Source organism: Dermacentor variabilis, chromosome 3 (assembly GCF_050947875.1).
Source record: "Dermacentor variabilis isolate Ectoservices chromosome 3, ASM5094787v1, whole genome shotgun sequence".
Taxonomy (NCBI): domain Eukaryota; kingdom Metazoa; phylum Arthropoda; class Arachnida; order Ixodida; family Ixodidae; genus Dermacentor; species Dermacentor variabilis.
The window spans coordinates 68,360,237-68,590,236 of NC_134570.1; the positions used below are offsets into that span (position 1 = coordinate 68,360,237).

At 45.7% G+C, this 230,000-nt stretch overlaps 7 protein-coding genes across 7 annotated transcripts; 3 read left to right on the forward strand and 4 right to left on the reverse strand.

The window, feature by feature from the left end:
* Nucleotides 1-17,345: 17,345 nt before the first annotated feature.
* On the reverse strand, nucleotides 17,346-31,579 carry LOC142574552 (uncharacterized). The gene is made up of 7 exons (XM_075683606.1): nucleotides 31,538-31,579; nucleotides 31,356-31,413; nucleotides 29,562-29,656; nucleotides 26,888-26,908; nucleotides 23,174-23,218; nucleotides 21,409-21,513; nucleotides 17,346-17,468 (listed from the first exon to the last, which is right to left on the reverse strand). Exons 1-7 carry the CDS (start codon nucleotides 31,544-31,546, stop codon nucleotides 17,346-17,348), a joined length of 456 nt encoding a protein of 151 aa, XP_075539721.1. The 5' UTR covers nucleotides 31,547-31,579.
* Nucleotides 31,580-33,950: 2,371 nt separating this feature from the next.
* On the reverse strand, nucleotides 33,951-42,191 carry LOC142574553 (uncharacterized). Its single transcript, XM_075683607.1, has 3 exons — nucleotides 42,165-42,191; nucleotides 40,027-40,080; nucleotides 33,951-35,679 (listed from the first exon to the last, which is right to left on the reverse strand). The coding sequence occupies exons 1-3, from the start codon at nucleotides 42,189-42,191 to the stop codon at nucleotides 34,396-34,398; spliced, it is 1,365 nt and encodes a 454-aa protein (XP_075539722.1). The 3' UTR covers nucleotides 33,951-34,395.
* LOC142575827 (uncharacterized) lies at nucleotides 35,569-79,515 on the forward strand. Its single transcript, XM_075685524.1, has 7 exons — nucleotides 35,569-35,637; nucleotides 70,778-70,869; nucleotides 71,699-71,728; nucleotides 72,497-72,601; nucleotides 73,396-73,443; nucleotides 75,231-75,284; nucleotides 79,284-79,515. The coding sequence occupies exons 2-7, from the start codon at nucleotides 70,843-70,845 to the stop codon at nucleotides 79,452-79,454; spliced, it is 435 nt and encodes a 144-aa protein (XP_075541639.1). The 5' UTR covers nucleotides 35,569-35,637; nucleotides 70,778-70,842; the 3' UTR covers nucleotides 79,455-79,515.
* A 5,143-nt stretch (nucleotides 79,516-84,658) lies between these two features.
* LOC142575828 (testis-specific serine/threonine-protein kinase 1-like) lies at nucleotides 84,659-90,514 on the forward strand. Its single transcript, XM_075685525.1, has 4 exons — nucleotides 84,659-84,974; nucleotides 87,837-88,056; nucleotides 88,816-88,990; nucleotides 89,871-90,514. Exons 1-4 carry the CDS (start codon nucleotides 84,859-84,861, stop codon nucleotides 90,224-90,226), a joined length of 867 nt encoding a protein of 288 aa, XP_075541640.1. The 5' UTR covers nucleotides 84,659-84,858; the 3' UTR covers nucleotides 90,227-90,514.
* A 2,734-nt stretch (nucleotides 90,515-93,248) lies between these two features.
* Uba3 (Ubiquitin-like activating enzyme 3) lies at nucleotides 93,249-129,051 on the reverse strand. Its single transcript, XM_075685526.1, has 15 exons — nucleotides 128,945-129,051; nucleotides 127,648-127,738; nucleotides 126,465-126,545; nucleotides 123,551-123,633; nucleotides 123,365-123,445; nucleotides 121,775-121,818; nucleotides 121,174-121,238; nucleotides 117,896-118,030; nucleotides 114,112-114,214; nucleotides 110,403-110,516; nucleotides 101,893-101,983; nucleotides 101,489-101,570; nucleotides 100,822-100,922; nucleotides 98,887-99,005; nucleotides 93,249-93,426 (listed from the first exon to the last, which is right to left on the reverse strand). Exons 1-15 carry the CDS (start codon nucleotides 128,968-128,970, stop codon nucleotides 93,326-93,328), a joined length of 1,317 nt encoding a protein of 438 aa, XP_075541641.1. The 5' UTR covers nucleotides 128,971-129,051; the 3' UTR covers nucleotides 93,249-93,325.
* Nucleotides 129,052-129,746: 695 nt separating this feature from the next.
* Nucleotides 129,747-159,122, forward strand: Syx1A (Syntaxin 1A). The gene is made up of 10 exons (XM_075685527.1): nucleotides 129,747-130,011; nucleotides 138,760-138,831; nucleotides 144,659-144,758; nucleotides 145,792-145,866; nucleotides 147,336-147,409; nucleotides 148,274-148,382; nucleotides 149,758-149,831; nucleotides 150,429-150,566; nucleotides 153,771-153,881; nucleotides 155,121-159,122. Exons 1-10 carry the CDS (start codon nucleotides 129,979-129,981, stop codon nucleotides 155,196-155,198), a joined length of 864 nt encoding a protein of 287 aa, XP_075541642.1. The 5' UTR covers nucleotides 129,747-129,978; the 3' UTR covers nucleotides 155,199-159,122.
* Nucleotides 159,123-190,620: 31,498 nt separating this feature from the next.
* LOC142575832 (ATP-binding cassette sub-family A member 7-like) lies at nucleotides 190,621-229,081 on the reverse strand. Its single transcript, XM_075685528.1, has 10 exons — nucleotides 228,921-229,081; nucleotides 224,686-225,013; nucleotides 221,219-221,344; nucleotides 219,271-219,513; nucleotides 205,576-205,748; nucleotides 200,420-200,734; nucleotides 199,085-199,272; nucleotides 196,907-197,083; nucleotides 192,507-192,720; nucleotides 190,621-191,509 (listed from the first exon to the last, which is right to left on the reverse strand). The coding sequence occupies exons 1-10, from the start codon at nucleotides 228,996-228,998 to the stop codon at nucleotides 191,363-191,365; spliced, it is 1,989 nt and encodes a 662-aa protein (XP_075541643.1). The 5' UTR covers nucleotides 228,999-229,081; the 3' UTR covers nucleotides 190,621-191,362.
* Nucleotides 229,082-230,000: the final 919 nt, after the last annotated feature.

Genomic DNA, 230,000 nt, shown 5'->3' on the forward strand with positions numbered 1-230,000 from the left:
CGCTAACCGAAAGGTAGGATGTATCAGACGAAGCCTCTCCTTCTGTTAAAAATACTTCTGTTAAAAATAGTCACTGTGCACTATACATACACTAGCGCGCATCTTGAATATGCTTTAACTATCGGGATCCGGCTAGTGTCAGTTTAACTAAGCAGCAAAAAAGCAGCACAATATCGGTGCGCAAGCTTCATATTATCAGTCTACAACGCACGTCCAGTTTAACCCAGATCAAGTCGGAGCTTAACCTGTCCGTACTTGCAACACCCCTGCAGTTGTTTCACCTCTGTTTGTTCCACAAAGCATTTTATCGCAATCACTACCTTTAAACGCTTTTGATAAAGTCACCACCACACATCTTCTCACGTATTGCCCATGCGTAGAACGTAAGTGTGCCAAGATGGCAAGCCGTGACATGTTCTGAATCTTTTCGCCGAAATCTTGTATTGATTGGTACCGCCTCTCCCAAAACATTGTACTACTAGGTGACCCCTCCTGCTTTCGCGCTACACCACTTGACAATTTTAACTGCAAGTGACATTCATTCTTGTACTACTAGTGTTCAACTGCTTGATTATTGTTGTAGTTGTTTGTGTATCTGTCCATGTTACTTGCGACAAATTGTTTTTTTCGCTCGTGCCTGCTTCCTTCTCACATGTTGTAAATCCCTGAAGGTAAAAATAAATGAAACAAAATTAAATGGAATGAAAGAATATTCGTTTCTTTTTTGTTTCATTTTCAATTCTTGTTCCGCTTCGTCATCGGTTGGCGTGACGCCAGGTCTCCGCTATAGCCACTATCAGCCACTTGCTGCGACAAATGACAAAGAAAGCATATAATCAAAATAAAAATAATCCTTCCCATAATACAGCTGCAGCGTGCTATTATTTTCTCGCATGGAATTCTATAAGTAATGTCAGTCATTCAGCTGCATCACTAGTCTGCCACATAATGGAAATGTACGTTCTCTTGAGTCACGCATGTTTAGTATAACAGAATATCGACTTCTCAGTCTCGGAAAAAATATTAGAGCACAATAACGCGCCACTAGATAGCTTCTATAATAATAATAATAATAATAATAATAATAATAATAATAACAATATACTCACGGTTTGCTCGCCCGCCTTCTCCTGCATTTATGGAAATGTAATAACAATAAGTACGGAATATGATCGGCGAGTTCTGATTGGTGATTGGTATTTGGCAAACAAATACCGGGCCCTTATTTGAAAAGCGCTCTCCATACGCCAGGGCGGTTCACACAGACAGACGCCAGCCAGCCGTGAGAGCGAACGCAGAATTTTCGAAGAGCGCCGGCTCACTCTTACGCAAATCTTACGAACGTAAGGTTCTCAGATTTTTTTTCGTTAATATATTCTTACGTAGGGGGAATTTCTCATTGGCCGGCGTTCGTATACCTACAGTTCACGACACTGATTGACTTCGATGACCAGCAGATCGTCGCGGCAATGGCCCATCGCGGAAGGCACTTACGTAAAAGAGATTTTGCACCTAACGGCCTTTAGCTTGTGCTTATATTCTCTAATCTTTCCGCACTTTTTCAAATGGTTCTTCACACCTCTAACGCCACGTGGTTCAAATACGTTATACACTAAATCATAGTGTCATCGAATCTACGTGGCTCATGGGATTTTCTCCCATGCGTGGTAAGGGTAACGCGCTTACGAATTCAGAACGCCTATAGTTGACTACTTGCACAGATGTAGACAGCGTTGCTTACCCGTAGATTGTTCCTTTATAGCTACCCGCCGCAATTTAATTTACATCAATGATATCGCTTCAAACATTTCCTCACAAATTAGACTTTTCGCAGATGACTGCGTTGTCTACAGATCCATTCGCAATCAACATGATATAGACGTACTCCAGCACGACCTCAACAGCATAGCCTCCCGGTGTCAAAACTGGGAACTTAGCCTGAATACTGATAAATGTTACCAGGTAAGATTCACTAACTCTAAAATCACTAATGAAACTACTTACAAACTGGGGGATTCCATACTCAGGAAGGTTAACGAAATTAAATACTTAGGTGTTCATCTAACTGCTGATCTGTCCTTTTCCAGCCACATTGATATGACCGTCAGGAGAGCTGGGAAAATGCTTAGCCTACTTATACGAACCCTTAGAACTGCCCCTCAGATTCTTAAAACCATAGCATATAAGTCGCTGGTAAGGCCGCAATTAGAATATGCCACCGCCTTGTGGGATCCCCACCATCGGTACCTGATTGATAAGTTAGAAGCCACCGGCCACGGCGGCCGCATTTCGATGGGGGCGAAATGCGAAAACACCCGTGTACTTAGATTTAGGTGCACGTTAAAGAACCCCAGGTGGTCAAAATTTCCGGAGTCCCCCACTACGGCGTGCCTCATAATCAGAAAGTAGTTTTGGCACGTAAAACCCCATAATTTCATTTTTTAAAATTTAGAAGCCATACAAAACCGCGCTGCCAGGTTTGTATCAAGGCAGTACTCCAGACACGCAAGCACAACAGCAATAAAGAAACACATCGGACTAGAGCCGCTATAGATAAGACGCCAGCAGTACCGACTGAAACTTCTGCACGCAATATACACTGACGCGACAGGCATTGACAAGCTAAAATACCTTAAAGCACCCCACTATATCTCAAACAGAAGAGACTAGTTTCAAAATACGTGAAATTTCCTGAAAAACGAACTATATGAAGTTTTCTTTTTTTTTCGCAGTATTTCTGAATGGAATAAGTTGCCAGTTGAAGTTGTGAGTGCCCCTGGGGATGCATTTTTAAGACCAATCAATGATTTGTAATTGCAATCTTCTTCCAAACCAATGACTGCAGGCTGAATGTACTTTTCTCATGTACTTTTTTCGTGTACTTTTTTTTTATCTTGATGCATTGCTCCCTTGTGATCCCTCCCTTTCGTGTAATTGTATTCTCGTGCTGGTCACTTCATATTGTACCCACTCCCCTGCTATAATGCTTCGGCGCAGCAAGGTGTACTGTAAATAAATAAATAAATAAATAAATAAATAAATACATGGCCTAGAAGCTATGCTGTTGCGCTGCTAAGAAGGAGGTCGCGAGCTCGAATCTCGGCCGCAGCGGCCGCGTTTGGATGTGGGCGAAATACGAAAACACCCGTGTCCCGGGCGTGGGGGGAACGTTAAATACGTCCTGGTGGTCAACATTAATCCGGAGTTCTCCACTACGGCATGCCTCCATGATCAAATCATCGTTTTGCTTGGTGAAACACCAGAATTCAATTCACCTATGGCTCTTATTGCTACACATGTTGCCAATACCAAAATGGTTGAGTTAGAGCAGTTCATGTTTTACGGATGGCTGGTTTGCATTCACTTAGTCCATGGGTATTATTTGAAATAAAATAAGCATTAAGTCATTAGTCGACAAGTTGTTCCTGTAGACAACCTTCAGATTTCGCAGAAGAAAAAAGAAAGGCGTCTGTAAAATTTCCATACAATGCCAACATTTTGTTGTTGATGTTTTTTTTTTTTTTGCAGGGGCAGTTCTAGCACATTTGCAATAATACCATGGCAGACATACCGCTCTCCAAAGAAGCAGGATCACTATGACGTCACTGACGATATTGACGACGGACTCGACGCCAAGCAATGCGTCGAGCAGGAGCCCCAAAAGCGCTGCGAAAAAAAGAAAGCGGAATAAACAGTAAAGGGACAATGAAGATCCACGCTGGATATACTTAGAGGCCGATTGTTATCCTACGACGGATGAATATACACGGAGAAAGGAAAAAGAAAGTATAGGTGGAAGCGTCACAGGATAAAATTTGATGCAAAAAAAAAGTCGCTCCATCACGTGGTCATGTCGCGGTATGATTTATTGTCTGCCACGTCGCGGTGCTAGCCACCGCTCAGCCCACAGCCTCGCGAAGTTAGCACGGTTGCGACAGCAACGTGCGGCTGCCGTTTTTCGACGTTTCAACGAAGACGACAAATGTATGCGTCGCAGTAAATGACCAATGTCGCATAATCACGCATACCTGTAGAACACCTGCGCAGGGCGGTCGGAAAAAGCACCCGAACATGTTCGCATCACTTAGAACCTACAGGAAACCAGCACACCAGCACTAATCCGCCACGAAGCGGTGTCACGTGTTTGGATGACTGAGAGACAAAGCGAGGAGGAGGGCTTCGCGGTGAGTTGCCTTGCCAAGGCTGGCGGCGCATGTAGTAATGTCCTAGCGTCGTGCTTTCTCACTCCTCGTGAACATTCTTAAACACACATTCCTTCGTCGGTCTATTCACATTTGTTTGGAGAAAAAGGGGTGAATAATGTATTGTACCAAAATGAAACCTCAACTTTCCTTCTTTTTTATTACATTAAATCTTGCGCCGATACTCCGGCGCGAGCAGGTAAATGTGGCGTCGATGATTTCAAGCCATCTTGAACCCCGCCTTCTTACCCGCAGAAAAAGTTATCAGTAGAGGTTGAATTGATTGTTCGGTTTCTACGCAATGCAAATGAAATTTTGTTAGGGACAAACAGTTCTCAGCTGTTTAACTGCCAAAGTACGCGTCGACACGTAGAGCTGTTCGTGAGCTGGCTGACGGGGCCACATACCTTCGTCCTCCCGCCTTCTATATGTAACTTACCAAGCCTCCATTCACGCATAACAAAATCAGTGGTTCGGAACCATACATCAGCAAACTCACTCACGAGTGGACCCACTCAGACTCACCGAGATTGAGACCGACCAGTGAGCCTGAGTTTGAGCGAGCCCGGCTGAGTACGATTTTGGTGAGCCTCAGTCTGAGTGAGGGGGGGGGGGGAGGACCCAGCTGTTAAGTTTGGGTGAGTACGAGTTCGACTGATCCCTAAGCAAAGATATATTTTGTTAGTGAGTCTGAGTGACTTCCGCTTATTCTTCCGACCTGTGTTCCAAAGTGCAACCTACGAATGCCGAGTGACTTAATATTCCTCTTTAAGTGAGAAAAGATTATATTTTTCTTCGCGGAGGAGGGCAACTTTCTCGATGGGCGATTCAACGTGTGCTTGCGTTTATGCTAAATCCAGTCGCATCAACTGGGCCCGCGACAGGTAGCTGGCGTATGAGCATTCGTGCACAGCATCCACCTGCAGCCGCACTTCAACACATAACCGTTCTTTAATAGCATTCCCACAGTAAAATTGTGTGATTCGATCAAATGCACACATGGCCGGTATTTCGATGAAGGAAAGTGTGCATTTGCATAAGTGCTAAGCGTAAACAACGTGTTGTTATTCAGTACACTTGCGGGCCGATCACTGAGAGCTGCGCTTCTTGAAACACCGAACTCGTAAGTCTACTGACGTCATCGCGTGCCGTACAGCGCACTTACCTGATGAGGTCCGGTGAAAACCGTAGGAGAAACGTATGACTCCAACGATGTTGGGCACCTGCGATTACAGGCGAACGTCCGACATTTCACGATTATCTGAATAGACACCCCTACAAATGTAAGCATACGTAGGGAAGAACATATGTCAGTCTTGTGTTGTCGAAAATTGGTTTTTACTTACGATGTGCATTCCGATCAAGTAGATAGCCCCCCTACGTGACGTGATCATTTCTTCTTCTTCTCCCTCTTCTTCTTCTTCTCTCCTCTCGTTCTCGCTGTGTAAAAGCCGATGATGACAACGACGACGTTGATGATTATGAAGATGATAGAGATTGAAGATATGCGTCGGCGCCTTTGCTGTGGCGCCGACACCATACCGAAACGGTTCAATGAACAGACCCAAATTCGACGACGAAAGGGCGCTAAGTTTTTGGTGGTGAGGCTGTGATAGGGGGGGGGGGGGGGGGGGGTGCCAGTTGGTTATACATTCTTTTGCGTAAACGCACAAATTTGCTCAAAACAAAAAAAGACTTCAAAACAGGATGGAAAGCGGTGTGTGTTCCGTCCAATTTTGAATTATATTTCTTGGTTTTGTGCAAAACTACTATTTTTTTTTTGCCAATACATTCGCTCTTCGGGTGATGTCGTACTATATATTGCCGGATTTTTAGCTTTACATTTTCCAAGAATTATTGCCCCTTTTACTGTGAAGATGCATATAGCTAGCCGATTCGTCCGGCTGTCCCTCTGTCGCCTGTACGCCAAAAACTACACCGATGCAACTCCATGCGAATGCGCGAAAAAGAAAGATAAAGAGGCGCGCGATTAGCTGCGCCATGGCAAAACGAAATCAGGGAAGAAACAATTAATGCTAACTTAAAGAGAAGCTGTTTACTTTTCGATGCGAAATCAGGATGCCTTCGAACACGCAGTTACAAAGCGAGATACAGCAAGGAAGAAGAAGCTTGTGCTTGCTGCGGTAAAGCTAGGTAAACGATGGAGCGTGTTTTATTAGAATGTGAAGATATCTGCCCAGCGGTCGATTTAGGCACCACTGGCCTCCTTGAAGCCCTTGGATTCAGAGAGAGCTGGGGCAAAGCAAACATGTAGGCAATATAGATTAGTAAGAGGCGATTGGAAGATTGGTGGAAGAGAAGTAGGGAAACGACAAAAAACGGAGACCTACAAAAACAAAGTTCCCAATAGGTGTTCACAAAGTTTGGTGATGCGCGTGTTTTTCTTAGTACAGGCAGGACAATACGTAATATAATCAGAATCAGAATTTATTACTAGAAATTGGGTCATATGAGACGTATTCAGCATATAGGAGGAGGTACATAGTCAAAGGCTGTAACGGGACCTCCTGTACAAGAACTGTTATGATAGTTAACATCTCAAAGCAACAATAGCATACAATAAAGTAATATACAAGCGACAAGAAAAGAACGATTACAGAACGAAATACATAATTGATTACAAATACTAACAAGGTTTAGCATATCTCATAGTAGCAGGAAACATTGTGTGCGACGAAAATACCACCAGCTCATTTACAACAACAACAAAAGAAAAAAAAGAAAAGAAAGCGAAAAAAGCGAACGAGAACCGAATACAGTAAACCTTCTTGTTAATCTGTCAATAATAAATGCATTATTAGTTCTCCTTTAAATTGGTGTAAAGATGTTGCGTTTTTCATTATGAAAGGAAGAGTGTTCCATATTGATATGGAAGTGAATTCTACGGTTTGTTTACCATAGTTAGCGCGGATTATTGGTGAAAGAAAATTATTATTAAACGCAAATCTGGTGGTGCTATGAATGATCAGGTTAGATGGTGAAAATGTCATTGATGGTAGCTCATCATTCCCAAATTTGTAGAAAAAGAATACCCAGCTTGTATTTAGTGAGTCCAGAAATTGTAAGGATGTTATTCTCGTGTAGCAAGGAATCGCCATTAGAAAAGCGTGGACTGCAAGTAATTATTCTTAAAGTTCGGTTCTGAACTGTCTGGAGAGACGCAATATTAGTATTATAGGTGTTTTCCCAACATATCATGTCGTGAGTAATGTGAGAGTGGACAAAAGAGTGGTAAAGTGAAAGCAATGTGGTACGTGTGAAGTAAGGGCGTGTTTTAAGATGCGTATACCGGAAGCTGATTGTGATGTTTCAAATTACAGTCAAATAGAACACCATGGAAAGATGAACCTGAACTTGGAGGAAGGCAGTGAGGACCAAAAGTGACAGGTTGAATAGATGGTATGTCTCGATGATGTGACGAAAATACAACTTTAGCCTTAGTTGCAGTAGTAGATAACATAACATTACAACACCTTAGGATATATTCCGTCAGTATTTAGCCTATTAAAGAGAGATGAGATATATTTATGACGGGTGAATATAGTGGTGTCACCTGCGTACAGAATGCACTTTGTGGAAGAACGACAATTAGGTAAATCATTAATATAAGCCAAAAACACAACTGGCCCCAGGATAGAGCTCTGGGGCACACCAATATGAGTAATTCACTGTCGGGAATAAGCATTAGAAATAGAAACAACTTCAACTATGTTATGTGGGTAGCTTTTTAGTAGTGAAAGTAGAGGCCCGCAAACGCCAATTGCTTCGAGCCTAGAGAATGGGATATAGTGATTTATGCTATCAAATGTTTGCATTAAATCGATAAAAACTGAGGCGGCGAGAAATTCCTCGTCGATTAATATTTTTTAGTTGCTCAATAAGATGAATGAGTGCCAGCTATGTGGAATATCCATGGCGAAAACCAAACTGACATGAAGAGAGCGTATTAAATTTAGAAAGGTATTTGGTTAGCCGTACTTCCAATTATTTCTCAATAACTTTTCCAAATAACGGTAGAATGCAAATGTAATTATGTAATAATCAGCTGTCGCCTCTTTTTTCAGAAGTGGGACGATTTTAGTATAGTAGTTTGCTGGGGCAGTCGGTGCGTGGTCAACGTATAACGGTTTCCAGCAGGCACGGACGCGAGCACAAGTAAGTAGAAACGGACCGGACAACGCTCGTTGTCCTTGTTGTCCAGTCCGTTTCTACTTACTTGTCTTCGCGTCCGCACTTGCAGGAAACCGTTATACGTTGGGAGGATTTTGCCACGCTTAAATTCAAAAGGAAATAAACCAGTCTGAAATAATATTTCGACAATAAATGAATGTATGTCTGAAATTAGGCGCACAATTAATTTAATGTTAGCAGGGTGCACCTCATCGATTCCAGCACTTGCCACTTTTAGATTATTTATAACGGCAGTTATTTCTTTTGGTGTTGTGGGAAATAAAAAAGAACGAATGAGGTAGGCGGTTCATGCTGATGGTCTGGGCAGGAGAACGTAAATTGTTATGTACGAAAAAATAAACTACTAAAAGTCCTCAGCTATATCGGCAGGGCAATTGAGCTCTACTCCATCCTCTAAAATTATGCATACCTGCTTTAGTCGTGTGTTCCTTTTTGAAAAGGAGTTGGCAATCTCCTATTCTATTTAGCGTCATTAGCAAGAGCATCGTGGCGCAACCCACCGCACCGTTCCGAGGGGGACGCTCACAGCATCACTCCATCCACCCATCCTGACCGGAGCCGCCGCGGCAGCGTTTCACAGTTTTTGCTTATGGCGCGTACTCTGCTTCCTGCAATTTTATTCTGTGATAGTGTAACCTCCTTTGATATATAGTGTAAACATTGCAGTTGTGCTTAGCCCGAAGACAGCGCTTGGAGCTGGCGTCTCAACAGCGTGCTGGCCACGTATGCAGAAGGAACACGTAAACCAGCGCCAACAAAATGACCCTAAAGCGTGCATTAAAGCGTCGAGGACACGCAGGCCCGAAAGAAGCGTCGCATGGAACAGGAGCATCTTCGCTACACAGCGAAACATGGTGCAGACCGTGAATGTATATATACAATTATACGTATACGTATACAATATTCATACGCACAACTCCATCATTCAATTAAAGTTTAACACATCTGCCACGGATGCGATGTGTTATGTCAGCCAATGATAATGCTAAGCCCTCGCAGAGATTATGAACGATAACGCACAACAACGCGTCGAGCAAACACATATCCCTGTGTGTTCTGTGCACCACACGCAGACAAACAGCAGTGGTCCACACAAGGTAACGTTTAAAGACACACCATGCACTCTCTTATTAGACTAAACGCTGAAGAAATCGCACATTCGCCGCCGATTTCACAGCTAATTATCGTCAGTCAACGCAAGCAGCATACAAAGCTTCGCTTACATCGACTCCTACACTTCGTGGGATCCGCCGATATTAAGAAAGCCTTAGACGGCTCATGGAGCAAAAGAACTGATGTCGGGCGTTATGACACGAAAATTCATAGGCAGTCGGACCCTCGATATTTGGTGGGAGTTGAACCCACGATCTTGAGTGTTAATTAGGGCGAATTAGGCAATCAATTTCATTATAAGAATCGTGAAACCAAGGCGAAGAAGCGTCAACATGACCTGTGGTGTTAATGTCCTTTCCGAATGAAGCCAGATGGAAGAGTTATATTGATCATTTTGGTTCTTCTTTCAATAAAGTTCTTTATTTGAATATGTGATTGTGGAGTAAATGCGGAAATAGTGAAAAGTGTTTAGTAGCTTTGCGGTCAATATGAGCACTGTTTTAGCCGTGCAAACTTAATGGCGTGACAGAGAAGGCCCACATAGCACACGGCCTGAAAGCGGCTCCCTGCAGCTCTAATAATACAATCGGTTCTATAAGAAAGTACGTTGCCAAATTTTTTGTGAATCTTACGAAACGGTGTTCACTGCAAAGCACGTACGCTTCACCTACCTACTCCTCTATCAAAGAAAAAGAAAAAGAAACGACGTTCGCTACACTCACAGCGTGTTTATAAACAAAATTGTATAGTCCTAAAAAACATTAAGTTCACTACTGCGACATGACGCGGCGCATGTTTCCATTCAAGTAAAGTGCTGAATGAATTACCCTTAGGCCTTTGACACACCGCTGTCTTTGGTGAAATTGTAGCCTAAAGAAATATCTCGCGGCTGCGACTGTTCAACTTGAGTCAGCAGGAAGCTGAATGGATTAGTCGGTGGTACTGACAAATAAGTACGCTGTTTTACGGAGCAGCAAAGTGATGTGTCGTCAACTCTTACTGCTGTTCACCGTTACGTCACTCGACTACATATACTTCAATAATTTTTACATAACGCCAGCTAAATTCTCTCCTATTCCTTGCCACCACGTAATTCTCATTTATAATATTCACGCGTTGGGCACATGCACATACTACGTACACGACGCAGAACGACGCTGAGCGGCTCGGATAAGGATTTATTTCAGCGCCGTACGACATCGCGTCGCGTTTCAGCTCGACAGCAACTGCATTATGATGATTGCGTTTTGAATACTAAAACTTCACGCATTTACATCTCGAGTGTTTCGGCTTCGTAGTGTCTCGTTGCCATCTGGTAACCTAGCTCTTCACTCTCTGCTTCTCTATAATGCCGGCTTATTTTTTTTTTTTTTTTTGCAAGCGCTAGTGGTTTATTTTTCTTGACACAACCATGATTAAACAGATATCTGGACCGATAGCGAGGGAAGGCTGGTTTCGGGTCCAGTGTCAAAATGTAACAGACAATCTGGTGCACTTGGCGCATATTTCGTGGAATGCATAAGGGTCGCTTCCGTACCACGAAATACGCGCGCGGATTTCCGTGCCTGCGTCGCCGCGCTCGTGCAAGAGCGCTACGACAGCGAAATGGCCATGGGCTGGGTACCATATGTGTAGACGCGGCTAAGCACCTCCGTCGATAAGTAATTACGGTCAGCGTGGCCGACCACACCTTCCCACCATCACTGCAGCTGACGAGGCAGCCGCTGACATTCCCACCGTTTGTATAGGCCAAGAACATGTCGCAGTTATTTCTGATGAAGCTGCTTGTCGCAACGTATACATTACCATGCTACCGTCATACCATCCAGCATCAGCATCGTATGGACCCCTACTAACAAGTCTCCTCACGGAGACCAGCCAGCCCTGGCCACCACCCTGACGTCCAGAAGACCCGAACAGGGGACCGAAATGGAATAAATCTCTGTCCGTCTCACTGTTGCCCGAGCCTATATCACCCGGGTGGAGCACCCCGAAGTAGACCGTGACCGCAATGTCCAGTCCGAACCCTCGTTTACTACACCATCTACTAACACGATCGCATTTGCCCCTGCCTCTGCCGCCTACCTAACAAAACTCTCTGGCGAGAAAAAGCGGTTGCCTGGCGGCAGCTACAGACCAATCTTTTTTCGCACTTAAGCTAATATCATGCCATTAACCCCATCCTCTATATTCCTGCAAATTCCCACATGAGAAGCATCCCTTTACCGCTCCACCTTGCCATTGCATGCCCAATTAGGCCTACCATGACTCTCGTGCCAAATCCTACCTCCGAACAGTGGCAGGACGCCTTGACCTGTCCTGACCTGCGTTACGAACAGCACTTTGGGTACCGCGCCCAGCGACAGCCAAGTCCGAAAGGATCCTGGACTAAACAGCCCTGCTACCGCCCCCCCTCCCCCCCACCACGCACACGCACGCGCACACTAGCGCAAATCGGAAGCAAGACGAAGCTGCCGACTCACGTTATTTTCTTTGTAGTTTACATCTGTACATACTCGTGCATTCCGTTTAACTTTTTACTTGTTTCTTTCTACTTTTAGGGGGTATTTCCCCCCAATTTTCGGCCTCCGTTCGGCCTCCGGGTGCACGGCCGCCTGGAGTCCGTCCGCCGGGAGTTCGTGCACCAGGGGTTCGGCCGCTCGGTGTACGACTGCCAGAAGTCTGCCCGCCAGTGGAGGTCGCTTGCTCAACCGGCGGTAGGGTTTGTCCACCGGGAGTAGGCCCTCCAGCAGTTCGACCGCCTGGAGTTCGACCACCTGGAGTTCGACCACCTGGAGTTCGAGTACCGGGAGTTCGTCCGCCGGGTATTCCCCTTACAGGAGTTTTTTCACCGGGAGTACGACCACCTGTTAGCCACCCGCTGAACGGCCACAAGCGACCTCGCTGACGTCCCTTGGCCCACACGTCAACTGGAGCATTTCTGTCGAACGCCTTGCCCCGAGTTAGCTGGTACGTCTTGTAGAAGTCGTACAGCAAGTTGGTGTAGTATAGCTGTAACGTGAAGAAGCGCAGCTGTATAATTACAAGTATTACAGTACAATCACGGTACGCATTTTGGCGTACTACGTTACGTGGGTCAAAATGCACTGTTTGTCGGAATGATCATTTGTAGTGACGGCAACGTTTTAATTTAGGCAGCACACAAGGAACTTTTCGCTTGCTGCTTGCTCCATGTTAGGAGTGGCGCCTGCTGTTTAACGGACATTCCAAATCCGCCACCATGGCCACGAGCGGTTCTGACTAACACTCTGAAGGCATAATAAGATGCAGGTGCAGTACCGCAGCTGTCGTGCGAAAGTTGTGGATTCGGGTCCCACCGAAGGCAAATTGTCCTCTTTTATTCCTCTCTTACCTTCTCTTTAAGATGTAACGGTAACTAAAATTAAACTTAATCTCTGATTAGACTTTACAAATAAATACTATTCCTTCATTATTTATTTCTCACTTATGCTTCTGCTGAATTAAGATGCGTTGTCTTTTGAAGCCTGTAAGTTCCTTCGCTTATTCACGCAACTCTACTGCTTGCAGGAGGATATATTCAGGGTATTCTGATGGATGTAAGAAAGCTGCTTAAAAGGTTTTCACTACGCATCTCATATAAGTACGCCTCTCGATCATATCGATAATGTTTTTTTTAAACCAATAACTCTGGAAAGAGGATTGGCGGCTGCTGCTGATGTTGACGATTTATTGGCATCCCCTCTGAAACGTGGCGGCGACTGTCACCTAGCCTGCGTCATTTAATCAGGTCTACTATACATGCTATTCATTCTAGCATTTTTGTATACATTTCCTTTATCTTTTTCTCTTCCTAAAAACTTCCCTGTCTATATTGTGCCGCTACCTATACCTGTAACAGATCCGGTCGTATCGATCTCTTCCCTGCTTTTTTTCCCCGCTAATACTCTGAATGTCTCTTGCTTATCTCGACTGCTGACCGGTCGATGCCTCCATTCAGTTTAATTATGCGGGCTTCTGGAAGGTGTACGTTGCCCACGGGTCTCACAAGTTGGATACATTTGCGTTCCATTAGGACGTCCCAGATTTTTGCTGCAGCAGATACATGCTTCATCTTTCTCTGCCTCATCTTGTTACGAATATTTGCACAAATATGTTTTTCTCCTGATGCAACTAGCTTGAGCCTGAAATAGCAAGGAACGGCCCTGTGCTGTCGTACAATTTTTGCCTTCTAATTTCTTTGTTCCCATCCTTGTAAGTCTCCAAAGGCTTCCTTTATACTATGTCCTTGCTTTTAAGGTACAGATACTTGTGCATTTTAGACGCCTGTTTATTTTCATCAATGTTACTGGGCCTTTCTTCAAAACTAATCGTGCCCTGCGCTTCTCTGACTTCGAAAGAGGTTCAACCCATGTCACACGGGGTTGTCTCATCTGTTTTACCGTAGGCGTCCTAATCCCACCGGCCTAACGATCTTTGGGTAATTTGCAACACCGACAAGATATCTGATTTCAAGCACAGAATGGCGTTTGCGAACGTTTGTGCGGGCACCATTACTTCTTTGCAGATTTCACGCACAACGTCATATTTATTGTTGCCCCAAAGCTCTATATCTTTCATTGGTGCTGCATTCCGCTTCCCCTCTACATACAGCTCATCTTGGCGGGTGCTTGAATATGTCTTTCCTTCGTTTATGTATATGCCGAAGTAATTATATTTCTTGACTATGCGTATAACTTGCTGTTGAATTGACGCCACGTGATTTCTCCTATCTTCAATGAAGATTATAATTACCGATTTCTTTCTGCTAAGTACAACGCCTAGATTTGTCGTTGCGTTGCCACACGTATTCGCAAGTGCATATATAGGTGCATTGTCCTCTAGTAGTACTATGTCGTCAGCATATACAAATTCGGGCACCTTTTGTTGCACCATTTGAGCATTACGCATGTAATACGAATCAAACTGTAATTTGCTTTTTTTTTTCAATCGTCTCCTCATGCCCTTAACATAAAGCGTGAAATACAATGGAGACAGAGGACATCCTTGCTTCAGTCGATGGTGAATTTTCACCCCGTCATGACATTTTCGGGCCTTGTCATACAAATTGTATTTGGTTGTCTCTATATCTCTCCCTCAGCAGCTCCAGGATGTCACCATCTATGCCGTCGTGCTTGTGAATATCCCATAGCAATACCTTGTCTGCGTGGTCGTAGGTCCCCTTAATATCTCGAAATGCTATCCATGAAACGTTATTCTGAGCTATTGAAATCTTGATGCACTGAGCTAGTAGAAATATATTATCGACTATGCGTCAGCATGGTCTGAACCCACGCTGTAGTTCCTCCAGTATATCTTTTTCTGCTGGCGCCACATGCGGTACCGCCATCTACTGGACCCGTTCCGTTGACGTAGTATGAGGGGCAAGACTGCGCGCTCCGCATATCTTGGATGCCGGCGCTCAATTGAAACGACGCTCAGGCACCCTCCTGGAGGTTTTTGTTAGCGTTTTCGAAGTGAAGAAAGTTGTTCGCTACCACATAAATGGTCATGGGCAAACTTAAAATCTCACGGACTCGCAATAATTGACTGCTCGCGCGTGTTTATGTACGGCGGTCACGTGATCGTTCCATTTCGCGTTTGTCGGTACTAGCTATACGTTCCCGCTTGACTCTTTCTTTCCTTTTTTGTTTCGAGCGAATACATTTGAAGATCATGTGTGAAACACAGCGCAATTCGGCCTGCACAGAAGCAATACATGAAAAGGCATACGTTACTTTCACGACAAATTGGAATACCTATGCAGCTAATGAATATGATTCACTTATAAACTTTCAAAATTATTCCGTTGTTGCAACTGCGAAATTTTAACCGAGGTCTGTTGCAGTCATTTCTGCTTAGCAGAAATCCTGAAACTCGCAACACTGGCGAGATTTTTTGCTTCCAAATTGTGTTCAGGTAAGCATTAGCGATGCAGCAGTGTTCTTCACATATAGAAGAAGGCCCATTAAGAAAATATAAAAAAATAACAACAATGTATTTCGTACCACATTTTGGAGATTGAAGTAATACAGGTGGCGCTATAGCCTTGATATTTCTGTTAAGCAAGGCATGACTTACTGTTGCTAAATTTCCCGATTTCAACGCGTAACCTAAATCTAATCATTATAAAGCAAATAAACCATTAACTGTAATTAGCTACATCTACTTTGTCGTTCATCATGCGACTATCGCCCGCAGCTTCAGAAAATTAACAAGGAATTTCTAAAAGAGAAAAAAAGTATTTTGTGCGAAAAAGATTCATAAAACCTGGTACATAAAAAAGCGTTTGTATTTAACTTCACTGGTACAAATTCATCCCGGAAGGTGTTGCGACAGATACTGCAAAATAAAGAGTAGCCAGCACAAATCGCACTTTGGTCCGCTCTTAATTGTCCCCTAGTCGGCGCAGTTTTCTTTTCTTTTTTCTTTTCTTTCGTTGATTATCATGAACGCGCCATATTTTACATATTTACACTAAGCTGCGGGCTTTATGTGACAGCACGTGAGCACTCGATAGGCCAAATTATTTTTGAGCGAGAGCTTTCGGCAGCTGTTCCAAATAAGTTATGCAGTCATAGTAACTTCGTCATGCACGGTGACATGTGATGAACGTTCACAACGACCGAATATTTCAATAAATCCTTCGACGTGGCATTGTTCATCATGGCTACGCTGCAAGCCACCGTGCGGCTAGGCCTCACACGTTGTTGTTTAAAAGCCTCCCTTTTCCGCTCCGTTTCTATACTCCCGACGCCGCCGACACAGCCAGCACGGATGCTGTGTCCACGTGATCCCTCATACTACGTCACGCTGACAACAGTGCCAGACGTTCCAGTGGTGGATCTGGTATACACATTATCTGGTTGTATTAAAGAGCTTTCCGGCAATAAGGCACGTAAGACAGAAGTGATAGTTTCTGCAAAGCTGTATAGCCTCTCTAAGATTTAATTCGACCTTATGCAGGCTTCAAAGGGACAATTAGGTCTTAGAGCTGCTGCAGCCCGTTGTTCTAACAATACTGCTTTCAACCTTTAATAACGGCTTTCGTAGCAAAAGCCATACCGACTCGAAACATGTGGACAAATGTACCACTAGACAAATACGAATAACCTACCTTCACGAATCCGGCGAAGATTATCACGGGAGCCCAGTACGCGACAATTGTCAGCTGCGCATAGAGAAGTATGCTTCGATTACACGATCAGCGTGCCGTCGATTATACACTCCACCTGACGCGGTATAGCCCGGTGGCTATCGTGTTGCGCTTCTGAGCACGAGGTCGCGGGTTCGATTGAGACTGCGGCGGCAGCATATGGATGGGGGCTACATGCAAAAGCGCGCGTGCACATCGATTTCGGTGCGCGTTAAGGAACCCCAGGTGGTCAAAATATTATGGAGATCCCCCGCAACAACGCGCTTTAACAACGTCTTGGTTTTGTCTCGTAAAACACTATAGGATTCAATTTAAATTTTACAACGTGAAGAACAGACTGGTTAACTCTAGAAGTAGTACTTAATAAATTTGTGATCAGTACCTATCTCGCTTACAGCTGTTTTGGTTGCCTGTCTTCTATAGTTAACATGTAGTTAACAGTTAGTAACACGCATGCACGCACACAACGCCTGTGGGTCCTAGGTCTTCTATGTTTTCGGCACTGCCCTTTCATTCTTAACGTTCACAGAGGCTTGACTGAAGTAACTAAAAACAGATGGTCACAATTATTCCGCAGTCCATCTCTAAGGCGTTTCTGATAGCATTTATGCGTTGATATGGGCGTTAATTAGTTCGACCAACAGCTACCGCTCTAATTTTTGTGCAGCGACCGTTGTACCCATACTGCGTAGCGCGAGGTGGTCGCCGTCATTCCGCCGACTTACGTTTTCTCTGAGAGTCAGGCTGCTTGCATCTTGGTTCGTGTACTGGAAGGAACCAGAGCACAAGTGACAACGTCGAGTCAATAATGTGCGTCTTCCTGCAGGCCGTGTGTGAGCCACGAGCTCACTGCACAATGTTCTTTCCAGAAGATTTTGAAGCCTCGCTTACATGGTGGGCTACTACAGTTGGAGTAGTACAGAACTGAATCTTCGCCACAAAAAATAACATTTTTATGAAATTGAACCGGTTTTACCCATATACCGTCTTGCGTTACGCTCAATTCGACAAGATGTGGAATTCAGAACAAATCAGGCGATCATCTCCTCACGACTTCGTGTTCTGCCGCATTGCCAAGAAGGATTTGACCACGACTTAATCTTCCTACAACGTCTATAACATCCGATAATGCCGCAGTTGCTGTTAAATAAGACTTGTTCAGGTAATCTAAAAATAAATAGCTCTTTACAGCATGATATTAGATCCACGTGGCACTCTCTAACAATGCACGAAACTCACAATGGTTTCGAGTTGAGCCACGCCACTGTATTCCCGGTATACGTGTATAGGTGTACGCTTGCTAATTTATACCTGTGTTACGCGGGCATTTTTGATCGCAATTAAGCGCGATCGGGGTCGAATTTTGCTATCGTAGTTGGTTCCTTTGCGCAAACTTCGTAAGAGAACCAAGAAGAGGGTTCCTGTGGCCCTGACGAAATCCCGAACGTTTTTATAAGACGATATACCGAACTTAATGCCATGCTTTCTTGAAAAAAAATTTTTTCTGTTTCACTGCTGTCGGGACTGCTGCCGGATGACTGGAGGGTGGCCCGAATTGTTCCAGTATTCAAAAAGGGGGATCGATATAGATTACAATATCATAGTCCCATTTTTCTGACATCGCAATGCTGCGAACTCTCGGAGCACATTGTGAGAAACCATATGAAGGAATTCTTCGCTGAAAAGAACGCGCTCACGGACTTTCAGCCTTGCTTTAGGAGGAGTTGCTCGACTATAACACACTTGGTATCAGTGATTCACTGTTTGCTTTATCTCCCGACAATAATGACCAAATGAATGAGATAATCTTAGATTGCACCAAAGCGTTTGATAAGGTTCCGCACGACAAATTAATGTTGAAACTTAGAATGATTAGCATACCTGACATTTTGATAAACTGGATTATTCGTTGTCTGTCTAAACGCACTCAATACCTTATAATTAGTGAACATAGCTCAGCCACTCTTCCAGCCACGTAAAGGGTGCCGGAAGGCAGTGTCTTGGGCCTTTTGCTCTTTATAGTGTATACAAATTACATCGTTAAATACATAACTCACGGTGTGCAAATCATACTGTTTGCGGATGATTGCATTTTGTAGTGATATAATTTGTTAGAATGGTCAGATTCTCCTCGAAAGGGATCTAAACAACACATTGAAGTGGCGTAATGAATGGGGGATGTTTATAAACGCTGAGAAATCCGTATTTTTTCTCGCATTACTCGTAAAAAAGCACTAAATTTTTCTTATGCACTAGGTTCTTCCGCACTGCATGAGACGAACAACTACAAATACTTAGGTGTTACTTTGACTTCCACATTGTTGTGGAACGTATGATATTTGTTGTTCTGCTTTCCGCAAACTCTGTTTCGTAAGGCACAAATTGAAAAATGACCCTCGTAGTGTAAAACTACTATGTCATTTTTCACCTATTAGACTAAAGCTAGAGTATACATGAACATCATGGGATCTTTACACTAAGTCAAATATCAGGCATCTTGAAAAAATACAAAAAGAAAGCAGTTAGGTTTATACTGCATATTCGCAAGGCTGGACTCTCCTTCGGAAATTATGTCAGAAAATTCTGTACCTACTCTTGAATCACGCGGAAAGCAGTTGAGGCTTGAATTCCTTTCCCTGCTTCTCAACACAAGCTCGGAATGAAACCATCGACTTACATAACGCCTGCTATAACACGGCGCACAAGACAGTATCATCCTGACTCACTAAACAATATCGGATTTGAACGACGGATAACAGACACTGTGGGACTAAAATTGTATAAATTTATACCTGCTTGTTCCTGATTCGTTCACTATTGTTTGTATGTATCCCATCGCCCCTCTGCTCGGACCGAATGGTCTGCAGTATGCAATAAACAAATAAATAAATAAATAAATAAATAAATAAATAAATAAATACATCGCGAACGAGAACCTTAATACCAATAGGCCCGAACCCGACCGAAAGGGCGCCATGTGAATGAGGTATTAGGTATAGTCATAAGGTCTTTCGTTTTCAGGTTTTACATTCTTTTTCTTTTAATTCGGGGTTTAACATGTTCTGTGTTATTGTTAAAGAAGAAAACCGAGGAGAAATTGGGGGTTGTGCTTTCTGGTGGAATAAAGGTCCCCGATTTTCCTGGTACGTTGTACAAACTATTAAGGCAAGCAGTTCTATCTCTTCGTGGACACGCGTTCTTTTTGATCAAGCGAAATCACCCACAGCACGTTTTGGCAGACGGCTGCTCGATAATCATGTGACGTACTCCTCTGTCGAAATTCTCCTGGTCAGGCGGTAGTAATACATTCACAAGAAACCACAAGAACAAAAACAACAAATGGACACCGCTTTTGCGAACACTTGTTCGCCGCGTTCTCTGCATATATTTAATAAAAAGAAAAAGAAAGTACGGAAAGTATTTCCCTCGGGCATGCTTCGCACGAGGTCCGATGCTTTTCCTTATCTGACACGATCTTCTTAACGTGTATCACCCTATGCAATGGAGTCACTTCTGTGCCCACCATAGACATGTCGAGCCATTCCGTCCTTGTCTGCTGCCGTTTCGGTTTCACTGGTTCCAACCTACGCTCATTCCACAAGATTAATGAAATATCAACTAGACGAATCGGCCACTGTTATATGAACGTACTTCACTGGGTAAAAATTCCATCACATCATCCCAACGTCACAGCTGCATTTCCCAATTCACAGCAACGTCAGCGCTGCTCTGTTCACGTCCTGGTGCATTACCACCGCTTACGTGTTTGGGACGTGCGGGAATTGTGATACAATGTTTCTTTGTCGTAACCCTGTAAACGTGGCTATTAAAAAAGCACCAAGCTTTCGTTCCTTCAACGTCGACAGGCGTTGAATATATGTCTATACGTGCAAGCTTTCGCTTGAGCTTCAGGCAAAAACGAGGGAGACACCCCATTCACGTAATATTAATTCGATATATACTGACGACTCGTTAAAAAAAAAGGTGCTCAGCGTTCATTGGTGTTGCAACACCTGCAAGATTCTATGTCCTTCAAGAAAGGGCAGATTTTGGGCAGAATCGTATTTCCAGATTGAAATTTTTGTTTCACTTAGTCAAAGGTTAACGTGTACATATCTCAGATACTTTCTTTCTCTACAGCATATGCCACAAGGTAATGACAGGCACTGAAAATAACTGCTTTCTGCACCCGGAATAACGCATTCAAGTATTAGCTTTTTTTCCTAGGATAATAACAGAATGGAGCAAACTTACTAATGAAGTCGTTTCACAATCATACTTAAACCTTCTTGCTGTAAACCTCCAGCAGTGATTTGTCTGGCATATCGTGCTATGCTTATTATGTTCGCTTCCAGCGAAGCAGTGTGTTACATTGCGAAAATATATACTTCCATTTTCTGCATTTTTTTTTCTTGTTACAGTTGTTGGCCAATTTGCAGAACCGAACAAATGTAACTCCACTCTGGTGAAACCCCAAGTCGAAGTTGGAGTACTTATATATATAAAGAAAAATAATAATGAAATAAAAAATAAGGATTTACCCTGATTTTCATAAATCTTTTGCGAGGTGCAAAAATCAGGTTCCATCAGGCTTTACCCGAAGGACGAGGAACCCTAGACAATGCAAATAGTAGCCGAGTCAGGTTGAATAGGCTTGCTTTGAAATATGCGATTCGAAAACAACCAGGTGGCCGTTCATCCACTCACCCACTTGGGCGGGTATCGAAGTCCGATCAAGTTGGCTCCGCAGCAGAGCAGCATTGCGGCGGTGTTCCACGCCACGAAGGCGCCGAGAATGCGCGGCATGTTTCCCTGCGTTCACCAGGCCCAACCTTGAAGTACCTTTTTTTTTACATGCTTCGTTGGGTCACCAGCCTGAATTAGTTCTGTCAAGCGCATAATTTTCTTCCAAAAGCAAACTTTATTATGATTGAGAAAAAAAAGTGAAACTTACCATAAGAAAATTCAACATTCAGTAGAGAATGAAATTAGATGTTCATAAATTAAGAGGTTTCATGTGGTCAGTACAATTGAACGACCAGGAACAAATAGTTGCCTCTATCTTCAACAGCATCGCTTACGACCACGACAAGAAACGGAAAAGCTTTTAGTGGAACTCTCCTTCTTTATGCTTATTTGAAGAGAGAGACAGGTTTTTAGAAGCTGCATGCTCGTACGGGTCTTGAGGATAATTATCTTGTCCGGCATATTTGGCATCGCCATGTTGGAGAGGCGCTTGACCCGCTGCGAGGAAGCAAAATGCGCTCCGACTAACACTTCACTCTATACGCAGACATCGCGGCACAGCTAGAGAGTTACTGCTGCCTGGAAGTAGACTCCATGAGGATTATAATCAGGACGCATTGTGGGACAGGTGGGAAGAGTAAACGACAAGTCTTCAAAGTGTTACATCTATTGCATCCACCAGGCTTCAAATAGGTACGTATATCTCGCAACCACCAGGCACCGAAACTTTAGGCCCGTTGTAAGCCAAAAGCCGCGTTAAACGCTCTAGATCGCCGAACATTGACATCAAGGGGCACAAGTTCCACTGCACCATACACGGTCCCGATATACATTTACTGAGTTACAGCTCAGAGGGCGACATGCTATCCATGGTCAGCGTAGTCTACACTCTCGACCCGCTAAGTACAATATTCTAAAGGCAGTTTTTCGCCAGAAATTTAATTCCATTGCACTTCAAGAACCTGGTGTGTACGCATTTTTCTGGATGGGAAGCTAGTCGTCTGCTCTAGGTATACGCTATGCGACATAATGTGGATGTTTGTGGGCCTTAAACGTCTGCTACACTTTGCGCTGCCCGATGCGTAGCAGCATAGGAGATGAGCGAGCGACCCAGAGTGAGTGCCATAACGTCACAAAGTTATGCTCTCACGTGACCACCTTCTGCGTCCGCACCACTCTGTGGTCCGCAAACACACACCTATACCTCAAGGAAAACCAAAACGGAAACTTGATCGTAGACATGCTACCTTAATTAATTGTTTCGGGCGTGCTTAGCCTGGCCCGTATTCTTCCGAGGGTTTCGAGCTCTAAGAACTTAATGTAAAAAAAAGAAAAACTCGACTATGTCATATGTGTCTTCTTTCGATAACTGCGTGGGATACTATTCTTAAGCTTTAGAACCCTCCGTCAGATTTCCAGTTCTTGTTTTCTTTTTTTCCTGCTTGATAATTGCAGTGCTCTGAAAGTGCCAAGAATCCCTCGTGTCTCAGATGGACCACCGATGTCTACAGTCAAATATATTGAGTTTATGACTGATTTTTGCTGTATCTCTTGCAGCCATCAAGTTCGAGCGTTTTTAGATAATTTGTTTATTATTATTATTATTATTATTATTATTATTATTATTATTATTATTATTATTATTATTATTATTATTATTTGTTTGTTTGTTTGTTTGTTTGTTTATTTTAGCTGGTGCATACATCAAGCGAGACATTCGTGTTACCTTTAGCCATTTTTCGTATGGGGCGAGTAGTCCTTGAGGCGACGTCTGAAAGGAATAAAAAAAATTTTCAAAGTAAACAAAAGAAAAACAAAACAAAACAAAGTTTTCTGTTCACTGCATTGTCGTCAACTGGCTTCGCTATGGCAGGAGGTTTATGCACTGACGTGATTACTGCCGCCATGTTGTTTCACATTTGCTGACCGTCATCGCATTCTGCCTAATCAGCGGCGTTGTAAAGATGGCGGTTAAGGAGGCGACGTTGCGTCCGTGATGTAACGTCAATACAAGCGAGAATGTGCGGATAACGTTCTCACGTTTCTCTATTTGCATACAGCTGAATCCGTGCCGGACACGAAGACGAGATAATCATTATTTTTTTCGAATTCCCGCGCAAACGCAAGTGTGCCTACGAAAGCTTTCAATTTAGAAATAAAAAGCCATCATGTAAGAACGTTTTCTTAGCATTACCCGACGGACAATATACATCATGATGTACATGAAACATACATGATATGTGGCATTGTAATAACTAAATATAAAATAGCATATGAACATCTGTTCACACTGGAATCATAATGTCTATTCGTAATTATTACCTTGTACAACACCTTGATATCAACAATATTCGTACATAAACGCATATAAACGTTTTAACGTGCTTCCAACAACAACCCATGAACAGCAAGATTTAAAAAACAACACACGAACATACGAGGATGTGTGCATACGAAACACTTTACTGGTACACAAATACATCGATTTGGATAAGCGACGCAATTTGAAATGCAACGTACGTTTTATTTTAATAATTTCACAGAGAAGAAAAGAAAGTGTTCTGCAGAGAACTTACGTTCGTGGTATATGCACCTGTCTATTCACAGTTAGTATAATGTCCTTTTTAATTCTGCAGGGTAATTGTCTTATATCGATATTGCTTTTTTAAAAGTTGCTCTATAGCATCGACATTCTGCATTCTAATCTACTACGGCCTTGCTCGGTCTGTGAAAAAGGAACCATCAGTATTTCGCGATTTCGAATGTCGTAGTGAACTTCACAGGGTTTTTCTAACTTGCAAGGACTAAGAAAGTTGGTATCATTGCATCTTACGCTAGTCACGTATTTTATTGCAAGATTGAAATCATACACTTGATAAAAGGGAAGAACGTTAAGTGTCGAAACTAGAAGTCCCGTGTGAGCGTCATGTGCAACCTGAGCGACGTGTCGCAAAGCTTTTTGTTTTCGTGAGACAGATAGCCTACTTAACTTTTTTTTGGGACATCGTTCCCCACACAATGCAGCAGTAGTTTGCGTGAGAAGCGAATATAGAATTGTAAAGCAGTAGCTTCCTTTTTGGGGGAAGAGTGTCGCGCAGTTTACGAAGTATACCACACGCTCTTGCCATATTTGCCGTTACGCGTTCAACGTGTTCATACCAACTTAAATGTTGTTTGATGGTTACCCCCAGTGTTTTCACACTAGCTGCAGTATCAATTTTTTTTATGTCCAAGGAAGATTTCTAAATCCTGATTTACCTGCTTTTGTGCAGGAGTAAACAGCATTGCCCTTGTTTTTTTTTTGTTTATATCTAATGAATTTGCTTTCGACCACAAGAATACATTACGCAATGAGGCGTTCTTTAATTGTGTCAGCTTTTCCATGCAAAATGACAGGAACGAAAGGGCTGTATCATGAGCATAAATTATAAGTTGGGCTTCATCGCTAATATTTATTAACTCAATTATGTATATAATACAAAGTACATTGTTTTTTTTTAAGTAAGACTTAAGTTGAAGAGTCAAAGGGTGAAAACCGCAATGCTATAATTTCATGACTAACGTGATATGCTTAGTCATATCGAATGTTCTGGAGAAATCCACAAAAACACCGAGTGCTTTCTTCAAACCCTGTCAGTGTGAGGTCTTTTTGGTTTAACAGAGCCATTTCTGTTGACGTGCCTCGAAGAAATCCGGATTAATGCTCAGTTAACAGATAATATTTCTCGCAACATGTCACAACCTTCGCACACATGATTTTCTCGAGTCATTTTGAAACTACTGAAAGTACTGACACAGGCTGATAATTGGAAAGGCTCTTTATGTCACGACATTTAAACAACATAGTAGCTTGTGCACATTGCATGCCAGATGTAAATTGTTCAGTAGACAAACATTGTATACGTGGGTGAGCACTGGCAGGATGGTGTCGACAACAATTGCAATCGGCTTTATCTGTAGCTCATCAATATCGCGTACTCGGGCATTCTTTAGATACACAAAAATAGCGCACACTTCATCTGGAGTTGTAGGTCGAGATAATTGACTTTCCGGGTTTGTCACACCTAGAGAACGGGCAGCCTCAATATTCGTGAACGCTCGACACAGGGTTCCTTAAGTACTCATTAAAGCGGTTTCCTGGGTCTGTGGCTTTTAAGTGTCACATTGTCATATTCGCTCGCATATTCCTCTGCCCTTTCAAGTTTAAAGTTGCCCTTTCCTTTGTCCCATTATTCAAATAGTTGTGTGTTATCATTGCCAGTTACCTAACGTGGAAGGATCACATAGATTCAATCAATGCAAACGCTAACCGAAAGGTAGAATGTATCAGACGAAGCTTTCGCCTTAGAAATACTTCCGTTAAAAATAGTTACTCTGCACTATACATACACTCGTCCGCATCTTCAATGCGTTGCAACTATCTGGGATCCGGCTAGTGTCAGTTTAACTAAACAACAAAAAAAGCACAAAATCGCTGCACACGTTTCATATTATCAGACTACAACACACGTCCACTGTAACCGACATCAAATCGGAGCATAACCTGTCCCCACTTGCAACACGCCTGCAGCTGTTTCACCTCGGTTTGTTCCACAGAGCATTTTTATCGAAATCACTACCTTCAAACGCTTTCCATAAAGTCACCACGTATTGTCTTCTTCGTATTGACCATGCGTAGAAGGTATGTGTGCCAAGATGGCAAACCGTAAGCTATTCTGAATCTTATTGCCGAAATATTGTATTGATTAGAACCGCCTTACCTAAAATATTGTACGACTAGGTGACCCCTCCGGCATTCGTGCTACACTACTTGACATTTTTAACTGACATTCATTCATATACTACCAGAGTTCAACTGCTTGATTGTTGTTGTACTTATTTGAATATCTGTCCATTTTACTTGCGGCTGCTTTTCTCTTTTCGCTCGTGCCTGCTTCCTTCCCTCCTGTTGTAAATCCTTGAAGGTAAATATAAATGAAACAAAATTAAATTAAATGTAAGACTATTCCTTTCTTTTCTGTTTCATTTTCCATTCCTGTCACGCTTTGTCGTCGGCTGGCGTGACGCCAGGTCTCCGCTATCGCCAGTATCAGCCACTCGGTGGGACAAATGATAAGGAAAGCATAGAATCGAAACAAAAAAGAATTCTTCCTATAATACGGCTCCAGCATGCTATTATTTTCTCACATGGAGGGTCTTTACGAAATGTCAGTCATTCAGCTGCTTCACTATCCTGCCACATAATACAAATGTACGTTCTCTTGAGTCACGCATGTTTAGTACGTCAGAATGTCGACTTCTCAGTGTCGAAAAACATGTTAGAGCCCAAGAACGCGCCACTAGATAGCTTCTAAAATAATAATAATAATAATAATAATAATAATAATAATAATAATAATAATAATAATAATAATAATAATAATAGAGATCATTTACTCACGGTTTGCTCGCCAGCCTTCTCCTGCATTTATGGAAACGTAATAACAATAAGTACGATAAATGATCGGTCAGTCGTGATTGGTGAAACAGCACGTTAGCCCGTGCAACCTTCAAGCTATGTTGTTACTGGCAGTCTTTCGCACTAATATTGGAAGTTCCTAAGATACACGTTTTCGCCAGGTGTCTACAATTTTCGTTGCTTCTGCTTCATAAGGCTTCCGACAGCACGATTTTTGTGGACACTGTTCGCCAACCTGTTGTCCGGTGTGACGGCGACAAATAAAGTGTTTGCCGCTGTCACACGACAAAGTGTTGTCCCCCGGTATTTGGCAAACAAATACCGGGCGCTCATTTGCAAAGCGCTCTGTATACGTCAGGGTGGTTCACACAGACAGACGCTAACCATCCGTGATTGTGAACGCAGAAATTGCGAAGAGCGCCAGCACCACTCTTACGCAGTTCTTAGGAACGAAGGTTCTCATTTTTTCCACTAATATGTTCTTGCGTAGGAGGAATTTCTCATGGGCCGGCGTTCGTATACCTACGGTTCACAACATTGATTGCCTTCGATGACCAGGAGATCGTCGCTGCAATGGCCAATCGCGGACGGCACTTACATAAAAGACATTTCGCAACTAACGGCATATAGTTTTTCCTTATATTCTTTAATCTTCCCACACTTTTTCAGGTGTTCACGCCTCTAACGCCACGTGATTCAAATACGTTACACACTAAACCATAGTGTCATCGACTCTATGTGACTCATGGGATTTTCCCCCGTGCGTGGAAAGGGTAACGGCCTATGAATTCAGACAGCCTATAGACCAGAACACGATAGTCTCGAAGCGGATGGGCTGAGCGCATACTCCGGAACCCAGTGACCGGCCGCCATCTTCCCTGAACTGCCAAGGACGTGTTCGCATGCGTGTAGCCTGTGTGTGTTACTGGGTGTTCAATGCGTAAATATGTCTGTGCCCGCAACATCAAAGTACTGAACATCATCGGGCCGTCCTGCATCATATGTGGATGTGCAAATAACCAGCGAAAACGAAGCAGATTGCAGAGCACCGTTTCCGACGAACACGATAAACGTCGAGAGCTGTGCCGCTGTCGCATATTCAGCCATGCATATCCTTTTGTTTCTCTATGTGTATACCTGTGCGTGTCTCTCTATGTGTATGTGTCTGTCTATACGGGCCTCGATTACACAAAAGCCTGAGGTGGGCTTCGTACAGCGGCTCTCATCATAGAACTTGGCACCTGATTCACAAGTAAATTCAGCGAAAGTGTTCGCACCGCTACAAAGTTCTGACGGTCACGACAATCGAACTCATGCGTAACAGATTGAATTCCGTGCACTGGCGTTAATGGCCACGAAGTTTAGCAGTACCTTTCAGCAACTATTCGAAACCTTTACGTGTGAATGCTGGTTTGGGCTGCTTATCGTAACTGCTGGCCAGATGGTAAGAGCGGCGATGTTTGTTAAAAAGCATGCAAACATTGCACAGTAGATCCGACATGGTTGAATTAATGTTAATTCATTTTTCCGCCATCCCGAAACAAAAAACGGACACATCTGGGCATCCACGCACGTGCGCTGCGCTTGCTCGAACCTGCGGCATGCCGCCTGTTTTCAAGATGCGGGCCGCGAGATTTTTCCAGGCACTACAACGCGGAGGTAAAGTATATCGCGTACTGCAAGGCTTTTACTAGTTCATAACGTATTGTCACACGTGCAAATCGAAGTGGAATAGCCGCAGAACCAATGTTTCCGCATGCAAAGGTAACGCGGACTCATCCGAACGATCCGCTCCGTCTGCGGACGTTGCTCTTGCCACAGCCATTCCTTTTTGCAGCACTATCTCGCCGAGAAGCTAAAGTTCACTAACTAAACTCGTTGGCTGAAATTCACCATCCCGTCCTTCGTGAGAACTTCAAAGAACTATCAAAGCACAAGCAGCACAAGCACTGCGTCTACCTGCGGTCGCCTCGCTTGGCAGCTCGGAGCCGTTGGAGCAGCAGGTGGCGCCACCGCGCTTTGAAAACGGCGCCACTCTTTTTTTTTTTTTTTCTGCGTTCTGGTGTATAGATTGTCAGTTGACTACATGTACAGATGTAGACAGCCTTGCTTACCCGTAGATTTTTCCACTATGTCTACCCTCCGCAATGGCCTAGCAGCTATGGTGTTGCGCTGCTAAGCACGAGTTCGCGGGATCAAACCTCGGCCATAGGGGCCGCATTTCGATGGGGGCGAAATACGAAAACACCCGTGTCCCGTGAATGGGAGGAATGTTAAGTACGTCCTGGTGGTCAAAATTAATCTGCAGTTCCGCACTACGGCAGGTCTCATGATCGAATCGTCGTTTTGGCTCGTAAAACGCCGGAATGAAAATCGTATATGGCTATCTATAGCTACACATGTTCTCCATACTAAAATGGTTGTGTTAGAGTAGTTCGTGTTTTACGGACGACTGGTTTGCATTCACGAAGTCCATCGACATTAGTTGAGACGAGATAAGCTTTAAGCCATTAGTCTACAGGTTGTTCCTGTAGACAACCTTCGGAGTTCGCAGAAGAAAAAAGAAAGGCGTCCATAGAATTTCCATATAGCGCCAACATTTTTTTTTCGCAGGGGCAGTGCTAGAACATTTGCAAAAATATCATGACAGTCTTACCGCTCTCCAAAGAAGCAGGATCACTATGACGTCACTGACGATATTGACGACGGACTCGACGCCGAGCAATGCGTCGAGCAGGAGCCCGAAACGCGCTGCGAAAAAAAGAAAGCGGAATAAACAGTAAAGGGACAACGGAGAGCCATCCTGGATATATTTATAGACAGATTGTTGTCCTACGACGGATGAATATACACGGAGAAAGGAAAAAGAAAGCATAGGTGGAAGCGTCACAGGATAAAATTTGAAGCAAAAGAAAGTCGTTCCATCACGTGGTCATGTCGCGGTATGATTTATTGTCTGCCACGTCGCGGTGCTAGCCACGCTCAGCCCACAGCCTCGCGAAGTTAGGGCGGTTGCGACAGCAACGTGCGGCTGCCGCGTTCCCACGTTGCAGCGAAGACGATAAATGTATGCGTTGCAGTAAATGACCAATGTCGCATAACCACATATATCTGTAGAAAACCTGCGCAGGGCGGTCGGAAAAAGCACCCGAACAAGTTAACATCACTTGCAATCTTCCAGGAAACCAGCACACCAGCACTAATCCGCCACCTGCGGTATCACGTGTTTGGATGACTCAGAGATAAAGCGAGGAGGAGGGCTTCGCGGTAAGTTTCCTTGCCAAGGCTGGCGGCGTGTCGTAATGTTAGCTCCTAGCATGCTTTCCCACTCCTCGTGAACATGCTTAAACAGACATTCCTTCGTCGGTCTATTGACATTTGTTTGGAGAAAAAGGGTTGAATAATGTATTGTACCAAAATGAAATCTCAACTTTCCTTTTTTATTACATAAAATCTTGCGCCGATACTGCGGTGCCAGCAGGTAAGTGTGGTGTCGATGATTTCAAGCCATCTCCCCGCGTTCTGATCCGCAGGAAAAGTTACCGGAAGAGGCTGAATTGATTGTTCGGTTTCTACGCAATGAAATTGAAATTTTGTTAGGGACAAACAGTCCTGAGCTGTTTAACTGTTAAAGTACCCTTCGTCACGTAGAGCTGTTCGTGAGCTGGCTGACGGGGCCACATGCCTTCGTCCTCCCGTCTTCTATATGTAACTTACCAAGCCTCCATTCACGCATAAAAAAATTACTGGTTCGGAACCATAGATCAGCAAACTCACTCACGAGTCGACCCACTCAGACTCACCGAGATTGAGACCGATCAGTCAATCTGAGTTTCAGCGAGCGCGGCTGAGTACAATTTTGGTGAGCCTCAGTCCGAGTGAGGGGAGGGGGGGGGGGCAGCTGGTAAGTTTGGGTAAGTACGTGTCCGACTGGTCCCTAAGCAAAGATATATTTTGTTAGTGAGTCTGAGTGACTTCCGCTTATTCTTCCGACCTGTGTTCCAAAGTGCAACCTACGAATGCCGAGTGACTTAATATTCCTCTTTAAGTGAGGAAAGATTATTTTTTTTCTCGCGGAGGAGGGCAACCTTTTCGATGGGCGATTCAAAGTGTGCTTGCGTTTATGCTAAATCTTGTCGCATCAACTGGGTCGGCGACAGATAGCTGGCACATAAGCATTCGTTCGTGGCATCCACCTGCAGCCGCATTTCATGACGTGTGTCTCATACGCGTTCTTTAATGGCTTTCCCGCAGTACAATTGTGTGATTTGATCAAATGCACACACGGTCAGTATTTCGGTGAATGGAAGTGCGCATTTGCACAAGTGCTAAGCGTAAACAACGTGTCGTTATTCAGTACACTTGTGGGCCGATCTTTGAGAGCTGCGCATCTTAAAACACCGAAATCGTAAGTCTACTGACGTCATCGCATGCCGTACAGCGCATTTACCCGATGAGGTCCGGTGAAAACCGTAGGAGAAACGGATGACTCCAACGATGTTGGGCACCTGCGATTACAGGCGAACGTCTGACACTTTTCACGATTACCTGAATACAAACCCCTACAAATGTAAGCATTCGTAGGGAAAGACATATGTCAGTCTTGCGTTGTCGAAAATTCGTTTTACTTACGATGTGCATTCCGATCAAGTAGATAGCCCCCCTACGTGACGTGATGATGATGATGATGATGGCCTCATGTTATGGCTCATACCCACACTGGGGGATTGGCCGTGATCATTTCTTCTTCTTCTTCTTCTTCTTCTTCTCCCCTCTTCTTCTTCTTCTTCGTCTCTCCTCCCGTTCTCACTTTCTAAAAGTCGATGATGACGACAACGACATTGATGATTATGAAGATATGGAGATTGAAGATATGCGTCGGCGCCTTTGCTGTGGCGCCGACGCCATCCCGAAACGGTTCAATGAACAAAACCAAATTCGACGACGAAAGGGCGCTAAGTTTTAGGTGGCGAGGGTGTGGATGGGTGCCAGTTGGTTATACATTCTTTTGTGTAAACGCGAAATTTTGCTCAAAACAAAGAAAGACTGCAAAACAGGACGGAATGTGGTCCACATGGCCCACATAGCACACGGCCTGAAAGCGACTCCCTGCGGCTCTAATAATACAATTGGTTCTATAAGAAAGTACGTTGCCAAATTTTTTGTCAATCTTACGAAACGGTGTTCACTGCAAAGCATGTACGCTTCACCTACCTACACCTCTATCAAAGAAAAAGAAACCACGTTCGCTACACTCACAGCGTGTTTATAAACAAAATTGTGTAGTCCTAAAAAACATTAAATTCACCACTGCGACATGACGCGGCGCATGTTTCCATTCAAGTAACATGCTGAAAGAACGGCACGGTTTTTGGTGCAATTGTAGCCTAAATAAGTATCTCGCGGCTACGACTGTTCAACTTGAGTCAGCAGGAAGCTGAATGGATTAGTCGGTGGTACTGACAAATAAATACGCTGCTACACGGAGCAGCAAAGTGATGTGTCGTCAACTCTTTGTGCTGTTCACGGTTACGTCACTCAACTACATATACTTCTTAAATAATTTTTGCATATCGCCAGCTAAATACTCTTCTATTTCTTGCCACCACAAAATGGTCTTTTGTGATATTCACGCGTTGGGCACACGTATATACTACGTACACGACGCAGAAAGACGCTGAGCGGCCCTGATAAGGCTCTATTTCAACGCGGTCCGACATCGCGTCCAGTTTCAGCTCGACAGCAATTACATTTTATGTTTACGTTTTGTATACGAAAACTTCACGGATTTACATCTCGAGTGCTTCTGCTTCGTAGTGTCTGGTTGCCAGCTGGTAACCTAGGTCTTCACTCTGATTCTCTATAATGCCGGCTTATTTTTTTTATTTTTGCAGGTGCAAGTGGTTTATTTTTCTTGACACAACCATGATTAAACAGATATCTGGACCGATAGCGAGGGAAGGCAGGTTTCGGGTCCAGTGTCAAAATGTAACAGACAATCTGGTGCACTTGGCGCATATTTCGTGGAATGCATAAGGGTCGCGTCCGTACCACGAAATACGCGCGCGGATTTCCGTGCCTGCGTCGCCGCGCTCGTGCAAGAGCGCTACGACAGCGACATGGCGATCGGCTCGTACCACATGTGTAGACGCGGCTACGCACCTCCGTCGATAAGTAAGTACTTACGGTCAGCGTGGTCGACCACACCTTACCATCACTGCAGCTGACGAAGCAGCCGCTGACCTTGCCACCGTTTGTATAGACCAAGAACATGTCGCCGCTATTTCTGATAAAGCTGCTTGTCGCAACATTATCCGAGGCCGGCTCGCCGCTGTTGCCCACCGTATACGTTGCCGTGCTACCGTCATACCATCAAGCATCAGCATCGTATGGACCCCTACTCACGAGTCTCCTCGCGGAGACCAGCCAGCCCTCGCCACCACCCTGACGTCCAGTAGACCCGGACAGGGGACCGGAATGAAATAAATATCTGTCCGTCTCATTGTTTCCCGAGCCTATATCACCCGGGCGAAGCACCCCGAAGTAGACCGTGACCGCAGTGTCGAGTCCAAACCCCCGTTTAACGCACCATCCTCCAATAAGATCGCATTTGCCGCCGCCTCTGCCCCCTACCTAACAAAACCCTCTTGAGGGAAAAAGCCGTTGCGTGGCGGTAGCTACAGACCAATATTTCTTCGCACTTAAGCTAATATCATGCCTTTAACCCCACCCTCTATATTCCTGCAAATGCTCACATGAAAAGCATCCCTTTACCACTCCACCTTGCCATGGCATGCCCAAGCAGGCCTACCATGACTATCGTCCCAAATCCTACCTCCGAACAGTGGGAGGCCGCCTTGACCTGTCCTCACCTGCGTGACCAACAGCAGTTTGGGTACCGCGCCCAGCGACAGCCAAGTCCGAAAGGATCCTGGACTAAACAGCCCTGCTACCGCCCCCCCCCCCCTCCCTACCACGCACACTAGCGCAAATCGGAAGCAAGACAAAGCCGCCGACTCACGTTTTCTTTGTAGTTTACATCTTTACATACTCGTGCATTCCATTAAACTTTTTACTTGTTTTTTTCTACTTTTAGGGGGTATTTCCGACCAACTTCTTCTCTTATATTTCTGCTTTTTGACCTGCATATTAATGGCCTGATATATCGCTTTAATTTGTTGCCGTATAGTAATTACTCTCACCACCTAACCTTCACCGGTGGTCCTAATACAGTCTATGGTAATATGGGACCTCCTTTTACATTTCTTATCTATCTAAACTCGTAACCACTTTGACGCAAGAACTTTGAAACTTTGAAACCTTTTTCCTCCTCCACCTCCTGAGCCGCGCCTGTACCCGGGCAGGAGATGGCACGAGCCCAATAGATGACATCGTCCCTACACATGATCTATCTTAAAACATTGTAACCTCGCATAATTCAAAATGTCACCAGGGTTAGCGTCATCAACGGAGTCGTCGAGCCGCCAATACTACGGTTTCAGACGGCTCCACATACGGCCCGAAGACCGCGGTGTCTTTGGAATGTCGGTAGCAGCCTTCAGGCTTTCTTTACCGCCGCTTTTATGCACTGGTAGAAGTCTGCGCTTAGCGGACGCCGTTTCTTCTGCCGGTGCTGCGGTGGCGTTGACCTCGAGCTGCTGGGGAGTGCGCCCACTAAGCACGTAGCGATCCGTGGTCCGGGGCATCTTCACCGCGCTGGCGGCAGTGCGGACGTCTTCGGCGCAGTCGTCCCGTCGAGGCAATCGAGAAGCTCCTACGGAAGACGCACCACTGACGATATCGTCAGGCTGCCCCGACGCTCCGCCTCCACTTCTACGCGTCGTCGGATTGGCGCTGGATATATGGGACGGGGTCGTTGCGACGCTGACTTCGGCCTTCACGAGGTCGTCCGGTGGCGCTTGCCTCGATCCCTTAGCGCTTACGTCAGTAGCAAGGCCTGCGGCGCCGGCGGTACGTTTGGCGGCCCTGGCGCTTGACGTCCCAGAAGTAGCAGCGCTACTCGCGTTCACCGCCTCCTCTGCGGCGGCACGGTCGCTCTGACGAGGCTTTCGCTCCGCGGTTGACAGACGGGCCGGCACTGTGGGTGTCGCGGTTCCGTATTTCTGTCGTTTGTTCTTCGTCTGGGACAGAGTTGTGGTGGTGGTGCCCGCGGTGGCAGTAGCCCCGCCCTCGTCGCCTTCGGATTGACGCGTTGCGCGGACGCGGGGCCGTTGAGACGCCGGCGTCGTGCTGCCGGTGCCCGCTGAGGCTTCGGCGTAACCTGGAAGCGGTGACAACCAGAATCCTGGCGTTCTCTCTCCTGGAGTTGGTGCTTCCAACGTACGAGTGGCCGTTCGTCCCCCAGGAGTTCGGCCTCCGGGTGCACGGCCGCCTGGAGTCCGTCCGCCGGGAGTTCGTCCACCAGGGGTTCGCTCGCTCGCAGTACGACTGCCAGAAGTCTCCCCGCCGGTGGAGGTCGCTTGCTCAACCGGCGGTAGGGTTTGTCCACCGGGAGAAGGCCCTCCAGCAGTTCCACTGCCTGGAGTTCGACCACCTGGAGTTCGGGTACCAGGAGTTCGTCCGCCGAGTATTGCCCCTGCAGGAGTTTTTTCACCGGGAGTACGACCACCTGTTAGCCACCCGCTGAACGGCCACAAGCGACCTCGCTGTCGTGCCTTGGCCAACACATCGACTGGAGCATTTCTGTCGAACGCCCTGCCCCGAGTTAGCTCGTACGTCTTGTAGAAGTCGTACAGCACATTGGTGTAGTACAGCTGTAACGTGAAGAGGCGCTGCTGTGTAATTACAAGTATTACAGTGCAATCACGGTACGCATTTTGGCGTACTACATTACGTGGGTCAAAACGCGCTGTTTGTCGGAATGATCATTTGTAGTGACGGCAGCGTTTTAATTTAGGCAGCACACAAGGATTGTTGCTTGCTCCATGTTAGGAGTGGCGCCTGCTGTTTAACGGACATTCCAAATCCGCCACCATGGCCACGAGCGGTTCTGGCTAACACTCTGAAGGCATAATAAAATGTAGGTGAAGTACCTCAGCTGTCACCCGCCGTGGTTGCTCAGTGGCTATGGTGTTAGGCTGCTGAGCACGAGATCGCGGGATCGAATCCCGGCCAAGGCGGCCGCATTTCGATGGGGGCGAAATGCGAAACCACCCGTGTGCTTAGATTTAGGTGCACGTTAAAGAACCCCAGGTGGTCAAAATTTCCGGAGTCCTCCACTACGGCGTGCCTCATAATCAGAAAGTGGTTTTGGCACGTAAAACCCCAAATATTATTACCTCAGCTGTCGTGCGAAAGTTGTGGATTCGGGTCCCACCGAAGGCAAATTGTCCTCTTTTATTCCTCTCTTACCTTCTCTTTAAGATGTAACGGTAAAATTAAACTTAATCTCTGATTAGACTTTACAAATAAATACTATTCTTTCATTATTTATTTCTCCGTTATGCTTCTGCTGAGTTCAGATGCGTTGTCTTTTGAAGCCTGTAAGTTCCTTCGCTTATTCACGCATTTCTGCTACTTGCAGGAGGATATATTCAGGGTATTCTGATGGATGTAAGAAAGCTGCTTAAAAGGTTTCACTACGCAGCTCATATAAGTGCGCCTCTCGATCATATCGATAATGTTTTTTTTAAACCAATAACTCTGGAAAGAGCATTGGCGGCTGCTGCTGATGTTGATGATTTATTGGCATCCGCTCTGAAACGCGGCGGCGACTGTCACCTAGCCCGCGTCATTTAATCAGGTCTACTATACATGCTATTCATTCTAGCATTTTTGTATACATTTCCTTTATCTTTCCCTCTTCCTCAAAACTTCCCTGTCTATATTGTGCCGCTACCTATACCTGTAACAGATCCGGTCGTATCGATCTCTTCCCTGCTTTTTTTCCCCGCTAATACTCTGAATGTATCTTGCTTATCTCGACTGCTGACCGGTCGATGCCTCCATTCAGTTTAAATCTGCGGGCTTCTGGAAGGTGTACCTTGCCCACGGGTCTCACAAGTTGGATACCTTTGCGTTCCATTAGGACGTCCCAGATTTTTGCTGCAGCAGATACATGCTTCATCTTTGTCTGCCTCATCTTGTTACGAATATTTGCACCAACATGTTTTTGTCTTGATGCAACTAGCTTGAGCCTGAAATAGCAAGGAACGGCCCTGTGCTGTCATACAATTTTTGCCTTCTAATTTCTTTGTTCCCATCCTTGTGTGTCTCTAAAGGCTTCCTTTATACTATGTCCTTGCTTTTCAGGTACAGATACTTGTGCACTTTAGCCGCCTGTTTACTTTCATCAATGTTACTGGGCCTTTCTTCAAAACTAATCGTGCCCTGCGCTTCTCTGACTTCGAAAGAGGTTCAACCCATGTCACACAGGGTTGTCTCATCTATTTGACCGTAGGCTGCCTAAGCCCACCGGCCTACCGATCTTTGGGTAACTTCCAACCCCGACAAGATATCTTATTTCAAGCACAGAATCGCGTTTGGGAACGTTTGTGCGCGCACATTTACTTCTTTGCAGATTTGACGCACAACGTCATATTTATTGTTGCCCCAAAGCTCTAGATCTTTCATGAGTGCTGCATTCCGCTTCCCCTTTACCTTCAGCTCATCTTGGCGGGTGCTTGAATATGTCTTTCCTTCGTTTATGTATATGCCGATGTAATTATATTTCTTGACTATGCGTATAACTTGCTGTTGAATTGACGCCACGTAATTTCTCGTATCTTCATTGAAGATCATGATTACCGATTTCATTGTGCTAAGCTTAACGCCTAGATTTGTCGTTGCGTTGCCACACGTATTCGCAAGTGCATATATAGGTGCATTGTCCTCTAGTAGTACTATGTCGTCAGCATATATAAATTCGGGCACCTTTTTTGCACCATTTGAGCATTACGCATGTAATAGGAATCAAACTGTAATTTGCTTTTTTTTTCAATCGTCTCCTCATGCCCTTAACATAAAGCGTAAAACACAGTGGAGACAGAGGACATCCTTGCTTCAGTCGTTGGTGAATTTTCACCCCGTCATGACATTTTCGGGCCTTCTCATACAATTTGTATTTGGTTGTCTCTATATCTCTCCCTCTGCAGCTCCACAAAGTCACCATCTATGCCCTCGTGCTTGTGGATATCCCATAGCAATACCCTGTCTGCGTTTTCGTAGGTCCCCTTAATATCTCTAAATGCTATCCACGAAAGTTTATTCTGAGCTATTGAAATCTTAATGCACTGAGCTAGTACAAACATATTATCGACAATGCGTCAGCATGGTCTGAACCCACGCTGTAGTTCCTCCAGTATATTCTTTTCTGATGGCGCCACATGCGGTGCCGCCATCTACTGGACCCGTTCCGTTGACGTAGTATGAGGGGCAAGACTGCGCGCTCCGCATAGCTTGGATGCCGGCGCTCAATTGAAATGACACTCAGGCACCCTCCTGGAGGTTTTTGTTAGCGTTTTCGAAGTGAAGAAAGTTGTTCGCTACCACATAAATGGTCATGGGCAAACTTAAAATCTCACGGACTCGCAATAATTGACTGCTCGCGCGTGTTTATGTACGGCAGTCACGTGATCGTTCTATTTCGCGTTTGTCGGTACTAGCCATACGTTCCGGCTTGACTCTTTCTTTCTTTTTTTGTTTCGAGCGAATACATTTGAAGATCATGTGTGAAACACAGCGCAATTCAGCATGCACAGAAGCAATACATGAAAAGGCATACGTTACTTTCCCGACAAATTGGAATACCTATGCAGCTAATGAATATGATCCACTTATAAACTTTCAAAATTATTCCGTTGTTGCAACTGCGAAATTTTAATCGAGGACTGTTGCAGTGATTTCTGCTTAGCAGAAATCCTGAAACTCGCAACACGGCCGGGATTTCTTGTTTCCAAATTGTGCTCAAGTAAGCATTAGCGTTGCAGCAGTGTTCTTCACGTATAGAAGAAGGCCATTAAGGAAATGTAAAACAATAACAACAATGCATTTCATAACACATTTCGGAGATTGATGTATTACAGGTGGCGCTATAGCCTTGATATTCTTGTTAAGCAATGACTAACTGTAGCTAAATTTCACAATTTCAACGCGTAACCTAAATCTAATCATTAAAAAGCAAATAAACCACTAACTGTAATTAGCTACATCTACTTTGTCGTTCATCATGCAAGTATTGTCCGCGTATTGAGAAAATCAACAAAGAATTTCTAAAAGTGAAAAGAAAATGTTTTGTGTAACAAACATAAGACAAACATAAAACGTGGTTTATATGAAAGCGTTTGTATTTAACATGACTGGCAAATATTATTCCCAGAAAATGTTGTGACAAATACGGCAAAATAAAGAGAACAGCCCAAATCGCACTCTGGTCCGCCCTGAATTGTCACCTATTCGGTGCAGTTTTCTTTTCTCTTTTCTTTTTGTTGATTATCGTGAACGCGCAATATGTTACATATTTACACTGAGCTGTGGGCTTTATGTGACAGCACGTGAGCACTCGATAGGCCAAATCATTTTTGAGCGAGAGCTTTCGGCAGCTGTTCGATATACGTTATGCAGTCATAGTAACTTTGCCATGCACGGCGACATGTGGTAGCCGTTCACAGCGACCCAATATTTCAATAAATCCTTCGACGTGACATTGGTTATCATAGCTAGGCTGCAAACCGCCGTCCGGTTAGGTCTCACACGTGTTATTTAAAATCCTTTATTCCCAGCTCCGCTCCTTTACTCCCGACGCCGACGACAGCCAGCGCGGCAGCTGTGTCCACGTGATCCCTCATACTACGTCACGACGACAACAATGCGGGACGTTCCAGTGGTGGATCTGGTATACAAATTATCTGGTCGTATGAAAAATCTTTCTGGCAAAAGGCATATAAGATAGAAGTGATAGCTTTTACAAAGCTGTATAGTCTATCTTAGATTTAATACGACCTTACGCGGGCTTCAATGGGATAATTAAGTCTTAGAGCTGCTGCACCGCGTTGCTCTAGCAATACTGCTTTAAAGACTTTATTAACGGCTTTCATAGCAAAAGCCATACCGACTCGAAACAAGTGCACAAATGTACCATTAGACAAATACGAATAACCTACCTTCACGAATGCGGCGAAGATTATCACGGGAGCCCAGGTCACGACAATTGTCAGCTGCGCATAGAGAAGTATGCTTCGATTACACCACCATCAGCGTGCCGTCGATTATACACTACACCTGACACGGTATAGCCCGGTGGCTATCGTGTTGCCCTCCTGAGCACGAGGTCGCGGGTTCGATTCAGACCACGGCGGCAGCATATCGATGGGGGCGACATGCGTAAGCGCGCGTGCGCATAGATTTAGGTGCGCGTTAAGCAACACCAGGTGGTAAAAATTTTATGAAGATCCCCCGCAACAACGTGCTTCAGCAGCGTCCTGGTTTTGGCTCGTGAAACACTAGGATTCAATTTAAATTTTACAACGTGACGAATAGACTGGTTAACTCTAGAAGTAGCACTTGTTAAAGGGACATTAAAGGTTAATAACAAGTCAACGTGGACTGTTGAAATACCGTCCCAGAAACCTCAAAACGCTTGTTTCATGCGAAGAAGAGACTTATATTAGGAGAAAATGCGTTCTGTCCGCGTACATCTAGCGCTGTTCAAATCGCCCGCCCTCCGATCGAGGAGTGGTGACGTCATGTTCTCACAGTGACGTTGTGCAATCGGTGAGCAAAATGGCTCCCGCAGACGGCGATACGGCTTTTTCTGCGCAAAACGCGAACACGCAGCCAGAAACAGAGCCAAGACAGAGCCGACAGCAGCGCGAAAGCGGAACTATGGTGGCTAGCGAAAGGGAAAGCGCGCGACGATAAGCTAGTTCTTTATTCTATGACTCCAACTTTGACGCTCGTTGCAATGGACGACCGTGACAACGACACATTGGCTCGCGATGCTGGGCTCGACTTCAGCGATTTAAGCACTGATGAGCGTGACCTGCTGCTGAGGGCTCACGCTGCCGGCGTCGTTGCGTACTACTACGACGGCAACTGTATGTCATGGCTGTACATATTCATATATTTGTAGCTTTTCCTTCGTGAAAACTAAATGCCGCACTCACCGCCCCGTCTTCTACCTGCAGTTGTTCTTACGCTTCGGAGAATGCAGGCGAGACCGATGGAACAGCACTACGGGAAACCATTGCTTTGAAAGCCACTTCACACGACTTCAGTAAGTCGGCGTTGAACTCGTAATCCTCCGGACGAAAGTGCAGCGAGCACACTATGCGATTTTTCGGCTCTTTGCCAACGCGCCGCGGCAGAGGTATGGCACTTAACCACTTCGAACGGAGAGATTCAGTCGTTGGCACACAGTGGTGAGTAACGTTGGATTCACCACTGCAACTGCCCTTGGCCAAGTTCCGCGGACCGTTCGCACATCCCACGACGTCACATGGACGTGGCATTCTCGCTGCTTGTTCCAAATGCAAGTTTCGAGAGCCAGCAGAACAAGCGCAGCACGACGCGATAACGAAACAATCGAAACTCCAAAGCGCGCCCGGCGCAGAGCCGAGCGCCCAGAGTCCAGCGAAAACGCAGCCTTTCGACCACCCATACTACTGAAGGGTAACGTCAAAATGTTATTTTTTTCTTAGGATCGAAAAGAAGTAGACTAGTAGCATTTTCTTCCATCTTACAACCTAATGATATCTTTTTAATACAAGTAGTTGAGTACTGGTGACATAAATTATGATGAGGAGTGCCTCCGTTATCGGGCTAGTACCGGAACGTCGCTGGGGGGTATAAAATTGTGTCATGCATTTACCTCGATTTCTCGGTTACTAAAGCTCTGTTCGCGATTATATTGACGCCTTAGACGTTCTAGAGCATTGCTTTATCACTTTAACTTGACTTCATACTAACCTTCAGTGTTCCTTTAGGTTCGTGGACAGAAGCTATTTCGCTTACAGTTGTTTTGGTTGCCTGTCTTGTATAGTTAACATGTAGTTAACAGTTAATAGCACGCATGCACGCACACTACGCCTGCGGGTCCTAGGTCTTCTATGTTTCCGGCACTGCTCTTCCATTCTTAACGTTCACAGAGGCTTGAGTGAACCAACTAAAACAGATGGCCTCAATTATTCCGCAGTCCATCTCTATGGCGTTTTTGATAGCCTTTATGTGTCGCTATGGGCGTTAATTAGTTCGACCTACAGCTACCGCTCTAATTTTTGTGCAGCGACCGTTTTACCCATACTGCGTAGCGCGAGGTTGTCGCAGTCATTTCGCCGACTTACGTTTTTTCTGAGAGTCAGGCTGCTTGCATCTTGGTTCGTGTACTGGAAGAAATCAGAGCACAAGCGACAACGTCGAGTCAATAATGTGCGTCTTCCCGCAGGCCGTGTTTGAGCCATCAGCTTACTGCAAAGTGTTCATTCCAGAAGATTTTGAAGCCTCGCTTGCATGATGTGCTACTAAGCTTGGAGTAGTACAGAACCGAATCTTCGCTACCACAAATGACATTTTTATGAAACTGAACTGGTTTTACCCACACGGCCTTGCCTCATGCTGAATTCGACAAGATGTGGAATTAAGAACAAATCAGGCGATCATCTCCTCACGACTTCGTGTTCTGCCCCATTGCCAAGAAGGATTTGACCACGACTTAATCTTCCTACGACGTCTATAACACCCGATGATGTCGCAGTTGCTGTTAAATAAGACTGCTTCAGATAAGCTAAATGTAAATAGCTCTTTACAGCATGAGATTAGATCGTCGTGGCACTCTCTAACAATGTCCGAAACTCACAATGGTTTCGAATTAAGCCACGCCACTGTATTCCCGATATACGTCTATGGGTGTACGCTTCCTCATTTATACCGGTATTACACGGCATTTTTGATCGCGATTAAGCCCGATCGGGGTCGAATTTTGCAATCGTGATTGGTTCCTTTGCGCAAACTTCATAAGACAACCAAGAAGAGGGTTTCTGTGGCCCTGAAGAAATCCCGAACGTTTTTATAAGACGATATCCCGAATTTAATGCCATGCTTTCTTGTAAAAAATTTTTGTTCTCCTTCAATGCTGTCGGGACTGCTGCCGGATAACTGGAGGGTGGCCCGAATTGTTCCAATATTCAAAAAGGGGGATCGATTTAGATTACAAAATTATCGTCTCATTTTTCTGACATCACAATGCTGCGAATTCTCGGAGCACATTGTGTGAAACTATATGAAGGAATTCTTCGCTGAAAACAAGGCGCTCACGGAGTTTCGGCCTTGCTCTAGGAAGAGTTGCTCGACTGTAACACACTTGGCATCAGTGATTCACTCGTTTGCTTTATCTCCCGACAATGATGACCAAATGAATGTAATATTCTTAGATTGCACCAAAGCCTTCGATAAGGTTTCGCACAACAAATTATTGTTGAAACTTAGAATGATTGGCATACCTGACATTTTGAAAAACGGGATTATTGTTGGTCTGACCAAACGCTCTCTCTACCTTATAATTGGTGAACATAGCTCAGCCACTCTTCCACCCACGTAAAGGGTGCCGGAAGGCAGTGTCTTGAGGCCTTTGCTCTTTATAGTGTATATGAATGACATCGTTAAATACATAACTCCCGGTGTGTAAATTATATTGTTTGCGGGTGATTGTATTTTGCACAGTGATACAATTTGCCAGAATGATCAGATTGTCCTCTACAGGGATCTAAACAACAGATTGAAGTGGCGTAATGAATGGGGGATGTTTATAAACGCTGAGAAATCCGTATTTTTTCTCGCATTACTCATAAACAAACACTACGTTTTTCTTATGCACTAGGTTCTTCCGCACTGCGTGAGACCAACAGCTACAGATACTTAGGTGTTACTTTGACTTCCACGTTGTCGTGGAACATATGATATTTGATGTTCTGCTTTCCGCAAACTCTGTTTCGTAAGACACAAACTGAAAAATGACCCTCCTAGTGCAAAATTACTGTCATTTTTCACCTATTAGACTAAAGTTAGAGTATGCATGTATATCACGGGATCCTTACACTAAGTTCAATATCAGGCATCTTGAAAGAATACAAAAAAGAACAGCTAGGTTTATGTTTGATGATTTCGCAAGGCTGGACTCTCCTTCGGAAATTATGTCAGAAAATTCTGTACCTTCTCGTGAATCACGCTGAAAGCAGTTGAGGCTTGAACTCCTTTCCCTCCTTCTCAAAACAAGCTCGAAAGGAAACCATCGACTTACACAACGCCTGCTATAACACGGCACACAAGACAGTATCATTCTGACTCACTGACAAACTGTTATGCTCAAACTGATACGTGGAAATTTTCTTTTTTCACCAGACCAATATCGGATCGTAACGACGGTTTACGTACACACTGAGACTAAAATTGTATAAATTTATACATGCTTGTTCCTGATTCGTTCACTATTGTTTGTATGTATCCTATCGCCCCTCTGCTTGGACCGAATGGTCCGCAGTATGTAATAAATAAATAAATAAATAAATAAATAAATAAATAAATAAATAAATAAATAAATAAATCGCAAGCAAGCAGCTCAATATCAATAGGGCTCGAACGCAATCGAAAGGGTGCCGTGTGCGTGAGGTATTAGGTGTAGTCATAAGGTTTTTCGTTTTCGGGTTTACATGTTTTGATTTTAAATTCGGAGTTTAAAAGTTCATTGCTATTGTGAAAGAGGAAAACAGAGGAGAAATTGGGGGTTTTGCTTTCTGGTAGAATAAAGGTCCCCGATTTTTCTGGTAAGTTGTACAAACTATAAAGACAAGCAGTTCTATCTCTTCGGGCACACGCGTACTTTTTGAGACAAGCGAAATCACCCACAGCACGTTTTGATAGAGAACTGCTCGCTAATCATGTGACGTACTCATCTCTAGAAATCCTCGTGGTTGGGCGGTATTAATACTTCTACAAGAACCACAGTAACAAAAGCAACAAATGCACGCCGGTTTTGCGATGCTTCGTTCACCACGTTCTCTGCATATTTTTAATCAAAGAAAAAGAAAGTGCAGCAAGTATGTCACTCGGGCGTGGTTCGCACGAGAGGTGATGCTTTTCCTCATCTTACGCGATCTTCTTAACATATATCACTCTATGCATCGGAGTCACTTCTGTGCCCGCCATAGACATGTCGAGCATTTCGTCCTTGTCCGCTGCCCTTTCGCTTTCACTGCTTCCCAACATACGCTCATGCCACAATATTAATTAAATATCAACTAGACGAACCGGCCACCTTTATTTTAATGTACTTCATTGGGAAAAAGTCCAACACATCATCTCAACGTCACAGCTGCATATCGCAATTCACAGCAACGTCAGCGCTGCTCTCTTCGCGTCCTAGTACCGCCGCTTACATGTTGCGACGTGCGGGAAATGGGATGCAATGTTTCATTGTGGTATTCTTGTAAACGCGGCTATTTAAAAAAATCACCAAGCTTTCGTTCCTTCAACGTCGGCAGGCGCTGAATACATTATATGTTTATACGTGCAAGCTTTCGCTTGAGCTTCAGGCAAAAACGAGGGAGACGCCCCGGCATTCACGTATTATTGATCCGATATATATTGACGACTTGTTTAAAAAAAGGTGCTGTGCGTTCATTGGTGTTGCAACACCTGCAAGTTTTTACGTCCTTCACGAAAAGGCAGATATCGTGCAGAATCGTATTTCCGGGTTTAAATTTTTTTTCACTTGGTTAAAGCTTGAGGTGCACATATCGCAGATACTTTCTTCCTCTACTCTACAGCATATGCCACAAGGTAGAGACAGGCACTGCAAATAAGTCCTTTCTGCGCCCGGAATGACGCGTTCAAGTATTAGCTTTTTTGCTAGGACAATAACAGAATGGAGCAAACTTAAGAATGAAGTCGTTTCACAACCATACTTAGGCCTTCTTGCTGCACACCTCCATCAGTGATTTGTGTCGCATATCGAGCTATGCTTATTATGTTCGGTTCCAGCAAAGCATTGTGTTGCATTGCTAAAATATATGCTTCCATTTCCTGTATTTTTTCCATTTCCTGTATTTCTCCTGTATATATATATATATATATATATATATATATATATATATATATATATATATATATATATATATATATATAAGGAAATAAAAATAAGGTTGTAACCTGATTTTCATAAATCTTTTGCGAGGTGCGAAAATCAGGTTTCATCAGGTTTACCCGAAGGACGAGGAACCCTAGACCGTGCAGAGTGTAGCCGAGTCAGGTTGAATAGGCTTGCTTTGAAATATGCCATTCGAAAACACTTACCCACTTGGGCGGGCATCGCAGTCCGACCAAGTTGGCTCCGCAGCAGAGCAGCATTGCGGCGGTGTTCCACGCCACGGAGGCGCCGAGAACGCGCGGCATCTTTCCCTGCGTTCACCAGGCCCAACCTTGAAGTATTTTTTTTTTTACATGCTTCGTTGGGTCACCAGCCTGAATTAGTTCTGTGAAGCGCATAATTTTCTTCCAAAAGCAAACTTTATTATGATCGAGAAAAAAAAGTGAAACTCACCATAAGAAAATTCACCATTCAGTAGAGAATGAAATTAGATGTTCATAAATTAAGAGGTTTCATGTGGTCAGTACAATTTAACGACCAGGAACAAATAGTTGCCTCTATCTTCAACAGCATCGCTTTCGACCGCGACAAGAAAAAGAGAAGCTTTTCGTGGAACTCTCGTTCTTTATGCTTATTTGAAGAGAGAGACAGGTTTTTAGAAGCTGCATGCTCGTACTGGTCTTGAGGATAATTATCTTGTCCGGCATATTTGGCATCGCCATGTTGGAGAGGCGCTTGATCTGCTGCGAGGAAGCAAAATGCGCTCCGACTAACACTTCACTCTATACGCAGACATCGCGGCACAGCTAGAGAGTTACTGCTGCCTGGAAGTAGACTCCATGAGGCTTATAATCAGGACGCATTGTGAGACAGGTGGGAAGAGTAAACGACAAGTCTTCAAAGTGTTACATCTATTGCATCCACCAGGCTTCAAATAGGTACGTATATCTCGCAACCACCAGGCACCGAAACTTTAGGCCCGTTGTAAGCCAAAAGCCGCGTTAAACGCTCTAGATCGCCGAACATTGACATCAACGGGCACAAGTTCCACTGCACCATACACGGTCCCGATATACATTTACTGAGTTACAGCTCAGAGGGCGACATGCTATCCATGGTCAGCGTAGTCTACACTCTCGACCCGCTAAGTACAATATTCTAAAGGCAATTTTTCGCCACGAATTTATTTTCATTGCACTTCAAGAACCTGGTGTGTACGCATTCTTCTGGATGGGAAGCTAGTCGTCTGCTCTAGGTATACGCTATGCGACATAATGTGGATGTTTGTGGGCCTTAAATGTCTGCTACACTTTGCGCTGCCCGATGCGTAGCAGCATAGCAGATGAGCGAGCGACCCAGAGTGAGTGCCATAACGTCACAAAGTTATGCTCTCACGTGACCACCTTCTGCGTCCGCACATACACACACCTGTACCTAAATGAAAACCAAAACTGAAACTCGTTCGTAGAGATGCTCCTTTAGGGAATTGTTTTGGGCGCGCTTAGCTTTGCCTGTATATCTTCCGAGGGTTTCGAGGTCTAAGACCTTCGAGTAAAGAAAATGAAAAATAAAAACTCGACTACGTCATGTATGTCTTCTTTCGAAAATTGCGTGCGGTACTATTCTTAAGCTTTAAAAGCCTCCGTCAGACTTACATTTATTTTTTATTTTTTTCCTGCTTGATAATTTCCGTGCTCTGAAAGTTCCAAGAATCCCTCGTGTCTCGGATCGACCACTGAGCTTGTCGCCAAAGCATTAAAAGCCTTATACGGTCGAGCTTTTGGCCTATCAGATTTCAGACCAACATCAGTGTTTTCTTGACTAATTGCTCAGCCGAAAAAAAAAGGAAACAAAATTAATACAGTGGCTAGGATACTGTGTAGTAACAATTACTTCTTGCCCAATTTCTCTGCATTTTTAAAAATCCATCGCTTAAGTCCTGCAAATTCTTGTAATGTCGCAGGTGGTGGTTCCGCCGTAAGACAAATGAATGGGAGCGCAAAAAGTAACAGCACCGCAGTAGCATGGTTCCGTTATTACTGCCATGCCTTGTGGCTCGAACAAACACGGGTTATCTATGTGTATAGTCAAATATATTGAGTTTATGACAGATTTTTGCTGTATCTTTTGCAGCCATCAAGCTCCAGTGTATTTAGAATTTTGCTTCTTTGTTGTTGTTGTTGTTGTTGTTGTTTATTTATTTATTTTTTTAGCGTGTGTATACATTAATAGCGAGACAGTCGGGTTACCTTTAGCCATTTTTCGAATGGGGGGAGCAGTCCTTGAGGCGATGTCTGAAAGGCGTAAAAAAAATTAAGAAAAACAAGAAAAAGAAAACAAAGTTTTCTGTTCACTGCATTGTCGTCAACTGGCTTCGCTATTGCAGGAGGTTTATGCACTGAGGTGATTACTGCCGCCATGTTGTTTCACACTTGCTGACCGTCATCGCATTCTGCCTAATCAGCCGCGTTGTAAAGATGGCGGGTAAGAAGGCGACGTTGCGTCCGTGATGTCACGTCAATACAAACGAGAATGTGCGGATAACGTTCTCACGTTTCTCTATTTGCATACAGCTGAATCCTTGCCGGCCACGAAAACGAGATAATCATTTTTTTTTCTAACTCCCGCGCAAACGCAAGTGTGCCTACGAAAGCTTTCAATTTAGATAAAGAACCTGTCATAAAAGAACGTTTTCTTGACATTACCCGACGGACAATATCGGTTAAGAAAACATTCCACTTGACAAACTGCTATTGTAACCACTAGGTTTCACACGCAAGCGCTCTCAAACGTGACGATTCAAGAGCCGTATATACCATGTCTTGACATCATTAACACGAATGGGGACGATGTCGCTAGTCTTCAACACAATTTGCATGCCATTCTTAAGTGGTGCAACAAATGTGAAATGGATTTAAATGTATCTAAATGTGTCTCGCACTTCATCAACGTGCCCAAGGCACGCTCACAGACAGACAGACAGACAGACAGACAGACAGACAGACAGACAAGAAGGCAGACAGACAGGAAGGCAGACAGACAGACAGACAGACAGACAGACAGACAGACAGACAGACAGACAGACAGACAGACAGACAGACAGACAGACAGACAGACAGACAGACAGACAGACAAGTAGGCAGATAGGCAGACAGACAAGTAGGCAGACATACAGACAGACAGACAGACAGACAGACAGAGAGACAAGTAGGCAGACAGGCAGACAGACAAGTAGAGTAGACAGACAGACAGACAGACAGACAGACAGGCAGACAAGTAGGCAGACAGGCAGACAAGTAGGCAGACAGGCAGACAGACAAGTAGACAGACAGACAGACAGACAGACAGACAGACAGACAGACGGACGGACAGACAGACAGACAGACAGACAGACAGACAGACAGACAGACAGACAGACAGACAGACAGACAGACAGACAGACGGACGGACGGACGGACGGACGGAGACGGACAGACAGACAGACAGACAGACAGACAGACAGACAGACAGACAGACAGACAAGTAGGCAGACAGGCAGACAGGCAGACAAGTAGGCAGACAGGCAGACAGACAAGTAGACAGACAGACAGACAGACAGACAGACAGACAGACAGACAGACAGACAGACAGACAGACAGACAGACAGACGGACGGACGGACGGACGGACGGACGGACAGACAGACAGACAGACAGACAGACAGACAGACAGACAGACAGACAGACAGACAGACAGACAGACAGACAGTTTATATCGCATTCAGTTCTTACAAAGAAGCAAAATCCCGGGAATGAAGCAAAAAGCTACTTTCCAGCAGCTTGACAAAGCCTCTGGCCCTGATTGTATTTGGCAATGAAAAACACATACATAATATTTATGAAACATACATGATATCTGGCATTGGTAGTAACTAAATATAAGATAACATGAACATGTGTTTACACTGGAATCATAATTTCTACGCGTAATTATAACCTAGTACAACAGATTGATATCAACAATACTATGTCAAACACAATGCACATATCACAATCGCATATAAACGTTTTTAACATGTATCGAACAACCGATGAAAAGCAAGATGTAAAAACACACACACATACACATGTATCAAGAGGCATACGAACATGTGTGTATACGAAACATTTTATTGGTACACATTTAAATACATTCGAATAAGCGACGCAATTTGAATGCAACGTACATGTTTCATTTTGATAATTTCACAGAGAATAAAAGAAAGTGTTTTGCAGAGAACTCGCATTTGTGACATATGCACCTGTCTGTTATTTGATTTCATATACCTCACAGGCTACAGAAGTAGTATTGCGCGAGGGGGGCGGTACAGATAAGAATTGTGGAGCAAAAACATAGTTTTTGTTACAAAAATGTGAACAGAACGAGAATAAAATAATAAACAAAGAACGCGAAATAAACAAAGATAAAAATAAAGGAAGGTAAACAAACAGTAGTTAGCTTTTCAGTATACAGTAAAGCAAACAACCTTAGAACGAATGCTTACATAAATAAATAACAATGAAGGTAAAAGTAGCAAAACTAAAGAAATGCTTGTTTTTAGCTAAGTACTAGCCAAATATGCGCTGATTTTTTGTCTGAAGGTTAATTGGTCGTTAATGTAAGCGATGTTATCAGGAAGACCATTCCACAGTGCAATCGCACGTGGCAAAGCTGAGCAGTTGAATGCACTGGTGTGACCGAAGATGCATAGGAAACTGAGATGCTTATGCAGACGTCTAGATGTGCGGGAGAGACGAACGAGTGGTAAAGTAGATGGGCGTACATTATGCACGATTTTGTGCAGAAGACAAAGTAATGCTATATCCCTGCGCTATTTCAAAGTTGAAAGCGACAACGACAACTTGATGTTAGTTACACTCGAAAATGGGCTATAATCTCTGGCAATGAACCGTGCAGCACAGTTTCGGATCGACTCGAGAAGATGGATTAGATATGCCTGTTGAGGTTACCATAAAGAAGCTGCGAATTCGAGCTGCGGTTGCAGTAATGTTTGGTAGGCTATCTTTCTAGTTAGGGAAGGAGCGCTGCGAGAATACGTTTTTTATATCCTAGAGTGCGCGATGCTTTAGCCGTTATCTTCTCAATGTGGGATGACCATGAAAGGCTAGGTGCTAGAATAATTCCAAGGTACTTGTATGAAGATGTGCGAGCGACGATACTATTGCCAAGTGAGTAACTGAAAGTAGAGTAGGACTTTTTGCGAGTAAATGTCATTAGATAGTATTTGTTAGTGTTTAGGGTCATTTGCCAATCCAAATACCAGTTAGTGACACATTGAAGGTCCTGTTGAAGAGCAATATGATCAGCGGGGGAGCGGATTTGACGGTAGATAACGCAGTCATCTGCGAATAGTCGAACATTGGATGTAATTTTAAATGGCAAGTCATTGATGAAAATCAGGAAGCGTAAGGGTCCAAGGACACTTCCCTGAGGTAGTCTGATGTTACGTTACTGAAAGGGGAAGAGTACTGGTCAATGACAGTGGACTACTTTCGAAAAGACCAAAAGCTTCTAATCCAAGAAATTGTTAGTTCGTCAACGTTTAAGCAAGAGAGTTTAGAAATGAGGCCACAGTGAGCCACACGATCAAATGCTTTAGAGAAGCCGATGAATATTGAGTCATTCTGAGCATTGTCGTCCTTATTTTGAAAAAGATCCGCAGTGAATTCAATTAGTTGTGTCCGACATGAAAGGCCTTTTCTGAATACATGCTGATGTTTGAAAAAGAAGTTATTACATTGTAAGTGATGGACGACATTACCAAAAAATGATGTGTTCGAGTAACTTGCAGGGAACGCTAGTTAGTGATATGGGACGGTAATTACTCACATCGCTCTTGTCACCTGACTTGAAAATGGGCATGATTTTGCCGACTTTCCAATCATTCGGCAGCTCCCCTGTTGACAGTGACTGCTGAAATATATGACTAAGGATTGTACTGGAAGGGACTACTGTATGCTTTAGGATTTTCGTGTTGGTGCCATCAAATCCGGAACTAGTCGATATTTTGAGAATGTTAATCAAAGTAGCGATTCCAGCGGCTGTTACGGTAATAGGAGTCATATATTGGTAATCAGAGTCTGCCATCTTTGGCATATTTTTGGTTCGCAGTTAGTATAGTGTCCTTTTAATTTCTGCAGGGTAATTGTCTTATATCGATATCCTTTTTCGAAAATCTGTTGAGTGCCATCGGCATTCTTCATTCCAATCTATTACGGCTTTGGTCAGTCCATGAAAAAGGAACCATAAATATTTCGCGATTTCGAATGTCGTACTGAACTTCACCCGGTTTTTCTAACTTGCAAAGCCTAAGAAACTTACTGTCATTGCCTCTTACGCTAGTCACGTATTTTATTGCCAGATTGAAATCATACGCCTGATAAAAGGGAAGAACGGTGAGTATCGAAAATAGATGTCCCATGTGAGCGTCATGCGCAACCTGGGCGACGTGTCGCAAAGCTTTTTGTTTTCGTAAGACAGATAGCCTACTTAACTTTTTTTTGGACATCGTTCCCCACACAATGCAGCAGTAGTTTGCATGAGAAGCGAATATAGAATTGCAAAGCAGTAGCTTCCTTTTTGGGGGGAAGAGTGTCGCGCAGTTTACGAAGTATACCACACGCTCTTGCCATATTTGCCGTTACGCTTTCAATGTGTTCATCCCAACGTAAATGTTCATTGAACCCCAGTGTTTTCATACTAGCTGCAGTATCAATTCTTTCCTGTCCAAGGAAGGTTTCTAAATCACGATTTACCTGTTTTTGTACAGGAGTAAACAGTATTGCCGTTGTTATGTGTGTTTATATCTGATGAGTTTGCTTTCGACCACAAGAATACATTACGCAATGAGGCGTTTGCTAATTGTGTCAGCTTTTGCATGCAACATGACTGGAACGAAAGGGCTGTATCATGAGCATAAATTATAAGTTGGGCTTCATCGCTAATATTTATTAACTCAATGTATATAATAGAAAGTACATTGTTTTTTTAAGTAAGTCTTAAGAAGCTGAAGAGGCAAAGGGCGAAAACCGCAATGCTATAATTTCATGAACAACGTGATATGCTTAGTCATATCGAATGTTTTGGAGAAATCCACAAACTCGCTAAGTGTTTTTTTTCCTCAAACCCTGTCAGTGTGAGGTCTTCTGGCTTCAACAGAACCATTTCTGCTGACATGCCTCGACGAAATCCGGATTAATGCTCAGTTAACAGAGAATGTTTCTCGCAAATTGACACAACCTTCTCACACACATGATTTTCTCGAGTCATTTTAAAGCTATTGAAAGTACTGACACAGGCCGATAATTAGAAAGGCTGTTTATGTCACCACATTTAAACAACATAGAAGCCTTTGCACATTGCATGTCAGAGGTAAATCCTTCAGTAGACAAACGTATACGTGGGTGAGCACTGGGAGGATGATGTCGATAACAAATTCAATCGGCTCCAGCACTCTCGTCTCCAGCACTCAAGCGGCTTTCACTGCTCTTGCTGTACGAGACGTAGAACGATCAACATCATCTACATACTGACGCTGCAACCACGGAGAATGGGTCTGCAGGATCGGTGATCTTTCCTGCAAAACCTTCCACCATAAAGATTCGACTATCTCACTAGACTACGTCGACTGCCGCGGAGCTTGCTGCTATTCGTTGTGCACTTCGTGTAATTTCTGACGAACTACCCAAGAAATGGAGCGTGCTCACTGACTCCAAGGCTGCTCTTCATTGTTTGGTTTCTGCCTTACGCCGAGGACCCCACGAGCAACTAGTTCTAGAAATCAGACTGCTGCTCCACCACCTCGTCGAGCAGGGACACGACATCACGTTGCAGTGGTTTCCAAGCCACTGTGGCATAATGGGCAATGAACATGCCGACGCAGCAGCACGATCTGCACATGAAGAGGGCTTGCAAGACTCCATTCCAATCTCAAGAACAGACGCTGCAACGAAAATTCGTGTGCTTGCGAATGAAGCCATCAAAATTTATGGAACACACCAAGCTTAAAGCATACACGTCTACACCTACTGGACCCATCCCTTCGACTTCGACCCCCATCTGGACTCTCTCGACTCGAAACAGCAGTACTTTGCCGACTGTGGCTTGGTGTCGCCTACACAAGATCCTTTGCCTTCCGAGTCGGTATGGACGACAGCGCGGCTTGCAGACACTGCGGCGGCGAGGAGACTATCGAACACGTGCTTTCCCACTGTCCTCAATACAGCGCGCACCGGCTGTCACTAGCGACTGCGTTGGCACGCCTTGACGACAGGCCACTTTAAGAACAGTCAGCTTTAGAATGCCGACGTGAACTTTCGTCGCAGCGAAAGTCGGTCAAGGCTTTGTTGACTTTTCTACGTGACAGTGGCCTATTAGAAAGACTGTAATGACCTCATTTCGTCCCTTTTCATATTTTTCTCTCGCGCTTTTATTTTTGTCACGCTCTTCTTTCCGTCTTTACTTGCCCTTTCCCTTCCCCAAGTGCAGGGTAGCAAACCGGAGGTTTTAAGTCTGGTTACCCTCCCTGCCTTTCTCTCGTTTGCATCTCTCTTTCTCTGTCAATCGGCTTTAGGTGTAGCTCCTCAAAATCGCGTGCTTGGGCATTTTTCAGATACATAAAAATAGCGTACACTTCATCTGGAGTTCTAGGTCGAAATAATTCACTTTCCAGGTTAGCCACGCCTAGAGAACGGGCAGCCTCAATGTCGCGAACGCTAGACACAGGGTTCGTAAAGTACTCATTAAAGCGGTTTGCTAGATCTGTGCCTTTTAAGTGTCACATTATCATTGAATTCAAGTTGCATATTCCTCTGCCATTTCAAGTTAAAAGTTCCCTTTTCCTCTGTCCGATTATTCAAATAGTTGTGTGTTATCATTGCCAGTAACCTAACGTGGAAGGATCACATAGATTCAATCAATGCAAACGCTAACCGAAAGGTAGAATGTATCAGACGAAGCTTTCGCCTTAGCAATACTTCCGTTAAAAATAGTTACTGTGCACTATAGATACACTCGCCCGCATCTTCAATGCGTTGCAACTATCTGGGATCCGGCTAGTGTCAGGTTAACTAAACAACAAAAAAAGCAGCACGAGATCGCTGAGCACGTTTCATATGATCAGACTACAACACACGCCCACTGTAACCTACATCAAGTCGGAGCTTAACCTGTCCACACTAGCAACACGCCTGCAGTTGTTTCACCTCGGTTTGTTCCACAAAGCATTTTTATCGAAATCACTACCTTCAAACGCTTTCCATAAAGTCACCACGTATTGTCTTCTTCGTATTGACCATGCGTAGAAGGTATGTGTGCCAAGATGGCAAACTGTAACTTATTCTGAATTTTATTGCCGAAATATTGTGTTGATTGGAACCGCCTTACCCGAAATATTGTACTACTAGGTGACCCCTCCGGCATTCATGCTACACCACTTGACATATTTAACTGACATTCATTCATATACTACCAGAGTTCAACTGCTTGATTATTGTTGTACTTCTTTGTATATCTGTCCATTTTACTTGCGGCTGCTTTTCTCTTTTCGCTCGTGCCTGCCTCCTTCCCTCGTGTTGTGAATCCTTGAAGGTAAATATAAATGAAACAAAATTAAATGAAATGTAAGAATATTCGTTTCTTTTTTGTTTAATTTTCCCCCCCTGTTGCGCTTTGTCGTCGGCTGGCGTGACGCCAGGTCTCCGCTATCGCCAGTATCAGCCACTCGCTGCGACAAATGATAAGGAAAGCATGGAATCGAAATAAAAAAGAATTCTTCCTATAATACGGCTCCAGCATGCTATTATTTCCTCACATAGAGGGTCTATACGAAATGTCAGTCATTCAGCTGCTTCACTATCCTGCCACATAATACAAATGTACGTTCTCTTGAGTCGCGCATGTTTAGTACAACAGAATGTCGACTTCTCAGTGTCGAAAAAAATGTTAGAGCACAAGAACGCGTCACTAGATAGCTTCTATAGTAATATGTATAATAATAATAATAATAATAATAATAATAATAATTAAAAAGATCATTTACTCACGGTTTTCTCGCCCGCCTTCTCCTGCATTTATGGAAACGTAATAACAATAAGTACGAAAAATTATCGGTGAGTCGTGATTGGTGAAACAGCACGTTAGCCCGTGCAACCTTCAAGCTATGTTGTCACTGGCATTCTTTCGCACTGATACTGGAAGTTCTTAAGATACACATTTTCGCCAGGTGTCTACAATTTTCGTTGCTTCGCCTTGATAAGACTTCGCACGTTGTTTGTGGACACTGTTCGACACATGCTGTCCATACTAAAATGGTTGTGTTAGAGTAGTTCGTGTTTTACGGACGACTGGTTTGCATTTACGAAGGCCATCGACATTATTTGAGACGAGATAAGCTTTAAGCCATTAGTCTACAGGTTGTTCCTGTAGACAACCTTCGGAGTTCGCTGAAGAAAAAAGAAAGGCGTCTATAGAATTTCCATATAGTGCGAACATTTTGTTGTCGTTCTTTTGCAGGGGCAGTCTAGCACATTTGCAAGAATACCATGACAGACTTACCGCTCTCCAAAGAAACAGGATCACTACGACGTCACTGACGATATTGACGACGGACTCGACGCCGAGCAATGCGTCGAGCAGGAGCCCGAAACGCGCTGCGAAAACAAGAAAGCGGAATAAACAGTAAATGGACAATGGAGATCCACGCTGGATATACTTAGAGGCAGATTGTTATCCTACGACGGATGAATATACACGGAGAAAGGAAAAAGAAAGTATAGGTGGAAGCGTCACAGCATAAAATTTGAAGCAAACAAAAGTCGTTCCATCACTTGGTCATGTCGCGGTATGATTTATTGTCTGCCACGTCGCGGTGCTAGCCACGCTCAGCGCACGCCCTCGTGAACTTAGGACGGTTGCGACAGAAACGTGCGGTTGCCGCGTTACCACGTTGCAACGAAGACGATAAATGTATGCGTTGCAGTAAATGACCAATGTCGCATAACCACGTATACCTGTAGAAAACCTGCGCAGGGCGGTGTTAGGGTTCGCGTCTGACACCACGTGGCGACAGGTCATTCACCCTAACACCTGAGCCGGAGCCCACGTGCACCGGAGGGGTCATTCACCCGACCTTTCTGAACCGGAGCCCACGTGCACCGGAGGGGTCATTCACCCGACCTTCTCCCCGGATTCGTCGATGAGAGGATCGACCTCTCCTCCCCGTGCTTGGTATTGCAGGAGGAGGGGCCCTCTCTCCGTGCCTGTCACGTGTCATCGATGGAAGCAAGATCCCGCCCACACTTGTAGAGAGCTATTTAAGGGGCTCCGAAATGTACTTTGAGAGACTTCTTACTTGAGACTTCATACTTCATGCTTTTCTTATTTTCTTTCAACTACCTTTGAATAAACAGTGCAAGTTTCGCACTAGCAAATCGTCTCGCCCCTGCTTGGTCGCCATGATCTACCGGATGCCTGCAGCCCGCCGACAACGCCACGCTACCCAATAAGTAATGTCGGCGAGCTTCGATAGGCAGGCGTCGCTACTTCTCGGCAGCAGTACGGTACGCTACCCTGGAGTACGCAACAGCGGTCGGAAAAAGCACCCGAACATGTTCGCATCACTTAGAACCTACCAGGAAACCAGCACACCGGCACTAATCCGCCACGAACGGTGTCACGTGTTTGGATGACTGAGAGATAAAGCGAGGAGGAGGGCTTCGCGGTGAGCTGTCTTGCCATGGCTGGCGGCGTGTCGTAATGTTATCTCCTAGCTTGCTTTCTCACTCCTCGTTAACATTCTTAAACACACATTCCTTCGTCGGTCTATTGACATTTGTTTGGAGAAAGAAGGTCGAATAACGTATTGCACAAAAATGAAATCTCAACTTTCCTTTTATTTTATTACATTAAATCTTGCGCCGATACTCCGGCGCCAGCAGGTAAGTGTGGCGTCGACGATTTCAAGCCATCTTCAACCCCGCCTTCTTATCCGCAGAAAAAGTTATCGGTAGAGGTTGAATTAATTATTCGGTTTCTACGCAATGCAACTGAATTTTTATGCGCGACTTACAGTTATGAGCTGTTTAACTGTCAAAGTACACGTCGTTACGTAGAGCTGTTCGCGAGCTGGCCGTCGGGGCCACATACCTTCGTCTTCCTGTCTTCTTTATGTAACTTACCAAGCCTCCATACACGTGTAAAAAAATTAGTGGTTCGCAACCATAGACCATCAAACTCACTCATGAGTCGACCCACTCAGACTCACCGAGATTCAGACCGATCAGTCAGTCTGAGTTTCAGCGAGCCCGGCTGAGTACAATTTTGGTGAGCCTGAGTCCGAGTGAGGGGGTCCCTAGCTGATAACTTTGGGTGAGTACGAGTCCGACTGATCCCTAAGCAAAGATATATTCTGTTACTGACTCTGAGTGAGTTCCGATTATTTTGCCGACATGTGTTCCAAAGTGCAACCTACGTATGCACAGTGACTTAATATCTCTCTTTAGGTGAGAAAATGATTTTTTTTTCACGATGGAGAGCAATTTTTTTTCGGTGGGCGATTCAACGTGTGCTCGTGTTTATGCTAAATCCTGTCGCATCAACTGGGTCGGGGACAGATAGCTGGCATATGAGCATTCGTTCGTGGCATCCACCTGCAGCCGCATTTCATGACATGTGTCTCATACGCGTTCTTTAATGGCCTTCCCGCATTACAATTGTGTGATTTGATCAAATGCACACATGGCCGGTATTTCGATGAAGGAAAGTGTGCATTTGCATAAGTGCTAAGCGTAAACAACGTGTCGTTATTGAGTACACTTGTGGGCCGAGCTTTGAGAGCTGCGCTTCTTGAAACACCGAACTGGTAAGTCTACTGACATCATCGCATGCCGTACAGCGCACTTACCCGATGAGGTCCGGTGAAAACCGTAGGAGAAACGGATGACTCCAACGATGTTGGGCACCTGCGATTACAGGCGAACGTCCGACATTTCGCAATTATCTGAATACACACCCCTACAAATGTAAGCATACGTAGGAAAGAACATATGTCAGTCTTGCGTTGTCGAAAATTGGTTTTTACTTACGATGTGCATTACGATCAAGTAGATAGCCCCCCTACGTGACGTGATCATTTCCTCTTCTTCTCCCTCTTCTTCTTCTTCTCTCCTCTCGTTCTCACTGTGTAAAAGCCGATGATGACGACGACGACGTTGATGATTATGAAGATGACGGAGATTGAAGATATGGTTTGTACTCACAGCAGGACTTGGGCCAATAATCGGGGTGTTTGCACGCACTGATATATATATGGAAAGGAGTGGATACCTGGTAACTTCGAAAATATTCGAAGGAAATGATTAACCGCTTCCTTCTTTTGCTATTCGCTTTATTGTACCTGAGGGAAGTTTATAAAGGGAACTACGTCCGTGATCTCATGCTTCTACACTTAACAATAAAACAGCAAGGCTCACGTGTTGCGATCATGATATCAGCATCAAGTTCGGAGTTGCCTTCCATATGCGCTGGCACTGCTTCAAACTTTAAACAAAGCTGCTCACGTTTATTTATTATTTAAGGCAGTAGCGTTATGAGTGCCAAAGTGGAAAGCAGTGCATGTGTACGAAATGTGGGAAGCCACTCACGTGGTAGAGGCAGAGAGAGGGTGGGAGAACTTCTGAGCGTGTGGGTGTGTGTATGTGTAAAGGTGTATGTGTGCATACGGGTAATATAAATGTAGTGGAATTTACGGTTGTCTGCTGTGGACCGCCGCCAGTCCTCACTTCGCTCCTCGAAGAGGCAGGAGGTGGTTCGTGATGAGCTAGTGAACGCGGTATAAATCATTGATCTGGGATCTCAAAGAGGTGCGACGTAATGGTAACGCATTTTTATCGCATTTACCGCCATATCGCTACTGAATTTTTATTTGTTTGTTTGTTTGTTTGTTTGTTTGTTTGTTTGTTTGTTTGTTTGTTTGTTTGTTTGTTTGTTTGTTTGTTTAGTTCGGTCGGTCGGTCGGTCGGTCGGTCGGTCGGTCGAATCTTACGCACACCAAGCCACTGAATATATTGGAACTTTGGCACGTACTAAAGTCCGGCGATTCCACGCCAGAACCCAAGAAGGTTCATGTACAGCGCCTAGAGCCCACAACTGGCATATATTCAAAAAGCTGGCACAAGAAAATATCCATACGATGGCCCAGTGCCTCCAGGACGCGATGTGGTCAGTGCACTACGAAAGTTCTCCACAACTGACGCCATCGTGTTCTTCTCGGCGACCGCGCACGAACATTACTTTTGTTACCGCGTGGTCAGTTTCCTTTTTCTCCTAATTGATTTTTTTCTGCTACTACTCCGCCCCGTCCCCTCACATCATTTGACCGCATCATATCGTCATCATCACGATCACCACCAACTTCATCATCTTCTTCACTGTCATCGACGTCCGGCCAGGACGCGAAGAAGAAGTTTCGCATTTACTTGTGAACGACCATGAGGTTTTCACGGGAAACCGTCCTCATTCTGCTCGTTTTCTGCATCGTAAGCTCACCCATTTATCACGCTATAGCGACAGTTTTTAACTTACTTTATCGAATCAGTATCGCAATTGCTGGCCGGACGCAGACGTGTAATTTACGGCCTTTGCTGTGGCGCCGACGCCATTCCTAAACGGTTCAATGAACAAACCCAAATTCGACGACGAAAGGGCGCTAAGTTTTTGGTGGTGAGGCTGTGATTGGGGGGGGGGGGGGGGGGGGTGCCAGTTGGTTACACATTCTTTTGTGTAAACGCGCAGTTTTGCTCAAAACAAAGAAAGACTTCAAAACAGCACGGAATGTGGTGTGTGTTCCGTCCAATTTTGAATTATATTTCTTGGTTTTGTGCAAAACTACTTTTTTTTTGGCCGATACACTCACTGTTCGGGTGATGTCGTACTATTTTTTGCCGAATTTCTAGCTTTACATTTTCCAAGAATTGATTGCCCCTTTCACAGTGAAGCTGCATATAGCTAGCCGAGTCGTCCGGCTGTCCCTCTGTCGCCTGTACGCCGAAAACTACTCCGGTGCTACTCCATGCGCATGCGCGAAAAAAAGAAAGAGAAAGAGGCGCACGATTGGCTGCGCCAGTAGTGACGTCGTTGCTCCCTGTCGCAGCTGAGAGTGCGAGCAGCAGTTTCTCTCCGGCTCCGAAATGGGTAGGCGACGCGTCATGCGTACTCCAGGGGAGGAGGTAGCTTTCGATCAGCATCGCCGCGAGCAGAACCAAGAACGAGAGGTCTACGCCGTGCGATGCTGCAGGCCGGGCACAAGAACGGGCTCGTGCAGTCAATCGCAAACAACAACTGCGTACCGAGGATCTGGCAGCCTACCAAGCCATCGTTTAATGAACCGTCGGGATTACCCAGTGATAAACACCGGGGCCGCACGTCTCAGCTTCGCTGGTTAACCATCTGTACGGAGTGCTAGGGCGATGTTTTGTGATAAGCTATTGCAGCGTACTTCCTCCTGCGGTAATGCAACTGTTGGTTGAAAAATGCTGACCGGCATTCCGGCCAAATTTAGAAGTTACGGGCTTTTACGTGCCAGAACCACGATCATATTGTGAGGCACACCGTAGTGGCGGACTCAAGAAATTTGGACCACCTGGGGTTTTTTAACGTGCACCTAAGTCTAAGCACACGGGTGCTTTCGCATTTCGCCCCTGTCGAGATGCGGCCGCCATGGCCGGGACTCGATCCCGCGTCCTCCTGCTTAGTAGCCCAACACCATAGAACACGGCCAAATGAACGAAGCCTGCCCCATATATACATGCAATCTCTAGCTGACCTTGCGAAATTGAAGATCCACAGTTTATAACAAGGCCCGTAAACTTGTCGATTGTTCTTGCTTCTATTAGATTCTTTGGCTATAGAGAGTATGCATAGACTGTACGTATACAAAAATTGCCATGTTTATTTCCTTGGCCTCAGAAAATCTGTAGTTCACGTTAACAACTATGTATAGGTAGTAAGAATGAGTGAATATTATAAATTTTCAACGCGAATCTAACAGTCCTTGCTAATCTTTTCGTACTCGATTCGAAAATTCAGTATTCGAATTTTTCCAATATTAATTTCGTACGAATTGCGGTTGTTATATAGATGATCAAGTTCTGTAACAAACACATTGATGAGGTCAGTTATGCACAATAGTTTGCAGCTGTTGAGTAAGCATGTCTCGTTTTAAGCAGGCTATGAGTTTGCTGTCCCTCTTTAGACAGCCGACGCAGCCGACAGCGGCTGCGTATGACGCGGCTGATCAAGGCCGCGTGAGCCTTATCTTTAAAACAACCTGTGATAAGAAGAGACTCTAGGTGCGCCGAAGGCTGACAGCCTGACACCGCTTAGTTGAATCGATACTTCGCCGTTTCGGGCGAAACTGCGACTTCTTTTTTTAAAGAGAAGCTTTCGCTGCCTCTTCTCCCGACCTTCCCGGCGCTGCTGTGGTCTTGCTCGCGCATGCCGCTGGGTTTCCTGAGACAGCACCAGATGGTGCTCGACTCCGTGCATTCCGGTCCACGTTGATTTCTCAACAGTGATTCGCAGTGGAGAACAAGCACTAGGAAGCTTACAAGCAAGTATGCGACCCGTATGGTGAGAAATACGGCAACAAAGAACGTCAAGCGGGAAGTCAGATAGGCTGAGACAATCTCATGGGTGGCGGCAAGGAAAGGAAACCTGCCATGAGCGACTACTTAAGAGGACAAGACGAATTTAGGGAAGAAACAATTTATGATAACTTAAAGAGAAGCTCTTTACTTTTCGATGCTAAATCAGGATGCCTTAGAACACGCACTCATAAAGCGGGATACAACGAGGAAGAAGAAGCATGTGCTTGCTGCGGTAAGGCTAGGGAAATGATGGAGCATGTTTTATTAGAATGGGAAGATATCTGCCCAGAGGTCGATTTCGGCAACTCTGGCCTACTTGAAGCCCTTGGATGCATAGAGAGCTAGGGGAAAGCAAACATGTAGGCAATAGAGATTAGTAAGAGGCTATTGAGAGGTTTGTGGAAGAAAAGTAGGGAAACGACAAGCAAAGGAGGCGTAAGAAACAAATTTCCCAATACGTGTTCAGAAAGTTTGGCGATATGAATTCTTCGTGTTTCTTTAATATAGGTAGGGCCTTACGTAGTATAATTAGAATTTATTATTAGAAGTTGGGTGATATTAGACGTATTTAGTATACAGGAGGAAGTCCCATAGTCAGACTGTATCGGTACCTCCTGTATAAGAACAGTTATGATAGTTAACATATCGAAGCAACAGTAGGATATAATAAGGTAGTGCGCAAGCAACAACAAAAGAACGATTACAGAGCAAATTACATAATTGATTACAAATAATAACAAGGTTTAGCATATCTCATGGTAGCAGGAAAAATTGTGTGTGAAGAAAGTACGAAGAGTTTATTTACAACAACAACAACAAAAGAAAAACAAAGCGAAAAACGCGAACAAAAACCGAATACAATAAACCTTCTCGTTAATCTTTCAATAATAAATGCAGTATTAGTTCTTTTTTAAATTGGTGTAAAGATGTTGCGTTTTTCATTATGAAAGGAAGAGTGTTCCATATTGATATGGAAGTGAATTCTACGGTCTGTTTATCATCGTTAGTGCGGACTCTTGGTGAAAGAAAATTCTTATTCAACGTAAATCTGCTGATATTATGAATCATCAGTTTAGATGGTGAAAATGTGATTGATGGTAGCTCATTATTCACAAATATGTAGAAAAATATGCCTAGGTTGTGTTTAGTGAGTCCAGAGATAGTAAGGAAGTTATTCTCATGTAGTAGGGAATTGGTATTAGAAAAGCGTGGACTACAAGTAATGATTCTTATGACTTGGTCTGAAGTGTCTGGAGAGACGCAATATGAGTATTACAGCTGTTCCCCCCCCCCCCATATCATGTCGTAAGTAATGTGAGAGTGGACTATTACGTGAAAGTGAAAAGCAATGTGGTACGTGTGAAGTAAGGGCGTGTTTTAAGATGCGTATGCCGTAAGCTGATTGTGATATTTCAAATTACAATCAAATAGAACACCAAGGAAAGATGAATCTAAGCTTGGAGGAAGGCAGTGAGGACCAAAAGTGATAGGTCGAATGGGTGGTATGCTTCGCTGATGTGAAGAGAATACAAATTTAGCTTTAGTTGCATTAGTAGATAACATAACATTACACCACCTTAGGATATTTTCCGTCAGCATTTAACTTATTGACGAGAGATGAGATATATTTATGAATTGTGAATACAGGGGTGTCATCTGCGTAAAGAATCCATTTTCTGGAAGAAAGACAATTAGGTAAATAATTAATATAAACAAAAAACAGAAGTGGCCCCAGGATAGGGGCTTGGGGCACATCAATGTTAGTAATTCACTGTCGTGAATAAGCATTAGAAATAGAAACAACTTGAACTCTGTTATGTAAGTAGTTTTTCAGTAATGAAAGTGCGGGCCCGCAAACGCAAATTGCTTCGAGCTTAGAGAATGGGATATTAGAATTTATGCTATCAAATGTTTGCGTTAGATCGATAAAAACTGAGGCGGCGAGAAATCCCTCTTCGATTAATATTTTTAGCTGCTCAAGTATCGACTCTGGAATATCTATGGCGAGAACCAAACTGGCATGAAGAGCGCGTATGAAATTTACAAAGGTACTTGGTTAGCCGTATTTGAATTATTTCTCAATAATTTTACCAAACTGTAGTATGCAAATGTAGTTATGTAATAATGACCTGTCGCCTTCTTTCAGAACTGGGATGATTTCGCCATGCATAAATTCAGAAGTAAATAAACCAGTCTCGAACAATAAATTAACAATAAAGGAAAGTATGTCTGAAATCAGGTGCACAATTAATTTAATGTTAGCAGGGTGCACCTCATCAATTCCATCACTTGCCACTTTTAAATAACTTATAACAGCAGTGATTTCTTCTGGTGTTGTAGGAACTAAAAAAAATAACGATGAGGTAGATGGTTCATGCTGATGATCTGTGTAGGAAAACGTAAATTGTTATGAAAGAAAAAGACTGCTAAAAGCCTCAGCTATATCGGCAGGGGCATTCAGCTCTACTCTATCATCTAAAATTATGCATACCTGCTTTAGTCGTGTGTTCCTGTTTAAGAAGGCGTTGGCAATCTCCTATTCTATTTAGCGTCATTAGCAAGAGCTTCGTGGCGTAACCCACCGCCCCGTTCCGAGGGGGACGCTCACAGCATCTATCCATCCGTCCATCCTGACCGGAGCGGCCGCGGCAGCGTTTCACAGTTTGTGCGTAATGCGCGTACTCTGCTTGCTTTCCTTTGCAATTTTAGTCTGTGATAGTGTGACCTCCTTGGATATATAGTGTAAATATTGCAGTTGTCCATAGCCCGAAGACAGCGCTTGGAGCTGGCGTCTCAACAGCGTGCTGGCCACGTATGCAGAAGGAACACGTAAACCAGCGCCAACAAAATGACCCTAAAGCGTGCATTAAAGCGTCGAGGACACCCAGGCCCGAAATAAGCGTCGCCTGAAACACGAGCGTCTTCTCTACACAGCGAAACATGGTGCAGACCGTGGATGTACATTTATATACAATCTATACATACAATTATAACTATAATTGAAATACGTACAACTACGTAATATAACCAAAGTTTAACACATCTGCCACGATGGCGATGTGCCATGTGAGCCAATGATGATGCTAAGCCCTCTCAGAAATTCTGAACGATGACGCACAACAACGCGTCAAGCAAACACGTCTCCCTGTGTGTTCTGTAGACTGCGTAGACAAACAGCAGTGGTTCACGCAAGGTAACGTTTAACAACTCACCACTCTCGTATTAGACTAAACGCTGAAGAAATTGCAGATTCGCCGCCGATATCATCGCTAATTATCGTCAGTCAACGCAAGCAGCATACAAAGTTTCGCTTAAATCGACTCCCACAGTGCGTGGGATCCGCTGATTTTAAGAAAGCCTTAGACGGCTCATTCATAGGCTGTCGGATTCTCGACCATTGGTGGGAGTCAGACCCACGATCTTGGGCGTTAATTAAGGCAAATTAGGCAATCAATTTCTTTAAGAATCGTGAAGCCGAGGCGAAGAAGCGTCAACATGACCTATGGTGTTAATTAAGTCAATGTTAATCAAGGTACACTTAATTAGGATAGAGGTAATTATGACACTCGAACAGACGACCTTTTGTCGGAGTTGAACCCACTTGGAGATATGCGTGAACCGGCCATATCTCCAAATTGGATTCTAATTGCCATCGCAAACGTCGAGAGTCGCGCCCATGAGCTTTGTGGGAATCGAGCCCTCGACCTTTGGTGGGAGTCGAACCCACCTGGATATATATGGGCTAGCCGGCCGTATCTCCAAGGTGTATTGCAATTGGCGCTGTGAAGGTCCTGAGTCGAACCCACGACCTTTGGTGTTAATAACGCGAAGTTGATCAAAGCACTCGAATCCACGGCCCAACATGGATATATGGGCGAATCGATCATATTTTCAAGTCGGATTCCAATTGACGTCGTGAAGGACGACATTCGAACCCACTACCTCTGGTGTTAATTTCGGCGGAGTTAATTAAGGCACGGTTAGTTAAGGTAGATTTAATTAAGGCACTCGAACCCACGACTTTTCGTGGGAAAAAACAACTAATAGGAAGCAAGAACGCATTGGAATGAAAATTACAAGTAATGTAATGAATGTCTCGTGAACGGGCAGGCTTTCACCTTCATCCGCTTCAGCGTATTTCCTTTTTTATCCGCCAGCTATTTTCTTCTTTAAAAAATTTGAACATTTGGTAATTGATTTGATATTCGATGGTCGTGTTTACCGAGTATTCGTAATCGACCGGATTCGGATATAATTATTGGAACAACGCTCAAAATTAGACAATCTGTAGCAGTAACAGAAAAAAATCGTCTACGTTCTTTCTGTTCGTTCCGTTATATTAATGTGTGTGTATGACTGACGTGGAATGGTGTCCTGTTCGCTTCGCAGAACCACCAGGTGCACTTATTACTAAAACTTGAAATTTATAGCGTTTCAGCTACCCGTTCCGGTCATTTTAATAACGCAGCGTAATACAAGGTGGTTATGTCTGTCGGCCACGCATTATTCGGAACGCTCGGCATTAGGAACTGTGCGACGTAGTCACCAACAAACAATTTATTTACCTAGTACTTAGAAAACATTTCACGAATTAGTTTGTTAAAGAGAGAGGGGGGATGGTAGACAGAGAAATTTAGGAACTGTGCGAAGTAGTCACCAACAAACAATTTATTTACCTAGTACTTAGAAAACATTTCACGAATTAGTTTGTTAAAGAGAGAGGGGGGATGGTAGACAGAGAAGAGGAAAGCCTGCTTGCCGCATGTATAGCACGCAGCTGACACCTGAACACCGGTCAGCCGTGTGGTTATGGAGGAGAAGGGGCGGAAAGATTGCAGAGATAGGAAGGAAGAGAGCGCTTTGGAGCTGTTACCATTGCCAGCATTTACTGCTCTGCCAACGCTATAAACGGTGGCAACCTAAGAATTACAAAGAAGCTCCACCCACATAAACGCAGTGGACCTGCTCTTCACCTCTGCAAGAGAGCTGAACCATCTGGAATCCGCCCACAGCTTAATGACTTTGGTCGGCTAACGTAAATGCTTGGCTAACTAGGAAATAGAAGATAGTTGCTTCAAAATAAATGTTACCTCTGGCTGAGCAGTGACATCAGGATCACCTATAAAATGTACCTAGATGTTCAGCCTTCATCTTGAAACCAGTGGCACAAACGTCGATCTTATATCGCAGTGGCAGGATCGAAGCGGAGGAATGGTGAAAAGATGTCCTATATACGTGCGGCATATAGGAATCCTGAAAGTTTATGGTACTAGCTTTTCGTTACAAAGTCGCAGTAGATAGGGTCAATATCGACATAAATTTGTACGCGCTTACTGGCGCCCGCCAACGCGTTTCTTTTGCTCTTGTAAAACGCGATCGACATCTCTGGTTTGGATAAAGCACCGCATGCTTATATTTCGACAACGTCGTTGATTAACTTCATCCATTGGCCGAACACAGTGACTTACGTTAGTTTGCGTCAAAGCAATAATTTTGAGTCTAGTGATCTTAGCTTACTGGTAGTGAACACGCTTCTTCCAAGCGGGATGGTTACGCGGAGGTGGACCACCTTGCTCACCTAATTAAGAATCATCAATGGGGGCAAGGAATGTGTACTCCGTGCTTTAAAGAACTAGGTTGAACAGGTCGACGAACTAATTTTGAAGGCAGCTGTCCGGGGGCACTGGTAAGCAAACCAACAAGCTATACTACAGGTTGACAAGCTGGCGATGCTACAATTGCAACGTTGTTTAGCGGTGCCTCATTGGCGGATTTCCCGCTATATATGGATCCATGCTTTAAACCACGTGACTGATCTCGACGAATAGAATCGCGAGGAGTGCTGCATGGAAAGTTCACGGGTATCACTGCTCTTCCTTTGGGAGCATTTGCAGTAAACGTAGTTGTTGTTCTGAAAATCAGGGTGCTCGAAGCTGTGTTAGAGGGGCGAAATTGAACAAAATACCCCGTATTTCCGCCACTATACCCACATAAATATTGGAGGCATTCATTGCCGATACGCTCGGAAGCTGCTAGAAGTTGCACAAGTGGACACGCGTTTGCGCTTACCTTTCTCACCGTCTATTGCAGGCTGCCAACTGCTACAACATCGGTAATTATGTGTTTGGTCACTACAGGGTTTTTGGAAGTGAGTCCGTTTCTAACTCTCTTCTTTAATGTTAAGCCATATGTCACTGTATGTTTTACTATTGCTTTATGCGTTTGAATGTCTATAGCTTTATTTTAAAGATGCGACGCACGAAAATGTACTAAATAAACTCAGTTCTGGGGTTTTACGTGCCAACGGCAGAATATGATTACGAGACGCGCCGTCGACGACCCATCGAAATGCGGTCGCCACGTTCTGAATCGAACCCGCGACCTCGATCTCAGCAGCACAAGGCCATAGCCACTGGACACCTCCGGCGGGTGCGAAAACGCGCACGGCATGTTGTTGGACATGAACAATTTCAAAGGGAGTGGTGTGGAGGGGGGGGGGGGGGGGTGATGGAGTGCTTCAGGATAAATCTAGAATACTGACAAGCTCCCCCTCATCCCCCTTCCCTTTTTTTTTCTGTGGAAAATAATTACCATATTTTCCGGTCTATTGTCCGCACCGTGCGTATAGTACTTGAAATATAGTACTTGAACATATTTTGTTAGGCATACATCACGTTCACCAGTAGCTGAGAGCAAAACCTCAAGAATTGTGAGGATACCAAATGCGACCTGAGGTTTCTTGGATCTTTGTTCATAATTGGTGTGCTTCAGGTTTTTACCAGGCAATGGTGAGAACATACTGGGTCTACAGTGGGTCAACTCGATATCTGAAATGTTTGGCCTCGGCATCTATACTTTCTTGCCTGTGAAGAGTTTTTGTAAGCACATTCACGCAAGGTAACTTCTGCGTTCAGGACCGAAGCGGGACGTCACCACCCCCGCCCCCGCTGTCAGTGTTCCTAGTGTCTTTATAAATTATCGTTTCCAGAAGCTTCTCGGTCACATTTAAGAGATCCACTGGTTTCCACACATGGTCTCCTTGGTTCTCGAACCATTGGAAGAACCTAAGTGTACTCCAGCGGCGGCTGCGTACGACGCGGCTGAGCGCGCCCGCGCGGGCCCTATCTTGAAAGCGGCACGCGATGAGCACAGAGTCTAGGTGCGTCGAGGGCTGATAGCTTCGTGTGCACTGCGTTCTGACCGCTTAGTTCACGTTGTAGTGAGCGGCAGCACAAAGGCCAATTCGCTCGCTGCTGCTGCCGCTCTTCCTCATGCCAGCATTTCGACAGCGACTGTCCGCGCTCATTAAACGAGATGCGTTTCTGTTTGCCTGTGCGCACGTGACACCATGCCTTAGTTAGTAAGTGAATGTATCGAGTTTATATGGCAGATAAAACAACTATCTTTATTTCTTATAGGTGTCGACTTATTTGCTATTGTAATCGATGCTTCGCATTTCGGGCGAAACCGCGACTTTTTTTTTATCGTTTGTGTAGCTAACCAGGTGCGAAAACACCCACCTGTGGCCGGCTCCCTTTCCACCAAACCCCTCTCTCCGAAAAAGTTCCTGGCCATGTCATTACTTTTTGCTAAAACTAAAATAAAGGGCCTAAAGTTTGAGTATAACAAGGAAACTTTATGTAACAAGGATTAAGCGCAACGTTGAAAAATTAGGAGCCCACTTACCTGGAATGTTATATTCTACTTGAGATCAGAAGAAAAAAATGAAGACTGACACGTCGCGTAATGCGTTGAACAAAACATTCTGTATGGGTTTGGTGGTCCATGAAAGTAACAGAATGGGTCTTGGGGGAAAGGAAACGCAGTAGAAGTAAGTATACTATTGTAGGAAGCGTAATGAGATTAGGAAACCTAAAGGCACAGGTTAGAGTTAGCTGACAAGAGATGGTTGTAATGGCACATTGCTAGTAGATACCTTTCTTCAGTTAGCACAAAATAGTGCTAACTGCAGAACTGGTGATGGTAACTGGTAACTGGTTATGGTGACGAAACGGAAACTGTCGCCCCATGGTTCCACCTCTTCGCACGCTGATGCTGATGCACTCCGCTTCTTGTTACCCGTAAACTGGGACAGGTCGTGGTTTGATCTTCGACGTCTTGCTCTGCGTTGAGACAACTGTCAACCTGGTGTCCGACTTCATGCTGCTCAAGGTGCTCAATCAACCGGTAAGCACTAAAGGATATCGCAGCGTTCGTTCTAAATACAGGGAATTCCTAACGGCGTCCTTATCCTAACTGCTCATTCCCCACGGCCTTCCCGGCGTGCAAAAGGAGTATGTTCACTCTTTTTGAAAACAATAGTAAGCCTATAAGAAAATGGGGAATATTAGGGGCATTTTCGTAAAGGGAAGTCAAATGTGCAATAAGCATGCTCCCTTCCGCATTTACGGTAATTAGAACTCCTTTTTCTTTTAGAAAGAAATTCGAGCTCGTATGCGAAACAGAAAGCGTACGCAAAATATAACTGCCGTGTTCGTTGGGCACTGCAGATACAGTATCAAGACTTCGTAACCATGGCAACAATAGGTAGGACCAAATAGCGTGAGACGCGGATCACAGCAATAGCGTGTGCGTTGTGCTAACTTTGGCCAAAGTTTTGAATACACGAAAACGCTATAGCAAAACGCAACTGAATGTATGTCGTTGACCTTATTTTATTGCAAGTCAAACAAATTTGCATTCAGTTTTGTAATACAGTTGGTCAATATAACTTGCGAAATTTAGGAAGTCCTACATGAATGTCCAGAGAAAAGGTTGCAGTGTGTTCTTGAAAACGACCGATCCTGCACTATCATTCCTACCTATTGCGCAATAATTCTTTTTTTTTTGCATAACGAATACCCGCAAAAGAAAGCATGTGATGCTCTGCGTCGAGTAAGCTTTCGTTGCGTCAGCCCGTTTCATAACGCTTACAATTCGTCAGCCAGAGACTCCGCTCAGTACCCGACAAACTGTTCATTCCTTTGACCCTATCGGCTTTTCTGTAATGTTTCAGGCTACCCCTACCCAGCTGGGTGCCCCTCACGTAAGTACATCACACCGCTTGAGTTTTGGGACAAGGAGAACAAGAAAAAAGGGCTTTTTTTTTTTTTTGTCGGCGATGGTACGACGACCTTGCGAAAAAAAAAGTATCAGTTTGCTCAAGAAGTGGAGGAACCCTTGCGATTAAATCATTCCAATATGGTGCCACATGCATGTGACTTTATCATAGGGCAGAATTTGTGCGTTGTCGCTTGTGTTTGAAATTTCGAAATGATAAAAGTAGATGGTGTCAGCGAGCAAGGACATGGCGTGAGAAGGGACGAGGAAGGGCTGTTAGTACCGTGACTGTTCAGCATCCGATCAGTAAAGGCGCAAACATTAGTCAGCAACATGGGAAAGGAAGGATAAAGATATATGTGCAGAAAGGGCAAAAGTTAAGTTGAAGCCTCTGCGCGCAGAAGCTGCCGACAAAGCACTAAACGCACTCGGATAGAAGACAAGGCGCGGGAAATTCTGCTGTGTCATCGCCGCAGAGCAAAGCAGACGAACTGACGACGCCATGCGATGCCAAGCCATAAATACGCCTGAAAGAGGCTTCATGTGGTTCCCCGCTAAGGACTTGTAAATGATAAACAAAACAACGCTTACCACCTTTCGGCCCCGTCATTAGCGCCAGGGTCCAAGTCGGCAAGAGAAGGTTATGAAATTTCCGTTAGTAAAAGATGGCGCTCACTGTAACACATGAGCATTTGTCAAATGAACGCTGCTTTTTCCCGCTAACTATGTAACATGTGTGCGTGCACGTTCGCAGGCCGAAGTGGTGGTGACGTTGCGCAAGTTCCTGATGTTGAACACCGGAACCATAGTGTTTTGCTGCGTAGTCCACATAGCCGCATCCCACTACACAGCTCAGAATGTAAGTGTTCCGAAAGATAACCACCGCACTTCAGTGACACAGCGCATAGTTTACATTGACATTCCATTCATTTGCTCGTGAACACTTAAAGTGCCGCTGCAATTTTCTTTTATGACGATAAAGAAAAAAAAAAGGCTTGCGCGGTCTGTAAACAATGCTGCCATGAGCATGCGTGCCAAATAATATTCAGCTGCATACAGCAGGAAGCCCACAATGTCTTATAAAAGATGACTCGCCCTCTCCTGCGGCTCGTCGTGGCGCTCTCTATAATGCTAAGCCTATGACGTCATAGACCAGCGCGACAGCCCATAGGCATACGTCATGACCATGACTTATCCCGGAACGCAAGCTCGTGCATGCATACGGCAGCCTCCCCACTTTCTTGCCAACGGGAAAGAAGGAGTTGAGCCCGATTTACGCTCGAGCCGCACGCCGCAACACCCGCCTGCCGCACGTGTGCGGTCGCGCGAGAAACTGCACATGTCGCCCGCCCGCACGCGTGCGGCAGGCGGGCGGTGCGGCGTGCGCTCGAGCGTCGTTCCGCCTGCCCTGTCACCGCTTCTACGCACTATCTTTGTCAGACACCAACCTCGAAGGGTTATCGTAAATGCACCGTCTCGCGGTAACGGTACACGCTAAAGTGGCAGTGATACATCTGAGAGTGCTCCTCGAGCGTACAAGAGTGGATGCATGAGCTTGATGTTTCGTTGCCCGATGTCGTTGCTTTTGGTGCTTTTAGGTTTAGTTTCTCAAGTATATCGTGAGGAACTTGAACCTGACCCACCCCATTGCAGGTCCGCGTGGAAGGAGCTAGCTCCGTCCAAGAAGAAAATGCTCTGCGGGTGAGCTAAAACAGATTTGAATTCTTCTCGGCGCTGCTTGAATTAGTGTCTTTAACTGCCCTGCGGTTTAAGTCGCTGCTTAGCCTCCGCAACTACTTCGAACATGTTCCGCTTCTTTGTTGCTGTCAAGCAGCTTCTGGAAGCGCGCTACGTTTCATTTTTTTCCTCTCAAAGTATCGTTATAGGCGTTCCTACTAAGACTTTTAGCAATATTTAAAAATAGATGTTTTGAAATAAAAGGGCCGTTCTTTCACAGACCTTCCTCTAGCGGTGTCGACCGTGGGGGCACAGGGGATATACGAAGTAATTAGTTGCTAACGAACAAAAAATCCGATAATTATATTTCAAACTCTTAATGTGAGCGGGCTCATTGTAATCTGAAAGCATATTTAGCGCCAGCAAACAAAGACGGAAGGGAGACGACAACACAATGCGCTATGTCGCAACACAATGTCGTCTCCCTTCCGTCCTTGTTTGCTGGCGCTAAATATGCTTCCAGTTTACCAGCACGCGCAACAAATGGCAATGCTGGTCATTGTAATCGCCATATTGAAGCGTGCACTCCGTACAAGTCATATCACCCTTTGGATCTGGGAAAATGCGATTACCGGCGGAAATGTGGAAGGACGAAATTCGGCTATCAGAGCGCGCGATACCGAAACCGGAAGGCTTCAGCGCGCGCGTAACGGCATCTCTCGAGGCGACTTTCTGCTGACGTCACCCAGCGAAAGGCAGCTAATACGTTGCAAGTCGCCGCTGGGTGACCTAAGCAGAACGGCGCTTACGTCCTCAGAATGAAACTCAAAGGCAACTCTAACGGCGAATTTCACTACGCCACCGCTGGTATCGCCTTCGCTAAACTTCGGCGCCGTGGGAACTTCGGCTAGGGAAAACATTGGGTGTGACATACGTATCCTTATGAGGTAGATCACTGCCTGGTACCACTTTATTTTCGCACCTGCTAACAACTAAGAGGCCGTAAGGACATTGCATTCCTACAAACAACCTTATTATGAGCATTGACTTGCACACATAGCAGAATACCACAATAGGCAGACTCGGAAAGTATGTATACACAGTACTAAGGCACGTGTGTTGTGTCACTGCGTTACCCCGCTCTGGAGCAGCCAAAAAATGGAGAGATGGATTAATTTCTTTTTTTTTTTATATGCGGTACCATAAAGCTCCCCTTCCCACTTTGTTCATTTCGTCGTGCTCAGTGCTGCACCTTGGCGAGTTGTGCGCGTGGATGCGTGTTTGTTCTTTCTTGCATCTAGTGGTTTGATCTCTTGTTTTGGAATAAATTTGCAGTAGTATGCCCAAACTTTACCTAGGCTAAGCTCCCCACCTGTCATTAAAGTTTCTCTTACCAGCGCACATGTATTTTCGCTACTGGTTGATACTACGGTTTCCTTGTGATACATTCTTGGGATACGCAATATTTGTGCATGGTAGGTGGGCTATGCGGTGTGAATAACGTGAGGTGGCAATGCATTTTCAGCAGACTATTGCCCTAGGTTAGTGGCCTGGCATAAAGTAGCACCAACGTCTTGAGCAGTTTGGCTCACAGGACCCAAATGGAAAATATCATACCCGTTTCTTCAACACTGTATTTCAAGCATATACAACGCACTGAGGTTTGCTGAATACGTTTGAATTTCCTCGCTAACACTTTCTTTTTTTAATTTCAACAATTCCTTTTCGGTGGTCCTGTTCGTACGGTCGAAACCCCCACTCTAAAGTGAACAGCAGTGTCGACACACAGTTCATATTGTTCATATTTGCAGGACGTTGTGTTTTACCAAATGGCCGCGTACTACTTGTTTCTGGCTACAGTAAAGGTAAGCCAGAATTTTATTGACAAGCTAACGTTCAGAAACGGAAGCTCGCTACCATTTAAGCGTGACTAACAGTCGAAAACATAACGTTGTAAGTCCCTGTCTTTTTCTTTTATGTTTGATTTCGGGGTAGAAATTTTATAATGTCTGTTAAGTTTGCGAGCTTGACGTACTAAGTTTTCTAAGCGTAACGATCCGTCTAGTTTATTTTCTGTAATAGTCTCTTGCATAACAGGCTGCTTTATAATCACCTCAGTAGATTCTTAGTCATCTTCCTACGTCACTACTTTTAATTTCATAACAAACAGACAAACAAAGCGTCGATTAAGACGTGCTTGAATAACGGTTAAGTTATTCAGCCGGTAACTGATTCATGCCCAGTGAACTACGTTAATTTCCCGATCGGTCAGTGGCGTTGCCCAACAATGTTCTCCAAAAAGATACTGTAGTGACCTATTTCATTCGCAATGTAAAACTGAGAAAGTCAGAGTAACAGGTTTTCAAATCCAAGTACGCCATGAAATATTATTGCGCAGCAACTATACGGACACTCGAGGCTCATATCTCCCATCGGTGTCGCCGTCGCCATCGCACCGAGGTTCAGTATAATGTCCAAGGGCGATAAAGTCGTCACCGCGCGCCGTATGTTGAATGCGCGAATGAAAGCGTGCGAGGGTCGGCTCAATCTCACGCACGCAAGGGAGGAAAGCAGGGCGGAAGCTCGCCGTCTTCCGTCGCGCGCAAGGCCCAGGCGGCCGTGCGCGCCCGCCTGAGCCACTGTATGTTGAAAGTCATCTGCGACGGGGACAGAGTCCGCCGTGCGCTGTTCTTGCGGCTTAGTTCGCGTTGAAGCGAGAGGCAACGCGAAGGTTGATTCACTCGCTGCTGCTGCCGTGCTTGCTCACGCCAGCGTTTTGACAGCGAGTGTCCGCGGTCATCGAGTGGCGCACATACTTATTTTTGCCTGCGCGCGCATGGCACTATGGCCGTTAACTTAGTTTGTCAGGGTATGTTTAGAAGTCTAACGGCCGATAAAACTACTGTCCTTATTTCGTATAGCTGTCAAATAATTTCCTATCACAACCAATGCTTCGCCTTTCTGGCAAAACTGAGACTGTTTTAATTATGAACTTCAGGACGCCAAGGACAATGGCGCACCTGACGCTAGTGGCAAGCTCACAACAAATAGGCTCCTACAACGGATCGATTGCTCTTACCTAACGCAAGCTGGCCCAAAGAGTTCTGACTCGTTTTCAGTGTTACACCGAGGGCGCCAGGAGAGCACGTAACAACGCCTAAATATTAGGTCGTACGGCAAGAGCCACGACACGAAACGAACATCGCGAGTTCCGCTCGAAGCGCGAAGCTCTGACAGCCATACCAAGGTTTAGCCCGGAGCTTGAACTCCTCGGATCGTGTTTTAACTAAACGTGGGTGCACCAAAATTTCTGGCACTCTTAAAAGCCTTAACATGCCGTCCATAGTAATGGCGTTGCACAGGTGCCACTACGTAGCACGTGAAGAGCGGTAACCAATGAAAATACATCAGTTTCACATAGTGATCACTGTGGCTTTGCTCTTTTCTTTTAATAGTCTGAGACGCCTTCAGATAACAGGAACTGGCTATGAATGAAATGTTTCATTAATTTTGTTTGCGCGCTAAATAATAACAAATACCTGAGGAATAATTTACTGGGCAACATCGAAAGTGGTTTTCCCAAGTTTGGCGGTTAAATAGTATAGCATATACCTCGCATATGCGGCATACCTGTCCCACTAATTACCAACTCATGTCATTAACATCCGTTCTTAGATATATAATATACTCGCACCTCATTGAATTTCCTGAGTCCAATTCCTTCTTCAGTATTTATCAGCATGGATTCCGTAAAGCAGTTCCGTGCGAAACGCCATTGCTATGTTTTACCGACGACTTGCTTATTAACGCGGATCATGACTTTGATACTGATGGGATATATTTAGATTTTGCTAAAGCATTTGACTCCGTCTCACACAGTCAACTTATCTTCAAGCTTAATCAACTTAACATAGACCCCAATGTACTTGCATGGATTAAGGAATTTCTCTCTCACCGTAGTCAGTATGTGACGGCTAATGACTTTTGTTCACCTAATTCTGCCGTAACATCTGGTGTCCCGCAAGAGTCTGTTTTGAGCCCTCTGCTTTTCTTGATTTATATTAATAACCTTCCTACTTGCCTTTCTTCCTCAACTGTCCGACTGGTTGCAGATGACTGTGCAGTTTACCAGAAAATTACTAACCATGCCGATTATCTCAACCTGCAGCACGATATAGATGGGGTATTTAAATGGTGCAGTAAATGACACATGACACCTAATACAACTAAATGTAAAAGCATGCAAGTTTCTCGCCAAAGCACTAATCATTGTCCGCGTACTTACTGCCTCAATAATGTTCCATTACCATCTGTTGACAGTTATAAATACCTTGGTGTTCACATTTCTTCTAATCTTTCTTGGAATGCGCATGTCGAATATGTAACTAACAACGCGAATCTTTTTTTTTTTAACAACGCGTTGAAACTTTTTTGATGCCCCATTGTCTCTGAAGTTATCACTTTACGAAACCTTGGTACGGTCGAAATTAGAATACGCATGCGCCATATGGGATCCTACTCAGACTACACTAATTCAAACTCTTGAAGCCATTCAGAACCGCGCAGCACGCTTCATGTTATCTAATTATTCAAGTCATTCCAGTGTCACATCTATGAAGAAAACCCTAAACTTGCCTGACCTTTCGTTGCGTCGAAAGTCATCTCGCCTTAACCTTTTTCATAAAATCTATTATTCTAGCAACTATTTGAGGGACGTTCTGTTTCATCCATCTCATTATATATTTTCAAGGACTGATCATCGCTTCAAGGTGTGTCTACCATCTTGTCGCACAAAATTGTGTAGTGACTCTTTCGTTCCTAGAACAAGCGTCGCATGGAACCGCCTTCCCTCCACAATCGCCAGCATAACTAACGACCACGAGTTGGAGATCGCTTTACAAGATGCCTCGTAATTCTTCCCCCCACTCCTTTCTGTAGTGCATTTGGGCCCTAAAAGAATTTTAACAAATAAATAAATAAATGATAAAGATGTAACCATGTCACATGCATATACGCGGAACATCACGGCGACGCCGACAGCGGGAATGCTTCTTGGGTGTTCATACAAACGCTATCGTAACAAAAGCAAAAAGACCTCGTGGCGGCAAACCTCGCGGGCTGCCAGCCATGACTGCTTGACGTATGTAAGATTGAGGCTCTAATCGGCGTGCCACGAGATGTGGAAGTGCAACAACAACTCGGCGTTCAGTCCTGCACTAGAGTTCCATTCGCAGCAAACGAAAGGCTTTGTGAGCTCATAACTTGGTAAAAGTACGGCACAACGAAACTGGAAAAAAAAGCTAGTAGTTCAGCATCCGGAACTTTCTCGTTAAACGCACTCTCGGTGTGGCCATTTTAAGCAATCCTACCGAAGTGCTCCAGCGTTGCATACTGCCGCATAATCGCGTTCTTTCGACGTGTACGTAGTTTGGTCAGAAGGTATTTTACGCACTCTATTGAATGCCTGTCACGTGGCTCTCCGCTGAAATTTCCTCCTGCTTGGCCATTATTTCGGGTTCCTGCGAAACATCAGCCTTGCTTTTCGGCTACGAAGCACAGTTGTCATCTTAAACGATTGGATCCTTCCAAGAGGGAGCCCTGCCCACCTGAAAGTAGCCATATATACAACAACCTGCCTGTTATAAAACGCTAAAGTGTAAAAACATTTACTTAGCCTACAGGCGCCCCTCCTAAAGCTCTGCAGAGGTTGCTTTTTATTTGGTTTTGTTTATTAAACGTTCTTCTACCTCCGTGTCTCCCGGCCTCCGTGCTAAATTCTGGCTGATAATGAATCTGTCTGTACATTCTTTGTCCCGTTCCCTGCGTCTGTTTTCCTCTATGCGAATGATAAATTGACATTTCAGGCCATCATCTTGTACCACATCCACGGCTTCTACAAGGAGTTGAAGGAGAACCCGGCCGTCGCGAACGTTGTCTTATTCTTCAATCCGCTGGGCGCGCTGGGACAGCCCGTCATTTTCGTCAACATGAAGGCACCGGCGGCGGCGGCGACGACGACGACGACAACGCAGTAGAAAGCGCAATTCGTATAGCAATTTGTGACAGATTTTTTGATACATAAACAATATATCTTAGTATGTGTGACTAAGAGTTGATTGTTTCCCAAATTTGTCGTTTTTTGTGCCATGTTGCATCGGGCACGGCAAGTAGGCCACTACGCTAAAGTAAATGCCAGGCGCTACTATATATCAGGTTTAGCACATACCGTACAGTCTTACCAGCGCTGACGTGTATCGGTATCCTGTGACAATAAACACGAGAGTATATGCTTAATCTAGTTCCACACAGTTTCTACTGGGTGGAAGACCTTTTCAATTGTGTTCTATTGACTTATTGGAACACTCGTTCTCGAACAATGGTCGCGAACGAACGTTGACGAGCGTCGCTTCTTCTACCAGTCGAGCTTCGGGCAACTGTTAGATCTATATCACTCTTACTATCGTTTTACACAACTTTCACTAGGTGGAGTATCTTTATCTCTTTCTATACATATAGGTTCCGCCAACTAAGCGGAACATTTTTTTCAAATGTGCAGCTTATACAAAGTGAAACTTAAACGAAATTAACGGTGCAACAACGAAGCTGGTGACATCTCGGAACACTGTGGCCAACCATGCCGCGCAGTAGAAACGTTATTGTAGTAATCTCCACAGTATAGCGGATACTTTTGCATATGTTAAAGCGATAGCCTTCTTTGGCTATCCCCTCCACCCAGTTTGCAATCTGCAGGTTTATGGCCGTTTATGGCGAGCATAGGATACTCGAAGCCATTACTTCCCATTAGAAACAAATAAATAAACATGTCATGGTCGGGGCTTTGAACCGTGGCTCCCTATAGCATGGAAGCTTGCTCGCGAGGCTCTATCCATTTAACCACAGATGCTTTATTTTTCAGAGGTGCCTTCACGTAAAGATATTCCTATCTGTTGCTATTATAATGCTGCGCAAGCCATCCACGATTGGTCAAACATTTTTCGGACCACCCCCACTTCACCTGATGGTCATGCGACGTCACGAAAATATCGAAAAGACCATATCTGAAATGACGTCTACACATTGATTATGCATGAATAGGCTCGAGAAAGGGGAAAAAATCATTTCCTATTCTACACCTTGCTCGCGAAGTGCCCGCCGCTTTGGCTCAAATTTTTTTTAGGGCTGCGTACACTTCCCCTTTCTGTCACGCGACGTCACAAAACAACGAAAACTCGACAAGTCAAAGAGACGCGTGTGCCACTAAAGATGCATTAATATGCCGAACAAAAGTTACTTTTTCTTTTTCATGACAGCGGTGGGCGGAGACTGCCTCATTACGAAACGAATAAAATATGACTACCAACCAGTCGCTCTGGCATTGACTACTCACAGTTGTGGGGAAAATGTATTTCTCTGCATATATTGCAATTATTTGGGTGGTGGTATAACGCTGGCGAGCCGTTTTCGCACGCATACGACATCGCTCTGTCAACTCTTCTGCGCATAGGATTCGTTTTAGCGTCATTTTAAACCTTCCAGGCGTCACGCCACCGCGATTTTCGACCAGCCACTGTAAACTATGGAAAGGGTAGCAGACTAATCGCAGCTACCGGCGCCACCCTCCTCATCCGTTTATTTACTTTCACTGCGCTCACTTGGACCCATTGCAACCCTCTCCCCTTGTGCGTGCTCTTCACCTGTCGTCAGCCAATTATATAAGAAAAACCTTTAAAGGTATAGGCAGCAGCATCTGCTTCAAAAGCAAACAAGAGTGGTCTCCCATGAACGAGGATAGCGTTTGATGGGCTGTTGACAACAACTAAAAAACAAAAGTTACTGACTATTAGGACCCTCGCTAATGCAAAATATGAGCGCTTCTGCTTAGGTGTTTTGAATTCGCCATATAACGAGGCAAAGAATTTCAATCTGAACGGCGGGATGGTCTCGGCGGCGGCGCTGAGCCTCTGCTCGGGCAGCTCATTTAGCAGCAGCGGCAGACGAAGTACTTCCACTGGTTGCGTCGCTCATTGTGCAGAATGAATGCGCGAACACGGAACCGCGGTGCTCCCGCATCCTCTAGCGGCGGCGGCGGCGAAGTAGCGCATGCGCAGGCGCTCCGAAGCCCCGGCCAGCGCTTTTGTTTCCGCGCTCGCCGCAAGCCTGGTCGCCACCGGCAGTCCGCCTTTCTCCTCACACTTTGGCCACATTCTCCTCCGCTTTTCTCCTCATGCTTCCGCTGCACCCTCGTCCTCGTGGTCTTTCATCCCTGCTGCGCTCGTTCGCTCCGTTACGAGGGACGCCGACACCGACGCTCAACGCAAGAATGGGCGCCTAAGAGCTGTGCTTTAAAAACATTTCACGAAAGGGTCTATATAACGCATTCGCATTCCCACAGGTAAGCTGTCGTGTCTCTGCCGAAGTTTCGTACACAGTACCGTTGTAAATACCATAGGGTTTCCTACAGATATACTAGAGGGAACTCTGGCGCTACAGTCGTTGTCCTACCAATGAAATGAGGGAAGTACATGCATGGATTTGTCTTACCTTTGTGCTTTTGGATTCAGACGTTCTTGTGGTTTTGTAATTACGCTACATAAATCTCACTGTTGTACATTTCAGAGCAATCTATACTTTTCGAAGTGCAGGAGACGCCGCGAACACGCACAATCTCTACTAATTGCAACGATTGAGCTTGTTGAGGTGGCCAAATCGAAACGCGCCAAGCGTCTCAAGGCGTTTGATGCCCGCGATAAATTCATGATGGCGTTTCAGATCTCTTGTCGACACATGCGTTCGTGGCTTGGACTTCCACTTCAGCCACCGAGGTGAGCGGAAGCGGAATGTCGGGCTCTTCACGAGCGGCTTCAGCGACCCGTTTGGGCTGCGGTATCAGGTAGACGGAAAAATCAGGCCAGGACTACCGATTTCACCAACGCTGCCATATGGCATCGCGGCGATGCACTCTCCCGTCACGCAATGCGTCACCCGCTACTTCGGCAGCTGCTGGTGTCCGCTTTCGACCGCTTTGCTCCGTCGAGGCGCGCTTGTGCCCGGCCTCCCGGCTCAATTGGTGCGATTGTATTGAAGAGGCCGGATGCGGCGAGAAAAATCTGACAATATTCTACTAAAGCCTAAGCATTATTTTCCACCGGAAAGATCATGGGTAGACGCGCATAAGCTAGGAAAAGCAACTAAGCAAAGCTAAGCAAAAGCGTATTTACAACCGAGCCATACAATGCTTACGCATTAGTAGACAATTCTCAGAATTTCTGTAGCGTTTTTGTTCATCATATTGCCACTCGGTTCGTAGCCTACCTCCTGCAGTGGGTTTGTGTTATTCTGCAAAACATGACCACCATCATCATCATCATCATCATCACCACCACCACCAATATCCGCGCACTGAGGACTCTCACCCCAAGGTCTCCACTGGGTTGCTCTCAAGTTTCCGTGTTTTCTATATTTACTTGCGAAGCGATCGTTTGACAATAGCTCGCAGACTCTTTTGATCCACAAGCATGGATCGTGTTCATGATAGATCGTAGTCATGATGATCGTGATCATAATGATGATGATGATTATTATCTGAAGTGCGGCTACGCATACCCTCAAAAGTCGATTGGGCAAGAATAGGGTGGCGTATAAGCAATATGTGCAATACTGGGATAAGTCCTCAGCGAACGAAATAAATGGAGAAAAATAAAAGAGCTGTTTAAGAGATGTGTCACTAAAAATCTTTCTCGTGAGCCATACGGCACACGCATCTAAACTTTAATGCATTTCTAATGCGACTCCACCTACACTTCCCTCACAAGCATGGCCCCACGCTCGACGCAGTATGCTTCGACACTCGAACAGATTATCCGATCCTTTGTCTACACAAACAGCAAGGGCTGTTGTATCAGCACGAGCAATTGCACGGAGTGGATCGAGTCGTCGTCGTCGTCTTTTATTTCTTGTCGTTTGTGAGGTTGACGCTTACTTGCACAATCCCTGCGAAGTGATTTTAGAGCGTAGCCCCGTTCCTGTGTTGAGCGTCGACGTCTTTCGGCGTAACCGCGAGAACGCGCGCGTTCGTCGTCGTCTTCTTCCACAGCTGGCTCCCTGACGGCACTGGCCCACTGCCAGTGAGCACGGTAATTTCGTTCTCAAATTCTTTGACTCAATATATCGCGAAATTAAAACACCACACTTCGCTCCGTTGTAAATGGGGCGAAGTGTGGTGCCACTGCCTCGCTAATCGGAACATCGCGGGAGGAAGCGCATGGGTGACGCGTGGGCGCGATTCACAACAGCCGCCGCAGACAACCTCCGCTCATGCAGCGCTTTGAGTCCATACAGACGATTCGCGCTACTCCGGCGTCATCTCGTAGCCATAGTCGCCGCAAAGCTTCTCGTGCGCGGCGCTACGCGTTTCTTCTCGCGCTTTGGCCATACCTTCCTCCTCGGCTTTCCTCCTCGCGCTTTATTCGCTTTCACCGCTTTTTTTTTTCATCCGCCGCTGCACTCTGCGTTTGCTCTCATCTGTCGCTCTGCTTGTTACCTCGGTTACGATGTAGGACGCCGACGCCTACGCTCGCCGCAGGAACGGACGTCTAAGAGCTGCGCTCTATTATTAGTTAACAGATCAGATAACGCTGATCACACTTTCTGAAATGCTACACTACAGGGTTATGCACAACAATGCACAACAGTGGTCGGATGACGCTGGGGTACCACAGGTGGTTACTAAGGACTTACGGCATCTTTCAGCAGCTGAGAAAGGATTACTGTAAGAAGTCATGCAACAAGTTGAATGTATAATGATTACAGCAAGGTGCTACGCTATGCGGAATAATTATTCGTCAATTTGTGGCACAGTCCAGCCTGCAGAACGCATGTTCCACGAAAGCGTGTGATTGAACACGGGAAGTTCAGAGATGGACCACCTTCAGCAAAAAATTTTTACACGTAACAGGCGGGAAGAAAACACAGAAAAAAAAGTTACGACCACCGTAGTGCTCGACGCAAAGGTCAATGGTGGTCAATCCGAAAGCCACTTCGTTAATTGGGGTGTTTGGAACCGAGCGTCCCAATTGTACGGTCCAACCTACTAAAGGCGCACCCGCGGCGCACTTTTTGGACGAGCGGCCACGGATTGTGGGCTGAAGACTTCCAAAGGCAAGCGCGACCCGAAGAAATGAACCATGGAGCCGTAGCCTGCGCTGCTGGTGGCCGAACCGGACGCGTGGCCAGCGAGCATCGTGACAATAGAAGAAGAAGCCTTGGTGGCGCGATGCGGCGCATGCCCGCATGTTGCCCGTGGCTCGGGCTGAAACAATGGAACCGCCTGCAGCTGCCACCAGGTTTTTCGAACACAACGTGGTGGGCTTTCGGATGGTCGGTGTCTGCGTGGCCTGCTGCCTCCCCCATCTGCGGCCGCCGCAAAAGTCCTGAAGAACCATGAGCAGCGGAGCCAGGGAGCTGCCCGCGCGCAGCGTCTCCTCGGCACAGTGCCTCATTCGTGAGGGCTACACCGTCGGAAGGACCATTGGCGAGGGCTCCTACTGCCGGGTCAAGTAAGCCTCTCTCACGCGCCGGTGCCGCCGGGCTCGGGGAGGTGCCGCGCCCGGTGCGGGCCAGCCGGCACCGCCCGGCCGCTGCCTGGCGGACCTTCCCAAATAGAAAGCGTTCCTTTCGTGACAGTTCCATTAAATATTACGAGCCAATTTTTCAGATAATTTTGCTTTTTTGTCCCGAATTAGCCGTTAAGACCGCGAGGCTTCGTCTTTGACTCTGGTAGTCTTGGGCGCCGCGTCCGCCGATATCGTAGACCGCAGAATCGGCCCTGTTTCTTGCGATCTCTTTTGAGAGAAAGCGCTTAAGCCTGCAGTTTTCCGACTTCGTTTTTGCCCTGGTCACCGTCATATTACCGGTCGCTTTGCCCTGACGATTGTTCCAGCCGCAGGAGCAGTATAGCTCGCGTGCCCTGGGTACTTAGGCAGAGACGTTAGTTCAGCAGGGCTCAAATTGCAAGCTGGAAACCGAGTGAATTACGGCTAGGTGTGTACGACGCTTTGGAGCACCCCGTATATAGAGACACAGATTTAAAAAAAAAGGAAAAAGAAAATCGCCGACGATTACTGTACTCCCTAATCCGAAATTTGAGCGCACCTCTATATGTTTTTATTTCACGATATATTGATTGGCGCGGACAATCTGTCTCTTGCTGCACCTTTCAAACGGAGCGACCTGTGGCGCGCCTGCCTCGCTAATGTGGAGAACGCAAGAGGCAGCGCGTGGATGACGCGTGGGCGAGATTCACAGCAGCCGCTGCAGAAGACCTCCCAGACGACGCGCGCTACTCTGGGGCCATCTCGTAGCCGTCGTCGCCACACTACGCTTTTCTTCACACGCTTCCGCCATACCCTCCTCCTCCGCTTTCCTTCTCGCGTCTCTCACCCGCTGCGCTCCGCGTTCGCTCTTTCATCCTTCACTGCGCTCGTCCGCTCGGTGACACCGACGCCGGCGCTCGCCGATGGAACGGGCACCTAAGAGCTGCGCTAAAGAAAAATGAAGAAACATTGACGATCAGAAAATGTTTCATGTGCTTCTAGATGCCGTTCCATGCACGAAGCAGCGTAAATTGTTATGGCAGAAAATTGTACAAGTAACTGGTGTGGCTGAAATGACGCGCTGCGTTATTACATGCATGGCCAGTGAGGTTCTCCCAACAGCCGTAGTTGCAGTTGTGGTGACCTCGACGCGTTTAGAGATGTAAACTTTGGTGTTGTCGGCTAACAGTTTTGGCACTATGCCAATTCATGCTCGGGCGCACTGTGTAGCTTCGAGCACAACATAGTCATCAGACCTTTTCGTCATTCGCGTAATCTCGAATGCCCACAGCATCGTACTTTTTAGTTGTTTGAAAGGCCTAGCTTAGGTTTTGTTCGGCAAAGTTCAATGCGATCGATAAACATCGTTCTGCGCGAACATTGCGGCGGAACACTGGAACATTTAAATGATATACCACATTCTATTTATTTTTTATTCTTTGTGAAATTGAGTCGGCCGGTCACTAAGGTCCCTCGTTGATAGGTTGTGGTGCTCTGTTTTCGACTTCCTCGTTAAACGCTCATTAGCGAAATTTCCACCGACTACGCTAGCAGCCTGCCGACACGTGCAGGCAATTACCGGCAGCCTGAAAAAATTGTTCCCGACGCCGTATTCGGAACGTCTGCGACTTCGCGCTCGCAGTTCATTCGTGATTTTTAATACACTCTCACTGGTGGTTGGTGTATGCAAACTAATTCTCGTTTGCAGAGCAATTGACATGCCCATGCTTTGCTATGCCTTCCAGTTTCTCTACCCCTTGAAATCAAATTGTAAGTTTTAAAGAAGATTGGCTCTACAAGAAAGAGGGCGCCTTAGCTTTTTTTTTTTTTAAATGGCGCATGTAAATTTCATACAACATGTTTAACCGCAGCGTTAGTTTCGCCAACGGCGTTAGCCTTTAGAGTGACGAGGACTGTATGTACCATCATTCATGGAAAAAAACACAGTCCGAACATCCACGTAATAAAGATATATGTGAATGCATGTTAGTTCTACAAGTGTACAATCTGGTGCATATCAATCGTGAAGGAGTAGGAATCTGACAGCGTAAGCATGCCATGACGCTGGTTTCAGGCATTGGAGCAAAGCCTCTGTCCACCTAAGGCCTTCAGTATAGTATAAGCTCGTGCGCATCCAAACATCGAATTAAATGTCCTCGCCGTGCGGTGATGGCACAGCTGCACTCGTGACTAAGTGTTCAGTAACTTATACAGCTGGGATGAAAGATATCAAGAAACGTAATGGCGCACGTAAATTTCGTACAACAGGTTTAACCGCAGCGTTAGTTTCGCCAACGGCGTTAGCCTTTAGAGTGACGAGGACTGTATGTACCATCATTCATGGAAAAGAGCACAGCCCAAACATCCAACGTAATAAAAATATATGTGAATGCATGTTAGTTCGGCAAGTGTACAATCTTATGAAAGGCAATCGTGAACGAGTAGGAATCTGACAGCGCAAGTATGCCATGACGCTGGTTTCAGGCATTGGAGCAAAGCCTCTGTCCACCTAAGGCCTTCAGTGTAGTATAAACTCGCAGGCATCCAAACATCGAATGAAATGTCCTTGCCGTGCGGAGATGGCACAGCTGCATTCGTGACTAAGTGTTCAGTCACGTATACAGCTGTGATGAAAGATATCAAGAAACCTACTCCCCCCCTCTCCCCAACCCCCTCTCCTATCCATACCTCGCTACAGAAATAGCACCCGAAGAACGTTGCCGTGAAAGCGCATAACGAAGTCAATATGTTTCTAAAAGACGGAACGCAGCACCATTTTACGGCTCTGCCAGATTCAAACGTGGCGGCGGCGTCGATTGTACGCAGAGAGATATCGAAGGGCCAGGAGCGGTACGCGGTCAAAATCATCGCAAAGAACCAGACATCGTCGGACTTCGTGAACCGGTTCCTCCCACGCGAGTTGGACATCTTGCCGCGCATCGAGCACCCAAACATCGTCAAGGTCTACCGCATCCTGCAGGCGCGAGAGAAGGTCTTCATCATCATGGAGCTGGCCGAGCATGGCGACCTGCTGGACCACATCCGGGTGAGCAGCAGCAGTGGTGATTACTCCCTTCGTCGTGGCCAGCGACTAGTTTAGCGTAGATCATACACTGCCGTCTGGCCCTCGCCAAAGAACTATACTTAAGTGCCTGCTATACGGCGTCAGCCCAAGAAGCACGACCATGTCCCGAAATATTTCCTCGACGGAGACGACATTAAAGGTTAGCCTTGGCAAGAGAAGGGAGCGTGAGTGCTATCAGTGGGTGCTATATAGTGTCAGCGGGAGCTCTCACTGCATAAAAAACCACAACGCATGTGTTGATCGAAGAGGCTGTAATCATTCTGCGACGTAACAGAATTAACAGTGTATAGCTAGCTTCCGCTATAGGAATACTGATTCTCGGGTCAGACGGGAGTGCCTTTGTAGAACCATATACTGCATTGCATTGAAAGCTTCTTCCTTTTTTAATATCCCCAAAGGCTAAGAGCCCACTCAAGCCCTATATATATAGGGTGCATTAGGGAAGCGTCAAAGCGCCGGTTTCTTGCTCGCAAATCTCATTGATGCCGAGAAATGTACATCAGCGTATTCCTGCAAGTAAAGATTGCTTCGCCTAAGTACACGTGATTCTAGTGGTCTTCCAAAACTCAGTGACAGCAACGCCAGCAACGCGAGCATGTGCCGCATGTGAGCATGCCGCATGCATGCTCTGTGGAAGACGCAACAGCAGACTCGGCTGGAAGTCTTCACCGCAGTGTGCGTAGTACTGAATAACGCTCACTCCGTTCGCATTCTACGCAGAACCACGGCCGCATCAGCGAGGACAGGGCGCGTCGATACTTCGGCCAGCTGGCCAGCGCGCTCAACTACCTGCACGGCAAGAACATTGCGCATCGGGATCTCAAGTGCGAGAACGTCCTCCTCAAGGACGAGAACACGGTCAAGCTGACCGACTTCGGATTCAGCCGCTTCTGCCGTGAGTGCAAGGCATAGCTTGCCGACTCCCTCGCCATGAACGGGTTCTTTCTATAACCATGGGGCGAAGATGTATATGATTGAATGCGTAACTTATTAATAGTATTTCACTTGTTACCGTCATGCCCACAGCGGGGTTCTAGCATGTCACTTGTAGGCTCACGGTGTCAGTTTGTTCTCAAGGTTTTTTTCAGCTTTCGAGCTTGTGAGACAATACTGCTTTCGCAAGCTGCCCGAGCTTGACAACAAGAAACGTAATCAAAGACGTAGCACCACTGTCCATGAATAACGTCGGGCAACGCGCCACCAAGAATCCGTCACAGGGGTTCTGTCAATCTGCTCATGAAGTTTGTCGTGCTGCAGCATAGAATAAGGTTGCCCTCCGTAGAAGTAAGATCTTGATGAGGGCTAGTTGGTTCATACTTAGAACTGAGGTGAAACAGCGCGAAAAAGACGGACACAAGGAAACAAATACCACAGACAAGCGCTGTAAATACCACAGACAGCGCTTGTCTGTGGTATTTGCTTCCTTATGTCCTCGTCTTTTTCGCGCTGTTTCACCTCAGTTCTAAGTCCTCCGTAGGCTCGTTAAGACAAACGTGGGGACGGCGGGTCGAGCATGGTATAAAGCATCCGCTTTCCAGTCAACGACCTTGTGCGCACGACAAAGCGCCCCCCATGTATATTGCTGAGCGAGTCGGGCTGCTCCCGCCTGCAACCCGTGCATGCGTGTCGACTCGTCACTACGCTCATCCCTAACCCGTTTTTCGCCTGGTTCTTGCGAAACAGCTCATATATATTTTCCTTTACAAGATACTTCGCGTCGACCACAGATTTGCTCACCTCCCACGCCTCCGCACGTTCGCCTCGCGCATGCGCAGATGACCCCAGCGGCAAGCGCGTGCTGAGCTCGACGTACTGCGGCAGCGCGGCGTACGCGTCGCCCGAGGTGCTGCAGGGCATACCGTACAACCCCAAGATGTACGACGTCTGGTCGCTGGGCTGCATCCTGTTCATCATGGTGACCGGCACGATGCCCTTCGACGACACCAACATCAAGACCCAGATCCGACTGCAGATGCACCGCGACGTGCGCTTCCCGCCCAACTACTCCATCAGCTCCTCCTGCAAGAGCCTCATCCGGCACATGCTCGAGCCGGACATTGTGAAGCGCGCCACGCTCAAGCAGGTGCTGCGACACCAGTGGCTCGAGGAAGGCGTCGCCGTGGCCTCGTGAAGCGCCCGGTCCGGGGCGCTGTGACCCCCGGCGAGCAAGCAGAGCACGCACCCCCCCGCCCCCGCTGAACTCGCCTTCCGTTCGCTCGCTCTTGTGCCTCGCGTTGCAGAGAGAGACAATCAGGCGACTCAAAAGTGTGCGTGCCACGCGCCATTAGGACGCTCGACCGCTGGCGCGGAAGGCGCCGGCGATGCTAAATTCCCGCCCGCCATCGCAGACGCCGACAAGTACCACCCAATAAAGCCCATACCACGTTAAAAAAACACACACAAGCGGGTTCTCTGGTTTCTCTGCTTAAATCTAGGAGGCGACATGCTAAGATTCCGAGCTATAGCTGTGCCGCCTTGCAAGCTAGTTTACGACTACGTATAGAAAACGTATCTGTAGAAAAATATCGCTATGGGATAGCAAATGTGAAGTAACGTAACGCGGCGGTAAGAAATGAAAAAAGAAGAAAATAACTCGCTACCCACGCGGCTTCTACATAGCTCACATTAATGAGTGACTGACACGGTTCAACAATTTGGCACGGTCGATCAGCACTGTCATGATTGATCGATTCGACCGTCGGAGGAGTGGCCTAGCTTGAATGGCTTCGCACAAGCAAACCGCTTTTCCACGGGTAAGACTGCGGTCTGCGAAATAGCTCTTGTGCAAGTGACAGCGTTGTCATAACAGAATGATTCAGTAGCATATGCCAATTTATGGCATATGTCAATTTTATCTGAATGTTCATTCAGCGAATTCCCAAAGCAACAAGATGGCTATCGGGACTGTTCTTTCCCAGGCACCAAAAGCTCGGTACATCAGCGTTTTGTATTCTGCCTCCATGAGAATGCGGTCGTAGCGGCCTGGGACTGAACCCGAGACCTTGTGCTAGGCGGTAGAGCGCCGTTCATATCTACGATCTTAAAGGGACAGACATTCGTTCCACACGCGGATCGAGATAGCTCCGCTGATGGAAAAATCGTCGCTCTTATTGACCGAAACGAGCGCCGTTTTCCTCATTGAACGACGGTCTATAACTTTAATTCTTCACAAATTGCGCAAAATGACTTTTGGCGCCCGCACGCCTGTAAAAGCATGACGAAAGATAGGATGCCCTATCACGTGACCTTCTCTTAGTATGTGCGACTCCTCGAACTCTCTTAAAATATCGAAATCGCTAAAAGCATAACAGAAGGTAGGATGCCCTATCACGTGACCTTCTCTTAGTATACGTGGCTCCTCTACCTTTCTTTTTAAATATTGTAATTCAATACGTTCTCTTTCTGTTATAAGGTCTTTCTGCAACTTGCAATGCGCAGCTAAATCTGCGCTTGTTGCGAGTAAAAAAGCGACGGCATGGCCTCCGAGATCCGGCGGCGCCTGCTGCAGCCCGTTCCCAGAGCCCATAGTGGTGCTGTGAGAACATGCACCCACGGTCAAAAAAAAAAAAAAAAGGAACCACATTGTCACTATAGCTAGCACTAGGATTTGCAGCAGCCAGAGAAACTTATTACAGCAACATCGTGTTTTGGGACGGAGGCTAAAAAAGTAAAAAAATGCGGATGGAACGTTAATGAAAGTTTGCATGCACCCCTGCGAAAGTCGCCCATCGTTTTGCTTACCCGATTTGCGAGGCGGGCTGTAGGCGTCGCTCTCACTTCTCAGTGTTGCTGGCGTCGGGCCTATATTTTTTTAATTGCTCGAGTTGAAAAGTGCGGCTTACTTGCAACATATGTTTACGCGCTTCTGGAAGTGCCCGCTGCGGGCGTAAACGCAGCCGAGGATGAGAGCTTGGTTGCCCCATAAAAAACTGGGTCCGTGAAAATCGGTTGTCAGTACCCTTATAAGCACGGCGCTTACGGGGCCTGGTTTTTTTTCCACGTGTGGTGCCGCGATGCCGAACTGGGCGCGTATTTACACTGCCGAAGCGGCACGTCGCCACTCGCTGATATTCAGTTGCAGATCCACGAAACGCTGGCCAATTGCGGTATCAACGAAGACTGCGCACAAAAAAGGCACGCTGCCTCTTCGTACTATATTTCCAGCTTGCTTTAGTCCAGGGAAAAAAAAAAAATCTGTGGCGATTTAGCGGGAAATGCGCGAGAAGTGCGTTATCATTACGTCGCATCTCTTTTTAGGCCTCGGATCTATAACGAACTACATACCGACACATTGCAAAGTGTTGTTCGGTAGCTCACCCGACACACGTCCTGCCACTGCAACGGAGCGTGGTCAGTAGAAGACCACCGTCATTCTCTCTCATATTATATATATATATATATATATATATATATATATATATATATATATATATATATATATATATATATATATAATGAGAAGCCTCCCACACACAAGGACAACACTGGGAGCATATGCGAGTTTATCGACTACAGTTGCCTTCACCCAAAAAGCAAGTACTCGTGACGCCTGCGGCAGAAAGGATGTCACACATCCGCCGCCAAGGTTTGTAAGTGGTGGCACTGGCTAACACTCCCAAGATTAGTTCCAGTAGCAAAACAAACACCCAAGAAAACAGATGGGAGAATGGCGCCGCGGTAGCTCGCTTGGTTAGAGCACTGTAATGCGTAATGCGGAGGCGTGGGATCGTTCCCCACCTGCGGCAAGTTGTTCTTTCATCCACTTTCATTGCCATTAATTTAGCGTGTATTTAATTCAATTAGTAAGTACAAGTAATTGTAAGTAAGTGTCTGTTTGCTGGCTTCTCATGATATGATTAATAAAGATCGGGCACCTCGGTTAACCCCCTTTCTTCTCGTTCACGTACATATATACACACATACCTTTCTTTTTTTAATTTTGACACCCTTAATGCTAACACAATAAAAACACCAGTGGGCATAAACAGAAGCCTGTGTGGAGCAATTGTTTTGACAAGGAGACTTGTGCAACCTCTGTCACGCATGTGAAACGGTTGCACTGTATTTCTGCTAATCTAGTTACATTCCTGCTATGACTTATCTACTTGGAAAGTGGCTACTAGCATGATAACAAGCCCACCAGACAAAAGGAATATCACAAAAATCAAGACCTCCACTTTATTAAAAAACGACAAACACGGCAACACTCATACACGAGTTAAATAAATCGTCACTGCTCTTGTGGTTGTTTGAAGGCGATCTTGAAAACTATATACATAGGGTTGGTGACATCCACTACTAAGAGTTCTTGGCCGTCAACAAATCCAAGTTCTGCAAGCAGACATGAGAAAAAACATTACATTTGCGAGAAAGTTCTACATGATGAAAATAGCTTGCCGTACATGACACACTGTGCTTAACTGCTCGAGGTCTTGGCACTAATTTATTTTGGTGACTGCCCAAGCGCCATAAATTGAGACTTAATTCATGCAGAGCACGTCTTTTCTCTCTCTCTCTTTCTCAATGGACGTGCATGAAAAAATTATATACGTGCTCTTTTCTCCTTCCACCTCTTATAACGCTGCACCGCGCGCACCAGTGCATAACGTGGTGCACGCTTCACAGGGGAATATCGGAGCCAACACGCGACAGCCTGCAGAGTTGTGTTCGGAAACTACCACCCCATGATCTCTAAAATATGCTTACACTCTTCATTCACTTCAGAATGACAGCTCTCCAACTTCCCCACTCCCGCCTTCTTCCCTAGGAACACATAAACCCGAACAGGGACGAACCGCCTGTTACGCATAAGCATACATGAAAGTGCGACATGAAATCGCCCCGTAGCCGGTTTTCAAGCATGGAGCACAGCCCCAAGTGCATGTTCTGGAGGTTAAGTTACGCCGCCGGTACAAATACACCTGAATCTGGGGAATAAAATTTACGCATTGAAGTAGTTTCAGAACTATTCGCGTTTGTGTTGATCACGTGTCCATTTCATATCTGTCCTGTTATAATACGTTATTATACGTTACTGCGCTAATAAATCATTCAACGACGATTTCAGGGCTTGTTTGTCGTTCTATCTTTCCCGTACATTTTTCCCGTACAAAAAGTTGACGCTGCCGATTTCTCCACCGTAATGAATTCCAGACAATTTCACGCAGAAAGCCGATATTGCGGAAGACAGCGCCGCTGTTACGCCTTTAGCAGTCGCCCGCTAGTGACGAGCTGTTTGCACCTCACAATCGCGCGAGCATGAAGCGAGCGTCCTTATCAAGCCGCGATCTCGATGAAACTCTAAGCAGTGGGCTCGCATGCTACAAGTTCACTGTATACCCTCGTATTGATGCAGCCCACGGTCTTAAAAATTAGAGCTTTACGAGCCAAAACCACGATCTCATTATGAGGCACGCCGCAGTGGGGGAGACTCCGGAAATTTGGACCACATGGGGTTCTTTAACATGCACATAAATCTAAGTACACGGGTTCTTCTCGCATTTCGCTCGCATCGAAATGCGGTCGCCGCTGGCGGGGATTCGATCCCGCGGCCTCGTGATTAGTACCTCCACACCATAGCCACTAAGCAGCCACGGCGGATTTGCTCGCGGACTGACCGCGCCCCGTCAAAAGCGCCAAACGTATTTCTCAAAAATCACGATTCATACAATGTAACTACACTGATGCACCACTGACTACGTTTACATGAACCCGTCGAGATCCACTGCAAAGCGCGGCGGATGTAACGTGCCATTTTCCTTCCCTCGTTCATGGGTCAAATTGGCGGTGTCCAAACCATGGCGGCCATGACGTATTTACGGCGCTCCTGCCCGTAGCAAAAGCATAGCCTTTAAAATCGGTGTCTATTTCTTAGAGGGTGCCGTCGCTAGGCGGGGATTTTGACACCACGGTTGGGGCGCTGGTTGTGCTCTCTCTCTCTCTCTCTCTCTCTCTCTCTCTCTCTCTCTCTCTCTCTCTCTCTCTCTCTCTCTCTCTCTCTCTCTCTCTCTCTCGCATGACCCTGGTCAGCGCGGCGCAAACTGCGAAGCCGCTCTCGGCCTCTGCGTGAAAATGGGCGGTACATAGTTGCCCCATAAGCGCCAGTCCGAGGAGGTTTCTCCGAGAGTGACGTCAGGGCCTGTACTCCAAGAGATTGTGCAAGCCGGCGCAACCACATGGTGCGCGCGCGCGAACATTTGTTGACGCCGTTAATCGGAAGTCGCCGTGGCCGCAGAATTCTTTTTTTTTTTTTTCACTTTTTGGCGATGCCACCGACGCACACAAAAATATGTAAACCTTTGGGTAGCGACCTTTCTCTGGTATTTCCACAGTCGAGATTTCGAGATATTCGGAGTCCGGCGTGAAAACCTTGCGAGATAAGGGGGCGAAAAATACACGGAGCTGACACAGCGGCGGGACACAAACATCGACACACCCGATATTTCGGGATATCAGACTTCGAGTTAACGAAAGGTTTGCTATATCGTCGGCTGTGAACTTTTTTTGTCGCACCATTCGTAGTGCTTTCTTTTGCAACTGATGCGAGGCAACGTAAATCGTTGCCACACGTATATTGAATTATACGGTAAAAGAGAAATAGTGGACCTTAATTCATCCCACAAGACTACCAGATTAGGATTTCTAGTTTCATGTATAAACTCACCTGTATTTGCATAGGTTTTCAACCGATCACTCGGACATTCTCAATTAATTAGAAAGCATCACATCACCGCCGCTGGCCCCACAGACAATGTATAACTACGATCGAAATTTCGGACGCGTTGATCCTTACTGCGTTCAATAATTCAGACTCCATATGCATAGTCGCATGCTAATTAAAGCTGCCGATTTGTGCAAAGCTAGCAGTACTTAGGTTTAACTGATAAGCCGCCAGAGCATGTTCGTCGGCCATGTCGACGGTGCCTCCTTGAAACCAAAACTACAGAAGCCTAGTTGATCCAGTAGTCAACTGCGCCAAATCTCAAGTCAATCCAGGAAGTTGTAAAGGCTGCATTTGCGGATTGTTGTGCGAGTTCCACACGCCCAGCATTAGTTCAATTACGTGTTAAGTGGCGACATGGTCTCGGACGACTTCTTCAAGTAGCTTTAAGTGGTGCCAACGCTCTGTCTGCACCGGCAAGGGTGGCGTTTAATGAGCCCTGAAAGACGTTCTGAAGATACATAGTAAAAAAATGTTGATCTGTTAATGAGGCTCCAGTGAACATGTGAGTCAAATATTATTGCACTGCGTGCAGCGGAGAATTGACAATCTCATGCCAAAAGAAGCGAAAAAGTGCTCCTTCACAATGTCGTCACGCAGCATCGTCAAAAGCAGCTGGACCCACCAACAGCTACTGGTCGATTTCATGACTACTGAGAATCTTATCAGTAATGCAATTATTGCTCATTTGAGTTAAATAGAAGAAAAATACATGTCTGCAGTCTCAATAAGACAAAGACAATTTCATCTTTGCACTGCCGGTCTACACAGGACAGTTGCGTGTTGCTGCGACTGCTGCATGTGGCCTCTGACATGAGAAGCACAGCGTAGGTAACGCTGTCGCCACGGAGTGCTGCCACGAGCAGTCTCGCTAGCGAGAAGTTCAACCTTCGAGCAGGGCCAGCAGAGAAGTTTTCCCTTGCCCCCCCTTGCCATCTCCCCTGTGTAGCTTCCCGTGCACTAGTTTAAATGCAAGAGCAGGTTGCTAGTCGGTCCGATAACTATGACCAATCTTGCTTGTGCCTGAACGGTTAGACACTTTTTTGCGGCAGGAGATTCGCAAGGCAACTTAGTGTCACCATAATGTCATTCTACAACTTAGGAAAGTATTTCAGGGCCCCTTTAATTAAGTGAGGAACCCATTGGACAATGACTGTTGCGAAGAAACTGAGGATCATTCAGCTATCGTAGCGCGGCCGACTTGTGTTATCATGCTAGGGGAATGAAGATCCGGTGCATGCAGCATAGACTCTACTTTCATCGATCTGTTGCAACAGAATGACAGTGGTGAAGACACAAACTGATTGCTGGAAGATGAGTAACATTACGTATCACATGCGACAGGCAAGCGTATATGCACGCAACAACCGCACTGGCAAACTTGGCCCATATTCTCAGATCGTCACTTCGAAGATATTTTCCCTTTCGCAATATTTCGCACCACTAGCACCAGACGTGTCGACAGCCACCAGTGTTCCTGGCACTTATATAAGACAGTGTTGGCACCGCACAAAGAACAGAATGCCGTTGCTCGAAGACATCATTGCTTCTGGTGCTAGTCCCGCTGAATCTCCCAAAATGACCTATCGCCAAAAGTGATCATACGAGAATATGGCACGCCTTTTTTTTTTTAATCACTTGTGATATAAAGTTAATTACTGGCAAATTTGATATTCCGGACGACCGATTATTAGGACTTTTAGACGCTCCCCAACGAGTCTGAATTATCAGTCGGCAACTGTATTCGCACATTTATGCAATTGGACAAACTTCCAAAATAATAATAATAATAATAATAATAATAATAATAATAATAATAATAATAATAATGAGGATTGAAAAAGGAAGGGCAGAGAGGTGAGCCAGAGCAGAATATTCAGCTCACTACCTTACACTATACAAAGTATAAGAGCCGATAAAAAAGATAAGGGGATAAAGGGGGAGAAAAGAAGCATGGAACACACATGAGCACAGAAATACAAGAAAACTTCCCGAAATGTGCAACAACAAGTATGCAAACATGTTAATAACAGCCTCCTGATGAACAGACCCAGTAGAAAAGAGAACAAGTGAGTGGTGGCTGGAGCGGCAAAATCGCGACAGGTGGCGCTGCTGTTCCCGAGCATGCCAATAGCGAGAATGCCAGGCTCATTCCATGTTTGAAAGCAGGAGTGACTGGCAGAGACCAATCCATCTTAAAGTTCGCATTTCGCAAGCTATCATATGCCTAACTTTTCGGCCAAGCTATGCGTCAACGAGGCTGTGATAAAGAAACTACCATCGCTAATAACGCCCGCAAATAAAAACATTACTGGGCTCACATGCGCAGCCTCTTTGGTGCAAAGTGTGGCCGAAAAGTGAGGCATATGACAGCTTTCGAAATGCGAGATTTAAGGTGGGTCGGTTTCTGACGACCACCCCTGCCATGGAGAATGGAATGTGCTTCGCACTCTCACTATTGCCACCATTTTTATCAGCACTATTGACACCTTGAAGCAAATATTTAGAAAATGGCAGCACTCTACCACAAAACGCATCTCAGCAACTGCACAGAACATGTTAGTTTTAGCGATGCTAAAACTGTACGTGGTCGTCCTGACCACGTACCTAATGTTAACGTATCCCGTCACAACACCGTCGCGTGCTCACAATCATTCCTTCCTAGGACTTCAGTCACCTGGAATAATCTATCTACATCATTAGTAAGCATCAGTGACTCCACTCATTTTAGGAATGCCCTAATCAACATAAAATAATGTATGGTGGCAAATGGAATAATTATGTACTTATTCGTGAACATTGTCTGCTTGCTAAAGTGTACTCTTTCTGTATTTTCATGTTATGTAAGTCTCTGTTTTATTTGTTATGAATGCATTACTAGTTTCTTTATATTGCTTTTGTTCCTTGGAAATTCCTTGAACTTATCCTGTTTTTTACACTTTGAATGTATTCTCGCCCCTCCCCTCTGCAATGTACAATTATGTGCCTTGAGGGTATCACAAATAAATAAATACATAAATAAATAAATAAATAAATAAATAAATAAATGCGTTTTTGTTTTCTTTCCTTACCCTTCAAGGTTTTCTTGAGATTTTCTTTCGTCCGCTTTTCTATGTCGGGAACCGAAGGCATGTACAAGGTTTTGCTGCGTCCATCGACATTTGTAGTCATGCCTGGAGACTTCATCTGACTGCAAGACCAAACAATTTTTGCATTTAAGAAAGGCACGGAAACAGATACACAGTGCTCGGCGATTCAAATGCGATAATCGACTCTCATGGCGGCCGACACTTCTCCCGCCACCGCTGAGTGCTGGAGACACCGAGCTGATGCATTGTGGCATATCACGGATGTGAGGGCTTTTGTGGCGCATTGTGGCTGCATTTGCACCCCCCCCCCTAGCAATCACGCAGTGCTGAACGTTGGCACTACAATCGCCAGCCATCATGTGGGCTGTTTATTGTGTTTGAATCACTGAGCAATGTACACAGTAAGTTAACCATTGAAAAATGTTGATCCATAGGTAGCCAACAATGCCCCACTAAGATGTCCTTTAAATAGGAAACTTTAAAGCTGCGGTAATATGCTAACAGCGTGCTTTCGCATGATTGACTGATGAGGTTTCACATGCCAATGTGACGCACAGAGTACAAGAGATGCCATAGTGGAGGCCTGGCATCCTTTAACATGCACCTAAAGCATGTACATGAGTGTTCTTGCAAACTAATGCCACACTGAGTAGGATCGAACCCACAACCTTGTCATCAGTAGTAGAAGGCTGTAGCCACTCAGCCTCTGTGATGAGTACCACGCCGTTGGTATTAAATGATACACATATACACCCGACTTTCTTAACTTGCGCAGAGGGTAGGGCATATGGCACTGACAGCTCTGAGAGGAAACGACCTCATTTGTTTTGTTTTTCATGATAAAGTCAAACTACCAGTGTTCTTTACAAAAAACAAGGTCAACTGCTTCTGTTCTGTCTATACTGTATAACCTAACCTTGCTCACTCCACACCAAGCTAAATGTATATTTCCACAGGTCATCAACCCCTAAGGTTGCATCACTAGCAGTAGTGCTGAATTCACTTTCAACATCATTTCCACATAGATAGTTGTCAATTTCACAGAACCCTTCTCTCTATTTAAGGGGATGCTAGAAAGAAAATTTATTTGAGCTGTGCCATAAGTAAATTACTGTTCCACAATAACAAAAAATAAAGCCACACATACTATGAGAAGAGGTCTGGTAAGCGAGAAGAGATACAAAAACCAAAAATCAGTGGCAACAGCACCTTAAAAATCCCACACCAGCTTACCATGACTGAACTTGGCAAGTTTCAAGTACTGTTACTGAGCCGCAATGGTCAAAACACAAAAAGCATCACTTCAATATTCATAACGTCACACCGACGTACAACCGATGGTGTTTCGGGGTGAATTTCAAAAAACAAACTTTGACCTTCATTTTCCCTTCTCATTATCAACCAATTGCCACGGTATTAACGAAAATAAGGTCTTGAAAGAATATTTTACCAGCCCAATTTGATTTAGTGTGCCTTTATACAACGTTTTGCTAGTCATCACTCGGACAATAAAAATTTGCATACTGCACACGTTCCTTTTTATATTGTATTTGAATCAAGGCCTTTCTTTTCCAGTTGTGTGTATTATACATTTCATATGCAAGCAAAAAATTTTGCATTTGTCACACATTTTCTTCCCAGTGAATAAGGCCCCCAGTTGCCAAGCCTGTACAAATCTTATGTCCACATCCAGTGATGATGATCATGATAACAACGTCAATGAAGATAACATAACAAATGAGCCCTCAAGATCGACAAAATTAAAGAAACAAGTAGGAGGAAAGTTGCAAATTCATCCTGCTTGCCTAGTGAACACACCTTATTCAGACATCCACAGTGACCTCACAGTGAAACATGCATGATGCATTTCCCAAAACATTTGTAACGAAGTTTACACATTATTAAGCTGCGACTTACTAATCATGGCTGTTGATCAGGTGGTCATAGATTTCTTGCAGCTTGGTCTCTTCAGTAAAGTGAAGTGTGACAGGAACCTGACTGCAGGCGAGACATTTTTCCTGAGTGGAAATCAGAATGTTGGTATGTAAGAACAAGTGGTAACAATTAAAATACTGCCCATGCAAAGAACTTGCAGAAAGAACTGAAGCAGCAAGCATGACATTGACAGTAGCAAACACAATCCTTATACCATTCAAGCTGGACAGATTTGTTGCTAAACAATAAACGAAAAAAGAAAAGAAGAAAACTTGTAACAAATGAGACCAATACAAGAAATGATAAGAGAAAATCTATAACTGATATGGTGCTTTCCATCGGTTAAATGAGCCCTGCTGTTTAGGTATTATTGCAATAAAAAGGAGGAACATGTCCCATAAACCCACTGGTACACACCCAAAGGTGCAAATAAAGATGGCTCCAGAGAAACAGCCATTATTAAAACATTATATTGGATATTCTAAATGTCACCTTACTCCAACTTGCAATCTCAAGGACCTAAGTCGCAACTGTCGTCATTTGAATAAACGGAGACAAACACAGCAGATTTTTTATTGACTTCAGTAAATTAAGAAGTTCACTCACACAGCTGTTTATGCTAGGACATGAAGAAAAATATCTACTCAACATTTCGTTCAGCTTCAAAAGTGTACGTGTAGATGCCATCGGTGTCATTGAAAACCACATAGTTGTTCAGAGGGTTGCAGCAGCTGTGAAGACAACACAACACGGCATCCCATTAGGTCAGCCATATAACGGTACAAATCTGAAATGCTTTATCCCCATTATCTTCATGCAAACAATGTATGCTAATAAAAAATATCTGATATAACAAAGACATTTTTGTGATAGGTATGAATTAGTTATATACTGCCAAGGTTTGACAGCAGTAATGCAGCAGACACCCATTTGTCGCACTGGTTAACTCCACTTTTAATGTCACAATTAACTCTGTGTTCGCATCACTCTGAGTCGCGAGAAACAAACTATAGCAACATGCATGATGGGGCAGACTTTCTGTGACAACATTACCTGGTAGCGATCTTGAAAACTTCATTAACACAGACTGCAGCTATCACTGCGTTGGTTGATGCCACAGCGGGTATAATCCTCTTAACTACACCTGCAATGTCAACGGAGGTTAAGGGAAACAGCATGTAGAACATGAATGTGTCATTGTCTGCACGACAACAAGCAAGAGAACGCTCTTGATACCATATTTGCATGAATCTAATGCACGTCTTTTTGCCGAAAAAAATGGGTCCGAAATTTGCCTGCGCGGCATAGCCAACAGTCTACTGTCAGACACAGTGTCATCGCTACCACGAGAGGCGGCAGACCGCTTTTTCTTGAAGGTTGCTGTAGATCCATTTCGTGCTCAACTGTGATCACTTTCAGAGGTACTGTCACTTCTGAGAGATTTCGCACGGCATGGTACCAGATGCGCAGGTGCATAAGGTCACCAGCATTTCTGGCGCTGCACGAAGCTCGCTATCTGAGCAGAGTGCCAAGAATGCTTTCTACCGCATATCTTGTCAAACCCGATGCTGAGCCATGTAATATCTGATGAAAGTGATAGCAGTAACTCTAAAGGCGATTGCTCAAGAATACCACCTTGTTTTCTTGGTATCTGAGGCTAATAAAGCACGAATGGTAATGATATGGGCCGCTTTCATTATGAAAACTCGCTAAAAAATGTTTGCCTTCTGTGAAAATTGACCACATTTTTTTTTATTATTGCAAACGTAGAGCCATGCTATATTTTTCTTTTATAAATCAGGCGCATATTACATTCAGGTGCATGTTATAATCAGGTGCATGTTACAATCAGATGCACCTTTATTTTCTTACTTTAAGTACGCAAAAATTGGGTGCGCATAAGATTCAGGGGTGCATTAGAATTGTTCAAATATTGGAATCAATACTTTAAATATGGTAGCCAATACTTTTCACTGCTGTGGCCAAACAGTGGTTGCTTCACACTTTTTATTCAATTTTCATAGAGTCATGTAATAGTGGGACTTAAGGGTCCCTCAGAAGGTTTGGACAAATTTTGTAGACGTAGAGGGTACAGCTACAGTAAAACATTCGCGCCACAATTTGTGCGAAGTGTTTCACATTAGGGAAGCTACAGACAATTACAAGTTACCCTCCTCCATAGCCATGCTTTTTCTCAACTCTTTCGCCGAGTGTTCGGGGCTAAGCTCCGCCTTCATGGGCTTTGTGTCATGATGGGACGTCATGTTGTCTACTTCCGGTTGTCTTGGAGACAGCGTGCGAAGCTTCTCCAACCTCTCCGCCAGCCACATGGTACTCGATCCCAAGCTAGAGCTATCGAAGCAGCGTGCGTTGCGAACATTTTGTCACAGAGCCAAGCGTGTCTGGTATTCCGGTAACCACATACAAGCTGGGCATCTTGAGGAATGGGTGGAGATGCAAGCTGAATCCCCTTCACACTAATAATGCTGTGATGAAGGAGTTTGGCATAGATGAGCGTGAGCAGCCTGATCGGTCTGCACGGTCCAGCCACAGAGCTTAACCAGCCAAACAAAAAGCTAATATTGCTGTAACCAAGTGTGAAAGATTATAAACATTTCGAAAAATGTGTTCACAATTTTGATAAACATTTACACCAGCAGCAAAGTGGAATACACTAGGGAACTGCTATACGAGTTCTGTGCTTGGTTTAGCTGTGCCACCAAGTGGCTGCATCGTGCAGCGGTTCAAGTTCATGCAAGTTCGTGCAAGTTCACGTTTGCATACCTGCCAACCTGGCGAGATCGAAAATCGGGAGACTTATTCACGCCAAAGGTGGGGGGGGGGTTGCATTAACTGTTTCAACTATGGTGGGACTGGAGGGGGGGAGGGGGGGGTTCCGCTCAAACTTTCAGGCAGTGTTCTATGAGTCCTTTTGCAGGACCTTGCAGTACTAGACTTTGATCACTTCAAAAATTTGTCGGAGTAGCTTTGCTCAAAACATGGTCCAGACTGATGGCCCTTCACTAGTAGCAGGTGTTGGAGGGTTGTGTTGCACACTGATGAGCGGAACTCAGTCCTAGTTTTTCGCGCCGTGCTAAAAATCCTCTCACACTCTGCATTGCTATGCGGTATCACGAGTATATACAGCATCGCCTTAGCAACTCGTTGAAACATGTTTTCCGTCAGTGTTTTTCATTTTTCCAATTATACACCACTGCATGTCCCACCTTTCTCCATTCAGAATGTCCTCTGGAAGACTGTACGCCTGTAGTGTGGCAAACTCAGCTTCGAGAGCATCTAATGCATCTTCAGCAGATTCATTGGAATCTTGAGGCAGCAGCTGAGGGAAACTCTGAATAAAGAAACAAAGACTCGAGAGCAATGCCTGTGAAATAAATTTCAGGTTGGCCACCTCCGCATTCTTCATAGTTGCGTTTCATCAGAGTTGGGTTTCAGAGTTGTGCCCACATCCATAGCGCATCGCCTCGTCGCATTGCGGAAATATTTTCCATAGAAGGGGCCCAACGTAGTCGCTGACACTAAGGGGTAGCTTGCGTTCAACAAGGAATCCCGTAAGCAGGCACTCCACACGTATGATACTGTTGTCACACTTGTTCCGGAGAAAGTTCACTATGTTGCCTTGCTGCTCAGCTGTGCGAACATAGCTTTGATACTTCGCCATGGAAACGTACAATTTCAAGTCGCCGCTGACACCGTGAGACACGCTGACGTCGCATCCAAATGTTGTACAAAATGTAAAATGTTCTCCTTTTCTTGATGTCAAAAAGCACGGAAATTCGGAAGTATAAGTTCGTAAAAACTTTTGCAAATGCCTTTTCTTGAGCTTTGATAGTGCCATGGCATCAAGCACACGAGGATTCCAACTTTACACGGTGCACCGCACACACGGCCCAGCCAACACTAATCATACACACAAGCAGCAGCAACAAGATGCACCATGGAGGAAGGCATGCATGAAATGCAAGAACTACATTGGCTCTAGTTTTGGTCGGCTTACTAGGCACTGTACTTAGCTGCTTAGTTGATGATACCGATGGTGCTAGTGCTGCCGTTGTTGGTGATGCTGATTACGATGTGGCTGTAGATTCTGCGTTGCCAGTTTCGCAAAAACCATTATTGCGTGAACAGAGACCACTTTTTGGGAGATATAAGATAGTGATCGTACAATCGGAAAGTTCAGTAAAAAATCGGGAGCCTCCCGGGCAAATTTGGAAGGTTGGCAGGTATGCTTTTGCACCTCAGCTCATCCCTTAATACACCCAGGCTCAGTCCACTTGCAAATCCAAATACCGAACACGCGAAACATTATAGTGGTATATAGTAATCTCTGAGCATAAAGTGACGGCCACAAATGCACCGGTGCTGGTGCCGATCGGATACCGCCAACCAGCACTGCAGCCACTCTGCTGGCATGTTTGCCTTGCAGAGGGACACAATGTCGCAGCTTGACATGTTGCCGAGCGCAACGTTTGCAGCCCACAATGCAGCTCGCGTAAACTGGGAGCATGCTGTAGCAAAAGCAGACAACACTTTCTGTGTGCTGAAAGTGCTCGAGTGTAGCGTTACATTGTCCTTTCTGTTACTTTCTTTATTACAGAAACAAATTAACTAACATTTGGACTATTACAAACAACATTTGTTCCCCATAATGTTGGAAAAATTATCAATGACGTACCCTGGGCAGCCAATCGAATAGCTCGCCCTACTGGCATCATATGGTCACCTGACGTCGCTTGGTCAGGGGTGGCTGAAAGCTCAGGGGAGTGGCATGCCGCAATCGGTAGTGATGCACATTTTTAAAACCCCCTAGCAAATTATGTCAAATATTGATATAACGAATCACGCAAGGCTGCCGAAAATCATTCGTTATGTTGAAATATCGTTGTAATGAAAAACATGCGTTTATAAGCCAGTGGACAAACCTAAGAATGAAAATGATGTACCTTGGCAGCAGGCGTGAGTACAGACAAACATACTCTCAAATAAAATGTTTCACTCACTTCAAAGCTGCTTTATTTGAAGAAATCAGCGATTTTCTTCTGGCACATGCAGCACGCACAACCGATTAGGAATGCGTCTACATCTTCCACTTTGCGCAATACCTCATCGGGTACATCATTGCGCCAAGCGATGAAAGTGTGGACTTTGTTCATGTGCACTAAAATATCAATGTTCGACACGATCTCATATTTTGTGTTTGGTGACCCACAGTCGAGGTTCCTTCGGGTCGTCATCGTCACTGGAGACGTCGCGAACACAGTTAACAATCTCTTCAGTGGTCAGGTCCGCCTCCATTAGTGCTGCGCTGTTGCTCTCCACGTAGTCGTCGAAGAAAGAGACGGCGGGCAGCAGTTCCACAACCTCGGTCCACAGGTCTCCTGGGTTGTTGTCTATTGCCTCCAGGTCATATTGAAGCTACACAGGCGCTTTGACAAGCCCTGCTTTTCGCCAGCTGTTGCCAATGGTGGACGCCTTAAAGTCCCACTAAGCTCCTGGGAGCATTTCCGCTGCTTGACGAATATTGATTGCAGTCAGCTGCTTTAGGTGGAGGTGGATAACCAACCGCTGCACAAGGCACTTATGAAATTCTGCTTTCACATTTCTATAATGCCCTGGTCTAGGTGTTGCAGCAAGGACGTGTTGTTCGGCGGCAGAAACTCCAAGAGAACGTGCGTCAAGCAAACATTCACAATGTGAGCAGAGCAGTTGTCAACAACCAGTAGAATTCTTCGGTTATCCCTCCTCATTTGGTCGCCGAGTTTGATGAGCCACTCGGAAAAGAGTTCTCTGGTCATCCAGGTTTGCTTGTTGGCGCGGTAGTCATACGGTAACGACATGACGTTTTTCATGCGGCGAGGCTTCGCGTACTTGCCAATGACGAGCGGTTTAATTTTCTTCGTACCTGTAACACTGCAGCAGAGCAGGACTTTCACACGGAAATGCGACTTCTTCCCTCCTTTGCACTGCTGCCCTTTGAAATGCGTCGTCCAGACTGGCAGGAGCTGATAAAAACATGCGGTCTCATCCACATTGAAAATATTGTCTTCAGAGCACGATTCAGCCACCTCTAGAAAACGATCATTGCACCAGGAATTCGCGCCCTTCTTTGTCAGCAGCCTTTTCCTTGGCTGGGACTACCTGCTAAGTTATTCCATTCCTTTGGCAGAAACAAAAAAGTCAACCTGCACTTGCGTCAAACCCAGTTATTTCAAGTGCACCGGCAAATTTGCAGGCTTTTTCTTGGAGCAATGGGTCAGACACGGGAACGTTTTGCAGTCTGGCATCTTTGAGCCACGCGAGAACAGCCTGGCCTACATTTTGAAAGTTTCCCAGTCACAGCTGTTTCATCGCAGGAGCAATCTTGACAATCTTGTCACGGTCTTTCGATATGGTCACAACGATCGATGGGGCAATGCCATGCTGTCTGGACACGTCGATTTGTTTTTTCCCTACATCCATTTCCTGTAATAAGTCCAATTTGTCCTGCAGCAAAAACTGCATTTGCTTCTTCTTGGTGCCGTCGCACAATATCATTCATTCGTCGTTGGATCTCGCACAAACCTTGCCAAAGCTTTGTCGTAAAGTTCTTGAAGTTTTTGGTGAAGCAGTTGGCAAGCGACGTGGTGATGATGATAGCTACTGCACTCGCGGTTTCTGTTTCACGTGAGAGTTGCAGCGCTGTTACTTTTAGCCGAATTTGTAATACCGATGTTCCTTGGTTATAAAGGGGCAAATAAACTATGTGTGTAATTCTGAAATATGCGCTGTATTGAAATTCGTAGTTTTGAAATATTTTTACATTGAATATATAACCAATCTGGCGAGGATTTATAATATATTCGTAAATTTGAGACATTCGTCAATGTGGTGTTCATAGCAACAAGATTTGAGTGTACCTGCTTTACGCAGAGCACTCAAATGCGCCACTTAATGATCAGAAAGGCCAACCCTAATGACTAGTGCATTTTTACGAAATCGTCAAAATCGTTTCAGGGTCCCTTTAAGAGCAACAGTAAAGTAGTTTAGATAAGTAAATCATTTTTTTGCAAAATGCTAGTTTCGTACATTTTATGAAGAATGCTTACCACTAGTGGAGACGGAAACGAACTTTATTTTACAAATGGCTCTTTGTCCGAGTCCTCATTGCTGGTAACACGTCATGTGGTACTACAGTAGTGGAAAAAAACCATTACTAAAGCTTCGTATTTCTTAATTTCATGCCAAAATCTCAGCCCCAGTACATCAGTGTGACAGCATGGGTTCCATAATATTTTTTCCAATTTGGATCAATTCAGCGCTGGAAAAGTTATTAAAACATGCAATGTAGAGGCTTCGGCTTCTCTAAAATGCAATGCAACCCTTAATCATTAACACCTTCTGTGACATGCTTACTATACCGAATTATGACAAAAATGTCCGAATTATTTTTAAACACCCAAGTTGCCAACATGTTTTGCTTTCTCCTCTAGAATTAACTCTCTCCTGCTTTAGAGAGTATAAATTAAAAGAGCACAAAAAAGGACATGGACAAGACTGGACAACACAAGTGCTCATTAACAATTGACTCCTCTTGGGAAAAAGTGAAAGGAAGAAATGAAAATTTAACGTTTGTACATGCATGACACAAACACCACAGGGGCACTAAACACGAAAATTTTCTGCCCGTCCTTTATCAGACATATAAACCTTGTCAAAACATCATTTCCAGCAACTTCGCTTCTCCCTTCCTCAAGCTAAAACATGCGTCACGAACACAATGACCACTAGGGTGGTTGCTTGAGCTAGTTGGTAATTCATGATCAAAAATAATGTACAGCGCGAAGGACAAGGAATGAGAAGGTATAAGAACAAGGACAGCGCTGTGTATGTCGTCTTCGCAGTCCTTGTCCTTCGCGCTGTACATTATTTTTGACAGTGACCACCCCTTTTCTTCATAAAGAAAGCTTCCAAAAGCTCACATGCCACAGTGTCCCTGCATCAACCTAATGTCCTCATCTCGCCAAGCAATGGGGCACACTTGCAGCTATCGCAGCCTGCAGGCAGATGCGCATTTCCCTTGTTTTTTAGTGTTGCGGCTTGCCCTCAGACCTGGTCATCCCCGAACCACTCATTTGCCCCAAGTAGCACCCCCTTGTGCAGTCTTGTTTATCTCCTTTTTTGTGCTCCCTTAAGTTTACTATATACCAGGGTCTAACCAGCCCAGCAGCAAGCCTTGTTAAGCTATTTCTCCTGTTTGCATAGCCCCACAGATCGCGTATTGCCATCTACTATAAGCATGACAAAGCACCAAGACTAAATCAGTTCGTCCATGGCACTCCACGAAAATTAAATGGACTGTCAGCGAGCTGAACTTGTCCTTGGCACTTCTTACCCAAAAGAGGTGAACAAACCCATCTTGTCTATGGCTTAGAATGGGTTAATAAATGCCTAAATAAACTTCAACAGCCGCTGTCGAAACCCACAGAGTTGTGATAGCTGTTGCAGGAAACATGAGGGTGACGTCACCTCCAGACTATTATTTTTTTCATCTTTTCTGGGTTACCAAGCCTTCTCACATAATAGGAAAGGCCTCCTCACAGCTGAAGAAGTGTAATTTGTTAATAGAGCATAAGTTAACATTCCTCAAAAGTGCTCTTAATTTTTCACCACTACGTACAAACAAACTATAATTATTAATGTGTATCTCTTGAACCAGTGTGAGCCAATGACAAAAACAAGGAGCAGTAACATGCAGACAGCATTGGACTAGAAACTGCATTCACTGAAAGCTTGGCTACTGCCACATTTAACATTGCAGCATGCTCAGCCTCACACATGTTAAAAAGACACACTTGAGAAGAGCTAGTGCCAGTATGCCTTTGCAAGATTACATCAGCTTGGAGCCAACAACCATCTTGCATAAGTCTAACAGGCAGAAAACAGCCAAGAACAAAAAAAAAATGAAACTATCCTAACCCTGCACACCAAGACATTAGTTATCCAAAAGAATGCACCAGTTTTTTATCTGTCAAGAGCCACGCTTGCAGTAAAGACAGTTGTTGGGTTAACTGCACACGTACAAGTGCCCTCGTTTGTCATTGTTGGTTTTGGCCAACTCAAAACATGTCAGCTCAAGTGGGACAGTTTGCCTCACTGTTGCGACACATGCTTGGCAGCAAACCTACATTAAATGTTTCTGCGCAAGTTTGGTACAGCACAGTTCACAGCACTCTAGTGTAAGTTTTATTGTTGCACTGAGGACACCATCCACACGCACTGAAACATTAACATGTCCTGTAAAACCCCATTTAGAGGTTCCAACTCCTGTTTAATGACCCGCTGGTGCATCACATGCCATGTGCCACAGGCACACTGTGGCTTACTAGCTAGTCGCACACTTTTGTGTCTTTCTCAAGCTCCCAGGAGACGGCATCACTGCGTATGTAATTTAAAGAAACAAGATCTTTGCCCCTGCATTATTTTTCGCAATGGATATTGCTTCCACACTACAGGAAAAACCTGCATTTGTGAGATAAAAGCTTCACAGATAAAATGACACTTGCCTTGTGTAAGCCTGTAGGTAACTCCACTGATGTTGTACTCGCTGGCACGCTCTGTTGCTTTCTCGTGGATCCACTGAATGTGATCAGGATTGTCACCATCGATGGGAGTGTCGTCTGATTACGTGGTGCAGAGGGGAAAAAGAAAATGAATGGCGTGTTTCATCAGCACCAATATTGTTTCTCTCGTGAATATCAGTGAGGAACTGCAGTCACTATTCTCAGTTTCATAGCCTTTTGGCAACATTCCATTGGCAGGCACCATCTAAGCAACAAAAGTTGAGACCTCAGTGTCATTCTCTGGGCCTAAGAAATAAACTAAGCAGCCTGAAAGGTGAGTAAAAGTCAAGACCATAATAGCATTACCCAGTTACCTTTACAATGCACCAACGTGTGTAACAGGAGCGGTAAGGATTGAGATGGCAAATTTATATTCTCTTTTACACATCAATGTGGGGCCATAGTGGAACCTACCATAGACATCAATCAATTGGGAGTGCAATAAACATATTAAGGGTGTGTGAATATCTGAAAATTTCAAACACGAATAGAAAAGTTCTTGCTACTACTTCAAGAATTCATTATTCAAAATCTATAAATATTCAATCATGTTTAATTCCATTACTTAGAACTTGGTGGCATCGACGAAACTGATCTAATTATACAGCGGGTCAAATTAAACAAGGTGCAGAAAAAATGCCAAAACAAACCATTGAATAATTCGGCAATAATTTCCCAATTCTAACATGCACCCCAATAAAAAGAGCGCCCACCTTCTACTTGTCGAAAGTGGAAAACTAACGTACAAATGAAATGAAAGCTCCTAAACAAAGTAGAGACCTAACACACACCCAATTGTTTAGCAAGAAAAAGTCGCAGTTTCGCTTAAAAGGCACAGCACCAATTGCAATAGCAAATCAGTGGACAGCTATATAAAGTAATGATAGTGGCTTTATCGGCCATACAAACTTGTAAACATACTAACTACATTACCAACCATGGTGTGACATGCACGCAAGGTAACATGAACACAATCTCACTCAATGACGGTGGAATCTAGCTGTCAAAACGCTGCAGTGACGAAACCCGGCAGCACCAATGAGCTATTTGACCTTGACGCAGCCGCTCGGATCAGCGCGAACTAAGATGCGAAAGCATAACGCAGCGCAGACTCTGTACCCATCGCAGATGGCTTTCAAGATACAGCAGCCTGCCCGAGCGTGCACGGCCACCCGGAGTAGAACACCTCCCCCCTCCCCTGCCCTCCCCCTGAAGCCTAGCACGGATGGGAGGTGGCGCGCTTCCTCCCCGCTTTCTGCCATTGCAGGCACGAGGTTGAGCTGCGATCGCCAGCTCACCCTCGCACACTTTCACTGGCACATTCAGCATACGGCGAAGATTTTATCGCCCTTGAACTCTATCCAGAACCTCATGGCAACGCCAATGATAGGAATGTGCCTCGAGTGTCCACATAATTGCTATCGCAATAAAGATGGTCTAAATAGGTGTCGCACAACGGCGGCCGGTTTCCTAAAGTCAGCTCCGCCGCAATTTATCTGTGTTATGCGGTAAATCATACAAATGCCGCGAAGGCAGTTTTGGTATTGTGTTCGACTGCACCACACAGACAACTTTCAACCTAATATTTTTGAATAAGGAACAAAAAAGAACAAAGAAGCATGTTAGAATCGAGTAAATACCATAATCGAACATTGTAAACAATAATTATTGCTTGAAACTCTTCCTAGGGGAGGGCGAAAATAGGTGTTTTCAGCAGATTTTCGGCAGTTTCCTCAGTTAACAGAATGTCCTATTGTGAACGGCATTACATACATGTATGAAATAACATAACTAAGCCTTTCTTACCAAGTAAACAACACAAACTTTATGTCTCACTTTGTTTAGAAATTGGAAAATATTTGCTGTTCAATTAGATATTTGATTCTTGTTTTTCTTGAATACTAGTAATTGATTAGAAAATTTCACTCTTCGAACATCCATAAAAGATATGCATGCATCTCTCTACCATGTGGCCCTCCACATCACAGCATCGTCCACACAGTCTCAAGCACTAGAACACATTTTGTAAACTTCAATTCCATTTCCGCATTGTTAATGAACTAAGTATACAGTGAATCACAATGAATAAAATATCTGCGAAAGAACATGAAGCAAGATTGCCACTGTAGTGTCATTCACCTGTCGTCACAGATCGATACAAGCATGAAGTGCTTTAGAACGAAAAGTGCTGGTGAATAGGAGCCCTTTTCATGGAAAGTGATGCTGAACTTGTCATCCACTGCTACAATGGAAGCACCATCCCTCAGACTGTGCACAGGGTTTGCGCTATGTGAGCTAATCATTCCCCTCTGCGAAAGGTACCAAACAACACTGCTTAAGGAGTTCCTTTCAGACCCCTACAGGATATATCCGAAAGAAAATTGCAAGTTTCAGGAAGCGTGCTTGTAAAATAATTGTTCAGAGGCGAACATTACAAGCCAAATTAAAGCAGTCTGGGTGCTTTGTTGTCCACTTTTCCATGATACATGTGCCTATGGCCCACATCAGCAATTCAGACAAAATAGCTACATTGAAAATCTGTACTTTCTCTATCTCACACATGAATTCATTGTTTTGTCAGGCACATTCTGAAGCCATGAAGAATACTGCAGGAGAAGGTTCCAGGTTATTTCCAACAGCCTCGGGGTTTTTTTGATGCACTCTAACACATCAACCCCTGTTGCCGAGTGGTCGCTGGCAAACTCTGCAGACACATAGGGGGCTGTATGCAGACCCAAAACTCTGCAACTACAGCCATCAGTTTAGCGCATTCATGAGATTTCATGCTTGATCGCCGATGAGGTCTAGCAGTACAAACATACTGATGCCGAGCTTGCCACAACAGCTTCCCACCAGCCGCGCCACCAACCGTTGGCAAATTTTCATCACAGCCGTGCTGCCTAGGCCTAACCAGCTCTGCTTCATTGAGAGTCAGCAAACGAAGTTGTGGTTTGGTGCTAAGTCTACTTTAAGGCAACTTCCTTCACAGCTGCCATGTATGCAGCATTGCGCACGCAGATAATGTCCGAAAAATAGAGCCACACCCTATGCAGTGGCTGAAATTTTGTTTGCCATTATACACTGCCATAGTTCGAATAATTGTGCAGGTACGAAAAATTACACTTCCGAAAATTTGGCCAGAGTCTGCATTTGACATTTTTCTAGCAGAATACATCCAAGCCATTGCAAAAATTTTTTAAATGTGCTTTGCAGTAACCAATACTCTAAAGAGTACAACATTTTTTGTTTTGTAGTGACAGGAGAGTGCTCATTGAAATAAAAGCTGACCAACCAAATTTTATATTTACTTATCTAAAACAGGTAGTCATTTATAGCATCTAATCGTTGTTCAAGTGTACCACCACCTTTCCAGAGCAGACGTTCTACCAACTGAGTTAACCAGGACGCTAACAAATGGTAAGCGCATTACTCTTCTAGAATCTTTTGAATGATTGCTCTGTGCAAAAAAATAAGCAGCAGATAAAATCACTGTTTTTAAGTAAATAACCAGAAATGGTTCGTGAAGAACATGGCCTTTGGTTTCTTCATTGTTCTGGAATTAAAGCACAACCATTTTCTATAGTCTGGTCATCTGGCAGTTTACGGTCATACACTATGTGCCAAAGTTCTGTTCATAAGGCCTTTCACTGACCTCCAAAAGGCTTTTCCTTGGGCCACAAGAGGATCTTCACATATTCGATGCAGTGCTCCGGCAACCGTGGAGTGTGGGCTATCGTGCACAGTGGGAAGTTAATCTGAAAAGAAAACATTGCCCGCAATGTTTAACAACAAATTACGGGGTTTGACTTCTCGAAACGGTACACTGGGTAATGAGGGATGCCAAATGAAGTGTTCCAGATTAATTTTTACCCCCTAGGTTTAATTAAAGAGACATAAAATGAGAAATACTGAATCAGTTTAAACTAGTAAGGTTTTCTTTGAAGACTCTATTTTTGTTAATCCTGCAATAATAAATTGATTTCTAGAAGAGGAACTGAAAATCGAAGTTCAATTTTTTTTTCGCGGCAGAACTCTAGTGGAAGTACTTCGGTGCGATGTCACGAATTTTAAATTATTTTTCTGAGTTTGGGCTGTCATGATGCAGTGACATTCTCGAACTTTACTAAGTTCAGTTTTTGGTTCTTTCAGAATACAAAGCAGTTCATCTTTACCAGTAAAAAGTAAACTATTACAGGCCCAAACAGACACTCCGAAAGTCCATGATATCCACAATGTCTTGTGAACCATTTTGCAGGTAACTGGCTATCCACCATGGTAAGGGGTTCTGCAGAGCAATACTAGGTAGACCAACATGTTTGTGCACGGTGTGAGCAATAGCGTACGTGATGCAAACGTGCAAGTAGTGACAGCAGCAAGGCAATGAAAACGGCGATGACAAGAGTATGATGGCATGACGAGTGATTTACTGTACTGCGAGGACAAAACACTACAATTTGTTCCTTACAACCCGAGCCAAGCCCGAGGCCTGAAAGAAATCACACTGCATCTCGAAACGTTAGTTTGCACGAGGGAAAGGCGAGAGGAACTGAAACTCTCGCCTTTATAAGCAACTTGTTGCAAACTCATGCGACACACCCGAAGGACAATGGTAACATTCAAATTCAGATTTACTGCACATATACTAACAAAAATATTACAAAGCAAATAATACAAAGGTTGAGAATTATTTGCATGTTCTATTACTTGCATCTGTGTCCCGACAAAAATTCGTGCACGTGCACATTCCCTCACTATTTCAAGCGAATTGATGCTACGCAACCTGGCACATGCAACATTTGTCTACAAGTTCTAGTTGGTGTTGGCACGAGTGAAGCACTGTAAATGCGCACATACAATACAGACCCAGATATCTATATGTGGCAAAACTTGGGAATAGCAAAAAGTGAAGAAAAAGAAAAGGAATTTTCCTCAGCGTATACAGTTAGACCCCGATATATATAATGATGTCCGTAAAATCAGCAATTTGCTTCCTTATAATGAAATTTCGTTGTACTGAAATTCAACCTTTTATGGAAATAATTAGGTACAGTCGTTGCTCGACTTTCCTCACTCGGAAGAGGCTGCAAATTTTTCTGAAATATCTGGCAAGGGAAAAAAGCAAATTTAAATGAGAAAAAAAAACATTCGTTCTTCTGAATTTGAAAGTCAGCAACGAAAGATACAGTTTCATGCTGTGTCGACAATATCTTCGCATCGGCGGTGCGAATTAAGCGAAACCAGCCACGCACTTGCGTCCACTCCGCTCCCGTGGCTGATATAGTGTTGCCCGCGGTGCGAAGTTCGACGCTATCAAAAATAGCGGTGGCAGCGGGGAACGTATGCTTCATCTGCCTCTCGGTTCAACACATCTTGAAAAGTCTAGATTACACAACCTCCCCAACTAAATGCATAGAAAGACACCACACATGATGCCATGGCACCTCCGGACGCCCACTCCTTGCATATGCATCAGATGACCTCTAAAACATGGCACATGGGCTGTGTATGTGCTCAGCCATGCTGGAAAAGGAGATGCACACCAATATGCACACCCCGCATTCCCATTCGCATGCGGCTACGCTTGATCATGTTACTGCGGGCACACTCTCACCTCCCGCCTCTTGTTCGCGCAGGAAGACGATGCTCATCAAGCCACGATACTTCTCAGCTCACCCTCGCAAACTTTCACTCTCATCCAAAGCATACGGCATGTGGGCACAATAGAACCTTATCGCACTTGAACTTTATACAGAATAAATGAAGCTGCTCTACTTCGGTGGTCACTCTTAGCAGTACGTGTGATTTGAGAGGTGTGTTCACAAGCAGCCACTTGTAATTCAATCATTTGGTCATCTGCGTCCGCAAAAGTTTTCACTTATTGTCTTGCTTTTCCTTCGAAGCGGCAATAAAATTTTGTTATATTGAAATTGTAGATAAACACACTTTGTTATATCGAGACTTGTTATCTAGAAGTTCGTTATATCAATGTTTAACTGTAATACGAGTGAGCACAAACCCAAGCGTTATGCTGAGTATACCACGCTGTGGTGTACATAAAGAAGTCCTAGCAGAACGGACATTACACTTCAAGCTACAAACGTTGATAGTTTTCCTTCAATCTCATTTCGTGTACCACTGAGCTGCTATGCCTGCAACGTCAGTGGCGATGCTCTTCATGACAGCAGCATTGTGAGACGCCTAACAGCTGCCAAGGTGCTGTTTCTACTGTGCAGCAGTTGCCTTGAGTGCTATGCCGCCCCAACATGCCGCTCCTACGCATTCTTAGAGCACTGTCCGAGGCACTTCAGTGCAACGCTAAACCTGGATATCGCTTTCAATGCATCGCCCTTCGGGCAAAAACTGCCCAATTTTTTATTGAAGAGGCCCGAAACGAGGTGCGACCGGAACCAACTTAACTACTGCAACATGCCTAATAAAAAGGCAAAGAATGTTTCGCATCAACAAGTGTGAATACACAACATGACAAGGGGCCATGTTTTTCGTTTCTTCGTAATTGGAAGTGTCAGCGAGGGAGGCTAAAATAGGTAGGCACCCACTTGAAAACAATGAAACAATGTCTCATTGTGCAGCAAAGGATAATAAATCGCAGATACTGTTGAACAAAAGCACTACATAGTATGGAGATAACATAGCTGACATAGGGAAACTGATAAGAAAAACTGTGTGCACAGTTAACACTAAGAAATACCCTGTCTACACCTGAGTAGGTGCCCAGGTTTTCTCGTAAAGGGTTCTATGTTCAGTCTTTTTTAATCATTTGGACATGTCCATGCCACCTATCCCTGCTTCTTTGTCCCATACTTTTTCATGACCGCTGTGACATAATTAGATCAATTTATGTCCAGCACCTTCTGATACAGCAGTGGAGATACTGCTGCTTTTTGCTGCAGAGCATCAGCTGAACACTGTCTGTTTGAAGCTACATCTCTATGTAGGTAGGACGAACCTCTTGCATAATGGGCAACAATGTGTTTATGGTTTGGTGGGGCTTTCATTGTGTACAGCACTCTGAGAGAGTTGCCTAGCGGTGCTAGCTTCTGTGTTCGTTCATGACTCAAGAAGACTGACTTTCAAGATTACATCAGATGTCTGCTTTAGAACAAAGCTTTACTACGTTGAATTTAAGTTCATCCTCCTATGTTAATTTGCATTTGTTGTGTTTGTATTAAATTCTGCCAGCAATAGCTACCTAAATGGGCTGAGTGTCTGTGTTCTAAAAGGATAGCTAGAAGTGCTGACACAGAAAATTGTGACTCCACTCTAGAAGCATGCAAGTTCCCAGAAAATGTTCACGCCCATTAGTTTTACATTCACCTATCTTCGATGGTTAGTCAAAGTGGTCGAATAACTATAGCCAGATGTTATTTAATCACTGCGAGAAACAGGCTCATTTGCAAGGAAACATCACAACTAACCTGCGGCGGGTACAGGTCCAGTGTACAGTCGACGCAAGCATTCATGCTGGGCAGAATGACACGGGCATTGCCCTTGAATCCTTCTGTTCCACCATCCACCATAGGCACTATCGAGCCCTGATCCACAAGGCTAAGCTGCATATGGGAGCCAGAACCAAAAGCATGTAGCAACATCACTGAAAACAAGGAGCGCTAATCAAATGCTTCTGTGTTGTGAAGAGAACATTGAGAATGTACGAGTGAGTTGTAAAGCCCTTGTCAAATGTACAGAGGCTAACACATACAACTATAACTCTAGCTAGGAAATGCTCTTAATTCTTTGCTTTGCTTCTGAAAGTGAGAATGGGAAGATTTCAGATTGCTTCAGTCAGTTTCGTTTGCATGGTGCCTATGTACGCCTTAGACAAAGTGTGTACCATGACAGCATATGCTAAGCCATCCAGGGCTTTCTGGTGAAACAGTAATGTTGCAGTACAACAGAATGTTGTCAATACATTTTCATAGCTGCTACATTCTACTCCTGCAGTCCCGTGACAGTTCCATGGAAAGCACATCAGAGTGATTGCATTGTACATTGTCTTTTAAACAATGCGACTTTAGTAGCGACGCATCAAAACCGGTGTCTTGAAATTGGGGGTGCATCATCCGCAAGGTTCGCCACGCAACGTAACCTCCATGCTGCCCCAATTACAAAAGTGCTGTTTCACCTTGACTCACACAAATAACCTAAACATCTGCACAACTCAAACATTATTTCCATCATTTAATATTGCACCATTACACCTCTGCATCATAGCCTTCTCACATAAATATGTACTTTGGACTCCCTCTAAAGAGAAGTCAGGATTGAGCACTCCTATATTACGCAGGCATCAGATGCTATTCTCATGTAGTTATTTACCAAACTATGATAGGTTACGACACAGGCAAGTTCAACAACCTGTAGTAGTATAATCTGTATCAATGACAAAAAAAATCATATGTAGCCAAGCATGGCTGAGAATTTGAACAGAGAATTTGAACACTACCCCAACACAGAATTTATGGATGTACAGTAGACTTATCTTAATTCGACTCCAATTAAGTTAATCTTTCGGTTAATGCGATCCCATCCGGTCCCTGCCAGCACCCATGTATGTCTACAGGCCCAAACTAACATTATTTCAATCCTAAAATAACTTTGTCACCGATCAGCGCACATATGCCTAATGCCCATTTTATTACTCGAAGGATTTTTGAGAGTTACTCATTTTCAAATGTTAAAGACAATAAATCTATCATTCTAAAATGACAAAATATTTAGGAATTCTTGTGCATAATATATTACTAGAAAGGCCCAAACTACGCCACTGTGCAGCTGTCTTGTTCAATTTCTGCAGTTTGTATTGAAACAAAAACTGCATAATTGACTACACCAGGAATTGAACTTCCTTGCAGCCAAAATTGAAATTATCATATAAAGAAATTGTGGGACCTGAAAATTTCGAACCACAGTTCTACCATAGAATTCTACTTCACCAGTATGCACATCACTGATAAGTCTTCCTTTTCTTATACAAGAACGGTAGCTTTGTAAAAAAACACAAATTGACAAAAACCGTTCCAAAATTTCTGAAGTGTGTCATCTTATTCAAATTGCATCTATCATAACAAAAATTCTTCTGCAGCATACATTGGGCCTTCTTCAATTCAGCTTTGCTCTGTTGAAATAGCTGCAAGCTTTCTTTTTTTTTCAAGCCACTTTTGAGCTGTCAAGTGCCCTGGCTTTTGCATGTGACAAACACTGCCTGGTGCTCGCTCCAGGTGCTCCAGTGCCAGAGGGCATTGATAATGCGTCAACGTCAGGCAGTGTACTCAATGACATCAAACACAAGGGCAACGCTCGCACAGCCAGTCACTGACCGCTGGCTCTTCCCCTAGATTTCGTGAAGCATCTCCGCTTCCCAAACCAGTGCTATGTCTAGTGCTTCGAGGTCATCTTCCAAACAAAACAAAACAAAAACTCACGGAAGAAATTACGATCACATAAATATTGCATAGGAAAGCCATACAAGGTCTCCAAAAACAGAGCTTCGGCTCAAGTAAAATGAGCACTAAGAGATATGTTGTGAAATAGGACCTGAGCAAAGTGGCACGCAGAAGTTACAGCAACTATAAAGAAAAAAAAAAGGACCACTGCTGCCTTTTTTTAGACAGTGTCGCATTCCTCCTCGCCCCCTGCAGCTCCGTGCGAGTGAACCGTGGAGTGTCCACAAGCACAGCGAAGCTGCAGGAAATCGGAACATTCTCGTTTGCGGGGAGTCACCGGCTTGTGATAAAATATCATTTTGAGACTTTCTACTGCGCTGATGAAGATAATATAGCTTTGGCACATTCTCAGAAAGTAAAGGGACCTGAAACTGCTATAATCTTGAAATACATCTCTTTTTTGCCAAAAATCGCAATTATTTGCCCCATGTGCCCCCCTCAACACCCGTCATCTCCCATCAAAAAGGCCTACTTTCGGCCTGCCCTAGGCCTGCCTGATAATGGTATTCAAACGCGTGCCTTTCCTTGTTTCCAAGAAAAGTAGGCCGAAAATTGCCTGCGCGGAACAATCAGACAAAATACTAAAACCATGTTCGTATGCTTTGCCGTATAACACAAATATATTGTGGCGAAGCTGATATTAGGAAACAGGCTGCCATTGTGCAACACACATTTTGCCTATTCTTCTTGCTAGAATTTTGAATGCGCATTAGATCTCTACTTTGTTTAGGAGCTTTAATGTCATGTCTATATTAGTTTACTATTTTGGACACGCAGAAAGTGGGTGCGTATTTGATTCAAAGGTGCACTAGAATCGAGAAAATAATGCCAAATGAATCAGTGGTGTGTTTTGGCCTTTCTTCCGCATCTTGTTTCATTCAATCTGCCAAATAGTTTGATTAATTTCATTATTCGTGTCAAAGTCTAACAAAAGATAACTGTATTCACACAATGTCATGGATTCAGCATCGCAGTCCCATTCCGAGCTTCCAAATTATTATAATTATTGTTATTAATCTGTATGTAAACATAGATATAAAACAGACAGAGAGGGAAATAGTGAAGGAGCAGGCTGGCAGCTGCCAATAAGAGGGGCCCGATGCCTTCCAACTCTTTAGGAAGGAGGGGATAGAAACAGAAATTGAAGATAGGAATAGTAATTGATCTGATCAATAGCGATCTGCTACAAGCTATAATGTGTGGGATCCCAGGGATTCCAGTGTTGCCCCTGCGCCTTTCACCACACTCACCAGCATGCCGTTGGCCCAGCGCCGTGCTACGACAGAGTCGAGACCACAAAGGACAATGTGGAACTCTGCACAAAGAAGCAGAAAGTAAAACAGGATGAGTAACTAAAGGAAATTTTAATGAAAACCAAGATTTAAAAGAGCACCGATGTGAAATTTTTATTACCTTGCTTTTTTTTTTTTTTTTTTTTGTTCCATGTGCATTTTAAGTTAGTGTCTTGGATCTTGAAATTTTAACAAAAATACTGGCAAATATCAAATGGTCTTAAATAATTTACTATAATAGCTTTTCTACAAACAGTTTTGCTTTCGTTTAACAGAAGGTCAGAAGGTGTCATTATGGAGAAGGTGGTCATGTGGGATGTTGTGATGTCACTGCACCAAATGACACAGCCCCAATTTTAGGATCGAAATAAAGAATGTTTTGGCCCATAGCCATGTACTGGCGCCAGCCTGGACTTTTGGCCAAGATTGGACTGAGGAAAAAAAGAAAGCCAAAGTCAAACTAACGAAAATCTACAGTGTCATTACTGGTTTGTAAAGCAAGTGTCATTGTGTCCTATGGTGCAAAACATAGGCAGCACTCAAGAAAACATGCCCTCACGTTGGTAAAAACTTTCATCGTAGTCCTGGATCTTCTTGAAGTGCCTGCATGACAAACAACAAGTCAAGGATACAACTCCATCCCAAAGTACTACACAGCAGGTTCCTCATAATGGTTTACACAGAGGCCACATCCTTGGATTAGGCAATTTCAAGAGTTTCCATGCTTAGAATATGCTAAGCACCTAAGATCTCAATCACATTGTCTCAAAGGCAGTCTATGCTTGCAAAAAGAAAAAAAAGCAGAGATTCAGAGTTCCATTCATCACAACAGTCAAATGGTATAGTACATACTATAGATGGTTTCAGAGAAAAGGTCAACTGCAATGAACTGTCACTTTGACTCAATTGGTTACAAATGCCATCACTTGATACCACTTATCGGCTGTACACCATGAAACCAATCTTGGAAAAGGGGCAGGTCTTGCAATTTTCAATTTTTTTTTCCTTTAGTAGCAGCTTTTAACCCCTTAATGACAAGTGTTGCCAACAGGCAACATACCAGAGAAAAAATTTTTCGTGCCAAGTTTCAGTATTGAGTATGTACGAAGTTTCAGGCTATGTGTTTTCGACCAACACTAACTGAAAGGCAGCAAGCATTATTTGTTGGTTTAGAGCAGGAACACAGGATGAGAAAAAAGAAGCTTGGCATGAGACTCACTCTCTTTTGAAAGCAAAGTCAGAGGGACAGACTGACGCAAGGTCTCCGGCTTCTACGGCGTCACACATGTGATGCAAAGCAACTGAAATGTACACCTATGGTTCAGATATTTCGAGAGCTGTCTGTACAAAATTCGAAATGAAACCATAGTTAGCTTGGGGTGAAGCCCACTTCCAGTTTACTGCCTGGTGTTTCTTCCATATTGCTTAGAAAGTTTACACAAAATATTTTTTGTTTGATTATGCTTGCTCTCGGTGTTTTGCACATTTATATAGCAAATAAACATTTTGGGGGGTATTTATATGTGCTGTCAATAAAGGCTAAGTAGCACCATAGCAGCAACACGGGTACTTGGTCATTAACAGATAAGATGCAGATTTCGGAACAGGGCCTCCAAAATTTTAAGCACATTGTGAGTGCCACTTAACCTCGGAAGTCATGCCTTGGTGCTGTGCTGCTTCTCAGCCTTCCCAACTCTACGTCATTTTCGGTTAGTGGTAATGGCAGCATTCGTTTGAATTTTGTAGCCCGAAATGTATAATTTTGCCGTCTTCGCATCACATATCTACTCATACTTCAAGTGTAAAATTTTACATAACGGTTGCTTAGTACCTAACACTATGCTTTTCTTACACAGCTACACACTTTGTTGCAGGTGGCACTTAGTGCCATATTCTTAAATTACACTTCTACAACACCAAAAGAGCCACAGTTACCATTGCAGAAGGCGTGGTAAGCCAGAAAAGATGCAAAAATGAAGGACTTCTGGTGAATTTCGGTATGAATGCTTTTCACCAGCTTGCCGTGGCGCAACAAATTTTGACACCGTCTGCCCAGGCCCATAATAAACCCAGTTACCATGAGAAAATATAGCATTTAAAGAGTACTTTGTCCATTCTAAACATTAAAAGGCCTAGCTTGAAAGGATACGCCTTGACTTGGCAACCAGGTACACGTTGATTGATGAAGGCTGCAGCCACTTCAGCTTTTGGTTTTCCAATGTCACTTTTCCTGAATGCAAAAAAAGAAATACATAAATAAATGGCATGTTAAGGGTATTATAAAGGGCCAGCACATCATGACCTCTGCCAAAGACGTTGGCCCCCCTGTACGTACCTAAACAGAAATTGTCGGTTGAGGTTGGACAGGTCAATGGTGTCCATGTCGATCACATCTATGTGCCGAAATCCCATTAAGGCCTGCACAGAAGCACACAGATAAGACCAAGAGATCCAAATTTTGGTTTGATTATCTTTCTTTAGGTAGAGCTCTACAATAACCTTCACAGAACAACAAGTAGGCACACAGATTTGACAACATTAAAAAGCAACAAGAGAAAATAAAAAAGTATGCAATCCATGGTTACGGTGCGATACAGTCTAGGTACGGTCCATGCACACACAAGTGTGGCATAGCCATCATGACATTCTCATGTCATCAGACAAGCTGGACATTTTTCCCTGGCCCAAAATCCCTACTACAAGTGGGGACCGAGATGTGAGGTGGTATTAAACCTCAAGCCTGCAAGCTTTATCCAAAACAAAATTGTGCGATATACCAAATTAACTAAAAGCACCAGATTACTGTAAACAGCATGACAATTTGAAAAAATCAATAATTTATGTGGCTTATCCATGACAATCACCCGAAATAAAAAGGGAATACATGTATACATGATTATGAATCACATGTTAAGCTACCAAATCAAACAAATTAATTCCCATTTTATATGACCGTATGACATGCTATTAGTTGAGCAAGGTGGCTCATTTCGTGGAGCAATGCAAAGGCAACTATGGCCAGGATGAGCAGTGGTCATCTTTGACAATAATGGTACACAGTGGTAGAAGAAACACAGCTCGGGCTCGGAAGAAGAAGCATGATTTGACGTGCAGTTATGGGTCACATAAAGCATAAACACCATAAAATAATCTGTCAAGGCCCATGCTCAAAAAAATTACCCAATGTCAACAACAGGCGACAACAGAATGTAGAGGGGCACCTCACTTGTGTCTCGCAAACTTATTCAATGATCCTGCATGTTGTGTATATTATTCACTTGCTTAATCCACAATGCAACAAGCCAGCACTTTATTTAGCCAAGCTGAAGTCAAGTCTGACGATTTTTAAGAGGGTGCTGAACCACTTTTTATCGATGTTGGGAAATGTATTTACTAAAACAGACTATTCCAGAAATACCTCACAGCAAAAAGTACTTAGAAATGCATTTGATGTTAAAATGAACTATTTCAGAAATACACTTCCACAAAAAGTACCTCAAGCATTCAGCAGAAGTGGAGTTATTGGCCTACTGAACATTACAGTGGCGTGCAGTTCAAATTTGATTTTGGATTTTCATATTTACGCCACTACCAATTTTGGCACCTACGCAGTGCAAAACTCGGAGGCTATCCCTCAGCTTATGGTTGAGTTCATGGTGTCTCATTTCTTCACTGTGCTACAGCATATTAGATAGCTGCATGCAACTATTCTCGTACTGAGTGACATGAGTAGCACATTTTCTTTTGCACTTATCTCTACAACAACCACACAATTTTCCCAGGAGGAACAAACTTCATCTTCATGTATATTCATGCGAGCACGTCAGCAGCATGCACATCGGCTAAATGATGGGTGCAGTACTTTGGTGTCACACTTAAAGGATTGCTAATGTAACGAGCTTCCACCGTGATGACAACACACCTCAAATGTGTGCAACTTGGGAAGCAGACGATCAGTTCATCAGACGTCGGCACTTTGGCCTTGAGTCGTGTCACCCATAGATATCAATCGGAGCATGCTGTTTTACTCAGCAAGCTCCAGCTAGCAGGCTCATCGTGGAACCTCGCGGCGTCTGCAGTATCTACGCTACGCTGCAGATGCAGCTACATGTAACTGTAGCGGCTAACCATGTGCACAACAGGGCTGGAGAGCACATTCCCATTCATGTGCTCCAGTCTGGCTGTGTAGGTGGTGCAGGCCAGTTTTGACCTGCACCAGCTTGACCAACGAGTATCAGCCACATCCAAATTGCACGTTTTGCGCAATAGCTCAATACGAAGCAAAGTCTGCCAAGGCATCTAGCCAGAAGTATCCAGGAGTGAGCACGCAGTGGCAAGTATACGTCTGGTCTGACCTTAAGTTTCGTATGCTTTGCGGTTAGTTGAGTGTTCAGACCTAAAACAAATTAGCGAGACCCGATGGCTACGACAACGACAAGCAGTGTAGGCAAAGTTTCATTTCTAGACAGGTAGGTGCAGCCGAGCATTAGCATATGACAGTCGCCAATAGTACAATAGACGTATTTCCGGAAGTATGCAATTCCTATCTTATGCTTACTTCAGCCTGTTTATTAAACTGCGTCAATAAATACACACAGTAACAGTAGAAAGAAGCACACTGATCTAAACACCTTTCTTGATTGATATCACCTATTGGCCAATAGCAGCTGCATATGGAAATCTGCTATATGACTATATGGCAACCCCGAAAAGAGTGAGGGGAAGGCTTCTGTTGAAAAGGTTGCTTGAGAAATAGATGACTTCAAGCTCCACTTTCCAGCTGCTCATGCTGTGCATGACTGCAAAACTTGACCGAGATGTTCAGAGCAGTGTGTGCTATCCACGGACTGTGTTTTTTCACCAAGCCCGAGAGGTGGTTCAGGATCTCCTTAATATATGAAAGGACTAACAAACACTGTTTCATCTGTAAAAAATAAATATGTGAAAGAAGCAGTGTTGGAAGAACAACACAAGACAAATGGTAACAAAAAGAGACTGAAACATCTCATTTAACCCAAAAAGGAGTTGGGTTCCTAATCAGATGTCATTCAGATGTGTGAAACGGGAGGGAAGAGTGGATGACAGCATTTCTACATGCAAATATAGGGGGTCATTCTTTATAGGTAACAATTGTCCATGACTTGTGAAATGTCACTAACAGCTTTTCAATGTCACTAACAAGTCAGAGAATGCAGGTACAACTGTTTGAAAAAGGGTAATAAGAAAGAAAGAAATATACATGGGCTTACCAAGTCTTTGAGCATCTCGCAGCCTAAGCCACCGGCTCCAATAACCAGAATTTTGCACTTGTCGCGTATCATCTCCATGTTCTGCATTGAGAGGAAGGCATAGAACAGGTTTGTATCCGTAGTAGTAAGCACTTTTTTGACAAATTTTTAGCATCTCAGTTAAAAGTAATGTGAAACTAAATCCAGTAGCAACAAATAGGGCTGCACAGACAGCAGCACACCCAATCACAGCCAGGTTAGGACCTAGATAAGGATCTCACATCCCAACTGTGTTATGTTTTTGAGGGTGTCCACAGTATTTACTAGTTGGTCAAACAGAGCACTTAGCTAGCATAAATTATTCACATGCAGTTGAAGCTAGATGTATACATAACCAACTTGCTCGCATCTTAGTGGGAAACACTTGCTCATATGTGAACTCAGCTACACTAGTTCTACTGCTTCAACAGTGCATACAATTTGCTTTGATGCTCCATCCCAGTGACTGCTTTTCAACTAGCATTTCGTTAATAAAATTTCAGCAGACATGCACGTAACTTCTCTATCCCTATAGAGCAAAAACACTACTCAAAACTAAGTACACTGCTTGAACAAAACTTTGCTAGAATGGAAGTGCTGTATGAAAGCATGAGCACTGATTATAGTCAGCTGCCCCCCTTTCACAGGTGCAATAATTATGTTAACGTCTTATGGCCTGAATTTTCTTGCCTGAAGAAAAAAATTAAATTGTAGCTAAATACCTGTATGCAAGGTAATGACATCCAGAAGTACAAAATAATGCCTTTATATTCTAATTTTTTCACACTGAACAAACTCAGACTTGGCGGGAGAACTGCCTTGCATCTTATAGCAATCTGTAAAACAGACGGTAGTGCAGAGATGGCAAGAACAATTTGTCCACATGGATGGATGCAGCCTCACGAGTTTCTTGAAGTGTTCACACTTGTTGGAGGCACCAAGTACAAAGCGTCGTTTTCTGACTCAGAGATGGCTACATGCTGACAAATTTTAGCTGGATGATGACATATCAAGTCAAAATCAATTTCTCTCGCCCAAACATCCCATTTGTATTTATGATCGCTGCTCCGGTATGTCACAAAACCATGACAACGTGCTAGAGAGCCCATTTGCCACACTTCAATACAAATGCAACAAAGAAAGGCACAACTATGTCAAAACTTACCCCAGGGCCTGGCTCGAAGTCTGGGTGCACAAATGGGCCAGGTCGGAGAAGGATTTTCTCTATGTGTGTCCATCGTTTTGGCCAGTCAGCACTTCGAAAAGGATGTTAAACAAAAAAAAATATGTGTGAGTGGCACAAACAGTAGCAACAGGGCTTGCAAAATTTGCTTGAATGCGCAGCACACAACTAAGGATAAAAACTTCCGTCAAACAGATTGCAACAAACTAAGACAACATTTTTCTTATGCAACTTGCAGTTCCTTCTAGAGAGAAGTTTGACAGATGTGAAAACAACTGGTCAATTTAGCTAGTGCTGTTTTGCTGGTTTCTTATTTCTTAAACTGATAGAAATGGCGAGTTTTAGAATAATTGAGTTAGAACAGCAGCAAAAATTAGCCTTGTCGAACAAGTAACATATCCCAGTAGCCTATGTCAATATTAAAAAAGAAGAAAAACAATCCCGAGAAATTGGCATTGAACGCTTACTAACGTTACCACAACCCAGAAATCACCTTCAAGACGGATTGTCTTCTCAAAGCCTGGGACTGTAAGGATCCCAGTACATTCGTTTCTACGCACTGCAAAGGCGAAAGTAATATTCCTTATTTCAAACCTGCTTAGTGTTTGCACAACCAAACTAAACTACGAAGCGGCGATATCTATGGTTGCTGACACATCGCCGCGTAGGCTTAAAACAACAGCCTTGCTGTACCAGCAAGTATTTGTGGTTCCAAGGTTTTGCTGCACAAGAACAGTAAGGAGAAAAGTTACCATCTCGGTCACCGTGCGCAACGTTCTGTTGCGATAGTGCACGGAACCTTTAGCGACAGCGCTCACGGGATAAACAACCTTCTCATTGTGGTAAAATGCATGTGTTACTCATATCGTATGAAATACATAATACTCTACCCTTAAATGCGCAAGCTACTTAAGAGAACAGCGAAAGAATAAAACAAGGACCGACAACTAAAGTGCAAACAAGCCACAGACAGCGCCTTGCGAGTGTCTCAATCGTCATATTTTACTTAGCTTTGCGCTCTTTCCTTAAGAACGAAAGACAAATCAACCAATATTTAACCTCTTATAAGTGAAGGCAGGTATAATAAAACAAGACGGGGCAAAGAAGCGGCAGTAAATGTCGATACGCAAGATCATCTTTCGGCGTTTGTGACGCTCCCAAGATTATTAAACTACCAGCACATCGTTACATGTTAACTTGGTGGGCAGAATCATGACAAACTGCTGCCGCTATAGAAATCACAAAGTCCAATTACAGGCACGTTCGCTAAAAAACATACCCGTCAACATCCATGTCGAGAGCCATTTGAGAGCAGGCGGCCCGGTTTGCCCAGCTTCTTGGATTGTTGTGGGTCGGATACTTACGCGCCTACACAGAGCCATAGTCAACCAAAACCAGCTACTTTCATGAGCAGAGAACCGAAACTAACAACTGCCATTGTACTTCGTAGCTGCGCCTGATCACACCTGCGGAAACAGTTTTGTTACGTGCGGACTTCAATTCGTATAACATAGTAAACCTGCTTGAGTTCCTTCTTTCATTTTATTTCACTTTCGGACACTTACACGCGCAATAATTCCTGTCATTGCGCGCGCTGCCGAGAGGCTGTTGCGCATTGTTAATTTAGGAACATATACTGTATTATTGCGATAAGAATGTGCACAATTCATACTTCACTGTACTGCGGCTAAGGATGGTTACGCGCTATTTCGTAAGCGCGTCCTATAAGCAAGACAACAACCAGTTGTTTTTGGACTGGCGCCATATCATTAGGATATGCGGCTTACTACCACAAATGCAAAGCAGTGAATCACCGAAACGCTTCACTTTCTGTGCACAGTTGATCACTCCACATATCGTTCGCCTATGCTTTACGTTGTAGCCCAACCAACTGTTCAAGTCACAGGCATCTCAGCTTGCTTAGTGCGAAACGCGCTACTACGGGTTGCTAACAGTTGGTTGACTTGCAGCGCTTTTGCCCACAAGAACTTCTTGCAACGGAGAACAAAGGAACTAACGACCACAATCTAGCAAGCGGTGAGGCATCGCGCTGAGCGGCCTGTTTGTGAGATGCTTTTGGCGGCGATCGCGCGTTGGGCGGGTTTTGGGGGCGCTGCCGTTGAGACCGCTGAGACCCCCTCGACCTGCCTGCAAAAATCGATCCGCAAAAGGGAGTAGTGCAGTAGAGAGTTCTTTCCGTGATGTCCTCGCTGGTGGAAATGGAAATGTGCCGCTTTTACCACTCGTGTGTGTTACACTAGTCAAAAAGTGTCGGCCCTGTGGACTAACCTGTGACTTCGCCAGACTATCAACATGACCAAGGACAGGCTCGCCGCCCTAAAAGCGGTAAAGTACCCATGTAACTGAAACGGCGACCGCATCTGCGGGGCGGGTTGCATCGGCACTGCGCTACCGTCTTGGGACGGAAACTAACTGGTTGTTTGAAACATTTTGTGGGCAGAAATGCGGTTGGTTGGTTATTGTTTTCAGCCAGCCGACTTTCGGCGACGTTATTCATACGTAAATAGTGTTGTATGTCACGTAGTTCCGGCTCCTGACTGCTTGAGATGGGGGAAAAAAAAGTGGCATCGCTCTAATGCACGTAAGACGAGCACGGTTGTACCAGACTCGAACTTCCAAAGAAGTGCAGAGGTACATCCGAAATAAAAAGAAACCTTGCGCCAACACGGCGCCGTTGAGGGTCGCCTGGACGCAGGACTGTCTACATGCTTGGCGTCCAGTTTAGACGCAGCTCCGTGTTGTGAGCTACCAGGGCACGCATTGAATCGATCAATTTCACGAGCGATGTGAGTGCTTAAGCCTAAAATCGTGGCTCAACACCTTTCAAGATGCACTGCTGATCGGCGATTTTGGAAGAGCAAGGCGAAGATCGAGCGATTGTGCGAAACTCCGAGCTGGTTTCGCTGCCGCAGTGTGCCCCGGCCGCACACGCAAGCGTGCCGCGGCGCTCTGCTCATGGGCGCAGCACTTCGCGACCGATCAACACTCCCTCGATTCACGACGGGAGCGGTAGGGGGGCGGTGAAATCTCGCGTGCGTTTGTATCGTTGCTGGGATAACTGTCACAGGCCGCGGTACGAAACCAAAGATTGTTCCCTCCTCGCAAGACTCTAGCACGGTGGGGTGGAATCAAAGCCGTGTGTGATTGTGTCTGGCGAGAACACTGCGGTCGTTGCTCACTTGGTCGATTAAGAAAAAGTCGTCGAGTGGTGTGTCCGTTCGCTCGTTCGTAGTGCGGTGGCGTGCAAGAAGGGCGTAGAGGAGGAAAGGAGAGGTGGTTCCGCTTTGGTGGATGCCGACCCTCGTTCTTGTGTTTCTTGTAACTCAAAAAGCTCGTAGTAGTGGCGGCATGGTGGTGGAAAGGCAACCCCTTCCCCTCTCTTTTGCTTGGTGTCCCGTGTGTCACACCGTGGCCTTCTCGCTCACCCGGAGACGACGCGACGTTCCCTTCGGCGTTGCCAGTCAAGGGGCGTGGGTGTTTCATTCACCGCCGACGTCAGGAGCGCGGCAGCGTCCTCGTCTGCGGAGGGACACTCTCGCAGGAATTCGATTAGTCGGGTCTAATTGGCCGGTCCTGATGAAAACGCCGTCATCGGTTGCCGCGAATATAAACTCGTTTGCGCCTCGGACGCTCGCTGTCCTTGCTCGGCGTATTGTAGGCCGCCGGAGTTGATCGCTCGATTGTTCCGCCCAGGCCGAGAGACATTTTTATGTCCCCTCCAGGAATGCGGCGCTCCTTCTCTTGTGTGTACGCAAGGCGTGTTCCGTCGCATATCGGGTGTCTCCGCGCGCTCCAAGCTGCCCACCAGCCTGTTGATTGACGGGCTGCCCTAAAACAACGGCGGCTGGGACCACATTATTCGTGTTTGCACTGCCGCATTATCTCGGCACTTGACCTTTATTAGCAGCGCTTTGCTTTGGAGGAAACTCGTAAATTTTTGTCTTTTACGGGGAAAACGTTGATCTGCCGTCGCGGTCAGTTGAGCTTCTCAATTCACCGATGCAAGGAGCGCCAGCAGTTACGCAGATGCTTACAAATTTACAATCTTGTCGAATCACAATCTGCTTCAAGCTGGTGTTGCGTAGTTCTTACCTTCTAGTACTTCAAAATAAGTCTGTAGGGCAACGTATTGTCTTCTACTTACGTTCCGTGTATCAGGGCTAAACATAGGTTGCCTGAGCTGCTTGCCAGTATTTCGCAAGAACGACCAGCACGGATTATACAAGCGGATACGCATTGTTGCATTTTAAGAGCAACTACTAGATTGCAATGTTCAGCGCCGCTTTCAGTCTTATGCAATTAGTTTTGACTGATAGTCTAAGGAAGTCACCACATAGAATACCTGCAACAAGTGTCACTCAATATGAAGCTTCAAAATAAAGCGCAGTCATGCATTAGCCAGTAAGAGAGATTCTGAGAACCAGTTGTGGTGCTAGATAACCAAAAAAATATTGTCCGACCGCTTTTTGAAGTTGCCGGGGCTTGTTATAGGAGATACAAAACACATCCAGTCCATTTTGATGTGGTAGGAAACCTGTGCTTGTAACCAACCATGTCCATGGTTGTTTAGGAGCATATTAGATGGTATAAAGTAGTTGAGAAGGGAATAAATGTTTTTTTTCTATTATTTATGTAAGGATGGCCTTAAGGTAACCTTTAAAGACAACAAACAGATTGGCAGGGTAAAAAAAAAAAATTTTGTCAGATGCAATGTGAGAAGAATGCTGAAAAAGAAAGCAATGCAAGGCAATTAGTTTGGCTCTGGGGTCGTATTACAGTTATGTCCAAGTCAGCTGCATTAGACCAGTTCAGCTGTTTTGAGCATTGATTTTTATTACTTCTTTTTTTATTTATTTCTTTGCCACAGCTTGTGGGATACGTGTGTACATACCTTGAATAGCAGTTGTGTTGTGCCTCATTTACGACTCGCGAAACCTTCGTTACAGACAAGCAGGTCATGCTTCATTGCACCCGACACTCATCTAGCCCGTACCGTCTGTTGCCCTTGTAGTGGGGCTGGTGACTCACACTTCCTTGTTTGTCCGGATATGCATGAAGGAGACGTTCACGTCCCTTGTGCGTAAATCTTGTGCAGGTTGCCTGTTTTCCATTTGTGTGTGCATATGCACAATGTGAAATTTATGATCTGATGGTAAGACTTGCACAACTCTGGCTTTGTCGAGCACTTAGCCTTCTGTTCACTTCAGTAGTCAAGAGAAATTGGGAAACGACACCTCATTGCTGATAAGGCTGCCCTATCAGTGACTAGGCCTCTGCCGAGTTGCCTATTGCAACTGAACTTTGCACACTTGCATTCCATTCTCTGCACATATTTTGATAAAAGCAGAGCAATGATCTGTTAATTTAGCACTGCATTTTTTCAATGCCAGCAGTCAATATGAACTAGTAATCAGATGCTGTTAACGTTCCTGAGTGATAATCCTTTGCTAATCAGCTTGTAAGAAGGTGTTTACGAAGGTTACAAGGTTAGTGCTATATTCTCATGGACATGTTGCCTAATGTTTGCAAACAGATGCATGCCTTCACCCTCAACCTGCATCCTGGACTTCTATGGCTCAATGTTTTCGAAGTTGTGGACTCATACGCTTAGTTTTTTAGAGTTAAAATATGCGTTAGTGGAACTTGTCCTCCTTTTTGTAAAGTAAAGGAAGCCACCCTCAGAGCATTTTTATGACTACAGTGTGATGCATTCATAAATTGGCATGAGAAATCAAGATTGTTTTGTACATAGTTTAGCTTATTGGTGTATGTGCTTGTCGTTAAGTGCTTCCTGCACCCAGCTCTTTATTTTGCAGCAGCATGGGTTTCCAATTATCTGATTTATTGCATGCATTCAGATAACGGTTGACTCACTTGCGCACAGCTATATTCAGTTGCAGTTGTATGCTGGTCAGTCAGTTTCAATGCATATTAAGTGGCTGGTTTTTAATGCAATCAAAAAATTGACCTTGTCATGCTTCAGCAAGTCATCTGCAGAGTAGTAAAATGATGAATAATTGATGAAAGGCAGGATTAAATTCTAATAGATGGTGTAGTGGTCAATTTATTGGAGTGGAAGCAGCTTCTAAGAAAGTCAACGTAAATGTAATCCAAGCATTTGTGCCCCTTGCTGGAGCACTGTTATGATTGAATTGCAGTCACACTTGTAACATGTATTTCTAGTTGCATTTATATGTGCTCCTTCTGAGTTGTATGCAGCATAGCAGACTTGTTTGAAAAGTGTGATGTTCCAAGCAAATTATGGCCACCAACCCTTAACGTAACCAACCCGTTTAATGCCACCAGCCATCAGTCATTAACTGTGCCCTACTTTTGGAAACAAAATTGAACTCTTAAGCCAGCCACAATGAAATTTTGGACAGCTTAAAAAGCCTAGCTCATAAAGCAGCTTCCAAGCAAAATTTTACATTTGTAATACGAATAGATGCATTTCAAAAAACCTAGCAAAATTAAACATATTTGATGCCAAAACTGAAAGATATGCTGGCATTACTGCTTGCCACAAGTGGCGTGTCACCCAAAATGTTCAGAACCAGCACACTTCTTCAGCATGGCCTCCGAGATAAGACAACACCTGCATGCATGCAGGCATGCTACAATATCTGAGGCAATGTGCTGGAATTTACGTCGTATCCGCTAACACCAGGGGGCAGCATCATCTGCGTAAGTGCAATTTAGAGTCTGCTAATAGGAAAATTACACAATTACCAGCCTTTCAGCTTTGCCAGAATTGCTTCAACAGCACATGCTACTCACAATCATTTAAACCAGAGTGAAGTTGCATTTCAGTTGACCTTTAAAATATTTCTAAACTGTGAATTTCTTTCAAACAGAAGCATTAGTGCTGTTGGACAAATGCAGTAAACATTGAAGGAAAACACTAGGCAGTATTACGTCAAGGTAAATCGATACATTACACTTCTAGCATATTAGATAAGCTATTCCATCTGCAAGCAGAGACTTGATGCCCCAGAAAGCTCATAATAAAATATGGTTGATGACACTATAGTAAATCAATCAATGTTTATCCTTATCACATATTCCATGGAGTGAGAAATAAAAACCACCGTGAAATTTCCACACCACTTGTCTGTGATGTAAAATATTTCGCCAGTGTCTGTCTGGGGCTGGTTGTTAATGATTTCAAATAAAGATTACAGCGCATTAAAAAATGAGCAAGGATGCAAATACACAGCTTCTATAAGCTTTTCCTGCATGAAAATGATGCAAATGCAATTAAAAATGTTGTGAAATTGTCATGATGATGTCTTTGGCACAGTGGTTACGTAGGAAATTCAAAATGGGCTGTTCATACTTGCCAAATCTCCTAAATTTTTCGCAAACTGAATGAATTTGGCCTCATTTTACAATTTTGTGAATAGTGTGTCACATTTTACAAAAAAAAAATGAATCATTTTTGTGAAGGACTTTCAATTGGCTGTCTCTGTACCTTCTTTTTGAACTATTCCAGTGGTGAAAAGATGCCAGATGTAGTACTTGCTTCGAGCAAGATTATACAGACAAGTTACTGAAGCAGGCTTAATTGGCAATGCTAAAGTCGCTAAGAAATTGCTGTGATCTAAAAACAATGTGTTGCTTATCAGTATTTGCTGTGCCAAGTTAGTTGCTACTTGTCAGCTGCATCTAAACTTAAATAATTTTACTAAAGTGCATGCGTATCTCTTGTAAAATGTGTGCACTCAGGGCGAGCCTTTAAAAAAAATTCATGCTGTTTAATTCACCCACCCTCGCAACCCAACCTCATGCCATGTCGGCAGGATTTTACTCATTTTAATTCCACAGGTCGGCACTTATTTGCGTTTATTGTTCATGTTAAGCCATGCCTCTTTCAGGTAGGTCACTAAGTCAGTAGGAACTGATCAAAGGTTCTCAAACTTTAGAAGCTGGTCAGAGATTTTCAGAGAGTCTTTCTTGGAGGAACTGTACTGTAGAAGACAACCTACCAATGAGCCCGTATAGCCACCCTCATATACTTTACGACACAATTTCTGTTGTGTCATCGTGTGCACACGCTACATCCAAACCAAGATCTAATGTTGGGAACAATGCTGAGCCTCTTGCCAAAAAGGAATGGAAGTCTTTGTTCACATACGACTTACTCACTTCGGATAGCTTGGTGCTACAGGACTCCAACCTAATTAGTAGCAACATTGTCGCTGGGCGTCAGGGTAGTTACTACCTTCCTAAAGTTGAGCTGCACGCAAGATGCCCACCTGACCCCCACGTATAGATCTGTGGTCCGCATCATAGATTTCATCGAACATAGCCAACTAATATGTGTATATATAACATGCGCGCATCAAATGTTTTGTAGCACAGAGCAAACTTTCGAATAAAAGAAAGTTTAGGTTAGTTTAGGTGCATTCATCAATGCTGTGCATCCACTCTCCCTTTTGAATATTTTTGCCCCTGTCTCCTGGCCATTACCCGAAGCTACAATCTTTCTTGTTTGTAGTGTGTATCAGCTACAAGTAACAACTGTTCTACAGTGAATTAGTATCTGGTCTTTGTTATTTGGATTTGGTTTTGGTTTTGCCATGCACGTGTAACCATAATATCTCCAAGTACACCACCACTGGGAACACAGGATGGGAAAACATATTCCAGGCACGTTCTGTTCAGCAAAAATCCTTGCGAAATTTGTAGCAGTTACGGATGCTTTGAGGGCTGAAAAAAAAAATTAAAAAGTATTGGATAAAAGCACACAGGAAGGCAACGTGACAACTCCAGTTCTATATTTAAGCATATTGGAACACAATGCCTATAATGCCCCACATGTGGTTGGACAAGATTCAGTGTTTTCTGTGCAAGAGTGTATGAGATTACTCAGGAATGTGGGCTGGCACAGCTGTTAATGTTCATGACTGCATAGAAACTAACATGTTCACAGGTCTAGGGCTCTTTTTACTTATGTTCTCCTGGTGTCTGAAATACAATGACACATACGGAAAAATTCCATGACTCAGCATTTAATAGCATCCTCGATGAACCCCAATTTATGGCCTAATTTTTTCGTGTGCTAAACTGCATTCCTATGCCTTCACTACCTTTTAGTGCACTGGTGCTGACACATGCGTTCCTTTCAGCTGAGGCTTTCTAATGCGCTTTTGCATGTTATGGCATGGGGGAATTTCATTGCTGAGGTCTGAAAAAAGAGTGATCATGAAAGTGCAGCTTGATAGACTTTCACACATGGGTTTTGTTTTGTTAAGGCATTTTGAAGCAAATGTAACAAACAAGGCGGGACAATCATGTGACATTGAAAGTGAAGTGGTCGTCATGTATTATGAATGTTGCATTAGCATTTAGTGTTATGAAATTCTACTGTATAGTTTCTCTGTGCCTTGAGACTTATGGTAAGGTGAATGGAGTGTTGTCCTATTAAAGTAAACAAAGCAATTTGCCCTGCATTATTTGAATCAGTGTTCAGCATACTGGTTCTCCAAGGACAGTTTTTATTGGATGAAATTCAGAACTGCCATATATAATCTACTTGCCTTGCTGCGATTCCCATTCAAGTTCTTTAATTACCCAGGAGCTGACGTGCCACTAAAGAGCCCCTAAACCGCCTCTTGTATTTTTAGCACTTTTGAAATGAACACATTCATAGTGTAAAGAATACTGTGCCAATCATCTTTGGCGAACATGGCAGCGCTATGCATTGCAGGGCGACAACAAATTAAAAGATAGCAATACCATACCCCTCCCCACTCTCCAGACAGAGCTTTCCAGGTTTCTTTTTTTTTTTTTTTCACTTGTTGTGACACCAACAGGAACCTTTGTGCGACGTCATAAAGGTAAAAGCTGTTGATTAATCAGACTAACGATAGCACCAACTTAACGAGAGCTGCCTCTCTGTTCTAAAAAAAAAAAAGAGAGGGGGCCTCACCCATTGTATGCCACTGATCCATCCTTGAAGCTTCCATTCAGTTGGCGTTGCATGGAGGGCGATTAAGGGCAGGCAATGGAGGAGCATTTCCTCTGGTATATTGAGTGTGACCTTTAGCGTTCCCTGTACCGTGTGGAGCTGGTGAAAGTACATGGCGAGGAGAGCACCAGTGGGTAGGGTAGTGAAGGCAAGCAAGGAACCGCAGCGGCAATGTAGTTGTACATCAGATGCCTCTAACTTTGCTATTATGGCATCATTTCAAAAATTTATTGCAACTGTTTGTTCATTGTAGACTGGCACACAGCTGCCACTGTATAACAAATTTCTCTTTAAATATACTGTACAGTTCATATGGTATTGATCGAGGCTCCCAAGTGCTGCGGATTGGTTACAATTTTCTGAAGTTCAATGAAATCAGATTCAAAACAGAATTAAGAATGACAATGCAAACGGATACACACACAAAGCCGTTTTATGTAATGTAAAAAAAAAAAGTGTATTTTCATCATTGCATATGCGTTTCATCACACATCTCAATTGTTTTATTTATCACTACACAAGCTACTTGCACTCTTTTAACTCCTCTTACTTGTATATATTTAGCGTTTGTATAACACAAAACATGGTTTCACATAAAATGATCTATTCAGTTGGCTAGCCAAACCTCATAGTGACACAGTGACATCATCCCATGCAGAAAGAGCCTTTCTTCACTGTTAATACATGATGTAAATGACATAATCGATACCTTGATGTTCCAAGCTTTGGTTCATGCCGAAATGTTACTATACGTCACAGGCATTAAATTTCACAGGATGGCCATGCCACGCCACTACAGATGTGCTCTAAAAAAAATTGAAAAACATGAAAAATTGACATTTTTGAAAAACATTGTTTAAGACGTTTAGATTCTCTGCCCCTACTCCTGTGAGTTTCTTCTTATAAAGGCCACAACTAGGTCGAGGTTTTTTTTTCTTTTTATGTGTGTGTGTGTGTGTGTGTGGGGAAGGGTTGCACTCTTGTGAACTCCATTCTTGTGCAGACGGCCTCACTGGTGCATGTTCTCTACTAGGCATCACATTAATTCTCTGCCGTACTTTCTACCTCCTGTAATTTGGGCACCTTTTATCTTGCCTTTACAGGCACAAGGTGAAGACGACGTTTCTGTCACAGTAGAAGATGGGGCAAATTTCATGGAAGAATTCTTTGCAGAGGTAAGTAAAGGTTACCCATTCTCTTATTGGTTCAAAGCATGGATTGAGGCCAGTAGCCTGCCACTAGTAGGTCAGTGAAAGGTATTTTTTACACCCACCATCTCTCGAGATAATTTGCCTCCAATTGCAGTAGTAGTCTTTGAAGGAAACGCTGGACTGAATGAAAGAAAATGTAATCTATTATGCAAGCACCAACCCTTTTGTTCAATCAGCACTTTACGAAGGCTCTTAAACCCGCCACGGTAGGAATCACGCTGCTGAGCATGAGAGTTCTATCCCTGTCACGGTGGCCACATTTCAATGTGAGTGAAATGCAGGAATGCCCGTTTGTACCCAAATGAGTGCACCCAAATTTGGGTGCAGGTTAAAGAAGCAAGCCCAGGTGGTCAAAAATTAACCCCTGCCTCGTAATCGGATTGTGGTTTTGGTGCAAAAGAGCCTGAATTCCTATGAAGACTCAGATCCTTAGAAGCCAATGAAAACGGGCGTGTTCCTGATGTCGATGTTCAGTTTACTTATAAGACAATGCGCAAGTGTGCTGTTCACACTTGGTGGGCTCCCGAGGTTTGGCTGCCAGTGCAAGCAGAGTTGATGCACATGTAGGGGAAGGAATGCCACCTACAGCAAGTCATCTGCTGCAAACCCAATTTCTAGCATTGCCGTGACAGCTCAGTGATTGTGGTGCTACTGCGTGCAAGGTTGTACGTTCAATTCTCACTCATGGCCATTCAGGTGTGGGCATAATGCTATAACACTCATGTACCAAGCTTGGGGTCCCTGTTGAGAGACTTCTATGTTGTCCAAATAAGCAGTATGGAGCTCTCATCTGTGGCATCTCGGGTAGACTGTGTGTCACTTTGGGACGTTTGACCCCATGAATCAAGCAATGGAGCAACCAAACTTTTCTAAAATTTCCAGGGTAGGATTTGCTTGTGAACGGCGGCTGTGTGCTCCCTTTAACAGTAGAGCACACTGACCCTGTCCTTGATGATTTCGTTGCTATATGCCATCATACAGCATCATCCTTCTATATGGTTACTGCTTTTGTGTCAAAATAATAGGAGAGAGAAAGCAACTGTACCTAAGTCCCTGTCAAAGGTATGTGGGGCATGTCTCGGGCTGTTCACTGAGCTTCGGTAACATTTTTTTTTTTTTTTGCCTTGTAGCTACAAAGTGAGGAGGGCATTTGGTCTTGCTTCCTTGTGCCGTGAAATAGAGTAGGAGCTTTGTGCATGCTATGGCACTAGTTCTGACCATGAGTAGGTATAAAATGGTTGGCCTGGTTCTGCTAAAGAATGCACAGTGTTCAGCGATTCAAATGTGATATTCGGAGTGCGTGGCTACCGGTGCTTTTCGTGCCGCTGATGGGCACAGGGGACACCAAGCTGAGTCATTGTGGTATACAATGAAAGCGAGAGCCTTTGTGCTAGCCCTGTGACTGCCATTTGACTGCATAGTGATCACCCAGCGCTCACCAGTGGCGCAAGAAGTGCCGACCCCTATGCGGCCTCATTATCACGTTTGGATCACTAAACGCTGTACATATCCAACTGTTTGTACTTGGCCATTTTGTCCAAATCAAGCATAGCTATAGTTTTAGGTGCCTTTATTTGGCTTGAGCATCCTGTTTTCATCGCACTGTCAGCTTTAAAGGCCGTACATGGTTTTTTTTTTTTTCTTTTTTTCATATAGCGGTACTGTTTCATTCTTGGATGCTTAGAAATTCACACAGGTATTTCTTAGGAGGAATTTTATGCTAGTTCCTGCATAAGCCTCCGGTGCAGCCGTTTAGTCTTTTGGGTGATGATAAGAAGAGCCTGGCCCCTGATAGATTCGACTTCTAAGGTGACCTGACAGCCAGGTTTAGGCGGGATGCATCTAGTTCTTACCACCGTGCTCCCACTGTCCCATGGCTTATGTGTGAGACGGTGTTTTGTCCCGCTTTTGCCTCTCTGGTCCCCAAGTTATCCCAAAATGCCTGCCCTGTGGTACCGATTCGGCTGTTCACTTTCTCATGTGCGGTGACACCCCTTTCAAACACTTGAAAGGCAGGCAACGAAGCAACACACTGCTGGAAGTGAGGCAGCAGCACCTGTGATCCTATAACGGTTCCAAAAGTTAACCGTTAGCTCTCCCTCGTATGGTAGGTCAAAATGAGACTTTTGCTGACGAAAGTGTGCTTCTGATAACAGTGCGAAGGCAAGTGAGCGGTTCACTTTACGAAACGTTGTAACATCGCAGCCCTCCTAGAATGCACAATCGCTTAACGCCTCATACGTTTTCTCGACGCTGCTGCAATGGCCTTCTCGATGTGGTGGCTAACGAGCCAAAGCACACTGGGCATGCTGTCTTCATGCAGTCTTACTTGTCGTGCACATGGTGTTGGAATCCAAGCACATGGAATAATGCCAAAACACAAGTGCAAGTTTACTGAATAGCTTGGAAAAGAGTTTTCCCTTCACATAAACAAAACTTGGGAGGAATTGTTGTTTCTATCTCCATCTTTTGTCCCACTTTGGCGTTCGAGGAATATAATGACATTACTTCTAACTTACTTCAAGGCTCATTAAACTAAGCCTTTGTCCGACTTAATCGATAGGAGTGGCATGCTGTGGCAATACCTCGCCACGGCTCAGAAAAAAAATCTATAGATAGCAGTAATTGGTTTGTGTTGAGCCTTTTAATGTAACTGCTTGATTATTTTCACTGCTTCCAGTAGTGTTGTCTGTTTAGAGTATTCAGAGCAACTCACCCATGACAACTATTTTTGTTTTAATTGCTAGCCTATATTAGTTTGTAATGCTACCCTGGTCTCGCACCAACACAGGCATTATGTTGTACACTGAAAAAATTAGACGACTGAATGTCAAGGTTAAAACATTCGGTTAATGTTAAAAATGCTTTCGCACAAAGAGACACTGAAATAAATGAGAAAAAGAAGTATTCTAAAAAAATGTTATTAGCCAACCCATCAGCATACTTCTCATCGTTCGTATGGCGGCCGCAGCTGCCGCACCAAGTTGGCGTCCAGCAGGGTTTGTACGGGACTCTGCATGCCTCGTGGGCGACTTTTGCCGGCAGCAGCCAGCTGCTGCCTTATCTCCCGACTTCACAATGACATTTTGACGTGACCAGGGCCATCTGCAGCCTAAAGCTCCTCTCCATGGCTGTGCTTCCAGAGCAGCAACATTTCCGGGAGTTCGCTGCCCTTTGCGCTGCAGCTGCATGCATGACAGCTAGCGAGCCGCGGAGTGACGTGCGGGCTGTTTCTGTCTTGCTTGAGCCCTTGGGCCTACCACTGTTCTAGAAGAATGGGAACTGTATTGCACAGTGCACCACTGCTTATTTCTCTCACCGCAATAGAGGTTGACTCATTCTTTTCTGTGAGAAGGTCACGTCCACATGTTACCAGCTGTTGGATTATAAATTAGTAATCGTGTGTCTCAACAGGCTGAGACCTTTGAGTTCTGTTCTGTTTACTTTTTTCCTCGGTCCTTTAGCTGATTGCAGGCTACATTTAGGCAGTCCAAAAGTGTTTTAATGGAAATATTTTCATAGAGCTTGCACAAAACTGTCATCCAGCACTGTACCAGGTGCTTTAGCAATGACTTTAGATAATTTGTAAAGAGTGTGCTCCAGGCTTCAAACGGTCCCATTAGCATCATCTGTAACTTCTGGGTTTTCATCCCAACCAGCCTTGCTCAGTTGGACTCATGCACCATGTTTCCACTTTCTTACTCTTTTTTATGGAAGCCAGGGCTTCCGAATCACATGTAACAGCTTTTTTGAACCACATACATGTAGCTAATTTTCACAGGGCAAACTAACGGCTTTAGGACAAAAAGAAAAGTAAAAAGGTACAACTGGTATAAAGAGGTGCTTGGTGATACAGTAGTATTTGTGCCGGCAGACATCAGATAAGTTACTCTAGAAAGCACATTGCATTTGCTAAATTGAAGCCAGCCAGTTATCAAGGCAACGCCACTACTGACAGTCTCGGGACTAGCAAGAGTCCTGAGGCTGTCACCAGCTTCTAAATATTCATGGCCGATATCTTACATGAAGTACAGTTTTGTTCCACATAGTTTTGTTTTACAGCGCATAAGGAAGGCATTCTGGGAAAAGGTAAGCGGAACATGAATGTGTCTCATGACACGTTCATAGAGGGATATTTTAAAACTGTTGCTGGTAGTCTCTGGTTTCTTAATAACTGGACATGCCCCAAACACTGTCCACTTTGAATTTTGCAATAGCAGCACATGCCCTGAAGTAATTAAGCAACTATTGGTGAATGTTGCAGTTATTGTCATGCAACTATGTTCACTGGCATGAACATTCTGTTGCTGAAAAAAAAGTGCTTTTATCTCAGATCAACTGCAAAGTTATTTCTTCACTGAATACTCTATCTATAATAAACACACATTCACGTACTTATAGCTTGTATGGCTATGGGATTGTCATGTATACTATTCAGATTTTTCAATATTTGTAGTGATACTATGCTGTTGCATATCTGTTTTGGAATATCTGCTTCATCATGTGCTGTCTAATGACATTTGTTCAGTGTCTTTCTTGCGAGATTTGTTGCACAAATGAGGCTGCTTAACAGACTTTGATGCATGTTCTGACGGGTCTCCATAGATTACTCACAGCGCATGGACATCCATTTTAGAGCGAGACTCTTAGGCAGCCGTTGCAGTGGTGAGCATTGGCGTTCCTCGTAACCGAGCGTATGAGCATAGCGAAGGATGACAGAGCGAACACGAAGCGCAGGGGAGGATGAAAGACTGCAATAGCGAAGAGAGCGTGAGAAGGAAAGCGGAGGAGGAGGGCATGGCAAAAGCACAAGACGGGCTCTGCAGCAACGACGGCTATGAGGTGGTACCAGACTAGCGCACGTCGTCTGTATGGAAACAAAGCGCTGCATGAGCGGAAGTCTGTCTGCAGCGGCTGCTGCAAATCGTGCCCACGCGTCACCCATGTGCTGCCTCTCACGATCTCCTGATTAGTGAGGCATTCGTGCCACACTTCGCTCCATTTGCAATTTGCCATACGAGACAGATTGTCCGCACCAGCCAATTACCTTGCGAAGTGAAAACACTTATGAGCTACGCTCAAATTCAGCATTAGGGAGTATCGTAGTCGTCAGAAAATTATTTTCTCTCAAATTTATAGAAAAATGATTTGGCGTTTACCGCTGCTCTGTTCTTACTAGAATTTTGCGGAACGATCACATTTTATAGTTCAGATCATTCAGTATAACACTTAGCAATGTTACTTACCTGGTTTTAAGAAAAAAAATAATAAGGACATGTTACCTTCATGGTGCATCTTTCAAATGCATCCCCTAGCAATTAATGAAAACCAATCTTGAAAACCATGCCTTGTCGTATTGCACACAGCAGAAGGGGCATAGCCGCCATGTTTTAAGCATCGCTTACTGCGAGGGGTACAGATGAAGGCAAATTCGAAATTATTTTGCTTGACACTAGAAGCAAGTAACAGCACCAAGTGTGATACGTACTGAACAATTCGCACCTTGAAATGAGATCTTTCTGCAAAATTTGAGCAACAAGAGAACAGCATTAAGAGAGAAACCTGTTTTCAATGATTTTGACAAACACGTCACTGGATGCTTGTTTGCATACAACAACAAAAAAAAAAGTTCATCTAACTGAAGGATTGGGTTGCAGCTTGGCGAGTGCCACGTGCTCCAGTAGATGTGCTTATGCTTCCTTTATAATAAGAATTTGGATGGTGAAATTTTACTCTCACGTTGTTACTTCTTGTTTATAAGATGCTCCTTTTCTCTGCGTTCTATTTTCAGGTGGAGGAGATTCGTGAGAATATCGACAAAATACAAGCAAATGTCGAAGAAGTCAAGAAAAAACACAGTGCCATTTTATCAGCTCCACAGACTGATGAGAGTACGTAGGATCATACTTTCTCTTTTTTTTTCTGTGTGTCTGGTGGGGCCAGCAGAAGATAGCGCCTCGCATTGGCTGCAAGTAGACAGTCTTCAGAACTAAGAGCACAGGAAGAAAAGCAGTTGTTCACAGCTTCTAATTGCCAGCTATAAAAATGAGTTTGTAATAAGCAAGTGCAATCTTTTCTTTTCTTTTCTTTTCCATTTTTTTTTCTTTTTAATCGGCAACCAGGGTAACAGCATCCCCACATCAAAACATAGGGGGTTAAGTTTGTTAAAAATAATGCAATTTCCACATTGGAGGCATTCAATCAGTGTCCTGTATTGTAAGGTATATTATTTTACATGGGATTTGGTTACTGAACATCAAGGTCACTGGTTCAATTCCCAGTGTCAGTGGCCACATTCTGATAGGGGAAGAATGCAATAACACTTGTGTGCCATGCTTCATATTGTTGTTAAAATGTCCCGGATTGTCATGATTATATTGGATCCATCATAATGTCACAACCCACTGTACTGTTTCAGCAAATTGAACACTATAATATTGTTTCAATTATACTTTACACTAACATTTATCATTAGCCATGCAAAGGAAAAAGATGGATACAGCATTGAGAGATAGAAAAATGCAGCTGTATGAATTTAAAGATAAGATGCTGGTACAATATGTGCACGGTATTCAATTTGAGATTCAATGGTGAATAAAAGAAGCTGTGCAGGTCATGTTACCTGTAGAACAGATAACCATTGGTCTATTTGATTATTAATGCAGATCCAATAACTAGCTTCCCTTTGTACGTTTGTACCGCTGTCGAAACCAAGGGATGAGTAATGCAGTTGACAGGGATGCAGGATAGATGTAGTCGTGAGATTAGAAAATCATGATGTAGGGTCATTGTAGTTGATGCGCGACATGGATAATCAGATTTGTAGAGGTCTTCATTCTGCAATGGGCTTAAGTTAGTTCATCGGTAAGGAAGGTTGCAATATTGCTGTACTACATTTTTTTTTGCTTGTGTTTTGTGACACAGAGGTCAAGCATGAGCTGGAGGACCTTATGGCCGACATCAAGAAGACTGCCAACAAAGTACGGGCCAAGTTAAAGGGTGAGTACTGCCACTGTAATGATGGCTAGACGTGTTGCTTTCTTTTACAACCATGCAAGGGCTGTGCAATAATCTTTCAGTGCTACTGGTTCAGCTTTATGTCTCTTCCCTGCACCTCACAGAGGTGAGAGGGAAAAAGAACCAAGGGTTAAATTTATGCTCATTAACCAGAAGTTCTTCGCCTGAATATAATTGAGAATTGAGAAGACCTGCCATCAATTCACAGCTGATAGAATGCTGCATACAATGTCTGGAAGCTGTTGGTTTGATCCCAAGCAGTGGCAAGTTTATTTATATTTTATTTCTTTACGCTTCTTTTTATTTTAGAGTTTAGGCTGACGCATTGCCATTGCCATATAACTCTGATACCGAGGTATAGACACAAACAGCAGTTCTGACAGTGGCATCTAATGGTGCTACTTGAACCACAATGTGTTCAAAGCGCTTTTGTGCTGTGCAACCTTTTCAATAAGAAAAAAAACGTTGAGACCATTGTTAAGAAGAGCACTTTGCTGTTGAACGTTTACACCAGTGGATAAGTAATACAAGTATCGCACGATGCACCCTTGACCATGCTAAAGTCCAATTGGGATTGAGTATCTCGACAGCATTTGGGGGGGGGAGGGAGGGATCTTCGGAAGGGAGCCAATTACAATTGAGAAGTTCAATTCCAGTCAGGCTCAACTGCAATCGAAAATGCACCTTGGACGTCGATATAAGACACCTGTAGACACCTGTAGACACCTATGCACCTTAGGCCAATCACAAGCCAAGATCATGTTACCGTACCAACTCGCCCAACTGTCTATTTTTTTGCTTTTACACCTATAGATACCTATAGCCACCTGCAGCTGTGGCTCCGTGGCCATAGTATTATGCTGCCAAGCACGAGGTCTTGGGTTTGATTTTTGGCCACTACAAGTGCATTTTGCAGGAGGCATAATGCAAAAACACTCATGTACTTAGGTAAAGATCATGATAAAGAATCCCCCTGTGAGGTGGTCAAAGTTAATTCGGAGTCGTTCACTACAGCATCTCTAGCAGTCCCAGTGCTACTCTGGGATGTTAAAACCCTATGAATCAATCAAGGCATTGTTCTACATTGCAGGAAGGGTTCTGCATGTTTTGATTGACAACTGGCTTCGTAAGAGATTACTGCCAATTCTGACGTTCTGAGCTATGTCTTAATACCACGGTGACATGGTAAATTGTAATGCATGTACATCAGTCTATAGCTAATACCCACTTAATAATACCCACTAATTGCCCACCGTAAGCGAAAGGGACATAATGTTTCCATAAGGTCAAAGCACCTATGTGCCCATTTGCCTGCTTTGGCTTCAGTGCCTGTTAGTCTCCCATTTGTAGCATCTAAGTCTTTTGAAACCTGTTGTCACAAAGTGCATATTCAGGAATGCCGTTCGTTGTTATTTACTTTCTCATTTTTTTTCTCTCAATCCTGTTTCCAGTCATGGAGCAGAACATCGAGCAGTTGGAGCAGACGCAAATGATGTCCGCAGACTTCAGGATACGCAAGACACAGGTAACTAGCCAAAAGCGTTCTGGCCTTGCATCACTATGTGACCTGACCTTGAACGAGAAAGAAAAGTCATTTCCTTCTGGTAGACATGCGGAGTGAATTTCGAAGAGCACTGTTTTGAACTCATGAATGGTATGTTGTTACCCATACAGCATAAATTTGGCAGGTTCCTTTTGAGTAGTCCGTATAGCAATTAGAGCCCATTCTCAAAACAGCACAGCAATACTAGGCCTTGTCAGCATATTCAGCCTATTGCACTCTTGTGCTAAAAATAAATCCTAATGCCTAATTGCATCAAATGCAGGCACCTACAGTGTTTTCTTTCCATGTACTTAGCATTTCATAATATAATTATATCTCCAGGAAAAGTATAAGGACTATGCTGCTTCCAAAAAAATCTTAATTTAGCCTTGAATTGACAACTGCTGGCAGCTTTTGTGTGTTCACGTGTGCACCACAGTCTTCACTTCAGGTTGCGCATGTACACTACTGTGTGCTATCACATTGCAGCAACATTTAGTCTTTGTGATGGCTTGGACATTGGTCAATTGGTTTTGCAGTCATAGTGAACACCTAACAGCTGAAAAGCCAGAGGGAAAGTTAAACAAGAATGCAACATACGTGACGTACGGATGCACTAACATAGGTGTGTCGGTGCCAGTATGTGTCGTCCATTGTCTTTTCAGGCCGTTCGATGTTCACTATGTACTTAGAACAGGATGCCTGTAATGAGCCAACCAGAACATTTCATGTAATTTGGAATGCTCTCTTCCCTGTAGCCGTTACTAAAGTGACCAACTCTCTCTCTCTTTCTTGTCTTTTTTCTCCATTTTCCTGCCACCCTCTGTATCCATTTTCGACATGCAGCATTCAATGCTGTCTCAGAAGTTTGTGGAAGTGATGACAGACTACAACAAAACCCAAACAGATTACAGGGAGAGGTGCAAGGCTCGCATTCAGCGGCAACTAGAAATCAGTAAGTTCCACACTAGTTTGAGTAATCTGCATTTGAATAGTTTACTAATGTTTGGTACTGTATTGACCCCAAGCACACCAGACCTGCAGGTGAATTTTGGCCTGTTTTCACAAAGTTGTTTGCACAGTTCGTTTGTTTATTGTAGTCATTATAAGGTTTGTCAGCTTTCAGCCTTTTTGTTTTAACAGGTAAATCAATTTGTGTTCTCATATGCATGAATCCACTGGCATGGTCATATTCAGGCTACAGACACACTGTGGTCTAGAGTGCAATGTTCCTGTAGACTAGAAATTTGTCAAAACTCAAAGGCTGCCCAAGAGTAACCACTATTATTGGGTTAGTGCAAAGTTTCTTTGTGAGGATGGCAACCAGTCTTTGGCCATTTTTGCTCAAGGTTCTTCAAAATTCATATACTAAGGAAGAATAGGCATTAGTATGAAATATTGTCCGTGTATTGGGCTACCTATGGGCCAGCTGTGGAACTTATTTGGACTTGTTTTTAGAGGTCTAGCTTCTTGTTTGCCCAAACACATCTAGTTGGCCTAATTTACCATGATATAAAGGCCACAGTATTTATTGATCTATTAATTTAGTTTGCCTCTGTAGCATTAAAAATTGTTTTAGCTAGAAACATGAAGTGTTTCCAGGGGGCTTGAATCACTGATGTTTGTATGCCAAGAAACAACCAGTGCACTGCTTTGTTCAGTTCATAGATGCAGAAAAAGGATCTATTTTATTCAGCCACATTGAGCAGTTGTCTTTAGACAGTTGTGTAATTATAGAGCTGTAGAAAGAGTACTGATCTGTTGAAGAGTCTCGGGAAGCTTGGGCGATCATGCTTTGTTATTGGATTACCTTGAGTTAATGTTGTGAACTTACTTTCATGTGCTTTTCTGTGCTATGCTAGGCTATCTATGCTACGAAGCACTGGATTAGTGTCCAAGTTTGAACAGATGTTCGTGTTTGTGGAGAGTCTTTAGTTCTTCGAAAACCATTACATTGTAGAATGTTGACAGTTTTAGTTGGACTGAGAAAACGCTGTTTGGTGACCCAGCCAACTAGCTGCAAGCTGTACGCAGACGTGTGAAGTGCGGCATGTCGCCTGGTATCCACTGTCTGGAAACTGTTTGTATAAAGCATGGCCTCGTCGTTTTCTTTTCTTCGTCTTTAATTTTTTAAATTTGGTGAAAGTTTCAGGCTGCCCTGTTTCACACACTTGTTTATTTGATAACAGAAGGATTGTCTTGCCCTTTCATCGTGTTAGTGTACCAAGCTATGATGTGTGCTTGAGATGTGCAGTCGTCTAATGTCAAGCTGTCATAGGCTTCTGCAGCTGTAGTGCATTGCCAAACCGCATATGCTTTGTCTGCTGCAGCTGGGCGTATGACAACCAACGAAGAGCTTGAAGAGATGTTGGAGAGCGGGAACCCTGCCATCTTTACACAAGGAGTAAGTGTTGATCTGTTTTAAGTGACAGGCCAGAGTGACAAGCATTTGACTGCCTTTTAAGTGAAGCTTAATGGGAAAGTAAAGTCCATTTCGTTGGAGAAAGTGTTGTGAAAATAGCACCGAAAGGACAAGTCAGGGTGCAACTGACATATGTTGCTAATGTTGTATAGCTGTTTGTGCATGTGTGCATACACGTGTACACGTGTGTGTCCTGCATATAAGAGAATGTTAACAAAATGAAACAAGAGACACACTGTGGTCTTGCAGCAGCACTTTTGCATTCTACTGAATGCAGAGCTACTTGTACCATTACCGCATACATTGACACTTGTAGTGAAAGACACGTGGATTTTTAAAAAGTTATCAATCATTGGTTTTATTGCTACTCGTTGTCTTGGTCACTTAAGCCTGCAGCTTCACGCTTCTATAGGGGTGTTCAGTACTACTGAGATCTAAAGTTTAGCAACTAGTTGTTCTCTTATCGCTGTTGATAACTGCCGCAAGCCATGTGAAATTGTCTCACTTCTTGCAAGCAGCGCCATTTTGCAGAGGATAATTCACCTGCAATGCCGTCCCTCCTTCCTCCCTCTTGGTTAGATAATCATGGAGACGCAGCAGGCGAAGCAGACGCTGGCTGACATCGAGGCCCGGCATGCAGACATCATCAAGCTGGAGACGAGCATTCGGGAGCTACATGACATGTTCATGGACATGGCCATGCTCGTAGAAAGCCAGGTGTGTGCACTGGGGATGAGTGTCTTGCGTGAGCAAGTGTTGTTGGACAGGTGCTTCCCAGACATTACGAAACAGCCTACGCAGAATATAGATGGCCTCTTTGAACTTCTCTTCGACCCCCTGTCACACAATAAGATTTGCTGTCATTTACACGAAGTGACTGACGGCTACTTTTAATTTCAAGGACGCATTGGTGACCATGCTGGCGCAGCATATGAAAATATCACTTTTCTGCTCAACTTAGTCAACTTGGTGGCCAAAGTGGCATGGTTGTGCAGGCAGAGTGGGACAGGGTTCTAATTCTCAAGCAGCATGCAATGTAAGGTGTTCGATGTTTCCTCAAAGCTGTCTTAATTATCGGTTGGTGACTGTATCGTAACCCCAAGGCCTAGTGCCTTATAAATTCGTTTTTAGAGACGCTATCTTGGAAATTATGGATCACCATGCTAGTGCAACTGTTTCCCGCTCGTAATTCAAAAAGAAAGATAATCACACAGGTGTGCCTCGTAGGTTACGTGTATAGTAATTAACACCACATCATTTAGCACTGGTCATTCGGTGGCAATGCGGAAAGCCTTAAAGAAACAAATTCTTTTCTGCATCATTAATTTGTTTATCCGCTGAAGCGCAACACACATTGAAAGTATCTCAAAACGATGAATCGTGCAGCGCTTTACTCGGTTTCAAGGGTAGTTAATGCATGCTTTGAGGGTCAACCGCATCATGCAACACTAAAGGCTCAATTTCCTCAGCACATGGCGATATGGTTGAGAAGGAAAAAAATGGGAGCGCAAAAAAAACGAGGACGTGACGAGAGCACAGGACTGGCCTTGTCCTTGTTTCTTTTGCGCTACCATTTTTTTTCCTACTCAGCCATGAACCAACTCACCCAACAAATTGTTTCTGCTCGGTCAATACGGTGGCTAGAGATGCACTGGACACTGGCCTTTGGCTCAGGCTCGTACACAATGCAGTCCATGAGAGCGGGGCGAGAAATTATTTTTCAAATAACGATTGCACGGTTGTCGCAGTTCGAACTGGTGGGAATATCTTTTCCTATTTAAATACATGCGGCTCTGCCGGGACCAACTGATCAGTTCTAATTATTGACCACTTGAGTTATTTCATATTACCAGGATTTCACTCTATCATCTCAGAATGTAGGAGTTGTGCCTCTACTAACTCAGAATTTGTAGGCTGAAAATAAGCAAGGCTTAATCTCGAGAAATGTGAATGGAGATTTTGTGTGTGTGTGTGTGTGTGTGTGTGTGTGTGTGTGTGTGTGTGTGTGTGTGTGTGTGTGTGTGTGTGTGTGTGTGTGTGTGTGTGTGCGTGCGTGCGTGCGTGCGTGCGTGCGTGCGTGCGTGCGTGCGTGCGTGCGTGCGTGCGTGCGTGCGTGCGTGCGTGCGTGCGTGTGTGTGTGTGTGTGTGTGACAGTTTTGTGCACCTGGGATTCTAAAGTGTTCAGCTATAAGAACCCCAAATTTTTTATAGCAAAAAAAAAAATTCACGTTTCTCGTCTAGACAGACTCCACCTTTGCACAAACTTTTTTCGACAGCTGCTGCAACACACATGGGATGCATTGAACTTGTTTTATGGTGCATTTGCTGTGTCGTGACTCATGAACTGTTCCCAAGGAGTCTCTTTTTTTTTTAATATTGCTATGCATTTGTTCATTGTGGCATGTTTTTGTTTTTGTCACACATTGGACCACAAGACCATGTATATTTCCTCATATTTATTTAAAGCAGTAGAGTAGGGGGAAGCAGAGTGACAAGCAGGGTAGAGTTTATTGCAGAGAGGTACAGTTTATTGCTCATGTGTAGCAGAGTTTAGGTGAGCTGCTGTCAGCCGGCCTGCTTATACAACCACAAAACGAGTGGATGCACTGCAAAAATAATAATAATAATAATAAAGATGACCCCTTAACTACAGTCACTTCCAGCATGTTTTGCACACTTCCACCTAACATGCACGCAGCCAATATTATTTCTAAGCTACAGTCTACAGTACACTTTTCTCAAAATATTGTGCATTACTCTCTCAAATCCATATCTGCAGTGTCCACCGCCAAAGAGGGTAGGCATTTTGTGACCTCTTTCACAGTCCTTGCCAATGAGTGTTAGGCAGGTGGTGTGAAACCCTGAAAAGCTTCAGTAATGTTGGCAATGCAATCGCCTTATTTGCCAGGTCACATCATCAAGCGCGTTGCCGTTATCAGACAGTGTCTGCCAATGTTGCCAGGTCTTGTGGAAAGAAGGGGACATCGTTTGTGTCACGTTCGACAGCACGAACGATGTTTAATTTTTCTACTAATTTTTCTACCTGGCGTCTTTTTTTATCCGAGCTTCGGCATGACACGAGTTCTCGCTTACATGATGCCTCAATGCTCTCTGGGACAGCGCCAAAATGATGTTGATGTTGTTGTGGCTTCACGCGCAACCGCTCAGGGCACTTTGAGGCTGTTGTTCAGATCTCGTGAGGTTTGTTGTTCTGCCAGGCCACCCGATGGAGACAAAGCACCGCCGTGTTAGCGCGACGAAAAGTGGAAACACTACGTGTTAACCGTTATGTACGCAATAGGCTGGTACGGTTTATGCGGATGCAAAACACATTATGTTCAATGGCCGCTGAGTCGGGGATTTGACTTTACTACTTTTAAAACGAAACTACTTTTTAAGCAGGTACGTTTTAACGAGGTTTCGCTGTACATGGATCTCTATGGGGATGGCGAGGGGAATCGAATTTGTTTCATTATATCCTGTTTCGACGAGGTTCGAGCGCATTTGCATTTACACGAGGTGACCATGAGTTCTCTGCATTGGGGCTACAGGGCTGCAGATGTTGCTGACAAGCATACTGCTGGTTACATCTTCAAATTAATCATAAGACGCACAAAAGACACAACCACATTGGGCTGTCTATGCATGAGATTGGTGGGACAATACTGCCAACTCATGGTGCTTGTGATTGTTTTTGTTTTAAAGAAAGGTAGCACAGATGCACTAAGTGTCGTGTGAATGCCTTAACTTGTCACACCACCAAGTGAAACATTACATTCCATTACAGTTTCAGGGTATCGTTCATGTTTAACCAAAGGGTGATTCCTCCTTAGCCTCATCTAAGGCTTTAAATGAGGCAGTTAGGAAGGAAATTGGCAATGATCCCTTTACATTCTGACACACTGCCATGCGTTCTTACAGGGAGAGATGATCGACAGGATTGAATACCATGTAGAGCATGCACGGGACTACATCGAGACTGCCAAGCAGGATACCAAAAAAGCACTCGTCTACCAAAGCAAGGCCCGAAGGGTGAGTTCGATGTGGCTCTTTCAGCCTCTGCTGCACAGCTATACCAGCAGCTCTACATTATTCAGAGGAGAGCAGATGAGATGCTCAAATAGCAGCAGTCATTTCCTCCGAAGTTAGCTTCACGTTTTATCATTCATCAATTGGGACAGAACGCTACTCCACTATGTGGCTCACACAGCATATAATAGTATGCGCAGAGCATGTTAGTGGGTTGTGTAGCGGTCTTGAGTCCTTCAGAAGCGGACGTCAGAGAATGGTCAGCGTGTTCTTCTTTCCTTTTCTTTGTTCTTATTATTTTTCTCTCTTTTTTTCATCATTTGTTTAAGAAGATTGTGCAACTGACTAAATTAAAGCAACTCTGAACAACACACTCTAACTTAAGTCCCTCTACTGGAGACTTGTAAATCCCTGTGGTTAGTTAAAAGCTGATGCATTCCACTTGTTCATAAAGTACAAGCAAAACATTATTGCAGTTTTATAGTAAGCATAGCCAAGACTGCAAAGGAAGCTATTCACTTGTGTTCGTTTGTCTTAGCAATGTGATTTTAAAGTATGGGCTCAACTAGCCTTTTGTATTCCAAGGCAAGGAAAAAGGCAGCCATGCTTGGTTTTTAAGTTGGACCAGATACGCCTTTCAGAATGTTTCTGTGCACATTTATTAAAACGCGAATGCTTTTGCATCTGAGCACACCAGACATGCCTCACTGAAAGCCGCTTTCTTTTGAACAGGCACACTTATTCTTTTTGCTTTTCTTACTTAATTGGCAAGTAGAAGAGCTTTACGTGCAAGCAGCCATAATTAGTTATTTTTGCATGATTTGCAGCAGAGTGCATGTTTTCTTTTTATTATTATTATTATAATATTGTCGAATGTCAGTATAGTAGTAGCTCACCGCAGTTTGAAGCAAGGCTTGTCACACTTCATGTGCAGAAATGAGAAACATTTAATGGACACACTTAATTGGCTAAATAGCTAAAATGGAAAATAGGCTCGTTTGGTCATTCATGTTCACCCATATGATGTGTTGATTTGCATCAGTTTATTTTATTTTTGTTCTAATTTTGCTTCGCGTCCTTTGAGTATTTTCAGTTTCAGTTACTTACTTTTGTATTTTTGTTTTTCCTCCCTTTTTCCCTTCCGTACTTCCCTGCACTCTTCCTTGTTTTTTCCCACCACTTCCCGATTCCCAATTGTTTCTCCTCAACAAAACCACGGCGCCGACCGTTTGTGCTCTGCAGAAGTGCATCATTATAATCTCCATCGTGGCTGTGATACTCATCATTATAATCATAATCCTTGCCGTGAATTTGTCATGAGGGACCAGAACAACCTGGACACGAAGGAAGAGCCTGCAGCAGTGCTTGAGTGCTCGCAAAAAGATTGTTGAAGACGATGCGTAATGTCTGTTGGCAAGGCTGCCCTCTCCTCTTCCCTGCACCGCACATTCATCATGCCCAGCAACAAAACGTGAATGCGCCCCTGAATTTATGCCTCAGTGTTTGGCTGCCTGTGCCAACTACTGAACGACATTTTGGTTGTATCCCCCCCCCCTTATTTCTTTCATTACTTTATATTCAATTTCTTTCATTTGACCAAACTTGATGCCACCTTCCTTTTTTATTGTGGTTAGCTGCAAAGAGTTACTCCCGTATCCACCAACAGGCTTTGACTCCACTGAGTGTAGGACAGCGTCGCCTCTTCACCAAAGTAAATGTAACACAATAGTAATGCTCCTCAGCTTTTCCTTGTGATGAGGAAATGCTCAAACAATGTGTATTAACTCCAGTGCCTTCTTGTAAACATAAAAACGTTAAAGAGTGCATACATACAAAATTAGAGGCATGTGGATCTCTGGGGAGCATCGTGACCACTTTGGCCTAGGACTGGCGCTCACCTTACACTTTCTGAAGCCTGGTAAATTGTTTGGTGGAGGAACATTTAATGATATGAGGGTTAGCGAATTTCATAGGTGCAACGAAAAGTTTGCTGGTCAATGGAAGAACTTGTTGCTTGTGCACCACTTGGCCGGCACCGTCTACACTGCTGGTTGGCCGCTGTATATCTGCTCAGCAGGACTGTCCTGGTGGTTTTCTTGTAATGGCTGCTGCATGTACAGGAAATTGGGGTGGGACAAACTGAAGGAATGTGAACGGCGCTGCGCAGGGCCGAGTTGCTGAGCCGAAATCAAAAAATGGGGGCTAGTGCTATTTGCCTCTTGTGCCGAATGAACCGTTTCTGTGTTCAGTGGTCTCCCTTCTCTCACCACTAATGAGAGTAGACGGTGATGCTAGCGGTGCGCTGAGATAAAGATATGCGCTACTGCTTAAGTGTGCTGGCTCCTTAAGCGTCCTGCAGGGCTTACACACATTTGGAATGTTATCTCGCGGGCAAATGTGCACACATTTTTGTCTTTTTAATTGTTCACAAGGTGACATTAGGAAAGATATGAAACACAAGATGCGAGGCAAAAGATGCAGTGCGTTTTGTCTTTTACTTGCCTTTACCTATTGAAAGTGTGAACCAACAGTTGGAAAGAGCTCATCACGAAAATTTTTGTTTTTCTGCTCCCTTGGCTGGTGACTTCATCTTTGGTCTATATTATATTGAGGCACTAGTTTCAGCTTTCTCGCTGCACAATTTCCTTGTCGTAATGGCTGCTTCCAGTCTTATTGCTTGTGAACTTTCAGAATAAACCTCGGGAAGTTTCACAACTATACCTGGCTGAAATCTAACCAAACCATTGTTGGTTGAAATAAATGTAACCTTCAGTTCGGGCAAAGAGAAAAGGCACAGTGAAAAAAATTAGCCGCTGTGGGCTATGTCTGATTTTTGTCTGTGCATAACTTCCCGTCTTCACTAAGAATTAAACTACAGTGCAATAATCATGAGCAACTTCTAAACAAGCGTTACAATTTATAGTTATGAAGCTGCCTTTTTTTGGCAAAGAACACCAATTGAGTGACACGAAAAGATCCTTCTTTGGTTGTGAAGAACAAATCTGCTCTGTCATTTGCTTTGTAAATGCATCTAACAGTGTTGTCGAAAAATACCTCGGGCATCTGCAAAAGGTAAAAAGTGGATAGGCGTTGTGGAATTCCGTTGGTAAATACCTTGCTAGTTGCCTTTGCACAACATGGCAGAGCAGGAAGAAAGACAACATGGCAGTTAAGAATGACAGGCATATTTCATGTAATCTGTCTTCCCCGTACCACTAACAATTTACGAGAGAGGTTACGCTACTGAAATTAGGCTGCAATGCCCACACCTCTCAGTGGGTGCCACTGGTTCTCGAAACTCTGCATGCATTGTTTGCAAGGGATGGCTCACTTGCAAAGCAAACATGCGACATTTGCTTGCAAACCTGATGTATGCGCGCTTTTTTGTTCCTATGCACTGCGTTTAGCGCAGCACTTCTCAACACAAGCAAAAAGATGTGTGTAGTTTTGGGAGCCTTGGCTTGAAACTTTTTGGAGGCACCGCCACTTACTAGTCGCATTGCAAGGTTCACAAACAGCCGGGCTTTTTGTGTGTGTTTGTCATTCCTTTTTTTTTTTAATGCGACTCTGCAGTCGTATGACCCCAATGCATGGTCTGGTGGCCGCGTGCTTCCTTAGCAGTTTATCATTGATTGCAGAGAGCCAATTTTCTAAATAACTCTGTTTTGTCATTGTATTGCTTATTATTATCATTTCAGCTCGAGTGTTAATCCTCAGATTTTTCACTGTTTTCCTTTTTTTTTCTTTTGTTTGCTTATGCTTGAAGAATTGCAACTTGAAAGATGGTACTTTATGTATAGTAAAGCTACCATCATCTGTTCTGTATGCAAATTGATTTCAAATGAGTGTGAATTAGGTGTACTGTGGTGGCTGAGGTACGGTCCTCCTAGCTGAGGTACGGTTGCTCATAGCTGCAGCTCCGACACATTCTATGCACACACACAAAAAAAAAAGTGATGATCCTTGGCACTGCCATTATGAACAAATCTTGTCTTGTGTGAAGTAGTTGGTGTCTGCACCAAAGTGTGTTTCTCTGGATTCATTTGTTATTTAGTGCACCCTCCTTCATGTTGGTATCTGTAACCTGCGCTGGCGCCTTTGTTGTTGACACTTCTCTTCGCAAATGCTACACAAGGTGTGGGCTATGTGATTTCTTTCGGTTTTTATGCTATTTGAAAAGGACCTTTAAAACCTTATTATTTTATTTTTTCCACGTAATAAGGCCTGTAATTCTTAGCTTGTAGGGCATTATGCATCTTGGGGATGCGCTAACTACCGCATGATTGTCACATAGAGTAGTTAAGTTGTTTTGGGTGCAAAGTTACATTTAGCCTTGCTGAGGAAAAGGAATGTCATTAGTTTGGTGCCTTAAATGGTGTACTTACTACCCATTCGTTGCTTGCACTTTAAAGGTGTTGACAGTTTGTGCCTGTTGAACCCGGGAAAGGAACAATGACTTTGCATGCATGCTTTCAAGCCACTGTGAAATGCCACATGGCAACTTCGCGCATCTGACTCGATGCAACCAAGGTTGCAAGCACAATTGTAACAGAGTCCAAACACTGGCAGAGGACACCTTGCTTCCTTGCTTAGGCTATGGCGGCACTTTCAAAAGCATCCGAGCTCGGCCATCTTGTTCGGTGTGAAGCGAGCAGGTGAAATGAGCTCGCGGTATCTGTGCCTGGTTTAGCGGCATGTGGTTGGCACTGAGGATTTAAGCGTTACTGTGCCTGACAACTCGTGCGAAGGTTCATGATTCCTAAAGAATCCAGGGTAGTTGAGGCTTTCAGTTGTGACTGTGAAAATAGAAAGTAGCCTGATGTACCTGCTTGTCGGAAATCTCAGTTGCCATCTCAGTTACATTCTTTCTGTTTCTAGCAAGAGCGTAGATCTAGGTAGGCAGCAATTTTGTGTCCGTGGCACAAGTCTTTCTTTGGTGGTTGTAGCTATATGACACAGCTTGGCTGCTGCTTGGCTAGCAATGTAAAGTTGCTACTGTACTCAAAGATTTGTGACCAATCCATGTGGCTTTGTGACTTTCCTTACCCTTGTTTTCTTTGAAGGAAAACAATTGTATTTTTTGAAGCTTTTAGTGTGTGGTGGTTTATGTGTCTGTTCCTTTGCCCAGAAGTTTTTCTTTCTCTTTTTCTGCATCAGTTCCTCTTTGAGGCTGTCCATAAAAGCTCTTTGTGTGCCAGAAGAAAAATATATCTGCATATATATTAAATACAATATATATATATATATACATTTTATTTATTTGTTGCCTGTACCTTGATTTTCTGTGCCTGTTCATGTGTTACTATATTGGTGTCTTTTTATTTTTATTTTTTATTTTTTTGGGGGGAAGGAGTATATTTTCAGCTCTTTTAACAGTTCTTTCAAGAATACCTTATTAGGAACACTTCTAGACACATTTTAGCATATTGAGTTGGCCTGTTGCCTGCTCTCAAAACACTACATGACACCTACATTGACAGGATATTCCACATCTGTTGCCATCGCAGTGAGGGGCCCTGGCTAACATTACCAGAGCTAGATCTAGTACACACACAGAAGTACTCAAGAAAGTGGATGGGAGAGAGCTCCTGCATTAGGTCGGTTGGTAGAGCATCACACAGATAATGCAGAAGATGTGTGTTCAACTGTCATTTCGTCAACTTCCATTTTCCGAATTGTTTGCCATCTTAATCTTTATAGAAATGTTTTTTTTTGTATGCTTTCCCATGTTTATACTCAATTCTATTCCTTTTGTTTATTTTTTCTCTGTGTGTGGAAGGAAAGTGCATTCGTTAAAAGCTACTACATTTAGTAGCTTGACGAGGTGAATGCTCCCTCGACACAACGTTTCAGTCTGTTGGCGTCATGTGGCTATAACAAATGAAAATGGAGCCCCTCGGTTACCCTTATATTATTTCGCTCCATGCTTAATACAATAAAGTGACCGAATAGAATTTATATAGAAGGAACGAAGGAGGAAGCACTTAAAGGTATGTTCCAGTGGCTGAGGGATATTCTTTTTGCTTGTTTTTTAGATATTTCTGTTGTTTGGATTGCTGTATATGCTAATTTATCAATTCCAGAGCACAGGTAAGGTTCACAGTTTGAGGGCAGTTCGGCGATGCTCAGGCAAGCCGATGTGTTGCAACTGTACCTTCTGCTACGTTCTGCATGGCGCTACTGTTGTACAATGACACTCTAAAGAGGCGTATTCCGACTAAGCTGGAATGGTAACGGCTGCTCATACTGTGAGTGCATGGCCTCCGAGATCGGGTTGTGCATACTGTGATCTTGGGAGGCCATAATGACGGAAGGTTCGCCACCCGCAAGTTGCCGCACCAGTTCGCACCGAATCTCTGCGCTCTAAAATGCCTTACTGCTCTCTAAAGAAAGTTTACACCCTTGGGGTTGTAGTTTGTCCCCAAACAATAATCGTCATCTGTCTTGCCTGTATTTCCCTTCTTTAACGCTGCGAGCCCGGTACTTCCTAGTCACGAACGAGTTGCGCATTATCAGCTTGACACAGCATTCTCTACAAGAAAGTAGCGAGCGCCGAGTTTTTTTAAGAGGGGAAACGCAAGCAAAGCAGATTATTATTGTTTGGGGACAAGATAAGCCCCAAAGGGTGTAAACTTCCCTTAGAGCGTAAGGGACTAGGTTATATTCCATAATATTTAAAAACAGCGCTACCAACACAGGACACAGAGAATGGGACATACATGGCGCTGACTTACAACTGCGTTCGTTGGAAAAACACGATTGCTTTTTGAAGCCTTTACATCAAGCGTGCGCGTGCATGCTCAGTGTCAATGAAAGCACTTGTCATTCTCAAAGCATTGCCTCGTGGTCACGGGTGAGATTAACACCGTTGTTCACCCCTGTTCAACAAGCCCATTTCCTTCGAAGATGAGGCTACAGAAGGCTGACTAACAAACCCTTTTCTCGTTGTGAGATAGAATAGAATCTCGCGCAGAGTTTAAAAAATTAGGGGCCAGATTTGGTGTCGAAGTCTTTTCAGCTCATAATAAAGTTGGTAAAGTGGGAGCAGCTGTCCAAAGAAAGAAGGAATAGGAAAGGAAATCATAGGCTGTAAAATAAACCATGGAAAGAAACCCATTCCCTGCAAGATTGCCATCTTCTACCAAATTCATTTGCCCTGCGGTCTTTCGTACATTGTGCACACAGGACGATGCATTGACGTGAGGCTGTCGGAACACCGGAATTCTTTAGAGAAGGAAATCTACAGACCTGGCAAATCAGTGTTTCGAATGGGAGTATAAGCCGCTCTTTGGTGACACGAAAATCCTGTCTGTGCACACTGATAGCTGTACAAGAGAAGTGGCGGAAGCTTTTCACACAATGAGAAAAGGTAGTGGATGTGTTAGTGTGCATTGCCTAGCCTTACCTTTGAAGGAATTCGTCTTGTCGGACAGGTGGGAACAACGGCGCTGATCTCACCCGCGACCACGAGGCACTGTTTTGGGAATGACGTTGCTTTTATTGACATTCAGCATGTGCGCGCACGCTTGATGTTATGGCTTCAAAATGCAATCGTGTTTTTCCAATAAACGCAGTTATAGGTCAGTGCCGTGTGTCCTTTTTTTTTTTTTTTTTGTCAGTAGCGCTATGCTTTTACACATTATGGAAAACCACCGAATCGCCAAATCTGCCGTTCTTCCTCACTATATTCTAAAGAAGCCCAAACAAAACCAAGGAAGTTGCAAGAAACGTTGCACCAAAGTGGTCCGAATACATACATTACATTGAAATCCGTGACGTCACACTGACGTGAAGGCGCTGGTTTCGGCAAATAAATATGGGTGTTTGTCGTTTGATTATATTCGGTGATGAGCAACATTCTGCCAAATGAATGAAAACTGCATTTTATTTAAATGATACGAACTATTCTGCTTTGCCAAGGTTTTACGAGGTTGTGCGTTCGATTCCCCACCGCGACGGCCCTGTTTCCGTGTAAGCGATCGAATCGCAAGAAAAGCTCTTGTACTTATATTTGGGTCCCCATTAAAGGCTTCCGACCGTGTCTGGATATTGTAAACGGACAAGCAATTTGCGTGTGTCATTCGCTGACGATCGTGTCTGCAAACTATTACGGTAGTACGGGATAAAGAGCGCGAAATTTAAACGAATGCTCAAGCTCCCTCCCACACGTCTCCAGCGGGGGCGCTGTCGTCGCCAGCAGGGACAAAATCCGGAGAGAAAAAATTTATAACTGAAAGGGAAGCTCATTACTTTCCGAAGCGAGATTGGGATGCCTTAGAACACGCACCTATAAAGCGAGATATAAGAAGGAAGAAGAAGCATGTGCTTGCTGCGATAAAGCTAGGGAAACGATGGAGCATGTTTTATTAGAATGTGAAGACACCTGCCCAGCGGTCGATTTAGGCACCACTGGCCTCCTTGAAGCCCTTGGGTTCAGCGAGAGCAGGGGAAAGTAAACATGTCCGCAATAGAGATTAGTAAGAGGCGATTGGAAGATTGCTGGAATAAAAGTAAGGAAACGACAAAAAAACGGAGACGTACAAAAGCGCAGTTTGCAATAGGGGATCTGAAAATTTGGTTGTGGTAGTTCATAGTGGTTTCTCTTTCTTTTCTTTTTTTCTTCCTTAACTTGGGACATTAAGCAGTATAATGGCAAGAGTTTGGTCGCGCAACCCACCGCCCCGTTCCAAAGGGGACGCTCATAACATCCATCCATCCGTCCTGGACGACATCACCGATGTCCTCACTGCGTCACACGCGCCGCATGCGGTCACAGAATACCCAGCAGCAACGCGAACAACGCGAGCGTTTCCGTGAAGTTCAATGAAGCCCTCGGATACGCAGAGCGCGCAAACGTGCCACCACCGGAAATGTTCCGCGCAGCAGGAGAAGAAACGAGAGTGATAAAAGAAGAGGCGCGAGTAGTGACGTAAACGTCACGTGGCTCTCGGGTATGCTTGACCACCGTGAACATTGTAGTTTTGGTATGGAAGAAGCATGGAGGGAACGCCGTCGCAGATGCTGGAAGCAATAACTTGTGGGCGCTGTTCGAGGCAGTATGGGAGCGAGGTTTTGCGGCGGCTGAGGGTAGTTCGCCTTGCGCCATCGCCCCGCAAAATTTTGTTTGCTTCTATCTCCGCCATTTCTAGGCCCCTTTTATATACTAATATATATATATATATATATATATATATATATATATATATATATATATATATATATATATATATATATATATATATATATATATATAGCAATAATCCTCTACCGGGACGGCGTCTTAGAACTTTCATCGTATAACCCAAATTCCCCAAGTGGCATGGTGAGGGGGCCCCTTCGAAGAGCCCCGAGTAGACGAAAGTGTCCATTTGCTTTCCCTGTTTGTTTGTTTGTTTGTTTGTTTGTTGTAGCCCAGCGCACTGCGCGTCCTTGGAAGACCTTCTGACACTCGACGCGCGGGCCGCATGTGCACCGTTGATAGCTTGACAGCACGGCGACGGCGCGCATCATTGCTGTCGCAGTAAAAGACACGCTCGACACGAAACGAGCGTGCACGGCACCGAGAAGCGCGTGCGGTTCCCCGTAACGCACTGACCTCTAAGCAAGCAAGCATTCATTTCATGTGCGCGTTTCGCACGGTGAGATATGCCGTCGTCACCGCTCCCGTGCCGTGCCTGAAATGTGCGGGACCGCTATTGACTGCGGCGTTTCATTCGCATTTCGCGTCGAGAGAAGGTCGACTGTGCGGCTTGTTTTCTTGTAAACTTAACTTTAATAACTTCATACAACAACCACGGTTGACGCCGATGGCTTGGTTAAGATGGCGGTGAGCTTAGCCCTAACTCCAGTCGCATCGGTACACGAACGTCGACCACTGCGCGTATACGCGTACACGGCTGTACGACCCCTTTGTTTCTCCAGCGCGATAATTGTCGCGGGGAAACAAAGAAAAATATTGGCCAAATTGCGGCGGATACTGGCTCGTCACATTTCTGGAGTTAATGCTTCACTTTTCAATGTCTGTTCCTAAAGGATCAAAGTTTATTACGCATTATTGAGCAGGCTACAGAGACAGGATTTAGAGAGGTATAATGTTATGCTGGATGAAAGCAAAAATCGTCTTTCTTACCATGAACGGAAGCTTGGCAACCCGGACAGTCGTAAATGCGGATGCGCATTGTGTATTTGGACAGTTCCGCTCTGGACTTTAGGTATATTTTCTAGCTATTCAAAAATAAAACTGTTACTGCATCCTGAAGGAGCCAAAGACTCGTCCTACTGAGTTTTTGCAACTTTTCTCTGCAGCATAACAGGCCAAACGTGCGAAAATGCCTTTAAAATACGTGACAACACAGTGACGTAGCCGTGCTGCGTTCGCAAACAACTACCGATTGCGTGATCGATTGAGGCGTGTACACGGACGCTGAAGATAAGCGCCGCGACTGAAGTGTCACGTTGTTTTGTAAGGCAGCGCTTGGCCACCAGTCATGTTCGTATACGCAGATGCACACGCGCACGTACTCTTCACCCGCCGTGCACTGTAAAATAATTTACGCCTTTAATAAATGAACAAAGGAGTAAATGTCGGATTTACACCCTTATTCACTTTTAAGGGCGTGAATTCTACAGGGTGGCGGCGCAGTGGCTTTGGCGTTGCATTGAAGCCAGCTATATTATATATATATATATATATATATATATATATATATATATATATATATATATATATATAGTAACGGTTGAGAACCAAAGCTGTGAGTTCGTAATTTAAAGGGACACTAAAGGAAACTATATGGACTCGACCTAGATCGATAGAGGGTTCGTCTAGAAATCTATCACCGTTTTGTGTGTACCAATATATCCCCTAAGGTCCCGCTGCTTCTGCTAAATTGGAACCTCCCCAGTCAAAGCTGGGGAGTTAACGTGATCTCCACGTGACCTTCCTCTATGCCTCCGTTATGTATTAAAAAAACTCCTTATTTCACTGTGAACCGCTCTGCTCGGTTTCACGATAGCGGATACGGTCACTCAATTGAGTCCCGCAGCGACTGATGCGGGTGAGGACGGTTGCCCACCCACCTCCTCCTGGCGGTTGTAAACAGAGAAAGCGATGCGGTTTGCGGCAGCGGGACATAGCAGCCGCTCACTCTGGGTCATGTATCTGACGTCACATACGATAGATACGTACCATAGTCCACAACAGGGGGGCCACACCTACTTTTTTTCACTTTCGTCGTTTTTTTCGCGTGCAAGAAGCCCTCTTTTTGTTACGAATGACGAGTTATTACAGAAGTTCAATCTTTCAATCTAGCTCGACCTGGTATATTCCTTGACCTTTAAGGGGACACATATTTAGCCTATAGCGCTGCCTTCAACGAAGCCTGCTGATGACTGGAAGTGACGCGTAGAGGCCGTTCAGTAAGCGCTCGTGTTTTCCGACAAGTGTCTCGGTCGACTGTGCACCACTACACGCTTCGCGTACGCAACCTGATTGGGCAAATATTCTTTTACAACATTCGAGAAAGACGCGATAGAGGAAGACGTGTCTTGCGCCGGGCGATCACTAGCATTTGTTAGCTGGTGAAAGGCGGTCACAGCTGGAAACAGAAACTATGTACGCGCTTCAATACAGCGACTTCTGTCATCTTGTCCTGTGTACCATTCTTTTGCTCTGTTTGCTCCTGTTGGCAGACTACCACCTGTGCCATTTTTTGCTTGCACTTGATTGGAGACCATCGACGTGTCGCGGAAATCCAGTAGAACGACTGAGATGCTCTGCACGATGCGACGGACTTCGGGGCTATTTTTCGGCCGCTGCTTATCTTGTCAAGGTTGCACGCGTTTACGTCTTGCACCTTGTATTTTAGAAGACGAGAATTATGTAAACTTAAATAGCCGTTACAACGCGTTCAGTCGCTTTTTTTTTTTTTTTTTAAGCGGTGGTGCTCAAGTGCTCGCCAAGAAACGTTGTTCTGAAAGAATAAGTCGAAGCAGTGGGGCGGCGCGTGTTTGAAGCCGCAAACTGTATCACTGCGCGTTGCTATGGCTGCATGTCAGTGCTTACCTTCAATCATTCGGAGAAGTTAGACGCGCTGTCGAATATCTCGGCTTTCTCTCGTTCTGTTGAATTCTTTCCGCCCGCCATGGCATCCGTTCCTTCGCGTAGTCTTGAAGCTGCCTTCACGTGTGCAATGTTGTTACCTCGCTGAAAGAACGAGACGACGAGTTACACAGGCCGCGCTTTTAATGACACTTCCCTCCGGCCTGTGCCAACCGAGAACCCCCGCGTGCGCTGCCATGTCGCAGGTCACGCGCCGTCGCGAGGAGCTAGATTGTTCCACGTTCAGCAGACGTCAGCATCCGCCAGTTCCACTCTTGCTTCGCTAGATATACTGTGCTTCCGACATGTCTTTGGCGCAGCGAGCGGAGCTCGTTCTAGCGTAGCCTCCGAGATTGGGCGGCGCCGCCCAATCTCGGAGGCTATGATTTTAGCGTAGAGTTCCCTGCGAAAATTGATAGAGGGAACTATGGCGCTGCGATTGTTCAGTTGCCTTGGAAATTATGGTTGGTACATGGATTTGTCTGTAATTTTCGGAGTTGATGGCTTCGGACTTTCTTGTTTCGTTACTCTTTTTTAGAATTCGTCTGCTTTCAATTTCCACGCAATCATAGTTTTCTAAACGCAGAAGACAGTAGGTCTCCGCGCACATGTGTAGTCGTTGCGAATTGCTGCATTTATAGTAGAATTTTCTGTTGAAAATGGTGAAAATTAAAAGTTGAAAAGCCGTTTGAAGCCGAAAGGACCAGGTTTGCGCAAATCCATGAGTATTGCCCTATTATTACACGTTAATTCCATGCTCGCTGTACCGCCATGCTTGTATCTCTCGTAGGCCCTAGCGCCAGAGTTCCCTCTAGTAACCTTTGTAGGAAACGCAATGTGTTTTGTGGACAGTCTTGTACGACGGCCTTCGGAACGCATAAGGGCATACCAAGGTCTATAAGTGTTAGCCTATCTACTTTTTGTGCACATAAATCCTTCTTGTCGCTCTTCTTCTGATGCCTTAACTATGCCTGGATGTTACAGAAACTTTCTTGACCAGGTTATCGAAGAGTCTGCCTACTAACTGGTAATGCGAGCTCAATTCTGAGGCGACGACCTGTGAGCATTTCAGAGGAGAAACGCTCATTCTTCAAATGAGTCGTCCTTTAGGCTAGGGGAGCATCGATAGGATATTTTGACATTGCAAGTCTTATTTCTATTGCACCCTCTAAAAGTCATTTCGTTAGAGAATAGCATGACTTAGAAGCGACATACTTGAAGACTTGACTCTCAGGAGAACAGTGAATGCTTACATAAGGGTAAATGCAACCCATTACCGCTCATAACTTCGTCCTGGATTCTTTGGCCGGTAAAGAATGATCTGCAGTAGCTTACTGCATGTTGAAGGGGCGAGCTTCTCAAACCTTGTCAGGTCAGGCCCACCAATTATCGTTAAGCTGAAACGAGTCGACTGCAATGTGTTGCCGCGGTTCTCCTGCATATTCGGAGATTATCGGTAGTACGTTCTTGTTAAGCATTGCCATTTGTTGGGCATGTTGGTAAACTGACTTGGAAAGCATATTTAGCGCCAGCGAACAAGGACACAAGAGGACAGAAGGGCATTGTGGTGTTGTCTCCCTTCTGTCCTTGTTCGCTGGCGCTAGATATGCTCTCCAAGTTCCCGTTAAGCATTTTCGATGCATTTCTGACATTTATTATCCAGCAGCGTTACGTCGGTTCATATAGCGGGTCACCAGATGTGTTCTGTGGCCCAAGCATATAGGACTTCACTCTGGCATGAGAGAGCAACTGCAACGCGAGCAGGGCGAAGTAATCTGTTTTCCAATGTCGGCTGGTGTAGCTGTACGTACGAAAATCTCAGGTTTACTAGCAAATCTCGCCTAGTGGGCCATTTTCTAGCTTGCACAGTTTCGAAGGTGCGTGCAGACACGCAGTTTTTCAGCCACTGAAAGCAGTGACAGAAAGAGTGAAGGCAACAGGCAGCTTCAAGAAATATAGATGAATGCTTCAACGTTGTCTTCGAGCTGGTAGTATCCTCCTGCTGTAGAAATAGCGCTTGCAGCTCGGATAGGTTTTTTCCGAACGTGCTTCATTTCGCGCTGGTATCACGTCATCCTCATCTTCAGTTTCTGCAACCTGAGAGTTACCTCGGCGAGCTTTTTTCAAAGTAAAGATGGGAGGCAATGATTTATGACCATTCTCAAACCTAGACAGCTCGGAATGCCCGTATCAGGGCGAGATTTATTCGTAACGCTTGTCCATCGATGAGGGTAGCTTAGAGGAATGAGCGCGATAACTGAAAGCGTGTCGTTCGTTTGCTCTTGCCGGATTACCCCTCCGAGTCCGCACGAGAACGCATCTTCTGTGACGACTGTCTGGCTCGACGGGTCGTAGACGCGGCACGTGGCTGCCTGACTCTTCGCCAGGCCGTCTCGTTTTTCCCGCAAGGCCACAATATGCAGCTTCTTTAAAAGCAAACCGTAAAGGGGCACATCAACACCTTTTAACACGGTAAGAAATGGTCTGTGATCCATAAACATTGCTGTCATAAACATGCGAGCCCAATATTATTCCGCTGCATGTGCCACTAAGCCTACTATCTCACATAAAGAATCTATCTATCTATCTATCTATCTATCTATCTATCTATCTATCTATCTATCTATCTATCTGTCTATCTATCTATCTATCTATCTATCTATCTATCTATCTATCTATCTATCTATCTATCTCTCTCTCTCTCTCTCTCTCTATATATATATATATATATATATATATATATATATATATATATATATATATATATATATATATATATATATATATATATATATATATATATATATATATATACCGTGCCCGATTTCGTAGCCCTGTTATATCTTTATGAAGCCGTTGTCCAGAGCGACAGTCCAGAGACACCAGATATTTAGTGATTGTTCTTGATGAGTCACTTCCCGAGCAAAAGTTAGCGCATGCATACGCATCCCGGAAGTATTCTAGCAAGCAGGGAAACGGCGGTTCTTAACGCGCTCCGCTCTTCCCGTCTCCTCCTTTGTCGCTCTCTGGCACCGATTTCAGACGCCACTTTCGAAGAGTTACCATAAGTTCGCTGCGGCAAGTAGAAAAGGTATGCAGAAACTCCACTGGAGTTATCTAAGTATGCTTAAGCATACCCCCCCCCCCCCCGTTTCAATTGGCTCACCGTCAAATTTTAGTTGGCCCACACCCAACTTTCATGTTGACCCATCTGCAAATCTAAGTTGGGCTGCCCCTAAATTTCAAGTGGGCCCAACCACAAATTTCAAGTTGGCCTATCCCAAAATTTAGGTTGGCCCACCCCAAATTTCTAGTTATCCTAATCCCAAACGTAAGTTTGATCATGACAAAATTTCAAGTTGGCCCACCCCCACATTTGAGTTGGGCCGCCCCAAAATTTATGTTGGGCCACCCCCAAATTTCAAGTTGGCCCACCTCCATATTTCAAGTTGGCACACCCCCAAATTTAAGTTCCCCCATGCCGAAATTTCAAGTTGGCCCACCCCCATATTTTGGTTGGCCCACCCCCATACTTCAGGTTGGCTCACCCCCACAGTTAACTTCACCCATTCCCAATTTAAGTGGGCCCACCCCTAAACCTCAGTTGGCCGACCAATGCATCTTGTATGGAGCCCGATGTATCCTTGTGAGAATTCTCTCTGATCAACATTATTATTATTTTTTTTTCGATTGTTCCATATCGCCTATAAAGCTTTCAGTCACATACATTTGCACTATAATAACGATTGGATGTCTTAACTTCGCAAATTAGACATTTTTGTGAAGATAGAAGGCATTAAACTTTTCGCATGATTGGCTGGGGTACTCGCCAAAGAATGCGTACGCATTATAAGTATGAAAGGAACGTCATGGCGCAGGGCTTTGCTATCGGCGTCACCTGAGGTGAGATGAAACGTTGTGTTGATGAGGAATGAGGAAATTAAATATTGCTATATTTATATCACAGTCATTATTAAGTTCTTCTCGAAAGAAATTATGCGGGTATATTCATTTAAAAGAAGCGCACTCGCTGCCAAGCATAGTCCTGGGGAAAAAAAAAGTTGCAGTGCCCCTTTAAATCGTGCTTCGTAGCAATAAGAGTGTTTGTGCGGAGAAGCCCACTTTCAAAAGTAGCGGTTTTACGGTTAACATTCAGCGTAGTACCCGAATCATCTCGATTCTGATGGCGTTACTCAACCGATATTTGGTGCTTGCGCTGGTACCTATTTTCTCGCTGCGAAGCGTGCAATGTGTGCGATGTGTGCTCAACGCCTGACATTATGACAGTTACAACGTGGCGTATAAAAGCGGTGGTAAAAAAATTTGTGCGGGCATAGGAAACATTGCAGCGATGGTATGTAAGTTAGTGCGGAGGTGAAAGTGCTGGTTTTCGTAAATGTGAGAGCGTGGCAGCGTCGCGGAAAGTATTTAAAACGTGTTTCCGGTGTGGCATCCAGCCTTTTACCGTGGACGGAGTGCGTGTACTGTGGTACGTTCACTTTAATCGGTAACAACATATGTTGTTACCGACACCCTTCGCGCGGAACTACAGAGCGGTAAGCGAGATGTGTAAAAGATGTGCACGAAAAATGGGTGACTCTTTGCCGAAGGTGGTTCGGGTAATTAATTAATACTTAATTTATTTATTTATTTATTTATTTATTTATTTATTTATTTATTTATTTATTTATTTATTTATTTATTTATTTTAACGCACCGTATGGACACGACAGACCTACTGTGGGCTTTTTTAACCCACACTTGAGCGTGTTTGCATTCCGCCTCCATCGCAATGCGGCCACCTATGCCGGGGTCCGAAACCGCGACCATTGGTTCAAAAGTTCAGAAATGCAATAGCCACTAAGCCGCCGTCGGATGTGCGTTCCACGTAGTTGCCGCTTTTTGGCGCTGTACCGAAAGCAAACCTAACGTTGTGAAAGACGAGGCAAATCCAAATGTAGGCAAGGCATCGCGAAAAGGAGGGTATAGCGGCAGTTGGAATAGAACGACTTCATTGTGGCAGTTCGCGCTACCGCAATATGCATTTTATTTTGCTTTCGCTACGTGGGAAGCTCGCACACTAGACACGATGGTTCCGCGCGTCGTGCCTCTCCACTGGTATCAGCCAATGGTATCGTGGCGCTGTTATTGGCATAACTGTTGGGGGCAGAGGACGGCACCGCTCTGCCAGATAGCGTATGCAGTGTCTTTTCTTTCTTCTTTTCTTCCTTTAAAATTTTTTCCCACCTTTTTGCTTGCATCTATATGCTCACTGCCGTGTGTTGATCAGTGTGGTACAGTTGGCGAACACTGTCGCCACTAGTTTTTCTGCGCACTGTTCTCATTGCTTCGCAACGCTCGTATACCTGTGTATAAAGACCTTTAACTGGAGGCTGGAAGACGTCCTCCGCTGCTAAAGCGTCGAATTGGCTAATAAAGCCACATAACCGCGTCACTATGCACACTCGGCGAGCCTTAGCGTCCTGCTGAGTGCCTGTCGCCGCCGCGTTTTCTCTTTCTTTCTTTCTTTTTCTTGCCCATCTGCAGAAGAAGATCATGATCCTGATCTGTGTGGTGATCCTGGTGATCATCCTGGTGTCCACACTGGGCAGCTGGCTCGGCTTGTCCTAAGGACAGGCCCCGCCTGCCGCCAGGAACAGCGCGCCCCGCTTCCCCACCTTCTCCAGCGCTCTCGCCGCACTGTCCGCCCAGAGAGAGGTGCCCGCGTGGCACAGGCCATCCGACCGACGACGACCCGGCAGCCTTGCGGAGAGGAGGCGGAGGAGGAGAGACCCGCCACCGGGCAACAACACCGACGTCAACAACCACCACCACCACCCCTCCCCGCACCCAGCGACGGCCAGGGCACAGGGACACACGACAGGACGTGGACTGCGGGCGGCGGTGCCGAAGTTCGCGCTGTTCCCTTCTTCCGGTGCGCCACGCCGCTGTCCCCCGCACGCGGTAGCTACCACGAGTTTTGACTCCGCTCGTTCGGCGCGTTCTCCTCCCATACCCGCCGCACTGCGCGTGGTTGTGTGTGTGTGCGCGCGCGCTCTGTGTGGAACTGGCCGCGTACGTTAAAAACGACCGTGCCTCTGCGCGTGCCACGGGGCGCGGCGGCCAGGTATTTAGGAAGGGAGGATGCTGCACGCCACGCCGCACGCGCCCGATGTATACATTTATAGGCCGGTCACACCGGAACTGCGGTAGCGGTGAAGAACGGACCGAGAGCAACTCGGGGTTTTCTTTTCTTTTCTGTTATTATCTTGTTCGTTTACTTATTTTTCTCGACGTTATACTAGGCGTTTCTTCTGGACTGCAGCTAGAGGTACGGCGGTAATAGAGACCTGCGCGTGGCTTTGTGTCGCAGCACTTCGTCGCTGCTTCTTGGTCTGCTCCTGCGAGCGGCTCGGTGTCTGTCGTATATACATACATATAGCGTGTGTGCCACATCTCGCGAGCAGGAAACAAAAGAATAGCGCTGACGGAGACCGAGCGATACGCGCTCTTAATATTCCCGCTGCTTTGTCTGTAGTACGGAAGGATCGCAAGCGCTAAACGCGGATTATATAAATATATATATTTGGTGCGAGGTGCTGTTTAGAAAAACAAAAATAGAGAGAGAGAAAGCTTCCGGCGAGACAGACGACGCTCGGAGATTGGGTAGTGAGATTGCGTGTTTGTTAAGCCTTTGGTTCTCGCTTTTATTTTAATCTTATGTTTTTTCGCGGCCACGGTGCACTTGTGGTCAGCGTCCTCATCGTCGACATCGTCGCTTTCAGGGCCGAGCGCGCCCAAAACGCTACTAGATGTGGCCAGAGATAGTTAAAAGAAAACGACATGGCTGAACCAACCTCTCCGCTGTGTGTATAAGAAAGAATGTGTAAGGCTGCGGGTGGCCCGCAGACCTTGCAGCCTGTGCACTGTACTCGCAAAGATGTGCACTGTTGAAATCTACATGAAGCATCGCGCTGTAGTTCTCTTTGCCGCTTCCGATGCTGTTTGCGCACCCGTTTATGTTTGACATCTGAACCGAAACGCTGTTATTCAAGAGGGAAAGAATGAAATATATATATAAATATATGTATGTGCAGAAGTGTAGCTCGAAAACGAGACATCGTCTTGGCTTCTATAACATATAGTGGCTATCCGCGTCAACACGTTTGTGCTCATTCTAAATATCTAACCCGATGCATTGTAACAAGCCATTCGCAGAATTCCGTTGATGTTCTCTCTATCTCGCTCTTATGTGTTGTTCCCGTATCTCGGTATACTATATACATACATACATATATATCCATATAAAGGGATAAGCAAATGCTGATCGCGGGCGCGTGAAATCTGTCGAGATAGCAAAAGCGATAACGTACTCTCGCTGTATAGTTTTGTAGGGTTCAGCTTCTGGCTTTCATCAGCATGTGTCAGCGCCGGTTGAGTCGTACCGCTTATAGCGCATTTCAATCGACACTCGACCCCCACCGGCCGGTTCGTGAATTCAAAACTTTTTTCAGTCCCGTATAAAGCCCACACACCGCGTGTCTACATATAGAGGCAACATCCGCCGCGCTCTCGCTGTTAACGCTGTCTCGGTCGACATCGGCGCGAATGGCGGTCGCTGTGATTTTTTTCCACTGAAGTGCTGGCAATAAGCGTGTTCCCTCCCCCCCCCCCCCCACTGCCCTCCCTCATTCTCCCCTCCCCCTTTACCCGGGGACGAACAAGAAACGAAACGCGCGCGTCTCGTACGGTGTGTCTGTGTTGTGTGTGATCGGGTTAACGGGTCTTTCTCTGTGTGCTCCTCGAGTGTAGAAGACGCGCAGCGTGCTCTTTTCTTTCTTCGATTTTCTTTTTTTCCTGTCTGGCGTGGAGTTCCGCGTCTTCGGGAAAAGGTGGCGAGAGCGTGAGTGCTGTGCTGTCGCCCCGACGTGGGGTGCATCTCCGTGGCAGCAAGATATGCGGGCGAATGAAGCCTAAACATCAGTGAATTAGCAATCTCGACCGATCGTTCACTTGACAGCGCCCGACGAAACAATGACAACCTATACGCAAGCGAATACCGCGAAAGATTTTCCTTCTGGCGCACTGTGAGTCGATAACCAACTGGCCGAAACACTGTCGATTCATAATTTACGGGAGACATACTTCGGTGCGGCGTGTTGTCTTGCACGACGCCTTGTTGGAGTGACGGGCATGTCCTCTGCACTGGATCAGCCAGTCAACGCGCGCTATTAGGGATAGCTCGCCCATTTGACCTCGTGGCGTCTGTGTGTCCTACTGGAAGTGCCCAGATGGTCGGCGGCAGGGGAACCGAACCATGGCACGTTAGGTCACATTACTGGGCCGCGAATTCACACTTAATGTGATGACTTTGGAATTACAAGCGTCATAAGGGAAATAGGTTGGCGTGCTTAAATTACGAAATCTGCAGCCATAAGATGGAATCAGCTGGCGCTAGACAAGGGTAATTGGAGATCGCATGGGAGAGGCCTTTGTCCTGCAGTGGACATAAACAGACCGATGATGATGATGATGACGTTGAAGTAACAATCCTGCCCCACTTACATTGCGTTGATGGCATGGTTATGACGTCATGTAACCTGTCCTTACGTGACACATATCATATAGCGAGATGTCAGACGGCTTGGCGCTGAAAATGTCTCTTTTCCTCCGCCACGAGCTGTTTGAAGGTGATACGACACGCGCTATATATGATGAGAAACAATGTGAAGAGGTAAAGCATTGTAAGGTGCGACGGAGGGAAGACCTGCGACGCTCCTCAAATGTTACACTACACCGTTATTCATTCGCCGCACTACTGCAGCCTCACGCTGCTTGCAGAGATAGGAAGCCACGTTCGTTCTTCCGGAAATAATGGAACAGAATCTCGTCTGCCTCGTGTATTAAGCTTGACTTGGATTAAGTTGTACTTGTTATTATTTCTTGTTTCTTTTCTTTCTTTCTCTTTTTGTTTCTTTTTCTCTTCATTCTCGCCACTGGCTACATAGTTTCCTTGTTGCCTACACCCCTTAATGCCAGGCACTTTCACTGTTGCATCGCACGTGAAAACAGAAAAAAAAGAGCAATACGAAACGACCAACGACGCGTGCTTTGACGTGTATTACGCTTTCGTGCCGGACCATGGCAGCTTGGCAGCAAACTTCGATCTGCGTGCCGTTACAGACATTCAGCGACATTCAAGCGAGGCGACTGGTGGAACGTTTAACACCGACATCTGGTGTCTATTTCTCTCCCGTCATTCCCGCTAAGCCCCGGAGGTGACAGCACAGCTTCATACGTCGCCGTTCCCTGAGGAAGGTGGGGGGGGAGGGGGAGGATTCAATGCCTTCCGTTAATAGAATCGTGTCGTATCCTCAGCGATGGTGTTGAACCAGTGTGTGCACTTTAGCGCTGGCGATCGTGGCGACGCCGTGCGGTGACGCGGGGTAGTTTGTACATACATACATGAAACAGAGACGACCCTGAAAGCGGACTGCCAGCTAATTATGCCTACACCGAACAGGACGGTCGAAAGAGAGGCTGTGACGACGGGGGACTGTTCTTTGTCGACAACAATCACGTGGTGCCGAGGTTGTCACGTCACGTGTGTCTATGTGTGCGTGTCTCTAAAGGGACCTTGCGTCTCTCGTGTCGTCGACGCCCTCTAACCGTACAGCCACGTTCACAGCGCACGTTCTATAGGTGACAGTGACTGCACTGCTGACGTCCTCGGAATTCCAGGTGGCACACTTGACGCACGGGCTGATTTGGGTGCTGATCAGATAAGTCACGAACAGAGAGGTAATGCAAGTCGTTCGACCTGTATATCTTTCTTTTTTTTTCGCCTCGTATTTTAAGGTTGTTAAAGCGCACTACTAGACACGACGGTACTATTCTTCTGTGGCCGTAACAAAGACAGCAAACCAGACGTGTGCGTTAATGCTTTTGTTCGTCGCGCGAATCCTCCCACGCTAGTTCAGTGACACCAAATACCGTCGCGCCTCGTGCTGGCGCGGTCCCTGTGCTCTCCCCCACTTTTTTTTTTGTCAATTGCTCGGCCGGCTAACCTTGTAGGCTGGAAGAAAATCGAAAGTGTATAACGCAGGCACCAGGACTGCGTCCTGCCGAACTCACTATGTAGCGTAGCAGCATTGTTGCGCGATCCTTGCTCTCCAGAATGCTCTTCTTATTTTTGTTCTGGGCCTTTTGACGAACGGCAGGTTTTCGGTTCCGCATTACAAGGCGTTCGCTCACATCGTTTACCTTTCTTTGTTTTTTTTATTATTTTTCAGTATTGTGACATTGTGGCGCAGAGGCACGTTTAGGAATGAGTGTTTCATCGAGTTTCATTTGCCATTTGTGTTCACTTGGTTGAGAACACTTATATGCGGGCGTCATATATATGCCAGCATAAAAGTTTAGATTGCTTCTTGTTGTCTGTGCTCAGATAACGTGCGTCTAAAAAAAAACCGGTAAGATAAGGGGAACGATGAGCTTCTGCTTGTTCATTTGTAACCAAAGACATCACGGGATGGAGCACTACGAACAGAATCGCATAGGCACGTCGTCGTATGAGGAACTAATGCGGAAGGTTCTTGGCGCATTGCATCCGAGATCTGCAAAGCGGGCAGTGTCTTTCGCGCGCGCCACCCAATCTCAGAGTCCACTATAAGACAGACGTAACAAACAACGCACCGAGTGAACTAATCTCTCATATTTGCCACGAAACAGTCGACGCTGGAGTGCAGATGTCGTCGGACTAAAGAAGAAGAATAAAAAAAGCACTGCCTTTTAGGTTAATCTGAGCTAGTATTGATCAGTGCGTGCAACTAGGCGTTCGATTTTGTCGCCTAGCCGGCACAGACGCCATGGAATACTAAGACACATAGCCCCTGGTATACGGCCGGCCGCAAATAATGTACCTGCGGCTAACTGCGCGTGTGCTCGTTGCACAGCGACGGGCGTACACAGTTACCTCATAGCAACGTCATAAAACTGGCTCGACGCCAACGATAGCACCGCATAACCATATTCCGAAAGTTTACGCCGTCTCAGGTAAAACAGGGATTGTCAGGAACCGCTTCTGCCATAACTCGGGAAGACGTACGAGCCTTTGCACGCGAAACCGACCGGCAAAATCCTCCCTGAAAAAGCGCATGCATGTGCGTTGAAAAAGAACTACCGATTTTAGCAAGATGGAAGGAAAGGGGATAAGTCAAACGGCTTGTCGGCGTGTGTAACTGGCACACCAAACAAGAGAACACGTCTCCGCTGCCATGTTGCCGCATGTTACTGCTGTGACCGAGCTGATATACCGTGTCGGGCATGCGCATTTGCCATCGGCAGGAAACGTTGCGGAGCAAACGGGATTATATATACATATATATAAAAAAAACAAGCTTTAGCGTACAATGTGCTCCAGCCGTTTCGTCACCGCGCATGACCGACTGCGCGCGAATCACGGAGGCCGCGCATGCGCGCTGGCTTCGAGCGCAAATCGGGCGTTCTTTCGCTGTGTTCCGACGTACAGCCTTCGTCAAAAAGTTGCGAAGTCACTGCAGTCACGTGTGATCCGGTCATTGAGTGGAGTGCGGCTGTAGCTGCATCTTTGGTTGCTCCAAAGTTGCTCCAGCGATTCTCACGCCCTTTACATCGGGGAGTGCCAGAGCGACAGACGTACGTCAGCGGTAGACTGGCCTCCGTATTTTTTTTTTTTTTTTTTTGACAGAGGCTTCGAGGTCGCGAGGCACGTCATCCGCACAGAAGGGGCTGAACGCTGTACGTACGGCGCTGTGAGAACTACACGGCGGGTGTCTGGGCTGTCGATCTTTGTCACACCGTACTTTGAGACGTGTCTTACGTTTAACTTCTGTTAGCGTTACTTTATTGTCAATAATTAACAAAACGCACGCTTTACTGGCGCGTTTATCAGCCGCCGTTGTGATACACGTCCGTGCGCGAAGAGTGCCGCTATCTGGGATTCCGCGCATCCAGTGGATCGCGTGCTGCGTCGTCGCTTTTCTTTTTTCTTTTTTTGGGTACACCACCACCAACCACGCGTTCACTTTGACCCCGACCCCGGTGCCCTTGAAACACACGAGCGGTCGCCGACCGCCTTCGACCCCGTGACCGGCGCACCGATCGACGGGCGCCGGGGAGCCGAGGACAGCCGTCGTCTCATCAAACAACAACAACAAAAAAAACAAGCCAATACTGCCAGCGGCGTCGACATAGACGTCGCAGTAAAATAATAATAACAATAAAAAAGGTAGATTATCCGTACACGCCCATCGCTTTCAATCTCGCCTCGCCAATTCCCTTTCCTTTGCTGGATTCCTCTTTCTTCACTGCTTGTGACCTACGACAACCGTCTCCGTCGCTGCGATTCCTTGCACTGGTACGCGCACCAAACTGGCGGGGAGATTAAACAAAAGAAAGACGTGGGAAGCAAGGATGGCGGTGTCATAAACGACGTCACTTACTGCTTCATTGGGTTCCAGCTTGTGTCGTAACCGATGGGAGCGAAATTCCCAAGCGTCATTCGCACTTGTGTGGCATTGAACATCGGACAGGCGTGGACATTTCAGTACTGCGGGTACTTTACGTCAAGAGTGCTGGACAATTGGCGTCGCGCGTTCTCAAGCGCAACCGTATCCTATAAGTTTGTTAGAATGACTACCACTGCGTGGTGAACGCAGCCGTTCCTGTTGAAAGTCGTCAAGTTTATCGCTAATCACGTGTTGCGCGAGAACTGCGGCTAATTAAGTGGTCGTCTGCTGCGTCGGTTGTCCAGCGTGTCAACTGTTGACGCGGAAGCTGTACCACGACTCGGAGATATTTCCCGTCCCATCTGCTTGCGCTCTTTCTTTTTTTCCCCGCTCTCTCTAGAGAAGTTCTGCAAGAGTGGAGCTTGCGCATAAATTGGCCACTTCCGGTCTAAACGCGTTTCCTGTAAACATCGGCAGTATATCGACTATTTCGCCGTCAACGCAATGTGTTTGCTGCGTCTGCTCGAGCAACATGCGTTCCACTTGCGCTGTGACGTTTAACGATAAAACGCTGGCAGACTTCAATACTTCTGCAACGCGCATGCGATTCCCATAGGCTGTATCATGTTACGGATGCCCACCTCCAGTTTTGAACGTGATTTCAGTTATTAAACAAGTAATAATAATAATAATACTAATAATAATAACAACAATAACAACAGTAGACCAGTGAACAGTACTTGCAGAGAATACGATGTTCGTGCACCGGGGCAAGGAATTCGGTGACGGGGCGACGTTACATATTTCACGCTTCTGTAAGACGTCACCGCTTACTCGTTGGGTGGAGCCTGCATACGAGGTTGTAGCCGTGTCGTATACTTTCCGCCACTGGCTTTTTGTTAGAAACATTGCCTCCGAGATCAGGACGCATTGGGAGTGTCGAGTATGTCGGAGGCCACGTCGCGGGCGAGCGAAGTGAATTTAAAAAAAAAAAAAGGAGAAAGAAACGTTGCCCGAGAGGACGATAATTCCGTGCGTCACTGCGTTCGGCTGATTGATGTTCGGCCGCCTGCGATTGATCCCTTTTCCCCCGCCATTGATTGCCTGATGCCGCTATATATTCTGGTCCCCCGCATAGCCTTCGTTTCGTTTTGCGACATGGTGCTAAATGTGATGACTAAGCGTATACCGCGCGCCCGCTACTGCTGTTGCTGCGTTGTTCTCTCTTCCTTTTTCTCTGTTTTTCTTATTTTTTGTTTTGAATTCCCGGGCGCCAAGTTCTCATCCGCAAGTGGACTGCCTCGTGTTTCGGTTGTCGTTCTTGTACTCTATACCGACTATACTATAAATATATACATATATATATATACATAGAATATACACGTACTTATTCTCCTTATACATAATGTACGATGAAAAAAATATATATACACACACATGGGAGCGGTCACGTGACCGGTAGTGGAAGGAAAGAGAACGGTGTGCTCTTCGAAATACATGACACGCCGCGGGCGCGTCACAAGCAATATATGGCCCCCTCCTTCCTCCCTACCTCGGAGCTTCCCCGCTTTGCTCGTTGTTCGGCCTTTCGGGCGCAGAGTGTGACGCAAGCGTGATTCGCTCGCACTGGCTTAGTTTGCCGCAGATGTCAGATTTATGTTTTGGATTTTAAATAAGAAAACGATGCTCCTGTCTTCAGCCATTTTTTTTCGTTCTTTTTTTTAATCGTCGATGAAAGCCGTGCATCGCAGAGGTCCGGTAACGCAGGTACAGTTCTGTCGCGAAAAAAAAAATTAATTTAATTATTCGTTTAGCCAAAGTCATGACATTATAATTACCGATATAATCGAGTCGCGATACGGCGTCGGATCCGGTTCCCCTTTCTACGCGACTGCGTTTATCGCAGGAGCTACAGGGCCCGTACGTATACCGGACGCGCTTGGTAATATAACGAAATCGACGTTAAGCTACCTCACGTAACTCCCGTCACGATCAGTGTGGTGCGTACCGTCGACTGCGTGTGCAAAACCGATAGGGTCGAGACTCGTGTCTTTGACATCGTATTCTCGCGATCTGCTGGCCACCATCGATCGTGCGAGCTGCGAGAGATAAAACGTCGAGCAGCGGAGGGGACGCATTGAACCCGTTCCAGCTGTCATTTACCGTGGCTGCGGAGTGGGCTTTGATTGGGCTCCTTGAAATAGGAACAGCGACCTTCGGCGGGCGCAGAAAAATGTGCAGAGAGTAATAAGTTCCGTGCTCGTAATCGCCGCTTGTGGTTTGCCCTGTCGTCGACATCTTGTCGCTCCGTGGAAATCTGTCGAGTAAGCAGAGCCCTTACGTTGAAGGTTATACGCGCTGTGACATTTACGGTTACACTCGTGGTGCCATCTTGGGCTTTCGAAAAAAAAAATGCAAATCACGACGTAGGAGGAACAGCGTCGTGCCGTATAGTCCGAAAGTCTAATTTGACTGGACGAGCCGCTGTAGCTTAAAAACATTCTGCGTAGCCGCAAATAATAATAATAATAATAATAATAATAATAATAATAACAATAATAAAAGAAACTGGCGCGACAGAGTTTCAACTAGATCAACGTCTTTCATGCGGCATTGTTTCTTTTGTTTCTCTATATCTATCTCTCTCTGCACTTTCAGAGTTTAATGAGTGATTCCGCTCCGTTGCGTACATTTACTTCTCCCTCTCTGTTTCGACGTGATTCATTCTGTCACGTTTATCGTGATAGGAGGAAAGGCGACAAGCCATACACATTCGACGGCGTATGTGATGTGTTCAACAAACCGATGACGACAGTAATAACGACGCGAACAGCCCTACCTCCCTCCCCCCACCCACCCACCCGAACACTCATTAAACTCGAGTAATTTACCTATTACCCAATGAGCCTCCCCTACCCTCCAGCCCATTGTTGCTTGACGACCCAATAATTCCTCAGCGATCCGACGCGCCCGGCGTGAGGCTTTTTTTTTTTTTTTCGTTGGCGTCGTTCGCCGCGCCGTATTCTCTTCGGCAATGCTGTCAGTGGGCGTGCGCTGTATGACACGCCCGGTCATTTTGGTCTGTTACTTCCTTTCGGAAGAAACGACCGAGTCGACGCGACGATGGCGTCTTTTTCTTCTCAGAGCCCGCGCTCAACCATAACGGCGTAGTGATGTCGTCGGAGTGGATGTGCGCGTTTCCTTTGCTCCTTTTTGATCTTCTCGTTTCGCGTCAGTGTGCTCGTCTCTTGTACGCGACAGAGCCGTGTTGTTTTCTTCTTGTACATAGGGTGGCCCGTTCTTGTAAATATATGATGTATGTGTACATCTCTCTCTCTCTCTGTCTTTGACGCGAGTCTATAAATATTGAATATAAATAATATATAATTATGGTACTCGACGTGGCGTAACACGCGTCTCTCCCACCACGCCAGCGTTGAGCTGTTCGACTGCTCTCGGGGGTGGGCAGGGGGGGGGGGGCGCAAAAGCCTCGCGATCACCTCCTCCTACTACTCCGCCTCCCCCCCCCCCCACCCCAATTGCCTCGTTCCTATGTCCTTGCATTAATGCCCGAGGAATTAGCTTGGAGAGGACATACCGTTGGCCCGCTAATTCCCTGTCGTTGGCGGTCTGCGAGAAACCTGCTGTATAACCGTGGCGAATCATGAGCACCGGGAAAGCATCAGATCTGCGACACTAAGATTCGCTCTGTAAACATCTATGGTGGTGTGTTTGTTGCAGTGTACAGATGCGTTCTCGGATGCTTACAGCAGATAGATAACTAAGCATTCAAAAGATTATTAATTATCTTTTACTTCAATTTTTACAGAAACAAAGGTATGCAGTTAACCACGTCGGCCACAAACGGTCAAAAGTTGCTTTGAAGTAAAAAAAGAAGCAACAAGGAAAGACAGCAAGGATGAAGGGATGAAATGCATCTAGAAATACATCTAATACTGATAATAGACAAAACGTGGTATACGTGCCATATCGCTTGATTGCGATGTGGCAGCAAACATGCCGTTTCCATACTGCTCCTTTGCGTTCGGGTACGTCTCGACAGCAACATAAAACTTCAACGTTATCGTTATGGCGGCGTACTTGCAGACACTATCATGATGATGGCTTGCAATGTAAAGGCTAGAGCAGAAAAAAAATATTCCCTAGGCAGAGCGCAGTAAACTGCTGACGCATACTAATGGGGTACAGCTATGCCACCGTGGTTTTTGTGTTGGAACTTGCAGGCTGACCATCGGCTGGCTTTCGGGTCAACGGTTTGTTGGTGCTCTTCCTCGCTCCTTCCCCACATGCCCCCCCCCCCCCCCCCCCCCCGCCTTTTCGCGCTGTTTCTCGGTAGCCTTGTGAAAGCGGATTTACTCAATCAAACGATGCTGCCGCGTTCATTGTTACTACCAGGGCAATCCTACAAAGCGACACCGGTACCGCAAATGCTCACGCACTGGGCTTGAATGTCGAACGGTGATAATGCATTCAACACACGATTGGTACATTCCGGCTGTTTTTCTGGATGCATCCGCTGTGTTTAGTCTGATGTTCAGGACTTTTCGAGCTCTATCACCAGCTGTAGTTTGGCGTTTGATAGGTGTTTCCCTCCGCTGTTCTGTCACCATCTGTGTGGTCCCAGTGATGCGGATTCAAAAGCGACTGGCCTGCATTTTCTGCGTCGCTGAACCCGAGATAGCCGCGGAGAAATACCGTGTGCGCAGCCTTCACCGCAGTGGGCCGTCAGAATTACTGCGCCCCTGAAAAGAGTTTCCATGCACAGTTGGCCCGCAAATTCCAGATTGTTCAGAAATCCAGCCGTACCTTTACCGTGTTTTGCGGCTTCTTGACGCGTTGACGGCAATCTCTAGATGTGGCCGCATTGATTTCGTGTACTGACTTTGTAGGTTCCTGTCCTAAAGCGTTCAGTGTTTGTCAAGTTACATTGCAGAAGTGCACGTGTTGTGCTCTCCATCGAGACGAACGTTCCGAATACGCATGTGCCTCTATACGCTGCGCCACTCATCCACGCCTGTGCCCTGTGAAGAACAGAGTGTGACGTCAGGTCCGAACACAAGCACGTGACGTGACCGAGAACAGACATGACGCGGGTGGGTAAAAAATGCCCTGTTTGCTGCGACTTGCGGATAAATTAGCGAATTTTTGTGTCACGTGTTGTCGCGTCCGTTGCTCGCTGATGCTGCGAAAAGACCATTGTAAGCCGTTGCTTAAGTATTTCTTCTTTCTGTTTTATTTATTCGCCACGTGCGTCTTGCTCTCAGCGTCGCTATGAAAATGCAGGCAGTCGTTGCGTCACCGGCGTCCGTCAAGCGTGGCCTTTGAGATCGCGCCAATCTCTGAGGCCATGAATTATACTGCGGTGGAGTGTTCGTCGGATAGGGATGTCGCTCGAGCAGCACACTTGCGGAGAAAGAGAGCCGAGTGTGGAAGGGGGAAAATACACAAAAAAAGTGCAATTCATTGTCTGGTTCTACTCTCGTTACCACATGCTTGTTAAACAATATTATTACATCGGTCGGTATAACCGCGCGTATGAGCGGCTGTATTAGCGTGCGTGAAGTGGTCGCCCTTTCCAAGCGTCCACACAGGATGCCTGTTTGTGAATGCCCCTTGCGTGCGTTCTGTGGCAACAAGCAACCTCTGCAGGAGAGAAATGTCAATAAAGCAGCACACTATCTGCTAACCGCTTGCGTCTTGTCTACGTCGCAACATGGAACTGAAACTGTACATAGTTTCGTTCGGGTTGGGAACAACTCAGAAAGTTGTTTTCTTGCATGCTTACTTCAGTTTTGCCTTAAGATTAACACGCGTTAGAGACGCCTCGTTTTGTTGTAGTCATATCTCAGCCTTACTCGTAGAAGAACATCTGTATCAATAAGTTCTGCATCGGCGAGATGACGTAGAGGGGCCGAATTCACACAGCGTGTCGTTCGTAAGTGTTCTTTTGTCCGCCGCCTTCGCTGATAATGTGTCCAGTATCTAGGTTAGCTGAAAAATTTCTCTTACGAACAACCTTATGTCACAAGAGCTTTATATAAATGCAGGTGGTGGATTTTCAGCTTTCTTTCTCTTTTATTTTTCATTTTTTGATAAACTCCTGCAGAAGTTTCCACGGCATGTATGAATCCTCTCTAGTACTTTCCTACGTGGCGCTCTTGTAGAGAATATTTGCAATTTCTTTTTTTTTCTTTGTTCATCGATGTGACTCCATAAAAGTGCTACTATAAATGCATCCAACCACGAAAAAAAAAAGTGACTTTAAACCAGTGTTTATCGCGCTTACAACCAGGTTCATTCGACGACTGTCACGAATGAGCCGCGCATAGAGCAACGAACTCCTTTTCTACGTCGCTTTCCGAGGACACGAAACAGTAGTGTGTCGTGCGTGTCTCGTAGAGAAAAGGGTGAGAGTGAACGACGATGCGAGCCGGAAACGTCACGCCTCTTTTCCTTTTCCCCAACCCATCGGTCTTCTCGGTGTTCTCTTTGAAACCTTTCAAGAAGAGCTGTTCTTGAGAGCGACATCTCGCGTGTCGAGTTGACTTCTTACCCCGTGCTTTCGCCCCGTTTCAGTTTTGTTTTGAAAGTGCTATTAGAACCATCTGTGTGTCGTAAATGCGAAGAGCATTTGTAGACAAGTCTAGAGCGGAAGTGGGGGCAAGCGCGAGGGCATCGCGTCGCGATTCAGTAGACATACTATAGGCATACGGGATCGTCGATCTTTTCCGCGGACAAAGACAATGAGCATGGTTTCCAGCTGCCTTATTCAGCCAACAAAGCTCGCTTCTTGGGTTCGTCTCGGCGCAAGACCTATACCTGCATATGCTTTAGTTTTCTTAGTTTTTTTTTTTGACACATTTGGATTGCGATTTAAGATTTGAGCGTTGAACCTCATTTCGTTAAGTCGTGCCTGACGATGAATGCTAAATATTATTTTAAGCTAATTTGTGGATATACAGTGCGTTTCATATTCGGACGTAGCCTGATCAGTGTGCAGGCAATGTTAACCATTCCATTCTAGATGTTCTTCTCAAGCAAAAGTTGTTTTACACGACACGTTCGGCAGACATCGGCAAAATGATAGTGTGCGTCTTCATACGTGCCTGGACCTGAGTTGTGTAGCAGGCCTTTCAGTGGTACCTCGTCTCATCTGCTTCGTCAGCGGATGCCGCGGGTATCATCAGCCAATCGGGAAGGATAACTTACTGCCTGTCCGAGAGAAGGAAGGGCTGGGCCACTGTGCACTGCCACGAATTCTTCCGCTAATCCTTCCGTGAACGAAAGGATTAGCGGCAGACCAATGGACAAGCATTTCTCCAGCTCCTGATTGGCTGACGCAACCTGCAGTGCGCAGATAAAAAAAAAGATATCGCGTTTATAGCACTGCACGGGCCACCGTCGATCGGTGTCATTCCCATAACACAGTCTACGGAGTTTAATCACAGGGCTGATTCCTTCTATAGTTGCGGATTCACGCAGCACGCTTATGACGTCAGTTGTGGTAGCGGCGATGGGCAGCGTCCCCTTCCGCACAACGTGGCGCGATGTCAAGCCCCCTCGTTGCCCCCCTTCTGTTAACTTGCTTTCTCTTTGCACTTCGTCGTATATATACATCTTTCGGGTTGTACATACAAGAGACAGTAATAATACCTGTTGGAATAGATAGGTATTGCCGACAATAACTGCAAGTGCGTGTGACAAGAAGGAATGAGATATAAAAAAAAAAAGAGCGCTAGCAGAGCTCTGGGGATTGAGTCGACAACTTTCACAAGGGCTGTAGTATAATATACCATGGGGAAGAGACTCCGGCCGAAAGGTGTGTCATAACGCTTCTCTCATAATGATCGTCTGTAAAGCTTGAGTCATATATAGCTGGGCTCGCTTTTCCAGTTTCTTTTTTTCTTTTTCACGAGTCGAGCTTTCCACGTTGTCTATATTAGGGTGAAGCTGCCGCGAGAGTTGTACGTATAACGGCATTCGGTCGTAGGCCTAACCGATCCCTTTGTGCGCGTATATCGGGTGTGGCCAGGTCAACTAGTGATATCTGTGTGCAGCCGTTTTGGAGCCACCGCGGGTTATACTCTGCTATACTGACTGTGATTCTGTTCGCTTTGCTTCCCCCCGTCTTTCTCTCAGAGTGATGGTGGCGATGCTGATGGTGGTGGTATATGGTAGCTATACAACGTAGTTATATAACAACGCGCGGGCAGTTTTATCGCCTCGTTGCACTCAGCGCTAACAGTCAGTTTATTTCGCTCTTTTTTCTTCCTTGAGCTGTACACGCTATTGGTCGCGGTATTTTCATTCTTGATATTTTGTTTTCGCCATCTTACTTTCAAACTGACAGTTTCACGTGACAACTTGACGCGCGTGTCGTTTGTTTCACGGAGATGCGATCGTACTTCGGGGGGACGTTCACGTCAGTGACTTTGGCCGAGGATTCGCTTCCAGACCAAGGATCGTCTTCCGTGCAAGAAGACACTGCCCCGTTTTCTTCTACAACTTACTATGGTGGACCGATAAAACTCGAGCGGAATGATTCGACCAGTATATCATTCGGCGGAAATAATTCGGATTGGTCTCTTCGATTAAAGCTTCTGGCATAACGAATTGTATACCCTTATGCGCAATTTTTTAAAAACAATATCGTTGCTTTTTTGTCATACTTGCGTACGAAGTTTGCACGTTCGTATTTCATTTGTTCGCGACAGTACTCCTCGCCAGTATGCTGCTTTACTTGCAACTGTGCCACGTGAAATGGTGAAAAGTGAGCGCGCATTTCGCTGACCAGTCATGGACACACACACACACACAAAAAAAAAAAGAAAGCGTTTCACGGATGCTTTTCGATCCGGAAAGACCTATTGTGACGAACGTCTATCTTGTGGTCGTTTCCTTTTTTTCTTTTGAATCTGTACATTAGATGGTTAAACATAAATTAACCATGTCCCTTAAATTAAGCTGACGAGCATCTCTGTTTGCGCCTTCAGCAGCTGCGAAGAGTGGACGCTTATCTTTCTTGTGTGAGAAAAACGTTATGGCATGCGCGGTTAACGTTTTTTTTTTTTTGCAGTATATTGCGTAAGGCACTGTCTCGTTATGTTGCTCGCGCATGCGCTTTCGAATCGTGTGTATATAAGTCCTCGATCAACAGACTGCATACCGCGTAAAATGTGGCGCGCCCGAAGCCGTGAGGTTCAGGTCATGGATTCGCATGATTTAGGTTGTCTGTCCTCTTCGCTTTGTGGTACTCTCTGTTGAAGTCTTGGTCATCGTGTTCACATGACAGGTGCAGCGCAGTTATTGTGTCACCGTATACCTAGCTACTAGGCGAGTCGTCTCTATATACCGTGGCGAACAGCGTATAGCGAAGTGAACCAGAAAAGCTGCCAAGGTGTGAGCGTGTTCTTTTTCTGGGCGGCGAGCACAACGCGAACTCGTGGCGAAACTAAGGTTTTGGTCTCCGAGCGAAGACCCGCTTCGTTGAACAGTCGTTGAACAATCATTCCTTCGAACCGAGCTCTGGCGATATGACAAGCCGCGACGCTGTCGAGCATATCGCTTGCACAGAATGGGTGACGCGCTGCTCTCGTGTGCTTCCAGGCCTGGATTGCATTCTGGTTGAAATGCGGCTCGCATACATAGAGGATTTTTCGGGTTACTGCCCGTGGTTTGCGGCCTTACTGCGGTGGGCTGCTTGGTCGCCAAAAACAACCGGATTGAAGCGAGAGCGCTGAACAAAAAAAGAAAAGAAAGTAAAAGAAAAAAAAACAAACGATCGCGAGACAGGCAAACGAGGGATGAGAAAAAGCACTTACTGTCGAGATTCGTTTCGATTCCTGAAACAGAACTGCTTTCGTTTGATAACGAAAAAGCATGTCAAAAGCGAAGTTCAACTGTCCTGCCCTATATATATATTTTTTTCCTGCCACCGATTCGATTCCGTTACCGATAAGCAAAGGGCCTCCGGTAACGACACCGCACAGATCCTAATATATTGCACCTCCGTGCCCTGCGACAACGCGACGAGCGACTTTAAGAAAAAAAAAAAAAGAAAGAAAGGCCTGCGCTTGCAAAGGTAACACGACTTTACGTACACAGGGAATTCGTTCTGTGCCAGCGATATGCTACATCCACGATACGCTGGCCTGCGCAGGCGCCCAGTATTTGCTCGTGGTCTGTGCTCTCTGACATGCGGATGTATGCCGAGGTGAAAAATCACGAAAGTGCCACTCAACCTCTCAATACAAACACCAATGTTACGCGGACGTAGGGGAAAAAAAATGTGAGTTTTTTTTTTCTTCGTCCCCTTCACTTCTGAATTTGTTACTGGAGAGTGTGCCTATATGGAGCTACGCTAGACAGTGCATAGCTGGTTGTGCAGATCATTGCCCACAAGACGTTGTAACGACTGGGGTGTGCTAATCTTGTTTAGAAAGTAAAAAAAAAAAACTTTTTTTTTTTTGCAAATCCGGTGTATAAGCTGGATCATCGCGCTTGTCTTCCTTCGAACAATGGGGTTGGCAAGAAAAGAAAACACAATAAAACAAAAAAGAAACAACACAAGGCTTGACACTTCTATGCACTTTGTTTCTTTTGGCTCGTTCTGTTTGGATTCTTTCCTTTGTGTACATAAGATGCGATATGAAATAAACGACTGTTCTGCCCTCTTCTCTTGAGCCCTGTCGGCTTTACTTCACTTGCAGACAAGCTTCTTATGCAAACTATGATGTCGCTAGCGCGGATGCGCATGCGCAGAATGAAATTCGTGGCGGCAATAATCTGTGGCTTCCTGTATACGACGATAAAGAGCTACTGATCAATGGGATCATGCGCGCCTACCAGAACCAGCAGGTTCGCAGCAGGCAACGATAGGCAGCTATCTGTATGCCTTCATGACCTGGGGCAGGTCTGTACAGCGCTGGAAAAAAAAAAAAACTGCTGCTGGAGCGAAATTGTCGCGCCAACGTTTCACTCGAAGTTCTAAGCAGTGACAGCGGTACAGCCAGCAATCGCGGCGCGTATATTATCAGGTGTCCCAGCGGCCCGCTGCGCACTAATCGCGCGCACCGACGGACCTCAAGAAAGTTATTCATCCATCCATCCATCCATCCAGCTAACGTTAGCCAAGCGGTTTAACGAGAAAAACAAAGGAGACTTAAAAAGCGGGGTGCAAGATACGATCGAAAAGCGGGTGCAAGACCTCAAGTGGACCGAATAAAGTTCTTTCACTGACTCACTCACTCACCTAAGGTGCTCGGACGTCACAGCTCTGCTACTGTAGGTTTTATTTTGCATCGTCCTTTCAACTTATTTCGTTGAACAGCTTGGCTAACGTTAGCTGGGACACGCGGTATAGTAGCATAAGCTGCTATTCAAATGTATTTCTATTCATTAATTCCTCTCCACTCTTGGCTACCGTCTTCGGAGTTTGACGGTATGGTAGCCCTGGCACTTCCGAGTAGGCACCCGAGAGACCAGTTTCCCTAAGGTAAGCGAAGAGTGTACCAAGTGTCCATTCTACTGATTTTGAGTCGCGCTCAATGTCGGAATGTGAATGTGTGTGTGTAGGTCGCGTTTGGGGCGAGGACCCCGGACACGAGATGCATCCCACAAGGCGTTTCACAATATTCGTATGAAGTTCCTTAAAAAAAAAACTAAGGCAGACGAGATTATAAAATTGCTTTCTCTTGATTGCTTTTACTACAGAAAAAAAACCTTGAAAAAAAAACTTTCCTTGAAAAAAAAAAAAAAACACGACTTTCACGCTAGATTACGCCGTGTTGCGTTGTCGGTCAAGCGTTGTGGCCTTGAGCAGCGCTTAACGACGCCGTTTCCTCCTACTCAACATGGTTCAGGAGGAGGGAGCTCGACACAGGGATAAGCTAAAGCAGGTAAGTTTACGTTGTCGCATGAAAAAAAGAACATGACACGCTACGTGCCTGCTCTCTTAAGATCACGTGCTACGTGACGCCATAGGGCAAAACGATTTCAAGGACTGTCCTGCAAGCGACAGTCTTTGAAATCGTTTTGCTCCCGCTGCTCAACGTAGCGAGAATGAGCACGCTTTCAGGTGTGCACGTGCGTATGCAGTTATTTGATCTCTGTGTATACTCTTTACGCGTCGACAGATTTGGATAAATTCACGCTTTCGCCCGTGCGGATATGGAAATGCGCGGAAAAAAAAGTGGGAGCAGCGATTCTTCACATTTCGTTTAATTCGTGCGCGCGTTAAACGGAGGTTAAACTCGCTGCAGACGCTTTTGCGGGAGACCCACGCACACGAGCGTGCATGTTGTCCTCGCGTGTCACTTGAGTTCTCAGCAGTCTCTTGCGTCACTTGTCACCGTTGCGCAGGCGCACATAGCGTCCGCGCACTCGCTCGATGCGCACGAAGTTCTGTATGCGCTAACTTTCCTTTCCGATCAAATTTATCGCAGTTGAGGCCCGTTCCAGCATCCAAGAACGAAATAGCCCTTTTGTCAAAACTCGTAAAAGAAAAGAAATATATAACGCACAGTTCCAAAGAGATTAGAACCCTCTTCACGGTCCTCAACTATGCCGACGTGTGCGGTAACACATACGTACTTGCACTGTGACGCGCGCGACGGGTTCAGGAAAACATTGTAAAACGAAATGAATTAAGGAATCGCCACGCAGAGAGCGATGAATGAAATGTTTCACGATGCGACATATGATGAACGATAAGTGAATAAGCTAAACAAATAAAGTTGAATGTTGCCAACGGGCAATAGGTGAACGGTACGGAAGATGAAAAAAAAAACTACACGAATAATGGTTCATGGGGACGCTCGAATTAGGCGAGGACCACGTGGCGGTGGCTTTTGTTCGGTTGGAGGGCGCCGTCGTCGCTACTTGGCGAAGGACATGTACACTTCCTCGAGCGTGGCCTCCGAGACGAGCACGTACTCGCAGCGGAAGCCCTTCGTGAGCAGGTCCACGCTCGAGAAAACTTCGCTCCACGGACGCTTCTCGCAGATCTCGAAGCTCAGCAGCCCCTGCGTACAGAGATGGGAAAAAGGAATGCGCTGCGTCAGCCTTGCGCGCCACAACAAGCGTGAATGGAGCATTTGCTCGTCTGCTAGTCAGATACGCTCTCCAACTCGCAGAAAAGCGAAGCTTTTCTTTCTTTCGAACCTCGCCAGGTTTTTGTGTACGTGTGTGTGCTGCGGCGTGGCTGTTCTCTAGCCGAATAGCCCAACCATTCACAGCGGTGGACGCGTGCCGCTGGGTTCCTTGCAACACCACCAGATGGCGCTCGCCTCCGTGCATCCGCGGCAGCATCGCATTGGCCTCTCTGCAGTGCCTGAATAAAGGCTTCCGTGTCACTTTGTGCGGACTTTCAATAAACACAAACTTGTGTTTCGATTCCTTACGCACTCACACAGCTTCGCTGTATATAGATTCCAAATCGTTGGATCTGCTGCAGTTTTTTCGCAATTTACCCGCCGCAGTATATAGCCCAGTGGCTATGGCGTTGCGCTAATGCGGCTTCAGGTTGCGGATACGATACCGACAACGACGGTCGCATTCCGACGGAAACGGAACGCAAAAAAAAAAGAACGCCCGCGCACCCGTGCATTTGGTGCATGTTAAAGAACTCCAGGTGGTCAGAATTAATCCGGAGCCGCTGTAGTACGGCGTGCCTCATTCCTGTAACTTTTTTTAGCAACTTATCTCATTATTCGTTCGAGATAAAGGTCCATATGACAAACGCGAGGCAGGACAACAAACGCCTTATGAGAAATTTTGCATGCCACGGAACTGGACTCGTGGCTTTGCAAGCACATAGCGGGACCGCTGTGTAATGTACGCCTTAATACCCTCCTTGCCTGTTCTTTCCTTCCTCGGTGCAAAAAGCTTTGTTAAACTGCCCGACTACTTGGCGCGGTGACACACATGCATAAGCTCCGCCCCGGTAACTTTCCACTTATACGGGAAGTTGTCCGCTAGTTTACATAGCCATGCTTCACCGAGACGTGGGCAGTGCTTCACCTGGTGGTAGTATATCATGCGGCTGTCGGGGAAGAGGGCTGTCATGACGGGCTGCACCTCGATGTTGCGATCCTTCTCGGAGGCGGCCAGCTGGATCTTCATGACCATGCCCTTGCCGAATTTGTCGCGCAGGTGCTCGATGGTGCCGATGCACTGCAGCTGCCCGTCCACCATGATGGCCAGTCGGTCGCACGTGTACTCCAGCTGCTGCATGCTGCGTGCGCCGCGCACGAGCAACGGTGTATGCATAGCATTATACGTCAAGCTAGGTAAGGGCCGCGCAAAGAGCGATGGGACGAAGAATGCTAGGCGTAACTCTACGAGACAGAAAGAGAGCGGTTTGGACCAGAGAGCAAACGGTCATTGCCGATATTCTAAATGACATTAAGAGGAAAGAATGGCTCTGGGCAGGTCGTGTAATGCGCAGGTCAGACAACCGTTAGACTATTAGGGTTGCAGAATGGGTACTAAGAGAAGGGAAGGGCAATAGAGGACGGCAGAAGACTAGGTGGGGCGATGAAATTAGGAAATTCGCGGGCGCTTACTGGAATCGGTTGGTGCAGGAAAGGGATAATTGGAGATCGCCTTCGTCCTGCAGTGGACATAAGAGACGATGATGATGATGATGATGATGACGACGACGACGACGACGACGACGACGTCAAGCACGTGGGAACAACAAGTCGCGTTGGGCTTGTCGGTTCGACGTGATGCGATACCAGCGCTAGTGGCACAAGGGACAAAAGACGAAAGTGGCATAGCACAGTGCCCACGACGTGCCACCGTGCTGTGTCGCCTTCGTCTCGGAGGCTTCATAGATCTGGTAAAACAACAAGCACGTATAGAGAGCCTTCATGCAAGTCTTGTTTTTTGGGGTGGTGACGAGCATTCCTAAGGGTATCCTGCCGCCGCATTCTAAATTGTCGGTTGACAAAAAGAAACTTTCCAGTGATACAAAATGGCCAGAGTCCGTACAGGAAAGCTACAATGCCCGCGATCGCTGTTGACGGGCAAGTATTCACTTTCTGCAATAAGCTTCGCCCCGGCCAGACGCACACTCACACACACACACGCACACACGCACACTATATGTGTTGTAAAAGCGTTGATTAGTCGCCGGCGTTTGCGACCGACCGTTAGCGCAGGGCACGGACTCAGCTGGAGCGGCGCTCACAGAGAACAGCGCTGGAGAGCTTGAACCACTAGAAAGCACTGGAGACGATGGCCCGCTATAGAGCTCCTTGGCGGAGACGTTATAGTTAGCAATGTCGTTATAGAGACGTCGTTAGCAAACGACGGAGCTTTGTGAAGGCCTCGTCTTACTCGGACGACCATGAAGTGAGGGGCCCGCAGCTTCCAAGTAGCTTCGTCAGGGGCGATATGATGGCGGCGAAATTGCGACTGAAGCGTCTTAAGTAGGAACACAGACCAATGAAACTGCGCAATTCTTTGACGGACGTTGGCTTAGGCAATTCGGCGACGGCCCGAAGTTTGGCTGGATCGGGGAGAATTCCATCCTTGGATACGACGTAACCTAGAATTGTCAGCTGCCGAGCAACAAATTGGCACTTCTTGAGGTTTAGTTGTAGCCCTGCGTTTGTTAAACTCGTTAAAACAGACCGGAGCCGTTGAATGTGCGGGGTGAAGTCAGGAGCAAAAACAACGTCGTCAAGATAGCACAAGCGCATGTGCCACTTCAAGCCGCGCAGAACTGCGTCCATCGTGCGTTCAAACGTTGCGGGCGCATTACGAAGTCCAAAAGGCATTGCGTTAAATTCGTATAAGCTGTTGGGTGCGACAGAAGCTGTCTTCGGCCGATCGGCGTCTGCCATGGGTACCTGCCTATACCCTGAGCGCAAATTTAGAGATGAAAAGGATTCTGCGTCTTGTAGACTGTCAATCGCGTCGTCTATGCGCGGGAGAGGGTAGACGTCCTTGCGAGTGGTCTTGTTCAGGTGGTTGTAGTCGACACAAAACCACACAGAACCATCTTTCTTCGTAAACAGGACGACAGGGGATGCCCAGGCACTGTTGGACGGTCGTATCACCTTGCGGCGAAGCTTGTCGTCGACTTGTTCGTTGCTTATACGACGTTCTGCAGGAAATACAGACGTTGCTACAATGTCGGTTGTGGGCGAGTATCGACGCGATATGTAACAGGCGGAGTCCAGCTTTGGGGAGATTGCCCTACATCGAAAGAAGAACGTATTCTAGAAGGCACAAAAGCTGAGACCGGTCGACCCGGTGTAAGGGCATCGGCAATAGAACAACCGAACACATCACTGGGCGATATAGGTCACACGTCGAAACAGCACTGGGCGCACAGGAACTAGCACAGTAATTGTCATTGGGCACGTCCATAACTTGCACGTCTTCGATCGCTTCTGCATTGCCAAGACATTCCCCTCGGAGCAGCAACACAGGGTATGGGAACGGGTTGCAAATGAAAATGGTGCAGTAGCCCTGTGTGATGTCCACTGTCGCAAAAGGCAACAGCAGACATTTCCGAGTAATAAAAAGCGGTCAGACGGAGACAGTCGTGCAACAGCGTGTGGGAACGCCGTTGAGGCGTTCGGAAGAACGTGGGTGTCTGCTTGGACAAGTAGTTTCCTCGAAAGCGAAGAACTGTCGGTGAGCGGCAAATCTAACAGCGGCGAGGGTTCTATTTCGGCCCATGCGCAATGAATAAGAGCTTTGTGGCGCGAGAGAAAGTCTCAGCCGAGGATAACGTCATGAGAGCACGAGGAAATGATGAATTCTATGGAGTATAGAACGTCATAGAATTCATGACGCACGCCATCAATTCATGACGAGTACGTCACCGGCCCGCCGGGCAGCTCCCATTGATGTCACAGTACGCGTTGTACGGGGCGACTGCTGACATGACTGCACGGCGGGCGACCGTCGGGGTCTAGGCACGAAGTCGGCAGAAGGGAGAGGCATACTTGAAAAGAGTGGCTGGGTCCTCGCGACGACTTCAGCGCAGCTGAGCGGCGCAGCCACCGGGACCTGCCGGCGCGGCGCAATGACGTCAGCGTAACTTAGTGGTACAGCGCGAGAGCCTCTGATCTGGCAAGAACTCGGCGATTACCTGCTCGATCGCGCGACGGAGCTGAGGCATAAAATTCAATGCAGGCGGTTGGAGGTGAGGCGGCTGAGCGAGGGATATCAAGAAGAACTGGCGTGCAACTTCCTCCCGAACGAACGCTTTCATTTCAGCAAGCAACGCTGACTGGTCGGAGATGGTAGCCAAACCAGCAATGAAGTCATCACGCGAGGAAGGGCGACGTGTCAAAGCGCGCTGCCTGCATAGCCCCTCGTAGCTTTGGCATAGAGTGGGGATTGTCTGTCACGGACCGAGGGTTCTTGGCAAGTAGCATGTTGAAAACATCGTCCTCTTACCTCGACATCGTCGCATCAACTTTCTTACACAAGCCCAGTACATCTTCAGTGTAGCTAGTAAATGATTCACCCGGCTGCTGTGCACCTTACGGCAAAGGCGATTCCGCGCGCAGCTTGCGCAAAGCAAGGGCGACCAAACACAACCAGTAAAAAGATCTTGAGAGAGGACGACGTCGGAAAGCCGGTGTCATGGTTTTTGTACCAGAGACTGGCGACACCCGCGAGATAGAAGAGCGCCTTGCTCAGTTTGGCGGGATCGTCCCGTTTGTTGTGGGCGTTTACCCTTTCATATGTCGTCAGCAAGTCCTCGACGTCGATGTCATCCGCGCCGTTGAAAATGGCAGGGTCTCCGTGGCGAGGCACGCCAGAGCATAGGACTGACTGAGAAGGCACTTGTTGGGATGGAGTAGCACGTGGGATACGCCTTCAGGCATGGTTGAACATAGGGTACGGGATCGAAGTTCCAGGGTTGACCTCGTAGGCCGAAGCCACGTCCACCGCTTGTAAAGGCGTTTATTAGTCACCTGTGTTTGGGACCGACCGCCAGAGCAAGGTACGGACTGTCAGCACGAGTGGCGTCTCCCGAGAACAGCGCTGGAGAGGATGGCTCATTATAGTGTTCCTCTTCTTCGCTATATATATATATATATATATATATATATATATATATATATATATATATATATATATATATATATATATCACCTGTGTGATCTGTCTTCGACGCGTTTACGAGGAGCGTTCCTACTTGCGCAAGGATTGCTACTTGGTGGACATGTCTTGAGCATTGACATGTTTTAGTCCAGCAGTAGCAATACGTAACTCAAAAGCCACAGGTAAACGTTTCAATAAATGGATGTATCCCAGTAGGCGTCAACGCTAGTACTTCGATATATATATATATATATATATATATATATATATATATATATATATATATATATATATATATATATATATATATATATATATATATTAAGGACGCCCGCCTCACTCACCTGACCGATGCGTAGATGACGGTGGTGGCCTTGGGCCTGTTGCGCACGTGCCTGAGCATGTCGAAGAGCCTCTGGTGCGTGCCGGTGTCGACGCTCTTGAGCGGTTCGTCCAGGAAGACCAGGTTGGGCGGCCCGATCAGAGCGATGGCGAGCGAGAGCTTGCGCTTGTCCGACATGCTGCACGCGGGAACACACACGAGTCCCGCCGAGTGCGCTCAGCATTTCTTACGGCAGAGATGTTATACGCCCGGCTATGGCCGTTTGTGTGCGCATGCAATAAAGATGGCGGCCACCTCAGAGGTAAAAAAAGCATAAAGCAAAAGCCTATCGCCGGGCCTGCCCCGGCTGGTTTAATCGCGAGAAGTGTCAAAACGTATTGTGATAAAAATGATATAGTAATAAATGAAGTAAAACAAGAATAGACACTGTTTAGTATGGATTGCGGTTTGACGTCACAGGCCCTATAGGCAAAGCGCGTAACCTTATCTCAGTTCCCTTCCACCCGCGCAATGGGTATACCCATTGCGCGGGTGAGTGCTGTGAAGGAACAGCGCGCCTACGAAGAACACCGCCATGAACAGAACCGGGAGTTTGCGCGGCGACAGCGATCGGCACGTAATATACGGACGAAGATCGTGCCGCAAACGCCAAGCGTATGCAGCTTTGGATGTTATCATCCCTACCGACTCCACTCCCATCGTTAATTGTGGGCGATTTCAACACAGACGTGTCTCGGCCAGACGGAAAGTGACTCGTGACGTTTCGCTTGGAAAGGTTCGGCATTCAATGTTACACAAACATCAGTGTGCCCACGACGCGTCATCGGTCCTGTGTAGACCTCACATTGGCCAAGAACATTTCCAGTGTCGCCAAAGAGGCACTGGCCTTGTATCATAGCGATCACAAAGCGATAGTCACCTACGTGAGCAAATAATAAATCCAAAGAAGCAAACAAAAGAAGGTTAAAAATAGTAAGAAGATGGAGTGTGCAATTTTTATAAAACAAGAAATTCGTGAGAAAACGAAATTCATAGTGGTATGTGTCTTATTTTCAATCAACACGATGTTACAGTGATAACGTGTATTTACAAGTTATAACTATATACAAGGTTACAATAGCCACAAGCAGCGGCGACTGATGCAAGGCTTCCACGCGTTCCTCTGGCCACTTCACCGCCGTTGTCATAGTCCGACCGACAGTATACAGCCCATTCACTGTCTCGTGGCAATATTATCAATATATTTATCAACATATATACAACTCTGCCAGTCATCCACCTTCACAGGGGAAGTGGCTCTGATTTATTTATTTATTTATTTATTTATTTATTTATTTATTTATTTATTTATTTACTCTTACCTCATATATATAATTCACGGACGCCATTTTCAAATAAATCGTACGGCTGCACACATACCCAGAGGATTCAGATTTCCAAAAAGGGCATCGCGTTCTCCAGCGTTCAGGGCTGTACAAGCATCAGCAGGTCGCGGATGCAGGCGTTTCCCCATAGAGACTATAGCGCGAAGGGCCGAATTCACAAATCTTTTCGTTCGTAATTCACCGTAGTTATTGACTGGCGACCTTCACAAATTGTTCGCTCTTACGAACAATTCGAGCGCGAGAACTCTGTTTTAAATACGGGCCCCAGATGTCGCTTTCACGCGCCGCGGTAGGGCAACCGACGGTCGGTTCCCATGATCTAATTTTGCCGCTGTCTAGGTGCCCCCGACGTGTCAGTGCTGGACGCGTCACAGCTATATGCCGCGTCTGACACGCGCGGCCCATGCCGAACAGCTTCGCGGCCATGACGCGGCAAGAACCAGGGGCCGAATTCGCGAAAGTTTTCGTTCGTAAAAGAGCTCTTTGAAATTGGCCGACCAAATTCGCCGGTATACAGTGCGTGCATCATCACGATTGGCTGGGGCTTAGTTGTACGAACAGTTCGATAACGTAAGTAACATCGTGAATACAAATCCTGGGCGCCAAATTCACGAAAAAAAGCTCTTACGCTAAAACTGCTCGTAGAATAGCAGGTGCCAGCCGACCACGATGTCAGACATATATAATATGCGAGATCGGCCGGTCAATGGCGGACGGTACTTACGAACGAACGCTTCGTGAATTCGACACCTGATTTATGCGCGCGCGGAAAAAAAAAAAGAAGATACACGCACCCCAAGTCCCTGGGACAGTGGAGTTTCTTGTCGCTCAGGTTGCAGGCCGCGAGCAGGCTGTTGATGCAGCTCTCCTGGTGCGCCGATGGAACGCCACGCAGCCGCGCGAACAGCGACAGTTGGTCGCCCACGGCCAGACTGAGCAGTAGGCCGCCCGACTCCGGGCAGTAGCCGATCTGGGACTGCCACTACACGGGAGCGGGGGGTAAAATGTATAGTCTACGGGCTGGTACACCACGGTCACACACATCTGGACAGTGGGCCGACGTTGGCACGATGTGGGTTACCGTATACGGTTACCTCGACTCTATATCCAGTGCTATTATAGAACGTGTCCCACAAGGCGAAAAGAGTAACGCTGTGCAAGCACGATGTTTCAGCTGATAAATACTCCGGAAGAAGCCCGCTCTCTGTTCGTGTTTCGTGGCTCCGCGTCAAAGCACCGCGCTCGTGACTGGGAAGGCCCTCGGTCCCGATTACGTTTTCGATAAACTTCTTTAAAGCGAAGCTTCCTTGCCGAGTTCGACGCACTCTTTTTCGTACGTTATCTCGCGTGTAACGCCAACCGCGTTTAACGGGCAGCCGTTGCTGATGCGGTCTCTTTACCGGGAGCCATGGTGAAAAGTTCGATGTACCGACAGCTGCGGAGCTCCGTGGCGAGAACGGAGATCGCAAACCTCCCCCAAAATGTTACGTGCGAAAAGACACAAACAAAAGTGACTATTTACACTGTATTTGCACTACCACCACACCGAAACACGTTCGCGCCAAGAGCCCAGACACCTCACCGTCTGCTTTCGCGGCGGCTCATCTCTTGAGCAGCTCTCGCTGGTATCGTGATATTTTAGTTGCACACTCGAACTGCCGTAGCGCCTTCTGGCCAGCACGGGATAGCTTGCACTGACCTCATCCTGACCGCCATGTTGGAGGTACGACACGGCGGGAAGCTCACGCGGTGTTTCTGCCGTATACTTCTGGCACAGACGCTAGCACCGTTTCGAACCGGGTCTCTGTTACATTGGAGATTGTTAGCCGTGCACGTGAATATGACACACTATACATCGTCTTAGCCGCCATGTTGGAGGAATACATGGCTCGCACGTGGCGTCACCGACGCAGCTTCTCACCTTGCTGGTCCTCCAACATGGCGGCTACAATGACGCCATTTGTATTCGCTTCCACGAGTAACATGCTTCAACGCAACACAGACGCGGTCGTGTCTTTGCCAGAACCATGGCAGACTTCAACAGACGCAGCTTCAAAACAACGATTGTCTTCCAACATGGCGATTAGGATATGTGCAAGCTCGCAAAGGCGGGCGCAAACATTACGCACCTTCCTGGGCGATGCGGACAGCATATGCGTCTGGCTGTAGGCGTTGCCCGACGTGCGCACGGCGAGCGCGCTGAGCACCTCGAGGAGCAGCGTCTTGCCGGACCGGTGCATGCCCAGCAGGCCGAAGCACTCGCCCTCGGTCAGGCACAGGTTGATGGCCTTGAGCTGCGGCGCCCGGGTCAGCACCAGGAAGCGCCAGATGTCGCACACCACCAGCGGGCGGTTTTCGAGACCCGGGATGGTCGCCACTCGAGGTGCCTCGCGGGCCTCGTTCTCCAGGTCCGAGTCGAGGACCTCGTTGTACGTGTGCACGGTCTGCCCGAGACGGAAGCCCGGCGGGTGACGAGAGGGAATTTTTTAGTGTTTGCTTCTCGGACGCATTGGGTGTGCACGTTTGCGAGAAAAAGATTTATGGCAGAGAAACGCCGACGCGGACCGCAGCGAAGACGACACGCAAAACGCCAGAAATGGTTTCCAGCAGAAAACACTGTAGTGCATCGTATATACTGGGAAACGGGGCACAGATCTGACGACGAAGAGAAACGCACTGAAGACACACGCAGCGCTGTACTTTCACCAAAAGCTTTATTTTGCCGACAGACAAGTTTTATACGTATCACCGCAACAACAACAACAACAAAAACTCATGCGTAGACACACTGCTTCTCGTTTGTCTACTGTAGATTAGTCTATGTCAGCGTTTTCTGCTGGAAGCATATTCTTGCTATTCGAGAAGGTCAGCGGGATGTGGCCAAAAATATAACGGTCACGTGAGTGCGCTGGCCGCGCTACCGAGGTTCCCTGAAACTTTCGTTAATTAGGGCTTCGGGATTTTACCAGGCAAACTATGCGGAATCACATCCCCTCCCAACAAGACCGCGATAACGTAACAATTCCACTCCCATTCTTTTCGCGCTTCGTTGGTATTCCGAGCCGCGCTCAAACTACGTTATCACTGCAGTATCGGCTGGTCGTGAGCGCTGGTTGATAAGTCGGGTTAATTATAAACGCTTATTTATACGTTTGTTGCATTTTTATGAACGGCCTCCTCAGTCCCAGAAGCTGTGGTCGTCAGCTGCACTCGCCGCCCTGTTCGTCACCCCGTGTTGGACCTCCAGGGCCGGGTTGAACAGCAGGCCTTGCGAGGGTGGTAGAGCTCACGGAGCTGGTGTCGGAGGACAGTTCAGCATTATGAGCTGGGGAGTATTCGGTTGGTCTTGACAGTATTGACCTTGCCGCTGGTAGAGTCAGGGATGTATTGCATCTAGTAGAGTGCCGTGGCAGTACGTGTTGGTCTGTAAGCAGCGCCAGGTGGTGGCTTGTTCGTGGTCGAGCTTGCGGTGTGGTGCCGGGTATTACTGGCGTTCCTTCCGGTCTCGGTATGTGTTGCAGTCTTCGGGTGCCGGGGCTGGACAGGCGGTGTTAGGGTATGCCCGGTGGGTGCGCCCGCGGTCTGCAGCGTGGGCCGCTTGGTTCTCCTGTACCACCACGTGTCCTGACGTCCAAACGATTTGGGTGTCTTCTAGCGGGTGGTGAAGTGAGATGACTACATGTAGTGCGGTGCTGCTGCTGATACCCTTCTGGCAGTGGTAAGAGGCTTGTTGGAAGTCCGTGAGTCTGGATTTGGCACGTGACACGCCGCATTTCTTTTAACGAAATGACTAATTTATGTTGAATTCCAATGGCAGAGTCGGAGCAGCCGACGGATTCCGCGAGCGAGCACTCGACTCTGGCGTAGAGCAACGCCTCCAGATCCGCGAGTGGAACACAGCCTGCGCCGCCGGAGCAAGGCGGAAGCGGAACTTCTATGTCCGAGTTACCCAGGATGCCTTGCGTGTTGTCATTTCCTTCCGCTGTTTGCTCCCAGCACCGCCGCACCAGTCACTTGTCTCTTCAGCGCCGTTCAACTGTTTCTTTTTTTAACTGCGGAATGGATACCTCGCCAAGCGTGCAGCAGCTTTTGCTTCCTCGCGAGTCGTGACCGGTGGCGCCTCCCAGCAGACAAACGTGGTAAAGGAAATACGTCACGCAGATTTCCGGTCCACTCCAGGTGGACCGGAAACCGCCGATTTTGGCGGAGCATCTTTTTCTGCTCCACGGAGTGACTCCCGCTCTGAATCCCCTCTGACTCTCTCATTGGAACACCTTACTCCGGCCCTCACTCTGTCATTGGAACAAACTTGCTCCGAAATGAGCAGAAAAACTTGCTCCGACTCCACCATTGGAATTCAACATAAAACAAATTATGCGGTGCTACGTGCCATGACCGCGGTGTGGTTATGAGGCCTCGCCCTCGGGCTTAGCAGTGCAACGCCACAGTCGCTACGCCACGACGGCGAATTCTAGGGATAGGAGCCGCTGCGTCATTACCATCAGCCCAGGGGCCGAATCTTATAACGGTTCGGAATACGAACCGTCCGCTTCGCCGCTTACTTCATTAGATGTGCCACTCCCAAGCCGGCGGTGGAAGAAGGGGAGTACGGGACCAATAGATGAGAGGGTGCCACCTCTGAAGTGTACGTCATTATATGACGAGCTAATCGAGGAATTGCAGAATGTTTCTGCTTGCTAAATGAATGTAAAATAAAAATTAAATATTATACGCCAAGTTTTGAAGCATAAACTTGTGGTGTCGGACGTTTACGCAATGCAGAAGTAATTTATTGATGTCATTCTTTTTCATTCTCAGCCCACAGGCGGTATCGTAAGCGTAAATGAGTTGGCCACGGAGTTGGCAGAGCGCAGGGCGATGTCGTCTGCTACCAGGAGCTCGCACGATGCCTGCAATAGGAACGCACTACCAGCACTTCTCAAGTAGCTAGCACGACAAAACCGTGAACTGGTTCTTAGGGACACCTTTACTAGCCAACTATATCAATTTTCCTTCTTTTTTCGCCCTTCGTTATCGGCTCGGACATGACTCGCTCGCCGCCGCGCTGCCGCTATCCCTGCGATCTGCCCCACGGCGCGTCGCGTGATAGAAGCAGTGGAACTTAAATCGAACATTACGGTATACGGGCCCTGCATTGCCTGCGCGAAGTCAAATCGAAGAGTGTGGCGCTGACGGTGCGCGCTGTGCCGTGAAAATGAGAAACAAAGTATGGCACTCCCGAACTAGAGAAAAAAGGGCAGCCAAATAAGAGAGCTCCACAATACCTTCCCGTCCTGACTGTATAGTTCTATCAGCCGAACGAAGGAAGCGCTGAACCAGCCTAGGTTGAACCCTTCTGACTGCTGAACGGCGATCTGCGAGCTATTCACACTGGCGATAGAACTGGGAATTCGATCTCACTATGCAAATATCTCCTTGGCATTGACTTTGAAGCTGAAGTCACGGCAAAGCTGACCCAGCCCTTCAACCGGCCAACACAGCAATTGCGAGAGCAACTTTGTGGACAATGCCGCAGGGCGGCGCAACTCATTATCCGTCACTTCTTCGAAAGCGTATCGCATTTCCAGCCGTGGTCGACACCGAAAGAGCAACGCCAAGCAGACGACGAAGGCAAGTAATAGCCTCCGAAGCAACCAACGCACGCGCGCGCGACGCCCGCGCGTCTCCGGGGGTGCGCGACCGGCGCGCGCGGCCAGGGTCACAAGCCAACAGCCAAGCCACAGGAACGGAACCCAAAGCGGACTACCCCTTCTCCGGTTCCTATGACCGGTTCGCTTTGAAGATGATTGACAGATGCGTGACGTATTCGAAAATTGCGATACCGCCCCGCTGCCTCTGACGACCTGTGACGTAATCAAAATTTTAGCCAATCAGGTGAGGCCGAAAGAACGGTTCCCCAACCGAACCGTTATAAGATTCGGCCCCTGTATTCCACATGTGCTTAACTCACTGTCTGAAAACTTAACCCACCGCATTTATTAAAATTTGGCCCCGCGAACCGAATTAACAAAGTATTTCCGTTCGCAAGAGATGTCATTTGTCTTATGTCGATATAGCCTCCGCTTATAATGTGTGTACAAGGACAATTAACTGCCAGCTGTCTTTGCGAGAGATTTTAGCGTCAGCAGTCTTGTGAACGTGGACTCATGCAAAGGCCGAATTCAGCAGTTTTTCGTTTGCAAATGTGTCTGTCGATAATAATAATAATAATAATAATAATAATAATAATAATAATAATAATAATAATAATAATAATAATAATAATAATAATAATAATAATAATAATAATCCCTTATGCTGGCCTTGGTGTCATTGCTGGTTTATTATATATATTTACAGAGCAGTGGGGCACAGTGAACAAAGACGCCGATTTGGCGAAGCAAGCATGCTGCTGTTTCGGGCAGCCATCTTGTGTATTCAGCGTTGCTGCAATTCTCAATTACCTGTAAACATACCTTCGCTTAACTATTTCTGCCTCGTGGCAATATAGCCAACATGACTGGCTGCTCATAGGAACAGTTCTAGAGTAAGTGCGCATGGGAGCCATGTTGGACATATTAACGAACGCGGTCGGCCACATGGCAAACGGCACTTGCAAACGAAAATCATTTGCGAATTAGATCCCCGATTCTCATCCTAACCTTTTTCTGGCCAGAAAAAAGCAGGAGGCGCATTCGCTAATCCCTGTGGGAAGGGCTCGACGCATTTATCTCCCTTTGAAGGCGCTACAAAACCGTAAGACGAGAGTTCACCCTATTGAGGTGAAAGAAAGCAGTTATCGGCTCTCTGATAAAGCACAAGCGAGGAGCTTGCATGAGCTGGAGCACAGCAATAACACCTTTTTTTAAGGCGAAAGCCTATCATGGTTTCAAGGTCGCGTTGTGAAGTACCGAAAAAAACGGAGGGCGCCGGGAAAGGGAAACAGCTGCGCCGGAGGACCGTTCTGAGAAAGGGCGACGGAGGAGAAGGGAAATGTCAGCGGCGGCGCCCGTAGAACATCACGCGTTATTACCTTGAAAGTCCCCAATTCGGGGGTACTTGAACACGGCGGCAGCACTCCCGCAGCGCGGCGTCTTGTATACGTCGCCGCATGGGCTCAGAGCTTCATTCCACATCGCCATGAGCGATGGCGATGTGGAATGCTCACGTCAAGTCGTCACGTCACGTCGGAATGCGCACGTCAAGAGAAATCCAGCGAAGTTCTAACAGATCCACTGTATAAATATGGCCATGGCTTCACAAAGAAAACGGGCTTAATTCTTACCCTCTCTGCAAAGATGTTCCGGAAGGTGAACAGGGTGCCGGAGTCGAGGAAGGCGACCGCCACAAACATGGCGATCCCCTCGATCAGCAGCACGAGCAGGTTGACGCCGACGCACAGATCGTGCGTGTCCAAAGGGCTCACCGTGTACGGAGGCCCGTTGTTCGCGTCACGGTCTGTAGCACGCAGGCGCGGCGAAAGAAAACGCGCACGAAGTCAGTGGTCTCTGCGGTCAATCGGAATAGTTCGTCCTCTCTCGCGTAGTCATAGAGCTTAGCCAGGCCCTAAACTCGAACACGCAATGTGCACCTTGGGATCCTCAACAGCGCAACCCCATATTAACATGCTCGAATCCGCGCAGGGCCGCGCAGTAGGATTTATAAAGCACGAAATGACATTAGCTCCCGTTGTCGGCAATCTACAAGCCACCTTGAGCCAAAAGGCAGAGCCGTTATCAGGGTACCCAAATGAGAATATCCAGACAAGTTGCGAGAACAAATCGAGATCATCCGGGCAAGCATTCAAGACCGCATTACATACGGTAATTACTAGCCAAACAAGTTACAATAAATATTCCTTCCGAGTTCTTCCAAATGTTCACGATATCACTCAAGCTGTAACTTTCAGCATGTGGAAGTTTTATTTGTGATTTCCAATAGCCACGTTCAAAAGGGAGATATGGCACTGTACACTTGATTGTCATCTTAAGCCGCTGAGACAGAGTTGCCTGCGCTCTTTTCTACAGCACCGGTCCGTGAGGTCTGCGGCGCGTCCGGCGCACCGGCAGTGCCATCAACGTCCGGCAGCGTCCAACCCGGTAGCGTCTAGGGAACTGTTTGGGATCGGACTGCTGGTACGATCTGTTGGGAACTCGGCGCTGACGCCCGTGGTTGTACCTGGGTCGCAAGCCCCAAGGGTAGCGTTGGCCTGGCGGCCTGGGGTACAACTGGAAGCATCCGAAGGTCCCGGCAAAGCATGAGTCGACTGGTAACAACGAAACAACTTGTTTATTTTAACATCGCAAAGAGTTGGCGGTCAGGTTTGACCGAAGTAGAGAGACGGGAGAGCACTTCACTCAACAGAAGAAATCGGAGCCCTCCTTTTGGCGTCCGGGGGCAGCTGTTTTTATACTCTCGCAGTTGAGGGCAAGAAGGAACCCCTCAAAAGACGAGCACGTGAATGTACAATGGGCTAATGGTGACGCACACTGTCGTAGCGATGCCGTAGCACCATGTCGAGCACGATCTCGTAGCACCCTGTCGTGGCGCTGCCGGTCGGACACAATGACTGTAATGAGAGGATGGTCCCTGCTTTGGCATCGCCTGTTTCGGGCACAATGACTGGAACGAGATCCCTGCTTTGGCATCGCCTGTTTCGGGCCCAATAACTGGAATGAGATCCCTGCTTTGGCATCGCCTGTTTCGGGCACAATGACTGGAATGCGAGGATGATCCCTAGGCGGTCGCATCGCCGCAGTCGCGCCTGGAAACACCTGGCGATGAGTGTTGCGGCGACGACGATCGGGCCAAAATGTCCGCCGCCCCGCCGCAGTCGCGCCGGCAAAACCACGTGTCGCAGGCGAAACGCAACAGACCGCCCCGCCGGGGGAAGGAGATCCCGATGGACAGGGGACTGCATCCGCTGTCCGGAGGGATGTCGCTCGATGATGCTCATAACCGAAGTCGGGCGTCCCTCGACGTTTCTTGAGCGCAGCGCACAGAGAAGGCCTCGTTCTCTCGTTCAGGTTCGCACGGGACACTGCAAAGTGACTTCGGGAGAGTTCACATTTTTGTTCTCGTTCCCGGCAAGCGTTAGAACTACGCTGAAACTCAACCGCTCAGTCAGCAAGCACGGCACAACCCTCACTAAGCCCTGCCAGGCTCTTTCCCCTTTTTATACCACTGCCTAATTCCTTACAGTAGTCTAGCATCACTCAGAACGCGTCCACAAATTGAAAAATTGCACTAGAAAGCATATCATCACTTTGAAACACTAAACAAAAGCAATATGTTAAAAAAAATCCTGCCTCAGGAAGAAAAACATCAGTAACAAACAATTTTGAGGCTGATTCCTACGTTAGGGGCTTCGACTTAAGCCATCGGCGTTACCGTTGAGACTCCCCTTTTTGTAACGCACCTCAAAGGAATATTGTTGTAAAGCGAGGCTCCAGCGCAGGAGGCGGCCATTTTTGGGAGAGATGGTCTGCAGCCATTGGAGAGGGCAGTGATCCGTCTCAATGATAAACCTCGAGCCGGCTAGATAGCATGACAATTTCTGAACGGCCCACACGAGACACGCACACTCTTTCTCGGTGGCGCTATACGCCTGCTCACGATTGGTCAGCTTACGACTAGCATACAGAACGGGGTGTTCTACTTCTCCATTTTCCCGTTGGCACAGTACAACGCCCATGCCTCGCTCACTAGCATCGCACTGAACAATGAAACCTTTTGTATAGTCTGGCGATCGTAGCACAGGCTGGCTTGTTAGGGCACTCTTTAGGGCGCTAAAAGCTCTTTCCTTGGTCTCGTCCCAGACGACTGTTTGAGGCTCTGTCTTTCTTAGAGCATCCGTCAGGGGAGCCGCGATATCAGAGTACCTAGGGATGTACCTCTGATAGTAGCCGGCGACACCCAAGAACGACCGAATATCGGTCTTGGTGCGCGGTTGCGGAAAGTCTCGCACAGCGGCCACTTTTATTTCAGAGGGGCGGCGACGACCCTGACCAATCACGTGACCGAGGTAGACAACCTCGGCCTGTGCTATCTGGCACTTAGGAGCCTTGACTGTCAAGCCCGCTTCGCGCAGGCGGGTTAGCACTGCCCGCAAGTGTGTCATATGCTCAGACCAGGATGCGGAGAATATCGCTACGTCGTCTAGATACGGTAAAGCGAATTCTTGCTGTCCCCGCAACACTTTATCCATGAGACTTGAAAAACAGTATGGCGCGTTCTTCAAACCAAAACTCAACACTTTAGGACGGAATGTTCCCATTGGTGAAATGAACGCCGCATACCTACTAGCCTCTTCTGTAAGTGGAACCTGCCAATAACCCCTGACAAGATCTAGGGTGGAAATAAACTGAGCGCTACTAACTTTCTCAAGGCGCTCCTCGATGTTAGGGATCGGATAAATTTGATCCTTAGTGATGGAATTAAGCCTGCGGTAGTCGACGCAAGGACGAGGTTCCTTGCCCGGTACCTCAACTAAAATCAAAGGGGAGGTATAATCACTCTCACCTGCCTCAATAACACCGAGCTGTAGCATTTTCTTTACCTCAGCCTCCATAATATCGCTCTGGCGGGGTGACACCCGATACGCCTTGGATCGTACTGGCTCTGTGGAGGTAAGTTCTATATCATGAGTAAGTACAGAAGTCCTACCAGGCCTCTCAGAGAACAGACCTTGAAACTCTTGTAATAGCTGGTGTAGTTCGGTTTTCTGCTCGGGCGACAGCGGTGCTTTACTGATAAGGTCACTAATGACTTGACCGGTGTCTTCCCTGTTCGTCACTGAGCCTAGTCCCGGAAGCTCGACCGGAAGCTCTTCAGGAACGTTTACCATCATGCACACCACTGCTTCCCTTTGTCTATAAGGTTTGAGCAGATTACAGTGGTAAACTTGCTGTGCTTTCCGCTTTCCTGGCAGACTTACCACGTAGTTAACGTCCGACAGTTTCTGAACAATTCGCGCTGGGCCCTCCCACTGCACGTCTAGTTTGTTGTTTAGCGATGTGCGCAATATCATGACCTCATCGCCAACCTCAAAACGACGGGCCCTGGCTGTCCGATCATAATAAACCTTGGCCCTCTGCTGGGCCTTTGCCATTGCTTCACCTGACAACTCCTGTGCCCTTCTTAAGCGTTCGAGGAGCTTAAGCACGTACTCCACCACGACTGGGTCGTCGCCCCTACCTTCCCATGATTCTCGAAGCATGCGAAGCGGAGATCGAAGCGAGCGACCGTACACCAGTTCAGCTGGCGAAAACCCCGTAGCCGCATGCGGCGCGGTTCTTAACGCAAACATCACCCCAGGCAAACACAGCTCCCAGTCAGTTCGATGTTCAAAACACAACGCTCTCAACACGCGCTTCATGACGGAGTGGAGCTTCTCAACGGAATTCGACTGTGGGTGGTACACTGAGCTGTGTAACAGCTTTACCCCACACCTTTCGAGAAAAGTTGTCGTCAAAGCGCTAGTAAACACTGTGCCCTGATCTGATTGGATTTCCGCAGGGAAACCAACTCGCGCAAATATGGACAGAAGTGCATTAACTATCTCAACTGAGCTGAGTTCTTTAAGCGGCACTGCTTCAGGGAACTTTGTCGCTGGGCAGATCACAGTCAAAATGTGTCTGTACCCCGTGGCTGTTACCGGCAGAGGTCCCACAGTATCAATAACGAGCCGTCTAAAAGGCTCCGTAATGATAGGTACCAATTTCAACGGCGCCCTCGATTTGTCCCCTGGTTTGCCCACCCGCTGACAAGTGTCACATGTCCTCACGAAATGGTCTGCGTCCCGAAAACACCCTGGCCAATAGTACTCTTGCAAGAGACGGTCCTTAGTTTTCTTAACTCCTAGGTGTCCGGACCACGAACCCCCATGCGACAAGCGCAACAGATCCTGACGATAGCATTGAGGCACGACCAGCTGATCGAACTCCACTCCTCTGCGGTCTAGATACTTCCGGTACAGGACTCCACCTCTTTCCACAAAACGCGCAGTTTTCCTGGCGATACCTTCTTTGACATTGCAGCGCACGTTTTCCAGGCTGCCATCCTTTTTTTGCTCGGCTATCAAAGCCGTCCGGCTGACTTTTAGCAACCTATCAAGTCCGTCTGACGTAGGCGCGATGAGCAAATCAGTAGATAGCTCTTCTAACTTTCCCGCGTCGGGCGTTTCCTCTCCAGTATCTGGCGCCTTTAACGTTACAGACTCAAGTTTATTCAGTTCGGGCGTGCTCGGAATATCAGCTTGCTGCGCCTCTGACCCTTTTTCGTTGTTTGATAACGTCGGCCCCGCAACTACCGCCTTTGCAGCGAGCTCCCGAACCTTCGATCTGGTTAAGGCCTGAACACTAGCTTCACCAAACAAAAGCCCCTTCTCGCGCAGGAGGTGATCGGACCTGTTTGAAAATAGGTACGGGTACTGGGGTGGCAGCATAGATGACACTGCCGCCTCTGTCTCAAGCGCTCCGAAAGGTCCTTCAATAAGCACTTTTGCTACCGGCAGACACACGCTATGAGCTTCCACGGCTTGCTTGATCCATGCGCACTCGCCCGTGAACATATGGGGTTCTACGTAAGACGGGTGAACTACATCCATCGTAGCTGCGGAATCGCGAAGCACTCGGCACTCTTTCCCGTTCACGAGGAGGTCTCGCATGTAAGGCTCGAGAAGCTTCATGTTCTCGTCAGTGCTGCTTATTGAAAAAAACACAACTTTTGGTGTTGTTTCCGGACACTGCGCCGAAAAGTGACCCGGCTTCTGGCACGTATAACAAACGCCCGCACGCCTCATCTCGAACCGCTTTCTGCGTTCGGCTTCGGCTGCCGCCGTCTCCTTAGGTTCGGTCGCACTGCTTCCACTCGCATCCGCACTACGCGTGTTCCCCTTTGCTCTCATGGGTGTGAACTTCGGCCTCTCAAACTTCGAGCCAAATTCACCCTTTTGACCGTCCTTAGCTCCGCGAGCCCGACGCGTCACAAACTCCTCGGCTAGCTCAGCGGCTTTAGCCACCGTACAAACGTCTGGCCTATCCAAGACCCAGTATCGCACGTTCTCCGGTAACCGACTATAAAACTGTTCTAGCCCGAAGCACTGCAGAACTTTATCGTGGTCACCAAACGCTTTCTCTTCTTTGAGCCACTCCTGCATGTTCGACATAAGCCTATACGCAAACTCTGTATATGACTCACTTCTGCCTTTCTCATTTTCCCGAAACTTCCGACGGAACGCCTCCGCAGACAGCCGGTACTTTTTTAGAAGACTCGATTTCACTGTGTCGAAATCCTCTGCCTCCTCTCTATCCAAGCGAGCGACTACGTCGGCCGCCTCGCCGGGTAACAAAGTGAGCAAGCGCTGTGGCCACGTTTCCCGAGAGAACCCCTGCTTCTCGCACGTTCGCTCAAAGTTAACCAGGAACAAACCAATGTCCTCTCCAAGCTTAAACGGCCGCATCAGGTCAGTCATTTTGAACAATACTCGTTCTCCTGCACCGTGTGCCTGACTTCCATTACGAGCGCGTTCCATCTCTACCTCGAGACGCTTCATTTCCAAAGCGTGTTCGCGCTCTTCTTTTTTCTCTTGTTGCTCTCGCTCTTTCTGTTCTTTACGTTCACGCTCTTCTTTTTCTTTCTGTTCTTTAAGTTCGCGCTCCTGTTTCTCTTTTTGCTCTTTAAGTTCGCGCTCATATTTCTCTTTTTGCTCTTTAAGTTCGCGCTCCTGTCTTTTTGACCTCTCCTCAATAGTCTCAAGGCATTCCGACAGCTCGTCATCCTCAGCCTCTAACTCAAGAATAGCCTTTAGCAGTTCAGGTTTTCTTAGTTTGTCTGAGACATCCAGACCCAACTCTCTTGCAAGCTCCAACAATTTCGGTTTGCGCAACGACTTCAAATCCATGGCTGCTCTGAATGCTGCTTTCTCTACTGCTTACTATTGTCTTGCCGCAAACTAACCCGGCAGCAACGACAACCACAATTACCAGCTCTGTTTCTAACACTAACAAAAGCCTGGCAAAGCTCAGAAGAAGAAAGTCCCGCACTCACCAAACCTCGCAGGCAGGAATTCCGCGCAGTCGTTCCGCTGCAGGCAACCAGTCGTCACACAGGGCTCGTTGCACTGCTCCCGGATCGTCGTTGAGCTGCTCAGCATACAGTCAACTGCATCTCTTCGCTGCTGGCCTCCGTTGTCGCGATCCCACCGCTGGCAGACAGTTGTTTGAAGTCGTAGGCGATCTCACCGCTGCCAACCAGATGTTTGGGATCGGACTGCTGGTACGATCTGTTGGGAACTCGGCGCTGACGCCCGTGGTTGTACCTGGGTCGCAAGCCCCAAGGGTAGCGTTGGCCTGGCGGCCTGGGGTACAACTGGAAGCATCCGAAGGTCCCGGCAAAGCATGAGTCGACTGGTAACAACGAAACAACTTGTTTATTTTAACATCGCAAAGAGTTGGCGGTCAGGTTTGACCGAAGTAGAGAGACGGGAGAGCACTTCACTCAACAGAAGAAATCGGAGCCCTCCTTTTGGCGTCCGGGGGCAGCTGTTTTTATACTCTCGCAGTTGAGGGCAAGAAGGAACCCCTCAAAAGACGAGCACGTGAATGTACAATGGGCTAATGGTGACGCACACTGTCGTAGCGATGCCGTAGCACCATGTCGAGCACGATCTCGTAGCACCCTGTCGTGGCGCTGCCGGTCGGACACAATGACTGTAATGAGAGGATGGTCCCTGCTTTGGCATCGCCTGTTTCGGGCACAATGACTGGAACGAGATCCCTGCTTTGGCATCGCCTGTTTCGGGCCCAATAACTGGAATGAGATCCCTGCTTTGGCATCGCCTGTTTCGGGCACAATGACTGGAATGCGAGGATGATCCCTAGGCGGTCGCATCGCCGCAGTCGCGCCTGGAAACACCTGGCGATGAGTGTTGCGGCGACGACGATCGGGCCAAAATGTCCGCCGCCCCGCCGCAGTCGCGCCGGCAAAACCACGTGTCGCAGGCGAAACGCAACAGAACCTACATGCAAGCAACGCTAGCATGTAGGCTCCCTAGTAGCCTGCGGCGCACCGCGGATAGCTGTTTGACCGAGACGAGACGTGCAATGAGGCTCTGTCTGTGACAGGAAACTGTTGCGTCCATGTGGACCACTGCACAGTATGGCGTGGTGCGGTGTGGTGTGGTGGCATGTGCGGTTGCTAACATGCACTACACCCATCTTGAGATTGTGGCTAGTGTCATATCCAACCAATCTGCTTTGCCAGTAGCCATTTCATGCTTACATCTACTCTCGATTACGGGAGAGCCGGCATCATTCTTTTTCTTACTGTTCAAACCTCTAGCCCATCGAATCTTAGATCACGAGCCAGCCTCCCCAGCCTTGCAATCACGCCGCCCGTCTTTCTCTCTTCCACAAATACTTTTCAGACATCACCTCGAATAGACATCAACGTACGAGCCTACTGCCGCACAAGCTGCGCCAACGTGCACGGCAAGACCGTGTACACCCACCTCAAGCCTTGTTTCCCATGCTTCCTCATTCGTCATCCCGATATAAAAGTACTGGAATAATCTTCCCGCCAACGCCGTGCTTCAATTAATCCCAACCCACTTCAAGCGCATCTTTGAGGAACTAATATACGAAACTGGCCCACCACTCAGGTAAAACCCATTTTCAGGGGACTTAGGTGCTAGAAATAAAACAATAAATAAAATGAATAAAGTCGGGAGACACATGGTATATAGGGCTCTGCGCGTGATTCGCCGTACAACTTGGTAGGAATCTCCAGCGCAAAACGCCGTCTATTGTTCTTGTTATTACTTATTGTTTCGACGGAGTATTACATGGTGCTTGACTAATCATAATTCTATAAAAGCAGTGAACGCCTAAGCAAAGTGTGACTGCGAAACATGGGTGAATGGCGGCGTGCGGCGGCAGGGACTCGCAGCGTAATGGCTTGGGGTTGAACTGTGAGTTTTTCCAAGTTGCCACTCTCGAAATAAATTGTTCTTGTTAGTTTGCATCCCCGGAACACAGTATCGAGCAGTGCAGGATCACTGGAAACTATCGTACAAAAACACTCCAACAGGTGTGTGTGTGTGCGTGTGTTTGTGTTTGTGCGTGTGCGTGTGCGTGTGCGTGTGCGTGTGTGTGTGTGTGTGTGTGTGTGTGTGTGTGTGTGTGTGTGTGTGTGTGTGCTTTAAGAGCACTATGCGGTATAAATAAATAGCGCGGTGTGTGTGCAGTGCTTTAAGAGCACTATGGGGTATAAATGCGACCGCAGAACCTACAACCATTCGACAAGATCGACGAGAAAGCTGATTCATGGCAGCCTGGGCATGCATGCATTGCGGAGTTAGTAGATGCGGTCCACCAAAGTGTAAATATTTCTAGGCAGTGTAGCGTTGAAGCTCGTTTTATGGAGAAAACATTGCTCTAGACAGCGCGCCGTAGAATGCTCTGTGCCAACAAGGGTGCGCTGCTGTCTTTCGAGGTCGTGTCTATCTCCAGTATTTTCAGTACTTCGTCATTAAGTCGAACGACGCCTAAATATATCGCTGTTCGAACGTAGCTGCCTGGAAACTCCCACTTCGATGAGCACGGCGAGCCATTCTTCTGTCGATGCTACAAAGCGCCAGTTTTGCATCGCTAGTTCAATGAAGCTGCAAGTTGGACGGAGTAGTTTTGGTTAGGACACCGTGCCACCAGGGTTAATGTGCGTGCTACCGCACGTGCAATACGGTGACGTAGACGTCATCATCAGCAGTGGTGGCGATATATATATACCGAAATGAACTAGAACACGCAGAACAATTAACGATGTCAATTGCGGAATCTTTGTTACACAATGTCAATAAAGGCGTCGGCGGCAACATAATCTGACGTGTACTAGCTTTTTTTTTTTTTCTGGTGCAACATAACATTTCTACGCACGCAGACAACTTTCCGTTACAATGAAGAAACCTAAGGATGCAAAGTGCACTTGTTGCATGCCGGTCTTGAAAACAGTCCTACAATGTCATTCGCGTTTCATTATGCTAGGAAGAAGAAAGCAAACATATTTATTATTCGTTAATATAAAAATGACATATTATACAGCATGCAGTGTTAAATTTATTTTTTTCCCTTTTACGCTTTTTGACATATGCTAATACCATCGCAAGTAGCTGGCCACGCTAATTTGGCATCTGCTCGAGAAACCGAAATGGAAAACACCATCAAACTCTACTCGCAGACTTTCTGTAGCAAAGGAGGGAAAGCAACAGAGGCGGAGCTCCTCCCATATAGAAGGGTTAATGATTGATTGATTGACTGACACGGACAACAAGAAACTTGGAGGGTGGGGAGAGAAAAATATATAGTAGACGTGGAAAAAACTAAGGCGTGTGGCTATGGGCCCCGTAGCTGCCTCACTGTCTTCCATAAACACCTGGCGTCCAAATAATTAACAAGAGGCGAGCGTTGGGTATGTCGGGAAATAAAGCGTTTGACAGCGTTTTTGCGTGTGTGTGTTACTTGGAACAAGTGCTGAATCAGCGTATACCCTGCATGTGCGAAAGTTTTGCATTTCCTCGAACGCGAAAGAAAAAAGGAACAGAAGCCGAATTTAACATCCAGTGGTGTGTTTTGTCTTGTTTTACTACAAGGCATTTGTTTTCTCTTCCCCACCTTTAGAATAGCGCGGATGAGAATGAGGAATATATTATCTTGGAGTCCCCTCATACCTCAAACGCTCTGCCTCTGTAGCTTTCGGTGCACTGCCTCAGAAAATTGTCCACGAGTACGTTCATACTCTATGCGGGGATGCCATTCTGGACACTGTCGAATTCCACCATCTTGTCGAGTTCAGCATCTTATCGGCTCTCATTGGCTCAGAGGATTGGTACAGCCTCTCTGATTGGCTCTAGGTGCCACCATTACAAAAGTTGACAAACAAATTGGAGGACGTTTAAGCTTAGCCTTTAAGAGTGGATCGCGATAGCGTTCATTTTCATGCTTCCCGGCAACTGCAGTTTACACGTTTACCGGTAAACGCTGTCGGCAAACGCTATGCACGAAAGCAATTAGCTTTCTTGTAGAAACGCGGCATCTTACGTGGGTCGATCTCTTCTTATTGTTTCATATGTCAGTATGAGAAGAGCTAACATAAAAGATAGGCGCTGTCGCTCCTTTTCTCTTCATTACATTTGGTTGTGCGCTGCCGTTCTCAAAATTCCGAGCAATAACTTTGTAAAGAATGAAAGACAAGATACGAGCAACTTTGGTGGTGGAAAAGCGGTTGGTAGAAGAGGGTTGGGTTGGTTGGTACAAGTGTGTCCGAAGCGACGTCCAACGCTAGACGCCGGAACGCCAACGCCGGATTTTCTGCGACACGGGGACCCTTAACGCTATCGCGTTAAAATGGCGCGATTTGACGTTGTCGAGAATAGCACTCCGGGGGTGGTATTCTGTAGGAGTCCACCTAGTGGACTGTCCATTTCGGCCGCTGCTGATTCCCTGAAGCCGCTCGTCTCCTCCTCGCTCGTACAACTGTATCCAATCAGCAGCGCCCGAAATGGACAGTCCACTAGGTGGACTCTTACAGAATACCCCTCCACGTGTACATGACGCAATAACACGTGTGCCGAAGCTCTATCAACCCTCATTGCAGGGGCTTCTGCTTCAACATGCGCCCGGGCATGCCGGCAATACAGACTAAAAAATTGGAGGACGCTTAAGCTTCGCCTTCAAGAGTGGAACGCGACAGCGTTCCCGTCGACCCGCCAAGGGGTGTAAGACAATGGGCTACGGCGCAGCGACTACGCCCCCCGCATCGGACGCGGTGAGCGTCGAGCAACGCAGCGTTCGGCGCGACAACGAAATGTGCGCCTGAGCAAGCGACGCACGCCTGAGCCTTAGAAACAGCTCGTTTCTAAGGCAACACCGCGTTCACTAGAGGCGCTTTTGTACCGCTTTGAAGCATCGAACTCGTGGTGGTAACGTCTCCGTCTCACACTCCGGAGACCCTGGTTCGATACCCACCCAGCCCATCTTGGAAGTTGCTTTTTATTTATGAAGTGCCTGCCGTGATTTATCGCTCACGGCCAACGCCGCGGACGCCGACGCCGACGACACCGGCTTTTCTGCGACACGAGCTCCTTAACGCTATCGCGTTAAAAATTGGAGGACGCTTAAGAGGAAGCTTTAGCTCGGGTGCTCCTATCTAAATACACGTAAAAAGAGAATTCGTTTTTCTCGGCAACCACTGCACCAGTTTTCACGAGGTTTGTTGCATTTAAAAGAAAAACTTAAAGTCTAGTGACTGTTGGTTTCGAATTTTTGAGTTAGGTCGTCAATCTTTTATTAAAAACTAGCAAAAATCCGAAATTTTCAAAAACCAAACTGTCAAGTTTACAACTCCCTAACTCCTAAAAGAAAAACGATAATACAATTCTGTGAAATGCATCTAATAGTACATCCAAAGCGGACAAAATTGATATATTACACATGAATCTCAAAAAATTTAGTAACATGGAAATACAGCTTTTGCAGAACCCTTGTAAACAACGTAACAAATTCACGTAAGAAGTGAAATGACCTATCGAATTTGTCCGCTTTCAATGATCTAATGGATGCCGTTCACAGAACCGCGATATCTGTTTTTGATACAGAGCTATCAATTTTTAAAAATTGTGCTTCTATTTTCTTCAAACGGTCAAATATTTGAAAATCGTTTTAATAAAATTCAAGCCTTAAATAGAAATTCCGCTTCCAACAGTCACTAGAATTCAACTTTCTCTTTCAAATGCAACAAATTTCATTAAAATCGGTCCAGAGGTTACCTCATAAAAACGTTTTTGCGTTTTACATGTATCTGAATAGGCCGCGTCGGAGTTGGGCCCGAGCTAAAGCTTCCTCTTAAGCTTCGCCTTCAAGAGTGGAACGCAACAGCGTTCCCGTCGACCCGCCAAGGGGTGTAAGACAAAGGGCTACGGCGCAGCAACTACGTGCCCCGCATCGGACGCGGTGAGCGTCGAGCAACGCAGCGTTCGGCGCGACAACGAAATGTGCTCCTGAGCAAGCGTCGCACGCCTGAGCCTTAGAAACAGCTCGTTTCTAAGGCAACACCGCGTTCACTAGAGGCGCTTTTGTACCGCTTTGAAGCATCGAACGAACTAGGGGTAATCAAGTGTTTTTAACTATTCGCAAGGGCCCAAGACGGTCATTGCTTTTACCATTATGAAGTGTATGTGTTTATGCCGTATGTGTACGTCGAAGACCGGCAATAAAGAAGAAAAAAAAATTGGAGGACGCTTAAGCTTCGCCTTCAAGAGTGGAACGCGACAGCGTTCCCGTCGACCCGCCAAGGGGTATTGGGCTACGGCGCAGCGACTACGCGCCCCGCATCGGACGCGGTGAGCGTCGAGCAACGCAGCGTTCGGCGCGACAACGAAATGTGCGCCTCAGCAAGCGACGCACGCCTGAGCCTTAGAAACAGCTAGTTTCTAAGGTAACACCGCGTTCACTAGAGGCGCTTTTGTACCGCTTTGAAGCATCGAACTCGTGGCTCAGTGGTAACGTCTCCGTCTCACACTCCGGAGACCCTGGTTCGATTCCCACCCAGCCCATCTTGGAAGTTGCTTTTTATTTATGAAGTGCCTGCCGTGATTTATCGCTCACGGCCAACGCCGCGGACGCCGACGCCGACGCCGACGACACCGGCTTTTCTGCGACACGAGCTCCTTAACGCTATCGCGTTAAAACTCGTGGTTCAGTGGTAACGTCTCCGCCTCACACTCCGGAGACCCTGGTTCGATTCCCACCCAGCCCATCTTGCAAGTTGTTTTTTATTCATGAAGTGCCTGCTGGGATTTATCGCTCACGGCCAACGCCGCCGACACCGTCTTTTCTGCGACACGAGCTCCTTAACGCTGTCGCGTTAAAACTGCAAAGAAAGATCGATCGCCCCCCCCCTTCCCCGTGTACGTTTTCGCCCGTACTCTGGCAGCAGATGTCGATGGCCGCCAGCTCGAGATTGGCGCGTTCGGCGAGCGATCCCTCGCAGGCGATCCGGAGCAGATCCTGGACGCCGTCCGTGGCGCTCGAGTACTCCTGGCACAGGTGGTTGTCCGCGTCCAGCAGCAGCAGCTTGATCACGCCCGACGAGAAGGCGTACGGAGGAAACAGCGTGAACAGCAACTGGAGCACCGCGTAGTTCATGTTCAGGGTGCTCGCCTGCAGGGCTGTGTCGCGTGGAGGAGGAAGTACCAGACGACGTGCGAGGTGTCAGAGGAGCACACACACACACCGCGCGACCTCGCGGCGCGTAAAATGACGGACACTCGGTAAACACGAAGATCGGCAAACGCACGTGTTAAAGCGAAGCTCTCATTGCGAGCCCTCCCGACCGTTGACCGCGGCTGTCGCTTGACGTCTTGCCGAATAGCTCACAGAGGACAGCGCTCGTGTAACGAATGGGCACAAATGTGGCAATCTGCGTACTACCCTTACGGATGTGCCGATGACCCGCTCTGTTCTGTACCTGTAGGGTGGGCCGTAGAAGTTTCGCAATAGCGAACTGGGCTGATACCGGAGACAGTTTAATCCGCGGTCACGTGAGTCGCGTTGTCAGTCCCCGCGTATTGCCATTTCGACGGGCGTGCAGGCAATCGCTCTGTTGCAAAACGCGGCGCATAAAATGAACTGTTTTATAGCATTTAAGTAACTTCTTTACATAGATTTCAACGTGCGCTTTGGATCTGCATATATATTTCTTAAGTTTGATACTAATGTTGGTACGGAAATGATGACGTCGTGGCAGCAAAACGTAACTTCCTGCAACGATAAGACCATGGATGATGACGTAGCTCACAAAAAAAAAAAGGGAACAAGACTAGCCTGCGTGTTAATTCTTTCTTTCTTTCTTTTTTTCTGGCTGCGCTATAGCGTGTCGCAAGCGATAGCAGGAACGGAGCGATATCGAGTCAGTGTGTTATGACGTTACAATTAATCCACCTACTGAGTCCCGAAACCACGCCGAAACAGAACCTGGTTTGTAGAAACAAGTATTACAGTTGATTAGCTTAGGAATCCCCGACGCTAGGATCTTTAGGGTTATGGTTCCTAGGATCTTTATGGTTTTTGTAGGCTGTCTAGCAAGCTGGACAACTGAGCACATTCGGTGCGACAGAAAATTTTATATGAATTAAAAATAATATCAGTTATACCTTACAGCAGTCTTGCAGCAGTAACGGCCGATGGAAATCGTGCCCCCAGTGACGGTTCTCTCGGATTAACGGAAGCCGATTTCGAAGGCCATGCTTTTGTGTACTGCGAGCGGCGAAAGCGATTGCAACAACCGGAAGCAGGTCACGGTCGCCATGCTTTACGCGCGAGCTCGTAGATAGTAAACGCGTGCTTTCGCTTCCCTACGAGTCTTTGCAGGAGTTCTCTGCGTTGATCTGTCTTTACGGCGCGACGAGGGAAAAAATTGCGGGCACAATCCGCCGTCCCAAGAATCGAGGAGCCGTTGCTCACTTCCAAGGGAAGACATCGAGCAAAGTGGTTTCTGCTGCAGCACTTGCGATACGCACTCTAGGTATGACACGAACGTGGTTTCTGAATGTTTCGGAGCAATCGTATAGGTTCCCGCACTTCTTGACGTCACACAAGCCACGCCAAAATGGCGGTCGTCGTTGTGGGAGGCGCTAGAGGCTTCGATTTCAAAGTGCAATTTCCGTGTTTAAATGCGCGCTGAGAGGCCAGCTATAATATGGTTAAGCTATATAGTGCTTCACCCTATTTGCCACATTGCACAGTGATGAACTAAAGACCGTTGGACGGCCTTTTATGATCTCTTTAAAACACCGCGAACGAACAGTTTGTCAGGTTTCACCACTCATTGTTCGAAACGTGCTTGCGTGATGACGTTTGTGTGCGTGTACTTACCAAAAGCCGTGTACGTGCAGAACAGCAGTATGTACGAGGTCTCGACCGACTTAGCAATGAAAGATGCCAGGTACGACACGCCCGTGAGAGTCGGGTAGCCTGCCAGCACCAAGAGGAATAGAGCCACTGAAAAAACACAGGTAGAAATTGAAACATCGAGATCGATTTTAAAATACTGATCGCTGAAAAGCACTGTCGTTGTGTGCTTCTAAGTACGCGTTGGATGTCTCAGCTTTGATATTGCGCGCTCATTATTTCTGAAAGGAAACTGAGGACGATGGAGCCGAGCGACAGAACAGTCAGAAGTGAAGATGTGTTCCAGAAATGGGTGTTTTATAACATCTGCTTCAGAGGTATGTGCAGTAGATTTAATATATTTAAACGCCGCTTCCAGGATGCGTTGCCGAGTTCGAGCTTTTTCGTGTCGATGCGCCCGCGTTCCAATTTGACACTAGGCACTGGAAGATGAAAATGAGACTTCGCCGTGCTGCCCAAAATTTCCGAGCTATGTGAAAGATGCGCCCCTAACCTTAAAAGAAAAGTTAAGAGTGCACTTCTTTCTTTTTTAATCAAGAAATAAAGAAATTCTAAAAAAAAAGAACAGGCAACGCAGCTGGATCATGCCCAGCTTTCGTATACCGAGCGTTACAAAGATATAGAAGAGCCCAGCGTGCGAATTCTTCCAGTTTGACTGCTGGATGATCTCCGCTCAAATTTCACACAGGTATAGCATTATTCAGTGCATTCCCTTTGTTCCGTCTAAACGGGAATTTCATCGCTCTCCAAAATCAGTGACGGAATTACGCTGATATGCCACTTCTAGTTTGTTTTCCTTCGTTTTTTTTTTTTTTTTTTTTTGCGGTATGCTTCAGGAAGGTTCTGAAAAAACGATTGTGCAACGAAATATGCAGATGATGGTAGCTATATTCCAAGTTTTTCTTTGTATCCATGCGACAGATGCCGTGAAAGAAAATTGCCTCCAGTCGAACCTGGATAAATGAAACGATCAGCGAATTATTGTTTATAACAAACTAAATGTAACATCTTCCTAGCCTATATCAGCATGTAATAAATATATACTGGTAGCGAATGTAGAATTTAAGGAAGGCATTTTTTGCGCTGGATTCGACTTTATTAAGAAGGTTTGCCAGTATATTCTTTATTCCAAAAGATATCCCAAAAAGATATGTTGTCCTCCTCGAACAACATTCTGGTCCGCCTACTCGTGTTTATCTCTAAAATTCGCATGTTAGTCTCCCGTCTTGCGCCATTTATCCCACTGGTTCTTGCATACATACATTTTTGTTTAGACAAGGTATTCGGCAGTGGGTATTGTTTGCATTATTTATAGATGTACCGACTGTGTCCTCTCATCGAGTTGAATCCGAATACGCTTCATCGCAACACACTTCATACAACAGTGCCACCATCTGCCGCGACCATTCGAAATAGAAAAAAAAAACGCTTTGTTTCGTTCTGCCAGCATTGCAGGCGACCCGAATTTCAAGTTTGGTCGCGAAGGCAATTTGCCCTTTTTGAACTTTATACGCCTTTCAGAATTTCGTACGGTAATCAATGTCTGCGCATGCTCCGAAGAGCCTAGAGTTTGCGAACAGACTGTTTAGTAAATTGTTCCTAATGACCACTTTGCGCTTTTAATAAAGCGTGTCTTATTAACATGCAGTGTAATGGCCGATACATTCTAACGTCGCGAATACGGGGATGTTGATATATCAAATATATCAACATTTGCAGCCTTATTGCAATTAATATAATAATGGCGAAAAGGCTGTAGACGTTATTCGCAAGCTATTAAGAAATGTTTAATATTCGATGCGATTCGTGTCTGGCACTGTTCCAATCTCATTCGATCCGGTCACCAAAGCTTCTCCATTCCCACGACCCTATTAGCAACGTGGCAAAGTGCGGTAAGTCGTTTCCCTCCTGGCTTACACGTAACAGCGGCAGATATCTAAACTGAAGCTGTACACACGCTCAGAAGGAAAGGTAACTGGGAAAGATGTTACGGATTCATGGCACAATTAGAAGCGTGCGAGGACGATGAAGCCGAGTAACTAAAAACTTAGAACTGAAGATGTGTTCCAGAAATGGGTGTTTGATTGCAACATCTGCTTAAGAGGCATGTGCAGTAGATTTAATATATTTAAACGCCGCTTCCAGAACATATCCATTTCAATGCAGACGCTTTCGATACGTTAGTTACGTTAGTGGGCTAATTTGACAGTTTCCTAACTAACAAGCCCGGAGCGTTCCCCAGTTCGAATCAGAGTCGGGCAGAGTTTCGGCATTGGTATGACCACTGAGGAAAAAAAATATCTCCGAGCGTGACGTTATAATCCTGTAAACTAGTAATAAAAACATTAGAATCGGTGTAAGGGAAGCTTGAATGCACAGATTTTCTCATAATGTTACCTAGAGGGAAATCTGGCGCTACTGCGCACTTGTATGCATGGGAATGCAATGGATTTGGTGGCTTCGTATTGACATCGTTCCCGTAGAGTCAGGACACCTTGAAGACACGTCTTGCTAGCCCCGTTCCGTACTCACAATGTCTAATTTTTTTTTATTATTAAAGCAGCAGGTATAACAATGCTTTAACTTTATTATTGAAAGAAAAAACGTGTTTGATTCAATCATGAGGACTTTTTCTTGGACGTACAACTATATGAAACGTAGAAAAAGGTTCGCGCTCGCTTTTCGACAGTTGGTCGTCTGCTCTTGCTTTTCTTCTGTTGATTATGCACTGCGGGTGGGTGAACGTCATCGAAAGCTGCAACGCGGGTGAACTAAAATCCTTTATGCGGATTTTCTTTAAGAACGCATTGTTTCTGCAGCCATTTCCACGCTCAACACTAGCCAGCTCAAGTCTCGAACACTCATATACCGTCCTTCCCATGACGGCAGAGCACGCGTTAGGAAAACTCCCATTGACGGTGCGGCCAGATTTCTCTCTAGGCAATAATGTCAGGAGCGATACGGTTAGATGAGCCGGCAAGACAGACAAAACGGCGCCTCGCAATAAGAAACGCGCAGCGAATTTTGGCGACGAACGCGTCCTTAACGGTCATCACCCACGATGGCGCGCCTTGCAGAGCAAAGGTTAGTGCTTCATTCAGGGGCGATACTCTCTGTAGCGATCACTTTCGATGTTAAACTCACCTTCGCGTGACTCAGCACCGGAAGCGTCGAGGTGCGCGGCCTAAAGCGTTCCAGGCACTGCGCAAACATAGCGAGCTTCGGCCGCCGAATCACGCGAAACCTCGCGAAAGTGATCGTATACATCCGCGGCAGCGAGGTGGCGATAACGTGGCGACAGTTTCTATTCGGCGAGACAGGCGGCGCCGACAACGCCAAGTCACCAAGAGGTAGACAAGGGAAGTTTCGATTTTAAAGTGGAAAGGAGGCGTGGTGTGAGGGGAAGCAGCCTGCTCGCTGAGCGTCCGTACCGGCCGTGTCGGTGCGCACGCTGTTGTTCGCCACGAACGCGACGCCGGCCGTGGTCCAGAGGAGCGCGTAGAAGAGGCCGTCGAACAGGTAGTGGCCGAGCCAGTACACGTAGCCCGGCAGGCCTGTCATCAGCTGCAGCCGCTTGGAGCCCGACGCCGTCTCGGCCACGGGCGCCACCGCGAACGCTGCCCCGGCGAGCCCCATGATGGGCGGAAGCATCAGCTTGCGCCAAGGGCTCAGCGAAGACAGACCGCGCTCCACGAAACCCGTGGTGTCGCGAAGCACGGTGTGCACCACGTTTTCGTGCACCGGCGTGTCGGTCGATCTCTGCGACCGCGGGGAGGCGAGAAAAAGTTTCGAAACCCTCGAGTTTGCTGGCCCGTATATCACATGCCGATGCCGCACATCAGCTATTTCAGGGAAAGGAATTGCACACGGCAACGTACACTAGAAGATACTGCTACAGATTTGTTACGCTACTATAGACAGTGACGATGCCACTGCTAGTATACCCTTGCAAGATTCGAATCGTTGATCGGGACAAATTAAGCATTTTTTTAGGCGACCTTTCCTAGGGGAGTAAACAGCGACACGTTAACAGACGAGACTAAAATTGCACGAAGTAATCATTGACCCACTGTCAAACTCTCCCTTCGTATATATCGGTGCGCACCTGGGGGCCAGAATTCTGGCATGGTGTTTTCAACTGCGGATTCTCTCATCACAGCTGTAGTTTGAGCTAGTTATCGTGCATAGTAAAATTTGTTTACGGCCTTAAGGTTAAGTGTGTTAGCCATGGAAAAAAGTAGCACCCTATGGCCCTATCAGCACAAGATTATTTACTGTTAGGTGGTCGCGGCTGCAATAAAAAAAAAGGTATGAAGTGTCTTCGCGAGCGGAAATATTGCCAACCAAGTGACTTTTTGGGCCATCGGAAAGGCGGGCGGAGATTCATGCAAAGAAAAAATTATATTTAGCAGCTTCTTCGGTAAATAACTTATGGTGCACTCACCGATGTGTCAAAATTACGTAATTTTATTGCAAAATGTGCAATATTGCGAGGTGCTGCCGACTCCGTTGAAATACACACAAATGCAGGTTTAGTGCAGAGTGAGCCGTGTAGCCTCCTCCCCTCCCCCGCCTCTAAAAATATTCCAATCACCGGCTAACGCCACACGCTCCAATTAATTGTTGGCTGCAGGCATTGCGCGGAAGAAAAAAATGACAGCAGAATTCATATCTCGATCACTGTCGATGATAATGCGATTAGCATTCGAGCAAGCATTCGAGAAATGTAGCGACACCCAGTATTTCTGAATTGTAAGACATTGTAAGGCTTTCGTTTCTTCGTTATCGCCTCGGCCCTTGCTTGCGGAGGTATCTTACGAGAATGGTGACGATAGTATGACGCCGACGCAGTGACAATGAACTGACGAGTAAGGAATGACGTCGATGTAGCTACAAAGGCGGTATAACGACGACATCGTAGATATGGCGACATGAGGTCAATGTGATTACGACTGGTGTTTTACGGCGATGGCGTGAAGATTAGGGTACGGCGAAAACAGGTTAACGATGCTAAGATGACGACATGGCAGGACCACAACGAGATGACGACGAATAACGGTTGCTTGTCAGCAACTGTCTCACGACGAATCACGAGGAATGATTTATTGAGGTCGATCGATCAACAAATGTGGTGTGATGCCGACGGCACGACGGCAATGGGATGTCGTTATTGAAGTGGTGACGATTGTAAAAAAACAGCGTGGCGATAACGGCATGACGACAACGCTACGACTGTGTGAAAACGATGCAGTCGACGACAGCATGGCGAAAGTCGGATGGCGACGATCGAACGACAGCATCACGATAACGGTATGACAATGACTGCACGCATGACGACGACTGTATGGCGACGACACAATGAGGACTATGGCATGACAAGAGTTCAAGAATATTCGTGATGACGACTGTATGGCGACGAAACAATGACGACGATAGCATTTAAGAATGTTCGTGATGACGACGAGTGTATGGCGACAATGACGTCACGACGACGGCCGTGCGAGAGTCGGATGACGAAGCTGGAGTGACGACTATGGCATGACCACGGTGCGGGGACAACGGCGCGAAAACGAGCGTATGACGACATTGGTGTGACGACGGCTGCGTCACGAAGTCTGTATGACGGTGATGGCACGACGACGACGGCATGAAGACAGTCGGATGACTAAGCTGGAGTGATGACAGTGGAGCTGCCGCAACGACATCACGACAGTGGTGCGACAACGAATGCACGACGAATGTGTGACGAGGACGACATGACGAGAGTCACATGACAAAGCTAGAATGACGACAATGAAACGCCCACTGTAGCATCACCACCACGAGCGCATACCTATAGTGGCCGAAGCTGGTATCGGCGTAAGCGGACGGACGGACGGATTCGAAACGCCTGAAGTAGGAAGCGAATGCTGATCGCTTTGAACACTGTTCACCACTGCAGACTTCACAACGGTCACTCCACGTATAGCGCGTCGAACATCCCGTCAAACATGACAGTATAAAGTGTCGCTTGATAGCAGTACTTGCAATACTCTAGAGGAAATAAACTGCCATATTGGGTGAATTAAGCAGAGCGTTCAATTGATACGCAGCTCAAGGACTGTGCTTATTTCTTGCCACAACTGGACACACCCGGCTTAATTATAATGTTGGAGAAAATTGCTCAAACCTTGTCTCTTCGCCCTATTTTCACGCGTCATGCGAGACTCATATTAGGTTCCCCCGGAGTTCTCGTTGAACTAAAGGAGGCACTTTGTGTAAATTTAGTGAATATAGGGGGCGGCTTGTGGGTGATGTCATATTGAAGGTTCGAACTTTGTGAAGTGCGGCTCTTGCAATAAACTATATACGCAACCGCACCGGAGGTATATAAGTCTGTTATACGAACGGCGCTGAACATAGCCCGCTGCCAAGGAAGGACTATAAATGCCGCCAAGATAAAATCAAGTCAGGATAGGGCAAACTCTACGGCTTATGTGCGCGTGAAGTAAATGTGTGTGGATGAATTACTGCCGTCGTGGACATTCCTTAGTAAGTGCTCGACACTGTTACATGTTGAGGCAAGGTTAAAAGCTGGCGAGTCTTAGGCGGGCGTCGTTTTAAAGTACGTGGTTTAATTACAATGTAATTGAAATTCCCATTGAAACTTCTCAAAACAATAGCGTCACCGGAAGTGAGACTGATTCGGCAAAATCGCACAATTCTGTTGTCTTTCTTAACTCCGGACGCAATATATATATATATATATATATATATATATATATATATATATATATATATATATATATATACAATGTTTCAAGAGGAAATTTTGTCTAGACGTAAATTTCATGACGTATACGTGGAAAGAAGAAGCAGTTCAGGATCACTCTTGCAGAAAAACCAACAGGACTGAAACACGCCGTGATTTCAAATCATCGGTAAAGCAACATTATCATATGCAAGTAATATTGTTCATTTAGGGAATTATTTTGCTGTGACATTCTTATGCTTTTGTTACTTCTTGCATATATTTACTGTTTAAACATATACAATTTCTTTTTTAGCTTCTGTGGCATTTACTTGGGGAAAGAGCCGGTATCCGGTAGTGCGAAAGTGTATGTTCGTATGTTTTTTTTCTTCATTTATTTATTATTATATTTATTTACGCATGCTGTCTTTTTTTTTCGATGTGTGCTGCATACGAGCCTCGGATTAGAGGTCGAGATGCATTTTTACATAATTTTCTCCATATCGCATTTTTTAAAATTGATTGATTGATTGAGAGGTCGAGATGCATTTTTACATAATTTTCTCCATATCGCATTTTTAAAAATTGATTGATTGATTGATTGATTGTTTGTTTGATTGATTGATTGATTGATTGATTGATTGATTGATTGATTGATTGATTGATTGATTGATTGATTGATTGATTGATTGATTGATTGATTGATTGATTGAGGCTACGATACAGGCCGTATAGTGGAAGGCTCCGGATTAATCGAAGTACACAAGCATTTTTGCATAACGTACGACGATGGAATAATTCCGTTCCGGTTCTATATTGCGGCTGGTCCGGTGCGAGACATTTACAACGAAGTGACCTGTATAACGAATGATTTCGGAGGCGCCAAGCCCTTCGTTACAAAGGCGTTAGGCTGTGCATGTGCCCCGTGCCGCTCACCCTGGCGAAGGCCCGCAGGTGGATGCGGAACACGGCGCTCGCGTCCCCGCTGTAGTAGCGGAGCAGCGCGCTGTTCATGAGCGACGTGGCGATGCTCTTGCTGTACGGCACGTACGGGTTCCACCACGCCTCCGGTCTGCATCACACGTGACATACGTCCAACTTCGTTGTGACAGCCTGTACATGTCCGCTTCCGTCACGCATTGTGATGGACTGCCGATGAACGCGAGATGCGCGTGTTTATATTTTATTTATTTATTTTATTTACAGCATACTGCAGGCCGTGTGGCCCAAGCAGGAGGGGCATGGTAACAAATAAAAGTACATGTATAAAAGGCAGAATTGCAAAAATATGAAATTCAAGAAAGGAAACAATATAACACGAAACAGCAATGTTAGTTAAGAAATACTAATAATATGAGTTTGAATTGATTCAGGTGAGTTCAGATGATGGAAAGGGATGATGTTCCATTCTGCTATGGTTCGAGGAAAGAATGAAAATTTAAAGAGGTTAAAGAATGAAAATTAAAGAGGTGATGAGTCGCATAATCTGTCTAGTTAAACCAATAGCCAATCCCGCGGGAGAGCTTTGCAGGAAGGGCGCAAGGGCGCAAGAAATATCGAACGTGACACAGTATAATCAATAAAAGGTCACATATAACAATCAGTAGTGGTGCATTAGGAGTAGTACAAGCGGGCATGGTAAGTACAAATCCATTGTAACAAGGCAATATATTTTACAAGACAGTTATTGGTAGCTGTTTTATGACTGCATAACGAAACACTATGGACGAAACATTTTATCTTTTCTGGCACTCCCGAGTTAATAATCATAGTTCAGTTTTTATTATTATCATCTATTTCTTTAAAAGTCAAGGTTGCAGCGCATATGTTTTGTAACTCAAGCTAAGGTATCCAGTACAAAAAAATATGAAGGAGTATGAACGCTAAACATCAGCTTTTGTTCTTTTTATCACGTTTCCCCTTTACTGTGCATGCGCAAATAACTTACCAGCAGCAGCCCACTTACTTCAAACAGTACTGTAAAGGCACAAGTCACAGCGATACGGTATGCTCACT

What these genes read in the sequence shown, in the direction of transcription:
- LOC142574552 (XM_075683606.1), bottom strand. An exon ending in TCCTGCTTCTTTGGAGAGCG is followed by an intron (nt 26,909 to 29,561) that starts GTAAGACTGTCA and finishes CCATAAATGCAG; the next exon opens with GAGAAGGCTGGCGAGCAAAC. An exon ending in CATACGAAAAATGGCTAAAG is followed by an intron (nt 21,514 to 23,173) that starts GTAACACGAATG and finishes TGGTGAACGCAG; the next exon opens with GGAAACATGCCGCGCATTCT.
- LOC142574553 (XM_075683607.1), bottom strand. Translation starts at nt 42,191, where the DNA reads ATGACTGCGACAACCTCGCGCTACGCA. An exon ending in CGACAACCTCGCGCTACGCA is followed by an intron (nt 40,081 to 42,164) that starts GTATGGGTAAAA and finishes CTCTATGCGCAG; the next exon opens with CTGACAATTGTCGTGACCTG. An exon ending in TCTTCGCCGCATTCGTGAAG is followed by an intron (nt 35,680 to 40,026) that starts GTAGGTTATTCG and finishes TTCACGTTACAG; the next exon opens with CTGTACTACACCAATGTGCT.
- LOC142575827 (XM_075685524.1), top strand. Translation starts at nt 70,843, where the DNA reads ATGCTGCTCAAGGTGCTCAATCAACCG. An exon ending in CCCAGCTGGGTGCCCCTCAC is followed by an intron (nt 71,729 to 72,496) that starts GTAAGTACATCA and finishes GCACGTTCGCAG; the next exon opens with GCCGAAGTGGTGGTGACGTT. An exon ending in TGTTTCTGGCTACAGTAAAG is followed by an intron (nt 75,285 to 79,283) that starts GTAAGCCAGAAT and finishes TTGACATTTCAG; the next exon opens with GCCATCATCTTGTACCACAT.
- LOC142575828 (XM_075685525.1), top strand. Translation starts at nt 84,859, where the DNA reads ATGAGCAGCGGAGCCAGGGAGCTGCCCGCGCGCAGCGTCTCCTCGGCA. An exon ending in GGCTCCTACTGCCGGGTCAA is followed by an intron (nt 84,975 to 87,836) that starts GTAAGCCTCTCT and finishes GATTGTACGCAG; the next exon opens with AGAGATATCGAAGGGCCAGG. An exon ending in CGGATTCAGCCGCTTCTGCC is followed by an intron (nt 88,991 to 89,870) that starts GTGAGTGCAAGG and finishes GCGCATGCGCAG; the next exon opens with ATGACCCCAGCGGCAAGCGC.
- Uba3 (XM_075685526.1), bottom strand. Translation starts at nt 128,970, where the DNA reads ATGGCTCTCGACATGGATGTTGACGG. An exon ending in ACTTCGAGCCAGGCCCTGGG is followed by an intron (nt 126,546 to 127,647) that starts GTAAGTTTTGAC and finishes CTCTCAATGCAG; the next exon opens with AACATGGAGATGATACGCGA. An exon ending in GCGAGATGCTCAAAGACTTG is followed by an intron (nt 123,634 to 126,464) that starts GTAAGCCCATGT and finishes GCTTCTGTGCAG; the next exon opens with GCCTTAATGGGATTTCGGCA.
- Syx1A (XM_075685527.1), top strand. Translation starts at nt 129,979, where the DNA reads ATGACCAAGGACAGGCTCGCCGCCCTAAAAGCG. An exon ending in TCAGGATACGCAAGACACAG is followed by an intron (nt 147,410 to 148,273) that starts GTAACTAGCCAA and finishes TTCGACATGCAG; the next exon opens with CATTCAATGCTGTCTCAGAA. An exon ending in CCATGCTCGTAGAAAGCCAG is followed by an intron (nt 150,567 to 153,770) that starts GTGTGTGCACTG and finishes GCGTTCTTACAG; the next exon opens with GGAGAGATGATCGACAGGAT.
- LOC142575832 (XM_075685528.1), bottom strand. Translation starts at nt 228,998, where the DNA reads ATGAACAGCGCGCTGCTCCGCTACTACAGCGGGGACGCGAGCGCCGTG. An exon ending in CACTGTCCCAGGGACTTGGG is followed by an intron (nt 197,084 to 199,084) that starts GTGCGTGTATCT and finishes TCCCGCGTGCAG; the next exon opens with CATGTCGGACAAGCGCAAGC. An exon ending in GCATGATATACTACCACCAG is followed by an intron (nt 191,510 to 192,506) that starts GTGAAGCACTGC and finishes CTCTGTACGCAG; the next exon opens with GGGCTGCTGAGCTTCGAGAT.